The 284,614-nt window shown below is 44.3% G+C and overlaps 4 protein-coding genes and 1 long non-coding RNA gene across 59 annotated transcripts; all 5 read left to right on the plus strand.

Moving 5' to 3' along the window:
* Positions 1-236: 236 nt before the first annotated feature.
* On the plus strand, positions 237-35,108 carry LOC118377266 (collagen alpha-1(VIII) chain-like). 2 transcript variants are annotated; one of them, XM_052499789.1, is made up of 4 exons: positions 237-307; positions 20,966-21,109; positions 29,848-30,237; positions 31,689-35,108. In XM_052499789.1, the coding sequence occupies exons 3-4, from the start codon at positions 30,108-30,110 to the stop codon at positions 33,635-33,637; spliced, it is 2,079 nt and encodes a 692-aa protein (XP_052355749.1). In that variant the 5' UTR covers positions 237-307; positions 20,966-21,109; positions 29,848-30,107; the 3' UTR covers positions 33,638-35,108. The 2 variants fall into 2 exon arrangements, with proteins under 2 accessions (XP_052355749.1, XP_052355750.1); XM_052499790.1 differs by lacking the exon at positions 20,966-21,109 and having other exon boundaries at positions 249-307.
* Positions 35,109-38,561: 3,453 nt separating this feature from the next.
* Positions 38,562-41,483, plus strand: LOC118383634 (protein jagunal homolog 1-B). 2 transcript variants are annotated; one of them, XM_052499792.1, is made up of 3 exons: positions 38,562-38,727; positions 40,187-40,309; positions 40,487-41,483. In XM_052499792.1, the coding sequence occupies exons 2-3, from the start codon at positions 40,221-40,223 to the stop codon at positions 40,947-40,949; spliced, it is 552 nt and encodes a 183-aa protein (XP_052355752.1). In that variant the 5' UTR covers positions 38,562-38,727; positions 40,187-40,220; the 3' UTR covers positions 40,950-41,483. The 2 variants fall into 2 exon arrangements, with proteins under 2 accessions (XP_052355752.1, XP_052355753.1); XM_052499793.1 differs by having other exon boundaries at positions 38,571-38,727; positions 40,200-40,309.
* A 4,683-nt stretch (positions 41,484-46,166) lies between these two features.
* LOC127916754 (uncharacterized) lies at positions 46,167-47,989 on the plus strand. Of its 4 annotated transcripts, XR_008095842.1 has the most exons (4): positions 46,167-46,324; positions 46,372-46,512; positions 47,406-47,546; positions 47,594-47,989. It is a non-coding gene; the product is annotated as an uncharacterized LOC127916754 (long non-coding RNA). The 4 variants fall into 4 exon arrangements; XR_008095841.1 differs by lacking the exon at positions 47,406-47,546 and having other exon boundaries at positions 46,372-46,653; XR_008095844.1 differs by lacking the exons at positions 47,406-47,546; positions 47,594-47,989 and adding an exon at positions 47,124-47,298 and having other exon boundaries at positions 46,372-46,653.
* Positions 47,990-87,937: 39,948 nt separating this feature from the next.
* Positions 87,938-218,694, plus strand: adgrg7.1 (adhesion G protein-coupled receptor G7, tandem duplicate 1). 50 transcript variants are annotated; one of them, XR_008095825.1, is made up of 19 exons: positions 87,938-88,062; positions 89,193-90,236; positions 91,240-91,344; positions 91,468-91,577; positions 93,284-93,427; positions 93,547-93,632; positions 93,786-93,919; positions 94,293-94,406; positions 94,643-94,812; positions 95,121-95,273; positions 108,946-109,058; positions 109,496-109,827; positions 110,069-110,150; positions 110,643-110,801; positions 111,086-111,245; positions 111,504-113,067; positions 113,150-113,231; positions 113,426-113,507; positions 113,784-114,504. XR_008095825.1 is itself a non-coding variant. In XM_052499771.1 (16 exons), the coding sequence occupies exons 1-16, from the start codon at positions 88,026-88,028 to the stop codon at positions 218,236-218,238; spliced, it is 3,150 nt and encodes a 1,049-aa protein (XP_052355731.1). In that variant the 5' UTR covers positions 87,938-88,025; the 3' UTR covers positions 218,239-218,694. The 50 variants fall into 50 exon arrangements, 17 of the variants coding, with proteins under 17 accessions (XP_052355731.1, XP_052355732.1, XP_052355733.1 ...); XR_008095832.1 differs by having other exon boundaries at positions 113,426-113,466; XR_008095817.1 differs by adding an exon at positions 113,620-113,660 and having other exon boundaries at positions 111,504-113,507; positions 113,784-114,505.
* LOC118363213 (protein jagunal homolog 1-B-like) lies at positions 167,840-179,559 on the plus strand. The gene is made up of 3 exons (XM_052498887.1): positions 167,840-168,047; positions 178,633-178,812; positions 179,339-179,559. Exons 1-3 carry the CDS (start codon positions 167,840-167,842, stop codon positions 179,557-179,559), a joined length of 609 nt encoding a protein of 202 aa, XP_052354847.1.
* Positions 218,695-284,614: the final 65,920 nt, after the last annotated feature.

The raw sequence follows: 284,614 nt of genomic DNA on the forward strand, positions 1-284,614 counted from the left end.
CTCTCTCAGGGCTACCTCACCTCTCCCTCTGCCCACCTTCTCTTAGTACTCCTCCCCAGTAGCTCCACCCACCTGCACATAATAGCCTAGTCTCCAGTTAGTTAACTCCACCCACCTCAACATAAAAGCCTAGTCTCCTCCCAAGTAGCTCCACCCACCTGACCATAAAAGCCTAGTCTCCTCCCCAGTAGCTCCACCCACCTGCACATAAAAGCCTAGTCCATGCTGTTTACTTCTGTTCAGGGGTCTGTATCACACTTCTGTAACTCCAGTGATAGTTCCCCTCAACAGACACACACTGAGCAAGGTAAGGACATCCTATAGGTTTCCTGGAAGAAGGTGTGGTCTGTCAGGATTAATTTGGCTAATATTATGATGATGATTTGGAGGGGTTTTGTGAACTGGGTGTTTATCAGGAGTGTATTCTCATTCTCTAGACCTGGTACCACCTGACTCTTTGGTGCTTTCAATGTCTGCATTTTTCTCCTCCGGTGATTTTGTGTATTCTGGCAAGGGTGACGAGGGAACGGGGCGAGATTCTTTGCACGTGTCTGGGTTGTTCTGAAGGCTATGTGGTTAAAATGAGGAGAACGTTCAGCTCAAATTGTTCAGTGTTAAATTGGGACTTTTGTAACCTTTCTTCACTGAGTTCTAAAAGATCATGCTAATAACCCTTAATCTCGTGATGATGAGGCACTGGTTTTTCCAAAGAGAAAAGGACATCTGAAACAGACAGTCTGTTCAGTAGAATACCAGGGCTTGTCAGAGGTGTAACTTGAGAGAACTGACCCAGTGCTTTACTTCCAGTCTAGTTAGTTAATATCACATCATGTATTAGGATGGTGATGTCAGAGGTGTTAACTCTGAGAGAACTGACCCAGTAGCTTTACTTCCAGTCTAGTTAGTTAATACCACATCATGTATTAGGATGGTGATGTCATCTCCAGTCTAGTTAATATCACATCATGTATTAGGATGGTGATGTCATCTCCAGTCTAGTTAATATCACATCATGTATTAGGATGGTGATGTCATCTCCAGTCTAGTTAGTTAATACCACATCATGTATTAGGATGGTGATGTCATCTCCAGTCTAGTTAGTTATATCACATCATGTATTAGGATGGTGATGTCATCTCCAGTCTAGTTAGTTAATATCACATCATGTATTAGGATGGTGATGTCATCTCCAGTCTAGTTAGTTAATACCACATCATGTATTAGGATGGTGATGTCATCTCCAGTCTAGTTAGTTATATCACATCATGTATTAGGATGGTGATGTCATCTCCATCGAGTTAGTTAATACCACATCATGTATTAGGATGGTGATGTCATCTCCAGTCTAGTTAATACCACATCATGTATTAGGATGGTGATGTCATCTCCAGTCTAGTTAGTTATATCACATCATGTATTAGGATGGTGATGTCATCTCCAGTCTAGTTAATTAATACCACATCATGTATTAGGATGGTGATGTCATCTCCAGTCTAGTTAATACCACATCATGTATTAGGATGGTGATGTCATCTCCAGTCTAGTTAATATCACATCATGTATTAGGATGGTGATGTCATCTCCAGTCTAGTTAGTTAATATCACATCATGTATTAGGATGGTGATGTCATCTCCAGTCTAGTTAGTTAATACCACATCATGTATTAGGATGGTGATGTCATCTCCAGTCTAGTTAGTTAATATCACATCATGTATTAGGATGGTGATGTCATCTCCAGTCTAGTTAAATATCACATCATGTATTAGGATGGTGATGTCATCTCCAGTCTAGTTAGTTAATACCACATCATGTATTAGGATGGTGATGTCATCTCCAGTCTAGTTAGTTAATACCACATCATGTATTAGGATGGTGATGTCATCTCCAGTCTAGTTAGTTAATACCACATCATGTATTAGGATGGTGATGTCATCTCCAGTCTAGTTAGTTAATACCACATCATGTATTAGGATGGTGATGTCATCTCCAGTCTAGTTAGTTAATACCACATCATGTATTAGGATGGTGATGTCATCTCCAGTCTAGTTAGTTAATACCACATCATGTATTAGGATGGTGATGTCATCTCCAGTCTAGTTAGTTAATACCACATCATGTATTAGGATGGTGATGTCATCTCCAGTCTAGTTAGTTAATATCACATCATGTATTAGGATGGTGATGTCATCTCCAGTCTAGTTAGTTAATATCACATCATGTATTAGGATGGTGATGTCATCTCCAGTCTAGTTTGTTAATACCACATCATGTATTAGGATGGTGATGTCATCTCCAGTCTAGTTAGTTAATATCACATCATGTATTAGGATGGTGATGTCATCTCCAGTCTAGTTAGTTAATACCACATCATGTATTAGGATGGTGATGTCATCTCCAGTCTAGTTAGTTAATACCACATCATGTATTAGGATGGTGATGTCATCTCCAGTCTAGTTAGTTAATACCACATCATGTATTAGGATGGTGATGTCATCTCCAGTCTAGTTAGTTAATACCACATCATGTATTAGGATGGTGATGTCATCTCCAGTCATCTCCAGTCTAGTTAGTTAATACCACATCATGTATTAGGATGGTGATGTCATCTCCAGTCTAGTTAGTTAATACCACATCATGTATTAGGATGGTGATGTCATCTCCAGTCTAGTTAGTTAATATCACATCATGTATTAGGATGGTGATGTCATCTCCAGTCTAGTTAGTTAATACCACATCATGTATTAGGATGGTGATGTCATCTCCAGTCTAGTTTGTTAATACCACATCATGTATTAGGATGGTGATGTCATCTCCAGTCTAGTTTGTTAATACCACATCATGTATTAGGATGGTGATGTCATCTCCAGTCTAGTTAGTTAATACCACATCATGTATTAGGATGGTGATGTCATCTCCAGTCTAGTTAGTTAATATCACATCATGTATTAGGATGGTGATGTCATCTCCAGTCTAGTTAGTTAATACCACATCATGTATTAGGATGGTGATGTCATCTCCAGTCTAGTTAGTTAATATCACATCATGTATTAGGATGGTGATGTCATCTCCAGTCTAGTTAGTTAATACCACATCATGTATTAGGATGGTGATGTCATCTCCAGTCTAGTTAGTTAATACCACATCATGTATTAGGATGGTGATGTCATCTCCAGTCTAGTTAGTTAATACCACATCATGTATTAGGATGGTGATGTCATCTCCAGTCTAGTTAGTTAATACCACATCATGTATTAGGATGGTGATGTCATCTCCAGTCTAGTTAGTTAATACCACATCATGTATTAGGATGGTGATGTCATCTCCAGTCTAGTTAGTTAATACCACATCATGTATTAGGATGGTGATGTCATCTCCAGTCTAGTTAGTTAATACCACATCATGTATTAGGATGGTGATGTCATCTCCAGTCTAGTTAGTTAATACCACATCATGTATTAGGATGGTGATGTCATCTCCAGTCTAGTTAGTTATATCACATCATGTATTAGGATGGTGATGTCATCTCCAGTCTAGTTAGTTAATACCACATCATGTATTAGGATGGTGATGTCATCTCCAGTCTAGTTAATACCACATCATGTATTAGGATGGTGATGTCATCTCCAGTCTAGTTAGTTAATACCACATCATGTATTAGGATGGTGATGTCATCTCCAGTCTAGTTAGTTAATATCACATCATGTATTAGGATGGTGATGTCATCTCCAGTCTAGTTAGTTAATATCACATCATGTATTAGGATGGTGATGTCATCTCCAGTCTAGTTAGTTAATACCACATCATGTATTAGGATGGTGATGTCATCTCCAGTCTAGTTAATATCACATCATGTATTAGGATGGTGATGTCATCTCCAGTCTAGTTAGTTAATACACATCATGTATTAGGATGGTGATGTCATCTCCAGTCTAGTTAAATACCACATCATGTATTAGGATGGTGATGTCATCTCCAGTCTAGTTAGTTAATACCACATCATGTATTAGGATGGTGATGTCATCTCCAGTCTAGTTAGTTAATACACATCATGTATTAGGATGGTGATGTCATCTCCAGTCTAGTTAGTTAATACCACATCATGTATTAGGATGGTGATGTCATCTCCAGTCTAGTTAGTTAATACCACATCATGTATTAGGATGGTGATGTCATCTCCAGTCTAGTTAGTTAATACCACATCATGTATTAGGATGGTGATGTCATCTCCAGTCTAGTTAGTTAATACCACATCATGTATTAGGATGGTGATGTCATCTCCAGTCTAGTTAGTTAATACCACATCATGTATTAGGATGGTGATGTCATCTCCAGTCTAGTTAGTTAATACACATCATGTATTAGGATGGTGATGTCATCTCCAGTCTAGTTAGTTAATACCACATCATGTATTAGGATGGTGATGTCATCTCCAGTCTAGTCAAGTTAGTTAATACCACATCATGTATTAGGATGGTGATGTCATCTCCAGTCTAGTTAGTTAATACCACATCATGTATTAGGATGGTGATGTCATTTTTGTCTAGTTAGTTAATACCACATCATGTATTAGGATGGTGATGTCATCTCCAGTCTAGTTAGTTAATACCACATCATGTATTAGGATGGTGATGTCATCTCCAGTCTAGTTAGTTAATATCACATCATGTATTAGGATGGTGATGTCATCTCCAGTCTAGTTAGTTAATACCACATCATGTATTAGGATGGTGATGTCATTTTTGTCTAGTTAGTTAATACCACATCATGTATTAGGATGGTGATGTCATCTCCAGTCTAGTTAGTTAATACCACATCATGTATTAGGATGGTGATGTCATCTCCAGTCTAGTTAGTTAATACCACATCATGTATTAGGATGGTGATGTCATTTTTGTCTAGTTAGTTAATACCACATCATGTATTAGGATGGTGATGTCATCTCCAGTCTAGTTAGTTAATACCACATCATGTATTAGGATGGTGATGTCATCTCCAGTCTAGTTAGTTAATACCACATCATGTATTAGGATGGTGATGTCATCTCCAGTCTAGTTAGTTAATACCACATCATGTATTAGGATGGTGATGTCATCTCCAGTCTAGTTAGTTAATACCACATCATGTATTAGGATGGTGATGTCATCTCCAGTCTAGTTAGTTAATACCACATCATGTATTAGGATGGTGATGTCATTTTTGTCTAGTTAGTTAATACCACATCATGTATTAGGATGGTGATGTCATCTCCAGTCTAGTTAGTTAATACCACATCATGTGTTAGGATGGTGATGTCATCTCCTGAATATGATCATATGCTAAATCCTTCGCTTAGCATTCAAATATTATTCATATTATTCACATTCATATCATTCGAGGCAGAGAGAGAGAGGCTGTTGAACACAGATTAACCCATTGAAAACGTACCTACAGGAGTCAGGATATGTGCAGCCTGATGGCCTGTCCTTGTAGAGTCAGTAGGTCCTGTGTCCACTAGACATGACTATGTGGCTCTGGGCTTCTTAATGGGTTCCCAAAAGCCCCATGCAGCATCCTAGCTTTACCTTCACTTCCTGGCCCATAGATCTGAGCCTGGACCCTGAGGGAGACTCTATTCTGTCCCCCCTCTCTTCCTCTCTCTCTTTCCCCCCTCTTTTGCTCTCTCTCTTTCCCCTCTCTTCCTCCCTCTCTTCCTCTCCCTCTTTCCCCCCTCTTTTGCTCTCTCTCTTTCCCCTCTCTTCCTCTCTCTCTTTCCCCTCTTTTCCTCCCTCTCTTCCTCTCCCTCTTTCCCCCCTCTTTTGCTCTCTCTCGTTCCCCTCTCTCTTCCTCTCTCTCTTTCCCCTCTCTTCCTCCCTCTCTTCCTATACAAGGATTAGATACAGCAGCAGGTTGTTTCTGTCGTCTCTGAGGTTCATTGTGGGAGCATTCCTGGGTGTCTGCTGTGCAGCCTGAGAGAGAGGGCCAGAAAAAGGCCTGGGCAGCGGGTTGTCACTCTACCCTGCCCAGAGGGTCACTCTCCCCCTGAAGGTGTGGAACCACAGTACCCGGTGTGATCTGTCTTAGACCGCTCAGCCATTCCAGGGAGGGGTTGCTGAAATCGTTTGGAATTCAACTTTTAAGCCGCAACCTATTGTATGTGTTGTGTGAGCTAAGGCTGGTGACCTTGCCTTGTTCAGGGTGAGGAGGGGATTCGGGTGTAGTCAGTTGGCAGAGATTTGACTCGACAACGAAAAGTGGAGATTGAGTCTCTGACATGGTTATAACTGTGTTCTTTGCTAGTTTAAAATAAATCACACCTGGTGATGTCATTTATTTATTTATTTTCTGAAGTTTATTTGGACAGGGACAGCATGCAACAAAAACATGCGTTGCTCCAGATTTAGCAAAGAGCTCATTTACATACTTAGTCCCTGGGCAGGTGAACATATACTGTAACCACGACAACATTATATACAAAAGGACAACATATGTACATCAGACATTTAAAAACAACAGGAAGGACATATAGACACGTTTCAGAACAGAGGCTAGGACATTACACATACAATTCATTGCACATATTGCTGTTGGACTTTATACATTTGAATTGTAAAACACAACACATAAACACATATAAAATCAGAATATTGCACATCAACCCTCGCCTCAGACTGACAAGTGGCTGTGTATTATAAAGGGTCACTCTGATTATTAGGGGAGGAACATTTACATTTTCAACAAACAAATCACATAATGAAATTACATTTAAACCTGTATTGCTTAGGCAATTAGTGTCAATCTATTGGACAAAAACACACTGTGTGACTGCTCTAGCTCATAAATTAGTAGGTCTCTCTCTCTCTCTCTCTCTCTCTCTCTCTCTCTCTCTCTCTCTCTCTCTCTCTCTCTCTCTCTCTCTCTCTCTTCAATTCAATTCAATTCAATTCAATTCAATTTGCTTTATTGGCATGACGTAAAAATGTACATCTTGCCAAAGCTTACTTTAAATATTTACAATATTAAAATAATTGTAATGAATATTGTCAACAGGACAACAGTAACAACAATAACCAAGGGTCAAAATAACTATTGAACAATATAGAGGACATGGTTGTTTGGTCTGTCAGACACTGTCCCTCATCTTATAGCAGGCAGCAATGTAGTGCGCTGCCAACCCACAGCTCTCTGCGTCCTCCCCCAACAGGGTGGGAAGCTGAATAAGGGTTTCAAATTTGGGGAAATTACACTCTCTAATTGTTTTATATTTCTGACATTTTGTCAGGAAATGCAGCTCTGTCTCGGGTTCTGCTGTGTTGCTGTCGTTGCACAGACTTTCCTCTACAGGGAACCAGGTTTTTCTCTCTCTTTCTCTTTCTTTCTTTCTCTCTTTCTTTCTCTCTTTCTTTCCCGTCTGTCTGTCTGTCTGTCTGTCTGTCTGTCTGTCTGTCTGTCTGTCTGTCTGTCTGTCTGTCTGTCTGTCTGTCTGTCTGTCTGTCTGTCTGTCTGTCTGTCTGTCTGTCTGTCTGTCTGTCTCTCTCCTACTCTCTGTTAATGCCGTTGTATAAGAAGTGTTTATAAGGTTTAGGGGAATGTGCCCTGGGATCACACAGCTGCAGTGGCTGTGATTTGAGCACACTACCAAATACGGGACAGTAGCAGTCTATCCCTAGCAGATCAGCCCTACGGCCGGGAGCAGAGAAGCCCTGTTCCGTTCCACTGCAGCTGCTGTGTCTGGTTCTTTAGTAGCTCGTCAGGATGTAACACCCACTGAATAGATGTATTGATAGTGCATTTAATTACAGTGCCGTCAGAAAGTATTCACACAAAGTATTTCCACATTTTGTTGTGTTACAGCCTGAAGATTGAGATTTAGTTTCACTGACCTACACACAATACCCCATAATGTCAAATTGGAAGTATGTTATTATTATATATTTTTTTTTTAATGAAAGGTTGAAGTGCCTTGAGTCAATAAGGATTCAACCCCTTTGTTATGGCAAGCCTAAATATGTTCAGAAGGAAAAATGGGCTTAACAAGTCACAAAATAAATTGCATGGACTCACTCTGTGTGCAATAATATCTAAGGTCCCTCAGTCGAGCAGTGAATACACCCAGTCACTACAAAGATACACCATGAGGCCAATGGTGAATTAAAATAGTTAGAGTTTAATGGCTGTGAAGGGAGAAAACTGAGGATGGATCAACAACATTATAGTTACTCTACAATATCAACCTAAATGACAGAGTGAAAAGAAGGAACTTCCTGTACAAAAGAAAAAATATTTAAAAACATTCTTACTGTTTGCAATAAGGCACTAAAGTAAAACTGCAAAAAAATGTGGCAAAGAAATTAACTTTATGTCCTGAATACAAAGCATAATGTTTGGGGCAAATCCAACACCTCATGGTGGTGGCTGCATCATGTTATGGGTATGCTTTTCATCGGCAAGGACTAAATAGTTTTTTTAGGATACAAATACATGGAATAGAGCTAACAAAACCTGGTTCAGTGTGCTATTTAACAGACACTGGGAGACAAAGTCACCTTTCAGCAGGACAATAACCTAAAACAAGGCCAAATATACACTGGAGTTGCTTACCAAGATGTCATTGAATGTTCCAGAGTGGCCTAGTGACAGTTTTTACTTAAATATGCTTGAAAATCTATGGCGAGACTTGAAAATGGCTGTCTAGCAATGATCAACAAATAACTTGTTTGAGCTTGAAGAATAATGTGCAAATATTGTATAATCCAGGTGTGCAAAGCTCTTAGAGACTTACCCAGAAAGACTCACAGCTGTATTGGCTCTTAGAGACTTACCCAGAAAGACTCACAGCTGTTATCACTGCCAAAGGTGAATCTAACATGTATTGACTCAGGGGAGGGAATACTTGTGTAAATTAGATATTTCTGTATTTAATTTAAAATACATTTGCAACAATTTCTAAAAACATGATTTCACTTATTTCATTATGGGGTATTGTGTGTAAATGGGTGAGACCAAATATATTTAATTTTTTTTAAATGCAGGCTTGTAACACAACACAATGTTCAATAAGTCAAAGGGTATAAATCATTTCTGATAAAATTACTTTTTTAACAGTTATGTGGATATCTAAAATAAAATAGCTTCAAAGTTATGTAGATTCTGAATTGAAGTATTCATAGTGAATTTAATAATATTACTGACAAAATAACTTGATAGTTATGTGGATATCTAAAATAAAATAGCTTGAAAGTTATGCAGATATGTGGAGTCATATTCTTAATAAAATATCCTTGAAAGTTACGCGGATGATGTCTCAAGCGAATGGCATGGAATTCAGAATTCCTACGTCAGTTTGGTATGACATGTGATATAGAACATATTTGATTGCTGAACTGTATAATACGTTAAGTTGTCTCTGACATCCATCATGTTCCTTATTCTCATCACTATCCTGTCTGGCCCGTGGCCGTACTGTACATCTCTCTGCTGAGAGATCCTAAATTATCCTGGGTTTGGTTTAATGGTCTGGAGTGAAGCCATCAGCATGTGGGTAAAAACAACCCAACATGCTGTTATATATATATTTATGGTACAGGGGGGAAGGAGAAATATGTGTTATGGTAACACCTTATGTAACCAACGGTAATAACATTTTATTATTAACATGGCGTTACATGGTACCTGCTTTGTAACTGCAGGGTAAAGTGTTACCAGTGTTATTGTGAAGAGAGCATCGACGACAGAAGCCAAAGTCCCTTAGACTGGTCTCTTGGATGGGATATTTCTCACACTGCAGTAGTTGGGAAAGTACTCAATAGTCATACTTGAGTAAAAGTAAAGATACCTTAATAAAACATAACTCAAGTCAAAGTGAATGTCACCCAGTAAAATATTACTTGAGTAAAAGTCTTAAAGTATCTGATTTTAAATGTACTTAAGTACAGTGGTGGAAAAAGTATTGAATTGTCATACTAAAAAAGTAAATGCTATACATCAAATTCCTTATATTAAGCAAACCAGACTACACAGGTTGTTTTTTATATTTACGGACAGACGGGCACACTCCAACACTCAGACAAAATGAGTCTCCTGATCAGAGGCAGTATGGATTACATTGCATTATATTGATAGGTGTGTGAATTTGACCATATTGCTGTCCTGCCTGAGCATTCCAAATATAATGAGTACTTTTGTGTCTCAGAGAAAATGTATGGGAGTAAAAAGTACATATTTTCTTATGTAGTGAAGTAAAATTTGTCATAAATAGAAATAGAAAATTCAAGTACAGATACCTCCAAAAACGTATTTAGTACTTCAACATAGTACTTTACACCACTGATACTGTGACATCATTTATCATCAGTCATTTATATCAGTTATGTCCATGGATTTAAACATGTATAGAATAGAATACCTTTATTTTAAATTAGATTAGAGTTCAGTTCCTGGAGGGTTTACAACATTCAATACAGCTCAAGCTTAACAAGAATATCGTGCCTCTCCACAAAAGTGTGGCCTAAAATATGTGACAGCTCACAGTTCCCAGTGTTAACAACATAAATAGTCTTAGTCTGAGATCACCAAGTATTGTGAAGGTACCAAAGCCTTCCCAACATAAAGTCAGCCTCTCCTCAGCTTATTTGTGACCCTCTTGACCCCTCGTTGACCCTGACCTCCATTACGACATCCTATCCCACCCAGCTCTGTGAGCTGTGTACTGCTGAGGTCATTGTGATCACCATTGGTTTCCCACCTCTGGAGGCTGAGAGCTACGACCAAATAACTCAGGGTGACTCCTGTAGCCTTGCTCTGTAAAGAGAGCATCTATGTGTGAAGGAATGCTGGAAAAGGCCAGGCACACACACACATCGATCAGCTCATAAAATGGGCAGGACAACGGGAGTATTGGCAGAGGCGCTGACCTTTGCAGGGCAGGTATTTAGGCTGCTGGGAGTTGGGAGTGGAGTAGTGTTTGTGATGGGATAAATCACATCGGACAAGGCCAGATGAACAGCACATACAGGGAGAGGAGAGGGGAGAGGAGGGAGAAGAGAGGAGAGCAGAGGGGAGGGGAGGGTGAAGGAGGCAGGAATGGAGAGGAGAGCTGGGGAACAAAGTTAAAGTGAGAGAAAGACAAAGGATCAGGAGTGAGTTGGAGGGACGATTGATTCCTCTGCTGCTCCCCACACTACTGTTGTCAGAGTGGGACTGGAGACCTCACAGCCATCTCATCCTCATACAGTTGTCTGATGGGGCTAACAGGTCTAGCTCTCTTTCTTTCCCTCCCTATTTCTTTCTCTACTTCTCTTTCTTGGGCTGTCTCTCTCTTGCTGTCTCTGTGTCTCACTCTCCTTCTCTCTGTCTCTCTCGTTTTCTCTCATTCTTTCTCTCTCTCTCTCTTCCTATTTGCCTCCCTCCCTCCCGCTCTGTCTCTCTGTCTCTGCTGCCCAAGGGTCTTCACCTCTAGACCAGGTCAGCTGAGTGAAGTGTGGAGTGGTGTTCCTGAATACACAGAGAGAGCACCCACAGATGAGATGAAGACGAGAGAGGGAGAGAGAGAGGCTTAGGTCCCGATGGGTTTTACAGTCCCCAGATGTGTGTTTGGCTCCCGCCCGGCTCTGTCAGCTGATCGGACATTCCTGTGGAACCAGTGGTGTGTCTTTCCCTTTGAAACTCCAGAATGCTGCTGGGAAAAAGTCTAAGTGGGATACTTTTGGACGTCCCAACTCTGACGTCACCCCATTGAACTTGAAATATAAAACAGTTAAGTTAGTGTTAGGTAAGGGTTATGTTTAAGATTAGGGTAAATGATAAGGTTAGGATTTAGGGTTTAAGGTCGAGAAGTCACAAGGTTCCCAGATATCACTAACACATACTGCTGCTAATACTGAGCTGCTCTTCTTCTGTTTAACACACTACTCATTATTGGAGGCTGCTGAGGGGAGGACGGCTCATAATAATGGCCGGAACGGAGCAAATGGAATGGCATCAAACACCTGGAAACCATGGAAACCATGTGTTTAATGTATTTCATACCATTCCACTGATTCTGCTCCAGTCATTACCGTGTGTGTGTGTGTGTGTGTGTGTGTGTGTGTGTGTGTGTGTGTGTGTGTGTGTGTGTGTGTGTGTGTGTGTGTGTGTGGTAGAGTAAGGTTGGAGTGGTTGCCATGGTTACCTGTGGACATCGTTTGGGCGAAAGGGAATGGGATGACACCAAAGACAATGGGCTTCTTTAGGGCACCAGCCACAGCCTGTAGGAAGGGAACCTGAACTGAGGCTCTGACCTAAAATCAGCTTACTCTCATCATATCCTAACCTTACCTATTAGATGGGGAAATGCTAAACTTGACCTTGGATCAGTGAGTACTGATGTAGGATCTTAATTTGAGCCAGTTTCCCACAGCAGGAAAATAATGCTGCAGCAATAGGAAATGTGAATTATGTGGATTATAATTATTGAACATTTTTGTAGGGGTTGATACATTTTTCATTAGGACAAATCAAGTCTGACATTTTAAAGTGGAAATTACAACCTTTAGGAGCCTTTTTAAACCTTGAATACACTACAAGTGTCAGCAACAAAACAAAAAGTTTCAGCAAGAAAAGAGTGATCAAATTAAGACCCTACATCTGTAGGGTAAAACTCCTTTTATTCAGGGAAGGAAAGAGAGCACACAGATTGGTCCATGGGAAGGTGTCAGGCATTTCCCTCTGGTATTCTGTGTAGAGTTTCCAAGGGCAGCTTTATAAGATTTACAGTACTTTGACTCCAGTCACGCGTCCTACCTTTGTGTTCAGAGGACATGATCCGCATTCAACTTAAACTGTTCAGGCTTGATTTCTGGAACCGACGCAAGCAAAACGGCATCAAGTAAAGCCCAACGTGGTAAAAATGAAAATCCTTCCTTTTCTTCCCCCCTTTTCCCTCATCTCTGTTCCATAGAATATGTTTAACCCACTAACCTTTTGACTGTGAGTCTGTTCCATAGAATATGTTTAACCCACTAACCTTTTGACTGTGAGTCTGTTCCATAGAATATGTTTAACCCACTAACCTTTTGACTGTGAGTCTGTTCCATAGAATATGTTTAACCCACTAACCTTTTGACTGTGAGTCTGTTCCATAGAATATGTTTAACCCACTAACCTTTTGACTGTGAGTCTGTTCCATAGAATATGTTTAACCCACTAACCTTTTGACTGTGAGTCTGTTCCATAGAATATGTTTAACCCACTAACCTTTTGACTGTGAGTCTGTTCCATAGAATATGTTTAACCCACTAACCTTTTGACTGTGAGTCTGTTCCATAGAATATGTTTAACCCACTAACCTTTTGACTGTGAGTCTGTTCCATAGAATATGTTTAACCCACTAACCTTTTGACTGTGAGTCTGTTCCATAGAATATGTTTAACCCACTAACCTTTTGACTGTGAGTCTGTTCTATAGAATATGTTTAACCCACTAACCTTTTGACTGTGAGTCTGTTCCATAGAATATGTTAACCCACTAACCTTTTGACTGTGAGTCTGTTCTATAGAATATGTTTAACCCACTAACCTTTTGACTGTGAGTCTGTTCCATAGAATATGTTTAACCCACTAACCTTTTGACTGTGAGTCTGTTCCATAGAATATGTTTAACCCACTAACCTTTTGACTGTGAGTCTGTTCCATAGAATATGTTTAACCCACTAACCTTTTGACTGTGAGTCTGTTCCATAGAATATGTTTAACCCACTAACCTTTTGACTGTGAGTCTGTTCCATAGAATATGTTTAACCCACTAACCTTTTGACTGTGAGTCTGTTCTATAGAATATGTTTAACCCACTAACCTTTTGACTGTGAGTCTGTTCTATAGAATATGTTTAACCCACTAACCTTTTGACTGTGAGTCTGTTCCATAGAATATGTTTAACCCACTAACCTTTTGACTGACTGTGAGTTTAACTGTTCTGTTCCATAGAATATGTTTAACCCACTAACCTTTTGACTGTGAGTCTGTTCCATAGAATATGTTTAACCCACTAACCTTTGACTGTGAGTCTGTTCCATAGAATATGTTTAACCCACTAACCTTTTGACTGTGAGTCTGTTCCATAGAATATGTTTAACCCACTAACCTTTTGACTGTTAGTCTGTTCCATAGAATATGTTTAACCCACTAACCTTTTGACTGTTAGTCTGTTCCATAGAATATGTTTAACCCACTAACCTTTTGACTGTTAGTCTGCTCCATAGAATATGTTTAACCCACTAACCTTTTGACTGTGAGTCTGTTCCATAGAATATGTTTAACCCACTAACCTTTTGACTGTTAGTCTGTTCCATAGAATATGTTTAACCCACTAACCTTTTGACTGTTAGTCTGCTCCATAGAATATGTTTAACCCACTAACCTTTTGACTGTGAGTCTGTTCCATAGAATATGTTTAACCCACTAACCTTTTGACTGTGAGTCTGTTCCATAGAATATGTTTAACCCACTAACCTTTTGACTGTGAGTCTGTTCTATAGAATATGTTTAACCCACTAACCTTTTGACTGTGAGTCTGTTCCATAGAATATGTTTAACCCACTAACCTTTTGACTGTGAGTCTGTTCCATAGAATATGTTTAACCCACTAACCTTTTGACTGTTAGTCTGTTCTATAGAATATGTTTAACCCACTAACCTTTTGACTGTTAGTCTGTTCCATAGAATATGTTTAACCCACTAACCTTTTGACTGTGAGTCTGTTCTATAGAATATGTTTAACCCACTAACCTTTTGACTGTTAGTCTGTTCCATAGAATATGTTTAACCCACTAACCTTTTGACTGTGAGTCTGTTCCATAGAATATGTTTAACCCACTAACCTTTTGACTGTGAGTCTGTTCCATAGAATATGTTTAACCCACTAACCTTTTGACTGTGAGTCTGTTCCATAGAATATGTTTAACCCACTAACCTTTTGACTGTTAGTCTGTTCCATAGAATATGTTTAACCCACTAACCTTTTGACTGTGAGTCTGTTCCATAGAATATGTTTAACCCACTAACCTTTTGACTGTTAGTCTGTTCCATAGAATATGTTTAACCCACTAACCTTTTGACTGTTAGTCTGTTCCATAGAATATGTTTAACCCACTAACCTTTTGACTGTTCTAGTCTGACTGTTAGTCTGTTCCATAGAATATGTTTAACCCACTAACCTTTTGACTGTGAGTCTGTTCCATAGAATATGTTTAACCCACTAACCTTTTGACTGTTAGTCTGTTCCATAGAATATGTTTAACCCACTAACCTTTTGACTGTTAGTCTGTTCCATAGAATATGTTTAACCCACTAACCTTTTGACTGTTAGTCTGTTCCATAGAATATGTTTAACCCACTAACCTTTTGACTGTGAGTCTGTTCCATAGAATATGTTTAACCCACTAACCTTTTGACTGTGAGTCTGCTCCAGCTGAGCTTGTCTCCATTGCCAGTCTTCGAGTGATATGCGTCATATACAGCCTGTTGAATATGTTTCAAGTTTCAACGTTTATTTCGCCACGTGCACAGGATACAACCGGTGTAAAACAGTACTGTGAAATTCTTCCTTGAGAGCTCTTTCCCAACAATGCAGTGATAATGATAATACTATGGAGAATAATAGAAAATAGGATTAAAAAAACACACTAAAAGTACAATATGGCAGGATAAAAAAAACGTTTTCAGTTTTTGTGAACATTAGAAACATTAGAAATACATCTGATGGTATTCTGGGTAGAGAGAGAACTGGTCCTCTGAGCTGCATATTGTCTTACTGAGCGTCATAACAGAGAGTCTGATTTTACCACCTCAAAAGTCCAGAGTTCAGATCAGTGGAAAATATGATATTATCCCTTATTTATTTGCTTCCTGTGTCCGTGTTTGAAGTGAGGTTGCAGTTTGATCAGAATCAGAAACAAGCCGTGTTCGATTTGGATAGACGATGACAGGGCCAGTAATGTTCACGTATAAGTTCACTTGTCATCTTTTCTTGTTCACTGCATGTTTACATAGTGAAGGGGTATTAGGCCAAGGGGTGCCGTTGAAACAGCGATGCCAGACCTGACTACAGACTACTAAAGAAGCACATATCTCAACAGCATGGTTGGTATTCAACATGCTTTTCCTCATGATCCCCTTTTGATTATTGAGAATTAAAGTTACCATCTGGAAGCAGTCAGGGAAATACAGAGGAGAAATGGAAATGTGATTATTTTCAAACCCCCGAGTTGGGGGCGATAAAAGAGTTGTGGCGCAGGACCAAGTAGACACTGCTGTGGTTGGAAGTGGTGGCAAACAGACATCCTGTGGTAGAATGGCAATAGCTTCTTTAAAAAAAAATTGATTTGAGTCAGTTAAGAACAAATTCTTATTTACAATGACGGCCTACCCCGGCCAAACCCGGACGACGCTGGGCCAATTGTGCGCCGCCCTATGGGACTCCCAATCACATCTGGATGTGATACAGCCTGGATTTGAACCAGGGACTGTAGTGACACCTCTGGCACTGAGGACTGTGCCTTAGACCCATGCGCCACTCAGGAGCCACTTTGTTGCATTATCATTATTGTTTTGCACCACACTAAAAATCACAGGTTAGTGTCTAGGTCAGGGCTCTCCAACCCCGTTCCTGGAAAGCTACCGTCCTATAAGTAGAAAGGGGGGTTGCTCACCAGGAACAGGGTTTGAGAGTCCTGGTCTAAGTATTGACAGAGGGTTCGGAGAAATACATTTTGGCAGCCCGTTGAAGGAATATTTAGACATTTGACTGACTTTTGTTGTTCCAACAGCAAGCCCCAGAGAACAACGTGAGAATTTTATTGCGGTCATGTGAATCTGATAAGTAAATAAGGCAGGGAGTGGGGAAGCAGGTTGCTTTTGCAGCTGAGAGCTTGGACCCGGCTCAGTTGTTGGATTCTGACTCTGCTGTGTGCCGGACTCCGTCTCCCTAGCTCCTCGGCCAAATTGAGGAGCCAAAGAAGATGGCTCCCACAGGCCTCTTGCAATTGGTCCGTCTAGAATCCCTTGGAATGTCCAAGACTGTCACCCGATTGGTTGATGTGTGAGTGGGCTGCGTGGAGACTGGAAAACAGCAGCTGTGAACCCTTGTACCCCGGCTCTCTTTAACTCTGGGTGTGTGGCCCCCACTGTCCACAGGGGGAGTAGTTAAAGCACAGTATTGTTAAATGAACTAGGGGTGTTGGTAGGACAGGTTTTGGTAATTGACTAGGATGTGTTTTGGTCTGGTTGCTCTCAGCAGGGAGGCAGATTGACACGTCCTTGGAGACGTGCCATGATGCATCTGTTTTAAAGAGCCTATTGCTCTTCTCTGTTTTCACTGCTGTTGTTGTTATTGTTGTTGTCAGTAACCCCTTATTTCCGGGTCATATACTTTTTATTATTAATATTTACTCATTGCAAAGCGAGTAAATTAAAAAAATTATATTGCAGTGCAGTCCGGTGTTTATCCATTCGTGTTTGGCAGCACTCAGTCCTCTGTCCATGGTGCTGGATACATACATTGTCAACACAATAGTTCAATCTTTTTCTTCCTGAAAATCTTATCGGATCAGAAATATACCTCTTGGTTTAAAGTAAATGCTGGTGTCTTGGTATCCCCACTCAGCACTCATGTTTTTTGTATTATTTTAATCAAAGCTGTAAAGCATTCTTAATCCAGAGGTCTCAGAGTCATTTCCGACATGAAGCCTAAGGGATGTCTTCTGAGTCTGGGTATAATTGTCTCGCTGATCACTGTGGATGCCAAGAGTGTGCAAAGCTGTCATCAAGGCAAAGCGTGGCTACTTTGAAGAATCTCAAATATACAATATATTTTGATTTGTTTAACACTTTTTTGGTTACTACATGATTCCATATGTGTTATTTTATAGTTTTGATGTCTTCACTATTCAAAATAAAGAAAAACCCTGGGATGAGTAGGTGTGTCTAAACTTTGACTATTACTGTTTATATATAGAGTATATATATATATAATAAGTTGATAAAAAAAATTAGAATGACAAAGCTGTAAAACATTATTCTAAATATAAACCATCAGCTCAGTGAATACCATTGAGGGTTTCAGCATGAAATATCATTTATCTGTATTTTTTTACACACTTGTATTTATTTTTCTATGTCAATATGTCTTTGTTGTAAATGTGTTGTGCCAGACTGGTGGCAGTTATGAAATAATACAAAAGTTGGAGAGTTGCAGAGTTAGCTGAAAATAATGTTGATGAGCTTTTTTCATGCTTTTTTCATTATTTTGTTGATTTTCTCTTGAACCAGAAAGTCTATATACCAGAAACTTGTAGACAATATGGACACAGATATAAAATAAATTATACTATATATTAGGGCTACCAGTATTTTTATTTTGCAAAAATGAAAACACAAGGCAGATCATACTCTTTAAATACCTGCTGTATATAAAATATTGATTTTTTATTTGTTTATTTGGTTCTCTTCCTGGGGTCTACGAACACACAAAACATGACAAGTAACAGAACACTGATTGACAAGGACAGTCACAACTTTTAAACACAACAATTTACAAACACCACAACTAAAAAACAATGTGTGTGTCCCCTCATAGTCCAGCGTTTTAAAGGTACAGTCATGTTTCTGTTAGACTGAGTAATGGAAGATGGAAGGGAGTTCCATGTGACCATGGCTCTGTATAACACCGTGCGTTGCGGTGAATTCCTTTTGGACTTGGGGACTGTGAACAGATGCCTGGTGCCATGTCTTGTGGGGTATGTATGGGTGTCTGAGCTGAATGTTATTTGATTACGCAGACAATCTGGAATTTTCATTGCAGTAATATTTCTCATGGAAAGAAGCAGTTAATCCTGGCATGTTGTTGGTGTTAGTTCTGTATGCGTAGTTAAGGGCAAGGTGTGCTGCTCCGTTTTGAGCCAGATGCAGCCTTGCTAGGTCTTTCTTTGGTGTGCCTGACCATATTAACGGACAGTAATCAAGACCAGAGCCTTAATGACTAGTACAGTTGATTTCTGTGTCAAAAATGCAGAACGTCTTTTTATACCAGAGTGATAGCACCTCCACTACTGTCCAGAGTGATAGCACCTCCACTACTGTCCAGAGTGATAGCACCTCCACTACTGTCCAGAGTGATAGCACCTCCACTACTGTCCAGAGTGATAGCACCTCCACTACTGTCCAGAGTGATAGCACCTCCACTACTGTCCAGAGTGATAAAACCTCCACTACTGTCCAGAGTGATAAAACCTCCACTACTGTCCAGAGTGATAGCACCTCCACTACTGTCCAGAGTGATAGCACCTCCACTACTGTCCAGAGTGATAAAACCCTCCACTACTGTCCAGAGTGATAGCACCTCCACTACTGTCCAGAATGATAACACCTCCACTACTGTCCAGAGTGATAGCACCTCCACTACTGTCCAGAGTGATAGCACCTCCACTACTGTCCAGAGTGATAGCACCTCCACTACTGCCCAGAGTGATAACACCTCCACTACTGTCCAGAGTGATAGCACCTCCACTACTGTCCAGAGTGATAACACCTCCACTACTGTCCAGAGTGATAGCACCTCCACTACTGTCCAGAGCGATAAAACCTCCACTACTGTCCAGAGTGATAACACCTCCACTACTGTCCAGAGTGATAGCACCTCCACTACTGTCCAGAGTGATAGCACCTCCACTACTGTCCAGAGTGATAGCACCTCCACTACTGTCCAGAGTGATAGCACCTCCACTACTGTCCAGAGTGATAAAACCTCCACTACTGTCCAGAGTGATAGCACCTCCACTACTGTCCAGAGTGATAGCACCTCCACTACTGTCCAGAGTGATAGCACCTCCACTACTGTCCAGAGTGATAAAACCTCCACTACTGTCCAGAGTGATAGCACCTCCACTACTGTCCAGAGTGATAAAACCTCCACTACTGTCCAGAGTGATAGCACCTCCACTACTGTCCAGAGTGATAGCACCTCCACTACTGTCCAGAGTGATAACACCTCCACTACTGTCCAGAGTGATAGCACCTCCACTACTGTCCAGAGTGATAACACCTCCACTACTGTCCAGAGTGATAGCACCTCCACTACTGTCCAGAGTGATAAAACCTCCACTACTGTCCAGAGTGATAGCACCTCCACTACTGTCCAGAGTGATAGCACCTCCACTACTGTCCAGAGTAATAGCACCTCCACTACTGTCCAGAGTGATAAAACCTCCACTACTGTCCAGAGTGATAGCACCTCCACTACTGTCCAGAGTGATAGCACCTCCACTACTGTCCAGAGTGATAGCACCTCCACTACTGTCCAGAGTGATAACACCTCTACTGCTGTTCATACTGCGAACACCTCCACTACTATAGAGTGATAACACCTTTATTACTGTTCATAGTGATAACACCTCTACTACTGTACATAGTGATAACACCTCTACTACTGTCCAGAGTGATAACACCTCTACTACTGTCCAGAGTGATAACACCTCTAATACCGTAAATAGTGATAACACCTCTACAACTATCCAGAGTGATAACAACTCTACTGTCCAGAGTGCTAACATATCTACTACTGTTCATAGTGATAACACCTCTACTACTGTACATAGTGATAACACCTCTACTACTGTCCAGAGTGATAACACCTCTACTGCTGTTCATAGTGATAACACCTCCACTACTATAGAGTGATAACACCTTTATTACTGTTCATAGTGATAACACCTCTACTACTGTCCAGAGTGATAACACTTCTACTACTATAGAGTGATAACACCTTTACTACTGTTCAGAGTGATAACACCTCTACTACTGTCCAGAGTGATAACACCACTACTACTGTACAGTGCTGTATGATGGCCAAGTTGGGCAGGGCAGTGAGATGGAAATGGCAGCTCAGTGTTAAAACCCCAGCTATCTGTGAAAAGTCATGGTGCTCCTGGATCTCTCATTCATCATTGTTCTGTTGCAGGGCCCTAGACTGCACTGCACCGCAACGTATCGGACCTGTGGCAGAGTCACAAGCAGTCTCATGCCTTGGGAAGCCCCCAACTCCAACACCACCAAAAACAGAGGGAAAGTACAGAGACCTGCGGTCCAAAGGACAGAGCGAGAGGTTAGGTCGTCGTCACGACAGGCCCTTGGGTTTGAGGAGAGGAGACACTAAGGATAAGAGGAGCAGGATTTTTCTGTTTGTCAGGTCAAGAGATTAGCAGGTCAGGGAGGAAGGAAATGGACGTGCGTAATTGTTCAATAAAAAAAAGAGACAGACAGTCAGAGACAGAGACAGACAGTCTGTCACATTCGTCGTATGGAGGAGACCAAGGCGCAGCGTAAGATGAATACATACTTTTAATAAAGACGAAGAACACTTAACAAACTATAAAAAAATATATATTAAAAAAACGTGAAGCTATAATAATACTAGTGCAGACACAGGCAACTAGACATAGAAAATAACCCACGAAATACCCAAAGTAGATGGCTGCCTAAATATGGTTCCCAATTAGAGGCAATGATAAACAGCTGCCTCTAATTGAGAACCAATCTAGGCTACCATAGACATACATAAACGACCCCATAAACCTACAAAACCCCTAGACAGTAAAAAACACATACATCACCCATGTCACACCCTGACCTAACCAAAACAATAAAGAAAACAAAAAATACTAAGGTCAGGGCGTGACAGTACCGCCCCAAAGATGTGGACTCCCGGCCGCACACCTAAACCTATATGGGAGGGTGTGGGTGGGCATGACTCCGAGGTGGCGGTTCTGGCTCAGGACGTGGACCCCGCTCCACTTCACCCTTACTTAATGTCTCTGGAGCGGGAACCCTCACCGCCGACCACGGACTAGAGGACGCCACTGGACGGATGGTCGAGTCTGGAGTGAGTGGCGGATCCGGACTGGAGGGAGACTCTGGCGGATCCGGACTGGAGGGAGACTCTGGCGGATCCGGACTGGTAGGTTCCGGAATACGTCCCGTCGTGGTAGGTTCCGGTCTGCGACCAATCGTGGTAGGTTCCAGACTGCGATCCGTCGTGGTAGGTTCCGGACTGCGACCGTCGTAGGAGGTTCCGGTCTGCGACCCGTCGTGGTAGGTTCCGGACTACGTCCCGTCGTGGTAGGTTCCGGTCTGCGACCAATCGTGGTAGGTTCCAGACTGCGATCCGTCATAGGAGGTTACGGTCTGCGGCCCGTCATAGTAGGTTCCGGTCTGCTGCCCGTCGTAGGAGGTTCCGGACTGCGACCCGTCGTGGTAGGTTCCGGACTGTGACCCGTCGTGGTAGGTTCCGGACTGCGGCCCGTTGTGGTAGGTTCCGGACTGCGGCCCGTCGTAGGAGGTTCCGGTCTGTAGACAGTTGCCGGACGCTCTGGACTGGGTACTGTAGCCGGACGCTCTGGACTGGGTACTGTTGCCGGACGCTCTGGACTGGGTACTGTTGCCGGACGCTCTGGACTGGGTACTGTTGCCGGACGCTCTGGACTGGGTACTGTAGCCGGACGCTCTGGACTGGGTACTGTAGCCGGACGCTCTGGACTGGGTACTGTAGCCGGACGCTCTGGACTGGGTACTGTAGCCGGACGCTCTGGACTGGGTACTGTTGCCGGACGCTCTGGACTGGGTACTGTAGCCGGACGCTCTGGACTGGGTACTGTAGCCGGACGCTCTGGACTGGGTACTGTAGCCGGACCCTCTGGACTGGGTACTGTAGCCGGACGCTCTGGACTGGGTACTGTAGCCGGACGCTCTGGACTGGGTACTGTAGCCGGACGCTCTGGACTGGGTACTGTAGCCGGACGCTCTGGACTGGGTACTGTAGCCGCACGCCCTGGACTGGGTACTGTAGCCGCACGCCCTGGACTGGGTACTGTAGCCGGACCCTCTGGACTGGGTACTGTAGCCGGAAGCTCTGGACTGGGTACTGTAGCCGGAAGCTCTGGACTGGGTACTGTAGCCGGACGCTCTGGACTGGGTACTGTAGCCGGACGCTCTGGACTGGGTACTGTAGCCGGACGCTCTGGACTGGGTACTGTAGCCGGACGCTCTGGACTGGGTACTGTAGCCGCACGCCCTGGACTGGGTACTGTAGCCGGACGCTCTGGACTGGGTACTGTAGCCGGACGCTCTGGACTGGGTACTGTCACCGGACGCCCTGGACTGGGTACTGTAGCCAGACGCTCTGGACTGGGTACTGTCGCCGGACGCCCTGGACTGGGTACTGTCGCCGGACGCTCTGGACTGGCGAGGCGCACTGTAGGCCTGGTGCGTAGTGCCGGCACTGGTGGTACTGGGCCGAGAACACAACACCTCAGGGCGAGTGCGGGAAGCAGGAACAGGGAGTACTGGACCATGGAGGCGCACTGGTGACCTGGTGCGTGGTGCCGGCACTGGTGGTACTGGGCCGAGGACACGCACCTTAGGGTGAGTGCGGGAAGGAGGAACAGGGCGTACTGGACTGCCGAGGTGCACTATAGGCCTGGTGTCGGCACTGGTGGTACCGGGCTGGGGACACGCACCTCAGGGCGAGTGCGAGGAGCAGGAACAGGGAGTACTGGACCCTGGAGGCGCACTGGTGGCCTGGTGCGTGGTGCTGGCACTGATGGTACCGGGCTGGAGACACGCACCTCAGGGTGAGTGTGGGGAGGAGGAATAGGATGTACTGGGCTGTGGAGGCGTACTGGAGGTCTGGTGCGTGGTATTGGCACTGGTGGTACTGATAGACCGGACCGTGAAGACGCACTGGAGGTCTCGAGCTAATGGCCTGCACAACCCGTCCTGGCTGGATGGTGACTCTAGGCACAGGACGCACTGGGCTGTGTAGACATACGGGAGACACAGTGCGCAACGCCGGCGCAGGATATCCTGGCACGAGGAGATACACTGGCTGTTTGGAGAGCAGGGCTGGCCCCATCTGCCCTGGCTTGATCCTCACCCTAGCCCGGCAGATGCGGGGAGCTGGGATGTAGCGCACCGGTCTAAGCTGACTTAGCCAAACTCCTTGTGTGCCCACCCCAAAACATTTGTGGGGCTGCCTCTCAGGCTTCCGTGCTAGGCTTGTATCCATATACCGTCACCGTTCCTCCTGTGCTCTCTCCACCTGCTTCCATGCCAGCTGCCTCTAATTGAGAACCATTCTAGGCAACCATAGACATACATAAACACCTAGCTAGTAAACGACCCCATAAACCTACAAAACCCATAGACAGTACAAAAACACATACATCACCCATGTCACACCCTGACCTAACCAAAACAATAAAGCAAACAAAAAATACTAAGGTCAGGGCGTGACACAGTCAGACAGACCTATTCGATGTCTGAAGGGTGTTATGTAGAGTACAGATTGTTCTCTGTACTAGTGCCTTTTCTCCTCACACCTGTAGCATGAAGTGTCACAGTTTTGCTTCCGTTGCTTCTGTCTTTGCCTTCCCCCAACCTGGGCTTGAATGGACCCTCTGCACACATCGACAACAGTCACCCTCGAAGCATCGTTACCCATCACTCCACAAAAGCTGCGGTCCTTGCAGAGCAAGGGGAACAACTACTTCAAGGTCTCAGAGTGAGTGACATCACTGATTGAAATGCCCCACAGCGCGCCCGGCTAACTAGCCAGTCATTTCACACCGGTTACACAAGTGTAACTAATCTTTCCACAATAGAACAACTTGGGAGGTTATTTCAGCCGGCAGAATAAACATCTTCTCTCCATAAATCAATGCTTTGATCTCGGCGCTCAGCGCGGCTGAGAGAACAGTAAAGAAGACCGTGAGGGAAGCTTACATACTTTCACACCTTAAGTTTATTATTGCACCGATCACTTGGCAGCATTGTACAAATCTCCTGAGAGGTGGTCCATGTATAAAGGAGTAGTGTGGCCCAGCGGAGTGCGGTGTTGTGTCCACACACACACACACACACACGCAGAAACAGACACAAACACGCAGAAACACACACACATACAGTCACGTCCTAGGTTCCTGTCTCTAATCATCTCCCATTTAGCAGCATGTGCTGTCTGTGTGGAACAACTCACTCTGAGTGGAAACGTGACTCTCTCTCATCCTTACTCAGCGACGGGCCAGTGGAGAGAGGAAGGAGGGGATTGAGGGAAGGAGGAAAGATGGGAAAGGAAAATAAAGGAAAAGAGGAATGTACACACATCCAGGGTGTGGAGGGCGTTTGGGTTTGGCCTTCTATGGAAGCGTGTGTGTGTGTGTGTGTGTGTGCTAATTGGCCGCAAATTGTTTTTTTAAACAAATTCTCAATCGTCCAGAATCACAAATTTCCATAACACAAGGTACAAATGCTATTTTCTCATGATGTCTTCACTGCGTCTGTCAGGTGTTGTACTGATCTCTGCCCCCTAGTGGTGAAAGTAGGGTGTTAGTTAAAGGGTGAGGTATAGGTATCAGGGGTATCTTCTCCGCTACTGTAGATGTGTGGAGAGTGAAATGATTGGGCTTTGCGCCCTCTTGTGGTCAAAGAGATTACATCAAATCCAATTTGATTTGTGACATTCATCGTAAACAACAGGTGCACACAAGCAGTGAAATGCTTACTTATACGGGTCCTTTTCAAACAATGCAGAGTTAAAGATAAAGATAACAATTTCAATAAAACGTTGAAATAGTGACACGAGGAATAAATACACACAACCTAACATATTAGACACACACACACGCATGCACACACACGCACACACACACACACACACACACGGGCACACACACACGCATGCACACGCACAGTTAAACTTTCCATCATCATTTTGTAGAAAGAGCAGAAAGAGAGAGAAGGACATGTCAGAAAACTTGTGTTTATGAGATCGTGCTGCAACCCAGAACCAGAGTGTTTTAGTTTAGGTTATTCGGACAGAAAAGACAAGTGAAAGACACAGTGCAGATCAAAACAAGTTAAGAGGTGAGCAGGTGAGTGACCACAGAGGTTACATATACAACACCTAACTGGACCCTGAATCTCACATGATCACAAAAACACACCTTGTCATGTGATCACGTTGTTGAATTTGATGTGAAATCCTGTTTTTTTCTGTGAGTGTAATCCACACCGTTTTGTATTTTTGCTGTGCAGATCAGTGTTTCTCTTCACACAGCACAGTGTAATTACAGTGGATTGGAGGTCGTTCATGGAATGAAGGGAATGGGCGTAGCTCCACTCATGTTGTTGCTCTGAGAATGAACAGAGTGAATATTACAGGCCATTCTTCCTCACAGTCTCTGGTCTGCTCTACACTGACATGTGGCACAGCCTCTTGATGATTCCTCCATGGACTTATTGTAATTGTATTATTTTAATATTGGTGGTTGGAATAATAGAGGCATTATCCCCATGACTTCTCGTGTGTTATTCATCAACCTAATGACTGCTATTCTGGCGAGGAGAATCCATCCAGCGCTGCTTTCCAAAACCAATTCCAAACTCTAACAAAATGGTTGATGTTGCTATTAAAACACTAAAGCAAAATTAGCAGAGGGAAATAGAATAATTTAATAAATAGTCACCGGCCTACAACACACGTCCCCCCACAATGCAACAGGTGATGGATGTGGTGAGTTAGTGTACACTATAGGCCTACAAATGTTACCCATTAATACAGTCTGGCAGCCTTCGCAGTCTATAGAGTGATAATATCAACCCTATTCATGTGTCTACAGATCCACTACTTACACTACGCACAAAGAATTTTCAGCTGAAATTGGAATGTCTGCTGGCTGAGCCAATGTTAGCTGACACAACACTGACATTGCATTAACAGTAAGCGGGTGGACTGTGTAACACTGTCGGCAGCCCTCTAATTTGTGTGGCTCCAGCAGCCTACCCACATGAAAAACAACTATAGTGTATACCATGGTAGGAATACTGTTGTATTCACTGTAGTGTTTCTGTGGATTGAAGTATACTGCAGTATTTACTATAGTGTTTTAGCTGCATTATTTTTGACATAGAAATGGGGATTTTCGCTTTGAGGAAACCAACTGGAGAAATACTAAAAGAGCATGTAGGTAGAAAGGTAGGACTGGGGTCTGAACAGTTAGTTCACAGCTTCTGGTCTTTTCAATAGCCATACGAAACACAATACAATTATGGTCTATACTTGGCATGTAGGTTTCTCACTTATGGCTGGCACAAATTGGGATATGGGGGTGGGGAATGGGCAGGGTATATGCAAAGTAAATACTGTGGTATCTACTATAGTTTTTTAAGTGTTTTTGCTGACATTTATATATTATTTACTATAGTATTTTTTCGCGGCTAACACTAGTATTTACTACAGTATACTACAAAATTCTATACTAAGTACTACACATGATCGAAGAATACTACACTGTGTAGTATAGTACTCTATAGCATACTACAGTTTTATACAGAATTCTATAATAAGTAGTGTAGTATTCTATAGTAAACTGTAGTTTTTTTTACATGGGTAACGCCCTTCAGTCTAATGACATGGTAATGTGCTCATTTCCCAGACATCATGGTAAAAACGCGAAGGTCTGAATGTATATTATGGTGCTTTCATAGTTGGCAGTGTTAAGGAACAGTGTGGAGTGATTTGGTGTTTGTGTTTTTCTTATTTCGCACTGGCTCATGGGATACATCAATTCCATCAACAAGTTGTTCCTGGTAAGCTCCTACAGTGGTTGTGAATTAGAAATTATGCTTAATTCTACCAGTAAACATTCTAAAGATGTTTAATCAACAGGACCGGTGACATTATTGAAATTTGGAAAACCCTGAAAGTTAAAGTGTTCCGTAGCTTTGACTAGGTCCAATGTGCCGACCTCCTGTTTCTAAGCAGTCGGTCACAACCAAGACTTGATAAAGTCAGCATTGAACCTTTTTTAGGGCAATTCATTTTGGCTGAGCATTAAACCAAATGTTATCCTGTTCCCTTGCTTCCTGCTTGTTTTCTGAGACATAATACATCTGGCATGTGGGCTATAAATTGATTCACTGCTGTTCTCTGCTGTTCACAGCCTGGCCAGACTGATTCTTATGAAAGCATGGAGAATCACAACCTTGACTTGGACAGAGTGAGGTCATTTTATCCAGTGTTGAGCGCGTACAAATGGTTACTGCGTAGACAAACTGTGCATTAAATGGTTAGTGAAAGCAGAGATGTTTTTGCCAAGTCAAACCATAAATGACTTGATTCAGGTGGTATGGTAGTCTGTGGTCCATGCTGATGTCTACAAGAACCACACATGCCAATTGTCCATTTAGTCATTGCTTTTCCTTTGGTCTGAGGAGGTCCCTTAAATGCCATGTCAGTGTTGTACTGCATGTACTTACAACTTACAACTTACTTATACTGAGAACCCACTGTGCACAGACGTCAGTTCAACAGTCCAGTTTTGATTTCCATTTGGTTGAGTTGTCAATTAACGGGAGTTCAACGTGAAATCCACAAACAGTGTCACCATGCCATTGGATTTAGGTACGCATTTGGGTGAAAAAAAATACAAAGTTCCCTTGCACTGATGAGCAAATCCAACGTCATCACATGATTTATTTTGTTGAAATGATGTGAAACAGCGTTGATTCAACCAGTTCTTGCCCAGTGGGAAATAGATGTGCTGTGAAGACTTCGTCATGTTTAGACTCTGCCATGTTGCATCTAACTCCTCACCTTTCACATTGTTTTGTCTAGGTGTCTGGAATAAGACTAATCATAATGTATGAACAGCACAGGAGGTTGGTGGAGAACGGGCTCGTGGTAATGCCTGGAGCCGAATCAGTGGAATGGTACTGTATCAAATACAAACACATGGTTTCCATCTGTTTGATGCCGTTCCATTGGCTCCGTTCCAGACATTATTAGGAGTCGTCCTCCCCTCAGCAGCCTCCACTGATCAACAGTAATCTTACAGCTAGCTCAGTGTCCCTCCAAATGTACTCTAACACCTTGTTTGAACCAAATGTTCTCTTTAAAATCCAAACAAGCATACTGTAGTGTTAATACTCTTCTTTTGGTATTTCTTTCATTAGTCTGTTGTTGATATTATCTGAAAAATGTTTTGCATGTCAACAATGAAGTTAAAGATATATAACTTTAAAAATAGAGAAACACAGTCGTATGATGAATCACCTCTTCCCTCGTTACACTGGGGTAGACCCACTGGATCAGTAACAACTGTACTGTGTGAAGCTTCGAAGTAACGCGTTGGATTATTTTCAGTTTGAAATTCTGCACATTCGCTTCTCAATGATGCAAAACACATCTCTTCATTAGAGCAGGAACTGACATCCACAACAACGAGCTCACTCTCTTTTCCTACCCGCCCAGCAACTCAAAACCCCACCTCTGAATAAGAGTGTTGTGGTTTCAGAGCCAAAAATGTCTGCCCTTGAGGAGTGGCCTGGCTGTCCACGCTGGCAGTATCAAACTCAAATCCATGTGATTTAACTTGTCAGAACTATTTATTATCTGTTCCACAACAAGATGGCTTTTAAAATGTTTCAGAGTACAGTGTGATCAGAAAATTTGGGAGTCCCTCGCTGTGTAGAGTCATATGGTTATAGTGTGCATCCTGAGGCCTCGCTACAAAATGTTAAATAGCACACTTATCTTAGCTCTCAGGATTCGGAGAAACTTCGGCGAGGGGTTATTGTACTGCCATACATTTTCTCTAATATGTCTGTCAGAATACCTCTGTTTAACCCATTCTATGGTCTTGAAATCTCATCTATTTAACTCATTCTATGGTCTTGAAAATCTCATCTGTTTAACTCATTATATGGTCTTGAAAATCTCATCTGTTTAACCCATTCTATGGTCTTGAAACTCTCATTCTGCTGACCTGCCCTCTCTCTCTCTCTTAGGACATGGCCAAGCCCCTCCCCTCTACTCATCTATTGGTGGTGGCACTCCAGCTGTGTCTAGTACTACGCCACCATGCCCGTGGGGCGGCATATTACGGGCACAAGCAGCCGCAGCACCCACAGCAGCACCTTCCCCAGCAGCACCAGCCCATGCAACAGATACCTCACATGCCCCTAGGGAACGGGTATGGGAACGGGAACGGGAACGGAACGGGAACGGGAACGGGGACGGGCTGCCCAAGCAACAGTACGGGAAGGAAATGCCACAACATATGCCATACGGCAAAGAGATGCCATATGTGCTGCCACAGTATGGGCAAGAGCTTCCACAGATGCTTCCACAGATGCACGAACAACCCCAGATGCCACCCAATAAGGGCAAGGGAAAAGGTGAGATTTTAATAGATTGTCTACATCACAGAAATGTACACGCTTAGAAAAAAATGGTTATTTGGTTGTCCCCATAGGAGAACCCTTTTTGGTTCTACATGGAACCAAAGGGGTTCTACATGGAACCAAAAGGGTTCTACTTGGAACCAAAAGGGTTCTTCAAAGGTTTCTCCTGTGGGGACAGCTAGAGAACTGTTTTAGGTTCCAGATAGCACCTTTTTTTCACCTTTTTTTCTAAGAGTGTAGGCTAATAATTGAACCATATTTAGATTTGAAATTGGATAATGGCCATGGCCACCAATGTGGGTTTGAAGGGAAAGCCAACATGGACAATATGGTACAACCCGAGGTTCATGGTGCAGTGCTGACATGAAACCATTACCCAGTCTCTGACATAGTTCCATTCAAAATACCTCTCAACTGCTTTTCCAAGATTCTTCTCATCTGTCCTAACATCCACAGGAAATCAAATCCAGCTCATGGGTTATAAAAGCATCCTTGACAAATCACATGTGAAGCAGGCAAAATACACTGTTGTTTACTCACTGTGTATGTCTGTACTGTGTTCTCCACATAGCTCATCCTAATATAGCTACTACTATACAAACCATTTTCCTTCAAAATTATATACTGTTTATACACACCACGTATTTATTTTCTGGATTCTGACACATGCTCATTCTAATATATCTACCACTGGATTGTTAATTGGACTCATTCTGCTATTTCTTGATTTCTTGTTTAGATTTTTTACTATTTGTATTGTATTTGCGAGTCATTCTATTGCACTGTTGGAGATAGCATCCTAAACATTTCGCAGCACCTGCTATAACACCTGCACAATCTTTGTAGGTGACCAATACGCTTTGATTTGAAATACGGCATATTGCAGATACTGTACACACTGAGAAAAAAGGTGTGATCTAGAACCTAAAAGGGTTCTTTGGCTGTCCCTATAGGATAACCCTTTGAAGAACCTTTTTGGTTCCAGGTATGAACCTTTTTGGGTTCCATGTAGGACCTTTTCCACAGAGGGCTCTACATGGAACAAAAAAGGGTTCTCCTATGGGAACAGCCAAAGAACCCCTTTGGAAACCTTTTTTCTAAGAGTGTAAAACATTTCACATAAATGAGATTTTGACTGTTTCAACAATCAAGCAAGGAATCAGAGAAGGCGGAAAGAAAGTATGTTTGATAGATAACTAGGAAATGTAACATGCTTTTAACATCCACTATCAGCACCCTGTGTCCAAGGGGGACATTAAAGTCAGCTTTTAGCATTCATTTTCAAAGATAATAATTTGGCCCATCATCTACGGTTGAAGGTACATTGGGCTTACCCAAATGTCCATGCATATTAATTGGTCACGTTCCTATGTGCTCAATGAGATACTCAAGTCACTAACTCAAGTCAGTAATTCATGATAAATGCTAATTGATGTCATCCACAGGTCAGTCATATCCCAGTAATGGGAAAGGCCTTGGAGGGCAACCACCTGATGATAGGGGACTACAGGGTCCTGGTCCCGAGGGGCCACCAGGAGCCCAAGGGCCTCCAGGACCACAGGGCCCTCCAGGGATGCTAGGTCAAGGGATGCCCGGCCCCCATGGAAAACCAGGCCCTCCTGGTCCCCAAGGGTATCCTGGTATAGGAAAACCCGGAATGCCGGGAATGCCCGGTAAACCTGGTGGAGGCGGCCAACCTGGTCCGAAGGGCGACCTTGGTCCTGGTGGTGATGTAGGACCAATGGGGATGCCTGGGGGGCCAGGTCTTCCAGGGCCACCAGGCCTGCCAGGCATCGGGAAGCCAGGGGGTCAGGGACTGCCTGGGCAGCCTGGGCCTCGAGGGGAGCCTGGACACAAGGGCATACCTGGACTGCCTGGTCTTCCTGGGCCCAAGGGAGACAAAGGGATTGGCTTGCCAGGATTGCCAGGTTTGAAAGGACCTGGTGGACCTCCTGGGCCTCCTGGTCAAGGGGGTTTGCCAGGGGTTGGAAAACCAGGTTTGAATGGACTACCAGGATTGCCCGGGGGGGCAGGAAAACCAGGCCCACCTGGAGAAGGAGGACTTGCGGGTCCACCAGGTGAAGGGGGAGAACCAGGACCACCTGGGCTACCAGGTATTGGCAAGCCCGGGCATGATGGTTTGCCAGGACAACCAGGGTTCCCAGGCGGTAAAGGGGAATCAGGCCCACCAGGTTTGCCAGGGGGCTCAGGCCTACCTGGTTACGGAAAGCCAGGATATCCTGGACCAAAAGGAGACAAAGGACATGGAGGTTTTTCTGGAGCTCCAGGCCCAAAAGGTGACAAAGGTCATGGAGGTCTCCCAGGGCAGGAAGGCCTTCCTGGACCCAACGGGCCACCGGGCCTGCCCGGTACCATTGGGCCACCTGGGGGTCTTGGTTTCCCAGGTCCGAAGGGAGAAGGTGGCAATGGAGGGCCAAAGGGGCTGCCAGGTCCTAAAGGTGAGCCAGGGCCTCCAGGGCTTCCTGGACAGGGTGGATATCCTGGAGAGGGTGGTCAACCAGGACCGAGAGGTATACCAGGGCCACTGGGTCCGAAAGGGGATAACGGCCACAAAGGGTTACCTGGCCTCCCTGGAGCTCCTGGAATGCCCGGTTCAAGGGGAGAAGGTGGAATGCCCGGAGAAAAAGGTCACCAGGGACCCAAGGGAATACCTGGAAATTTTGGTCCAGGTGGGCCACTTGGTCCTCCCGGTCTTCCCGGGCCAAAAGGCGAGCTTGGTCCACCAGGGAAACCTGGCTACCCCGGCGAAGGTAAACCTGGTGTTCCAGGCGCTTTAGGGCCCCAAGGGAAACCTGGCAACGGTGGACCCCCTGGTCAGCCTGGACAACCAGGACAACCTGGTCCCCCTGGCCCACCCGGACCCCCCACCCAACCACCTGGTCTTGGTGAAATCCTCCCTGAGCTGGGTCCTGGTCTGGACGGTCTTAAACAAGGTGGTTACAAGAAACCAAAGAATGGAGGGGACAGGAACGGCCTGGAGATGCCAGCATTCACGGCTCAGCTCACCAATCCTTTCCCCCCCGTAGGCTCCCCTGTGGTCTTTGACAAGCTCCTGTACAATGGTCATCAGGACTACAATCCCCAAACCGGCGTCTTCAGCTGTACCATACCGGGAATCTATTACTTTGCTTACCACGTCCACTGCAAAGGAGCGAATGTGTGGGTGGCGCTGGTCAAGAACAATGAGCCTGTGATGTACACATATGATGAGTACAAAAAGGGCAGCCTGGACCAGGCGTCAGGGAGCGCTGTGCTCCCTTTACAGCAAGGAGACACTGTGCATGTACAGCTTCCATCTGACCAGGCAGCAGGACTTTATGCCGGTCAATATGTCCACTCTTCATTCTCCGGATATTTATTGTACCCAATGTAAAGATCAACAACAACAACAAAAAGGGCATCCACACCACAACTCACTACATAGCTGTTTTATTCGTGTTTTATTCATTTTAAACTGTTGAAAACCTCAATAATGACACATGATGACAACAGTGAAAACTACTACTCGGCTCAGAAGTATCCAATGAATGTGTGAGTGCTACAGCTATAGTATGTTTCTGCCGTTGTATTGCAGTATTAGATGGGTGAAAAAAAACATAAATCAATATCTGCAATACATTTAATTTACCCCAGAAATGAATTTGGCAAAAAATTATTTGAGATGTCTGTATGTAGATATTCAGATAATTATGCAAATTAAAATTTCTGTTGGTTAATAGGGGGTAAAAATGTTGCAAATGATTGAGAATACTGACTATCCCAGTTGTAGCAGTGTCATCCACCTCACGTGATTGACAGTGTTTATAGAAAAAACATGGTTGCTGACATGCTATGGCGCTACTGTGGATAGCAGCATATTACATTGGAAACAATGTGTTATTTTTTTATTAAAGAGAACTATTTTAGGATGTAGTTATTACATTTGCCCAACATGTTCTTCTCCTTATGTGAATACATAGCATTTGTTTGTATTTTATATTTCCATATCAGATTTTTGTTATGTGCACTCAGTATATCCGTTCTTTGCATTCCAACAGTCACAGCCATTATGACGCCACTGAAGGGCAAGCCGTCTACCGCAGCTTTCATAAGCAAGCATCAACGCATCCGCTTTATCTGTCATGCATACCTAATGTTAGTACACAATTATTCTTCAGAGGTCATTCTTCCATGTGTGGACTTTTCAGAAGACATTTTAATGTCTTTATTTCATGCCAGATTATACCTTTGGCATATAAGTAACACTGTTACATTCACAGTATGTATTACCATACATTGTTCCCCTTTAACAACATGATTTTCCCGATCCCATAGTTCCTCCACGACAGATTGATTTCTTTTTTATCATCCACTTATTCACGTTGTTCCAGATTATACAGAGGTGTCTACCATTTTTATTTATTGATATCATTTTTGGAAATGAGATGGTTTGAGATGGTGAAATGAGATTGTTTCATGGTTTGGAACCTAAAATAAAATAAAATTGATATGCAACATAGTGAAGACATTTGGTTGTAAGCTGCCCATTTCATCTGTTGTGCATTAATAAATAAATGAGTTATGGGAGTTTGAAGGGGTGTATAGTCAACATTTCCAATATCCACATTAAGTTCAAAAGTCAACCACGCTTCTCTAAGGGATGTGGCAGTATTCCTCTCTGTCATTTATTTGTTTAACTACTGATTTTGTCTGAAATTGTAAATGTGTATGTATACCTGTTGAGACTATCTTGAAGGAAAAAATAAATGTTACCTGACAATGGTGCTAAACATATAACCAAATGAAGAACTTAGTATAATGTTTTTGGACTATTGTTGTTTTTCTAAATAAAGATGAAGTGATTAAAACAATGTGTTCTCTTCTTCGATTGCTACTTGTTGCATTGGGCCTGCACACAAGCTGTGTTCACATTGGGCCTGCACACAAGCTGTGTTCACATTGGGCCTGCACACAAGCTGTGTTCACATTGGGCCTGCACACAAGCTGTGTTCACATTGGGCCTGCACACAAGCTGTGTTCACATTGGGCCTGCACACAAGCTGTGTTCACATTGGGCCTGCACACAAGCTGTGTTCACATTGGGCCTGCACACAAGCTGTGTTCACATTGGGCCTGCACACAAGCTGTGTTCACATTGGGCCTGCACACAAGCTGTGTTCACATTGGGCCTGCACACAAGCTGTGTTCACATTGGGCCTGCACACAAGCTGTGTTCACATTGGGCCTGCACACAAGCTGTGTTCACATTGGGCCTGCACACAAGCTGTGTTCACATTGGCCTGCACACAAGCTGTGTTCACATTGGGCCTGCACACAAGCTGTGTTCACATTGGGCCTGCACACAAGCTGTGTTCACATTGGGCCTGCACACAAGCTGTGTTCACATTGGGCCTGCACACAAGCTGTGTTCACATTGGGCCTGCACACAAGCTGTGTTCACATTGGGCCTGCACACAAGCTGTGTTCACATTGGGCCTGCACACAAGCTGTGTTCACATTGGGCCTGCACATAAGCTGTGTTCACATTGGGCCTGCACACAACCTGTGTTCACATTGGGCCTGCACACAAGCTGTGTTCACATTGGGCCTGTACACAAGCTGTGTTCACATTGGGCCTGTACACAAGCTGTGTTCACATTGGGCCTGCACACAAGCTGTGTTCACATTGGGCCTGCACACAAGCTGTGTTCACATTGGGCCTGCACACAAGCTGTGTTCACATTGGGCCTGCACACAAGCTGTGTTCACATTGGGCCTGCACACAAGCTGTGTTCACATTGGGCCTGCACACAAGCTGTGTTCACATTGGGCCTGCACACAAGCTGTGTTCACATTGGGCCTGCACACAAGCTGTGTTCACATTGGGCCTGCACACAAGCTGTGTTCACATTGGGCCTGCACACAAGCTGTGTTCACATTGGGCCTGCACACAAGCTGTGTTCACATTGGGCCTGCACACAAGCTGTGTTCACATTGGGCCTGCACACAAGCTGTGTTCACATTGGGCCTGCACACAAGCTGTGTTCACATTAGCATTTTTTTGTATATCCGATTTTAATCTGTTATTTTTCCTGCCATCTGAACTGCACATGGAATCAGATATTTCAAGCCACATTTCAAATCATCTTCGTAGGTGGTATGAAATCAGATACAAATCTGAGTCCTGGCCATGCGACTTGAGTCTGAACTGTCTAATCTAACTTATTTTTAAACTTATTTGGCATATCTTGTTGCTTGCTGGCCACTCTGACAGTTTGACAAGAACATGCGGTAGCCAACTTGCTTGTTAATTGTTTACAAGCAAATTAGTGAATGTGCTACCTAGCGAGCTAGTTGACTGCTATGGCTATCCAAAAAGGACTTGTTTTTTAAAGTTGAATCATCTTATCCTTTGAGTTCTTACACTATGATTTGTAAGTCGCTCTGGATAAGAGCGTCTGCTAAATGACTTAAATGTAATGTAATGTAAATGTAATTTTGAACATTTAAATCAACTAGTAAACGTCCATGGCAGGCATTGTTGTCACCTTAGCCTGTTACATAACTTTTGAGCATAGGAACCAGGAGCACCAGCACCAATCAGCCTACACCACAGCGCACACACCTGTCATTACTATGACAACTGCCATAGCCATGTCAGCAAATGACTGCTGTCTGAACACACACATATCCCATTTGGTCACTTGTAACTTGCTGTTTGTACAGCCAGTATTCCAAAATGGATTTCAAAAACAAAACTGATTTGAGCATTATTAAGGCATGCAGTGGTAACGAGGGTCCAACACATGCTAGTGTTGGTTCCTCACTGTTTTCAAGAAGATCATCATCATCATCTTTGTCAATACCTGTACAACACTGCATACACTCACAAAATTCAATATAATGCATTTGTTGCTGAATGTTTACATAAAGAATCATTTATATTTGACAGACCACTAGTTAAACATCTCTCATATAGCTACAAACAGATGAATATCATACAATACACGGCAGTGTTATAGGTGTCACATTTATGGGCAGGTTGCAGCAGTGTGTAGGAGGGATAATTCAAGATGTGTGAAGTGTGAAGGAGGACATGGGACAGAGCAATGTGTAGTTTCGATGGGAAAAATGTGTGTGTCAACTGTGCCCATGTTGCGGAGAATTGGAGTTGTCCGGTGCGAGAGAGGCAGGTTGAGGTGGCTAGGGTCAGAGTAGTGCAGAAGATGTCCTATTATGAGGCAGTGAAGAAGGTAGAGGGTGGATAAAGGGTAAGGGATTCTGAGAGGATCCCTGTGAATAGTAGATCTGTGCCAGAACAGAGGGATAGGCCAATGAGAGATATACTGTATGTTTCAGTAAGGTTGGCTCCTCCAATGGTTATCAACTGTACCACAGTGATGGAATGTAAGTGTAACGGATGTGAAACGGCTAGCTTAGTTAGCGGTGCGCGCTAAATAGCGTTTCAATCGGTTACGTCACTTGCTCTGAGACCTTGAAGTAGTAGTTCCCCTTGCGCGGCTTTTGTGGAGCGATGGGAAATGATGCTTCGAGGGTGACTGTTGTCGATGTGGGCAGAGGGTCCCTGGTTCGCGCCCGGGTATGGGCGAGGGTACGGACGAAAAGTTATTCTGTTACATTGATGCTTTTGACCCGGATTACTGGTTGCTGCGGAAAAAGGAGGAAGGTCAAAAGGGGGGTGAGTGTAACGGATGTGAAACGGCTAGCTTAGTTAGCGGTGCGCGCTAAATAGCGTTTCAATCGGTTACGTCACTTGTTCCGAGACCTCGAAGTAGTAGTTCCCCTTGCTCTGCAAGGGGTGCGGCTTTTGTGGAGCGATGGGTAACGATGCTTCGAGGGTGACTGTTGTCGATGTGTGCAGAGGGTCCCTGGTTCGCGCCCGGGTATGGACGTAAAGTTATTCTGTTACATAAGTCACAGAAAATATATGTTGTGGTGGCAGCTGCAGAAAAGTACTTGGGTGTACGAGATTTGATTTCAGAAGAGTTACAGGGTGTGTTGAGTGGTAGTGTCCCGTCCTCTCAAGTCGTTGGCCTGGGTTAGAATCAGATAAGGGTGAAATAAGGTGGTGGGTTTTAATGAGTGTACGGTTAGTTGGTAGGGTAATTAAAAATATATTTTATTTTTCCCGTTTCCCCTTCTCCTATTTTGTATCACAAAGTGTAATGGATTTATAATATTGTTCAATGGGTTTTTAAACGTTCAATTAACAAACTTGTTTCAAACCTCATGAAGAGGAAGATCATAGCCTGTCGCAATGAGCGTTTCCGTTTCCAACTGTAGTATAACTTTTTGGATTGTCCCCCACTGCCATCCGTTCAGTCATCTGTCCAATCACAGATTGAATAGTCAGCACTTCCGTATTGCACATGTCTACGGGGGAAAGGAGGAATGTCCACCGAGTTTAGTCGCAATAAGTTTGTTAATTGAACGTGTAACGACTATTGTTGTACTGAACATACAGTAAGTATTACATTAACATATGTCTAGCAAACTAAACTTTAGCTGCAGTTGTCTAGTTTGTTTTTGCAAGGTGTCTACGGCAATGAGACTTAAGCTAGCAGTACCACTAAGTTGGCAAGCTGGCTAGCAGTACCACTAAGTTGACTTGTACATCGTCCTGGATTGTAAATTAGGAAATGCATGACAAACGGTGATCATGCATGCTTAGTACAAACAGCTGGTCGATTTAGAAACTGCATACTAATAGCTGATGATGCTAGCTAGCTTGGTAACTTTAAAATTGTCTGGGTGACTTTTTACATTTTGACTTGTAACGTTACATTGTCATGCATTTCCCCACTGACAGTCCAGGACGAACTGTGAGTATGCTTGTTTAGTTTACAAGCAGGAGGTCGTTTTATAAACTACATACTAAAAGCTGATGGTGCTTGCTAGCTAACTAACTCGGTCTTAAAACTGTATTGGAATCAGACCTGTTGATGAATGTTTTAACACAGGGCCTCTGGGCTCTTTCTAAATAGTCCACAGGGGGATTTAAATATTTTACTGGCTAACTAGAAATCATCCTGGCCTGGCGTTATCTGAAAAGCCAGCAGAAGGGGACAGGAAAGCAGAGGGTAGCCAAGCTAGTGTTAATCCACATGCCCATCATCCTCATGTGTCCACTGTCAAGTTAACTGGGTAACCTTCAGGAAAACTAGGGAGGATCAGCTATGCTTTGTACAAATCATTTCTGTATTTATGCCTCAACTAATCTATTAGCCTAAGGCATAGACACGGCAGGCGGTACCTACTGCCAACGGGACCCTGAACAGCATCTACCCCTTAGCCATAAGACTGTTAAATAGTTAACCAAATAGCTACCTTTTGAGTCATCACATACACTTACTCTGCAGATACTGCTTATCACCTATCCTGTTGCCTAAAGACTTTAACCCTACCTATATGTAAATATCTACCTCAATTACATTGACTCGGTATTGGTACTCAGTTTATATAGCCAAGTTGTAATTGACTCAGTACTGGTACCCCGTGTATATAGTCATGATATAATTGACTCAGTACTGATACGCCGTGTATATAGCCATGTTATCATTGACTCAGTACTGGTACTCTGTGTATACAGCTAAGTAATCGTTACTCATTGTGTATTTTTATTATCTTTCTATTATTCTCTCTGCATTGTGGGAAGGGCTCGTAAGTAAGCATTTCACTGTTAGTCTACACCTGTTTACAGAGCATGTGACTAATGCAATTCTTAATTCATTGGTATTGCTCATTTCATACAAATTGTATTAGTTATATTATTTTAAAGGCTAGTTGTCTAAGGTAATTAGACTCCCATTAGGTTTCAATGTCTTCGATAGTGATAGCTTATGCTGTATACTTATCTGCAGTTGTGAAATAACTAATGAGCACTAATGAGCACCTTAGAAAGCTCCAATGCAATGAATGACAGGTTTTACTTTGAGTTTTTTGGACAGGCGGTAACCATGGCTTCCCGAGCTGGACCTCGAGCTACTGGCACAGATGGAAGTGACTTTCAGCACCGCGAGAGAGTGGCCTCACACTACCAGATGAGGTTCGCTCTCATTTGAATGTTAATGCATTTTAGTCATTTAGCAGACACTCTTATCCAGACCGGCTTACAGGAGCGATTAAGGTGTAGTGCCTACATAAAACAAGATGACAGGTTTTGTTCACAGTGACCCATTTGAAACATCACATATTCTTGTGCTTCTCTTGTCTTTCTCAATAGTGTCGCCCTCAAGTCCGAGATCCGTAAGCTGAACATCGTCCATGTTCTGATCTGGCTCCTCTTAGCTGCCCAGGTGACAGTGAGCCAGCTGAACCTAGTGTCCCACAGTGTGGTGGCTGCTCCCTACCAGTGGGAGTACCCCTACCTGCTCAGTATCATCCCCTCCCTCTTCAGCTTCATGGCCCTGCCCAAAAACAACATCAGCTACCTGGTGATCTCCATGATCAGTGCCGGCCTCTTCTGCATAGCACCGCTCATCTATGGGGGCATGGAGATGTTCCCGGTGGCCCAGCAGCTGTACCGCCACGGCAAGGCCTACCGCTTCATCTTCGGCTTCTCTGCCGTGTCCGTCATGTACCTGGTGATGGTGATCGCGGTGCAGGTGCACGGCTGGCAGATCTACTACAGCAAGAAGCTGCTGGACGCCTGGTTTACCTCCACACAAGACAAGAAGAAGAAATGAGGACAGAGGATTAAATTATTTAAACAACTGATAAGGAATGACTATTGCTGCCTGCCACTGTCTGACACCACTTCTAGGCCCATCTTCCATCTATATTTGAATTCTACATCCCCATCTCACCATCCCTAATTGATAGTTGTAGGCCTAATTGGAATACTCAGCAGACTGTCCTGTCGTCTTCCTTGTAACCCTCTAACCTCCATTATCTCATCTCCTGGATCTGGTGCCTGTGGACAGATTAAGACTGGAGTTGTCTGAGACTCCAGGGTTTAATGTTGACCTGTTCTGCTGCCTTTAGAAAGCGTCCTATTTATGTCTCAGTCCTGATCTATGGAGCTGTGAGGGATACAGTTGTGTCTTTGGCTATGGCGGATTAGGTGATATGGCATGCTGTTCTATAAAATAATTTCTCTGTAATTAATATTACCTGATTTAATCAGGTAAATAATTACCTAAAAAGTCAGGGAACCACGAAAGAATGTTTATAGAGCTGTTATCTTCCGAATAAACTCTTAAAGACTTGGTCATCTTTTACATCAATAGCAGTCCATATTTAATCGTCGCCTTATTCAGTCTCATCTGAAAGTTGTAAATTCTTGGTTATCTTCACGAACCTTGGCTAACAAGTTGAATCAGCAATACAAAATGTGGTTTATTTATTTACTAAATACCTAAATAATCACACAGAATTATATCTAGACAGAATGGATCATAAAGGATAACGTCCCTAGCGGACGGAACAGATATGACGGCTGGTTACATACAGAAAGGGGGTTGGGGAGCAAAACGATTGTGTCTATCGGGCTGTAGGCAGCTACTCTATCGTAAATACGGAATCTTATGCATTCTAAATAACCGCCCATTTGGAAAAGGAAAATGCAATAAATATTTACTCTGAGCTGCGCTTCGATCGGTTGGTCGTAGATGGGCGGCCGGGTTGTCCTTTGAAGAATGTCTGGTGGTAGAACGGCTTCTTGGTAGTACCGTCGTCGTGTGGTAGGACTGATAATCTGTCCGTCCTCTCCTTGCCCACGTCTACAGCTGCTGCGCTAACACAATGGCTAGGAGGTATCACTTCTTTAGTGAATAAGAGTTCAAAGTTCATGCCAAGTTGCCATACTTTAATCTCATGCTATATTCTGTCTGGTATAGTCGAAATTCATCCTTCCGGCATGTAGGTCGTCACCTTCACATTGAAATTCAATGCTAATTTCGTTAGGTTCTTTCTGAGGTTGGTTCTGTAGGTGGTCTTTGTCCTTTCACCGTGGGGACCTCAAGTCCGCACATCCTTGGAACAGAAAGTTACATTTTTGTAAAGGGGCTTATATAGGGTTGGGAGAGAGGGCTGTGTTTCATAGTTTACAACAGATGTCTGTTCACATGGGCGGGGCCACTGAGTTGAGCATAGTTCACTCATGAAAACCAATTCTCTCATTTAGAAGCTAAAATTACATTTAATCTTTTCACAAATAGTTTCATATTTAAACATTTAAATTGCACAACAATTCCATGTGAATCTGATAACTAGAATGTGTAGACTTTCAAAGATACAGTTTATGTTGTCCTATCAACAGTAATAATGTCTCAGACGCCAACTGATCTGACATCATTCATTAAGTACCAATGCATATTTTCAACTGGTTGGATTACTGAAATAGGGTTCAGTTTCCCACCTTTTGATGTTCCCAGACTATGTTAACAAAGGGATTCTCAATAGTTACATCGGTAGAGTAGAGAGAGGAAAAGGGGGAAAGGTATTTATGGGGGTCATAAACCTCCCCCAACATGCCAACGTCATGACACAGTAGCATCAATGAAGAAATTGTTTCAGACTATTTTTATCCAAGCTATTTCGATTTGTCGCTAAACTGTTGTTTACAGACTGTCAATAGACTACTATCAGGTCTCAGCAAAAGCTACTGTTATCAACTATCTATCAACTGTACCATTTATTGGCAGTGATAATGACATCTCTCAAAGTACAGTAGAAAACATTTCTACACGGATGCAGACATTGAAACTGGAACAGCATGGATCATCTTTATAGCATGCTTATAGCAACTGACACTATGTGTCCTTGTTTATGTGGTTTACTGAGTTAATTAACTTTTATAAAGTCTCACAAATTCTCACAAGGCATCCCGATCTCCTCCCCCTGTATTTCCATCTTTGCTTCATGGGAATGACAAGGACTCGGGCCTGGTCTTTGGGAAGCACTATATCCTTCGCGTCAGACTCATTAAAGAAAAAACATATTTGTCCAGGTTGAGGTGAATAATCGCAGCTCTGATATCCAGATGCTCTTTTCGGTCATAAGAGACCGTAGCAGCAACATTTTATGTTCAAAATAAGTTACAAACATAGCACAGTTGATGGCTGCCCTTTACGGGCTCCGAACCCCCTCCAGTGCCATTATCATTATCCAACCTACCAGGCAGTCTGAGGTCCTTAGCGCTCTGGAGCAGGTCTTCATCAAGGATTGCTCTGTACTTTGCTCCGTTCATCTTTCCCACGTTCCTGACTGGTCTCCCAGCCGCTAAAAAACATCCCCACAGCATGATGCTGCCACAACCATGCTTCACCATAGGGATGGTGTCAGGTTTCCTACAGACATGTGATGCTTGGCATTCATGCCAAAGAGTTCGATCTTGGTTTCATTTTGGCAAACACCAAGTATGCTGTCATGCGACCTTTACTGAGGAGTGACTTCCTTCTGGCCACTCTACAATAAAGGCCTGATTGGTGGAGTGCTGCAGAGATGGTTGTCCTTCTGGAAAGTTCTCCCATCTCCAGGGGAACACTGTCAGAGTGACCATCGTGGTTCTTGGTCACCTCCCTGACCAAGGCCCTTCTCCACTGATTGCTCAGTTTGGCCGGGTGGCCAGCTCGAGGAAGAGTCATGGTGGTTACAAACTTCTTCCATTTAAGAATGATGGAGGCCACTGTTCTTGGGCACCTTCAATCCTACAGAAATGTTTTTGTACCCTTCCCCAGATCTGTGCCACGACACAATCCGGTCTTGGAGCTCTACAGACAATTCCTTCGACCTCATGGCTTGTTTTTTTTCTCTGACATACACTGTCAACTGTGGGACCTTATATAGACAAGCTTGTGCCTTTCCAAAGCATGTCCAATCAATTCAATTTACCACAGGTGGACTCCAATCAAGTTGTAGAAACATCTCAAGGATGATCAATGGAAACTAATTTTGATTTCTTACAGCAAAGGGTGAATACTTTTTTGTAAATGAGGTATTTCTGTTTTGGTTTTCAATAAAACCTCTTTTCGCTTTGTCATTATTGGGTATTGTTTGTACATTGATGAGGAAACAATTTTATTTTTTCAATTTTAGAATAAGACTGTACGGTAACAAAATGTGTAAAACTGCCTGCAGTTGTGGTGTCTCTCACCATAGGAATTAGTTACAGAGTGGATGATCCACTGGGATACAGGCAGGAGGAATTGTGAGTTAATACTGTACTATACTACTCTATACTGTACTGTACTGCCCATAGGAAAACAATCTGTTGTTCACTCGGATATCCTCCAGATCTTTTGTGACTACCTAGAGCTTCTCAATTTTGAATCATTCTGTGACCATTTGTGTCTGGGTTATTGCTCCTAAAGTCCCATTGGGAAAAATATTGAGATGTTAGAGACTTCTATGATACATATATAGGACACATGAATTGAATTGAGATTATCGTTTTATCAGTATTTGAGAAGTATGATCAGCAGAGGTCTCATCATTGTAAACCGTTGAGCTCATCCTTGCCTCTGTTATTTTAAAGGAGCAATAATGATAAGGTCCTGAGACAAGTTTGAGACTTTTATTAGGCTAATGATCTTTGTCTGAGGGGATCATTTCAGAAATGTCTAAGTAGTATGAGCCATAAAGGAGATCTTTACATTGAATGTGCAACGTCTCATCCTCGTCTCATTTCTCTTAAAATTACTACAGAAGCTATACATTAGCTTGATTAATGAGATGAGACAATTGAGAATTTAATTTGTTAGCATTCATTTGCAGTATTAATGATTAGCTGTTCAAAACAAGAATGAAAACTGATACAGTTCAACAAATGTATTCAACAGTGCCTATTATATTAACAAAGCATCTCACTTTTCATTCCCAGCACTCCCTTTTGCACACTGCTGCTACTTGCTATGTATTATCTATGCATAGTCACTTCACCCCCTCCTACATGTACAAATGACCTCAACTAACTTGTACCCCTGCACACTGACTCGGTACCGGTGACCCCTGTATATAGCCTCGTTATTCTTATTGCGTTACTTTTTATTTTTAGTCTACTTGGTAAATATTTTCTTAACTCTTCTTGAACTACACTGTTGGTTAAGGGCTTGTCAATAAGCATTTCACGGTAAAGTCTACACTGTTGGTTAAGGGCTTGTCAGTAAGCATTTCACGGTAAAGTCTACACTGTTGGTTAAGGGCTTGTCAGTAAGCATTTCATGGTAAAGTCTACACTGTTGGTTGAGGGCTTGTCAGTAAGCATTTCACGGTAAAGTCTACACTGTTGGTTGAGGGCTTGTAAGTAAGCATTTCACGGTAAAGTCTACACTGTTGGTTGAGGGCTTGTAAGTAAGCATTTCACGGTAAAGTCTACACTGTTGGTTAAGGGCTTGTCAGTAAGCATTTCACGGTAAAGTCTACACTGTTGGTTGAGGGCTTGTAAGTAAGCATTTCAAGGTAAAGTCTACACTTGGTTAAGGGCTTGTCAGTAAGCATTTCACGGTAAAGTCTACACTGTTGGTTGAGGGCTTGTAAGTAAGCATTTCACGGTAAAGTCTACACTGTTGGTTAAGGGCTTGTCAGTAAGCATTTCACGGTAAAGTCTACACTGTTGGTTGAGGGCTTGTAAGTAAGCATTTCACGGTAAAGTCTACACTGTTGGTTAAGGGCTTGTCAGTAAGCAGTTCATGGTAAAGTCTACACTGTTGGTTAAGGGCTTGTAAGTAAGCATTTCACGGTAAAGTCTACACTGTTGGTTAAGGGCTTGTCAGTAAGCATTTCATGGTAAAGTCTACACTGTTGGTTAAGGGCTTGTAAGTAAGCATTTCATGGTAAAGTCTACACTGTTGGTTAAGGGCTTGTCAGTAAGCATTTCACGGTAAAGTCTACACTGTTGGTTGAGGGCTTGTAAGTAAGCATTTCACGGTAAAGTCTACACTGTTGGTTAAGGGCTTGTCAGTAAGCATTTCACGGTAAAGTCTACACTGTTGGTTGAGGGCTTGTAAGTAAGCATTTCACGGTAAAGTCTACACTGTTGGTTAAGGGCTTGTAAGTAAGCATTTCACGGTAAAGTCTACACTGTTGGTTGAGGGCTTGTAAGTAAGCATTTCACGGTAAAGTCTACACTGTTGGTTAAGGGCTTGTAAGTAAGCATTTCACAGTAAGGTCTACACTGTTGGTTAAGGGCTTGTAAGTAAGCATTTCACGGTAAAGTCTACACTGTTGGTTAAGGGCTTGTAAGTAAGCATTTCACGGTAAAGTCTACACTGTTGGTTGAGGGCTTGTAAGTAAGCATTTCACGGTAAAGTCTACACTGTTGGTTAAGGGCTTGTCAGTAAGCATTTCACGGTAAAGTCTACACTGTTGGTTGAGGGCTTGTAAGTAAGCATTTCACGGTAAAGTCTACACTGTTGGTTAAGGGCTTGTAAGTAAGCATTTCACGGTAAAGTCTACACTGTTGGTTGAGGGCTTGTAAGTAAGCATTTCACGGTAAAGTCTACACTGTTGGTTAAGGGCTTGTAAGTAAGCATTTCACAGTAAGGTCTACACTGTTGGTTAAGGGCTTGTAAGTAAGCATTTCACGGTAAAGTCTACACTGTTGGTTAAGGGCTTGTAAGTAAGCATTTCACAGTAAGGTCTACACTGTTGGTTAAGGGCTTGTAAGTAAGCATTTCACGGTAAAGTCTACACTGTTGGTTAAGGGCTTGTAAGTAAGCATTTCACAGTAAGGTCTACACTGTTGGTTAAGGGCTTGTAAGTAAGCATTTCACGGTAAAGTCTACACTGTTGGTTAAGGGCTTGTAAGTAAGCATTTCACAGTAAGGTCTACACTGTTGGTTAAGGGCTTGTAAGTAAGCATTTCACGGTAAAGTCTACACTGTTGGTTAAGGGCTTGTAAGTAAGCATTTCACAGTAAGGTCTACACTGTTGGTTAAGGGCTTGTAAGTAAGCATTTCACGGTAAAGTCTACACTGTTGGTTGAGGGCTTGTAAGTAAGCATTTCACGGTAAAGTCTACACTGTTGGTTAAGGGCTTGTAAGTAAGCATTTCATGGTAAAGTCTACACTGTTGGTTAAGGGCTTGTAAGTAAGCATTTCACAGTAAGGTCTACACTGTTGGTTAAGGGCTTGTAAGTAAGCATTTCACGGTAAAGTCTACACTGTTGGTTAAGGGCTTGTAAGTAAGCATTTCACAGTAAGGTCTACACTGTTGGTTAAGGGCTTGTAAGTAAGCATTTCACGGTAAAGTCTACACTGTTGGTTAAGGGCTTGTAAGTAAGCATTTCATGGTAAAGTCTACACTGTTGGTTAAGGGCTTGTAAGTCAGCATTTCACGGTAAAGTCTACACTGTTGGTTAAGGGCTTGTAAGTAAGCATTTCATGGTAAGGTCTACACTGTTGGTTAAGGGCTTGTAAGTCAGCATTTCACGGTAAAGTCTACACTGTTGGTTAAGGGCTTGTAAGTAAGCATTTCATGGTAAGGTCTACACTGTTGGTTAAGGGCTTGTAAGTAAGCATTTCATGGTAAGGTCTACACTGTTGGTTAAGGGCTTGTAAGTAAGCATTTCATGGTAAGGTCTACACTGTTGGTTAAGGGCTTGTAAGTAAGCATTTCATGGTAAGGTCTACACTGTTGGTTAAGGGCTTGTAAGTAAGCATTTCATGGTAAAGTCTACACTGTTGGTTAAGGGCTTGTAAGTCAGCATTTCACGGTAAAGTCTACACTGTTGGTTGAGGGCTTGTAAGTAAGCATTTCATGGTAAGGTCTACACTGTTGGTTAAGGGCTTGTACAGTAAGCAGTTCACGGTAAAGTCTACACTGTTGGTTAAGGGCTTGTAAGTAAGCATTTCATGGTAAAGTCTACACCGTTGGTTAAGGGCTTGTAAGTAAGCATTTCATGGTAAAGTCTACACTGTTGGTTAAGGGCTTGTAAGTAAGCATTTCATGGTAAAGTCTACACTGTTGGTTAAGGGCTTGTAAGTAAGCATTTCATGGTAAAGTCTACACCGTTGGTTAAGGGCTTGTAAGTAAGCATTTCATGGTAAAGTCTACACTGTTGGTTAAGGGCTTGTAAGTAAGCATTTCATGGTAAAGTCTACACTGTTGGTTAAGGGCTTGTAAGTAAGCATTTCACGGTAAAGTCTACACTGTTGGTTGAGGGCTTGTAAGTAAGCAGTTCACAGTAAAGTCTACACTGTTGGTTAAGGGCTTGTAAGTAAGCAGTTCACAGTAAAGTCTACACTGTTGGTTAAGGGCTTGTAAGTAAGCAGTTCACAGTAAAGTCTACACTGTTGGTTAAGGGCTTGTAAGTAAGCATTTCATGGTAAGGTCTACACTGTTGGTTAAGGGCTTGTAAGTAAGCAGTTCACAGTAAAGTCTACACTGTTGGTTAAGGGCTTGTAAGTAAGCATTTCATGGTAAGGTCTACACTGTTGGTTAAGGGCTTGTAAGTAAGCAGTTCACAGTAAAGTCTACACTGTTGGTTAAGGGCTTGTAAGTAAGCAGTTCACAGTAAAGTCTACACTGTTGGTTAAGGGCTTGTAAGTAAGCATTTCATGGTAAGGTCTAGACTGTTGGTTAAGGGCTTGTAAGTAAGCATTTCATGGTAAAGTCTACACTGTTGGTTAAGGGCTTGTAAGTAAGCAGTTCACGGTAAAGTCTACACTGTTGGTTAAGGGCTTGTAAGTAAGCATTTCATGGTAAAGTCTACACTGTTGGTTAAGGGCTTGTAAGTAAGCATTTCATGGTAAAGTCTACACTGTTGGTTAAGGGCTTGTAAGTAAGCATTTCATGGTAAAGTCTACACTGTTGGTTAAGGGCTTGGTAAGTAAGCATTTCATGGTAAAGTCTACACTTGTTGTATTTGGCGCATGTGACAAAGTTTGATTTGAGATTGGTTTCCATTAACTAAGAATGTAATTACAATGAATATACAGCATATGCTCTTGTACATATACTCTTGTAGTTATGCTCTTGTACATATGCTCTTGTACATATACTATTGTAGTTATGCTCTTGTATTAGTTAAACCACAACATAATATTGTAGAGATGAAAATAGGCAGTTGTCACCCACCAGATGTAGTCAACAAAAAGTCTAACCTACATGTGACACCAAGCACATAGCAGTATGTTCTTAAATTAACCTTATTGCAAATATGAACATTGTACACAAACCAAAATATTTTAGTCACTACTCTGTCCTGCTCTGGTCCTACACTTGTTGATGAATGCCTTCATCTATTCCGGTCCAACCATCCAAGGAAGCACATCGCAAGACAGGCTGGAATAAAGTATATAAAACATTTAATTAATATTTGGACAAATAACACCTGACATTTCTACTCAAGGACTCACAGTATGCAAAACAGAAACATCTTAAAAAAAACATTGGGGATTTTAGTTTGTTTTAGAGGTATTTAAGATACAGTTTTCAGAAACTTGATTTGACTTGATTGCAGAGATAAATTAGCATATAACATACGTAAATCCTTTTCATCAAGAATCAATCCTAATTTTCTGTAGGCAGTTAAGTAACAAAGTAACCCAGCTTTGAGAAAATACTTAGAATTCCGCTGACCTTCTTCCGGTCGAGGACTCGCTTCCTCTCTGGGATCTTACCATGGCGTCCAAAGGCAAATGAATTGACACATTCTTCCACTGAGAAAAAACGGTCAAAAAGGATATGAAACAGATGTAAGAAATGTTGCCTAGATGCCTGATGGATGGCAGCAAGGTGGAAGGATGAGAGGAACATGCCACTGTCAGGAAACAACTCTTGCTCGCCGGACGGCACCGATGGCTTTCTCTCCTGTAGCTCACAGTGTTGCTCTCCAACGATGTCAATGAGAGCGTGCAGCTCTCGGATCTGGACTGGGTCTGAGATGAGACAATAGCACATACAGTACATTCATTATTATTAGACCCAATCACTCTTCCAAATATAAAAAAAATAATTTAAAAAAGACAGAAATGGGGTTGGAGAAGTTGTTCAAAATTATTTACAATTCAACTTCACAAAATAAAGTTTGATAGGTGACATGATATTAATTACTTACCTATTCTCAAAATTACTTCCTCCATCCTTCCCTTGTCACACAGGATTTTTTCAACCTCATCCCTCATCACATAGCGGCTGGTGTAAAGTGACCCACTGGGGCTGGTGTGTGCTTTCCCACTGAGGCTGGTGCGTTCCATCCAGTGAGGGCTTGTGCATGCTGTCCCAATGGGGCTGGTGTGTGCTGTCCCACTGATGCTGGTGCGTTCCATCCAGTGAGGGCTTGTGCATGCTGTCCCACTGGGGCTGGTGCGTGCTGTCCCACTGAGGCTGGTGTGTTCCATCCAGTGAGGGCTTGTGCATGCTGTCCCACTGGGACTGGTGAATTCCATCCAGTGAGGGCTTGTGCATGCTGTCCCACTGGGACTGGTGAATTCCATCCGGTGAGGGCTTGTGCATGCTGTCCCACTGAGGCTGGTGCGTTCCATCCAGTGAGGGCTTGTGCATGCTGTCCCACTGGGGCTGGTGTGTGCTGTCCCACTGAGGCTGGTGCATTCCATCCAGTGGGGGCTGGTGCGTGCTGTCCCACAGGGGCTGGTGTGTGCTCTCCCACTGGGAATGGTGCATTCCATCCAGTGAGGGCTAGTGTGTGCTGTCCCACTGAGGCTGGTGCATTCCATCCAGTGGGGGCTGGTGCGTGCTGTCCAACAGGGGCTAGTGTTTGCTGTGCCACAGGCTGGTGCATTCCATCCAGTGGGGGCTGGTGCATGGTGTCCCACAGGGGCTGTTGTGTGTTGTCCCACTGAGGCAGGTGCATTCCATCCAGTGGGGGCTGGTGCGTGCTGTCCCACAGGGGCTAGGGGAAGCTGTCCCTGCACTGCTGGTGGATGCTGTCTCACCAGGGTGGGTGTGTGCTGTCTCATAGGGGTTGGGGAATGCTGTCCAACTGGGGTTGGTGCGTGCTGTTCAATTGGGGCTGGTTGATGCTGTCTCACCAGGGAGGGTGCATTGCCACCATAGAGATGGACAGGCTGTGTTTTGTCTGCAGAGAGTAGGTATTGATCTGACATCTTCACCGTGTTCAGACAGTGGGCTCCTCAATTATTAGTGTCACTTGACACTTGACACGTAAGCTTAAATGTTCAGATGTGGGTGACTGACGTACTGTTAGTTGAGGTGGGCAGCCCTTCTCTTGCTCGTTCATATCTAAGAATCTGTCATGGTTTTTCTTTGAAACCTTTTTTTCAATCTGGTCTGGCTGCCCAATGTATTCAACAGTGGCCTTGTAAAATGTGCCGTCTGACAACTTGGCTAGAATGGTTACTCCTGACCTAAGATCTTGCAGCTGTCTGATAGGAACTGCCTCTTCACCTAGAATATCAGATGTTTGTAAGGTTTTTGCAGTGCATCCATTCTTACACCTCACAAAAGCAAAATGTCCTGAAAGAGAAATTGAAAATAGGGAGAGAAAATGTTAAAGCCTTATGCCACTCAAAAGATCACTGGTTGAGACGTGAGACATTCTCCTGGTGCTTATCCTACAGCTAGCAGACATTCATATGATTTCAGATTAGTGCAGTACTTACCAGAATGCTCATTTGGGTCCAATTCTGGAGACATATCCTGCACTTTCTTTGTGGAAAACCTTTGTCTCTATGGAGGACAATTCTTCTTAGCTGCTAACCCGGTTGTAGCTATATTACTGTAGCGACATGCAGCTGGCTGCTCAGAAATACAACAGCACGTTATCATTTTCCATTTTGATATAGCCCTGAAAATGATATATTACATATGTTATTATTTCACCTTGGGGTACGAAAATGTAATCGTTCACAGTGTATTCAGTTGATTATGATTCTTATCTTCTTAGCAAATTCAAACGATCTGTGGCAAGGATCCGCGTGGATCCCTCATCGTCAGCAAAGCAATGACCTCAATCTTTATTCCAATCGTCTTTCACGTGGGTCTTTGACTGGCGTCCAATAACATTTCAAGTAAGGTCGTCCAATGAGTTATGTTCTTTGAAATAAACGCGAAACAGGGTTGATTAGGTAGTTGCCAGAGAGCAAATATACGTTATATGGTTTTGCCAGGGAGCTTGTACAAACTCACAGGGAAAAGTTGCATTTGTGTTTGCAAGAGCTAACTAAGTAAAATAGCGTTATCTTTTAGTATTAGTCATGTAAGTTTATCACATAATTTACTTCAGTCGAGACCCCCATGCATATTGAATTACAATATAACGTTTGCCTAGCTGGTAGCCTTAGCATTTCAGCATATGTGTGTACTGTATATAAGGGACAAAATTCCTAACAATTTTATTTGGTAATGCATATTAGTATTGCATCTTGAATAAGATGTATTAGCCTACGTATCTTGATGATAATTGTGTGAGTTGTGGCACTGGGCGAGCCATAATTAATTGTATCTCTATTAAATAATATTGGAGACTCAAAATGACAAGACCAGAGGCAGAGTTCATCTCAGCCTATGCCTCCCTCCAGTCCCTCGACTTCTTGGCACTGACGGAAACATGGATCACCACAGATAACACTGCCACTCCTACTGCTCTCTCTTCGTCCGCCCACGTGTTCTCGCACACCCTGAGAGCTTCTGGTCAGCACCGGGATCCTCATCTCTCCCAAGTGGTCATTCTCTCTTTCTCCCCTTACCCATCTGTCTATCGCCTCCTTTGAATTCCATGCTGTCACAGTTACCAGCCCTTTCAAGCTTAACATCCTTATCATTTATCGCCCTCCAGGTTCCCTCGGAGAGTTCATCAATGAGCTTGATGCCTTGATAAGCTCCTTTCCTGAGGACGGCTCACCTCTCCCAGTTCTGGGCGACTTTAACCTCCCCACGTCTACCTTTGACTCATTCCTCTCTGCCTCCTTCTTTCCACTCCTCTCCTCTTTTGACCTCACCCTCTCACCTTCCCCCCTACTCACAAGGCAGGCAATACGCTCGACCTCATCTTTACTAGATGCTGTTCTTCCACTAACCTCATTGCATCTCCCCTCCAAGTCTCCGACCACTACCTTGTATCCTTTTCCCTCTCGCTCTCATCCAACACTTCCCACACTGCCCCTACTCGGATGGTATCGCGCCGTCCCAACCTTCGCTCTCTCTCCCCCGCTACTCTCTCCTCTTCCATCCTATCATCTCTTCCCTCTGCTCAAACCTTCTCCAACCTATCTCCTGATTCTGCCTCCTCAACCCTCCTCTCCTCCCTTTCTGCATCCTTTGACTCTCTATGCCCCCTATCCTCCAGGCCAGCTCGGTCCTCCCCTCCCGCTCCGTGGCTCGATGACTCATTGCGAGCTCACAGAACAGGGCTCCGGGCAGCCGAGCGGAAATGGAGGAAAACTCGCCTCCCTGCGGACCTGGCATCCTTTCGCTCCCTCCTCTCTACATTTTCCTCTTCTGTCTCTGCTGCTAAAGCCACTTTCTACCACTCTAAATTCCAAGCTTCTGCCTCTAACCCTAGGAAGCTCTTTGCCACCTTCTCCTCCCTCCTGAATCCTCCTCCCCCTCCTCCCTCTCTGCAGATGACTTCGTCAACCATTTTGAAAAGAGGGTCGACGACATCCGATCCTCGTTTGCTAAGTCAAACGACACCGCTGGTTCTGCTCACACTGCCCTACCCTGTGCTCTGACCTCTTTCTCCCCTCTCTCTCCAGATGAAATCTCGCGTCTTGTGACGGCCGGCCGCCCAACAACCTGCCCGCTTGACCCTATCCCCTCCTCTCTTCTCCAGACCATTTCCGGAGACCTTCTCCCTTACCTCACCTCGCTCATCAACTCATCCCTGACCGCTGGCTACGTCCCTTCCGTCTTCAAGAGAGCGAGAGTTGCACCCCTTCTGAAAAAACCTACACTCGATCCCTCCGATGTCAACAACTACAGACCAGTATCCCTTCTTTCTTTTCTCTCCAAAACTCTTGAACGTGCCGTCCTTGGCCAGCTCTCCCGCTATCTCTCTCAGAATGACCTTCTTGATTCAAATCAGTCAGGTTTGAAGACTAGTCATTCAACTGAGACTGCTCTTCTCTGTATCACGGATGCGCTCCACACTGCTAAAGCTAACTCTCTCTCCTCTGCTCTCATCCTTCTAGACCTATCGGCTGCCTTCGATACTGTGAACCATCAGATCCTCCTCTCCACCCTCTCCGAGTTGGGCATCTCCGGCGCGGCCCACGCTTGGATTGCATCATACCTGACAGGTCGCTCCTACCAGGTGGCGTGGCGAAAATCTGTCTCCTCACCACGCGCTCTCACCACGGTGTCCCCCAGGGCTCTGTTCTAGGCCCTCTCCTATTCTCGCTATACACCAAGTCACTTGGCTCTGTCATAACCTCACATGGTCTCTCCTATCATTGCTATGCAGACGACACACAATTAATCTTCTCCTTTCCCCCTTCTGATGACCAGGTGGCGAATCGCATCTCTGCATGTCTGGCAGACATATCACTGTGGATGACGGATCACCACCTCAAGCTGAACCTCGGCAAGACGGAGCTGCTCTTCCTCCCGGCGAAGGACTGCCCGTTCCATGATCTCGCCATCATGGTTGACAACTCCATTGTGTCCTCCTCCCAGAGCGCTAAGAACCTTGGCGTGATCCTGGACAACACCCTGTCGTTCTCAACTAACATCAAGGCGGTGGCCCGTTCCTGTAGGTTCATGCTCTACGACATCCGCAGAGTACGACCCTGCCTCACACAGGAAGCGGCGCAGGTCCTAATCCAGGCACTTGTCATCTCCCGTCTGGATTACTGCAACTCGCTGTTGGCTGGGCTCCCTGCCTGTGCCATTAAACCACTACAACTCATCCAGAACGCCACAGCCCGTCTGGTGTTCAACCTTCCCAAGTTCTCTCACGTCACCCCGCTCCTCCGCTCTCTCCACTGGCTTCCAGTTGAAGCTCGCATCCGCTACAAGACCATGGTGCTTGCCTACGGAGCTGTGAGGGGAACGGCACCTCAGTACCTCCAGGCTCTGATCAGGCCCTACACCCAAACAAGGGCACTGCGTTCATCCACCTCTGGCCTGCTCGCCTCCCTACCACTGAGGAAGTACAGTTCCCGCTCAGCCCAGTCAAAACTGTTCGCTGCTCTGGCCCCCCAATGGTGGAACAAACTCCCTCACGACGCCAGGACAGCGGAGTCAATCACCACCTTCCGGAGACACCTGAAACCCCACCTCTTTAAGGAATACCCAGGATAGGATAAGTAATCCTTCTCACCCCCCCCTTTTAAGATTTAGATGCACTATTGTAAAGTGACTGTTCCACTGGATCTCATAAGGTGAATGTACCAATTTGTAAGTCGCTCTGGATAAGAGCGTCTGCTAAATGACTTAAATGTAATGTAAATGTAATCTAACTAACAATTCCAAAACTACTGTCTTATACACAGTGTAAGGGGATAAAGAATATGTACATAAGGATATATGAATGAGTGATGGTACAGAGCAGCATAGGCAAGATACAGTAGATGGTGTCGAGTACAGTATATACATATGAGATGGGTATGTAAACAAAGTGGCATAGTTAAAGTGGCTAGTGATACATGTATTACATAAGGATGCAGTCGATGATATAGAGTACAGTATATACGTATGCATATCAGATGAATAATGTAGGGTAAGTAACATTATATAAGGTAGCATTGTTTAAAGTGGCTAGTGATATATTTACATCATTTCCCATCAATTCCCATTATTAAAGTGGCTGGAGTTGAGTCAGTGTCAGTGTCAGTGTGTTGGCAGCAGCCACTCAATGTTAGTGGTGGCTGTTTAACAGTCTGATGGCCTTGAGATTGAAGCTGTTTTTCAATCTCTCGGTCCCAGCTTTGATGCACCTGTACTGACCTCGCCTTCTGGATGATAGCGGGGTGAACAGGCAGTGGCTCGGGTGGTTGTTGTCCTTGATGATCTTTATGGCCTTCCTGTAACATCGGGTGGTGTAGGTGTCCTGGAGGGCAGGTAGTTTGCCCCCGGTGATGCGTTGTGCAGACCTCACTACCCTCTGGAGAGCCTTACGATTGAGGGCGGAGCAGTTGCCGTACCAGGCGGTGATACAGCCCGCCAGGATGCTCTCCATTGTGCATCTGTAGAAGTTTGTGAGTGCTTTTGGTGACAAGCCGAATTTCTTCAGCCTCCTGAGGTTGAAGAGGCACTGCTGCGCCTTCTTCACGATGCTGTCTGTGTGAGTGGACCAATTCAGTTTGTCTGTGATGTGTATGCCGAGGAACTTAAAACTTGCTACCCTCTCCACTACTGTTCCATCGATGTGGATAGGGAGGTGTTCCCTCTGCTGTTTCCTGAAGTCCACAATCATCTCCGCACCAGCCCCATCAGTACAGAATACACCTGCACCATCAGGACAACGCACCAGCCCCATCAGTACAGAATACACCTGCCCCATCAGGACAACGCACCAGCCCCATCAGTACAGAACACACCTGCACCGTCAGGACAACTCACCAGCCTCATCAGTACAGAATACACCTGCCCCATCAGGACAACGCACCAGCCCCATCAGTACAGAACACACCTGCACCGTCAGGACAACGCACCAGCCCCATCAGTACAGAATACACCTGCCCCATCAGGACAACGCACCAGCCCCATCAGTACAGAACACACCTGCACCGTCAGGACAACGCACCAGCCCCATCAGTACAGAATACACCTGCACCATCAGGACAACGCACCAGCCCCATCAGTACAGAATACACCTGCCCCATCAGGGCAGAACACGCATGCCCCATCAGTACAGAATACACCTGCACCGTCAGGACAACGCACCAGCCCCATCAGTACAGAATACACCTGCCCCATCAGGACAACGCACCAGCCCCATCAGTACAGAACACACCTGCCCATCAGTGCAGAACACACCTGCCCATCAGTGCAGAACACACCTGCCCATCAGTGCAGAACACACATGCCCCATCAGGGCAGAACACACCTGCCCCATCAGGACAACGCACCAGCCCCATCAGTACAGAATACACCTGCCCCATCAGGACAACGCACCAGCCCCATCAGTACAGAATACACCTGCATCATCAGGACAATGCACCAGCCCCATCAGTACAGAATACTCCAGCCCGATCAGGACAACGCACCAGCCCCATCAGTACAGAATCCACCTGCCCCATCAGGACAACGCACCAGCCCCATCAGTACAGAATACACCTGCACCATCAGGACAGAACACACCTACTGCATCAGGACAGAACACACCTGCTGCATTAGGACAGAACACACCCGCTGCATAAGGACAGAACACACCTGCCCCATCAGGACAGAACACACCTGCTGCATTAGGACAGAACACACCTGCTGCATTAGGACAGAACACACCTGCTGCATTAGGACAGAACACACCTGCTGCATTAGGACAGAACACACCTGCTGCATTAGGACAGAACACACCTGCTGCATTAGGACAGAACACACCTGCTGCATTAGGACAGAACACACCTGCTGCATCAGGACAGAACACACCTGCTGCATCAGGACAGAACACACCTGCTGCATCAGGACAGAACACACCTGCTGCATCAGGACAGAACACACCTGCTGCATCAGGACAGAACACACCTGCTGCATTAAACAGAACACACCTGCTGCATTAAACAGAACACACCTGCTGCATTAGGACAGAACACACCTGCTGCATTAAACAAGAACACACCTACTGCATCAGGACAGAACACACCTGCTGCATTAAACAAGAACACACCTGCTGCATCAGGACAGAACACACCTGCTGCATTAAACAAGAACACACCTTCTGCATTAAACAAGAACACACCTTCTGCATTAGGACAGAACACACCTGCTGCATTAGGACAGAGCACACCTGCTGCATTAGGACAGAACACACCTGCTGCATTAGGACAGAACACACCTGCTGCATCAGGACAGAACACACCCGCTGCATCAGGACAGAACACACCTGCTGCTTCAGGACAGAACACACCTGCTGCATTAGGACAGAACACACCTGCTGCATTAGGACAGAACACACCTGCTGCATTAGGACAGAGCACACCTGCTGCATTAGGACAGAACACACACTCCCCATCAGGACAGAACACACCTGCTGCATTAGGACAGAACACACCTGCTGCTTCAGGACAGAACACACCTGCTGCATTAGGACAGAACACACCTGCTGCATCAGGACAGAACACACCTGCTGCATCAGGACAGAACACACCTGCTGCATCAGGACAGAACACACCTGCTGCATTAGGACAGAACACACCTGCTGCATTAGGACAGAACACACCTGCTGCATTAGGACAGAACACACCTGCTGCATTAGGACAGAACACACCTGCTGCATTAGGACAGAACACACCTGCTGCATTAGGACAGAACACACCTGCTGCATCAGGACAGAACACACCTGCTGCATCAGGACAGAACACACCTGCTGCATTAAACAAGAACACACCTGCTGCATTAGGACAGAACACACCTGCTGCATTAGGACAGAACACACCTGCTGCATTAAACAAGAACACACCTACTGCATCAGGACAGAACACACCTGCTGCATTAAACAAGAACACACCTGCTGCATCAGGACAGAACACACCTTCTGCATTAAACAAGAACACACCTGCTGCATTAGGACAGAACACACCTGCTGCATTAGGACAGAGCACACCTGCTGCATTAGGACAGAACACACCCGCTGCATCAGGACAGAACACCCGCTGCATCAGGACAGAACACACCTGCTGCTTCAGGACAGAACACACCTGCTGCATTAGGACAGAACACACCTGCTGCATTAGGACAGAACACACCTGCTGCATTAGGACAGAGCACACCTGCTGCATTAGGACAGAACACACACTCCCCATCAGGACAGAACACACCTGCTGCATTAGGACAGAACACACCTGCTGCTTCAGGACAGAACACACCTGCTGCATTAGGACAGAACACACCTGCTGCATCAGGACAGAACACACCTGCTGCATCAGGACAGAACACACCTGCTGCATTAGGACAGAACACACCTGCTGCATTAGGACAGAACACACCTGCTTCCTTAGGACAGAACACACCTGCTGCATTAGGACAGAACACACCTGCTGCATCAGGACAGAACCCACACTCCCCATCAGGACAGAACACACCTGCTGCATTAGGACAGAACACACCTGCTGCATTGGGACAGAACACACCTGCTGCATCGGGACAGAACACACCTGCTGCATTAAGCAAGAACACACCTGCTGCATCAGGACAGAACACACCTGCTGCATCAGGACAGAACACACCTGCTGCATCAGGACAGAACACACCTGCTGCATCAGGACAGAACACACCTGCTGCATCAGGACAGAACACACCTGCTGCATCAGGACAGAACACACCTGCTGCATTAGGACAGAACACAGCTGCTGCATTAGGACAGAACACACCCGCTGCATTAGGACAGAACACACCTGCTGCATCAGGACAGAACACACCTGCTGCATTAGGACAGAACACACCTGCTGCATTAGGACAGAACACACCTGCTGCATTAGGACAGAACACACCTGCTGCATCAGGACAGAACACACCTGCTGCATCAGGACAGAACACACCTGCTGCATTAAACAAGAACACACCTGCTGCATTAGGACAGAACACACCTGCTGCATTAGGACAGAACACACCTGCTGCATTAAACAAGAACACACCTGCTGCATCAGGACAGAACACACCTGCTGCATTAAACAAGAACACACCTGCTGCATCAGGACAGAACACACCTTCTGCATTAAACAAGAACACACCTGCTGCATTAGGACAGAACACACCTGCTGCATTAGGACAGAGCACACCTGCTGCATTAGGACAGAACACACCCGCTGCATCAGGACAGAACACCCGCTGCATCAGGACAGAACACACCTGCTGCTTCAGGACAGAACACACCTGCTGCATTAGGACAGAACACACCTGCTGCATTAGGACAGAACACACCTGCTGCATTAGGACAGAGCACACCTGCTGCATTAGGACAGAACACACACTCCCCATCAGGACAGAACACACCTGCTGCATTAGGACAGAACACACCTGCTGCTTCAGGACAGAACACACCTGCTGCATTAGGACAGAACACACCTGCTGCATCAGGACAGAACACACCTGCTGCATCAGGACAGAACACACCTGCTGCATTAGGACAGAACACACCTGCTGCATTAGGACAGAACACACCTGCTTCCTTAGGACAGAACACACCTGCTGCATTAGGACAGAACACACCTGCTGCATCAGGACAGAACCAACACTCCCCATCAGGACAGAACACACCTGCTGCATTAGGACAGAACACACCTGCTGCATTGGGACAGAACACACCTGCTGCATCGGGACAGAACACACCTGCTGCATTAAGCAAGAACACACCTGCTGCATCAGGACAGAACACACCTGCTGCATCAGGACAGAACACACCTGCTGCATCAGGACAGAACACACCTGCTGCATCAGGACAGAACACACCTGCTGCATCAGGACAGAACACACCTGCTGCATCAGGACAGAACACACCTGCTGCATTAGGACAGAACACACCTGCTGCATTAGGACAGAACACACCTGCTGCATTAGGACAGAACACACCTGCTGCATCAGGACAGAACACACCTGCTGCATCAGGACAGAACACACCTGCTGCATTAGGACAGAACACACCTGCTGCATTAGGACAGAACACACCTGCTGCATTAGGACAGAACACACCTGCTGCATTAGGACAGAACAAACACTCCCCATCAGGACAGAACACACCTGCTGCATCAGGACAGAACACACCTGCTGCATTAGGACAGAACACACCTGCTGCATCAGGACAGAACACACCTGCTGCATTAGGACAGAACACACCTGCTGCATTAGGACAGAACACAGCCGCTGCATTAGGACAGAACACACCCGCTGCATTAGGACAGAACACACCTGCTGCATCAGGACAGAACACACCTGCTGCATTAGGACAGAACACACCTGCTGCATTAGGACAGAACACACCTGCTGCATTAGGACAGAACACACCTGCTGCATTAGGACAGAACAAACACTCCCCATCAGGACAGAACACACCTGCTGCATCAGGACAGAACACACCTGCTGCATTAGGACAGAACACACCTGCTGCATCAGGACAGAACACACCTGCTGCATTAGAACAGAACACACCTGCTGCATTAGGACAGAACACACCCGCTGCATTAGGACAGAACACACCTACTGCATCAGGACAGAACACACCTACTGCATCAGGACAGAACACACCTACTGCATCAGGACAGAACACACCTACTGCATCAGGACAGAACACACACTCCCCATTAGGACAGAACACACCTGCTGCATCAGGACAGAACACACCCGCTGCATCAGGACAGAACACACCTGCTGCATCAGGACAGAACACACACTCCCCATCAGGACAGAACACACCTGCTGCATCAGTAGAGAACACACCTGCTGCATTAGGACAGAACACACCTGCTGCATCAGGACAGAACACACCTGCTGCATTAGGACAGAACACACCTGCTGCATTAGGACAGAACACACGTGCTGCATTAGGACAGAACACACCCGCTGCATCAGGACAGAACACACCTGCTGCATCAGGACAGAACACACCCGCTGCATCAGGACAGAACACACCTGCTGCATTAGGACAGAACACACCTGCTGCACCAGGACAGAACACACACTCCCCATCAGGACAGAACACACCTGCTGCATCAGGACAGAACACACCTGCTGCATTAGGACAGAACACACCTGCTGCATGAGGACAGAACACACCTGCTGCATCAGGACAGAACACACACTCCCCATCAGGACAGAACACACCTGCTGCATTAGGACAGAACACACCTTCTGCATTAGGACAGAACACACCTGCTGCATTAGGACAGAACACACCCGCTGCATCAGGTCAGAACACACACTCCCCATCAGGACAGAACACACCTGCTGCATTAGGACAGAACACACCTGCTGCATTAGGACAGAACACACCTGCTGCATTAAACAAGAACACACCTGCTGCATGAGGACAGAACACACCTGCTGCATTAGGACAGAACACACCTGCTGCATTAGGACAGAACACACCTGCTGCATCAGGACAGAACACACCTGCTGCATTAGGACAGAACACACCTGCTGCATTAGGACAGAACACACCTGCTGCATTAAACAAGAACACACCTGCTGCATGAGGACAGAACACACCTGCTGCATTAGGACAGAACACACCTGCTGCATTAGGACAGAACACACCTGCTGCATTAGGACAGAGCACACCTGCTGCATCAGGACAGAACACACCTACTGCATTAGGACAGAACACACCTGCTGCATCAGGACAGAACACACCTGCTGCATTAGGACAGAACACACCTGCTGCATTAGGACAGAACACACCTGCTGCATTAGGACAGAACACACCTGCTGCATCAGGACAGAACACACCTGCTGCATTAGGACAGAACACACCTGCTGCATTTGGACAGAACACACCTGCTGCATTAGGACAGAACACACCTGCTGCATTAGGACAGAACACACCCGCTGCATCAGGACAGAACAAACCCGCTGCATCAGGACAGAACACACACTCCCCATCAGGACAGAACACACCTGCTGCATCAGGACAGAACACACCTGCTGCATTAGGACAGAACACACCTGCTGCATTAGGACATAACACACCTGCTGCATTAGGACAGAACACACCCGCTGCATTAGGACAGAACACACCTACTGCACCAGGAAAGAACACACCTACTGCATCAGAACAGAACACACACTCCCCATTAGGACAGAACACACCTGCTGCATCAGGACAGAACACACCCGCTGCATCAGGACAGAACACACCTGCTGCATCAGGACAGAACACACACTCCCCATCAGGAGAGAACACACCTGCTGCATCAGGACAGAACACACCTGCTGCATCAGGACAGAACACACCTGCTGCATTAGGACAGAACACACCTGCTGCATTAGGACAGAACAAACACTCCCCATCAGGACAGAACACACCTGCTGCATCAGGACAGAACACACCTGCTGCATTAGGACAGATCCCACCTGCTGCATCGGGACAGAACACACCTGCTGCATTAGGACAGAACACACCTGCTGCATTAGGACAGAACACACCGGCTGCATTAGGACAGAACACACCTACTGCATCAGGACAGAACACACCTACTGCATCAGGACAGAACACACCTACTGCATCAGGACAGAACACACACTCCCCATTAGGACAGAACACACCTGCTGCATCAGGACAGAACACACCCGCTGCATCAGGACAGAACACACCTGCTGCATCAGGACAGAACACACACTCCCCATCAGGACAGAACACACCTGCTGCATCAGGAGAGAACACACCTGCTGCATTAGGACAGAACACACCTGCTGCATCAGGACAGAACACACCTGCTGCATTAGGACAGAACACACCTGCTGCATTAGGACAGAACACACCTGCTGCATTAGGACAGAACACACCCGCTGCATCAGGACAGAACACACCTGCTGCATTAGGACAGAACACACACTCCCCATCAGGACAGAACACACCTGCTGCATCAGGACAGAACACACCTGCTGCATTAGGACAGAACACACCTGCTGCACCAGGACAGAACACACACTCCCCATCAGGACAGAACACACCTGCTGCATCAGGACAGAACACACCTGCTGCATTAGGACAGAACACACCTGCTGCATGAGGACAGAACACACCTGCTGCATCAGGACAGAACACACACTCCCCATCAGGACAGAACACACCTGCTGCATTAGGACAGAACACACCTTCTGCATTAGGACAGAACACACCTGCTGCATTAGGACAGAACACACCCGCTGCATCAGGTCAGAACACACACTCCCCATCAGGACAGAACACACCTGCTGCATTAGGACAGAACACACCTGCTGCATCAGGACAGAACACACACTCCCCATCAGGACAGAACACACCTGCTGCATTAGGACAGAACACACCTGCTGCATTAGGACAGAACACACCTGCTGCATTAAACAAGAACACACCTGCTGCATGAGGACAGAACACACCTGCTGCATTAGGACAGAACACACCTGCTGCATTAGGACAGAACACACCTGCTGCATCAGGACAGAACACATCTGCTGCATTAGGACAGAACACACCTGCTGCATTAGGACAGAACACACCTGCTGCATTAAACAAGAACACACCTGCTGCATGAGGACAGAACACACCTGCTGCATTAGGACAGAACACACCTGCTGCATTAGGACAGAACACACCTGCTGCATTAGGACAGAGCACACCTGCTGCATCAGGACAGAACACACCTACTGCATCAGGACAGAACACACCTGCTGCATTAAACAAGAACACACCTGCTGCATCAGGACAGAACACACCTGCTGCATTAGGACAGAACACACCTGCTGCATTAGGACAGAACACACCTGCTGCATTAGGACAGAACACACCTGCTGCATTAGGACAGAGCACACCTGCTGCATTAGGACAGAACACACCTGCTGCATCAGGACAGAACACACCTGCTGCATTAGGACAGAACACACCTGCTGCATTAGGACAGAACACACCTGCTGCATTAGGACAGAACACACCTGCTGCATTAGGACAGAACACACCTGCTGCATCAGGACAGAACACACCTGCTGCATTAGGACAGAACACACCTGCTGCATTTGGACAGAACACACCTGCTGCATTAGGACAGAACACACCTGCTGCATTAGGACAGAACACACCTGCTGCATTAGGACAGAACACACCTACTGCACCAGGACAGAACACACACTCCCCATCAGGACAGAACAAACCCGCTGCATCAGGACAGAACACACACTCCCCATCAGGACAGAACACACCTGCTGCATCAGGACAGAACACACCTGCTGCATTAGGACAGAACACACCTGCTGCATTAGGACATAACACACCTGCTGCATTAGGACAGAACACACCCGCTGCATTAGGACAGAACACACCTACTGCACCAGGAAAGAACACACCTACTGCATCAGAACAGAACACACACTCCCCATTAGGACAGAACACACCTGCTGCATCAGGACAGAACACACCCGCTGCATCAGGACAGAACACACCTGCTGCATCAGGACAGAACACACACTCCCCATCAGGAGAGAACACACCTGCTGCATTAGGACAGAACACACCTGCTGCATCAGGACAGAACACACCTGCTGCATCAGGACAGAACACACCTGCTGCATTAGGACAGAACACACCTGCTGCATTAGGACAGAACACACCTGCTGCATTAGGACAGAACACACCTGCTGCATTAGGACAGAACACACCCGCTGCATCAGGACAGAACCCACCCGCTGCATTAGGACAGAACACACACTCCCCATCAGGACAGAACACACCTGCTGCATCAGGACAGAACACACCTGCTGCATTAGGACAGAACACACCTGCTGCACCAGGACAGAACACACACTCCCCATCAGGACAGAACACACCTGCTGCATCAGGACAGAACACACCTGCTGCATTAGGACAGAACACACCTGCTGCATGAGGACAGAACACACCTGCTGCATCAGGACAGAACACACACTCCCCATCAGGACAGAACACACCTGCTGCATTAGGACAGAACACACCTTCTGCATTAGGACAGAACACACCTGCTGCATTAGGACAGAACACACCCGCTGCATCAGGACAGAACACACACTCCCCATCAGGACAGAACACACCTGCTGCATTAGGACAGAACACACCTGCTGCATCAGGACAGAACACACACTCCCCATCAGGACAGAACACACCTGCTGCATTAGGACAGAACACACCTGCAGAATTAGGACAGAACACACCTGCTGCATTAAACAAGAACACACCTGCTGCATGAGGACAGAACACACCTGCTGCATTAGGACAGAACACACCTGCTGCATTAGGACAGAACACACCTGCTGCATTAGGACAGAACACACCTGCTGCATTAGGACAGAACACACCTGCTGCATTAGGACAGAACACACCTGCTGCATTAGGACAGAACACACCTGCTGCATTAGGACAGAACACACCTGCTGCATTAAACAAGAACACACCTACTGCATCAGGACAGAACACACCTGCTGCATTAAACAAGAACACACCTGCTGCATCAGGACAGAACACACCTGCTGCATTAGGACAGAACACACCTGCTGCATTAGGACAGAACACACCTGCTGCATTAGGACAAAACACACCTGCTGCATTAGGACAGAGCACACCTGCTGCATTAGGACAGAACACACCTGCTGCATCAGGACAGAACACACCTGCTGCATTAGGACAGAACACACCTGCTGCATTAGGACAGAACACACCTGCTGCATTAGGACAGAACACACCTGCTGCATCAGGACAGAACACACCTGCTGCATTAGGACAGAACACACCTGCTGCATTTGGACAGAACACACCTGCTGCATTAGGACAGAACACACCTGCTGCATTAGGACAGAACACACCTGCTGCATTAGGACAGAACACACCTGCTGCATTAGGACAGAACACACCTGCTGCATTAGGACAGAACACACCTGCTGCATTAGGACAGAACACACCTGCTGCATTAGGACAGAACACACCTGCTGCATTAAACAAGAACACACCTACTGCATCAGGACAGAACACACCTGCTGCATCAGGACAGAACACACCTGCTGCATCAGGACAGAACACACACTCCCCATCAGGACAGAACACACCTGCTGCATCAGGAGAGAACACACCTGCTGCATTAGGACAGAACACACCTGCTGCATCAGGACAGAACACACCTGCTGCATTAGGACAGAACACACCTGCTGCATTAGGACAGAACACACCTGCTGCATTAGGACAGAACACACCCGCTGCATCAGGACAGAACACACCTGCTGCATTAGGACAGAACACACACTCCCCATCAGGACAGAACACACCTGCTGCATCAGGACAGAACACACCTGCTGCATTAGGACAGAACACACCTGCTGCACCAGGACAGAACACACACTCCCCATCAGGACAGAACACACCTGCTGCATCAGGACAGAACACACCTGCTGCATTAGGACAGAACACACCTGCTGCATGAGGACAGAACACACCTGCTGCATCAGGACAGAACACACACTCCCCATCAGGACAGAACACACCTGCTGCATTAGGACAGAACACACCTTCTGCATTAGGACAGAACACACCTGCTGCATTAGGACAGAACACACCCGCTGCATCAGGTCAGAACACACACTCCCCATCAGGACAGAACACACCTGCTGCATTAGGACAGAACACACCTGCTGCATCAGGACAGAACACACACTCCCCATCAGGACAGAACACACCTGCTGCATTAGGACAGAACACACCTGCTGCATTAGGACAGAACACACCTGCTGCATTAAACAAGAACACACCTGCTGCATGAGGACAGAACACACCTGCTGCATTAGGACAGAACACACCTGCTGCATTAGGACAGAACACACCTGCTGCATCAGGACAGAACACATCTGCTGCATTAGGACAGAACACACCTGCTGCATTAGGACAGAACACACCTGCTGCATTAAACAAGAACACACCTGCTGCATGAGGACAGAACACACCTGCTGCATTAGGACAGAACACACCTGCTGCATTAGGACAGAACACACCTGCTGCATTAGGACAGAGCACACCTGCTGCATCAGGACAGAACACACCTACTGCATCAGGACAGAACACACCTGCTGCATTAAACAAGAACACACCTGCTGCATCAGGACAGAACACACCTGCTGCATTAGGACAGAACACACCTGCTGCATTAGGACAGAACACACCTGCTGCATTAGGACAGAACACACCTGCTGCATTAGGACAGAGCACACCTGCTGCATTAGGACAGAACACACCTGCTGCATCAGGACAGAACACACCTGCTGCATTAGGACAGAACACACCTGCTGCATTAGGACAGAACACACCTTCCTGCATTAGGACAGAACACACCTGCTGCATTAGGACAGAACACACCTGCTGCATCAGGACAGAACACACCTGCTGCATTAGGACAGAACACACCTGCTGCATTAGGACAGAACACACCTGCTGCATTAGGACAGAACACACCTGCTGCATTAGGACAGAACACACCTGCTGCATTAGGACAGAACACACCTACTGCACCAGGACAGAACACACACTCCCCATCAGGACAGAACAAACCCGCTGCATCAGGACAGAACACACACTCCCCATCAGGACAGAACACACCTGCTGCATCAGGACAGAACACACCTGCTGCATTAGGACAGAACACACCTGCTGCATTAGGACATAACACACCTGCTGCATTAGGACAGAACACACCCGCTGCATTAGGACAGAACACACCTACTGCACCAGGAAAGAACACACCTACTGCATCAGAACAGAACACACACTCCCCATTAGGACAGAACACACCTGCTGCATCAGGACAGAACACACCCGCTGCATCAGGACAGAACACACCTGCTGCATCAGGACAGAACACACACTCCCCATCAGGAGAGAACACACCTGCTGCATTAGGACAGAACACACCTGCTGCATCAGGACAGAACACACCTGCTGCATCAGGACAGAACACACCTGCTGCATTAGGACAGAACACACCTGCTGCATTAGGACAGAACACACCTGCTGCATTAGGACAGAACACACCTGCTGCATTAGGACAGAACACACCCGCTGCATCAGGACAGAACCCACCCGCTGCATTAGGACAGAACACACACTCCCCATCAGGACAGAACACACCTGCTGCATCAGGACAGAACACACCTGCTGCATTAGGACAGAACACACCTGCTGCACCAGGACAGAACACACACTCCCCATCAGGACAGAACACACCTGCTGCATCAGGACAGAACACACCTGCTGCATTAGGACAGAACACACCTGCTGCATGAGGACAGAACACACCTGCTGCATCAGGACAGAACACACACTCCCCATCAGGACAGAACACACCTGCTGCATTAGGACAGAACACACCTTCTGCATTAGGACAGAACACACCTGCTGCATTAGGACAGAACACACCCGCTGCATCAGGACAGAACACACACTCCCCATCAGGACAGAACACACCTGCTGCATTAGGACAGAACACACCTGCTGCATCAGGACAGAACACACACTCCCCATCAGGACAGAACACACCTGCTGCATTAGGACAGAACACACCTGCAGAATTAGGACAGAACACACCTGCTGCATTAAACAAGAACACACCTGCTGCATGAGGACAGAACACACCTGCTGCATTAGGACAGAACACACCTGCTGCATTAGGACAGAACACACCTGCTGCATTAGGACAGAACACACCTGCTGCATTAGGACAGAACACACCTGCTGCATTAGGACAGAACACACCTGCTGCATTAGGACAGAACACACCTGCTGCATTAGGACAGAACACACCTGCTGCATTAAACAAGAACACACCTACTGCATCAGGACAGAACACACCTGCTGCATTAAACAAGAACACACCTGCTGCATCAGGACAGAACACACCTGCTGCATTAGGACAGAACACACCTGCTGCATTAGGACAGAACACACCTGCTGCATTAGGACAAAACACACCTGCTGCATTAGGACAGAGCACACCTGCTGCATTAGGACAGAACACACCTGCTGCATCAGGACAGAACACACCTGCTGCATTAGGACAGAACACACCTGCTGCATTAGGACAGAACACACCTGCTGCATTAGGACAGAACACACCTGCTGCATCAGGACAGAACACACCTGCTGCATTAGGACAGAACACACCTGCTGCATTTGGACAGAACACACCTGCTGCATTAGGACAGAACACACCTGCTGCATTAGGACAGAACACACCTGCTGCATTAGGACAGAACACACCTGCTGCATTAGGACAGAACACACCTGCTGCATTAGGACAGAACACACCTGCTGCATTAGGACAGAACACACCTGCTGCATTAGGACAGAACACACCTGCTGCATTAAACAAGAACACACCTACTGCATCAGGACAGAACACACCTGCTGCATTAAACAAGAACACACCTGCTGCATCAGGACAGAACACACCTGCTGCATTAGGACAGAACACACCTGCTGCATTAGGACAGAGCACACCTGCTGCATTAGGACAGAACACACCTGCTGCATCAGGACAGAACACACCTGCTGCATTAGGACAGAACACACCTGCTGCATTAGGACAGAACACACCTGCTGCATTAGGACAGAACACACCTGCTGCATCAGGACAGAACACACCTGCTGCATTAGGACAGAACACACCTGCTGCATTTGGACAGAACACACCTGCTGCATTAGGACAGAACACACCCGCTGCATCAGGACAGAACAAACCCGCTGCATCAGGACAGAACACACCTGCTGCATTAGGACAGAACACACCTGCTGCATCAGGACAGAACACACCTGCTGCATTAGGACAGAACACACCTGCTGCATTTGGACAGAACACACCTGCTGCATTAGGACAGAACACACCTGCTGCATTAGGACAGAACACACCTGCTGCATTAGGACAGAACACACCTGCTGCATTAGGACAGAACACACCTGCTGCATTAGGACATAACACACCTGCTGCATTAGGACAGAACACACCTGCTGCATTAGGACAGAACACACCTGCTGCATTAAACAAGAACACACCTACTGCATCAGGACAGAACACACCTGCTGCATTAAACAAGAACACACCTGCTGCATCAGGACAGAACACACCTGCTGCATTAGGACAGAACACACCTGCTGCATTAGGACAGAGCACACCTGCTGCATTAGGACAGAACACACCTGCTGCATCAGGACAGAACACACCTGCTGCATTAGGACAGAACACACCTGCTGCATTAGGACAGAACACACCTGCTGCATTAGGACAGAACACACCTGCTGCATCAGGACAGAACACACCTGCTGCATTAGGACAGAACACACCTGCTGCATTTGGACAGAACACACCTGCTGCATTAGGACAGAACACACCCGCTGCATCAGGACAGAACAAACCCGCTGCATCAGGACAGAACACACACTCCCCATCAGGACAGAACACACCTGCTGCATCAGGACAGAACACACCTGCTGCATTAGGACAGAACACACCTGCTGCATTAGGACAGAACACACCTGCTGCATTAGGACAGAACACACCCGCTGCATTAGGACAGAACACACCTACTGCATCAGGACAGAACACACCTACTGCATCAGGACAGAACACACACTCCCCATTAGGACAGAACACACCTGCTGCATCAGGACAGAACACACCCGCTGCATCAGGACAGAACACACACTCCCCATTAGGACAGAACACACCTGCTGCATCAGGACAGAACACACCCGCTGCATCAGGACAGAACACACCTGCTGCATCAGGACAGAGCACACACTCCCCATCAGGAGAGAACACACCTGCTGCATCAGGACAGAACACACCTGCTGCATCAGGACAGAACACACCTGCTGCATCAGGACAGAACACACCTGCTGCATTAGGACAGAACACACCTGCTGCATTGGGACAGAACACACCTGCTGCATTAAGCAAGAACACACCTGCTGCATCAGGACAGAACACACCTGCTGCATCAGGACAGAACACACCTGCTGCATCAGGACAGAACACACCTGCTGCATCAGGACAGAACACACCTGCTGCATTAGGACAGAACACACCTGCTGCATCAGGACAGAACACACCTGCTGCATTAGGACAGAACACAGCCGCTGCATTAGGACAGAACACACCTGCTGCATCAGGACAGAACACACCTGCTGCATTAGGACAGAACACAGCCGCTGCATTAGGACAGAACACACCTGCTGCATTAGGACAGAACACACCTGCTGCATCAGGACAGAACACACCTGCTGCATTAGGACAGAACACACCTGCTGCATTAGGACAGAACACACCTGCTGCATTAGGACAGAACACACCTGCTGCATTAGGACAGAACAAACACTCCCCATCAGGACAGAACACACCTGCTGCATCAGGACAGAACACACCTGCTGCATTAGGACAGAACACACCTGCTGCATCAGGTCAGAACACACCTGCTGCATTAGGACAGAACACACCTGCTGCATTAGGACAGAACACACCCGCTGCATTAGGGCAGAACACACCTACTGCATCAGGACAGAACACACCTACTGCATCAGGACAGAACACACCTACTGCATCAGGACAGAACACACACTCCCCATTAGGACAGAACACACCTGCTGCATCAGGACAGAACACACCCGCTGCATCAGGACAGAACACACCTGCTGCATCAGGACAGAACACACACTCCCCATCAGGACAGAACAGACCTGCTGCATCAGGAGAGAACACACCTGCTGCATTAGGACAGAACACACCTGCTGCATCAGGACAGAACACACCTGCTGCATTAGGACAGAACACACCTGCTGCATTAGGACAGAAAACAACTGCTGCATTAGGACAGAACACACCCGCTGCATCAGGACAGAACACACCTGCTGCATTAGGACAGAACACACACTCCCCATCAGGACAGAACACACCTGCTGCATCAGGACAGAACACACCTGCTGCATTAGGACAGAACACACCTGCTGCACCAGGACAGAACACACACTCCCCATCAGGACAGAACACACCTGCTGCATCAGGACAGAACACACCTGCTGCATTAGGACAGAACACACCTGCTGCATGAGGACAGAACACACCTGCTGCATCAGGACAGAACACACACTCCCCATCAGGACAGAACACACCTGCTGCATTAGGACAGAACACACCTTCTGCATTAGGACAGAACACACCTGCTGCATTAGGACAGAACACACCCGCTGCATCAGGTCAGAACACACACTCCCCATCAGGACAGAACACACCTGCTGCATTAGGACAGAACACACCTGCTGCATCAGGACAGAACACACACTCCCCATCAGGACAGAACACACCTGCTGCATTAGGACAGAACACACCTGCTGCATTAGGACAGAAAACACCTGCTGCATTAAACAAGAACACACCTGCTGCATGAGGACAGAACACACCTGCTGCATGAGGACAGAACACACCTGCTGCATTAGGACAGAACACACCTGCTGCATTAGGACAGAACACACCTGCTGCATCAGGACAGAACACACCTGCTGCATTAGGACAGAACACACCTGCTGCATTAGGACAGAACACACCTGCTGCATTAAACAAGAACACACCTGCTGCATGAGGACAGAACACACCTGCTGCATTAGGACAGAACACACCTGCTGCATTAGGACAGAACACACCTGCTGCATTAGGACAGAGCACACCTGCTGCATCAGGACAGAACACACCTACTGCATCAGGACAGAACACACCTGCTGCATTAAACAAGAACACACCTGCTGCATCAGGACAGAACACACCTGCTGCATTAGGACAGAACACACCTGCTGCATTAGGACAGAACACACCTGCTGCATTAGGACAGAACACACCTGCTGCATTAGGACAGAGCACACCTGCTGCATTAGGACAGAACACACCTGCTGCATCAGGACAGAACACACCTGCTGCATTAGGACAGAACACACCTGCTGCATTAGGACAGAACACACCTGCTGCATTAGGACAGAACACACCTGCTGCATTAGGACAGAACACACCTGCTGCATCAGGACAGAACACACCTGCTGCATTAGGACAGAACACACCTGCTGCATTTGGACAGAACACACCTGCTGCATTAGGACAGAACACACCTGCTGCATTAGGACAGAACACACCTGCTGCATTAGGACAGAACACACCTACTGCACCAGGACAGAACACACACTCCCCATCAGGACAGAACAAACCCGCTGCATCAGGACAGAACACACACTCCCCATCAGGACAGAACACACCTGCTGCATCAGGACAGAACACACCTGCTGCATTAGGACAGAACACACCTGCTGCATTAGGACATAACACACCTGCTGCATTAGGACAGAACACACCCGCTGCATTAGGACAGAACACACCTACTGCACCAGGAAAGAACACACCTACTGCATCAGAACAGAACACACACTCCCCATTAGGACAGAACACACCTGCTGCATCAGGACAGAACACACCCGCTGCATCAGGACAGAACACACCTGCTGCATCAGGACAGAACACACACTCCCCATCAGGAGAGAACACACCTGCTGCATTAGGACAGAACACACCTGCTGCATCAGGACAGAACACACCTGCTGCATCAGGACAGAACACACCTGCTGCATTAGGACAGAACACACCTGCTGCATTAGGACAGAACACACCTGCTGCATTAGGACAGAACACACCTGCTGCATTAGGACAGAACACACCCGCTGCATCAGGACAGAACCCACCCGCTGCATTAGGACAGAACACACACTCCCCATCAGGACAGAACACACCTGCTGCATCAGGACAGAACACACCTGCTGCATTAGGACAGAACACACCTGCTGCACCAGGACAGAACACACACTCCCCATCAGGACAGAACACACCTGCTGCATCAGGACAGAACACACCTGCTGCATTAGGACAGAACACACCTGCTGCATGAGGACAGAACACACCTGCTGCATCAGGACAGAACACACACTCCCCATCAGGACAGAACACACCTGCTGCATTAGGACAGAACACACCTTCTGCATTAGGACAGAACACACCTGCTGCATTAGGACAGAACACACCCGCTGCATCAGGACAGAACACACACTCCCCATCAGGACAGAACACACCTGCTGCATTAGGACAGAACACACCTGCTGCATCAGGACAGAACACACACTCCCCATCAGGACAGAACACACCTGCTGCATTAGGACAGAACACACCTGCAGAATTAGGACAGAACACACCTGCTGCATTAAACAAGAACACACCTGCTGCATGAGGACAGAACACACCTGCTGCATTAGGACAGAACACACCTGCTGCATTAGGACAGAACACACCTGCTGCATTAGGACAGAACACACCTGCTGCATTAGGACAGAACACACCTGCTGCATTAGGACAGAACACACCTGCTGCATTAGGACAGAACACACCTGCTGCATTAGGACAGAACACACCTGCTGCATTAAACAAGAACACACCTACTGCATCAGGACAGAACACACCTGCTGCATTAAACAAGAACACACCTGCTGCATCAGGACAGAACACACCTGCTGCATTAGGACAGAACACACCTGCTGCATTAGGACAGAACACACCTGCTGCATTAGGACAGAGCACACCTGCTGCATTAGGACAGAACACACCTGCTGCATCAGGACAGAACACACCTGCTGCATTAGGACAGAACACACCTGCTGCATTAAACAAGAACACACCTGCTGCATCAGGACAGAACACACCTGCTGCATTAGGACAGAACACACCTGCTGCATTAGGACAGAACACACCTGCTGCATTAGGACAGAACACACCTGCTGCATTAGGACAGAGCACACCTGCTGCATTAGGACAGAACACACCTGCTGCATCAGGACAGAACACACCTGCTGCATTAGGACAGAACACACCTGCTGCATTAGGACAGAACACACCTGCTGCATTAGGACAGAACACACCTGCTGCATTAGGACAGAACACACCTGCTGCATCAGGACAGAACACACCTGCTGCATTAGGACAGAACACACCTGCTGCATTTGGACAGAACACACCTGCTGCATTAGGACAGAACACACCTGCTGCATTAGGACAGAACACACCTGCTGCATTAGGACAGAACACACCTACTGCACCAGGACAGAACACACACTCCCCATCAGGACAGAACAAACCCGCTGCATCAGGACAGAACACACACTCCCCATCAGGCATCAGAAGAACACACCTGCTGCATTAGGACAGAACACACCTGCTGCACCAGGACAGAACACACACTCCCCATCAGGACAGAACACACCTGCTGCATCAGGACAGAACACACCTGCTGCATTAGGACAGAACACACCTGCTGCATGAGGACAGAACACACCTGCTGCATCAGGACAGAACACACACTCCCCATCAGGACAGAACACACCTGCTGCATTAGGACAGAACACACCTGCTGCATGAGGACAGAACACACCTGCTGCATCAGGACAGAACACACACTCCCCATCAGGACAGAACACACCTGCTGCATTAGGACAGAACACACCTTCTGCATTAGGACAGAACACACCTGCTGCATTAGGACAGAACACACCCGCTGCATCAGGACAGAACACACACTCCCCATCAGGACAGAACACACCTGCTGCATTAGGACAGAACACACCTGCTGCATCAGGACAGAACACACACTCCCCATCAGGACAGAACACACCTGCTGCATTAGGACAGAACACACCTGCAGAATTAGGACAGAACACACCTGCTGCATTAAACAAGAACACACCTGCTGCATGAGGACAGAACACACCTGCTGCATTAGGACAGAACACACCTGCTGCATTAGGACAGAACACACCTGCTGCATTAGGACAGAACACACCTGCTGCATTAGGACAGAACACACCTGCTGCATTAGGACAGAACACACCTGCTGCATTAGGACAGAACACACCTGCTGCATTAGGACAGAACACACCTGCTGCATTAAACAAGAACACACCTACTGCATCAGGACAGAACACACCTGCTGCATTAAACAAGAACACACCTGCTGCATCAGGACAGAACACACCTGCTGCATTAGGACAGAACACACCTGCTGCATTAGGACAGAACACACCTGCTGCATTAGGACAAAACACACCTGCTGCATTAGGACAGAGCACACCTGCTGCATTAGGACAGAACACACCTGCTGCATCAGGACAGAACACACCTGCTGCATTAGGACAGAACACACCTGCTGCATTAGGACAGAACACACCTGCTGCATTAGGACAGAACACACCTGCTGCATCAGGACAGAACACACCTGCTGCATTAGGACAGAACACACCTGCTGCATTAGGACAGAACACACCTGCTGCATTAGGACAGAACACACCTGCTGCATTAGGACAGAACACACCTGCTGCATTAGGACAGAACACACCTGCTGCATTAGGACAGAACACACCTGCTGCATTAGGACAGAACACACCTGCTGCATTAGGACAGAACACACCTGCTGCATTAAACAAGAACACACCTACTGCATCAGGACAGAACACACCTGCTGCATTAAACAAGAACACACCTGCTGCATCAGGACAGAACACACCTGCTGCATTAGGACAGAACACACCTGCTGCATTAGGACAGAGCACACCTGCTGCATTAGGACAGAACACACCTGCTGCATCAGGACAGAACACACCTGCTGCATTAGGACAGAACACACCTGCTGCATTAGGACAGAACACACCTGCTGCATTAGGACAGAACACACCTGCTGCATCAGGACAGAACACACCTGCTGCATTAGGACAGAACACACCTGCTGCATTTGGACAGAACACACCTGCTGCATTAGGACAGAACACACCTGCTGCATTAGGACAGAACACACCCGCTGCATCAGGACAGAACAAACCCGCTGCATCAGGACAGAACACACACTCCCCATCAGGACAGAACACACCTGCTGCATCAGGACAGAACACACCTGCTGCATTAGGACAGAACACACCTGCTGCATTAGGACAGAACACACCTGCTGCATTAGGACAGAACACACCCGCTGCATTAGGACAGAACACACCTACTGCATCAGGACAGAACACACCTACTGCATCAGGACAGAACACACACTCCCCATTAGGACAGAACACACCTGCTGCATCAGGACAGAACACACCCGCTGCATCAGGACAGAACACACCTGCTGCATCAGGACAGAACACACACTCCCCATCAGGAGAGAACACACCTGCTGCATTAGGGCAGAACACACCTGCTGCATCAGGACAGAACACACCTGCTGCATCAGGACAGAACACACCTGCTGCATTAGGACAGAACACACCTGCTGCATTAGGACAGAACACACCTGCTGCATTAGGACAGAACACACCTGCTGCATTAGGACAGAACACACCTGCTGCATTAGGACAGAACACACACTCCCCATCAGGACAGAACACACCTGCTGCATCAGGACAGAACACACCTGCTGCATTAGGACAGAACACACCTGCTGCATTAGGACAGAACACACCTGCTGCACCAGGACAGAACACACCTGCTGCATTAGGACAGAACACACCTGCTGCATTAGGACAGAACACACCTGCTGCATTAGGACAAAACACACCTGCTGCATTAGGACAGAACACACCTGCTGCATCAGGACAGAACACACACTCCCCATCAGGACAGAACACACCTGCTGCATTAGGACAGAACACACCTTCTGCATTAGGACAGAACACACCTGCTGCATTAGGACAGAACACACCCGCTGCATCAGGACAGAACACACACTCCCCATCAGGACAGAACACACCTGCTGCATTAGGACAGAACACACCTGCTGCATCAGGACAGAACACACACTCCCCATCAGGACAGAACACACCTGCTGCATTAGGACAGAACACACCTGCAGAATTAGGACAGAACACACCTGCTGCATTAAACAAGAACACACCTGCTGCATGAGGACAGAACACACCTGCTGCATTAGGACAGAACACACCTGCTGCATTAGGACAGAACACACCTGCTGCATTAGGACAGAACACACCTGCTGCATTAGGACAGAACACACCTGCTGCATTAGGACAGAACACACCTGCTGCATTAGGACAGAACACACCTGCTGCATTAGGACAGAACACACCTGCTGCATTAAACAAGAACACACCTACTGCATCAGGACAGAACACACCTGCTGCATTAAACAAGAACACACCTGCTGCATCAGGACAGAACACACCTGCTGCATTAGGACAGAACACACCTGCTGCATTAGGACAGAACACACCTGCTGCATTAGGACAAAACACACCTGCTGCATTAGAACAGAGCACACCTGCTGCATTAGGACAGAACACACCTGCTGCATCAGGACAGAACACACCTGCTGCATTAGGACAGAACACACCTGCTGCATTAGGACAGAACACACCTGCTGCATTAGGACAGAACACACCTGCTGCATCAGGACAGAACACACCTGCTGCATTAGGACAGAACACACCTGCTGCATTTGGACAGAACACACCTGCTGCATTAGGACAGAACACACCTGCTGCATTAGGACAGAACACACCTGCTGCATTAGGACAGAACACACCTGCTGCATTAGGACAGAACACACCTGCTGCATTAGGACAGAACACACCTGCTGCATTAGGACAGAACACACCTGCTGCATTAAACAAGAACACACCTACTGCATCAGGACAGAACACACCTGCTGCATTAAACAAGAACACACCTGCTGCATCAGGACAGAACACACCTGCTGCATTAGGACAGAACACACCTGCTGCATTAGGACAGAGCACACCTGCTGCATTAGGACAGAACACACCTGCTGCATCAGGACAGAACACACCTGCTGCATTAGGACAGAACACACCTGCTGCATTAGGACAGAACACACCTGCTGCATTAGGACAGAACACACCTGCTGCATCAGGACAGAACACACCTGCTGCATTAGGACAGAACACACCTGCTGCATTTGGACAGAACACACCTGCTGCATTAGGACAGAACACACCTGCTGCATTAGGACAGAACACACCCGCTGCATCAGGACAGAACAAACCCGCTGCATCAGGACAGAACACACACTCCCCATCAGGACAGAACACACCTGCTGCATCAGGACAGAACACACCTGCTGCATTAGGACAGAACACACCTGCTGCATTAGGACAGAACACACCTGCTGCATTAGGACAGAACACACCCGCTGCATTAGGACAGAACACACCTACTGCATCAGGACAGAACACACCTACTGCATCAGGACAGAACACACACTCCCCATTAGGACAGAACACACCTGCTGCATCAGGACAGAACACACCCGCTGCATCAGGACAGAACACACCTGCTGCATCAGGACAGAACACACACTCCCCATCAGGAGAGAACACACCTGCTGCATTAGGGCAGAACACACCTGCTGCATCAGGACAGAACACACCTGCTGCATCAGGACAGAACACACCTGCTGCATTAGGACAGAACACACCTGCTGCATTAGGACAGAACACACCTGCTGCATTAGGACAGAACACACCTGCTGCATTAGGACAGAACACACCTGCTGCATTAGGACAGAACACACACTCCCCATCAGGACAGAACACACCTGCTGCATCAGGACAGAACACACCTGCTGCATTAGGACAGAACACACCTGCTGCATTAGGACAGAACACACCTGCTGCACCAGGACAGAACACACCTGCTGCATTAGGACAGAACACACCTGCTGCATTAGGACAGAACACACCTGCTGCATTAGGACAAAACACACCTGCTGCATTAGGACAGAACACACCTGCTGCATCAGGACAGAACACACACTCCCCATCAGGACAGAACACACCTGCTGCATTAGGACAGAACACACCTGCTGCATTAGGACAGAACACACCTGCTGCATTAGGACAGAACACACACTCCCCATCAGGAGAGAACACACCTGCTGCATTAGGACAGAACACACCTGCTGCATCAGGACAGAACACACACTGCCCATCAGGACAGAACACACCTGCTGCATTAGGACAGAATACACCTGCTGCATCAGGACAGAACACACACTCCCCATCAGGACAGAACACACCTGCTGCATCAGGACAGAACACACCTGCTGCATTAGGACAGAACACACCTGCTGCATTAGGACAGAACACACCTGCTGCATTAGGACAGAACACACCTGCTGCATCAGGACAGAACACGCCTGCTGCATTAGGACAGAACACACCTGCTGCATTAGGACAGAACAAACCTGCTGCATTAGGACAGAACACACCTGCTGCATCAGGACAGAACACACCTGCTGCATCAGGACAGAACACACCTGCTGCATCAGGACAGAACACACCTGCTGCATTAGGACAGAACACACCTGCTGCATTAGGACAGCACGAAGGATGAACAATATTTAAGTCAAAAATACATTCTTATTCCCCTTTTATAGCAGAACCCTCTTGTACTAGAAATACACTTGCATATACATCTCATTTGTTTTTATCAAGTCTATGTGTGTTTTCTTGCAGTTAATACTGATAAGCTTGAGAGAGCATGCAACGGAACAGACTGGCCAGTGTTGGGCTTGCTAGGAGCATCTGACCAATAACAGAATGCATGGTCAGTGCATGGGCAGAGTGTGGGGTGCATGGAGACAGTCTGATTGGCTGAAGCCACGAGCTGGAGCTGATGATATCTCTCAAATGAACTGTACTGTACTACCAATATCAATGTGGGGCAATTTCTGTATAAAATGTTATAACTAATACTGTAAAAGATTTTCCCTATCAATGTTTGTATTGCATGCTTTTAACGATGGGAAAGAGCCATTGTAAAAGTTGTAAAAAACTAAAAGAATGATCCATTGTGTTGGAAAGGTTTCTTGTTTACTTATGCCACCCACCATGTTTACTTTATACCACATTATTCAAATCACTGGCATCCTGTTTTGTCTGTCACATAGTCCCACTAACTCATTAACTTGACCTCTATTGATGGCTTGCTGCAAGTCTGGTGTTTCAAATCAAATCAAAGTTTATTTGTCATACGTGCTGAATACAACAGGTGTAGTAGAACTTATAGTGAAATGCTTACTTACAGGCTCTAACCAATAGTGCAAAAAAAGGTATTAGGTGAACAATAGGTAAGTAAAGAAATATAAACAACAGTAAAAAGACAGTGAAAAATAACAGTAGCGAGGCTCTAAAAGTAGTGAGGCTACATACAGGACCGGTTAGTCTGGCTGATTGAGGTAGTATGTAGTGTAGATATGGTTAAAGTGACTTTGCATATATGATGTACAGAGAGTAGGGGTTGGCGGAAGGTGGCGGGACACAATGCAGATAACCCGGTTAGCCAATGTGCAGAAGGAGCACTGGTTGGTCAGGCCAATTGAGGTAGTATGTACATGAATGTATAGTTAAAGTGACTATACATACATAATAAACAGAGAGTAGCAGCAGCGTAAAAGAGGGGTTGGGGGGAGGCACACAATGCAAATAGTCCGGGAAGCCATTTGTTTACCTGTTCAGGAGTCTTACGGCTTTGGGGTAAAACTGTTGAGAAGCCTTTTTGTCCTAGACTTGGCACTCCGGTACCGCTTGCCATGCGGTAGTAGAGAGAACAGTCTATTGCTGTGATCTTTGACAATTTTTAGGGCCTTCCCCTGGATGGCAGGACCTCTACATCCCCAGTGAAGTACTGTGCCATACGCACTACACTCTGTAGTGCCTTGTGGTTGGAGGCCGAGCAATTGCCGTACCAGGCAGTGATGCAACCAGTCAGAATGATGTTGCGGCTGAAGAACCTTTTGAGGATCTCAGGACCCATGCCAAATCTTTTTAGTTTCCTGAGGGGGAATAGGCTTTGTTGTGCCCTCTTCACGACTGTCTCGATGTGTTTGGACCATTCTCGTTTGTTGGTGATGTGGACACCAAGGAATTTGAAGCTCTCAACCTGCTCCAGCACAGCCCCGTCGATGAGAATGGGGGTGTGCTCAGCTCCTCCTTTTCCTGTAGTCCACAATCATCTCCTTCGACTTAGTTTATAGTGTAGTCTGTAGTTTTTAGCCTGGTGTTTATAGTGTAGTCTGTAGTTTTTATCCTGGTGTTTATAGTGTAGTCGGTAGTTTTTATCCTGGTGTTTATAGTGTAGTCTATAGTTTTTAGCCTGGTGTTTATAGTGTAGTCTGTCGTTTTTATCCTGGTGTTTATAGTTTAGTCTGTAGTTTTTATCCTGGTGTTTGTAGTGTAGTCTGTAGTTTTTAGCCTGGTGGTTATAGTGTAGTCTGTAGTTTTTAGCCTGGTGTTTATAGTGTAGTCTGTAGTTTTTATCCTGGTGTTTATAGTGTAGTCTGTAGTTTTATCCTGGTGTTTATAGTGTAGTCTGTAGTTTTTAGCCAGCTGGTTATAGTGTAGTCTGTAGTTTTTAGCGTAGTGTTTATAGTGTAGTCTGTAGTTTTTATCCTGGTGGTTATAGTGTAGTCTGTAGTTTTTAGCCTGGTGTTTATAGTGTAGTCTGTAGTTTTTAGCCTGGTGTTTATAGTGTAGTCTGTAGTTTTTAGCCTGGTGTTTATAGTGTAGTCTGTAGTTTTTAGCCTGGTGGTTATAGTGTAGTCTGTAGTTTTTAGCCTGGTGTTTATAGTGTAGTCTGTAGTTTTTAGCCTGGTGTTTATAGTGTAGTCTGTAGTTTTTATCCTGGTGTTTATAGTGTAGTCTGTAGTTTTTAGCCTGGTGTTTATAGTGTAGTCTGTAGTTTTTAGCCTGGTGTTTATAGTGTAGTCTGTCGTTTTTATCCTGGTGTTTATAGTGTAGTCTGTAGTTTTTATCCTGGTGTTTATAGTTTAGTCTGTAGTTTTTATCCTGGTGTTTATAGTGTAGTCTGTAGTTTTTAGCCTGGTGGTTATAGTGTAGTCTGTAGTTTTTAGCCTGGTGTTTATAGTGTAGTCTGTAGTTTTTATCCTGGTGTTTATAGTGTAGTCTGTAGTTTTATCCTGGTGTTTATAGTGTAGTCTGTAGTTTTTAGCCAGCTGGTTATAGTGTAGTCTGTAGTTTTTAGCGTAGTGTTTATAGTGTAGTTTGTAGTTTTTATCCTGGTGGTTATAGTGTAGTCTGTAGTTTTTAGCCTGGTGTTTATAGTGTAGTCTGTAGTTTTTAGCCTGGTGTTTATAGTGTAGTCTGTAGTTTTTAGCCTGGTGGTTATAGTGTAGTCTGTAGTTTTTAGCCTGGTGTTTATAGTGTAGTCTGTAGTTTTTATCCTGGTGTTTATAGTGTAGTCTGTAGTTTTTATCCTGGTGTTTATAGTGTAGTCTGTAGTTTTTAGCCTGGTGTTTATAGTGTAGTCTGTAGTTTTTATCCTGGTGTTTATAGTGTAGTCTGTAGTTTTTAGCCTGGTGTTTATAGTGTAGTCTGTAGTTTTTATCCTGGTGTTTATAGTGTAGTCTGTAGTTTTTAGCCTGGTGTTTATGTAACAGGGTTATATTGGTGATTCCCCTTGCCACTTTATTGTTAAGCCAATGGGTTTTTGGTTTGAGTTTGTCTTGCCTTCACCTACTCAACATGGCATCTTATTGGCTGGTTTGCGTAGCTTGCTTACGAGGGGGGATGTTCCAGTTAGAATCGTCCCAGTGAACAAGCACCAAACCAGCGGTAAGTTGTTGGTTGCAAAGCACCGTACGTCAAAAGTGATTTTATGCTCTCAAGTGATGATTTAAATGTACAATTTATATCAAATAGTTTGTAAATGTTATTCAAACATCACACATAAGATGCAGGGGTTTTTGGAGAATATTTGTTGTGCATTTTGTTGTAGAGAATTCACGCCAGTATTAGCTAGCAACTTACTGTGTCTGGTGGGGGGGTTCATATATTTTGTACAGTGCGTGAGTGCAGAGTTGGATGGTGAGACGGGCATTGCATGACGTGCAATCTTGTGTCGTTCTTATCAGAATAAAGCTACATGATTGGTGCTACATATTGGAGTTCCGTGTCGATGACTGATGTACACAACGCCAGAAGAGTACTGTTACATTTATAGTGTAGTCTGTAGTTTTTAGCCTGGTGGTTATAGTGTAGTTTGTAGTTTTTTTGCCTGGTCTATAGGCTAAATTAATTATGTGTCTATATACAGTATATCTGTTTATTTGACTGGTACTGTGTATATATATATATATATATATATTATATATTATATATATAAATATATATATAAATATATATATATATATATTTATATTTATATATATATTTATATTTATATATATATATATATATATATATATATATATATATATATATATATATATACACATTTTGTCCGTATATAATCTGTTTGTTTATTGTCTGTCTCTATATTCTGTTTACTGTGGCAGCACCATTTCACAGAGTCAAATTCCTGTACATGCAAATGCGTTGGTGAATAAAGGTGATTCTGGTTCTGAGTTCCTTGATGGAGGAAGAAGGAGTAGCGATTGTGGTACCATCCAGCTCCCAGAATACTCAGGGTGGCGAGGAGTACCTGTCAAGTGACCCAACAGCGATGACCCCCATTTAGATACTTCCTCGCAGTCAACATTTGCTCAAACTCCTCCTCTATCCATCGATTTTGGAATATTCCAGGATCCCTGACTGTTTAGCTTTTGTTTCGATTACTTTTATCAAGCTGGAAAGAGTGAAGTGACTATACATGCAGGTCCAGGCTAAATATATCCTACCCTGCATCTCTAAGGTCAATCACCACATTCTTATTGGCAGACTCAAGTTTCTCAAATGATTGCCTCGCCTGTTTCAGAAACTACTTCTCTGATAGAGCTCAGTGTGTCAAATCGGAGGGCCTGTTGTCCGGACCTCTGGCAGTCTCTATGGTGGTGCCACAGGGTTCAATTCTCGGGCCGACTCTCTTCTCTGTATACATCAATGATGTCGCTCTTGCTGCTGGTGATTCTCTAATCCACCTCTACACAGACGACACCATTTTGTATACTTCTGGCCCTTATTTGGACACTGTGTTAACTAACCTCCAGACGAGGTTCAATGCCATACAACTCTCCTTCCGTGGCCTCCAACTGCTCTTAAACGCAAATAAAACTAAATGCATGCTATTCAACCGATCATTGCCCGCAACTGCCCGCCCGTCCAGCATCACTACTCTGGACGGCTCTGACTTAGAATACGTGGATAACTACAAATACCTAGGTGTCTGGCTAGACTGTAAACTCTCCTTACAGACTCACATTATGCATCTCCAATCAAAAATGTAATCTAGAATCGGCTTCCTATTTCGCAACAAAGCTTCCTTCACTCATGCTGCCGAACATACCCTCGTAAAACTGACCATCCTACCGATCCTTGACTTCGGTGATGTCATCTATAAAATAGCCTCCAACACTCTACTCAACAAACTGGATGCAGTCTATCACAGTACCATCCGTTTTGTCACTAAAGCACCTTATACCACCCACCACTGCGACTTGTACGCTCTCGTTGGCTGGCCCTCGCTTCATACTCGTCGCCAAACCCACTGGCTCCATGTCATCTACAAGACCCTGCTAGGTAAAGTCCCCCCTTATCTCAGCTCGCTGGTCACCATAGCATCTCCCACCTGTAGCACACGCTCCAGCAGCTATATCTCTCGTCACTCCCAAAACCAATTCTTTCTTTGGCCGCCTCTCCTTCCAGTTCTCTGCTGCCAATGACTGGAACGAACTACAAAAATCTCTGAAACTGGAAACACTTATCTCCCTCACTAGCTTTAAGCACCAACTGTCAGAGCAGCTCACAGATGACTGCACCTGTACATAGCCCACCTATAATTTAGCCCAAACAACTACCTCTTTCCCAACTGTATTTAATTAATTAATTTATTTTGCTCCTTTGCACCCCATTGTTTTTATTTCTACTTTGCACATTCTTCCATTGCAAAACTACCATTCCAGTGTTTTACTTGCTATATTGTATTTACTTTGCCACCATGGCCTTTTTTGCCTTTACCTCCCTTCTCACCTCATTTGCTCACATTGTATATAGACTTGTTTCTACTGTATTATTGACTGTATGTTTGTTTTACTCCATGTGTAACTCTTTGTTGTTGCATGTGTTGAACTGCTTTGCTTTATCATGGCCAGGTCGCAATTGTAAATGAGAACTTGTTCTCAACTTGCCTACCTGGTTAAATAAAGGTGAAATAAATTAAAAATTAAAAACAATTCCATACTGTATTTATTTATTTTGCTCCTTTTTTTCACCACAGTATCTCTACTTGCACATCCATCTTTTGCACATCTACCATTCCAGTGTTTAATTGCCATATTGTAATTACTTCGCCACCATGGTCTATTTATTGCCTTAACTCCCTTATTTGACCTTATTTGCACTCACTGTATATAGACTTTGTTTTCTTTTTTTTCTACTGTATTATTGACTGTATGTTTTGTTCATTCCATGTGTAACTCTGTGTTGTTGTATGTGTTGAACTGCTATGCTTTATCTTGGCCAGGTTGCAGTTGCAAAGCTTACCTGGTTAAATAAAGGTGAAATAAAAAATGAAATTATAATTTCAACACAGTTTCGATGTGGTTTAGGTCATTTCAATGTAGTTTGATTCAAATAATCAAATCTTGAGTTGGTTATTTGAATTAACTGTGTAGTGCAAAAACACTAAACATGTACTGTACTGTACCTTCCCTGCAGCAACCAATAATGTTTTGCATAGAGAAGGGTAATGCTATTGGTTGAGTGGTGCATTTTATTCATCCTGTCACATAGCTGACTTATTTGTGTGTGTCTTTACTGATACTGTTGACAATGTGAGTTGTGTTGGAGCCAATGTACAGTACTTCCCCCTTAATATCAAAAGTAAATAATTAACTGGTATCTGCGCGTTACTGCAGTCTCTGTGACAGGAGGAGAGCAGCATAAGACCCACAGACGGTCTAATAATGTGCAGTCTGCTGACACTGGATGACTGGAAACAGCAGAGATGAAGGAGCTATGGATTATGGTTGTCTTTGCTACAGGTAAGACTTGCTATATATTTGATTCATTCAGGGTGGTTTAAGATGTTCAGACATACACTGACTGTACAAAACATTAAGAACACCTGCTCTTTCCATGACATAAACTGGCCAGGTGATTCCAGGTGAAAGCTATGATGCTTTATTAATGTCACTTGTTAAATTTACTTCAATCAATGTAGATGAAGGGGGGGGGGGACAGTTTAAAGAATGATTTTTAAGCCTTGAGATAATTGAGAAATGGATTGTGTATGTGTTCCATTCAGAGGGTGAATGGGCAAGACAAAAGATTTAAGTGCCTTTGAACAGGTATGGGAATAGGTGCCAGGCCCACCGTTTTTGTTCAAGAACTGCAACGCTGCTGGGTTTTTCATGCTCAACAGTTTCCTGTGTGTATCAAGAATGGTCCACCACCCAAAGGACATCCAGCCAACTTGACATAGCTGTGGGAAGCATTGGAATCAAAATGGGCCAGCATCCCTTTCGATACCTTGTAGAGTCCATGCCCTGACGAGTTGAGGCTGTTCTGAGGGCGAAAGTGTGTGGAGGTGCAACTCAATATCAGGAAGGTGTTCCTAATGTTTGGTATACTCAGTGTTTGATGCTGTTGTTAAGAGTCATCTGTGATTGAGAATTGTGTTGGAAAATTGCTTTCAATTCAGATGTGCAAACATGTATGATGCATTTAACTTATGAAATGATTATTACCCATATATAACCTTACTGTTTTTACAATTTGGTTTATTTAATTTTAAAATTCGATTTATAGTCAATGATTGATTTATGTTTTGTCTGTTTGCTGTGAGGGATACAATAGCATCAATGAAGACATTGTTTCAGACTTTATTTTTATCCAAACACTTTTTAGATTTATTGTTAATCTGCTGTTTACAGACTGTAAATAGACTACTGTCAGGTCTCAGATACAGTTGATAACAGAGTAGCCTTTGCTATCAAATGTCAACCGTGTTAAAGATTTCTTTCTCTCATAAAGTAGAGTAGAAAACCTTTCTACACTGATGCAGACACAATGAAACTGGAACAGCATGGATCATCTTTATAGCATGATTATAGCAACTGACACTATGTGTCCTTGTTTATGTGGTTTACTGAGTTAATTCTCTTTTATAAAGTCTCTTTACTACAGGGGGATCTCAGCACATCCTCTGCCATTCCAACCACCATTGACATAACTATCCCAACTACTGATGACCCTTTAACCCCTGACCCTCCAACTAGTGCCCCTCCAACTAATGACATGCCAACTACTGATAATCTAACTACCGACACTCCAACTACTGACACTCCAACTACCGACACTCCAACTACTGAATACCCTGCAACTACTACTGGTCATCCAACTACTAGTTACCTAACGACTACTGATCCTCCAGCTATTGGCTACATAAACACTACTGGTCTTGCGACTACTGGTTACCCTACCTCTATCCCTATCACCAGTATCAGTCTCCCCACCACCTCTACCAACACCACCACCATGTCTACCAACACCTCTACCAACACCTATCCTACCATCTCCAACACCACCACCCCTCCTACCATCTCTAACACGACGTCTAACACCAACACCACCTCTCCTACCATCTCTAACACCACGTCCAACACCAACACCACCCCCACCACCTCTACCAACACTACCACCACCTCTACCACCACCTCTAGCACCATCTCTAACACCACCACCACCTCTACCAACACTACCACCACCTCTACCAACACCTCTCCTATCATCTCAAACACCACCACCACTTCTCCTATCATCTCTAACACCATGTCTAACACCAACACCACCACCACCTCTCCTACCATCTCTAACACCACGTCTAACACCAACACCACCACCACCTCTACCAACACTACCGCCACCTCTCCTACCATCTCTAACACCACCACCACCTCTCCTATCATCTCTAACACCACATCTAACACCAACTCCACCACCACCTCTCCCACCATGTCTAACACCACCTCTAGCACCACGTCTAACACCACCACCTCCACCCCTACCACCACCACCACCTCTCCTACCACCTCTACCACCACCATCTCCACCTCTACCATCACAATCCTTCCTCTGGTCTGTATCAACGGTGGTGAGCTGCAGAGTGGAGTCTGTATCTGTCCTGATGAGTGGAACGGAGAGACCTGTTCAGAGGGTACATCCACACACTTACACTATACCTAACCCTGGCTCTACCATTCAGACTCCTCAACAATACTACACTACTATACCTAACCCTGGATCTACCATTCAGACTCCTCCGCAATACTACACTACTATACCTAACCCTGGATCTACCATTCAGACTCCTCCACAATACTACACTACTATACCTAACCCTGGATCAAACATTCAGACTCCTCAACAATACTACACTACTATACCTATCCCTGGATCTACCATTCAGACTCCTCCACAATACTACACTACTATACCTAACCCTGGATCAAACATTCAGACTCCTCAACAATACTACACTACTATACCTATCCCTGGATCTACCATTCAGACTCCTCCACAATACTACACTACTATACCTAACCCTGGATCAAACATTCAGACTCCTCAACAATACTACACTACTATACCTATCCCTGGATCTACCATTCAGACTCCTCCACAATACTACACTACTATACCTAACCCTGGATCTACCATTCAGACTCCTCCACAATACTACACTACTATACCTAACCCTGGATCTACCATTCAGACTCCTCCACAATACTACACTACTATACCTAACCCTGGATCTACCATTCAGACTCCTCCACAATACTACACTACTATACCTAACCCTGGATCTACGATTCAGATTCCTCCACAATACTACACTAATATACCTAACCCTGGATCTACCATTCAGACTCCTCCACAATACCACACTACTATACCTAACCCTGGATCTCACATTCACAGTACACACCACTACACTGCTATACCTAACCCTGGATCTCACATGCACAGTACACACCACTACACTACTATACCTAACCATGGATCTCACATTCAGACTACACACCACTCCGCTACTATACCTAACCCTGGATTTCACATTCACAGTCCACAACACTTTTCCTTGGATCTCACATTCAGAATATATATTTCATGTTCAGTCATACATTTGCTCCATGTTGAAATGTATTTTACTTCTATAGGGTATTTCTGCAATTCCACCATCATTGGTGATTTTTCCTTCCCAAGAACAACGGTTGACTGGTCTGCTTATTCAGAAGAGTTGTGTGATGAGAAGACAACCAGTGGTATGTTATTCACCACTTTTATTCACCTGAAATTACAAAAATGTATTTGTCTGTTACAGTCCTAATTAATGTTGTATTAGGTAACACAAAGCCTTGAGTATCTGTTCATCTTGGTTCCTCCAGCTGGTTTACCAAAAGCCTCAGCAAGATGTTTGAATGACACTGGCTCTCTGATGTTTGGTCCTCCTCATGAACTGCAGTGTGAATTTACCCTCAGTGACATTCTAGGAAATGTAAGTCAATAAGCATATTTTTTATGATCCTGATTTATGACCAGTCTTGATTTAGCATTCTTCTTTCTTCAGGTCAGTTACAGTCATCATTATGAGGACTGGATCTTACAGTTTGAAGATCACTAAACAACTGGCTTTTACCTTCAGATCATGTATTCTGTTCCTTTATTCTGCTTAACAGTTGATGAGAAACATTATTTATTTATTTATTGTGTTTTACGTAAAAATTGTATTTTTACATTTAGTAGACGCTCTTATCCAGAGTGACCTATAGTGGTGAGTGCATACATTTTCATACTTGTCCCCTGTGGGAATCGAACCCACAACCCTGGCATTGCAAGTGCCATTCTCTACCAACTGAGCCACATAAACTCAGCAAAAAAAGAAACATCCCTTTTTCAGGATCCTGTCTTCCAAAGATAATTTGTGAAAATCCAAATAACTTCACAGATCTTCATTGTAAAGGGTATAAACACTGTTTCCCATTCTTGTTCAATGAACCATAAACAATTCATGCACCTGTGGAACAAGACACTAACAACTTACAGACGGTAGGCAATTAAGGTCACAGTTATGAAAACTTAGGACACTAAAGAGGCCTTTCTACTGACTGAAAAACACCAAAAGAAAGATGCCCAGGGTCCCTGCTCATCTGCGTGAACGTGCCTTAGGCATGCTGCAAGGAAGCATGAGGACTGCAGACGTGGCCAGGGCAATAAATTGCAATGTCCGTACTGTGAGACACCTAAGACAGCGCTACAGGAGACAGGACGGACAGCTGGTCGTCCTCGCAATGGCAGACCACGTGTAACAACACCTGCACAGGATCGGTATATCCGAACATCACACCTGCGGGACAGGTACAGGATGGCAACAGCAACTGCCCGAGTTACACCAGGAACGCACAATCCCTCCATCAGTGCTCAGATTGTCCACAATAGGCTGAGAGAGGCTGGACTGAGGAATTGTAGGCCTGATGTAAGGCATCACCGGCAACAACGTCGCCTAGGGGCACAAACCCACCATCGCTGGACCAGACAGGACTGGCAAAAAGTGCTTTTCACTGACGAGTCGCGGTTTTGTCTCACCAGGGGTGATGGTTGGATTCGTGTTTATCGTCGAAGGAATGAGCGTTACTGCGATGCCTGTACTCTGGAGTGGGATCGATTTGGAGGTGGAGGGTCCGTCATGGTCTGGGGCGGTGTGTCACAGCATCATCAGACTGTGCTTGTTGTCATTGCAGGCAATCTCAATGCTGTGCTTTACAGGGAAGACATCCTCCTCCCTCATGTGGTATCCTTCCTGCAGTCTCATCCTGACATGACCCTCCAGCATTACAATGCCACCAGCTATACTGCTCATTCTGTGCATGATTTCCTGCAAGACAGGAATTTCAGATGGTCTGCCATGGCCAGCGAAAAGCCTGGATCTCAATCCCATTGAGCACGTCTGGGACCTGTTAGATTGGAGGGTGAGGGCTACGGCCATTCCCCTCAGAAATGTCCGGGAACTTACAGGTGCCTTGGTGGAAGAGTGGGGTAAAATCTCACAGCAAGAACAGGCAAATCTCGTGCAGTCTATGAGGAGGAGATGCACTGCAGTACTTAATGCAGCTGGTTCAGGATGTTGCTGCAACTTATACAATGTTCTGTTGAAAATCAATACTAAAATATAATAAATAAAAATCCTTGTCTCTCCCTGTTCAGATCTCCAGCAGTTCAGGTGATTTACTACAGTTGGCCTTCAGTACTCAGATCCTGACCTCCCAACCAGAGCGGCTGTCAGCTGACAACATCACCACAGCAGCTCAGATAGCTAACACACTGCTTCAGTCTGCAAATATCACAGAGGTATAACATGTTTTGAAATCAAGTTGTGAACTATGACATGTTCTGGAGAGAAACGTGAGGTTGTCACTGCAGTGATTTGAACACTTGAGGTTCATCCCCTGGTTTTCATCATGTTGCAGGACATCGCAGTGGCAGCTGTAACCACCATCAGTCAGCTGCTCAATGCCAGTGAGGAGAGTACACAGGAGAGAGACGCTGTCCAAAAGTACAGGAGTGTGTTTGTCAGTGTGTGTGTGTGAGCGTGCGTGTGTGGTGGTGTGTATTTCTGCATATATTTGAGTTTATGTGTGTACGTGTGCCTCAGTGTGTGTCTGTAGGGGTGCATGTACACTAATGTTTTTCTGTGTTTCTCTCCCAGCCTCACAGAGACCCTGGAGATGTTTTCCCTGGACCAGAGCAATAATGTGTCCTTGGTGGTTCAGCCCAACCTGGGAGTCCAGTCTGTCCAAGTACCAAGTGACTCAGTAGGGATCCAGTTTACTGCTCTGACTGGTGGGTGAGACTGCTAGTGAACCTACATACTGGCGTTTAAAATTATAGTTTATATCTGTGTTGACAGACTGTGTAAAACTTCTCAATTTTCAAATGTTTCTCCTCTGATGGTCAATAAGATTTTGTATGGATTTGATTTGTTGTACTGCAGAACTGTGGTGGCTGCTGAAGATGGCTCATATTAACAGCTGTAATGGAGCGAATGGAATGGCATAAAACACATGGATGTATTTGATACAATTCAACTTATTCTGCTTCAGCCGTTACAATGAGCCCGTACTCCCATGAATGTGCCACCCACCTCCTGTGGTACTGAAGTAACACTATATTGTTCTGATTTAAATTGCTAAATCAAATGAATCTCCTTCTCCAGGAAGATCTGGTAATTTTGTGGCCAACAGAATTCGTCTCAACACAAATACTTCTCAACTGATAGCTGATGAAGGAGGTGCGACCGATGTCCAGATTGTCATAGAATTCACACCAGGTGAGCCAATGTTGGTATGCAAACATAGTGTATAAACTCAAGCTTCAATTTCCTTGTTCCGCATTCACCAAGAGAGCTTAACTGCTCTTTGTGTTCTCCAAACATTTACATTTAGAGTCCCTATCGAGATAAGCCCTCAAGGCAAGGTCAAACTACTCATGTATATGAAGTTCTGATATGAACAACAATCACTCTTTCTCCCTCTCTCTCTCTCCCCTCTTTCTCAACCCACTCAGTTTTACATAGTAAAAACACAAACCACTCCATTGGTTTTGTGCTCTACCAAAACGACCGGTTCTTCAGGTCCAAGGCTTTCAGAGCTTCTCCAGGAACCAGCAGAAGGGTCATCTCTGCTAACCTGGGACAAGTGTCTGGGTTACATGTTGAGATGCTCTTCAAGCCCACAGTAAGATTTATCTTGGAATCAATAAACACATAGTGGTCCAAATTCTGTGGGAAATGCATTGGGAAGTTATTCATTATCTTAGTCACATGTTTGACACCCCTGATCGAAGTTCTCCATTGATGCTACAGGGAACATATGTTGTCTTGTACATAATACAATCTATCATAATTAGTATTTATTCTTTCCCACATTTACTTAAACCTGTTAGACTTCACAATAGACTGAGAATTTGAAAAAGATGAGTACTGTGAGTGCACGTCTTTTGCTGAAGGATTTACAGTGAGTTTGTGTCTGTTCTCTCTTCTCAGGCTGTTCCCAACACCTCCCTCTATGACTTTGCCTGCGTGTCATGGAACTACACGTTGAAAGACTGGAGCACCTTTGGCTGCTCCAAAGTCAACCACTTAGCAGACGGCCTGCGATGTTTCTGTAATCACACCACTAACTTTGCTGTGCTGATGGTGAATAGCGAGCTGCCTTCATCTCCCTTTTACTGACCACACTCTGACCTATCTGGGGTTCCTAGACTTTTTTGAAACATGACCCCATTTTGATACCTGAAGATTCTCGTGACCCAGCCATTTTGTAGTGTCTTAGCTCTTATTACTAATGGATATATTAAGAAAGTCTCCAATACAAGGAAGTGAACTGGAGCTTCACATTTGCTAAAGCTAGTTAGTGCAAGTACAGTGCTCTGTTCTTAAAGGAGACATCAGTAATTAACAGAAGATGACATTCCTTCTCTTATACAATCAGAGTCACTTCTACCAAACCACAATTGAAACATTTCCCAGAACTTGTTGTAGTTATTTTGCATCTTTTCATTTGAACTTGAACAGTTCATTTTTGTTTGTGTTTGTTTGTTTGTAAGTCCAGTCTGTCTGGTATCTTCGTTCTGGGTAGTGCCTTGGATTGTCTGGAGGCTCCTGCACATCAGCAGTGTGTGCTTGGTCCATAATAGTTTCTGCTATAGCAGCACCTTCATCCACACGTTCCCTTCTTTTAGCCTGGGGTCTCTGTACCGTCCCACCGTCCTCTACAGTTTCCTGTGTGTCTCTCCCAGGATCTCTCTGTGCCTGTTCTCTCTCGATTGTTGTGCTGTTTTCCGTGGAATGCATTTGGTTAATGTGACGCCGCCACATTATGTCTGGGCTCACTTGAACCTGGTAAGTTCTGGGTCCCGTTTGTGTGTGTACGATCCCTCTTGTCCATTTCCTCCCCCTTCTGTAATCTCGCACCATCACTTCCTGTACTGTTTGGAGATGGCGTTCCCGGCTGACATGAATCTTGAAAACTCATCACTTACAAAAGCTTGCACTTTGTCGCTTGCCAGCTGCAGAGCCGACCCGAAGCGAGTAAAAATTGTTCTGAGACACTATAGTCTGAGCTGAGGTGGAGGAGTCAGTGCCAAACACCTCTGTTCATTTGGAATTGACATCAACTATAACCAGAAACGTGCTTTCCAAAGGGGCCGGCGTCCACATGAATTCTCTGCAATGGTCTATTCCCATAAGTGGACTGGGGCAGGAGCAGGCATGTGAAAGGTTTCCAAACATCCGCTACAGTTCTTTGCCATATCTTCTATCTGTTGATCCAGCCTGAACCACCAGAAGTGGCTCTCGCGAGCAGCGTCATTTTGACAATTACAACATGCCTTTCATGTAGTTGCTGTAAAAGCTGTTTGTATTTCTGGGGTATGATGACTCTCAATCCCCACATCAAACATCGAAGGTTACATATGAAACCACGGTTATGTGAGCTATATGGTTCACTCCAATATATTGGTGTCACTCCGTGGCAGAGGGACACATCCGAGGTGAGGATTTACAGATTTTCTTCTGTGTACACCTGTCACGGCGGGGGTCTGCCCCTATGTATAAACCCCATGGCCGCGACACACAGGAGGAGCCTCTAGCACCGTAGAGAATTGTAGTGATCCATATAGCTCACATACGTAACTTTTGTTGTGTTTCACTATATTGGATCACTCCAATATATTGGTATAGAGGTGCTAGAGGGACCTGGTCAGCCAGTGGCGAAGTCCCAGAGCGGGACCAAGATACAGGGTCCGACAATGAGGAAGGGGTCCCAGCGACGCCCAGGGCTGCTGAACCAACCGCAGAGGGAGGTGCCACATTTATCCGATAGTACCTAGCAAGGGAGCAAGTGGAAGCCTAGCTGGCCGCAGCACAGTTATCAGCAAGGGGCTATGCCAGTCGGCTCTCAGTAGAGCCCAGGGCGCAGCCACACCTCTTGTTGAATGTGCCCCCACAGATCCCAGCACTGGCCTGCCAGTCAGGCAGTATGCTGTCTTAATCGTGTCCACGATCTAGTGAAAGAGCCTCTGCTTTGATAACCCAGCCCTCAGGACTCTCTCACCATAGCAGACAAAGAGCTGGTCTGTTGTTCTCACTGACCGTGTCTGCTCCACATAGGCAGCCAGTGCCCTCACAGGGCACAGCATGCCCGGAGGGAGGCCCAGACTCCCCCTCACTGCTGGGGGGTTGTAAGCAGTCAGGATAAAAGGGATGTTCACATGCCTGTCTGACAGAACCTTCGGGAGGAATGAAGGGTTGTGGCAGAGAGATATACTCCTCCCACCGGGGTCTATACATATGAACAGGTTTCTCACATACAGTGGGGCAAAAAAGTATTTAGACAGCCACCAAAGTTCTCCCACTTAAAAAGATGAGAGAGGCCTGTAATTTTCATCATAAGTACACTTCAACTATGACAGACAAAATTTGAAATAAAATCCAGAAAATCACATTGTAGGATTTTTTTATGGATTTATTTGCAAATTATGGTGGAAAATAAGTATTTGGTCACCTACAAACAAGCAAGATTTCTGGCTCTCACAGACCTGTAACTTCTTCTTTAAGAGGCTCCTCTGTCCTCCACTCGTTACCTGTATTAATGGCACCTGTTTGAACTTGTTATCAGTATTATGGCTGTCTTTTCTACAAATAAGACTTGCTCTATATTTGATTTATTCAGGGTGATTTAAGATGTTCATTAAGAGGTTAAGAGTCTTCTATGATTGAGAATTGTGTAGGAAAATTGCTTTCACTTCAGATGTGCAAACATGTATGATGCATTTAACTTATGAAATGATTATTACCCATATATAACCTTACTGTTTTTAGTTTGGTTTATGAATTTTTAAGTTTGGTTTATAGTCAATGATTGATTTATGTTTTGTCTGTTTGCTGCGAGGGATACAATAGCATCAATGAAGACATTGTTTCAGACTTTTATCCAAACACGTTCGATTTACTGTTAAGCCATTGTTTACATACTGTGAAGAGACTACTGTCAGGTCTCAGATACAGTTGATAACAGATAGCCTTTGCTATCAGCCGTTTATTGGGAGTGATAATGACTTCTTTCTCTCATAAAGTACAATAGAAAACCTTTCTACCCGGATGCAGACACAATGAAACTGGAACAGCATGGATCATCTTTATAGCATGCTTATAGCAACTGACACTATGTGTCCTTGTTTATGTGGTTTACTGAGTTAATTCTCTTTTATAAAGTCTCTTTACTACAGGGGAATCTCACCACATCCTCTGCCATTCCAACCACCATTGACATAACTACCCCAACTACTACTGCTCCTATAACCCCTGACCCTCCAACCACTACTGCCCCTATAACCCCTGACCCTCCAACCACTACTGCCCCTATAACCCCTGACCCTCCAACCACTACTGCCCCTATAACCCCTGACACTCCAACCACTACTGCCCCTATAACCCCTGACCCTCCAACCACTACTGCCCCTATAACCCCTGACCCTCCAACCACTACTGCCCCTATAACCCCTCACCCTCCAACCACTACTGCCCGTATAACCCCTGACCCTCCAACCACTACTGCCCCTATAACCCCTGACACTCCAACCACTACTGCCCCTATAACCCCTCACCCTCCAACCACTACTGCCCCTATAACCCCTGACCCTCCAACCACTACTGCCCCTATAACCCCTGACACTCCAACCACTACTGCCCCTATAACCCCTCACCCTCCAACCACTACTGCCCCTATAACCCCTGACACTCCAACCACTACTGCCCCTATAACCCCTGACCCTCCAACCACTACTGCCCCTATAACCCCTGACCCTCCAACCACTACTGCCCCTATAACCCCTGACCCTCCAACCACTACTGCCCCTATAACCCCTGACCCTCCAACCACTACTGCCCCTATAACCCCTGACACTCCAACCACTACTGCCCCTATAACCCCTGACCCTCCAACCACTGCTGCCCCTATAACCCTCACCCTCCAACCACTACTGCCCCTATAACCCTCACCCTCCAACCACTACTGCCCCTATAACCCCTGACCCTCCAACCACTACTGCCCCTATAACCCCTGACACTCCAACCACTACTGCCCCTATAACCCCTGACACTCCAACCACTACTGCCCCTATAACCCCTGACCCTCCAACCACTACTGCCCCTATAACCCCTGACCCTCCAACCACTACTGCCCCTATAACCCTCACCCTCCAACCACTACTGCCCCTATAACCCTCACCCTCCAACCACTACTGCCCCTATAACCCCTCACCCTCCAACCACTACTGCCCCTATAACCCCTGACCCTCCAACCACTACTGCCCCTATAACCCTGACCCTCCAACCACTACTGCCCCTATAACCCCTGACACTCCAACCACTACTGCCCCTATAACCCCTGACCCTCCAACCACTACTGCCCCTATAACCCCTCACCCTCCAACCACTACTGCCCCTATAACCCCTGACCCTCCAACCACTACTGCCCCTATAACCCCTCACCCTCCAACCACTACTGCCCCTATAACCCCTGACACTCCAACCACTACTGCCCCTATAACCCCTCACCCTCCAACCACTACTGCCCCTATAACCCCTGACACTCCAACCACTACTGCCCCTATAACCCCTGACCCTCCAACCACTACTGCCCCTATAACCCCTCACCCTCCAACCACTACTGCTCCTATAACCCCTCACCCTCCAACCACTACTGCCCCTATAACCCCTGACCCTCCAACCACTACTGCCCCTATAACCCCTGACACTCCAACCACTACTGCCCCTATAACCCCTGACACTCCAACCACTACTGCCCCTATAACCCCTGACCCTCCAACCACTACTGCCCCTATAACCCCAGACCCTCCAACCACTACTGCCCCTATAACCCCTCACCCTCCAACCACTACTGCCCCTATAACCCCTCACCCTCCAACCACTACTGCCCCTATAACCCCTGACCCTCCAACCACTACTGCCCCTATAACCCCTGACCCTCCAACCACTACTGCCCCTATAACCCCTGACACTCCAACCACTACTGCCCCTATAACCCCTGACCCTCCAACCACTACTGCCCCTATAACCCCTGACCCTCCAACCACTACTGCCCCTATAACCCCTGACACTCCAACCACTACTGCCCCTATAACCCCTGACCCTCCAACCACTACTGCCCCAATAACCCCTGAACCTCCAACTAGTGCTCCTCCAACTAATGACACTCCAACTACTGATACAATGGGACAAAAAAGTATTTAGTCAGCCACCAATTGTGCAAGTTCTCCCACTTAAAATGATGAGAGGCCTGTAATTTTCATCATAGGTACACTTCAACTGTGACAGACAAAATGAAAATCAATATCCAGAAAATCACATTGTAGGATTTTTAATGAATTTATTTGCAAATTATGGTGGAAAATAAGTATTTGGTCACCTACAAACAAGCAAGATTTCTGGCTCTCACAGACCTGTAACTTCTTCTTTAAGAGGCTCCTCTATCCTCCACGCGTTACCTGTATTAATGGCACCTGTTTGAACTCAGTATAAAAGACACCTGTCCACAACCTCAAACAGTCACACTACAAACTCCACTATGGCCAAGACTAAAGAGCTGTCTAAAGACACAACAGAAACAAAATTGTAGACCTGCACCAGGCTGGGAAGACTGAATCTGCAATAGGTAAGCAGCTTGGTTTGAGGAAATCAACTGTGGGAGCAATTATTAGGAAATGGAAGACATACAAGACCACTGATAATCTCCCTCGATCTGGGGCTCCACGCAAGATCTCACCCCGTGGGGTCAAAATGATCACAAGAATGCTGAGCAAAAATCCCAGAACCACACGGGGGGACCTAGTGAAAGACCTGCAGAGAGCTGGGACCAAAGTAACAAAGCCTACCATCAGTAACACACTACGCCGCCAGGGACTCAAATCCTGCAGTGCCAGACGTGTCCCCATGCTTAAGCCAGTACATGTCCAGGCCCGTCTGAAGTTTGCTAGAGAGCATTTGGATGACCCAGAAGAAGATTGGGAGAATGTCATATGAAACGAAAATAGAACTTTTTGGTAAAAACTCAACTCGTCGTGTTTGGAGGACAAAGAATGCTGAGTTGCATCCAAAGAACACCGTACCTACTGTGAAGCATGGGGGTGGAAACATCATGCTTTGGGGCTGTTTTTCTGCAAAGGAACCAGGACGACTGATCCGTGTAAAGGAAAGAATGAATGGGGCCATGTATCGTGAGATTTTGAATGAAAACCTCCTTCCATCAGCAAGGGCATTGAAGATGAAACGTGACTGGGTCTTTCAGCATGACAAGGATCCCAAACACACCGCCCGGGCAACGAAGGAGTGGCTTCGTAAGAAGCATTTCAAGGTCCTGGAGTGACCTAGCCAGTCTCCAGATCTCAACCCCATAGAAAACATCACTGCTCTAGAGGAGATCTGCATGGAGGAATGGGCCAAAATACCAGCAACAGTGTGTGAAAACCTTGTGAAGACTTACAGAAAACATTTGACCTCAGTCATTGCCAACAAAGGGTATATAACAAAGTATTGAGATAAACTTTTGTTTTTGACCAAATACTTATTTTCCACCATAATTTGCAAATAAATTCATTAAAAATCTTACAATGTGATTTTCTGGATTTCTTTTCTCATTTTGTCTGACATAGTTGAAGTGTACTATGATGAAAATTACAGGCTTCTCTCATCTTTTTAAGTAGGAGAACTTGCACAATTGGTGGCTGACTAAATAGTTTTTTGCCCCACTGTAGGTGTTCCTTTTGTCCAGGTGGGAAAGGGCAGTGTGGAGTGCGAATGAGATTGTGTCATCTGTGCATCTGTTGGGGCGGTATGCAAATTAGAGTGGGTCTAGGGTTTCCAGCATGATGGTGTTGATGTGAGCCATGACCAGCCTTTCAAAGCACTTCATGACCACCAACGTGAGTGCTACGATAGTAGAGGGACACATCCGAGGTAAGGATTTACAGATTTACCCCCGTGAACAACTGTGTCACGGCTGGGGTCCGCCCCTATATATAGATCCCATGGCTGCGACACACGTTCTCGTTCATTTTCTCGGGGGACGTCCGTATGGTTTGAGGTAAAAACTTTATGAAGTTCACTTGGTAAGTCACTGGTTTTCACACTGCTGTCCACTGACATGTCCTATTATTTTCCAGGAGCTGATTGAGAGGCTGGAGTACTGCTGAAAGGTTTGGGAGGAATCTTCTGTCGTAATTGATCTGTCCAGTGAAAGATCTCACTTCAGTCACATTTTGCGGCCGTGGTGCCTGTACCACTGCATTGATTTTTGTCCTGTGTTTTGGGCAATCCATTGCGGGCAATTTCATGTCGACAGAAGACAATCTTGTCTTTGAGGAAATCACACTTCTGTATGTTTGCCTGCAGTCCGTACTCTTTGTCTTCTCTGGACCTCTTCCAGGTTAGCCAGTTGCTCTTTGTCTGTGCGTCCTGTTACGATACACTGTGTTCATGGGATTCCTTGCAAACTCTGGCCAATAGTTTGTTGCCAAATGGTTGGGCCGATGCATTGCCAAAAACCAGGCGATTATACCTTTTGTGTGTGTTTATTGTCAGGTACTGTTTGAACCTCTCTTCAACCGGTAGCTGCAGATAAGCCTTCACAGTTAACACACCCATCTTTCTTCACAATAGGAACTATGGGTGTGGCCCATTCGCTTCTGTCCACTTTCGGCAGAATTCCTGTATCCTGCAAGCGTTCCATTTCCGCTTCCACCTTTGGTCTCAGGGAGTATGGAACAGATCTGGCTTTGCAGAATGTTGTGTTGCATCATCTCCCAGTACGAGTTTGGCTGTGAAGCCTTTTACTGTTGCCATCTGATCACTGAAAACGGTTGCATATTTCTTCAGCAAGTGTTCCAGTGTTTGGTCTGAGCCCTTCCTTTTAGGCTGGGATGTGTGGAGCATTTTCAAGTCACGCCAGTTCAGTTTTAGTTTAGACAACCGTTCCCTGCGAACAAATAAGGGGTCAGTACCAGGCTCCACATACACCTGTAACTGCTGTGTTTGCTTCCCATAATTCACTCTGTCTTGTAACCATTGGGCTCAATGACTCTCCTGAGTAGGTCTTCAGCAACACATTTATTTTCTTCAGCTTGATATCCTTGAAGTGTTCATTGTAGCCAGTTGTTGAAATTATAGACACTGCAGATCCTGTGTCCAGCTCCATTTTGAGTGATGTGCCTTCGATTTCTGGTGTCACCGATATTGCACTACTGCTGGGAGAAGTCACTGTGTTTAACTCCATTGTACCAATGAATTGTTCAACTGAATCACTGCCACTGTTCTCTGCTAGTGCATTCACAGGCCTTTTCACTTTCTCAGTTTTCCTCTTGTGACTGTACTTTGCTCTGCATGCTCTTTGAATGTCCCATTTATATTACATTTGTGACACATTTTGTCTTTGAAACGGCAGTCCTCTGCTCTGACCATCCCTGTTGCATTTTTAGGCCACACGGTGGTGCTGTCGACTGCATGAGAACTTGTGCAGGCAAGTTTATGAGAGGAGGTCAGTCTTTATGCAACTCAATTGCATCTTTGGTCGCGGTTTCCATAGCTACAGCAATTTCAACAGCCTTTGCAAAAGTGAGATCTGATTCTGTGAGCAAACGTTTCTGAATGTGTTCATGTTTCAGTCCATAAGCAAATCTTTCCCTTAATGTGTAATTTAGGTTCTCTCCAAACTGGCAATGCTCAGACAGTTTCATCAACTCTGCTACCCTCCCCTCATTCTGGTGTCAGTTCTGGAAATGAAAATGTTCCGCGATCAGGAGTGGTTTAGGTGATTTTGCAATATCTCCACAATCTCTGTGAATGTTTTCTTGGAGGGCTTCAGAGAGGCAGTCAGATCTCTTAGCAAACTGTACGTTTTGGGGCCAATCACCCTCAACAGCACTGATACAATGTTGTTTGCAATGAAGTACTGTTCCAGACGTTCAATGTAAGTCGCCTCCTTTTCTTGCGTGTCATCAAACTTGATGCTATATATTCTCTTTACCTCCGGCTCTGCGGGTCTTTGATCTGCAGCCTCATGATCGTCAGCACTCCCCTCGTCATCACTGGTTGTTGGCTGCTGCGCTACATGGTTGAAATGTTCCTCTCTTTCTACGAGCCCCGTCTGCATTCGTGATGCACAATGTAGGTAATCATCCTTGTCGCCATTGTAGTGTCTTAGCTCTTATTACTAATGGATATAATAAGAAAGACCGAATATAAGGAAGTGAACTGGAGCTTCACATTTACTACAGCTAGTTAGTACAAGTATCAATCACAGTTTTTTTTATAAAGCCCTTTTTACATCAGCCGATGTCACAAAGTGCTGTACAGAAACCCAGCCTAAAACCAAACAGAAGCAAATGCAGATGTAGAAGCACGGTGGCTAGGAAAAAATCCCTAGAAAGGCCAGAAACCTAGGAAGAAACCTAGAGAGGAACCAGGCTCTGAGGGGTGGCCAGTCCTCTTCTGGCTGTGCCGGGTGGAGATATTAACAGTACATGTTAATATCAGGCCAAGATGTTCAAACATTCATAGATGATCAGCATGGTCAAATAATAATAATCACAGTGCTTGAGGAGGGTGCAACAGGTCAGCACCTCAGGAGTAAATGTCAGTTGGCTTTTCATAGCCGATCATGCAGACTTAGTGACAGCAGGTGCGGTAGAGAGAGAGAGAGTCAAAAAGCAGGTCCGGTGACCAAGTCAGGGTTCCATAGCTGCAGGCAGAACAGTTTAAACTGGAGCAGCAGCACGACCAGGTGGACTATGGACAGCAAGGAGTCATCTGGCCAGGTAGTCCTGAGGCATGGTCCTAGGGCTCAAGGCCCCCAAGAGAAGAGAAAGAGAGAATTAGAGGGAGCATATTTCACACAGAACACCGGATAAGACAGGATAAATAATCCAGATATAACAGACTGACCCTAGCCCCCGACACATAAACTATTGCAGCATAAATACTGGCGGCTGAGACAGGAGGGGTTGGGAGACACTGTGGCCTCGTCCGACGATACCCCCGGACAGGGCCAAACAGGCAAGATATAACCCCATCCACTTTCCCAAAGCACAGCCCCCACACACCACTAGAGGGATATCTTCAACCACCAACTTACTACCCTGAGACAAGGCTGAGTATAGCCCACAAAGCGCCAACCCAGACATGAAGATCACGTCAGAGACTCAACCCACTCAAGTGATACACCCCTCCTAGCATGGAAGAGCACCAGCAAGCCAGTGACTCAGCCCCCGTTATAGGGTTAGAGGCAGAGAATCCCAGTGGAGAGAGGGGAACCGGCCAGGCAGAGACAGCAAGGGTGGTTTGTCGCTCCAGAGCCTTTCTGTTCACCTTCACACCCCTGGGCCAGACTACACTCAATCATAGGACCTACTGAAGAGATGAGTCTTCAATAAAGACTTTAAAGGTTGAGACAGAGTGCGCGTCTCTCACATGGATAGGCAGACCATTCCATAAAAATGGAGCTCTATAGGAGAAAGCCCTGCCTCCAGCTGTTTGCTTAGAAATTCTAGGGACAATAAGGAGGCCTGCGTCTTATGACTGTAGCGCACATGTTGGCATGTACGGCAGAACCAAATAGGAAAGATAGATAGGAGCAAGCCCATGTAAGGCTTAGTAGGTTAGCAGTAAAACCTTGAAATCAGGCCTAGTCTTAACAGGAAGCCAGTGTAGAAAGGCTAGCACTAGTAATATGATCACATTTTTTGGTTCTTGCCAAGATTCTAGCAGCCGTGTTTAGCACTAATTGAAGTTTATTTACAAGTACAACATCGAGCAACACTGCACATGACCAAGGGTGCTCTGTTCTTAAAGGGGACATCAGTAATTAGCAGAACATAACACTTTAATGTTTTGTAGTAATTAAGAGCCAATGTTTACTTTTTTATTTGGGGCTATGGCAGTCACTTGCAAAACATTTGAACAGTGTCTCTGCGTGTCTTCTTTGATTTGAATGCAGACTGGTACACTAACTCCAGCCGCGCACAGATATGAGCTGTCAAAGGGGTACCAAGAGTTTTAATACTCAGAGGGAGACGGTATTTATTCCCTTTGAGTCAGGAACCAAAATGTGTTTTCTGCAGCATTCGGTCATATGATGAGTGGATCAGCTTTTCTATGTCACTTCCCGGCATGTCAACTAAGTCAGGATCACACTCAAACGGATTTCTCTCCAATAAGACATTTTCTCTTCTGAATCTACGGTCACTCATCTGCAGAATGTTAGAATATTTGAGTATTTCTCTTGCATGCTTGTGTTCAGTTTCCCTAATATGACAGTTGCACAGGCAGTGCGACACATTTATTTTAATTTCACAAAAAGTCAGCAAAGTCTGTTTGTTTTTTTGCCCACTATTCAATCCTATGGAATCTGTTTTCATCAGTATAGTCACGCAGCACACTGAACATCCTTTGTGCTGTTTCATGCTCAAAAATCGTAAGACAGAACAATATGTCCTTGTGAATAGCATCCCCGACATGTAGCTAACAAAAGTAAATGAACGGGCATCTCGGCCCTCACAACTCACATCCATTTGGAAAGCTGGGGAGTTTTTTAGTGGTTCAGTCAGTTTCCTATTGATTGTGAGCTATAGCATCAATTCTTAGATTTACAGTGTTATCAGAGAAAGGTATTGATGTGAGTTTCTGTGCCTCCCCACACCTTGTTTTCACCATATCGATTGTTGCGGTAATATACCTGAAATAGTGTGTGGTTTCATATCGTAGTGGGCCTAGCCATTCACCATGGGAATAGAGTGACCACATGTCTCGGATTGTGAGGGACAGTCCTCCATTTTGGACCTTTGTCCCGCAACCAAACAATCACGTCCCACATTTTATCAACACATTCAAACACCACCACCAATTTAGAAGAAAAAAAACATCTTTGTCCCGTATTTCAGTCAGACATTCCAACCTGTCTCTTGCAGTCCCGTTGCCTGTATACCTGTGTATACCTGTATATCGTAAGGATGTGGTAGCTTACAGCCATGGTGATGTTAAAGACTTTTCTCCAATCAGTGTTGAGATCTGATATTCTGCTCAGCACAAGATGAGACCTAGCCTATCATCAACCAGTATTTCTCAAAACCTTCCGGACTAAATTCCAGCAAACTTGGAGAGGACATTTAGGCCTCATAAACTACTTCAAAAATCTTCTGATGAAGAGCTAGAAAAGTAAGTAAATAGCCATATTAGACTGAAAGAGATAGGCACAGCAGTGGAAAGTAGGGTGCTGAAGGTGCAGCACCCCCTGAAAAATGTGAAAATAATCATAAATATTTTCACAACAATAGTGCATTGGGCCTTTACTAGTCTTGTATTAGTGACTTACAGTCACGTCAAACATTGCAGCCAAAACAACAGAAAAGTAGCTGCATTTGCATTTGTTTAAGCTGTTTTCTAGTGACATTTATTTGGATGAAATTTAGCCTGACAGAGAAAATGTGCTCACTAGTCAGGACACTGTTGTTTAGAGGAGCTAGCCAACAACAACACAGCTAACACAATCACTTCAAACTGAAGCTGGAAAGATTTCAAATTAGCTGCCCTTTGTTTCGTTTGACCTTTTACCAATTGACATTTCTTGGTATATAACCATAAAAATGGTACCAGCTGATTCATGATTTCAACTGGCTGAGAAACGTCGCCTCCCTGTCAAATCTACAATGTAGAAAACAAAAAGAAATGTGAGATAATATCTAGATGCTTTTTATAGTAGAGATCAAGTTTATACATTGACTGACTGGGCTGATGAGATAGTGGATTGAGATGTCAGATGGGACAGAGTAAATAGGCATTTTAACGTCATAGATTTAGTCGGTGTTAACTTGTGGAATAGACACCAGCTGGAATGCAGTTTTAACCAATCAGCATTCAGGATCACACCCACACATTGTATAAAAAAGCTGAATCAATATCTTGGAAGATCACATAATTATTATTTATTATTCTACATAACATAATCAAATATAATAGCATAATATAATGTTACTATTACATTAAAAACACCACCTCATGAGATTCAGGTGGTTGGTTAGCTGTATATTCCCAAAATATGATCATGCCACTAGGCAGAATGTGCTTTGATTGAGAAAAAAAATCATGAAGCTACATAGTTTATTAACACCATCTGCTCTAACTTGTGCATGAAACAGTAACTCAATATGATCTAAATGCATATTCTCATGAATCTGATTGAGATTAAACGATTGGCTATCAGATGCAGTTTGGACATTTCACTGTCAAAACATGAATAATTTTTATTCATGATTGACAGATGATGCATTGGCCTATTTTGAAGTTAGGTACAGGGTAGGTTGCACTGTCCCATAAATCCTCCTGTTGTCTCACATTTTTTTTATTTTAAATGTGGTCACCTTAAGTGGGAATGATTCAAGTGCAGCGGTCAAGTGCGGCCTTTTCCCACGATCTAAGGGCGCTCTCTGGTTGATTTTTATGTTTTAGATTTGAATAATTTTCATTTAGATTTTTAAGGTTATCCACATCATAGTGATTTTGAGAAACAAAGACACTCATTATTTTATATATATATTTTTTTTTGCAGGATTTTGGATATTCTCCTGCAACCCCATTTTCAAATCAGGCGACCCCACATGGGGTCGTGACCCCTAGTGTTGGAACCGCTGACCTATGGTTTACCACAGCATATCCAGACAGATGAGGGCGAGGCCTTTATACAGTATGATTGAGACATAAATTTAGTGTTGAAATATTTTTTGTTTGTTTTTTTCTACAGTCATTCAGGAGGGATTTTAAATACGCTGAAGTGCTGAACTGGATCACCATATTGGGATGCTCCATGTCCATCATAGGGTTGAGTTTAACAATAACATTCCAGATGGTGACCAGGTAAGATCCTACAGGGTTCCAGAACCAATTCAAAATATACAGTAACATTCCAGATGGTGACCAGGTAAGATCCTACAGGGTTCCAGAACCAATTAAAAATATACATTAACATTCCAGATGGTGACCAGGTAAGATCCTACAGGGTTCCAGAACCAATTCAAAATATACAGTAACATTCCAGATGGTGACCAGGTAAGATCCTACAGGGTTCCAGAACCAATTAAAAATATACAATAACATTCCAGATGGAGACCAGGTAAGATCCTACAGGGTTCCAGAACCAATTCAGAATGATCAATAGTGTAAAGAAGCCCTTTGTCTGATCCAACAGGACTTGATAGGTGAAACCATTATAAAACTCACTATTATTGAACCAACACATCCATAGCTACACATCTAACTTCCCTAACATAGTGTTGTCTATCACCTGTCCCCAGGAAATCACGCAAAACCAACCCAACGGTCCTCTTAGTGAGCGTCTGCATGTGTCTCCTGATCTTCACCCTCCTCTTCATGTTGGGAGTGGACAACCCTCATAAACAGCTGGGCAAACCTAAAATACAGGAGGACAACATTCTCCCCCCATCTGACACACACACAGAGCAGGACAGAGGGCCCTGTACTGCAGTGGCAGTCCTGCTGCAGTACTTCCTGTTGGGGACGTTCACCTGGAACACGCTGTACGCCACACATGTCTTCCTAATGATCAGAAACAGCCTGGCCACCAGCCCATCACACTTCACAGCCTATACCGTGGCCATCGGATGGGGTAGGACAGCATGGAGAAACATCAAGTATTTAGTAGTTTCGGCTGACATTAGACCTGGGCTCCTTGAACTAAAACTAATGCTAGGTGATATTTTCAGGCTCTAATAAGCCTGAAATAGAAATTAAAAGCTACTCGTATAGTGATGTTATGTCTTTAGAGGATGTATGTGTGGTATATATATACTATGTATATGGCTGCATGTAAATCTACCAGGAAATAACAACATCATTCTGTCTTTTAGGACTGCCTGCAGTTGTGGTGTCTCTCACCTTAGGAATTAGTTACAGAGTGGATGATCCACTGGGATACAGGCAGGAGGAATTGTGAGTCAATACTACTACTGTACTACTTCCTGGCCTACTTCTCTGTACTGTGTTGTACTATACTATGCTGTACTATATTATACTGTGCTGTTGTGTACTGTGCTATACTGTTCTATACTATACCTTACTCTACTGTGCTATACTACCAGTATTACACCTGAGTACTGTGCTGTGCTGTACTGCAATTTACTTCCTCTTCAGTGGTTATTGTATAATAGGTTCAATTTAAATTAAAGTGGGGCAATTGCTTTATAACATTTTATAACTCATGCTGTAAAAGGTTATCCCATTCAATGTTCGTATGCATGTTTGTAATGCATGCTAATAATTGGCCAAGAGCAATATAAAAAGTTCAAACATAAGTTATTCAAATAATGTTCTATTTCATTCAAAGGTTTCTTGTTTACTTTATACCATGTTACTCAAATAACAGGCGTTCTGTTTTGTCTGTCACATTGTCCCACTCTCTAATTCATTCATTTGACCTGTCAGTTGCTGGCTTGCTGCCCTCGATCCAAAGGGGAACTTTGACTTCAAGCTGCCAATGTTTTGGGGGTTCCTGGTCCCTGTGGCGTTCATGCTTATCTTCAACACGGTGGTGTTGATATGTTTTGCAGTTACAACATGCAAGACCAACCCACATTTAACCAGGTAACATTAATGGGGCATTTTGGAGGCACGAAGTACAAAGTTGTAGTCATTAAGATGTCTTGATTTAAATGCTTGTTAATGCTTTATTGTCTTACTTACTTAGCTTGTAATAAATAATATGTATTATTATTTTATTATTATTAATTGTCGTTCGTAAGAAAATCATCAAATGTAGTGAGCACCACGGCTCTAACCCACTCAGTCAATGGAAGCATACTGTTCTTATACCACAGCATTACAGCAGTCTATTACAGCAGTCTAAGTATGTTGGTTATGTTTCCCAGTACAAGAGACACATCGATGAATAAGAAGTTCCTCAGTAGCTTTTCTCTGGCTGTGGTGCTCGGTCTCTCCTGGATCCTGGGCTATCTGTTGCTCATTACCCAGAACCAGACCATGTACACCATACTCAACATCTCCTTCTGTGTTCTCACCACCACTCAGGTAGTAAATGTATGCACTCACTACTGTAAGTCACTCTGGATAAGTGCGTCTGCTAAATGACTCAAATGTAAACTAGAAATACTAGTGTCTATTGTACCACATAATCCAGACATGAATGAAAATTAGACACCTAGTAAACATAAATAAATTGAGCTGGTCTTTATGGAAACGCTACCTTTTGTTTTGTCATTTTGTTTGTCCTTGTGTGTTCCTGAAAATCCTTGATAACGTCTTTGTGTTTGTGTTTTCGCTCCACAGGGTTTGCAGATTTTCATTCTGTTCACCGCAAGAACATCAATTGTCAAGAAAATGATGGCAGATGCTTTGAAATCTGTCTCTAGTGTTGAGATCCCACGTCACACCAAGAGGTTCAGTCTATGGCGAGACAACCACAGTGATAACGTAGAATCATACACACAGCTGGACCCTATTGTGTCAACACATTAACCCTTTAACTGTCACATCATTTTTTTTCTTCTGAAAAACATGTGTATTTAACCTTAATATAGGCCATAAATAATTAGTATTTGATTGCTAACATCTCAACCAGCCTGTTCAGTTGCCCAATTATGTTAAACTAGTTATGTATTGGATTTAAATATGCTTTTGAAATCATCTGAAAAATGGTACATTAATTAACGTCATGTCTGCTTCAGTTACTTATAATGGAAGACAGGCCAAGATAAATGATGACTGATATCAAATATGAATACAATATGATATATTTGTGTGTCAATATATGACTATTCAAATATATATACATTAATGTTTACTGTTTATATGTTCATAATACCTGTAAAATTACATGTCCTGAAAACATTTGTGAAACAAATTGAAGATAACAGGCAGACTTTAAATACTGATATGAATATGAAAATATATTTATATTTGCACAGACAAAAAAATCCCACAACAATCTTTTTCCATTGTCCATAATAGCTAGCTTTGTCTAAATAGCATTCCTTTAATGTGCAACTCAACCGCCTGGTAGAGCATATTTTTCAAGAGTTCCTCAAATTAATAAATAACATATTAGTAATTTTGTGATACCAAAAATTATGTTTTAGAGGTCAACAACATTGTACAGACATGTAATATCCCATTTTATACACAATTAGTACTGACAATGTGTGATTAATCAGGTTAAGTTTTTCTCAAGTTCACGTCCGGGTTTTTAACCATCTTTGAATGTTTGTGTAAAAATATATAGGAGTCCAATAATGAAAACCACATGGTCATTTTACTAAATGGCATGACAAAATATGGTGAACTAAAGTTATGTTTATTTGAATTTACATTTGGTTGTCAGCCACTCAGTTGAGCTGCCGCTTAAAGGGTTCATTTCCAACTTGTTACTCACAGATTGATTGGCTGCAAGTTCAACCTTTGTCAATGTCTCATAGACTTCCATTATTGCCTATAGTAATACACACACCATTTATATATATCAAAAGTGTTATTGCCCAATAATGTTTTGGCAATGCACATGTTTGCAAATTGACATTGTTGGGTCAGTAAACCAAGGCAGACTGGTTCGGGGATGCAGAACCAGGTCAAGCTGGAAGAAAGCAGATCCAAAGGAGTGCTGTGGTGCAGAGGGAGATATGAAAGACTACGAAAGCAGGGAGGAATGAAAGGCTGAGGAAGAAAGCAGGGAGGTATAAAACACTGAGAAAGAATGCAGGCATGTCAGAGGGAGGTATGAAACACTGAGGAAGAAAGCAGGCATGTCAGAGGGAGGTATGAAAGGCTGAGGAAGAAAGCAGGCATGTCAGAGGGAGGTATGAAAGGCTGAGGAAGAAAGCAGGCATGTCAGAGGGAGGTATGAAAAGTTGAGGAAGAAAGCAGGCATGTCAGAGGGAGGTATGAAACACTGAGGAAGAAAGTAGGCATGTCAGAGGGAGGTATGAAAGGCTGAGGAAGAAAGCAGGCATGTCAGAGGGAGGTATGAAAGGCTGAGGAAGAAAGCAGGCATGTCAGAGGGAGGTATGAAAGGCAGAGGAAGAAAGCGGGCATGTCAGAGGGAGGTATGAAAGGCTTAGGAAGAAAGCAGGGAGGTATGAAACACTGAGGAAGAAAGCAGACATGTCAGAGGGAGGTATGAAAGGCTGAGGAAGAAAGCAGGCATGTCAGAGGGAGGTATGAAACACCAAGGAAGAAAGCAGGCATGTCAGAGGGAGGTATGAAAGGCTGAGGAAGAAAGCAGGCATGTCAGAGGGAGGTATGAAAGGCTGAGGAAGAAAGCAGGCATGTCAGAGGGAGGTATGAAAGGCGGAGGAAGAAAGCAGGCATGTCAGAGGGAGGTATGAAAGGCTGAGGAAGAAAGCAGGGAGGTATGAAACACTGAGGAAGAAAGCAGACATGTCAGAGGGAGGTATGAAAGGCTGAGGAAGAAAGCAGGCATGTCAGAGGGAGGTATGAAACACCGAGGAAGAAAGCAGGCATATCAGAGGGAGGTATGAAAGGCTGAGGAAGAAAGCAGGCATGTCAGAGGGAGGTATGAAACACCGAGGTAGAAAGTAGGCATATCAGAGGGAGGTATGAAAGGCTGAGGAAGAAAGCAGGCATGTCAGAGGGAGGTATGAAAGGCTGAGGAAGAAAGCAGGCATGTCAGAGGGAGGTATGAAAGGCTGAGGAAGAAAACAGGCATGTCAGAGGGAGGTATGTTTATAGTGTAGTCTGTAGTTTTTAGCCTGGTCTTTAGAGTGTAGTATGTAGTTTTTAGCCTGGTGTTTATAGTGTAGTCTGTAGTTTTTAGCCTGGTGTTTATAGTGTAGTCTGTAGTTTTTAGCCTGGTGTTTATAGTGTAGTCTGTAGTTTTTAGCCTGGTGTTCACTGTGTACATAGTGTACATAGTGTATGTGGATGTTGTCTATATACAGTATATACAGTATGTATATTTGACTGGTACTGTATGTATATATATATTATATATATATATACACTAATGTTCAAAAGTTTGGGGTCGCTTTGAAATGCCCTTGTTAAAAAAAAAAATTGTCCATTATAATACATTGTAGACATTATTAATCTTGTAAATTACTACTGTAGCTGGAAACTGCAGATATTTAAAGGAATATCTACATAGGCGTAAAGAGGCCCGTTTTCAGCATCATTCACTCCTGAGTTCCAATGGCTAATTGGGTTAGCTAATCTAAGTTTATCATTTTAAAAGGCTAATTGATCATTAGAAAACCCTTTTGCAATTATGTTAGCACAGCTGAAAACTGTTGTTCTGATTAAAGAAGCAATAAAACTGTCCATCTTTAGACTGTTGAGTATATGGAGCATCAGCATTTGTTGGTTCGATTACAGGCTCAAAATGGCCAGAAACAAATAACTTTCTTCTGAAAGTCATCAGTCTAGTCTTGTTCTGAGAAATTAAGGCTATTCCATGGATTATGGCTGTCTTTGCTACAGATAAGACTTGCTCTATATTTGATTTAAGATGTTCATTAAGAGGTTAGGTTAAGAGTCTTCTATGATTGAGAATTGTGTAGGAAAATTGCTTTCACTTCAGATGTGCAAACATGTATGATGCATTTAACTTATGAAATGATTATTACCCATATATAACCTTACTGTTTTTAGTTTGGTTTATGAATTTTTAAGTTTGGTTTATAGTCAATGATTGATTTATGTTTTGTCTGTTTGCTGCGACATTTACATTTTACATTTAAGTCATTTAGCAGACGCTCTTATCCAGAGTGACTTACAAATTGGTGCGTTCGAGAGATACAATAGCATCAATGAAGACATTGTTTCAGACTTTTATCCAAACACGTACGATTTACTGTTAAGCCATTGTTTACATACTGTGAAGAGACTACTGTCAGGTCTCAGATACAGTTGATAACAGAGTAGCCTTTGCTATCAGCCGTTTATTGGCAGTGATAATGACTTATTTCTCTCATAAAGTACAATAGAAAACCTTTCTACCCGGATGCAGACACAATGAAACTGGAACAGCATGGATAATCTTTATAGCATGATTATAGCAACTGACACTATGTGTCCTTGTTTATGTGGTTTACTGAGTTAATTATCTTTTATAAAGTATCTTTATCACAGGGGAATCTCACCACATCCTATGCCATTCCAACCACCATTGACATAACTACCCCAACTACTACTTGTCACGGTTCATGAATCCACTGCCTCTTTTTCTCTCTCTCTCTCTCTCTCTCTCTCCCGTGTTTGTGTGGGCGTGGTTCCCAATCTCGGCCTGATTGTCTGCTCCAGCTGGAACCACTTATCTTCCCTTTATATGTTCTGTAACCAGTGTTTCTTGTTGTCAGATCGTTGTTACTTCCCTGAGGTTGTGTCGTGTGTCTGTGCTCTTCTCTCACCGCCCTTGTGTGGATTATCTGCTGTGCTCCTTCCTACCCATCCGGACACACTCCCCTGGATTTCTCAGCACGCTATCATTGGAAGATGCGCCCTAGTCCCTGGGTCGGATTCCGTCTGAGTACAGTCTGTCTGTCCTGTTGCTGTTGTAAACTGTAGTCATTAAACCATCGTTGCTTGCATCTTGCATCCGCCTCTGTATTGTCACAGAACGATCTGACCATACCATGGATGCAGCGAGTTCAACGAGTCTGACCGAATTCATTTCCCGCAGTATCACGAGAATGGATCAACAAGAGGAGAACATCTCCAGCACAGATCGGGCAGTACAAGCCCTTGCGACGCAGGTATCCCAGCTGATCCAACAATTACAACATCTGAGGGGTTCCGCTGCGCCACCTACACCGGCAGTTCAACCCGCCCCGCCAGAGCCGGATTCCCAGCTAGAGCCACGGCTACCGATACCAGAGGGTTATTCAGGTGATCCTGACTATTGCAGAGCCTTTCTTACGAGATGTTCCATGCATTTCTCGTTACAGCCACGGACCTTCAATCGTGAACAGTCTAAGGTAGCATTCATACTCACACTGCTATCAGGCAAAGCGGCTCTTTGGGGAACGGCGGTGTGGGCGAACCAGGACCCATGCTGCACCTCTTTCCAGACACTCTCCGAGGAGATGAGAAGGGTCTTCGATCGGGCCGTGGCGGGTAGGGAGGCGGCCAGACTACTCGCTGACCTTCGCCAAGGAGACCGTTCAGTATCAGAATACTCCATCCAATTCCGCACTCTGGCCGCAGAGTGTCAGTGGAACGAGGAGGCGCAGTGGGACATGTTCCTGCATGGGCTGGAGGACCGGATCCAGAAGGAGATTTATGTTCTGGACCTTCCCAGGAGTTTAAATGGACTAGTGGAACTAGCCTTGAGGGTCGACGCTCGTCTGAGTCGTATTGGCCGCCGAGCATGCCCTAACAGACCATATAACGACACGGAGGGCGGGCATGCCAGCGGCGGGAACACGGCCAGTTCAGCCTCCGCTCACGAACCCAGGCAGCTGGGGAGAGCTCGCCTCTCCCGGGAAGAGAGGGAGAGGCGGAGATCCCAAGGACTCTGTCTCTACTGTGGTAGAGCGGGCCACTTTATCCACTCCTGCCCGGTAAAAGATCAGGCCCGGTAGTAAACATGAGGCTACTATCGGGTGGTGTCACCACAGAGAAGACCTCATCATCTACTCTCCTCCCGGTAAGACTAAGATGGGCCACCCACACGCACGACACCCAAGCCTTACTGGACTCAGGAGCAGAGGGTAATTTCATGGACTTCAAGCTCGCTCACAAACTCCAGATCCCTATCACCTCACTCACGCACAAGATATCCGTCAACGCTCTCAATGGTCAAGAACTCCCCAACATTTCTCACACCACTGAACCTATCACACTCATCACTTCTGGCAATCACACTGAGACACTATCATTTCTACTCATGGACTCACCCCTTGCACCATTAGTTCTCGGCCACCCTTGGCTCACCTAACACAACCCCAGAGTTGACTGGGGTCTTAACTCTATATCCATGTGGAGTAACAAGTGTCTTGAGTCCTGTTTAGTGTCTGCCTGTTCGTCTGTGTCTGATTCTGTGTTTCTAGAGGAGGCAGTGGATTTGTCTAACGTGCCCGTTGAATACCTCGACCTGAAGGAGGTGTTCAGTAAGTCCCGTGCTGCTTCTCTTCCTCCGCATCGTCCCTATGACTGTGCTATAGAATTATTGCCAGGTGAGTCTCCGCCTAAAGGCAAGTTATATTCACTCTCTGTTCCTGAGAGGGAGGCTATGGAGAGATACATCTCTGATTCTCTGGCATCTGGATTCATTCGTCCTTCCTCTTCTCCAGCGGGGGCGGGGTTCTTCTTTGTGGGAAAGAAGGACGGATCTCTGCGTCCTTGCGTTGATTACCGTGGGTTGAATAATATCACAGTGAAGAATACCTATCCCTTACCGTTGATGTCCTCAGCCTTTGAAAGGTTACAGGGAGCATCCGTGTTCACTAAGTTGGATTTACGTAATGCATATCATTTGGTTCGCATAAGGGGGGGGGACGAATGGAAGACCGCGTTTAACACCCCCAGAGGGCACTTCGAATATTTGGTCATGCCTTTTGGGCTATCCAACTCCCCAGCGGTTTTTCAGGCACTCGTCAATGACGTGCTGAGAGATATGATTGATCAGTTCATATATGTTTACCTGGATGACATACTGATTTTTTCTTCTTCTCTCCAGGAACACGTTCAGCACGTCAGACGAGTGCTTCAGAGGTTGTTGGAGAATGGACTTTTTGTCAAGACGGAGAAATGCATTTTTCATGCACAATCCGTTCCATTCCTAGGTTACATCGTCTCGACTGAAGGTATTCGCATGGATCCTGACAAGGTTAAGGCTGTGGTGGATTGGCCAAGCCCAGATTCCCGTAAGGCCCTACAGAGGTTTCTGGGATTCGCCAACTTCTACCGGCGTTTCGTTCGCAACTTTAGTCAGATAGTCGCTCCTCTTACCGCCTTAACCTCCCCCAGAGTGCCGTTCAGGTGGTCCGATACAGCCGAGGCTGCATTCGCCAAACTCAAGAGCCGCTTTGTTTCGGCTCCCATCCTCATAGCTCCCGATCCCTCGCGTCAGTTCGTAGTAGAGGTGGACGCTTCAGAGGTGGGGGTAGGTGCGGTACTTTCCCAACGTTCCTCTTCTGACGACAAGATGCACCCTTGTGCGTTCCTTTCCCATCGGTTATCACCTGCGGAACGCAACTACGACATTGGCAACAGAGAGTTGTTGGCAGTGAAGTTAGCACTGGAGGAGTGGCGCCATTGGTTAGAGGGTTCGGGGGTACCTTTTATAGTTTGGACCGATCACAAAAATTTGGAATATATCAGAACCGCTAAGCGACTCAACTCCAGACAGGCGCGGTGGGCACTCTTTTTCGGACGTTTTGACTTCTCTCTCTCGTATCGCCCGGGTTCCAAGAATGTCAAACCCGATTCCCTTTCTCGCATTTTTGACCATTCCGAACGCCCATCCACTCCCGAGTACATCCTACCCGGGACCCTAGTGGTTTCCACACTCACATGGGAGGTTGAATCGAGGGTCAAAACGGCCTTAGAAGGGGTAACGCCTCCGCCCGGTTGCCCGCCTAATCGGTTGTTTGTGCCGGAGGGGTGTCGGTCCGATGTTATTCGGTGGGGCCATTGCTCCAACGTAGCGTGTCATCCAGGAGTCAGCCGCACTAGCTTTTTGGTTAAGCAACGCTTTTGGTGGCCACTGATGGCTCGTGACATTCACAGTTTTGTCTTGGCTTGCTCGGTTTGTGCCACTGGGAAGACTTCTAATCGACCCCCAGATGGGTTACTCCAACCGCTGTCGGTCCCTTCGAGACCCTGGTCCCACATCGCGCTAGATTTTGTTACCGGCCTCCCGCCTCCCAGGGCAAGACGGTGGTGTTGACCGTGGTGGACCGGTTCTCGAAGGCGGCTCATTTTATTCCCTTGCCTAAATTACCATCTGCCAAGGAGACAGCGGTAGCTGTCGTGGATCACGCTTTCGCTTACATGGCCTGCCGATGGACGTAGTTTCTGACAGGGGGCCCCAATTTGTGTCCAAGTTTTAGCAAGAGTTTTGTAGGTTACTGGGAGCGAGTGTCAGCCTGTCTTCAGGGTTTCATCCCCAGAGCAACGGTCAAACGGAGAGGGCCAACCAAGATTTGGAGAGAGTGTTGCGATGTTTGGTTTCTAAGAATCCCTCTTCCTGGAGTCAACAACTCTCTATGGTTGAGTACGCTCACAATTCGTTGCCAGTGGCAGCTACGGGTCTCTCTCCGTTTGAGTGTAGTTTAGGTTACCAGCCACCTATCTTTCCCAGTACGGAGTCCGAGGTCACTGTTCCTTCCGCTCACGCTTTCATCCAGAGGTGCCGTCACGCATGGAGCAGAGCCCGTGAGACTCTTCTCCGGGTGGGGCGCGCACCAAGGCTAAGGCCGATCGCCACCGGTCGAAGCCTCCGGTATACGTCGTTGGCCAAAGAGTGTGGCTTTCTACTAAGAACATTCCACTCCGATCCGTTTCGAACAAACTTGCCCCCAAATTTATCGGCCCGTTCAGAGTCACCAGGATCATTAGTCCGGTGGCGGTCCGGCTCAAGCTTCCTCCGGCGTATAGGAGAATTCATCCTACCTTTCATGTGTCTAAAATAAAACCTGTGTTTCAGGCACGCATTAACCCGCCGGTCCCGGTTCCCCCGCCGCCACGACTTGTTGATGGGGAACCCACCTTTTCTGTCAATTGTATTTTGGACTCTAGAAGGAGGGGACGCGGATTCCAGTACCTGGTGGACTGGGAGGGTTACGGCCCGGAGGAGAGAAGTTGGGTACCTGCTAGGGACATTCTGGATCACTCCCTTATCGATGATTTCAATCGACAGGTAAATTCGCCTGGGAACGCCAAGAGGCGTTCCTAGGGGGGGGGTATTGTCACGGTTCATGAATCCACTGCCTCTTTTTCTCTCTCTCTCTCTCTCTCTCTCTCTCTCCCGTGTTTGTGTGGGCGTGGTTCCCAATCTCGGCCTGATTGTCTGCTCCAGCTGGAACCACTTATCTTCCCTTTATATGTTCTGTAACCAGTGTTTCTTGTTGTCAGATCGTTGTTACTTCCCTGAGGTTGTGTCGTGTGTCTGTGCTCTTCTCTCACCGCCCTTGTGTGGATTATCTGCTGTGCTCCTTCCTACCCATCCGGACACACTCCCCTGGATTTCTCAGCACGCTATCATTGGAAGATGCGCCCTAGTCCCTGGGTCGGATTCCGTCTGAGTACAGTCTGTCTGTCCTGTTGCTGTTGTAAACTGTAGTCATTAAACCATCGTTGCTTGCATCTTGCATCCGCCTCTGTATTGTCACACTACTGCTCCTATAACCCCTGACCCTCCAACCACTACTGCCCCTATAACCCCTGACCCTCCAACCACTACTGCCCCTATAACCCCTGACCCTCCAACCACTACTGCCCCTATAACCCCTGACACTCCAACCACTACTGCCACTATAACCCCTGACACTCCAACCACTACTGCCCCTATAACCCCTGACACTCCAACCACTACTGCCCCTATAACCCCTGACACTCCAACCACTACTGCCCCTATAACCCCTGACACTCCAACCACTACTGCCCCTATAACCCCTGACACTCCAACCACTACTGCCCCTATAACCCCTGCCACTCCAACCACTACTGCCCCTATAACCCCTGCCACTCCAACCACTACTGCCCCTATAACCCCTGACACTCCAACCACTACTGCCCCTATAACCCCTGACACTCCAACCACTACTGCCCCTATAACCCCTGACACTCCAACCACTACTGCCCCTATAACCCCTGACACTCCAACCACTACTGCCCCTATAACCCCTGACACTCCAACCACTACTGCCCCTATAACCCTGACCCTCCAACCACTACTGCCCCTATAACCCCTCACCCTCCAACCACTACTGCCCCTATAACCCCTCACACTCCAACCACTACTGCCCCTATAACCCCTGACCCTCCAACCACTACTGCCCCTATAACTCCTGACCCTCCAACCACTACTGCCCCTATAACCCCTGACCCTCCAACCACTACTGCCCCTATAACCCCTGACCCTCCAACCACTACTGCCCCTATAACCCCTCACCCTCCAACCACTACTGCCCCTATAACCCCTGACCCTCCAACCACTACTGCCCCTATAACCCCTGACCCTCCAACCACTACTGCCCCTATAACCCTGACCCTCCAACCACTACTGCCCCTATAACCCCTGACCCTCCAACCACTACTGCCCCTATAACCCCTGACACTCCAACCACTACTGCCCCTATAACCTCTGACACTCCAACCACTACTGCCCCTATAACCCCTGACACTCCAACCACTACTGCCCCTATAACCCCTGACACTCCAACCACTACTGCCCCTATAACCCCTGACACTCCAACCACTACTGCCCCTATAACCCCTGACACTCCAACCACTACTGCCCCTATAACCCCTGACACTCCAACCACTACTGCCCCTATAACCCCTGACACTCCAACCACTACTGCCCCTATAACCCCTGACACTCCAACCACTACTGCCCCTATAACCCCTGACACTCCAACCACTACTGCCCCTATAACCCCTGACACTCCAACCACTACTGCCCCTATAACTCCTGACCCTCCAACCACTACTGCCCCTATAACCCCTCACCCTCCAACCACTACTGCCCCTATAACCCCTGACCCTCCAACCACTACTGCCCCTATAACCCCTGACCCTCCAACCACTACTGCCCCTATAACCCCTGACCCTCCAACCACTACTGCCCCTATAACCCCTGACCCTCCAACCACTACTGCCCCTATAACCCCTGACCCTCCAACCACTACTGCCCCTATAACCCCTGACCCTCCAACCACTACTGCCCCTATAACCCCTGACCCTCCAACCACTACTGCCTCTATAACCCCTGACCCTCCAACCACTACTGCCCCTATAACCCCTGACACTCCAACCACTACTGCCCCTATAACCCCTGACACTCCAACCACTACTGCCCCTATAACCCCTGACACTCCAACCACTACTGCCCCTATAACCCCTGACACTCCAACCACTACTGCCCCTATAACCCCTGACACTCCAACCACTACTGCCCCTATAACCCTGACACTCCAACCACTACTGCCCCTATAACCCCTGACACTCCAACCACTACTGCCCCTATAACCCCTGACACTCCAACCACTACTGCCCCTATAACCCTGACACTCCAACCACTACTGCCCCTATAACCCCTGACACTCCAACCACTACTGCCCCTATAACCCCTGACACTCCAACCACTACTGCCCCTATAACCCCTGACACTCCAACCACTACTGCCCCTATAACCCCTGACACTCCAACCACTACTGCCCCTATAACCCCTGACACTCCAACCACTACTGCCCCTATAACCCTGACACTCCAACCACTACTGCCCCTATAACCCCTGACACTCCAACCACTACTGCCCCTATAACCCCTGACACTCCAACCACTACTGCCCCTATAACCCCTGACACTCCAACCACTACTGCCCCTATAACCCCTGACACTCCAACCACTACTGCCCCTATAACCCCTGACACTCCAACCACTACTGCCCCTATAACCCCTGACACTCCAACCACTACTGCCCCTATAACCCCTGACACTCCAACCACTACTGCCCCTATAACCCCTGACCCTCCAACCACTACTGCCCCTATAACCCCTCACCCTCCAACCACTACTGCCCCTATAACCCCTCACACTCCAACCACTACTGCCCCTATAACCCCTGACCCTCCAACCACTACTGCCCCTATAACCCCTGACCCTCCAACCACTACTGCCCCTATAACCCCTGACCCTCCAACCACTACTGCCCCTATAACCCCTGACCCTCCAACCACTACTGCCCCTATAACCCCTGACCCTCCAACCACTACTGCCCCTATAACCCCTGACCCTCCAACCACTACTGCCCCTATAACCCCTGACCCTCCAACCACTACTGCCCCTATAACCCCTGACCCTCCAACCACTACTGCCCCTATAACCCCTGACACTCCAACCACTACTGCCCCTATAACCCTGACCCTCCAACCACTACTGCCCCTATAACCCTGACACTCCAACCACTACTGCCCCTATAACCCCTGACACTCCAACCACTACTGCCCCTATAACCCCTGACACTCCAACCACTACTGCCCCTATAACCCCTGACACTCCAACCACTACTGCCCCTATAACCCCTGACACTCCAACCACTACTGCCCCTATAACCCCTGACACTCCAACCACTACTGCCCCTATAACCCCTGACACTCCAACCACTACTGCCCCTATAACCCCTGACACTCCAACCACTACTGCCCCTATAACCCTGACACTCCAACCACTACTGCCCCTATAACCCCTGACACTCCAACCACTACTGCCCCTATAACCCCTGACACTCCAACCACTACTGCCCCTATAACCCTGACACTCCAACCACTACTGCCCCTATAACCCCTGACACTCCAACCACTACTGCCCCTATAACCCCTGACCCTCCAACCACTACTGCCCCTATAACCCCTCACCCTCCAACCACTACTGCCCCTATAACCCCTCACACTCCAACCACTACTGCCCCTATAACCCCTGACCCTCCAACCACTACTGCCCCTATAACCCCTGACCCTCCAACCACTACTGCCCCTATAACCCTGACCCTCCAACCACTACTGCCCCTATAACCCCTGACCCTCCAACCACTACTGCCCCTATAACCCCTGACCCTCCAACCACTACTGCCCCTATAACCCCTGACCCTCCAACCACTACTGCCCCTATAACCCCTGACCCTCCAACCACTACTGCCCCTATAACCCCTGACCCTCCAACCACTACTGCCCCTATAACCCCTGACCCTCCAACCACTACTGCCCCTATAACCCCTGACACTCCAACCACTACTGCCCCTATAACCCCTGACACTCCAACCACTACTGCCCCTATAACCCCTGACACTCCAACCACTACTGCCCCTATAACCCCTGACTCTCCAACCACTACTGCCCCTATAACCCCTGACACTCCAACCACTACTGCCCCTATAACCCCTGACACTCCAACCACTACTGCCCCTATAACCCCTGACCCTCCAACCACTACTGCCCCTATAACCCCTCACCCTCCAACCACTACTGCCCCTATAACCCCTCACACTCCAACCACTACTGCCCCTATAACCCCTGACCCTCCAACCACTACTGCCCTATAACCCCTGACCCTCCAACCACTACTGCCCCTATAACCCCTGACCCTCCAACCACTACTGCCCCTATAACCCCTGACACTCAAACCACTACTGCCCCTATAACCCTGACCCTCCAACCACTACTGCCCCTATAACCCCTGACACTCCAACCACTACTGCCCCTATAACCCCTGACACTCCAACCACTACTGCCCCTATAACCCCTGACCCTCCAACCACTACTGCCCCTATAACCCCTGACCCTCCAACCACTACTGCCCCTATAACCCCTGACCCTCCAACCACTACTGCCCCTATAACCTCTGACCCTCCAACCACTACTGCCCCTATAACCCCTGACACTCCAACCACTACTGCCCCTATAACCCCTGACACTCCAACCACTACTGCCCCTATAACCCCTGACCCTCCAACCACTACTGCCCCTATAACCCCTGACCCTCCAACCACTACTGCCCCTATAACCCTGACACTCCAACCACTACTGCCCCTATAACCCCTGACACTCCAACCACTACTGCCCCTATAACCCCTGACCCTCCAACCACTACTGCCCCTATAACCCCTGACCCTCCAACCACTACTGCCCCTATAACCCCTGACACTCCAACCACTACTGCCCCTATAACCCCTGACCCTCCAACCACTACTGCCCCTATAACCCCTCACCCTCCAACCACTACTGCCCCTATAACCCCTGACCCTCCAACCACTACTGCCCCTATAACCCCTCACCCTCCAACCACTACTGCCCCTATAACCCCTCACCCTCCAACCACTACTGCCCCTATAACCCCTGACCCTCCAACCACTACTGCCCCTATAACCCCTGACCCTCCAACTAGTGCTCCTCCAACTAATGACACTCCAACTACTGATATGCCAACTACTGACCTTCCAACTACTCCAACTACCGGCATTTCAACTACCGGCACTCCAACTACTGACACACCAACTACAACACACCAACTACCGGCACTCCAACTACTGACACACCAACTACAACACACCAACTACTGTCACTCCAACTACTGACACACAAACTACGACACACCAACTACCGGTACTTGAACTATTGACACTCCAACTGCTGACACGTCAATTACTTACCCTCCAACTACTGAATACCCTGCAGCTACTACTGGTCATCCAACTACTGGTTACCTAACAGAGAGAATACAGTAGAAGGCAACCGTCAAAGCAGTGATTTATGACGTATTTTATGGGTCACTTGGTAACACCCATATATGTACATCCTGTCCTTCCATTCTCACGCTATTGAGTGAGTGTTTATTTAACTTCTTATGGCTGCCATCCCGTTAATAGGATAATTCTCATCAACAACCGCTGAATTGCATAGCGCCACATTCAAATAATATTACTAAAAATATTTATATTAATGAAATCACAAGTGCAATATAGCAAAACAGCTTAGCCTTTTGTTAATCCACCTGTCGTGTCAGATTTTGAAAATATGCTATACAGTGAAATCAATCCAAGCATTTGTGTAAGTTTATCGATCGCTCAACAAAACATTATGTACACCGAGCATCAAGTAGATTGGTCACGAAAATCAGAAAAGCAATCAAATTAATCGTTTACCTTTGATGATCTTCGGATGTTTTCACTCACGAGACTCCCAGTTACACAATAAACTCTGTTACGCTTACAAAACGATGCTGGCACCCGGCCATACAATGACACAATGTTATCTTTCTCGCTCATTTTTCAAAATAAAATCCTGAAACTATGTCTAAAGACTGTTGACACCTTGAGGAAGCGATAGGAAAAGGAATCTAGTTGATATCCCTTTAAATGGAGCAAAGGCAGGCTATGGAACATGGAGTTTTCAAAATAGAAGTCACTTCCTGGTTTGATTTTCCTCAGGGAAATTTGCCTGCAATATCAACTCTGCCTGCAATATTAACCCCAGAACACTAAATAAGAAATTAAAATAAACCCTGAACACTAAAGAAGAAATTAAACATTTCTCCTAGACAAATTGTAGGTGTACTGTGTTCCTCGTGTCAAGAACACAATGACAAAACCATCTAAGACATTCTTTGGGATGCCCCTGATTGTTTTAATGGAGTGCTGGATATGAGTGACGGCCATATGGGTTACGTTTTCCAACAAGAAAACCACAGCACCCTATTTCAAACAAAAGCCGGGGATTTTTCTCCAGCGCTGCGGATGAGAGAATGGCTTAAGATACGGCTTGCGCTATGCCAGATCGAACCGGCCCTGAGTGGGACAACCCTGATGGGGACGCACTGGAAGAGGAAGTCTGCAGGCGAGATGATTTGAAAGCCATAAGAATCTCTTCAGTAGCGTATAGTCCCGACTCCAAAGTGACCATTTTTTGCCCTGAATTCAATAGTTCCAATGCAACCAAATCAGTTAGTTCGTATGTATTTTCAAAAGCCTGCACGGAGGTCAATTATTTTGTGCCTGTCTTTAGCTGTAGGTGGGGGGATTAACATACGTTCCTTAACATGATGAAACAACTGGAAAATATTTTCCAACATCGTGAACAATTACGCCGATGGGCGCTTCTACAATTACGCCGATGGACTCAGGGCCCAAAGACAAGACGGTTGATCTATCCAGGGAAAGAAAACATACGGAACCTGGATGGAGCAGGATATCGTGCGGGGAAGATACATTGTCTGAACCAGTCAGACCCTGAAGATGGGGATTTAAAGACGGATGGATGTGTTTGTTGACCATAGAGCCTCCCCCTTTTCTGTAACAAGGGAATAGTAAAATTGTTTAACTAATTATAACATGTTTAATTCCTTATGGGTACCTGGGACGGTAGCGTCCAACCTGGCCAACATCCGGTGAAATTGCAGAGCGCCAAATTCAAATTAAATTACTATAAATATTTAACTTTCATGAAATTACAAGTGTAATGCATCAAAATAAAGCTTAACTTGTTTTTAATCCAGCCGCCGTGTCAGATTTCAAAAAGGCTTTACAGCGAAAGCAAACCATTCGATTATCTGAGGACAGCGCTCAGCACACAAAACGTTACATACAGTTACCAGCCAAGTAGATTAGTCACGAAAGTCAGAAATAGCAATAAAATTAATCACTTACCTTTGATGATCTTCGTATGGTTGCACTCACAAGACTCCCAGTTACACAATAAATGTTTGTTTTGTCCGATAAAGTCCTTCTTTATATCCAAAAACCTCAATTTTGTTGGCGCATTTTGTTTTGTAATCCAATGGCTCAAAAGCAGACGAAAATTACAAATACTACCGGTAAAGTTCGTAGAAACATGTCAAACGATGTTTATAATCAATCCTCAGGTCGTTTTTAACCTAAATAATCGATAATATTTCAACCGGACAATAGCGTCGTCAGTATAAAAGAAAAAGTAAAGCAGCAAACAGCTCTGGGGACATCCCACTATCCACTCACTCAAAGTTGTTATTCTCCCTCATTCTCAGAATAAAAGCCTGAAACAATGGCTAAAGACTGTTCATAGTGGAAGCCATAGGGAACGGAATCTGGGTCCTATCCCTGTAAATGGTGGATAAGCTTTCAGTGGAAAACAGCCATTTCAAAATAATGGCACTTCCTGGATGGATTTTCCACAGGTTTTCGCCTGCCATTTCAGTTCTGTTATACTCACAGACATTATTTTAACAGTTTTAGAAACTTTGGAGTGTTTTCTTTACAAATATATTATATGCATAACCTAGCTTCTGGGCCTGAGTAGCAGGCAGTTTACTTTGGGCAAGCTTTTTATCCGGTGGTGAAAATAGTGCCCCCTACCCTAGTGAGGTTAAAAGGTCTGTACTAAAGATTTAGAATTAAATCAAGGGTTTTAAAATTGTATCTTACCTTTAACGAAAGGAATCTCAGTTTTTTCTCTCTCTCATTCTCTCAGAGAAAGGCTTCTGGGAAAGAGGTGTGTGTGTGTGTGTGTGTGTCTCCTTAAATGTGTTTCAAAACAACGTTTTTTTCAGGGGGTGTGTGTGTCTCTGAAATTGTTTTTAAAACATATACTTTAAAAAAATAGTGTTTTAAACACTAGGGGGTCAATTGCACATAGGGTTTCTCCAAAACAACAGGTGTTATTTCATGAGCTACGCCCCAGGGTTTACACACACCTAGAGAATCTTCAATATAATCAAAAGGCCTTATTTTTATATGAATATTTTCTTACAACAGACAGTTATAAATATACGCAGTTAAAGGGTATTAAATGTTAGTACTGTGGGGTAATAATATATATTTATCTGTTGTATAAACATTTTTTGTGTATAAAAACATTCTGGCTTGGTTAAATATTGCATCGTAAAATTGATGAACTAATTATAACATGTATAAAAGGTATGTACTAAAGATTTAGAATTAAATAAAGGGTTTTAATTGTATCTTACCTTTAATGAAAGGAATCTCAGCTTTTTCTCTCTCTCTTTCTCTGTGTGTGTCTCAGAGAAAGCCTTCTTGGGAAAGAGGTGTGTATGTGTGTGTGTGTCTCTGCAATTGTGTTTGAAACAATTCAACATTAGGGGGTCATTTGCACATAGGGTTCTCAAAACAAAAATTTTCCCGAGCATCTCATTTACCTTCAAGGAGGTTGAAATATCAGGCTCTCTCTGTCTATGTACCTCAAAAGGTGTGTGTGTGTCTCTGCATTTGTTTTAAACATTGTTTTTAACACTAGGAGTTCATTTGCACATAGGGTTCCCCCAAAACAACAGGTGTTATTTCCTGAGGATGGGTGGGGGATTAACAGTCAACAAAATGTTAGATATTACTGCACTGTTGGATCTCTCTCTCTCTCTCTCTCTCTCTCTCTCTCTCTCTCTCTCTCTCTCTCTCTCTCTCTCTCTCTCTCTCTCTCTCTCTCTCTCTCTCTCTCTCTCTCTCTCTCTCTCTCTCTCTCTCTGTCTCTCTGTCTCTCTCTCTGTCTCTCTGTCTCTGTCTCTCTCTCTCTCTCTCTCTTTTGAAATAGATCGTCAAGAGGGTAGTGGTTTACAGGGCTCTAAAAGCCAGAGAGGTTCAGCTACACACACGTATGGTTGCTTTACTTCTAGAATACCAACAGAACTCACATCATTAATTGACCAAATGAATGAGACAGGGCCAACCTCCCCACCAACACCCATTATCACAGGTCCCCCCGGAACTCATTTCCCTAATTAACCGAATGAGACAGGGTCAACCTCCCCATCAATCAAATCAAATCAAATGTATTTATATAGCCCTTCGTACATCAGCTGATATCTCAAAGTGCTGTACAGAGGCCAGAACCTAGGAAGAAACCTAGAGAGGAACCAGGCTATGAGGGGTGGCCAGTCCTCTTCTGGCTGTGCCGGGTGGAGATTATAACAGAACATGGCCAAGATGTACCAATGTTCATAAATGACCAGCAGGGTCAAATAATAAGAATCATAGTAGTTCAGCAGTAGTGCAGCAAGTCACCACGTCAGGAGGAAATGTCAGTTGGCTTTTTATAGCCGATCATTAAGAGTATCTCTACCACTCCTGCTGTTTCTAGATAGTTGAAAATAGCAGGTCTGGGACAGGTAGCACGTCCGGTGAACAGGTCAGGATTCCATAGCCGCAGGCAGAACAGTTGAAACTGGAGCAGCAGCACAGCCAGGTGGACTGGGGACAGCAAGGAGTCATCGTGCCAGGTAGTCCTGAGGCATGGTCCTGGGGCTCAGGTCCTCCGAGAGAAAGAAAGAATAAGAGAGAGCATACTTAAATTCACACAGGACACCGGATAAGGCAGGAGAAGTACTCCAGATATAACAGACTGACCCTAGCCCCCCGACACATAAACTACTGCAGAATAAATACTGGAGGCTGAGACAGGAGGGGTCAGGAGACACTGTGGCCCCATCCAACCCAGACATGAAGATCACATCAGTGACTCAACCCACTCAAGTGACGTAACCCTCCTAGGGATGGCATGAAAGAGCACCAGTAAGCCAGTGACTCAGCCCCTGTAATAGGGTTAGAGGCAGAGAATCCCAGTGGAAAGAGGGGAACCGGCCAGGCAGAGACAGCAAGGGCGGTTCATTGCTCCAGAGCCTTTCCGTTCACCTTCACACTCCTGGGCCAGACTACACTCAATCCTATGACCCACTGAAGAGATGAGTCTTCAGTAAAGACTTAAAGGTTGAGACCGAGTCTGCGTCTCTCACACGGGTAGGAAGACCATTCCATAAGCTCTATAGGAGAAAGCCCTCCCTCCAGCTGTTTGCTTAGACGTTCTAGGGACAATTAGGAGGCCTGCGTCTTGTGACCGCAGCGTACATGTAGGTATGTACGGCAGGACCAAATCAGAAAGATAGGTAGGAGCAAGCCGATGTAATGCTTTGTAGGTTAACAGTAAAACCTTGAAATCAGCCCTTGCCTTAACAGGAAGCCAGTGTAGGGAGGCTAGCACTGGAGTAATATGATCACATTTGTTGGTTCTAGTCAGGATTCTAGCATCATTTTTGGACAGAAAGTTTCTGATTTTTGCAATGTTACGTAGATGGAAAAAAGCTGTCCTTGAAACAGTCTTGATATGTTCGTCAAAAGAGAGATCATCAATAACTCAGACACCTGAACACCCATTATCACAGGTCCCCCCGGAACTCATATCCTTAATTAACCAAATGAATGAGGCAGGGCCAACCTCCCCATCAATAACTCACACACACACCTCCTTTAACTCCTATGTCCGAAGACTCTGAGCAACCCCACAATCTTTTTGAGGAATTGGAAAATTGTGTAATAAATCAGAGTGGTGATCGTATTGATAGATGTGTCCGTGTTGTGTACTACAATAAATTCAGCAATACAGATATTTGTCAGTTTTTTAATATCACATGTATGAATCAGAGCCTTGATTATGCAGTTTTTATGTGATGATCTTGGATACTCTTGGCAAACTTTTAGAAAGGGCTACAGGTTTTACAGGACCTCGGGATGTCTTACAACTTGAAATATGTGGAGATAGTCTGCAAATCACAGCATCTCTTGTTTTACCCAATTTATTGCCCTGCTGGAGCGCCTTGTTCAATCTAATTTAGCCATCATTGCTGATAGGACCCTAGAGCTTGTTGTACAAATAGTTCACCAACCCCTAGGCAGAGGGGTTCAGAGAAGGAAACTTGATAGTCTCATGCAGTCAGAAATCATAAACAATAACAAGGCATATCTCATAAACATTAACAATCCTGTTAATCAGTTATGCTTTGCAATAGGCCTATCACATTTACTCAACCCTGGATGTACTGATCCAGAAGCTTTACAAAAGGCTAGGGAGCTCCAAAATGCCGTCGATCTAGGTATACAGGAGGCTGTCGCTTTCTCTGACGTAGTCAAATTTGAAAATGTTCTGAACATCAAGATTGTGGTTTTGTACCATAGTAGAGGTAATTCAGCTCTCTTGAAATTCCAGAACAACCCACAACCTCATCCTCAGATTCTGTACTTCTATGTGCAAAACACCCATTATTATGCTATTACCAACATCAGAGATTTTTTAGGAGCACCATATGTGTGTCCATCATGTCATACAGGCTACACCCGAAAGGGGGGGCACTCTTGTCGTTATAACTGTTCAGTATGTCAGGATGAAAAATGTCCGATGCAACCCTTAAACCTAACACCCTGTGTGGATTGTCAACGCACATGTCATTCGGCCTACTGCTATGAAAAACACAAAATTGAAACTTGGCACCCCAAAGCATGTAAATCTGTAAGCAGTTGTGACATTAACAAGAAATGACCAAAATGCCATTGCAATTACAACCTTAAAATAGTCAACCCCAAAACTCACGTGTGTGGGATCATACATTGCCCAATCTGTAAAGGGCCTTTGAAAAGCAGAGACACTGAAGTGGTTCAAGAAGTGCCACACAAGTGCTATATTCTGCCCTTGGCTGAAGATGAACATTCAGAGAAATATGTGTTTTATGACTTTGAGACTAATCAGCAATCCGGGGTTCATTTGCCTATTTTTGTATCTACCATGACTTTCAAGGGTGAAAAGTGGTGGGCAGAGGGAACCAATTGTGCACTACTCGTTCTAAAACACTTCAGAGAACCCCAGTACAGAAACTTCACGTTTGTAGCTCACACTTCTAGAGCCTATGATTCCTATCTTCTGTTGAACCCCTTGATACAACAAGGCGTTGCACCCAGGGTCATAGCGCGGGTAGTAATATCTATTCATGACATGGTATGAGGCAGTACGTCACAATACCTTTGATTGCCATAAAGAGATGGAGTCATACTGTGACAATGATGTGGTTATCCTGCGTGAATGATGCCTCAGATTCAGAGAAGAGGTCATCAAAGATGCCGGCATTGTCCCCTGGAGTGGTACAACTATTGCATCGGCATTCATGAAAACCTACCTTTACCCCCAGCATCTATAGCCTTTCCATCGCATGACAACTGGTTGGAGTACTTGGCCCAGGATAAAAACATTTTTATTCAACATGCTTGGAATAGAGGGGGGATGGCTATTGGGCCGTTTCACCTAGATGGATACACAGAGATTGACGGTGTTGAGACAGTGTTTGAGTACAACGGTTGTTTCTTCCACGGTTGTAAATCTTGCTTTGTGCCCCAGGCCATGTGCTTTGTGCCCCAGGTCACAGAGCCTTCCTCTGCGCTGGTGCCCAGTTCGGGCATGGCGTTCAGCCCGGTTCCATGGTCGGTTACGCGATCTGAGTGGGTGCTATGTCCCGCACCGGAGCCGCCAAATGTGGAACTCTACTCACGCTGCACCTGTGTGTCTATTCTGTTTATTGTAGCAGCTCCATTTCACCCAGTCAAATTCCTGTAAGGTGATTCTGAGTTCCTTGAAGGAGGAAGAAGGAGGAACGATTACAGTGACATCCGGCTCTCAGAAGACACAGGGTGGCGAGTACCTTTCAGGTGAGCCGACAGTAATGAGCCCCATTGTATTTTAAATACTATACTTCCTCACAGTCAACGTTTGCTAAAATTAGTCCTCTATCCAACGCTTTTTGAATATTCCAGACTCCCTGACGGTCTCGTAATATTTTACTTTTATTAAGCTGGACAGAGTGAAGAGACTATAAATGTAGGTCAATTATAATTTCAACATAGTTTCGATTTGGTTTGATTCAAATAATCAAATCTTGATGAGTTAGTTATGTTAATTCACTGTGTAGTGCTAGGGCAAAAAAGCAAAACATGCACCCAGGAGGGCCCCAGGATTGAGTTTGGGGAACCCTGTTCTAGAGAATTACACCCTCAAGTGGCCTCTAATTCTAATCCAAACCTCCAAGACACTTCCATTACTTTGTTTTATTCTTCAACTCTAATCCGGAGATCTGATTACACCTGATCTAGTGGGAAACAGTTGTTATGTTTACCAAAACATGTACTGTAATTTGCCAGCTGCAACCAATAATGTTTTGCAAAGAGAAGGGTAATGCTATTGGTTGACTGGTCCTCACAGTATCCATCCATGTGTATCCATTTTATTCATCCAGTCATGTAGCTGATCTACTTTTGTGTGTCTTTACTGATCCTGTTGACAATGTGAGTTGTGTTGGAGCCAATGTACAGTACTTCCTCCTTCATTTCAATAGTAAATAATTAACTGGTATCTGCACGTTACTGCAGTCTCTGTGACAGGAGGAGAGCAGCATAAGACCCACAGACGGTCTAATAATGTGCAGTCTGCTGACACTGGATGACTGGAAACAGCAGAGATGAAGAAGCTATGGATTATGGTTGTCTTTGCTACAGGTAAGACTTGCTATATATTTGATTCATTCAGGGTGGTTTAAGATGTTCAGACATACACTGAGTGAACAAAACATTAAGAACACCTGCTCTTTCCATGACATAAACTGGCCAGGTGATTCCAGGTGAAAGCTATGATCCCTTGTATCAAGAATGGTCCATCACCCAAAGAACATCCAGCCAACTTGACACGACTGTGGGAAGCATTGGAGTCAACATGGGCCAGCATCCCTGTCAAATGCTTTCAACACCTTGTAGAGTCCATACCCTGACAAATTGAGGCTGTTCTGAGGACAGAAGGATGTGTGGCTGTTGGGGAGGTTGTTCCTAATGTTTGGTATACTCAGTGTATGATGATGTTGTTAAGTTTCTTGTATGATTGAGAATTGTGTAGGAAATTTGCTTTCACTTCAAATGTGCAAAAATGTATGATTCATTTAACTTATGAATTGATTAGTACCAATATGTGAATTTACTGTATTTGTAGTTTGGTTTAAGTATTTAAAAGTTTGGTTTATGATTGATCAATGTTTTGTCTGTTTGCTGTGAAGAATACATTAGTGTCTATCAAGACATGGTTTCAGACGTTCTTTTATGCAGACACTATTGACGGTGAATAGACTACTGTCAGGTCTCAGATACAGTTGATAACAGAGTAGCCTTTGCTATAAACCGTTTATTGGCAGTGATAATGACCTATTTATGTTATAAAGTACAGTAGAAAAGATTTCTACACTGTTGCAGATGAAACTGGAACAGCATGGATCATCTCCTATGATTATAGCAACTGACACTATGTATCCTTGTTTATGTGGTTTACTGAATTCATTCTCTTTTTTAAAGTCTCTTTTCAACAGGGGGATCTCAGCACATCCTCTGCCATTCCAACCCCCATTGAAATAACTATCCCAACTACTGATGACCCTATAACCCCTGACCCTTCAGCTACTGACACTCCAACTACTGAGTCTACATCTACCGATTCCCCTTTAACCCCTGACCCTACAACTACTGATTCCCCTATAACCCCTAACCCTACTACTACCGATTCCCCTATAACCTCTGACACTATATCTACCGATTACACTCTAACCCCTGAATATGGAACTACTGATTCCTCTATAACCCCTGAATCTGCAACTACTGATTCCACTATAACCCCTGACCCTACAACTACTGATTCCCTCATAACCCCTGACCCTACACCTACTGATTCCCCTATAACCCCTGACCCTACAACTACTGATTCCCCTATAACCCCTGACCCTAGAACTACTGATTCCCCTATAACCTCTGACCCTACATCTACCGATTACACTATAACCCCTGAACCTAGAACTACTGATTCCCTTATAACCCCTGACCCTACATCTACTGATTCCCTCACAACCCCTGACCCTACACCTACTGATTCCCCTATAACCCCTGACTCTACATCTACTGATTCCCCTATAACCCCTGACCCTACATCTACCGATTACACTATAACCCCTGACCCTAGAACTACTGATTCCCTTATAACCTCTGACCCTACATCTACCGATTACACTATAACCCCTGACCCTAGAACTACTGATTCCCTTATAACCTCTGACCCTACATTTACCGATTACACTATAACCCCTGACCCTAGAACTACTGATTCCCTTATAACCCCTGACCCTACATCTACTGATTCTCCTATAACCCCTGACCCTACAACTACTGTTTCCCCTATAACCCCTAACCCTACTACTACTGATTCCCCTATAACCTCTGACCCTATATCTACCGATTACACTCTAACCCCTGAATATGGAACTACTGATTCCTCTATAACCCCTGAATCTGCAACTACTGCTTCCACTATAACCCCTGACCCTACATCTACTGATTCCCCTATAACCTCTGACCCTACATCTACCGATTACACTATAACCCCTGACCCTAGAACTACTGATTCCCTTATAACCACTGACCCTAGAACTACTGATTCCCTTATAACCTCTGACCCTACATCTACCTATTACACTATAACCCCTGACCCTAGAACTACTGATTCCCTTATAACCCCTGACCCTACATCTACTGATTCTCCTATAACCCCTGACCCTACAACTACTGTTTCCCCTATAACCCCTAACCCTACTACTACCGATTCCCCTATAACCTCTGACCCTATATCTACCGATTACACTCTAACCCCTGAATATGGAACTACTGATTCCTCTATAACCCCTGAATCTGCAACTACTGCTTCCACTATAACCCCTGACCCTACATCTACTGATTCTCCTATAACCCCTGACCCTACTGATTCTCTCATAACCCCTGACCCTACACCTACTGACACTCCAACTGCCGAATACCTAACTACTACTGGTCTTCCAACTACTGGTTACCCTACCTCTATCCCTATCACCAGTACCAGTCTCCCAAACACCTCGAACACCACCACCACCTCTCCTACCACCTCTACTACCACCACCACCACCACCACCACCACCACCACCTCTACCACCACAACCCCTCCTCTGGTCTGTATCAACAGTGGTGAGCTGCAGAGTGGCGTCTGTATCTGTCCTGATGAGTGGACCGGAGAGACCTGTTCAGAGGGTACATCCACACACTTACACTATAACTAACCCTGGCTCTACCATTCAGACTCCTCCACAATACTACACTACTATACCTAACCCTGGGTCTACCATTCAGACTCCTCCACAATACTACACTACTATACCTAACCCTGGATCTACCATTCAGACTCCTCCACAATATTACACTACCATACCTAACCCTGGATCTACCATTCAGACTCCTCCACAATATTACACTACCATAACTAACCCTGGATCTACCATTCAGACTCCTCCACAATATTACACTACCATACCTAACCCTGGATCTACCATTCAGACTCCTCCACAATATTACACTACTATACCTAACCCTGGATCTACCATTCAGACTCCTCCACAATATTACACTACTATACCTAACCCTGGATCTCACATTCACAGTACACACCACTACAATACTATACCTAACCCTGGATCTCACATTCACAGTACACACCACTACACTACTATACCTAACCCTGGATCTCACATTCACAGTACACACCACTACACTACTATACCTAACCCTGGATCTCACATTCACAGTACACACCACTACTACACTACTATACCTAACCCTGGATCTCACATTCACAGTACACACCACTACATTACTATACCTATCCTTGGATCTACCATTCACAGTACACAACTATAGCTTACCCTGGATCTCATATTCACAGTACACACCACTACAATACTATACCTAACCCTGGATCTCACATTCACAGTACACACCACTACACTACTATACCTAACCCTGGATCTCACATTGAGTCTACATCACTTTTCCTTGGATCTCTCATTCAGAATGTATATTTCATGTTCAGTCATACATTTGGTCAATGTTGAAATGCATTTTACTTCTATAGGGAATTTCTGCAATTCCACCATCATTGGTCATTTCTCCTACCCAAGAACAACGGTTGGCTGGTCTGCTTATTCAGAAGAGTTGTGTGATGAGAAGACAACCAGTGGTATTACTTTTATTCACCTAAAATGAGAAAAATGTATGTGTCTGTTACAGTCCTAATTAATGTTGTATTAGGTAACACAAAGCCTTGAGTATCTGTTCATCTTGGTTCCTCCAGCTGGTTTACCAAAAGCCTCAGCAAGATGTTTGAATGACACTGGCTCTCTGATGTTTGGTCCTCCTCATGAACTGCAGTGTGAATTTACCCTCGGTGACATTCAAGGAAATGTAAGTCAATAAGCATATTTTTTATGATCCTGAAATTTGACAAGTCTCAATATTGCGTTACTTAGGTCATCATGATGAGGAGTGGATCTTACAGTTTGAAGATCAGTAACAACTGGCTTTTACCTTCAGATCATGTATTCTGTTCCTTTATTCTGCTTAACAGTTGATGCGGAACATTCTTTTTTGTTTCACATTACGGTATTTAGGGCATTTTGTAATTTAGCAGACTCTTATCCAGAGCGACATTTTCGTACTGGTCCCCCATGGGAATGAAACCCACAACCCTGGTGTTGCAAGTGCCTTGCTCTACCAACTGATCCACATATTTAATAGTGACAATTTTAATATTGAAATGTACTCACAGTTGGTAGAGCAACTTCACTTCCACAATGTTCTGTTGACCAACAATACTAAAATCTTTGTCTCTCCCTGTTCAGATCTCCAGCAGTTCAGGTGATTTATTACAGTTAGCCTTCAGTACTCAGATCCTGACCTCCCAACCAGAGCAGCTGTCAGCTGACAACATCACCACAGCAGCTCAGATAGCTAACATACTGCTTCAGTCTGCAAATATCACAGAGGTATAACATGTTTTGAAATCAAGTCGTGAACTTGTTCTGGAGAGAAACGTGAGGTTGTCACTGCAGTGATTTGAACACTTGAGGTTCATCCCCTGGTTTTGATCATGTTGCAGGACATCGCAGTGGCAGCTGTAACCACCATCAGTCAGCTGCTCAATGCCAGTGAGGAGAGTACACAGGAGAGAGACGCTGTCCAAAAGTACTGGAGTGTGTGTGCGTGTGCGTGTGCGTGTGCGTGTGCGGTGTGTGTTGTGTGCTGTGTGTGTGTGTGTGTGTGGTGGTGTGTGTTTCTGCATATATTTGAGTTTATGTGTGTACGTGTGCCTCAGTGTGTGTTTGTAGGGGTGCATGTACACTAATGTTTTTCTGTGTTTCTCTCCCAGCCTCACAGAGACCCTGGAGATGTTTTCCCTGGACCAGTACAATAATGTGTCATTGGTGGTTCAGCCCAACCTGGCAGTCCAGTCTGTCCAAGTACCAAGTGACACAGTAGGGATCCAGTTTACTGCTCTGATTGGTGGGTGAGACTGCTAGTGAACCTACATACTGGAATTTAAAGTGATAGTTTATGTCTGTGTAAAACTTTTTCAAATGTTTCTCCTCTGCTGTTGGTCAATAAGGTTTGGTATGGATTGTATCTGTTGTTCTACAGACAAGTACAGAATTAACACTATATTGTTCTGCATTCGATTGCTAAATCAGTTTAATCTCCGTCTCCAGGAAGATCTGGTAATTTTGTGGCCAACAGAATTCATCTCAACACCAATACCTCTGAACTGATAGCTGACAAAGGAGGTTCTACCGATGTCCAGATTGTCATAAAATTCCCATCAGGTGAGTCAATGTTGGTATGCAAACATAATGTATCCCTCCTTATACCACTTTCACCGAGAGAACTTAACTGCTCTTTGTGGTCGTCGAAAACAGGTAAGCAGTGCCACAAATATTGATTGTCCAATAAAGTTGAGTCACATGAGATATTAAGCCTATAAGGCAAGGTCAAGCTACTATGTATATGAAGTCCTGATATGATAAACAATCTCTCTCTCCCCCCTCTCTCTTTCTCCCTCTCTCTCCCTCACTACACTCAGTTTTACGTAGTAAAAACACAAACCACTCCATTGGTTTTGTGCTCTACCAAAACGACCGGTTCTTCAAGTCCAAGGCTTTCAGAGCTTCTTCAGGAACCAGCAGAAGGGTCATCTCTGCTAACCTGGGACAAGTGTCTGGGTTACATGTTGAGATGCTCTTCAAGCCCACAGTAAGATGTCTCTTAGAATCAATAAATGCATAGCGGTCCAAATTCTCTGGGAAACATAATGGGAAGTTAATCATTATCTTAGTCAGGTGTCAAACTCATTCCACGGAAGGTTGAGTTGCTGTGGGTTTTTGCTTCTCCCTTGTACTTGATTGATTAATTAAGGTCACTATTTAGTAAGGAACTCCCCTCATCTGATTGTCTTAATTGAAAGGAAAAGACTGAAACCAGCAGACACTAGGCCCTGCATGGAATGAGTTTGACACCCAGGATCGAAGTTTCCATTGACGCTTGTATTTTGGCCAGTGAACAGGGAAGCAAGTTTTTGATAGTGAACCAGGAAGCATATGTTGTCTTGTATATAATATGATCTATAATAATTATTGTTGTATTTCACAATTGACTTTATGATGATTATTTTTTAAATAAGGAATACTGTGAGTGCATGTCTTTTGCTGAAGGATTTACAGTGAGTTTGTGTCTGTTCTCTCTTCTCAGGCTGTTCCCAACACCTCCCTCCATGACTTTGCCTGCGTGTCATGGAACTACACGTTGAAAGACTGGAGCACCTTTGGCTGCTCCAAAGTCAACCACTCAGCAGACGGCCTGCGATGTTTCTGTAATCACACCACTAACTTCGCTGTGCTGATGGTGAGTAGCTAGCTGCCTTCATCTCCCTTTTACTGACCACACGCTGACCTATGGAGGGGTTCACAAAACTTTTTAATTACGATGGGGTATGGCAGTCAGTTACAAAACATTTTAACAGTATTTCTGATTGTCTTCTCAATTCACCATCACACACTTTTAATGTGGGACTATGATAGTCAATTGTAAATTTGTCTGACATAATGTCTATCTCACCAGCACTAATGAGATGGTGATATAGGAGACATACAGTGGGGCAAAAAAGTATTTGGTCAGCCACCAGTGAGGCCTGTAATTTTCATCATAGGTACACTTCAACCATGACAGACAAAATGAGGAAAAAAATTCAGAAAACCACATTATAGGATTTTTAATTTATTTATTTGCAAATTATGGTGGAAAATAAGTATTTGGTCAATAACAAAAGTTTCTCAATACTTTGTTATATTATATACCCTTTGTTGGCAATGATAGAGGTCAAACGTTTTCTGTAAGTCTTCACAAGGTTTTCACACACTGTTTCTGGTATTTTGGCCCATTCCTCCATGCAGATCTCCTCTAGAGCAGTGATGTTTTGGGGCTGTTGCTGGGCAACACGGACTTTCAACTCCCTCCAACGATTTTCTATGGGGTTGAGATCTGGAGACTGGCTTGGCCACTCCAGGACCTTGAAATGCTTCTTACGAAGCCACTCCTTCGTTGCCCGGGCGGTGTGTTTGGGATCATTGTCATGCTGAAAGACCTAGCCACATTTGATCTTCAATGCCCTTGCTGATGGAAGGAGGTTTACACTCAAAATCTCACGATACATGGCCCCATTCATTCTTTCCTTTACACGGATCAGTCGCCCTGGTCCCTTTGCAGAAAAACAGCCCCAAAGCATGATGTTTCCACCCCCATGATTCACAGTAGGTATGGTGTTCTTTGGATGCAACTCAGCATTCTTTATCCTCCAAACACGACGAGTTGAGTTACCAAAAAGTTATATTTTGGTTTCATATGACATTCTCCCAATCTTCTTCTGGATCATCCAAATGCTCTCTAGCAAACTTCAGATGGGCCTGGACATGTACTGGCTTAAGCACAGGGACACGTCTGGCACTGCAGGATTTGAGTCCCTGGCAGCGTAGTGTGTTACTGATGGTAGGCTTTGTTACTTTGGTCCCAGCTCTCTGCAGGTCATTCACTAGGTCCCCCCGTGTGGTTCCGGGATTTTTGCTCACCGTTCTTGTGATCATTTTGACCCCACGGGGTGAGATCTTGCATGGAGCCCCAGATCGAGGGAGATTATCAGTGGTCTTGTATGTCTTCCATTTCCTAATAATTGCTCCCACAGTTGATTTCTTCAAACCAAGCCTCTTACCTATTGCAGTCTTCCCAGCCTGGTGCAGGTCTACAATTTTGTTTCCGGTGTCCTTTGACAGCTCTTTGGTCTTGGCCATAGTGGAGTTTGGAGTGTGACTGTTTGAGGATGTGGACAGGTGTCTTTTATACTGATAACAAGTTCAGACAGGTGCCATTGATACGGGTAACGAGTGTAGGACAGAGGAGCCTCACAGAAGAAGTTACAGGTCTGTGAGAGCCAGAAATCTTGCTTGTTTGTAGGTGACCAAATACTTATTTTCCACCATAATTTGTAAATAAATTCATAAAAAATCCTACAATGTGATTTTCTGGATTTTTTTCTCATTTTGTCTGTCATAGTTGAAGTGTACCTATGATGAAAATTACAGGCCTCTGTCATCTTTTTAAGTGGGAGAACTTGCACAATTGGTGGCTGACTAAATACTTTTTTACCCCACTGTACTTGATGCATGTTGCTTTGGATCTTCTCAAAATCAGGGGGTGTGATTTACAATGCTCCCCTCATCTATAATAATAATAATAATAATAATAATAATAATAATAATAATGACATCTCTGCTGTCACTTCCAACCTGGATCGTTATTTGGTTTTAATGCAGACTAGTGCACTAAATGCAGCTTCACACCGATATGAGCTATCAAAGGGTACCATGAGTTGTAATGCTCGGAGGGAGACGGCAGGTTATTTATTCCCTTTGGGTCAGGAACCAAAATGCTTTATGCATTCAGTCATAAGGGCACAGAGCGAGACCCAGATGCAGACACGGGAGGCAAATGGTTCGAGTCTTTGATATTTATTAGTATCCAAGGGGCAGGCAAGAGATCATAAGGTCTGAGTCCAGGAGGTACAGAGTGGCAGGCAGGCTCGAGGTCAGGGCAGGCAGTATGGTCAGGCAGGCTTGAGGTCAGGGCAGGCAGTATGGTCAGGCAGGCTTGAGGTCAGGGCAGGCAGTATGGTCAGGCAGGCTTGAGGTCAGGGCAGGCAGTATGGTCAGGCAGGCGGCAGGCCAGGGTCAAAACCGGGAGGACTAGCAAAAAACAGAGAAGGAAAAAGTAGGAGCATGGCGTAACATGCTTGTTGACTTGACAAAACGAGACGAACTGGCACAGACAGACAGACAGAAAACACAGATATAAATACCCAGTGGATAATGGGGAAGATGGGTGACACCTGGAGTGGGTGGAGACAAGCACAAGGACAGGTGGAACAGATCAGGGTATGACAATAATGGCTCTTGAAGCTTTTGATTTCACTTACTGGCATGTCAACTGAGGCAGGTTAACAGTCAAACAAATTTCTCTCCAGTAATAAATATTTTCTCTGAATCCACTGATCCAGTCACTCAACTGTAGAATGTTTTGTATTTCCCCTGCATGCTTTCGTTCAGTTCGTTCCATTTCCCAAATATGTCATTTACATAGGCAACAAGACGTTGTTTCTTTCCATTACAAAGAAAGTGAACAAAGGCTGTTGTTTTTGTTGTTGCCCACCAGTCAATCCCATGGAATCTGTTTTTTGTCAATATAGTCACGCATCCTCTCTGCAGTTTCATGCTCGAGAATCGTGAGACAGAACAATATGTCACCGTGAATAACATCCCCGACATGTAGCGAACAAAAGGAAATTAATGGGCATCTTGGCCTTCACAACAAATGTCCATTTGGAAAGCTGGGGACTTTTTGAGTGGTTCAGTCAGTTTCCTATTGATTGCTAGCTATAGCATCAATTCTTAGATTCAGTGTTAGCTGACAAAGGTATTGATGTGAGTTTCTGTGCTTCCCCATTCGCCTGAGAATAGGGTGACCACATATCCCGGATTGTGCGGGAATTTTGGAACATTGTCCTGAAAACAATCACATCCCAGATTGTATCCACAAATTCAAACACCACCATCAGTCAGACATTCCAACCTGTCTCTTGCAGTCACGTTGAGAGAGAGAGACTTTTTATATAAAAGCTGTTTATTATATACTTTTTTTCAATTGACATTTCTTTGTATATATATCCATAAAAATTATGCCAGCTGAATCACGATTTCAACTGGCTAAGAAATACTGCCTTCCTGTCAAATCTCCAAGTGTTGAAAATGAAATGTTAGTCTAAAAGAAATGTGAGATAATGTCTAGATGCTTTTTATAGTGGAGATCAAGTTTATACATTGACTGGCTGGGCTGATGACAGTGGACAGCGCAGTCAGATGGGACAGAGTAAATAGGCATTTTAACATCATAGATTTAGCCAGTGGAACAGACGCACACTTGTGGAATAGACACCAGCTGGAATGTAGTTTGAGCCAAACAGCATTCAGGATTAGACCCACACATTGTATAAAAAAGCTGAAACAATTTCTTGGAAGATCACTTAATGATTAATTAGTATTCTGCATTACAGAATCAAATATAATAGCATAGTAAAATGTCACTGTTACACTAAAAACACCCCTTCATGAGATTTAGGATGGTTAGCTGAACAGTCCCAAAAGATGATAATGCAGTCAAACTTCAACAGTGCACATGCCACTAGGCAGAATGTGCTTTGATTGAAAAAAATTCAGGAAGGCTATATACACTGCTAAAAAAAATAAAGGGAACACTAAAATAACACATCCTAGATCTGAATTAATGAAATATTCTTATTAAATACTTTTTTCTTTACATAGTTGAATGTGCTGACAACAAAATCACACAAAAATTATCAATGGAAATCAAATGTATCAACCCATGGAGGTCTGGATTTGGAGTCACACTCAAAATTAAAGTGGAAAACCACACTACAGGCTGATCCAACTTTGATGTAATGTCCTTAAAACAAGTCAAAATGAGGCTCAGTCGTGTGTGTGGCCTCCACGTGCCTGTATGACCTCCCTACAACGCCTTGGCATGCTCCTGATGAGGTGGCGGATTGTCTCCTGAGGGATCTCCTCCCAGACCTGGACTAAAGCATACGCCAACTCCTGGACAGTCTGTGGTGCAACGTGGCGTTGGTGGATGGAGCGAGACATGATGTTACAGATGTGTTCAATTGGATTCAGGTCTGGGGAACGGGCGGGCCAGTCCATAGCATCAATGCCTTCCTCTTGCAGGAACTGCTGACACACTCCAGCCACATGAGGTCTAGCATGGTCTTGCATTAGGAGGAACCCAGGGCCAACCACACCAGCATATGGTCTCACAAGGGGTCTGAGGATCTCATCTCGGTACCTAATGGCAGTCAAGCTACCTCTAGCGAGCACATGGATGGCTGTGCGGCCCCCCAAAGAAATGCTACCCCACACCATGACTGACCCACCGCCAAACTGGTCATGCTGGAGGATGTTGCAGGCAGCAGAACGTTCTCCACGGCGTCTGCAGACTCTGTCACGTCTGTCACATGTGCTCAGTGTGAACCTGCTTTCATCTGTGAAGAGCACAGGGCGCCAGTGGCGAATTTGCCAATCTTTGTGTTCCCTGCCAAATGCCAAACGTCCTGCACGAAGTTGGGCTGTAAGCACAACCCCAACCTTTGGACGTCGGGCCCCCATACCACCCTCATGGAGTCTGTTTCTGACCGTTTGTGCAGACACATGCACATTTGTGGCCTGCTGGAGGTCATTTTGCAGGGCTCTGGCAGTGGTCCTCCTGCTCCTCCTTGCACAAAGGCGGAGGTAGCGGTCCTGCTGCTGGGTTGTTGCCCTCCTACGGCCTCCTCCACGTCTCCTGATGTACTGGCCTGTCTCCTGGTAGCGCCTCCATGCTCTGGACACTACGCTGACAGACACAGCAAACCTTCTTGACACAGCTCGCATTGATGTGCCATCCTGGATGAGCTGCACTACCTGAGCCACTTGTGTGGGTTGTAGACTCCGTCTCATGCTACTACTAGAGTGAAAGCACTGGCAGCATTCAAAAGTGACCAAAACATCAGCCAGGAAGCATAGGAACTGAGAAGTGGTCTGTGGTCACCACCTGCAGAACCACTCCTTTATTGGGGGTGTCTTGCTAATTGTCTATAATTTCCACCTGTTGTCTATTCCATTTGCACAACAGCATGTGAAATTTATTGTCAATCAGTGTTGCTTCTTAAGTGGACAGTTTGATTTCACAGAAGTGTGATTGACTTAGAGTTAAATTGTGTTGTTTAAGTGTTCCCTTTAGTTTTTTTGAGCAGTGTCGTTTAACACCATCTGCTCTAATTTGTGCATGAAACAGTAACTCAAGAATATCTAAATGCATATTCTCATGAATCTGATTGAGATTAAATGATTGGCAGACAGATGCATTTTGGACATTTCATTGGCAAAACAGGAAGAATTATCATTTGTGATTGACAGATGATGCATTGGCCTATTTTGAAGTTAGGTACAGGGTAGGTTGCACTGTCCCATAAATCCTCCTGTTGTCTCGCATTTGTGCATTTTAAATTTGGTCACCTTAACTGGGAATGATTTAAGTGCAGCGGACAAGTGCGGCCTTCTGCCACACAATCTAAGGCGCACTCTGGTTTAATTTTATGTTTAATATTTGGATAATTTAAATTAAGGTTAACCTCATTAAATTAAGGTTAACCACATTAAATTAAGGTTAACCACATTAAATTAAGGTTAACCACATTAAATTAAGGTTAACCACATTAAATTAAGGTTAACCACAGGAATTTTGAGATTACTTTTTTTGCAGGATTTTGGAAATTCTCATTTTCATATCAGGTGACCCCTCGTGTGAGAACCGCTGACCTATGGTTTACGGCAGCATATCCAGACACATGAGGGTGATGACTTTATACAGTATGACTGTGACAGAAACTTTGTGTTGAAATGTCTTTTTTCTTTCTTTCTACAGTCGTTCAGGAGGGATTATAAATACGCTGATGAGCTAAATTGGATCACCATATTGGGATGCTCCATGTCCATCATAGGGTTGAGTTTAACAATAACATTCCAGATGGTGACCAGGTAAGATCCTACAGGGTTCCAGAACCAATTAAAAAAGCCCTTTGTCTGATCCAACAGGACTTGATAGGTGAAACCATTATAAAACTCACTATTAATGAACCAACACATCCATAGCTACACATCTAACTTCCCTAACATAGTGTTGTCTATCACCTGTCCCCAGGAAATCGCGCAAAACCAACCCAACGGTCCTCTTAGTGAGCGTCTGCATGTGTCTCCTGATCTTCACCCTCCTCTTCATGTTGGGAGTGGACAACCCTCATAAACAGCTGGGCAAACCTAAAATACAGGAGGACAACATTCTCCCCCCGTCCGACACACACACAGAGCAGGACAGAGGGCCCTGTACTGCAGTGGCAGTCCTGCTGCAGTACTTCCTGTTGGGGACGTTCACCTGGAACACGCTGTACGCCACACATGTCTTCCTAATGATCAGAAACAGCCTGGCCACCAGCCCATCACACTTCACAGCCTATACCGTGGCCATCGGATGGGGTAGGACAGCATGGAGAAACATCAAGTATTTAGTAGTTTCGGCTGACATTAGACCTGGGCTCCTTGAACTAAAACTAATGCTAGGTGATATTTTCAGGCTCTAATAAGCCTGAAATAGAAATTAAAAGCTACTCGTATAGTGATGTTATGTCTTTAGAGGATGTATGTGTGGTATATATATACTATGTATATGGCTGCATGTAAATCTACCAGGAAATAACAACATCATTCTGTCTTTTAGGACTGCCTGCAGTTGTGGTGTCTCTCACCTTAGGAATTAGTTACAGAGTGGATGATCCACTGGGATACAGGCAGGAGGAATTGTAAGAAAATTCTTTACTATACTACTGCTGTATTGTACTATAATGTACTGTACTATACTATGCTATACTATACTTTACTGTACTATACTACTACACCTGAGTGCTGTGCTGTACTACAATTTACCTCCTCTTCTGTGGTTATTTTATAATAGGTTCAATTTAAATTAAAGTGGGGCAATGGCTTTATAAAGTTATTACATAACTCATGATGTTAAAGGTTATCCCTATCAATGTTTGTATGCTAATAATAATAATTGGCTAATAATTGGCCAAAGGCAATGTAAATATATTTATTATTTTAAAAAAAGTGATGATTCGTTTTGTTCAAAGGTGTCTTGTTTACTTATGCCACCCACCATGTCTACTTTATACCACGTTATTCAAATCACTGGTGTCCTGTTTTGTCTGTCACATTGTCCCACTCTCTAATTCATTCATTTGACCTGTCAGTTGCTGGCTTGCTGCCCTCGATCCAAAGGGGAACTTTGACTTCAAGCTGCCAATGTTTTGGGGGTTCCTGGTCCCTGTGGCGTTCATGCTTATCTTCAACACAGTGGTGTTGGTATGTTTTACAGTTACAACAGCCAAGACCAACCCACATTTAACCAGGTAATGTTAACGAGGGAATTTTGGGGACACAAAGTAGAACTTTGTAGTCATAATTGATTTAAATGCCTACTAACGAGCTTGTTAATTTTTTAAAATTGTATTTCAGTGAAAAGCTGTTATAAATAAAATGTATTATTATTTTGTCATTATTAATACAGTCATTAGTAATCAAATCATACAATTTAATGAGCACCGTGCACTAACCCACTCAGTCAATGGTAGCATACTGTTCTTATACCACAGCATTACAGCAGTCTATTACAGCAGTCTAAGTATGTTGGTTATGTTTCCCAGTACAAGACACACATCGATGAAGAAGAAGTTCCTCAGTAGCTTCTCTCTGGCTGTGGTGCTCGGTCTCTCCTGGATCCTGGGCTATCTGTTGCTCATTACACAGAACCAGACCATATACACCATACTCAACATCTCCTTCTGTGTTCTCACCACCACTCAGGTAGTAAATGTATGCACTCACTACTGTAAGTCACTCTGGATAAGAGCGTCTGCTGAATGAATCAAATGGAATCTATAAATACTAGTGTACTATTGTACCACAGAATCCAGACATTAATGAAAATTAGACACCTACTAAACACTACTCTTTATGGAAACGCTACCTTTTGTTTTGTCATTTTCTTTGTCCTTGTGTGTTCCTGAAAATCCTTGATAACGTCTTTGTGTTTTCGCTCCACAGGGTTTGCAGATTTTCATTCTGTTCACCGCAAGAACATCAATTGTCAAGAAAATGATGGCAGATGCTTTGAAATCTGTCTCTAGTGTTGAGATCCCACTTCACACCAAGAGGTTCAGTCTATGGCGAGGCAAGCGCAGTGAAAAGGTTGAATCATACACACAGCTGGACACTATTCTGTCAACACATTAACACCTTAACTGCCACAGAAAAAGTATTTTCCTGAATTTTTTTTATTTAACCTTAAACTAGCTAGGGATAGGCGGGACGCAAATGTCTCAACTGGCCAATTGCCAGGGAAAATGCAGAGCGCCAGATTCAAATAAAATACTATAAAATTCAAACTTTCATTAAATCACACATGTAAGATACTTAATTAAAGCTACACTCGTTGTGAATCCAGCCAACGTGTCAGATTTTAAAAATGCTTTTCGGCGAAAGCATAAAAAGCTATTATATGATAGCCTGCACCATCTGCACCAGCAGTAAACAAAGGGGTTAGCCTATTTCAACCCTGCAGGCGCTTCACAAAACGCTGAAATAAAATATAAAACATGCATTTCCTTTGACAAGCTTCTTTTGTTGGCACTCCAATATGTCCCATAAACATCACTATTGGTCATTTTGTTCGATTAATTCTGTCCATATTTATCCAAAATGTCCATTTATAAAGCGCGTTTGATCCAGAAAAAAACAGCTTACAAAAAACGCAACGTCACTTCAAAATATTTAAAAAGTTGCCTATAAACTTTGCCAAAATATTTCAAACTACTTTTGTAATAATACTTTAGGTATTTTTAAACGTTAATAATTGATCAAATTGTAGACGGGGCAATCTGTGTTCAATACAGGAATGAAAACAAACCAGCGCCACTTTTCACATCTTGCGCAACTCACAAAAGTGTACCCAGTTCCAAGTTGGCCTACTTCTTCATTGCTCAAAGGAATAACCTCAACCAAATTCCAAACACTGGTGACATCCAGTGGTGGTGGAAGCTGTAGGAACTGAAAACAGGTTCCTAAGAAATATCCCTTGGCAATAACAAGTCAGGGAACAGAGAGGCAAAACAAGCAAAATTCTGAACAGTTAGTCCTCGGGGTTTTGCCTGCTACATAAGTTCTGTTATACTCACAGACATGAATCAAACAGTTTTAGAAACTTCAGAGTGTTTTCTATCCAGATCTATGAATAATATGCATATCTTATATTCTTGGCATGAGTAGCAGGAAGTTGAAATTGTGCACGCTATTTATCCAAAAGTGAAGATTCTGCCCCCTAGCCCCATAGGCCATAAATAATCTGTATTTGATCGCAAACATCTGTACCAGACTGAGTAGCCCGATTAGGTTCAACTTAATTTGTATTGGATTTTACATATGCTTCTTAAATCATCTGTACATCATTGTGCATTAATTAATGTCATGTCTGCTTCAGTTACTTATAATGGAAGACAGGCCAAGATAAATGATGCCTGATTTCAAAATGATACATTTGTGTCAATATATGAGTATTCATATATATGTAATTTCATGTTTACTGTTTATATGCTCATAATACCTGTAAAATGACATGTCCTGAAAACATTTGTAAAACAAATTGAAGATAACAGGTTGATATCAATATGAAAATATTTTTGGATTTGCAACGACAAAAAAATCCCATAACAATATTTCTTCATTGTCCATAATAGCTAGCTTTGTCTAAATAGCATTCCTTTATTGGGCATCTCAACTGCCTGGTAGAGCATATTTTTCAAGAGTTCCTCAAATGAATAAATAACAACATATCAGTAATTTCATGATACCAAAATTATACTTGAGGTCAGCAACATTGTACTGTGATGTCATATCCTGTTTTAAACACAAAGTAGTACTGAAAAAGTGTGATCAATCAGGATAGGATTTGCTCACGTTCATGTCTTCGCTCACCTGCACATCTATGAATGTTTGTGTAAAAAATATAGGAGTCCAATAATGAAAACCACATGATAATTGTAATAAATGGCATGATAAAATATGGTAAATAAAATGCATATGTTTAATTTCAACTGCTCAGTTGAGCTGCCTCTTAAAGGGTTAATTTTCACCTAGTTATTCACAACAACAAAAAAGAAAGAAAATATGTGATTTTTTATTTCACCTTTATTTAACCAGGTAGGCCAAGTTCTCATTTACAACTGCGACCTGGCCAGTTAAAGCAAAGCAGTGCGACAAAAACAACAACACAGAGTTACACATGGGATAAACAAACATACAGTCAATAACACAATAGAAACATCTGTATACAGTGTGTGTGCAAATGAAGTAAGGAGCTACGGCAATAAATTGGCCAATAGTGGTGAAGTAATTACAATTTAGCAATTAAAACACTGGGGTGATATATGTGCAGATCACGATGGATGTGCAAGTAGAAATACTGGTGTGCAAAAGAACAGAAAAACAAAAAAACAAATATGGGGATGAGGTAAGTAGTTGGTTGGATGGGCTATTTACAGATGGGCTGTGTACAGCTGCAGCGATCGGTAATCTGCTCTGACAGCTGACGCTTAAAGTTCCAGCCATTGGCAGCAGAGAACTGGAAGGAAAGGCGGCCAACGGAGGTGTTGGCTTTGGGGGTGACCAGTGAAATATACTTGCTGGAGCGCCTGATACGGGTGAGTGTTGCTATGCTGGCCAGTGAGCTGAGATAGGGTGGAGTTTACCTAGCAAAGACTTATAGATGACCTGGAGCCAGTGGGTTTGGCGAAAAATATGTAGCGAGGACCAGCCAATGAGAGCATACAGGTCGCAGTGGTGGGTAGTATATGGGGATTTGGTGTCAAAACGTATGGCACTGTGATAGACTGCATCCAATTTGCTGAGTAAAGTGTTGGAGGCTATTTTGTAAATTACATCGCCCAAGTCAAGGTTCGGTAGGATAGTCAGTACTATGAGGGTAGGTTTGGCAGCATGAGTGAAGGAGGCTTTGTTGTGAAATAGGAAGCTAATTCTAGATTTAACTTTGGATTGGAGATGCTTAATAATGTGAGTCTGGAAGGAGAGTTTACAGTCTAGCCGGACCCCTAGGTATTTATAGTTGTCACATATTCTAAGTCAGAACCGTCCAGAGTAGTGATGCTAGTTATTTTAGGGAGAGAGGGTCCAGATTGCCTAGCCCAGCTGATTTGTTAGGATTTGGGTGAAGGAGAAGCGGGGGGCTAGTTGCTTCAGGGGGTGCATAGCTGTTGGCCGGGGTTGGGGTAGCCAGGTGGAAAGCAAGGCCAGCCGTTTAGGAATGCTGATTGAAATTCTTGATTATCGTGGATTTATCGGTGGTGACAGTGTTACCTAGCCTCAGGGCAGTGGGCAGCTGCGAGGAGGTACCCTATTTCTCCATGGACTTTAGTGTCCCAAAACGTTTTGGAATGAGTGCTGCAGGATGCAAATTTCTGTTTGAAAAAGCTAGCCTTTGCTTTCCTAACTGACTGTGTATATTGGTTCCTGACTTCCCTGAAAAGTTCCATATCGCGGGGACTATTCGAAGCTAGTGCAGTGTGCCACAGGATCTTTTGTGCTGGTCAAGGGCAGTCAAGTCTGGAGTGAACCAAAGCTATATCTATTCTTACTTCTAAATTTTTTGAATGGGGCATGCTTATTTAAGATGGTGAGGAAGGCACTTTTTAAGAACAACCAGGCATCCTTAACTGATGGGATGAGGTCAATATCCTTCCAGGATACCCGGGCCAGGTCGAAAGGCCTGCTTGCAGAAGTTTTTTAGGGAGCTTTTGACAGTGATGAGAGGTGGTCGTTTGACCGCGGACCCATAACAGACGCAGGCAATGAGGCAGTGATCGCTGAGATCCTGGTTGAAAACAGCAGAGGTGTATTTAGAGGGCAAGTTGGTCAGGATGATATCTATGAGGTGCCCATGTTTACGGATTTTAGGTTGTACCTGGTAGGTTCCTTGATCATTTGTGTGAGATTGAGGGCATCTAGCTTAGATTTTAGGAGGGGTGTTAAGCATATCCTAGTTTAGGTCACCTAATGGTACGAACTCTGATGATAGATGGGGGGCAATCAATTCTCATAGAAAATATATGCCATTTAGCTGACGCTTTTATCCAAAGCGACTTACAGTCATGTGTGCATACATTCTACGTATGGGTGGTCCCGGGAATCGAACCCACTACCCTGGCGTTACAAGCGCCATGCTCTACCAACTGAGCCACAGAAGGACCACACGTCATATGGTGCCTAGGGCACAGCTGGGAGCTGAGGGGGGTCTTTAACAAGCGGCAACAGTGAGAAACTATTTCTGGAGAGATGGATTTTTTAAATTAGTAGCTCGAACTGTTTGGGCATAGACCTGGATAGTAGGACAGAACTCTGCAGGCTATCTCTAAAGTAGATTGCAACTCTGCCTCCTTTAGCAATTCTGTCTTGACGGAAAAGTTTGTAATTGGGGATGGACATTTCTGAATTTTTGGTGGCCTTCCTAAGCCAGGATTCAGACACGGCTAGGACATCAGGGTTGGTGGAGTGTGCTTAAGCAGTGAATAAAGCAATTCAGGGAGGCTGCTTCTGATGTTAACATGCATGAACCCAAGGCTTTTCCGGTTACAGAAGTAATCAAATGAGAGCGCCTGGGAACACACAGAGCCTGGGTTAACCTCCACATCACCAGAGGAACAGAGGAGGAATAGGATAAGGGGACGGCTAAAGGCTATAAGAACTGGTCGTCTAGTGCGTTTGGAACAGAGAGTAAAAAGAGCAGACTTCTGGGCATGGTAGGATAGATTCAGGGTATAATGCACAGACAATGGCATGGTAGAGTGCGAGTACGGTGGAGGTAAACCTAGGCATTGAGTGATGATGAGAGAGGCTGCATCTCTGGAAGCGCCAGTTAAGCTAGGGGTGGTCAAGCTAGCTAACCGAGGCATGTAGATCAGGACTAGGGGCTCCGCAGTAAAACAAAACAATGAGAGCTACCCTAAACAACAGTATGCAAGGCATATTGACATTAGAGGGAGACATAAAGCAATCACAGGTGTTGATTGGGAGGGCTAAGACAACAATGGGTAAACAGCTAAGACAACAATAACGGGTAAATGGCAATGAATTATTCAACCATGCTGGTCATTTATGAACATTTGAACATCTTGGCCACGTTCTGTTATAATCTCCACCCGGCACAGCCAGAAGAGGACTGGCCACCCCACATATGCTCTCTCTAATTCTCTCTTTCTTTCTCTCTCTCGGAGGACCTGAGCCCTAGGACCGTGCCCCAGGACTACCTGACATGATGGCTCCTTGCTGTCCCCAGTCCACCTGACTGTGCTGCTGCTCCACTTTCAACTGTTCTGCCTTATTATTATTCGACCATGCTGGTCATTTATGAACATTTGAACATCTTGGTCATGTTCTGTTATAATCTCTACCCGGCACAGCCAGAAGAGGACTGGCCACCCCACATAGCCCGGTTCCTCTCTAGGTTTCTTCCTAGGTTTTGGCCTTTCTAGGGAGTTTTTCCTAGCCACCGTGCTTTTACACCTGCATTGTTTGCTGTTTGGGGTTTTAGGCTGGGTTTCTGTACAGCACTTTGAGATATCAGCTGATGTACGAAGGGCTATATAAATACATTTGATTTGATTTGATTTGATTTGAATGGGAAGAGAGGGTCAGTTAGCACACACAGGGCCTGAGTTCGAGGCTTGGGCCGACAGATAAACACAATGAAGTACCGTGTTCATGAACAGTCCAGTAAGCATCATCTGTGTAGCTGAGTGATCATAGGTTCCAATAAGCAGTAATGGACGAAAGAGGGAGCCGCTCGGCAGTCGTCACTATGCTAGGCAAGTGGGAGACATGGCGCTCAGAGTTAGCGGGCCGCGTCTAGTAGCTGGGTCCTCACCGACATCAACGACCCAGAGGCCGGTTGAGAGCACATCAGCCGAAATACGTCAGCAGACCAGTCGTGATGGATCGGCGGGGCTCTGTGTCGACAAGGGTCCAGGCCAATTGGCAAGAGAGGTATTGTAGTTGGTGTACTACTAAATGGGCCTAGCTCGAGGCTAACTGGTGCTTGCTTCCGGACAAGGGCATTAGCCACGATAGCCATTCGGTAGCAGCTACCTAGCTGCGATGATTTGGTGTAATGGTCCAGAGCTTGGGGCAGGAATCCGGTGAGCAGTCCGATATGCTTAGGACTGATATCGCGCTGTGCACACTGGCTGTCACGCCCTGAACTTAGTGAGCCGTTTTATTTCTCTATTTGGTTAGGTCAGGGTGTGATGTGGGGTGGGCATTCTGTGTTTTGTATTTCTGTGTGTTTTGCCGAGTGTGGTTCCCAATCAGAGGCAGCTGTCTATCGTTGTCTCTGATTGGGAATCATACTTAGGCAGACAGTTTCGCCACCTTAGTACTGGGTAGTTGTCTTTGTTAGTGGCCTGTATAGCCCTAGTAAGCTTCACGTTCGTTTTTGGTGTTTCTTGTTTTGTTGGCGACATTCTTAATAAAGAAAATGTACGCTCACCACGCTGCACCTTGGTCAGGTCATTTCCCTGACGACGTTCGTGACAGAACTACCCACCACAAACAGACCAAGCGGCATGTCCGGGAGGAGCAGTGTTTTCTGCAGGAATAGACATGGGGGAGGAGATCTTGGAAGGCAAGGGACCCTGGGCAAAGGCTGGAGAGTATCGGCGTCCAAGGGAGGAGATAGAGACGGCAACAATACGAGGAGTTGGCACAGCGTAGCAGGTACGAGAGGGAGCCGCAAAAATGTATTTTTTGGGGGCACACGACGAGATTGGCTGAGTCAGGTTGGAGACCTGAGCCAACTCCTCGTGCTTACCGTAGGGAGTGTGGTACTGGTCAGGCACCGTGTTATGCGGTGGAGCACACGTTGTCTCCAGTGCGTGTTCAGAGCCCGGTGCGCTACATTCCAGCTCCCCGCATTGGATGGGCTAGAGTGGGCATCCAGCCGGACGGATGGTGCCGGCTCAGCGCGTCTGGCCTCCAGTGCGTCTCTTCGGCCCAGGATATCCTGCTCGGCTCTGCACACTGTGTCTCCGGTATGTCTGTACAGGCCAGTGCGTCCTGTGCCAGCGCCCTGCATTCTATGTTTTGTATTTCTGTGTGTTTGGCCGAGTGTGGTTCACAATCAGAGGCAGCTGTCTATCGTTGTCTCTGATTGGGAATCATACTTAGGCAGCCAGTTTTGCCACCTTAGTTGTGGGTAGTTGTCTTTGTTAGTGGCCTGTATAGCCCTAGTAAGCTTCACGTAAATTTTGGGTGTTTCTTGTTTTGTTGATGATTTTCTTAATAAAGAAAATGTACGCTCACAACGCTGCACCTTGCTCAGGTCATTTCCCTGACGAAGTTTGTGACACTGGCAGATATTATCCGGGTTAAAGTGGCTGGTGTCTGTGCTAAAGGTAAAGACTGCTAGCAGTGGCTAACAATGACTAAATAGCTAGTAGCTAATTAGCTGGCCAGGTTCTGAAGGCTAGCTTCAGATTGAGGTTCCAGTTATAAGGTCTAAACAAAATAGCAGATCCGTACCATGTTGGGTGAGGTGGGTTGCAGGAAGGTATATTTAATTTGAAAATGGAAAAAGAGATTGAAATACCGAAAATATTTACACGGGACAAAGACGAGACAAAGACAAACACGTCTTGCTGCTACGCCATCTTGGATTGGAAATCATCTAATTGATTGGCTGCAAGTTCAACCTGTCAATATCTCATAGACCTCCATTATTGCCTATAGTTATACACACACCATTTATATCTATCAAAAGTGTTATTGTCCAAAAATGTTTTGACCATGCACATGTTTGTAAATACTTTATGTACCTATGTTCTTTATGAATGTTGACTGTTTTGAATAAATCTGATTATTCTCTTATTCTCTGTGACTAATACAATTTGATTTGATTTGCCTACTAGCCAAATAAAGTGCGGAGCATGCATGATGCGTACAAGTCATCATTCCAACATTTTGAACATTTAATTAATCCTTCATTCAGTTCAGTCAATCAGTATGTCATCAATTCTGTCATTTGTCTGAGTTGCAATAGGAACTAAATTGAAGAGAATAGAACAGTCATCCATTTGTTTATTGAAATAACATATTCTTCAAAGTTCTTTAGCCTATCACTTTAATAATTCAATGTTTAATTTAGGCCTATATTTCTGAAAAAAATAGGCCTTCAACTTGTAGGCATTGCAATTTAGTCTATCATTTTGGGTACTGGTGTTTTGCGGAATAATTTTAGAACTCTGTGTTTTATAACTGTTTTAGTAATAGGCCTCCCCTCACAGCCCTCTAGAAATAGTTTCTAAATAAAACATTTACAAAATAGTTGAAGAAGCACATGCAGTGGCTCATAAGGAAAACAGATCTGGCAATAAGAACAGGCTATAGATAGTCTTGACCATTTCGCTCAATATTTTTTTTGTCTCATTCATTGATATGGATATAGCCTCTGCATAATGGGGTTGTGTAACGCAAATGTCTATAACAAGCCTACATACAGAGTGGAACTTACAAATACAACAGTCAAAATTACTAATACAAGGCCTACAGTCCATGCTCCCAAATACTGGGGAAAAAATACATTTTTTAATTTAACTAGACAAGTGAGTTAAGAACAAATTCTTATTTTCAATGATGGCCTAGAACAATGCCTTGTTTAGGGGCAGAATGACAGATTCTTACCTTCTCAGCTCAGGGATTTGATCTTGCAACCTTTTGGTTGATCACCACAGTAGTCTCAAGCGGCTATACAAATAAATTATGTAGTTATATGGCCATTAAATAACACAACAGTATTGCATATTTAGTGAGCAGAATAGGCCTAGTCTAAAGAATATTTACTTTCTGTTTTGCAGGTCAGGTGGTTATTCTAGACAAGGCTCTTCTGTGTCTATATAGTATTATTCTCACACAAGTCATTTGCTGAAGGCCCAAGCCTATACTACGCCATCTACTGGTATAAAGTCGTTATTTAATTCCGTTCTAAAACAACCTCTGGACTTTTATTTTGGAAATTAAACTGGAAGCTGCAAAGCAACTGACATGCTGCGCGAGCGTTGCAAAATACATTTACACATACATGTTATTCAATCATTGCATCCAAACTGCTCACACACGTCAACGAGCGTCTGTATAACCAGGCGCTAAAATAGAACTTGGTTCTATTTGTGATGCTTGATTTGCTGCAAGTCCCGCCTCTCCCATTGGCTCATTGGTTTAGGAGCATATACCCATGTGCCATCTCCTCATTGGTTTTTAGGAGCATATGCCCACATGGGTGATTGAAAGATGAACTGAGGTCCACATTCCAGTCGGTAGTGGTAATGCTTGGTTGAGAGGAGAGATTACTAGAAACAAACTTCTGTGAATCTGTGAATTAATTGTCGGAGAAGAGGATTTTGTGCATTTTAGGTCAAATAACAACCCAATGTTTTTATCCCAGGGCAAATTAGCTAGCTAAATTGGCATACATGTTTAATGCTTTTCGACCTGACCCCAAACTAATATAGTTGGTTCAGAGTTTGTTTTGATATTTAAACCTGCCTGTCCTGATCACGTCTGGTGTGGGTGGACAAAATCAACATGCGAGCGGTCTGGTCAGCACGTTAGCGAGCTAACTTAGTTACTCTTTGATAACTCAATAGAAAAACAAATAACGACAATCAATAACTTATTATATCTTATAACTTACTATATCTAGGAACTGGATGTGAGTCCTTGACTAGGGCAACCTTGTGGACAGGAAACGTTCTCCTCCTTGCTAGCTACCAATAACCATAACGGTATTTGGTAGTTAAACAGTGGCTAGCTTGACACAGGCTTACTCCTTGCACAACAAAGTGTATTTTTGTCAGTGACATGTGCTAACTAGCTAGGCCATATCATATGCCATGAGCAGAGATTGACTGTGTAAGCTAGTTAGTTAGCGAGCTTTGTGTCATTAGCTAGCTAGTGCTATCTAGATTTACATTAGCTACCAAAATGTGAAGTAATTATTACTCCTCAGTTGAGTTTGACAACACAATCCTTACATGAGAATTAGGCGGACCAGCACCATGTCGCTCTTCTCACACAGACATATTGCTACTCCGGCGGGAGCATGAGACTTGAAAATGTGCAGAATACCTCTTTCTGGTTTCCCTGTTTTTTTTTACTGTGTTATGCTTGTTCACGTAGCACTCCTCACAGGCGTTACGTTTTTTGTTGGTATTTGGTATTTTATTAGGATCCCCATTAGCTGTTGCAAAAGCAACAGCTACTCTTCCTGGGGTTCAACACAAAACATGAAACATAATACAGAACATCATCATACAAGAACAGCTCAAGGACAGAACTACATACATTTTTAGAAAGGCACACGTAGCCTACATATCAATGCATGCGCACAAACTATCTAGGTCAAATAGGGGAGAGGTGTTGCTTTATCTGTTTTTTGAAACCAGGTTTCCTGTGTATTTGAGCAATATGAGATGGAAGGAAGTTCCATGCAATAAGGGCTCTATATAATACTGTATATTTTCTTGAATTTGTTCTGGATTTGGGGACTATGAAAAGACCCATGGTGGCATGTCTGGTGGGATAAGTGTGTGTGTCAGAGCTGTGTGTAAATTGACAATGCAAACAATTAGGGATTTTCAACACATTAATGTTTCTTATAAAAAAGAAGAAGCAATGCAGACAGTCTCTCCTCAAGTCATAGCCAAGAGAGACTGGCACGCATAGTATCTATATTTATATAGCCCTCTGATTACAACGAAGAGCAACACGAGCCGCTCTGTTCTGGGCCAGCTAAAGCTTAACTAGGTCTGTCCTTGCCGCGCTGGACCACACAACTGAACAATAATCAAGATTAGACAAAACTAGATCCTGCAGAACTTGCTTTTTGGAGTGTGGTGTCAAAAAAGCAGAGCATCTCTTTATTACAGACCTCTCCGCATATTTGTAACCATTGAATCTATATGTTTTGACCATGACAGTGTACAATCTAAGGTAACGCCAAGTAATTTAGTATCCTCAACTTGTTCAACAGCCACACAATTCATTACCAGATTCAGCTGAGGTCTAGCACTTAAGGAATAGTTTGTACCAAATACAATGCTCGTAGTTTTAGAGATGTTCAGGACCAGTTTATAACAGGCCGCCCATTCCAAAACAGACTGCAACTCTTTGTTAATGGTTTCAGTGACTTCATTAGCTGTGGTTGCTGATGAACCAGGAGTTTTGTCATTATTGGCCGTTAACAATACTTTTTCCACCTCTCCCACACTGACTTTACAAAATTCAAACTTGCACTGCTTTTATTTCATTATTTGTTTTTTATGCATGAATATAATTGCTCACTGTTTGTCGTGGGCATTTCCTGCCTATGTTTGCCCACGTTGCCAATTAAATAATCATTAAAATAATTGGCAACATCAAATTGTTTTGTGATGAATAAGCCATCTGATTCAATGAAAGATGGAGATGAATTTGTTTTTCTGCCCATAATTTAATTTAAAGTACTCCACATTTCTTTATATCATTGATTTTGGCTTCATAATAAAGTTTCTTCTTCTTTTTGTTGAGTTTAATTTCTCAATTTGCAGTAAGTAAGCCAGTCAGATGTACAGCCAGACTTATTAGCCACTCCTTTTGCCCCTTCTCTTTCAACCATACAGTTTTTTACTTCCTCATCAATCCATGGAGCCTTAACAGTTCTAACAGTCAGTTTCTTAACAAGTGGATGTTTATCAATAATTGGAAGAAGCAATTTCATAAATTCAGATGAAACTGGCAAAACTCTGAAAGGTACGATTATATGTCAGATTTGTTCAAGCCTAAAATGTTAGTCTGTAATCGTAATGTGGTGTTCATATGTTCACAGATGAAATGTCATGTTTACGTTTCACATATTTCTTATGAGCCGAACAATGTACATATGGATTGTCTTACTATCCTAACGATGCTATCTGGCTCCATACTGGCTCACCAAAAAAAAGTGTCACGGAAAGCAAGCTTGGATTTTGGCGTCACTCCTTTCAAATCCCATTGACAGCATACGTCATTGATAGATAAACTTGCATTTTTGCATCTCGTTGTGTTGTTGTCCCCCGGTGGCCCTTTCCTAAATTATCCATGGATGGAGATAGGGATTTGGACTTGTTGTTTTATTTATCCTCCGTAATGGTGATTCTGATCCAACCATTAATTCATACATTGTTGTGCCACTGGCCTGAGAGGATGGAAGTTCAATATGTAGCTACAGTAACGTTAGATGTAACGTTAGAAGGCTAATGTTGCCTCGAATTGAAGTTAGGCTAGCGAACAAGCATTTTAGCCAGGTAGCCTAGGACAACAAACAAATAAAAGCGTGGACTGCTGTATGACAGAGTGATAAGACCCGTGTCCTCAACATGAAAGAGAGGAGGATGGCATTGGCGTTTCTCTACAAGTAGGGTGGGTCAACATGTTTTTCTACTTGCACACAGAAATCAGAACCAGGACAGCCACATCATATTTAGCTTACATTGATTGGACTAAATTGTTTTGGTATCTTTTTGTTGTGACTGTATTAGACAAAGCAGAGGTGATTCAATGATCAAATGTTGAAGTTGAAATGGTGCTGGAATAGTGGAGGTAGCTCCTGTTTTCTTTGCGACTTGCGGTAACACTGGTTCTAATTCAATAGTTGTTTAGTGGTCATAAAATGTTGAAACATTAACTTGCTTGATAATGTCTTCGGTCATGTAACTTGTCTGTTACTGTACACGCAATATGCTTTGTGGACTTCATTGGACAGAGCTATCTGGTTTTGTGATAAAACAAAGGTGTGGTTGAATTTATTCTGCCACTTTGTCTTCTTATTGTCTCGGCCTTTAGACCTATATATCACTTTCGCAAAGCATATGAATTAGGTTATAGCACAATTATCACAACACAGGTTGTAATATGGCTTTTTTTTTGTTGGGGGGGGTTTGGCTTCACCAGTGATTTTACCCAGGCACCGCTGCTGACCTGTTGATTAGAAGCATGTGTCAAGTACAATTTAATTTGATTTTGAAGCAGCCTCTGTCTACCTTCAACTGCCACGTGGTGGCGCCAAACTCTTCCTCTAAATAAGGATTTCTTATGGCAGTGGAACGTCCATCCAAACTGTTCACCAGTCTTCCTCATTATTGTGCAGATAAATAGAGATGTTTATGAAAACACTTTGAGCATATTCACTGTCACTTATGTATGTCTAATTTCAATAATTCAAGGTTCATTTGTTTCATAAGGTTCATTTAGGGGTACATTCTAAGAGAACTGCTATACATTTTGCCCACTATTTTAGGGAAAAAAGTGACAGTTCAATAAAAAGTGTTTCTTTATTATTTTTTTAAACAATGAGTTCAGCCTTTGAGCCTTCATTAGGGCCAATAGGCTGTCCTGTCATCTACCTGGTAAACCCTCACCTCCATTATCTCATCTCCTGGCTCTGGAGCCTGTGGACAGATTAAGACTTGAGTTGTCTGAGACTCCAGGGTTTAATGTTGACCTGTTCTGCTGCCTTTAGAAACCCATCCTCTTCATATCTCATCCTGACCTATGGAGCTGGCTGCCATAATCTGTCCTGCTGCCTTTAGAAACCCATCCTCTTATATCTCATCCTGATCTATGGAGCTGGCTGCCATAATCTGTCCTGCTGCCTTTAGAAACCCATCCTCTTATATCTCATCCTGATCTATGGAACTGGCTGCCATAATCTGTCCCCCAAGGGATAGTATGCTAGTTACTGTACCTCCAGTCTTATACATACGTTCCAATTATCTCTCCTTCCTCCACAAGTTAGCACTTGTTCACTGATTTGAAAGGAAATGACTGGAATAATAAATATGGTAGAAATTCAAACTAGAACAGTGATGGACAACTTTGATGGGAGTGGGGAACACACAAAAAAAATCTGAACTCATCAGGAGGGTAGTGGCTCCCACACATGCAGTGAGCCAACCCTAGCCTTTTGGGGGCCTTATGTGGAATTTTCTACACCCACCCAGTTTGGGAAACTCACTAGTATAACCTCTAGTGTCCTCAAATTCTAATCCAGACCTCCAAGACTGTTCCATCATTGTTTTTTACACATGCTCTAGTTCAAAAAAGGTCTGTTTACTGAAACATGTGCTGTACCTTCCCAGCTGCAACTAAGGTTTTGCATAGAGAAGGGTTATGCTATTGGTTGACTGGTCCTCACAGTATCCATCCATGTGTATCTAATTTATTCATCCAATCATGTCTGATCTATTTTCAAAGAATTTGTGTCATTGCCTTTACTGATCCTGTTGATTGTGTTGGAGCCAATGTACAGTACGTTCCCCTTAATTTCAACACTAAATCATTAACTGGTACCTGTACGTCAATGCGGACTCTGTAATAGGTGGAGCGCAGCATAAGACCCACAGACGGTCTAATAATGTGCAGTCTGCTGACACTGGATGACTGGAAACAGCAGAGATGAAGGAGCTATGGATTATGGTTGTCTTTGCTACAGGTAAGACTTGATATATATTTGATTAATTCAGGGTGGTTTAAGATGTTCAGACATACACTGACTGCACAAAACATTAAGAACACCTGCTCTTTTCCCTTATTGATGTCTCTTGTTAACTCCACACCAATAAGTGTAGATGAAGGGGAGGAGATAGGTTAACGAAGGATTATTAAGCCTTGAGACAATTGAGACATGGATTGTGTTTGTGTGCTGTTTAGAGGGTGAATGGGCAAGACAAAAGATTCAAGTGCCTTTGAACGGGGTATGGTAGTAGGTGCCAAGCACAACGGTTTGGGTCAAGAACTGCAACGTTGCAGGGTTTTTCACACTCAACTGTTTCTATGTGTATCAGAAATGGTGCACCACTCAAAGGACATCCAGCCAACTTGACACAACTGTGGGAAGCATTGGAGTCAACATGGGCCAGCATCCTTGTGGAATTCTTTTGACATCTTGTAGTGTCCATGCCTTTATGAGATGAGGCTATTCTGAGGGCTAAGAGGGGGTGGGGGGTGTTCCTAATGTTTGGTATACTCAGTTTATGATGATGATGATGATAAGTTTCTTGTATGATGCAGAGCTGTATTGGAAAGTTGCTTTCCTTTCCGATATGCAAAGAAGTATGATACATTTAACTTATCAATTGATTATAACCAATATATAACCTTACTGTTTTTACAGTTTGGTTTATGAAATTAAGTTGAGTCTTTCTTAAATGATTGATTGATGTTAGTCTTTTTGCTGCGAAGGATATACAGTTGAAGTGGGAAGTTTACATACACCTTAGCCAAATATATTTAAACTCAGTTTAATCCTAGTAAAAATTCCCCGTTTTAGGTCAGTTAGGATCAACCACTCTATTTTAAGAATGTGAAATGTCAGAATAATAGTAGAGAGAATGATTTATTTCAGCTTTTATTTCTTTCATCACATTCTCAGTGGGTCAGAAGTTTACATACACTCAATTAGTATTTGGTAGCATTGCCTTTAAATTGTTTAATTTGGGTCCAACCTTTTGGGTAGCCTTCCACAAGCTTCCCACAATAAGTTGGGTGAATTTTGGCCCATTCCTCCTGACAGAGCTGGTGTAACTGAGTCAGGTTTGTAGGCCTCCTTGCTCGCACACGCTTTTTCAGTTCTGCCCACAAATGTTCTATGGGATCGAGGTCAGGACTTTGATGGCCACTCCAATACCTTGACTTTGTTGTTCTTAAGCCATTTTGCCACAAATTTGGAACTATAGTTGTGGTCATTGTCCATTTGGAAGACCCATTTGCCACTAACCTTTAACTCCCTGACTGATGTCTTGAGATGTTGCTTCAAAATATCCATATAATTTTCCTCCCTCATGATGCCATCTATTTTGTGAAGTGCACCAGTCCCTCCTGCAGCAAAGTACCCCCACAACATGATGCTGCTACTCCTGTGCTTCACAGTTGGGATGTTGTTCTTCGGCTTGCAAGCCTCCCCCTTTTTCCTCCAAATGTAACGATGGTCATTATGGCCAAACAGTTTTATTTTTGTTTCATCAGACCAGAGGACATTTCTCCAAAAAGTACAATCTTTGTCCCCATGTGCAGTTGCAAACCGTAGTCTGTCTTTTATGGCGGTTTTGAAGCAGTGGCTTCTTCTTTGCTGACCGGCCTTTCAGGTTATGTCAATATAGGACTCGTTTTACTGTGGATATAGATACTTTTGTACCCGTTTCCTCCAGCATCTTCATTAGGTCCTTTGTTGTTGTTCTGGGATTGATTTGCACTTTTCGCACCAAAGTACGTTCATTTCTCTTTTATTTTTTACCCCTTTTTCTCCCCAATTTTCATAGTGTCCAATTGTTGTAGTAGATACTACTATCTTGTCTCATCGCTACAACTCCTGTACGGGCTCGGGAGAAACGAAGGTTGAAAGTCATGCGTCCTCCGATACCCAACCTAGCCGCACTGCTTCTTAACACAGTGCTCATCTAACCCGGAAGCCAGCCGCACCAATGTGTCGGAGGAAACACCGTGCACCTGGCAACCTTGGATAGCACGCACTGCGCCCGGCCCACCACAGGAGTCGCTGGTGCGTGATGAGACAAGGACATCCCTATACCTAACCCTGGATCTACCATTCAGACTCCTCCACAATACTACACCTAACCCCGGATCTACCATTCAGACTCCTCCATAATACTGCACTACTATACCTAACAGAGGTCTACCAATTTATTGGAATGGCCAATTAATTAGGTCTGATTTGAATTTTTCATAACAATCGGTATTCAGCATTCTTGGACACAGATTATGGCCGATTGCATTCCACAAGGAGACTGCGTGGCAGGTTGACTACCTGTTACGCGAGTGCAGCAAGGAGCCAAGATAAGTTGCTAGCTAGCATTACACTTATCTTATAAAAATCAATCAATCTTAACATAAGCACTTGTTAAACTAGTAATATCATCAACCAGTGTAGTTATCTAGCTTGTCCTGTGTTGCATATAATCGATGTGGTGCCTGTTAATTTATCATCGAATCACAGCCTACATTGCCAAACGGGTGATGATTTAACAAGCGCATTCGTGAATAAAGCACTGCCATTGCATCAATGTGTACCTAACCATAAACATCAATGCCTTTCTTAAAATCAATACACAAGTATATATTTTTAAACCTGCATATTTAGTTAATATTACCTGCTAACATGAATTTCTTAACTATGGAAATTGTCACTTCTCTTGCGTTCTGTGTAAGCAGAGTCAAATTAAATCAAATCAAATTTATTTATATAGCCCTTCGTACATCAGCTGATATCTCAAAGTGCTGTACAGAAACCCAGCCTAAAACCCCAAACAGCAAGCAATGCAGGTGTAGAAGCACGGTGGCTAGAAAAAACTCCCTAGAAAGGCCAAAACCTAGGAAGAAACCTAGAGAGGAACCAGGCTATGTGGGGTGGGCCAGTCCTCTTCTGGCTGTGCCGGGTGGAGATTGTAACAGAACATGGCCAATATGTTCAAATGTTCATAAATGACCAGCATGGTCAAATAATAATAATAACAGGCAGAACAGTTGAAACTGGAGCAGCAGCACGGCCAGGTGGACTGGGGACAGCAAGGAGTCATCATGTCAGGTAGTCCTGAGGCATGGTCCTAGGGCTCAGGTCCTCCGAGAGAGAGAAAGAAAGGGAGAATTAGAGAGAGCATACTTAAATTCACACAGGACACTGGATAGGACAGGAGAAGTACTCCAGATATAACAAACCTAGCCCCCCGCCACCAACTACTGTAAACGTATGTTTACCCACACTCTGACACTGGAAACAACACAGTTCAGGGCCTGCTAATACTGACACACTTGAGAGAGCATGCAATGGACCTGACGGGCTAGCTAGGAGCATCTGACCAATCATAGGATGCATGGTCAGTGCATTGGCAGAGTGTAGGCTGCATGGGGACAGTGATTGGCTGAAGTCCCGAGTTGGAGGTGATCTCTCATGTGAACTGTATTGTACTATCAGTATAACTAATACTGTGAAAGCTTTTCCCTATAAAAGTTTGTTACATGCTTTTAACGAGCCATTTTAAAAGTTGTAAAAAACTAAAAGAATGATCCATTGTGTTGAAATGTTTCTTGTTTACTTATGCCACCCACCATGTTTACTTTAAACCACGTTATTCAAATCACTGCCTGTTTTGTCTGTCACATTGTCCCACTCTCTAACTCATTAATTTGACCTCTCAGTTGCTGGCTTGCTGCCCTCGATCCAAAGGAGAGAACTTTGACTTCAAGCTGCCAATGGGGTTTCTGGTCCCTGTGGCGTTCATGCTTATCTTCAACACCGTGGCGCTGATATATTTTGCAGTTACAACATGCAAGACCAACCCACATTTAACCAGGTAACATTAATGGGGCATTTTGGGGACACGAAGTAGAACGTTGTAGTCATAAAGATCAGTCTTGACTTTAAATGCCTACTGACAAGCTTGTTCATTTTTAACTGTCTTTCAATGAAAAACTGTATTTATAACAAGCTTATCTTCTTCTGCTTCTTATTATTAATAATTGTACGCAAATCATCAAATTGTAATGAGCACCATGCTTTAACCCACTCCTCACGCATTGGAAGCCAAATGTCATTACAGCAATCTAAGTATGTTGGTTATGTTTCCCAGTACAAGACACACATCGATGAAGAAGAAGTTCCTCAGTAGCTTTTCTCTCAAGTCAGTGTAGCTCAGGGGTGTCAAACAAATTTTCCCCGCCGGCCACATTTGGTCATTACCGAGGTCAGATGGGACGCACTTAAAATTAAGAGGCTTCTGCTCCATCTGCCTGTACAGCACAGGCAGCAAGCTGCAGCTGCCAATTAGTTATGAAAAGCTGAGGAAGAAAGCAGGAATATCAGAGGGAGGTATGAAAGGTTGAGAAAGAAAGCAACCATGAAAAACCAGGGCATCTGGACATTCTGGGGCAGCGTGAGAGCGAGGGCACTCACCTGGCAAGACATCTGGACATTCTGGGGCAGCGTGAGAGCGAGGGCACTCACCTGGCAAGACATCTGGACATTCTGGGGCAGCGTGAGAGCGAGGGCACTCACCTGGCAAGACATCTGGATTATCGAAGGGCAGCAGATTAAGTTTCTGCATTGTACACAGGGCAATGTTTTTTCCACAACAAACCTTCACACGTGGGGGTTGGCAGATATCCCAGACAGCTGCACACTATGTGGACGATCAGCCAATCTGGAGCATGTGCTCTCCTCCTGCCACGCAGGTCTGACTGATAGAAAATTCAAGTGGTAGCATAACCAAATACTGACTCAATTGGCCACGGGACTGGAGCATGCAAGGAGAAAGCTGAAACATCTCACCCAGGGCTCCTGTTTCATCCACTTCCTCAGGTCAGAAGAGTGAAGTGAACAGGGAGCAAAGGGATCTTTACCACAGCAGGGGACTGGGAGATGCAGGCAGACCTCAAGAAGCAGCTCAGATTCCCAGAGATAGCCAGCACAAGCCTCAGACCACATATCGTTCTCTGGTGTAGAGACACCAGCAGGTGGTCCTCATAGAGCTCACAGTGCCCTGGAAGGAGAGGATCGATGAGGCAGGCACATGAGGGGAAGTTCAAGAAATAACAGTCCCTCGTCCTTGAAAGTCAGCAGAATGGATGGAGAGCCTGGAATCTACCAGTTGAGGTCGGCTGCAGGAGCTTTGCAGGCAAATCGTTCTGGTGAGCCCTGGGTCTGTTCGGCATTGAAGGGGTGGCAAGGAAGTGGCTGCCGTCAGCAAGCAGGCAGAAGTGGCATGTAGTTACATCTGACAGAAGAGGAATGAGCAGTGGCAGAGCCAAGCAGACAGTAGGGAGTCAGGACTGAGTTGAGTGGTGGACCGAGGGGTAGTTCCAGGATGCTGGTTCTACCAACAAACCCCCCTGAGGTGTTGTGGGCTTATCACACTGGTGAAGGGGGGTGACCCCTAGAGAACCCGATGAAGTCCCACTTCGCTCTGGCCCAGTTAGGTGTGGAGCTTATCGTGTTTATAGTGTAGTGTGTAGTTTTTTACTTTGCTTGAAGAAGGAGTAGCGTTTGCATCCGGCTCACAGAAGAAACAGGGTGGCGAGTACCTTTCAGGTGAGCCAACAGCGATGATCCCCATTGTATTTTAGATATACTTCCTCGCAATCAACATCTGCTCTAAAGTGTCATCTAACCCAACGCTTACAGAATTTTCCATGCTCCATGACTGTCTACCTTTTTGTTTGACTTTTATCAAGCTGAACAGAGTGAAGAGAATGAATGTAGGTTCATTATCATTTCAACACAGTTTAGATTTGGGTTGAGTCATTCCAATGTCGTTTTTTTTCTCCAGAAGATCACAATAAATATTTGAATTCATTAGGGATCCCCATTAGCCTCTTCCTGAGATCCTAACACCGAACCCAAACCGCCTGCGCAGGGGCGCTATCATGCATAAATGTACTTTGCCCCCCCCCCACACCAAACATGATCACGACATGCAGGTTAAAATATCAAGACAAACTCTGAACAAATGACATTAATTTGGGGACAGGTCGAAAATCATTAAACATTGATGGAAATTTGGCTAGTTTGCTTGCACTTGCTAGCTAACGTTAATTTGTCTGATTTAGCTAGCTTGCTGTTGCTAGCTAATTTGTCCTGGGATATAAACATTGAGTTGTTATTTTACCTGAAATGCAAAAGGTCCTCTACTCCGACAATTAATCCACACATAAAACGGCCAAACGAATTGTTTCTAGTCATCTCTCCTCCTTCCAGGCTTTTTCATCGTTTAACTTATATGGTGATCGCATCTAAACTTTCATTGTATTTATTACCACGACTACCCACAAAACAGTTTGTCTTTCAGCCACCCATGTGGGTATAACCAATGAGGAGATGGCACGTGGGTACCTGCTTCTATAAACCAATGAGGAGATGGGAGAGGCAGGACTTTCAGCGCGATCTGCATCAGAAATAGGAATGAGTTCTATTTTAGCCCTTGGCGTCGCTGACGCGCGAGCAGTGTGGCTGCAATAATTGAATAAAATAGATTTCTACATTTATTTTGCGACGCTCGCGCATGCGACGTGTCCAGTCTGGTCAGCATGTAACACATTAAGACACTTACATTACATAAAACAAAATATAAAACAGTACATCATATAACATTATTACACCACTACATATCTACAATGCAAAATGTATAATACCACCGTACAACAATATTACAATGTACGTGTGCAGAGTGTGTGTGCTAGAGCTTGTGTGCGTGTCCGTTTTGTCTGTACCTGAGTTCTTTTCAATCTTATTCTATTGCTTAAATGAGTTACCTGATGTGGAATAGAGTTCCATGTAGTCATGGCTCTATGTAATACTGTGTGCATCCCATAGTCTGTTTTGGAATAGGTGATTGTGAAGAGACCTCTGGCATTGTGGGGTATAAATCTTGGCCGGACTGAATCGGTTTGCTGGGTGGATCCGGTCATGGTGTATCCAATCGCTTCTAGCCTAAACTAGAGCTAGGAAAAACAAGATTACAATAGATGTATTTCAATACGTTTTGTCCAAAGGATGACTGTGGTATTATATTATGGAGAGTTGATGTTGATGGTAATGTAGCTGTGACCTCAAGGGGTGTGATCTTGATGTCACCAGGAATGATGATGCTCACACTGTACTGTATATCTGCGTTGTGCTCCTCAAACAAAGTCTGATGTACAGTTTATACTAATTCTTATTTACATATGATTTGGTTTCTCTCCATCAACAGGCACTGATATAGATATATATATATATATTTTCACTATATATGACAGTATATATCCTTAGTAGAGTTGCAAAATTCCAGGAAATGTCAATAAATTACATGGTTTTCCAAAATCGTGTTTGGAGGAATCAGGAACGAATAAGCAGGAAATCCAGAATCCTTCAAACAGGATGTCTCAATGAACAGGGAATTTATTGAAAGTTCCCAGAATTTTGCATCCCTACTCCTTAGGTACCCAGTGGTGTAGCACATTCACACCATTAGTAAGTCTCAATGCATTGAAGTATGAGGGACAGGGCTCCGGGCAGCCGAGCGGAAATGGAGGAAAACTCGCCTCCCTGCGGACCTGGCATACTTTCACTCCCTCCTCTCTACATTTTCCTCCTCTGTCTCTGCTGCTAAAGCCACTTTCTACCACTCTAAATTCCAAGCATCTGCCTCTAACCCTAGGAAGCTCTTTGCCACCTTCTCCTCCCTCCTGAATCCTCCTCCCCCTCCCCCCTCTCTGCAGATGACTTCGTCAACCATTTTGAAAAGAAGGTCGACGACATCCGATCCTCGTTTGCTAAGTCAAACGACACCGCTGGTTCTGCTCACACTGCCCTACCCTGTGCTCTGACCTCTTTCTCCCCTCTCTCTCCAGATGAAATCTCGCGTCTTGTGACGGCCGGCCGCCCAACAACCTGCCCGCTTGACCCTATCCCCTCCTCTCTTCTCCAGACCATTTCCGGAGACCTTCTCCCTTACCTCACCTCGCTCATCAACTCATCCCTGACCGCTGGCTACGTCCCTTCCGTCTTCAAGAGAGCGAGAGTTGCACCCCTTCTGAAAAAACCTACACTCGATCCCTCCGATGTCAACAACTACAGACCAGTATCCCTTCTTTCTTTTCTCTCCAAAACTCTTGAGCATGCCGTCCTTGGCCAGCTCTACCGCTATCTCTCAGAATGACCTTCTTGATCCAAATCAGTCAGGTTTCAAGACAAGTCATTCAACTGAGACTGCTCTTCTCTGCATCACGGAGGCGCTCCGCACTGCTAAAGCTAACTCTCTCTCCTCTGCTCTCATCCTTCTAGACCTATCGGCTGCCTTCGATACTGTGAACCATCAGATCCTCCTCTCCACCCTCTCCGAGTTGGGCATCTCCGGCGCGGCCCACGCTTGGATTGCGTCCTACCTGACAGGTCGCTCCTACCAGGTGGCGTGGCGAGAATCTGTCTCCTCACCACGCGCTCTCACCACTGGTGTCCCCAGGGCTCTGTTCTAGGCCCTCTCCTATTCTCGCTATACACCAAGTCACTTGGCTCTGTCATAACCTCACATGGTCTCTCCTATCATTGCTATGCAGACGACACACAATTAATCTTCTCCTTTCCCCCTTCTGATGACCAGGTGGCGAATCGCATCTCTGCATGTCTGGCAGACATATCAGTGTGGATGACGGATCACCACCTCAAGCTGAACCTCGGCAAGACGGAGCTCCTCTTCCTCCCGGGGAAAGGACTGCCCGTTCCATGATCTCGCCATCACGGTTGACAACTCCATTGTGTCCTCCTCCCAGAGCGCTAAGAACCTTGGCGTGATCCTGGACAACACCCTGTCGTTCTCAACTAACATCAAGGCGGTGGCCCGTTCCTGTAGGTTCATGCTCTACAACATCCGCAGAGTACGACCCTGCCTCACACAGGAAGCGGCGCAGGTCCTAATCCAGGCACTTGTCATCTCCCGTCTGGATTACTGCAACTCGCTGTTGGCTGGGATCCCTGCCTGTGCCATTAAACCCCTACAACTCATCCAGAACGCCGCAGCCCGTCTGGTGTTCAACTTTCCCAAGTTCTCTCACTTCACCCCGCTCCTCCGCTCTCTCCACTGGCTTCCAGTTGAAGCTCGCATCCACTACAAGACCATGGTGCTTGCCTACGGAGCTGTGAGGGGAACGGCACCTCAGTACCTCCAGGCTCTGATCAGGCCCTACACCCAAACAAGGGCACTGCGTTCATCCACCTCTGGCCTGCTCGCCTCCCTACCACTGAGGAAGTACAGTTCCCGCTCAGCCCAGTCAAAACTGTTCGCTGCTCTGGCCCCCAATGGTGGAACAAACTCCCTCACGACGCCAGGACAGCGGAGTCAATCACCACCTTCCGGAGACACCTGAAACCCCACCTCTTTAAGGAATATCTAGGATAGGATAAGTAATCCTTCTCCCCCCTAAAAGATTTAGATGCACTATTGTAAAGTGGCTGTTCCACTGGATGTCATAAGGTGAATGCACCAATTTGTAAGTCGCTCTGGATAAGAGTGTCTGCTAAATGACTTAAATGTAATGTAATGTATGCATGTCACTGTGTATTTATTCAACCTCTCGTTATTTATATTATTGATCTTTAACTCTGCATTGTTGGAGAAGGACCCATAAGTAAGCATTTCACTGTTAGTCTACACCTGTTGTTTTACAAAGCATGTGACAAATACATTATGATTTGATTTTGAAGCAGAGTCCTCTGTGTCTACCTTCCACTGCCATGTGGTGGCGCCAAACTCTTCCTCTAAAATAAGGATTTCTTATGGCAGTGGAACGTCCATCCAAACTATTCACCAGTCTTCCTCATTAATGTGTAGATAAATAAAGATGTTTATGAAAACACTGAGCATATTCACTGTCACTTATGTATGTCTAATTTCAAGAATTCAAGGTTGACTTGTTTCATAAGGTTCATTTAGGGGAACATTCTAAGAAAACTGCTGTACAATTTGTCGACTATTTTACGGAAAAAGTGACAGTTCAATTTTTTTTATTTTTAACAATGAGTTCAGCCTTTGAGCCTTCAATAGGGCCATGCACCTTTGTTGGACTACTTCCGGCGCCGACAGAGATGGCCGCTTCGCGTTCCTAGGAAACTATGCAGTTTTTTGTTTTTTTTAATGTTATTTCTTACATTAGTACCCCAGGTCATCTTAGGTTTCATTACATACAGTCGAGAAGAACTGCTGAACATAAGAGCAGCGTCAACTCACCATCAGTACGACCAAGAATATGACTTTCGCGAAGCGGATCCTGTGTTCTGCCTTTCACCCAGGACAACGGAATGAATCCCAGCCGGCGACCCAAAAAAACGACTTCGTAAAAGGGGGAAACGGAGCGGGCTTCTGGTCAGACTCCGGAGACGGGCACATCGTGCACCACTCACTAGCATTCTTCTAGCATTCTCACTAGAACGCAAAAATATTCCTAAAAATATTTAACCTCCACACATTAACAAGTCCAATGGCTCAAATGAAAGATAAACACCTTGTTTATCTACCCAGCAAGTCAGATTTCTAAAATGTTTTACGGCGAAAACATAGCACATATTTATGTCAAACCACCACCGAAGACACAGCTAATTTGCATAGCCAAGTTGAAAAAAATATGCATTCAACAAACGCAGGATTAAAAGAAAAATAATGCACTAACCTTTTGAAATCTTCATCAGATGACAGTAATATAACATGTTACACAATACATGTTTTTTTCAATAATATGCTATATATATCCATAAATCTCTGTTTACAATGATGCATCGTTCAAAAAAATGCTACTCAAATGTCCTGAGAAATGACGATAGCTCCGGCAGATAACGTCAGCTAACAAGGAATACACATCATAAACTTTGACTAAATATGCATGTTCTACATATATATAGTTAGATACACTTCTTCTGAATGCAATCGCTGTGTTACATTTATTTTTTTAACGTTACAGGTTTCGTTCACTAGGCTATACTATGAGTCGGCGCTCAAAAAGTAGCATTATGGCTCCTCTATCTTGGAGTCCACAGAAACCCAAATTTACCACAAATATTCCCTTACCTTTGCTGTTCTTCCATCAGAAGACCTGGAAGGAATTATACTTACCAAAAACAGCGTTTAGTTTTGCAGTCTGTGTCTTTCGGTTCTCAAACACGACACATTTCGGTTGAAATGTAGCCAAAAGTCAAGTGGATGCGCACCAAAACGTCGAACTTACATATATGTCGACTAAACTTATCAAACTAAGTTCATAATCAAGCTTTAACATGTTATAAAGGTGTACAGCAATCGTGAGGACGAACAGAAACGCATGCATTGTATAATCGATCTTGGAAAAAAGACAGGACCGGAGCAGAGCTCGCATGAAAGTGACCTGTTTTTTCGCATGACCGAAAGGTTTCGGCCCGCCAAAACTCTTGTGAGCGCGTGATTCTCACAATGAGAAGCCCCATTGGAAGCAGACATCGCACTGAAGACAAAGAGACTGTTCCCAGACCTGTAAGTGCTTGGGAAGGGTGGGGGCGATGACGTCAAAGTTGGGCCAACTTTTCTGATGACAAGAGAGAGTTTGGGAGAATGACTGCCCTGAGAGTTCTGCTTTACATACAGACATAATTTAAACGGTTTTAGAAGCTTTAGAGTGTTTTCTATTAAATAATATTTTTTATTTGCATATATTAGCAACTTTTGACAAAAAAAAAATGTTTACTATGGGCACGCAATTACTCCAGCGGGGGCAGTAGACAGCCCTATCCCCAATGGCTTTCTTCTTGCCACTCTTCCATAAAGGCCAGTTTTGTGCAATATACAACTGATTGTTGTCCTATGGACAGAGTCTCCCACCTCAGCTGTAGATCTCTGCAGTTCATCCAGAGTGATCATGGGCCTCTTGGCTGCATCTCTGATCAGTCTTCTCCTTGTATGAGCTGAAAGTTTAGAGGGACGGCCAGGTCTTGGTAGATTTGCAGTGGTCTGATACTCCTTCCATTTCAATATTATCGCTTGCACAGTGCTCCTTGGGATGTTTAAAGCTTGGGAAATCTTTTTGTATCCAAATCCGGCTTTAAACTTCTTCACAACAGTATCTCGGACCTGCCTGGTGTGTTCCTTGTTCTTCATGATGCTCTCTGCGTTTTTAACGGACCTTTGAGACTATCACAGTGCAGGTGCATTTATACGGAGACTTGATTACACACAGGTGGATTGTATTTATCATCATTAGTCATTTAGGTCAACATTGGATCATTCAGAGATCCTCACTGAACTACTGGAGAGAGTTTGCTGCACTGAAAGTAAAGGGGGCTGAATAATTTTGCACGCCCAATTTTTCAGTTTGATTTGTTAAAAAAGTTTGAAATATCCAATAAATGTCGTTCCACTTCATGATTGTGTCCCACTTGTTGTTGATTCTTCACAAAGATATACAGTTTTATATCTTTATGTTTGAAGCCTGAAATGTGGCAAAAGGTCGCAAAGTTCAAGGGGGCCGAATACTTTCGCAAGGCACTGTAAGGCCCTGCCCCGCCCTCCTTTCGGAAAAGCTGACCACGACTCCATTTTGTTGATCCCTGCCTACAGACAGAAACTAAAACAAGAAGCTCCCGCGCTGAGGTCTGTTCAACGCTGGTCCGACCAATCTGATTCCACACTCCAAGCCTGCTTCCATCACGTGTACTGGGATATGTTTCGTATTGCGTCAGACAACAACATTGACGAATACGCTGATTCGGTGAGCGAGTTCATTAGAACGTGCGTTGAAGATGACCGGAAACATGACCGAATACAAACAGTGTAACTATTCCCTCTGCAAGGCAATCAAACAAGCTAAGCGTCAGTATAGAGACAAAGTAGAATCTCAATTCAACGGCTCAGACACAATAGGTATGTGGCAGGGTCTACAGTCAATCACGGATTACAAAAAGAAAACCCGCCCAGTCTGGGACCAGGATGTCTTGCTCCCAGGCAGACAAAATAACTTTTTTGCCCATTTTGAGGACAATACAGTGCCACTGACACGGCCCGCAACTAAAACATGCGGACTCTCCTTCACTGCAGCCGACATGAGGAAAACATTTAAACGTGTCAACCCTCGCAAGGCTGCAGGCCCAGACGGCATCCCCAGCCACGCCCTCAGAGCATGCGCAGACCAGCTGGCTGGTGTGTTTACGGACATATTCAATCAATCCCTATCCCAGTCTGTTGTTCCCACATGCTTCAAGAGGGCCACCATTGTTCCTGTTCCCAAGAAAGCTAAGGTAACTGAGCTAAATGACTACCGCCCCGTAGCACTCACTTCCGTCATCATGAAGTGCTTTGAGAGACTGGTTAAGAACCATATCACCTCCACCCTACCTGACACCCTAGACCCACTCCAATTTGCTTACCGCCCAAATAGGTCCACAGATGATGCAATCTCAACCACACTGCACACTGCCCTAACCCATCTGGACAAGAGGAATACCTATGTGAGAATTCTGTTCATCGACTACAGCTCGGCATTTAACACCATAGTGCCCTCCAAGCTCGTCATCAAGCTCGAGACCCTGGGTCTCGACCCCGCCCTGTGCAACTGGGTACTGGACTTCCTGACGGGCCGCCCCCAGGTGGTGAGGGTAGGCAACAACATTTCCACCCCGCTGATCCTCAACACTGGGGCCCCACAAGGGTGCGTTCTGAGCCCTCTCCTGTACTCCCTGTTCACCCACGACTGCGTGGCCACGCGCACGCCTCCAACTCAATCATCAAGTTTGCGGACGACACAACAGTGGTAGGCTTGATTACCAACAACGACGAGACGGCCTACAGGGAGGAGGTGAGGGCCCTCGCAGTGTGGTGTCAGGAAAATAACCTCACACTCAACGTAAACAAAACTAAGGAGATGATTGTGGACTTCAGGAAACAGCAGAGGGAACACCCCCCTATCCACATTGATGGAACAGTAGTAGAGAGGGTAGTAAGTTTTAAGTTCCTTGGCGTACACATTACAGACAAACTGAATTGGTCCACCCAAATAGACAGCATCGTGAAGAAGGCGCAGCAGCGCCTCTTCAACCTCAGGAGGCTGAAGAAATTCGGCTTGTCACCAAAAGCACTCACAAACTTCTACAGATGCACAATCGAGAGCATCCTGTCGGGCTGTATCACCGCCTGGTACGGCAACTGCTCCCCCCACAACCGTAAGCCTCTCCAGAGGGTAGTGAGGTCTGCACAATGCATCACCGGGGGCAAACTACCTGCCCTCCAGGACACCTACACCACCCAATGTCACAGGAAGGCCATAAAGATCATCAAGGACAACAACCACCCGAGCCACTGCCTGTTCACCCCGCTATCATCCAGAAGGCGAGGTCAGTACAGGTGCATCAAAGCTGGGACCGAGAGACTGAAAAACAGCTTCTATCTCAAGGCCATCAGACTGTTAAACAGCCACCACTAACATTGAGTGGCTGCTGCCAACACACTGACACTGACACTGACTCAACTCCAGCCACTTTAATAATGGGAATTGATGGGAAATGATGTAAAATATATCACTAGCCACTTTAAACAATGCTACCTAATATAATGTTTACATACCCTACATTATTCATCTCATATGTATATACTGTACTCTATCATCTACTGCATCTTTATGTAATACATGTATCACTAGCCACTTTAACTATGCCACTTTGTTTACATACTCATCTCATATGTATATACTGCACTCAATACCATCGACTGTATCTTGCCTATGCCGCTCTGTACCATCACTCACTCATATATCTTTATGTACATATTCTTATCTTCATACACTTGTGTCTATAAGGTAGTAGTTTTGGAATTGTTAGCTAGATTACTTGTTTGTTATTACTGCATTGTCGGAACTAGAAGCACAAGCATTTCGCTACACTCGCATTAACATTTGCTAACCATGTGTATATGACAAATAAAATTGGATTTGATTTGAAAAAACAACAGACAGTTACTTCTATTTTGTATGTTGGTTAGAGTCAGAGTAAGTCATGACATCTCAGTGAGCTGTTGTGTGTGAACCAACCCTCATGTTTGACATTATATGAGGGTTCTCAGGATGTACACTGACTGGAAACAGTGAGAGAAGGGCTGGCATTGCACATCAGCCCTTTTTAATGTGCACATGACCTGTCTCCTCTTAGCTGCCCAGGTGATGCTGAACCTAGTGTCCCACAGTGTGGTTGCTGCTCCCTACCAGTGGGAGTACCCCTACCTGCTCAGTATCATCCCCTCCCTCTTCAGCTTCATGGCCCTGCCCAAAAACAACATCAGCTACCTGGTGATCTCCATGATCAGTGCTGGCCTCTTCTGCATAGCTGTTAGTGGAATTTCTAAATTCCTATATGTTTTATAGAAAAAATCTATTTTGCACTCTCTCTAGTTCATTAATGAGGTGTAAGTTCATTAATTATGCATGAAGTAGATCGAGACCAGTCTTAAAAGCCAGGTAACAGCGTTTAATTCCAGAGAGTACTGACCCAAAATACAAAGAACATTACATTTTAAAGAGAGAACATAAAATGACGTCATCAGTTTCACACACTCTCTCCGATCCCCACAATAGCTTTAGGTCTGGAGACCTTCTTCTACTCCCCTCATAAAACTACATTCCAAACTGTCTAGAAGATATACTTTCCTCCACTAATGGAACACAAAACAAACATTCTTATCTGTCTGAAAAGATACATCATCCTTCTCCCTTAAACCCGCAAGGTACAGACAATTAATTCGTTTTTCTTACATTTTCAGTAACAGCTTAACCAAGAACCCATAGTATTAGAATAAATGGTTCTAATTAAAAATGTATACATAATTAATCATTTCAACTATAATTTCCTCCAACAATAGCGTCGCTCATCTACGGGGGCATGGAGATGTTCCCGGTGGCCCAGCAGCTGTACCGCCACGGCAAGGCCTACCGCTTCATCTTCGGCTTCTCTGCCGTGTCCGTCATGTACCTGGTGATGGTGATCGCGGTGCAGGTGCACGGCTGGCAGATCTACTACAGCAAGAAGCTGCTGGACGCCTGGTTTACCTCCACACAAGAAGAAGAAGAAATGAGGACATAGGAGGACTTCATAATTTAAACAACTGACAAAGAACAACTTTTGCTGCCTGCCACTGTCTGCCACTACTTCTATGACACTACTTCTAGGACTATCTTCCATCTATATTTTAATTTTACATCCCCCTCGCCATTCCTAATTGATAGTTGTAGGACTAATTGAAATCCTTTATACCACTCAGGAGGCTGTCCTGTCGTCTTCCTAGTAAACCCTCACCTCCATTATCTCATCTCCTGGCTCTGGAGCCTGTGGACAGATTAAGACATGAGTTGTCTGAGACTTCAGGGTTTAATGTTGACCTGTTCTGCTGCCTTTATAAACCCATCCTCTTCATATCTCATCCTGATCTATGGAGCTGGCTGCTATAATCTGTCCTGCTGCCTTTAGAATCCCATCCTCTTATATATCATCCTGATCTATGGAGTTGGCTGCCATAATCTGTCCCCCAACGGATAGTATGCTAGTTACTGTACCTCTAGTCTTAGCCATATATTCCAATTATCTCTCCTTCCTCCACAAGTTGGCAGTTGTTCACTTCCCTTCCCACTGATTTGAAAGGAAATTACTGGAATAATTAATATGGTAGAAACTCCCACTTGACCAGGGACAGGCAACTTTGATGGGGGTGGGGACCAGAAAACGTCTGAACTCATCATGAGGGGGCTGCAGTGCTTCGCAGGTCTACGTAACCACATCCATACCCACACACTCAGTCAGAGCCGGCCCTAGCCTTTAAAATAAAATATATATTTCACCATTATTTCACCAGGTAGGCAAGTTGAGAACAAGTTCTCATTTACAATTGTGACCTGGCCAAGATAAAGCAAAGAAGTTCAACACATACAACAACACAGAGTTAAACATGGGGTAAAACAAACATACAGTCAATAATACAGTAGAAAAATAAGTATATATACAATGTGAGCAAGTGAGGTGAGATAAAGGCAAAAAAAGGCCATGGTGGCGAAGTAAATACAATATAGCAAGTAAAACACTGGAATGGTTGATTTGCAGTGGAAGAATGTGTAAAGTAGAGAGAAATAATGGGGTGCAAATAGCAAAATAAATGAATACAGTAGGGGGAGAAGTAGTTGTTTGGGCTAAATTATAGATGTACAGGTGCAGTAATCTGTGAGCTGCTCTGACAGCTGGTGCTTTAAGCTAGTGAGGGAGATAAGTGTTTCCAGTTTCAGAGATTTTTGTCATTCGTTCCAGTCATTGGCAGCAGAGAGGCGGCCAAAGGAAGAATTGGTTCTGCTGGAGCTCGTGCTACAGGTGGGTGCTGCTATGGTGACCAGCGAGCTGAGATAAGGGGGACTTTACTAGCAGGGTCTTGTAGATGACCTGGAGCCAGTGGATTTGGTGACGAGTATGAAGCGAGGGCCAGCCAACGAGAGTGTGGGTAGTATATGGGGCTTTGGTGACAAAACGGATGGCACTGTGATAGACTGCATCCCATTTATTGAGAAGGGTATTGGAGGCTATTTTGTAAATGACATCGCCGAAGTCGAGGATTGGTATGATGATCAGTTTTACAAGGGTATGTTTGGCAGCATGAGTGAAGGATGCTTTGTTGCGAAATAGGAAGCCAATTCTAGATTTAACTTTGGATTGGAGATGTTTGATTTGAGTCTGGAAGGAGAGTTTACAGTCTAACCAGACACCTAGGTATTTATAGTTGTCCACATATTCTAAGTCAGAACCGTCCAGAGTAGTGATGTTGGACAGGCGGGCATGTGCAGGCAGCGATCGGTTGAAGAGCATGCATTTAGTTTTACTTGTATTTAAGGAGGCCACGGAAGGAGAGTTGTATGGCATTGAAGCTCGCCTGGAGGGTTCGCCTGGAGTGTCCAAAAAAGGGCCAGAAGTATACAGAATGGTGTCGTCTGCATAGAGGTGAATCAGAGACTCCCCAGCAGCAAGAGCGACATCATTGATGTATACAGAGAAGAGAGTCGGTCCAAGAATTGAACCCTGTGGCACCCCCATAGAGACTGCCAGAGGCCCGGACAAGAAACCCTCCGATTTGACACACTGAACTCTATCAGAGAAGTAGTTGGTGAACCAGACGAGGCAATCATTTGAGAAACCAAGGCTGTCGAGTCTGCCGATGAGGATATGGTGATTGACAGAGTCGAAAGACTTGGCCAGGTCAATGAATACGCCTGCACAGTATTGTTTCTTATTGATGGCGGTTAAGATATCGTTTAGAACCTTGAGCGTGGCTGAGGTGCACACCTGACCAGCTCTGAAACCAGATTGCATAGCGGAGAAGTTATGGTGGGATTCGAAATGGTCTGTAATCTGTTTGTTGACTTGGCTTTCGAAGACCTTAGAAAGGCAGGTTAGGATAGATATAGGTCTGTTGCAGTTTGGGTCAAGAGTGTGTCCCCCTTTGAAGATGGGGATGACCGCAGCTGCTTTCCAATCTTTGGGAATCTCAGACGACACAAAAGAGAGGCTAGTAATAGGGTTGGTAACAATTTTGGCAGATCATTTTAGAAAGAAAGGGTCCAGATTGTCTAGCCCGGCTGATTTGTAGGGGTCCAGATTTTGCAGCTCTTTCAGAACATCAGCTGACTGGATTTGGGAGAAGGAGAAATGGGGAAGGCTTGGGCGAGTTGCTGTGGGGGGTGCAGTGTTGTTGACCGGGGTAGGGATAGTCAGGTGGAAAGCATGGCCAGCCGTAGAAAAATGCATTTTGAAATTCTCAATTATAGTGGATTTATCAGTGGTGACAGTGTTTCCTATCTTCAGTGCAGTGGGCAGCTGGGAGGAGGTGTTCTTATTCTCCATGGACTTTACAGTGTCCCAGAACATTTTTGAGTTTGTGTTGCAGGAAGCAAATTTCTGCTTAAAAAAGCTAGCCTCGGCTTTTCTAACTGCCTGTGTATATTGGTTTCTAGCTTCCCTGAAAAGTTCTATATCACGGGGGCTGTTTGATGCTAATGCAGAACGCCATAGGATGTTTTTGTGTTGTTTAAGGGCAGTCAGGTCTGGAGAGAACCAAGGGCTATATCTGTTCCTGGTTCTACATTTCTTGAATGGGGCATGCTTATTTAAGATGTTGAGGAAGGCATTTAAAAAAAAAACAGGCATCCTCTAATGATGGGATGAGATCAATATCCTTCCAGGATACCCCGGCCAGGTCGATTAGAAAGGCCTGCTCGCTGAAGTGTTTCAAGGGAGCGTTTGACAGTGATGAGCGGAGGTCGTTTGACCACTGACCCATTACAGATGCAGGCAATGAGGCAGTGATCGCTGAGATCTTGGTTGAAAACAGCAGAGGTGTATTTAGAGGGCAAGTTGGTTAGGATGATATCTATGAGGGTGCCCGTGTTTACGTCTTTGGGGTGGTACCTGGTAGGTTCATTGATCATTTGTGTGAGATTGAGGGCATCAAGCTTAGATTGTAGGATGGCTGGGGTGTTAAGCGTGTTCCAGTTTAGGTTGCCTTGCAGCACGAGCTCTGAAGATGGATTGGGGGCATTAAGTTCATATATGGTGTCCAGAGCACAGCCTGGGGGCAGAGGCTGGTCTATAGCAGGCGGCAATGGTGAGAGACTTGTTTTTAGAGAGGTGGATTTTTAAAAGTACAAGTTCAAATTGTTTGGGTACAGACCTGGATAGTAGGACAGAACTCTGCAGGCTATCTTTGCAGTAGATTGCAACACTGCCCCCTTTGGCCGTTCTATCTTGTCTGAAAATATTGTAGTTCGGGATGAAGATTTCAGAATTTTTGGTGGTCTTCTCCAGAGGAACAGAGGAGGAGTAGGATAAGGGTACGGCTAAAAGCTATGAGAATTGGTCGTCTAGAACGTCTGGGACAGAGTAAAAGGAGGTTTCTGGGGGCGATAAAATAGCTTCAAGGTATAATGTACAGACATAGGTATGGTAGGATGTGAATACAGTGGAGGTAAACCTAGGTATTGAGTGATGATGAGAGAGATATTGTCTCTAGAAACATCATTGAAACCAGGTGATGTCATCGCATGTGTGGGTGGTGGAACTGAAAGGTTGGATAAGGTATAGTGAGCAGGGCTAGTGGCTCTACAGTGAAATAAGCCAATAAACACTAACCAGAACAGCAATGGACAAGGCATATTGACATTAAGGAGAGGCATGCTTAGTCGAGTGATCATAAGGGTCCAGTGAGTAGTGAGGTTGGTTGAGGTCACGGCGATTCAGACAGCTAGCCGTACCATGCGTAGCAAGCTGGCATAGGATGGAGGTCTGTTTTTAGCCACCTCGTGCGTTTCCGTCGGTAGATTAGTGGGGTTCCGTGTGGTAGAGGGGATCAATCCAATTGGCAAAATAGATATATTTATAGTGACATTTGTCCTATAGACCTATTCAGATAGCAGCCAATAAGACAGCTAACGATTAGTGGGCCGCAGATGGGCGTTCAGGTAACGGGGCCAGTTGGAAGGAGGGGCCAGTTGGATAACTCCCTCGAGCAGATAACGTCGGTAGTTCAGTCATGAAAGCCCGGTGGGGCTCCGCATCGTGATTGTAGCCCAGGAGTGGCTGATGGAACTCTTCAGCTGGCTAGCTCTGGAATAATTGATGTTTGTTCAGGGATCGACATAAGCCAATAGTCACACGGATAGCAGCTAGCTTGCTGCGAGATCCAGGTGTAAATGTCCAGAGCTTGCGGTTAAAATCCGGAGATATGGAGAGAAAAATAGGTCCGGTATGTTCTGGTCTGAGTCGCGTTGTACAAAACTGGCGATAGATTTTCGAGCTAAAGGATAGCTGATGACCACAAACCGTGGTTAACTGAATACTAACGTAACCCAGTAAACTGGCTAGCTTCTGGTTAGCTTCTATTGTGGATTTCAGATTTGAGGTAAATAATATTTTTTTAAATTGGTGAGGCGGGTTGCAGGAGAGTGTTTTGAAGTTGAGTTTTTGGAAAAGAAAATATATAAAAGATATGCGAAGAAAGATGTAAATATATATATATATATATACACGGGACACGACAAGACGATGACAAAGGACGTCTGACTGCTATGCTATCTTGGGTGTACTTTTGGGGGCCCTTAGTGGAATTTGGGGGCCCTGATGTTCTACACATTTTGTCATAGGGAGTAGAGAAAATGTGTGACTTTTAAAGCAAGTTTGCTGCAATTCTAAACATTTTTCAAAGGGCCGGAGAGAAATTAGCAGTTTTCCAGCTAATTTCCAAAATTTTTACATGTTACAATGGGAAACACGTACTACATGTTTGGAATGCTGTCTAGACTATCTAACCAATCTAAAACAATGTTAGCTGACATGCGCTAATTGAGTGACTGTCAGTGACTGACATTACATGAGAGAAACTGCTGATGCACAACCAAACATTGAAATTACACCTTGTGTATTCTACTATTCTAACTCTCAACAGAGAGTTGAGTTCCTCATTTCATTTTTTCATTTTTTTCATCTTTCATTTTTGGAAATGTATCTGTGGACTGCCTATCCCTGCGTTGGGCAATGCCTCTGCAAATCCAATGTTTTTAGATTTGTGGGTGAAGTAGTGAACGAGTGTACACTTCAGGAAGAAGGCGATATTATTGTGACATACCCATGATTAGGTCAGGGCATGATGTGGCCTTAATGAGAGGAGCCATCCAGAACTGTAAAGGAACAGGGAAATGGTTCAGAGAAGACAAGAGCAGTGGTCAGATTGAGGCCATATCGTTGTGTTTTTGTGCCAAAGCACATGTTTATGTTGACAGTACTCAACAGTTCAATTGTTTCTAAATTAGATGTATATTGCTAAATAACACCAAAATGGCTATTCTGCAGCAGCTTTTAATTTATTGTCTATTATTTCATTAATTACATGAATTAATCACAGAAGGCATCATTTGTCATCTCTGCAGTTGGGTTCATCTGTCTTATTACCATGGTTACTTAAGGGACAACTTCATTTTATTGGAACTGTTTGCTCTTAGTATATGATGAGTTTTGTGTTACATGTACTTCAGCATTGAACCCATGTTCTAGAGAAGTACACCTTCTAGTGGCCTCAAATTCTAATCCAGACCTCCAAGACAGTTATCACTTTTTTTTATTCTAACCCTCGAATCAGGAGATCTAATTACACCTGCTCTAGTGGAATTTATTTTCTTTCTGTTTACCAAAACATGTACTGTACCTTCCCAGGTGCAACCAAGAATGTTTTGCATAGAGAAGGGTTATGCTATTTGTTGACTGGTCCTCACAGTATCCATCCATGTCTATCTCATTTATTCATCCAGTCATAAATGATCTATTTTCAAATAATTTTCTTCTTTGTCTTTACTGATCCTGTTGACAACGTTGGTTGTGTTGGAGCCAATGTACAGTACTTTCCCCTTAAATTCAACACTAAATCATTAACTGGTACCTGTACGTCACTTCGGACTCTGTAATAGGTGGAGCGCAGCATAAGAACCACAGACGGTCTAATAATGTGCAGTCTGCTGACACTGGATGACTGGAAACAGCAGAGATGAAGAAGCTATGGATTATGGTTGTCTTTGCTACAGGTAAGACTTGATATATATTTGATTCATTCAGGGTGGTTTAAGATGTTCAGATGCATGATGCTGTTAAGTTTGTTGTATGATTGAGCTTTGTGTAGGAAAATTGCTGTCACTCTCCAGATGCTCAAAAATATATGATGCATTTAACTTATCAATTGATTATTATCAATATATGACCTTACCGTGTGTTTTTACACATTTTAACGTTTGGTTTATAGTCAATGATTGATTTATGTTTTGTCTGTTTGCTGTGAGGGATACAATAGCATCAATGAAGACATTGTTTCAGACTTTATTTTTATACAAACACTTTTTAGATTTATTGTTAATCTGCTGTTTACAGACTGTAAATAGACTACTGTCAGGTCTCAGATACAGTTGATAACAGAGAGCCTTTGCTATCAAATGTCAACCGTGTTAAAGATTTCTTTCTCTCATAAAGTAGAGTAGAAAACCTTTCTACACTGATGCAGACACAATGAAACTGGAACAGCATGGATCATCTCCTATGATTATAGCAACTGACACTATGTGCCCTTGTTTATGTGGTTTACTGAATTAATTATCTTTTTTAAAGTCTCTTTTCCACAGGGGGATCTCAGCACATCATCTGCCATTCCAACCACCATTGACATAACTACCCCAACTACTGATGACCCTTTAACCCCTGACCCTGCAACTACTGACACACCAACTGCTGACACTCCAACAACATACTTTCCAACAAACGACTTTCCAATTACAGACACTCCAATTACCAACTTTCCAACTACCGACACTCCAACTACCAACTTCCCAACTTCTGACTTTCTAACTACCGACATGCCAACTAGCGGTTCTCCAACTGCCCACTTTCCAACTGCCCACTTTCCAACTGCCCACTTTCCAACTACCGACTTTCCAACTACCGACTTTCCAACTACAGAATTTCCAACTCCCGACACTCCAATTACCAACACTCCAAATGCCGACAATCCAGCAACCGACACCCCAACTACCGACACCCCAACAACCGACAGTCCAGCAACAAATACTCAAGCAAGCAACAATCCAGCATCTGACAATCCAGCAACCGACACTCCAACTACCGACTTTCCAAATATAAACACTCCAGTAACCGACTTTCCAACTACCGGCACACCAACAGCCGACACTCCAATTACCGACACTCAAACTACCGACTTTCCGACTACCGACTTTCTAACTACTGATTTTCTAAATATAGACACTCCAGTAACCAACTTTCCAACTACCGGCACACCAACAGCTGACACTCCAACAAACAACTCTCCAACTACCAACTCTCCAACTACCAACTCTCCAACTACTGACTTTCCAAATATAGACACTCTAGTAACTGACTTTCCAACTACCGACACGCCAACTAACAACTTTCTATCTACCCACCTTCCAACTACCGATTTTCCAACTGCCGACACTCCAACAACCGACACTCCAACAACTGACATTCCAGTAACCGATATTCAAGCAAACAACAATCCAGCATCCTACACTCCAGTAATCGACTTTCCAACTACCGACTTTCCAACTATTGACTTTCCAACTACCGACTCTCCATCTACCAACTTTCTAACTACCGACACGTCAACTACCGACAGTCCAGCAACCGATACTCATGCAAACAACAATCCAGCAACCAATAATCCAGCAACCGACACTCCGACAACCAACTTTCCAACTACTCACACGCCAACTACCAACGTGCCAACTACCAACGTGCCAACTACCAACGTACCAACTACCGACATGCCAACTACCGTTTTTCCAACTACCGACTTTCCAACTATCAACTTTCCAAATATAGACACTCCAGTAACCGACACTCCAGTAACCGACTTTCCAACTACTGACTTTCCAACTACTGACTTTCCAACTACTGACTTTCCAACTACTGACTCACCATCTACCAACTTTATAACTACTGACACACCAACTACCGGCATGCCAACTACCGACTTTCCATCTACCCACCTTCCAACTACCGACACTCCAACTACCGACAGCCTAGCAACAGATACCCCAGCAACCGACACTCCAACAACCGACACTCCAACTACCCACCTTCCAACTACAGACAGTCCAGTAACTGACATTCCAGCAATTGATTCTCAAGCAAACAACAGTCCATCATCTGACACTCCAGCAACTGACTTTCCAACTATCGACTTTCCAAATATAGACACTCCAGTAACCGACTTTCCATCAAACGACTTTCCAACTATCGACTTTCCAACTACTGACTCTCTGTCTACTAACTTTATAACTACCAACATGCCAACTACTGATACGCCAACTACCGACCTTCCATCTACCCACCTTCCTCCAGCAACCGACACTCCAGCAACCGAAACTCCAACTACGGAATTTCCAACTGCCAACCCTTCAACTACCGACTTTCCAACTTTCGGCAATCCAACTATTACACATCCTTCCCTTCAAAGCACAACAGTGGGTGGAACCAGTACCACTCTCCCCACCACCTCTACCACCACCTCCACCACCATCTCCACCTCTACCATCACCTCTCCCACCACCTCCACCAACCACTCTCCCACCACAATCCCTCCTCTGGTCTGTATCAACGGTGGTGAGCTGCATAGTGGAGTCTGTATCTGTCCTGATGAGTGGACCGGAGACACCTGTTCAGAGGGTACATCCACACACTTACACTATACCTAACCCTGGCTCTACCATTCAGACTCCTCCACAATACTACACTACTATACCTAACCCTGGCTCTACCATTCAGACTCCTCCACAATACTACACTACTATACCTAACCCTGGATCTACCATTCAGACTCCTCCACAATACTACACTACTATACCTAACCCTGGATCTACCATTCAGACTCCTCCACAATATTACACTACTATACCTAACCCTGGATCTACCATTCAGACTCCTCCGCAATACTACACTACTATACCTAACCCTGGATCTACCATTCAGACTCCTCCGCAATACTACACTACTATACCTAACCCTGGATCTACCATTCAGACTCCTCCGCAATACTACACTACTATACCTAACCCTGGATCTACCATTCAGACTCCTCCGCAATACTACACTACTATACCTAACCCTGGATCTACCATTCAGACTCCTCCACAATACTACACTACTATACCTAACCCTGGATCTACCATTCAGACTCCTCCGCAATACTACACTACTATACCTAACCCTGGCTCTACCATTCAGACTCCTCCACAATACTACACTACTATACCTAACCCTGGATCTACCATTCAGACTCCTCCGCAATACTACACTACTATACCTAACCCTGGCTCTACCATTCAGACTCCTCCACAATACTACACTACTATACCTAACCCTGGATCTACCATTCAGACTCCTCAGCAATACTACACTACTATACCTAACCCTGGATCTACCATTCAGACTCCTCCGCAATACTACATTACTATACCTAACCCTGGATCTACCATTCAGACTCCTCCACAATACTACACTACTATACCTAACCCTAGATCTACCATTCAGACTCCTCCACAATACTACACTACTCTACCTAACCCTGGATCTACCATTCAGACTCCTCCACAATACTACACTACTATACCTAACCCTGGATCTACCATTCAGACTCCTCCACAATACTACACTACTATACCTAACCCTGGATCTACCATTCAGACTCCTTCACAATGCTACACTACCATACCTAACCCTGGATCTACCATTCAGACTCCACTCCATAATACTACACTACTATACCTAACCCTGGATCTACCATTCAGACTCCTCCACAATACCACACTACTATACCTAACCCTGGATCTACCATTCAGACTCCTCCACAATACCACACTACTATACCTAACCCTGGATCTACCATTCAGACTCCACTCCACAATACTACACTACTATACCTAACCCTGGATCTACCATTCACAGTACACACCACTACATTACTATACCTAACCCTAGATCTACCATTCACAGTACACACCACTACACTACTATACCTATCCTTGGATCTACCATTCAGACTCCTCCACAATACCACACTACTATACCTAACCCTGGATCTACCATTCACAGTACACACCACTACATTACTATACCTAAACCTGGATCTCACATTCAGAGTAAACATCAATACATTACTATACGTAACCCTGGTTCTCACGGCAGGTAGCCTAGTGGTTATAGCGTTGATCTAGTAACCGAATCCCCGAGCTGACAAGGTAAGAATCTGTACTTCTGCCCCTGAACAAGGCAGTTAACCCACTGTTCCTAAGCCGTCATCGAAAATAAGAATTTGTTCTTAACTGACTTGCCTAGTTTAATAAAGGTTAAATAAAAAATATAAAACATTCCTAACCCTGGAACTCACATTGAATCCACAACAATATTCCCTGGATCTCACATTCAGAATGTACATTTCATGTTTGCATTCCATGTTGAAACGCATTTTACTTAAAATACATTCTACTCCAATAGGGAATTTCTGCAATTCAGCCATCAAGGATGGATTCTCCTTCCCAAGAACAGTGGTTGGCTGGTCTGCTTATTCTGAAGAGTCATGTGATGAGAAGACAACCAGTGGTATGTTACTTTTATTCACCTAATATTACAGTCCTAATTAATGTTGTATTAGGTAACACAAAGCCTTGAGTATCTGTTCATCTTGGTTCCTCCAGCTGGTTTACCAAAAGCCTCAGCAAGATGTTTGAATGACACTGGCTCTCTGATGTTTGGTCCTCCTCATGAACTGCAGTGTGAATTTACCCTCGGTGACATTCTAGGAAATGTAAGTCAATAAGCATATTTTTTATTATCCTGATTTATGACCAGTCTTGATTTAGCATTCTTCTTTCTTCAGGTCAGTTACTGTCATCATTATGAGGACTGGATCTTACAGTTTGAAGATCAGTAAACAACTGGCTTTTACCTTCAGATCATGTATTCTGTTCCTTTATTCTGCTTAACAGTTGATGAGGAACATTCTTTTTTATGTTTTGTGTTTGATATCACATTTTATTTTTACAATTAGAAGATGTTTTTATCCAAAGCAACTTACGGTAATGAGTGCATACATTTTCATACTGGTCTCCTGTAGTCATTGAACCCACAACCCTGGTATTGCAAGGGCCATGCTCAACTAACTGAGCCACATAGTTAGTACTGGCAACTATAATATCCAAATGTACTCACAGTTTAGCATGTTGCTGCCACTTATACAATATTTTGTTGAAAAACAATTTAAAAAATATAATAAATAAAAATCCTTGTCTCTCCCTGTTCAGATCTCCAGCAATTCAGGTGATTTACTACAGTTGGCATTGAGTACTCAGATCCTGACCTCCCAACCAGAGCGGCTGTCAGCTGACATCACCACAGCAGCTCAGATAGCTAACACACTGCTTCAGTCTGCAAATATCACAGAGGTATAACATGTTTTGAAATCAAGTCGGGAACTATGACATGTTCTGGAGAGAAACGTGAGGTTGTTACTGAAGTTGAAATTTGATTTGAACACCTGAGGTTCATCCCCTGGTTTTGATCATGTTGCAGGACATCGCAGTGGCAGCTGTAACCACCATCAGTCAGCTGCTGAATTCAAGTGAGGAGAGTACACAGGAGAGAGACGCTGTCCAAAAGTACAGGAGTGTGTGTGTGTGTGTGTGTGTGTGTGTGTGTGTGTGTGTGTGTGTGTGTGTGTGTGTGTGTGTGTGTGTGTGTGTGTGTGTGTGTGTGTGTGTGTGTGTGTGTGTGTGTGTGTGTGTGTGTGTGTGTGTGTGTGTGTGTGTGAGCGTGTGTGTGTGGTGGTGTGTGTTTCTGCATATATTTGAGTTTATGTGTGTACGTGTGCCTCAGTGTGTGTTTGTAGGGGTGCATGTACACTAATGTTTTTCTGTGTTTCTCTCCCAGCCTCACAGAGACCCTGGAGAAGTTTTCCCTGGACCAGTACAATAATGTGTCATTGGTGGTTCAGCCCAACCTGGCAGTCCAGTCTGTCCAAGTACCAAGTGACTCAGTAGGGATCCAGTTTACTGCTCTGACTGGTGGGTGAGACTGCTAGTGAACCTACATACTGGCATTTAAAGTGAAAGTTTATATCTGTGTTGACAGACTGGGTAAATCGTCTTGTTTTTTAAATGTTTCCTCTGCTGGTCAGTAAGGTTTGGTATGGATTGTATCTCATATTTATCTCCTTCTCCAGGAAGATCTGGTAATTTTGTGGCCAACATAATTCATCTCAACACCAATACCTCTGAACTGATAGTTGACAAAGGAGGTTCTACCGATGTCCAGATTGTCATAAAATTCCCATCAGGTGAGTCAATGTTGGTATGCAAACATAATGTATAAACTCAAGCTTAATTTTCCTTGTACCGATATCACAGAGAGCTTAACTGCTCTTTCTGGTCTCAGAAATCATGTTAGCAGTGACAAAAATATTGATTGTCCAGTAAAGTTCAGTCATATGACATATGGATAAATAAACTATTGAGAAGTCATTTGGCTAGTCAATAAACTATTGAGAAGTCATATCCACAATAAGCCTACAAGGCAAGGTCATGCTACTCATGTATATGAAGTCCTGACATGAAGAACAATCTCTCTCTTTCTTTTGCTCTCTTTCTTTTGCTCTCTCTCTCTCTCTCTCTCTCTCTCTCTCTCTCTCTCTCTCTCTCTCTCTCATCAATTTGAAGGGTTTTATGGGCATTAGAAGCAGATGTTTACACACTCACAAAGATTTTAAAGGAATATATCTATTTCAAATGTCATTATGCCTATGTAATGTTTGAATGATGTCTCTCTCTCTCTCCACTCAGTTTTGCATAGTAAAACCACAAACCACTCCATTGGTTTTGTGCTCTACCAAAACGACCGTTTCTTCAGGTCCAAGGCTTTCAGAGCTTCTTCAGGAACCAGCAGAAGGGTCATCTCTGCTAACCTGGGACAAGTGTCTGGGTTACATGTTGAGATGCTCTTCAAGCCCACAGTAGGATTTATCTTGGAATCAGGAAACACATAGTGGTCCAAATTCTAAGTCAGGGGATAGGCAGCACAGTTCCTGGAGTGCCACAGGTATTTCTAGGCACTACATCTGACCAACTAAGCTAATTGATCAGTTCAGTGATTGCCTAAAGTCAACACACCTCGTCTTCCAGGTCGTTTAAATCAAAAACATGACGTGCCTGTGGCCCTCCAGGACCAGGGTTGCCTCCCCTTGATCTAAGTTATCCATTGTTGCTTATCCGCCATAAGGAACAAGGAAGTATATGTTGTATTCTATACAATATGATTTATGATAATTGTAATTTCTTCTTTCCCACATTTGCTTATTAGTGACCTGTTATATAATTGACTTTTTATGTATTTATTTTTATAAGGAATACTGTGAGTGCATGTCTTTTGCTGAAGGATTTACAGTGAGTTTGTGTCTGTTCTCTCTTCTCAGGCTGTTCCCAACACCTCCCTCTATGACTTTGCCTGCGTGTCATGGAACTACACGTTGAAAGACTGGAGCACCTTTGGCTGCTCCAAAGTCAACCACTCAGCAGACGGCCTGCGATGTTTCTGTAATCACACCACTAACTTCGCTGTGCTGATGGTGAGTAGCTAGCTGCCTTCATCTCCCTTTTACTGACCACACTCTGACATATCTTATACATCATTAGCAGGATCCAGACACATGAGGCAATGACTTTCTATATGACTGTGACAGAAACTTAGTGTTGAAATGTACTTTTTAATGTTCTTTCTACAGTCGTTCAAGAGGGATTTTAAATACGCTGAAGCGCTAAACTGGATCACCACATTGGGATGCTCCATGTCCATCATAGGGTTGAGTTTAACAATAACATTCCAGATCACAACCAGGTAAGATCCTACAGGGTTCCAGAACCAATTAAAAATATACAGTAACATTCCAGATGGTGACCAGGTAAGATCCTACAGGGTTCCAGAACCAATTAAAAATATACAATAACATTCCAGATGATGACCAGGTAAGATTCTACAGGGTTCCAGAACCAATTAAAAATATACAATAACATTCCAGATGGTGACCAGGTAAGATCCTACAGGGTTCCAGAACCAATTAAAAATATACAATAACATTCCAGATGGTGACCAGGTAAGATTCTACAGGGTTCCAGAACCAATTAAAAATATACAATAACATTCCAGATGGTGCCCAGGTAAGATTCTACAGGGTTCCAGAATCAATTAAAAATATACAATAACATTCCAGATGGTGACCAGGTAAGATCCTACAGGGATCCAGAACCAATTCAAAATATACAATAACATTCCAGATGGTGACCAGGTAAGATCCTACAGGGATCCAGAACCAATAAAACATATTGGGTGCTTCTCAATGGTGTAAAGAAGCCCATTGATCCAACAGGACTTGATAGGTGAAACCATTATAAAACTCACTATTAATGAACCAACACATCCATAGCTACACATATAACTTCCCTAACATAGTGTTGTCTATCACCTGTCCCTAGGAAATCACGCAAAACCAACCCAACGGTCCTCTTAGTGAGCGTCTGCATGTGTCTCCTGATCTTCACCCTCCTCTTCATGTTGGGAGTGGACAACCCTCATAAACAGCTGGGCAAACCTAAAATACAGGAGGACAACATTCTCCCCCCGTCTGACACACACACAGAGCAGGACAGAGGGCCCTGTACTGCAGTGGCAGTCCTGCTGCAGTACTTCCTGTTGGGGACGTTCACCTGGAACACGCTGTACGCCACACATGTCTTCCTAATGATCAGAAACAGCCTGGCCACCAGCCCATCACACTTCACAGCCTATACCGTGGCCATCGGATGGGGTAGGACAGCATGGAGAAACATCAAGTATTTAGTAGTTTCAGAAGCTTCGATGTTATGTCTTTAGAGGATGTATGTGTGGTATATATATATACTCTGTATATGGCTGCATGCAAATCTACCAGGAAATAACAACATCATTCTGTCTTTTAGGACTGCCTGCAGTTGTGGTGTCCCTCACCTTAGGAATTAGTTACAGAGTGGATGATCCACTGGGATACAGGCAGGAGGAATTGTGAGTCAATACTGTACTATACTCATTCTGTATTACTTCTCTGTACTGTATTGTACTATACTGTATTATACTATACTACTACTGTCTTACTTCTCTGTACTGTATTGTACTATACTATGCTATACTTTACTGTACTATACTACTACACCTGAGTGCTGTGCTGTACTGCAATTTACTTCCTCTTCTGTGGTTATCTTATAATAGGTTGAATTTAAATTAAAACGGTGCAATTGCTTTATAAAACTCATGCTGTAAAATGTTATCCTGATCAATGTTCATATGCATGTTTATAATGCATGCTAATAATTGGCCAAGAAAAATAAAAAGTTCAAACATTATTATTATTTTAATTATCAATTTTGTTCAAAGGTTTCTTGTTTAATTATGCCACCCACCATGTTAACTTTATACCACATTATTCAAATCGCTGGCATCCTGTTTTGTCTGTCCCACAGTCCCACTCTCTAACTCATTCATTTGACCTGTCAGTTGCTGGCTTGCTGCCCTCGATCCAAAGGGGAACTTTGACTTCAAGCTGCCAATGTTTTGGGGGTTTCTGGTCCCTGTGGCGTTCATGCTTATCTTCAACACAGTGGTGTTGCTTTGTTTTGCAGTTAAGACCAACCCACATTTAACTAGGTAATATTAATGGGGGCATTTGGGGGGCACAAAGTAGAAAGTTGTAGTCACAAAGATCAGTTTGGATTTAAATGCCTACTAACAAGCTTGTACATTTTTTTTGTCTTTCAATTTAAAGCTTGTGAAAAATTAAATGTATTATTTTATTATTATTAATTTAGTCACTAGTAATCAAATCATCAAATTTAATGAGCACCATGCTGTAACCCACTCACCCATTGGAAGCCAAATGTTCTTATACCACAGCATTACAGCAGTCTATTACAGCAGTCTAAGTATGTTGGTTATGTTTCCCAGTACAAGAGACACATCAATGAAGAAGAAGTTCCTCAGTAGCTTCTCTCTGGCTGTGGTGCTCGGTCTCTCCTGGATCCTGGGCTATCTGTTGCTCATTACCCAGAACCAGACCATGTACACCATACTCAACATCTCCTTCTGTGTTCTCACCACCACTCAGGTAGTAAATGTATGCACTCACTACTGTAAGTCACTCTGGATAAGAGCGTCTGCTGAATGAATCAAATGTCAACTAGAAATACTGTACTATTGTACCACAGAATCCAGACATGATTGAAAATTAGACACCTAGTAAACATAAATAAATTGAGCTGCTCTTTATGGAAATGCTACCTTTTGTTTGTCCTTGTGTGTTCCTGAAAATACTTGATAACGTCTTTGTGTTTTCACTCCACAGGGATTGCAGATTTTCATTCTGTTCACAGCAAGAACAGCAATTGTCAAGAAAAAGATGTCAAGTACTTTGAAATCTATCTCTAGTTTTGGGATCCCTCTTCACACTAGGAAGTTCAGTCTATGTCGAGGCGAGCACAGTGATAACGTAGAATCATACACACAACAGGACACTGATCTGTCATTTTCACCTTGTTCCACAGACATCTAACTGATGGGCTGCAAGTTCAACCTCTGTTGTAAAATATCTCATATACCTCCACTATTGTCCTATAATATACAGTATAATACACACAACATTTTGTATCGACGTATATTCACAGTGAATTCCCTTAGAAGTTGTGTTGTCCAATGAACTATCAAAATAAAGGAAGTCGCACACTGCATGCATAATCTCCCAACAATTTAATGGGTATTTACCAACGTTTCGGCATCACTGTGCCTCCCTCAATGATTTTTTTTCGACACAAATGCTGTATATCCTGAATATTTGTTCTTTCTAAAATGTTACTGTTTTAAATAAATCTGTGATTATTCTCTTTAAGCGGATGTTTGTTTCAGTAGACATAGCGAGAGAACATTATTTTACACAATATCTCAGAAAATAGATTTAGACTGCAAGCTGCAGCTGCCAGTTACATCTGTGGTAGAGGACTATAAGTCAACAAAAGCACATCAGCCTATGATGCTGCGGGACAGCAAGGATGAGCGGGTTCGCCAGGCAGAGATTGAGGTCAGTGGTCGCAAGTGGTCAACCAGCGGAGCGCTCAGGGAGGTGGAGGAACAGCTGCAACACGGTGACATTGTTGGGTCGGTAAACCAAGACAGGCTGAGTCTGGGATGCACAACCAGGTCAAGCTGGAAGAAGGCATATTCCAAAAAGTGCTGTGGTGCAGATGGAGGTATGAAAGGCTGAGGAAGAATAAAGGCATGTCAGAGTTGTAGCCGTGAAAAAACACAGCAGATGGACATGCTGGGGGAGCGTGAGAAAGAGGTCACTCACCCGGAACATGGAAGGGCAGCGGATTAAGTTTCTGCTTTGCTCTGTGTACAATGTTTTTCCAACAGCAACTACCATTCTCACGTGGGGGTTGGCAGACAGCCCAGACAGCTGTACACTATGTGGACGACCAGCCAATCTGAAGCACATGCTCTCCTCCTGCCACGCAGGTCTGACTGATGGAAAATTCAGGTGCGGCATGACCAAATACTGACTGTAGCAAGCAAGGAGAAAGCTGAAACATCTCACCCAGGGCTCCTGTTTCATCCACTTCATCAGGTCATGAGAGAGCACAGCAAAGTGAACAAGGAGCAAAAAGGATATTGATTCCAAAATAGTAAAAAAAAATCTATATATTATTTTTGAATGTGTTGGTGTGTCCAAACTTTTGAATGGTACTGTATATACAGACACACTGTCTCATTCAAGCGTTTCTTTATTTGGACTATTTTCTGTATTGTGGAATAATAGCGATGACAGCAAAACTATGAAATAACACATATGGAATCATGTAGTAACCAAAAAAGTGTTAAACAAAATATATTTTATATTTGAGATTCTTAAAAGTAGCCACCCTTTGCATTGATGATAGCTTTGCATACTCTTGGCATTCTCAAAACCAACTTCATAGTCACCTGGAATGCATTTAAATTAACAGGTGTGCCTTCTTAAAAGCACATTTGTTGAATTTCTTTCCTTCTTAATGGATTTGAGCCAATCAGTTGTGTTGTGACAAGGTAGGGGTGGTATACAGAATATAGCCCTACATAGTAAAAGACCAAGTCCCTATTATGGCAAGAACTGCTCAAATAAGCAAAGAGAAACGACAGCCCATCATTACTATAAGACATGAAGGTCAGTCAATCTGGAAAGTTTCTTGAAGTGCAGTCGCAAAAACCATCAAGCGCTATGTCGAAACCGGCTCTCATGAGGACCGCCACAGGAAAGGAAGACGCAGAGTTACCTCTGCTGCAGCGAAGAAGTTCATTAGAGTTACCAGCCTCAGAAATTGCAGCCCAAATAAATGCTTCATAGAGTTCAAGTAACAGACACGTCTCAACATCAACTGTTCTGGACACCAATAAGAAGAAGAGACTTGCTTGGGCCAAGAAACACGAGCAATGGACATTAGACCGCTTAATCTGTCCGTTGGTCTGATGAGTTCAAATTTGAGATTTTGCACTGTGTCAAAGCACTGTGTCTTTGTGAGATGCAGAGTAGGTGAATGGATGATCTCTGCATGTATGGTTCCCACCGTGAAGAATGGAGGAGGTGTGATGGTGTTTGGGTGCTTTGCTGGTGACACTAACAGTGGTTTATTTAGAATTCAAGGGACACCTAACCAGCATGGCTACCACAGCATTCTGTAGCGATACGCCATCCCATCTGGTTTGGGCTTAGTGGGACTATCATTTGTTTTTCAACAGGACAATGACGCAACACAACTCCAGGCTGTGTAAGGGCTATTTGACCAAGGAGTGTGATGGAGTGCTGCATCAGATGACCTGGCCTCCAGGTTACTTATTTATATCAAATCAGTTCTCTAGGTTGAATTATTATGTGATTAAACTAATCATGTAAACATTAATTAACTAGGAAGTCAGGGCACCACGGAAAATGTTGAGATTTACTGAATTAAAATTTTCCGAATATAACTCTTCAGATAATTTAATATCTGATCAATTACAGTCTTCTATTAATTAATTATTATTACCTCATCAGTTCTCATTACTGAACGTCACAATTCCTAGCCTAAATCATGAATCAGCGATATACGAGTTGGCTTCATTATTTATTAATTAACTAACTAAATAATCACACAGAATACATAACAAACAAACAGTAGATATTTGGGTTACTACATGATACAAAGAAAAAGTTCCTGGCGGACAAAGCCGATATGAAGGCTTTGGGAAATGGGTGGGGACTGAGAAAGAGCGGGAAAGACTAAATGGATTCACTACACACAGTTGATAATTATTTTAATTTAAATGCTAATCCTTTGCACATGAACTGTCACTTATTTGAGAAGAATTGCAATGTATATATTTAAATAAATATATTTGTATTTATTAGGGATCCTAACACATTAAGACACTTACATTACACATAAAACAAAATATAAAACAGTACATCATACAACATTATTACACCACTACATACATTGGAGAGAACAAGTATTTGATACACTGCCGATTTTGCATTTTTTAGACGGAATCTAAAACAAAAATCCAGAAAATCACATTGTATGATTTTTAAGTAATGAATTAGCATTTTATTGCATGACATAAGTATTTGATCACCCACCAACCAAGTAAGAATTCCGAACAACTGTTGGCGCAATTATTAGATAATGGAAGAAGTTCAAGATGACGATCAATCACCCTTTGTCTGGGGCTCCATGCAAGATCTCACCTTGTGGGGCATCAATGATCATGGGGAAGATGAGGGATCAGCCCAGAACTACACGGCAGGACCTGGTCAATGACCTGAAGAGAGCTGGGACCACAGTCTCAAAGAAAATCATTAGTAACACATTACGCCATCATGGAGTAAATCCTGCAGTGCACGCAAGGTCCCCCTGCTAAAGCCAGTGCATGTCCAGGCCCGTCTGAAGTTTGCCAATGACCAGCTGGATGATCCAGAGGAGGAATGGGAGAAGTTAATGTGGTCTGATGAGACAAAAATAGAGCTTTTTGGTCTAAACTCCAACTTGCCATGTTTGGAGGAAGAAGAAGGATGAGTACAACCCCAAGAACACCCTCCCAACCTTGAAGTGTGGAAACATCATTCTTTGGGGATGCTTTTCTGCAAAGGGGACAGGACAACTGCACCTATTGAGGGGAGGATGGATGGGGCCAAGTATCGCAAGATTTTGGCCAACAACCTCCTTCCCTCAGTAAGAGCATTGGAGATGGATCGTTGCTGGGTCTTCCAGCATGACCACGACCTGAAACGCACAGCTACAGCAACTAAGGAGTGGCTTCGTAAGAAGCATCACAAGGTCCTGGAGTGGCCTAGCCAGTCTCCAGACCTGAACCCAATAGAAAATCTTTGGAGGGAGCTGAAAGTCCATTTTGCCCAGCGACAGCCCCGAAACCTGAAGGATCTGGAGAAGGTCTGTATGGAGGAGTGGACCAAAATCCCTGGTTTGCAGTGTGTGCAAACCTGGTCAAGAACTACAGGAAACGTATGATCTCTGTAATTGCAAACAAAGGTTTCTGTACCAAATATTAAGTTCTGCTCTTCTGATGTATCAAATATTTATGTCATGCAATAAAATGCTAATTAATTACTTAATTACTTAAAAATCATACAATGTGATTTTCTGGATTTTTGTTTTAGATTCCGTCTCTCACAGTTGAAGTGTACCTATGATAAAAATTACAGACCTCTACATGCTTTGTAAGTAGGAAAACTTGCAAAATCGTCAGTGTATCAAATACTTGTTCTCCCCACTGTATATACAATGCAAAATGTATAATACCACCATACACCAATATTACAATGTACATGTGTATAGAGTGTGTGAGCTAGAGTTTGTGTGTGTGTGTGTGTGTGTGTGTGTGTGTGTGTGTGTGTGTGTGTGTGTGTGTGTGTGTGTGTGTGTGTGTGTGTGTGTGTGTGTGTGTGTGTGTGTGTGTGTGTGTGTGTGTGTGTGTCTGTACAGTCCCAGCTGTTACATAAGGTTTATTTACATCTGTTTTTCTTATTCTATTGCTTGAATCAGTTACCTGATGTGGAATAGAGTTCCATGTAGTCATGGCTCTATGTAATACTGTGCGCCTCCCATAGTCTGTTTTGGAATAGGTCATTGTGAAGAGACCTCTGGCATTGTGGGGTATAAATCTGAGCCGGATTGAATGGGCTCACGGGCCGGATCCGGTCATGGTGTATCCAATCGCTTCTAGCCTAAACTAGAGCTAGGAAAAACAAGATTACAATAGATGTATTTCAATACGTTTTGTCCAAAGGATGACTGTGATATTATATTATGGAGAGTTGATGTTGATGGTAATGTAGCTGTGACCTCAAGGGGTGTGATATTGATGTCACCAGGAATGATGATGCTCACACTGTACTGTATATCTGCGTTGTGCTCCTTAAACAAAGTCTGATGTACAGTTTATACAAATTCTTATTTACATATGATTTATTTACATGTGATTTATTTACATATGATTTAGTTATTCTCTACCTCAATATTGTCACTATATATGACAGATAGGATATCTCCTTAGTACGGTTGCAAAATTCCAGGAACTTTCAATAAATTACATTGTTTTCCCAGAATCCTGGTTGGGGGAATGAGCAGGAAATCCAGAATCCCTGGAAAAACAGGGAATTTATTGAAAGTCCCCAGAATTTTGCAACCCTACTCCTTAGGTACCCAGCAGTGTAATCACATTAACACCATTAGCCATTAACCTTTATTTGACCAGTTAAGTTGACTGAGACAACATTCTCATTTACAGCAACAACCTGGGGAATAGTTACAGGGGAGAGGAGATGAATGAGCCAATTGTAAGCTGGGGATGACTATGACAGTATGAGAGCCAGATTGGGTATTCAGGTTACCACCCCTCCTCTTATGATAAGTGCCATGGGATCTTTAGTGACCACAGAGAGTCAGGACCCCCATTTAACATCCCATCTGAAAGACAACACCCAACACAGGGCAATGTCCCCAATCATTACCCTGGGATATTTAGACCAGAGGGTGCCTCCTACTGGAGGCCCTCTAACAGCAGAGGGATGCAAGCATCTGGTCTTCCATCCAGGGACCAACCCTGCTTAGCTTCAGAGGCAAGCCAGCAGAGGGATGCAAGTCTCATTTAAATATTTATTTTACCTTTATTTAACTAGGCAAGTCAGTTCAGAACAAATTCTTATTTGGGTTAACTGCCTTGTTTAGATGCAGAACGACAGATTTGTACCTTTTCAGCTCAGGGATTTGAACTTGTAACCTTGCAGTTACTAGTCCAACGCTCTAACCACTAGGCTACGCTGCCACCCCCAAATATGCATGACACTGTGTATTTATTCCTTCTGTCACTATTTCTATGTTTGATATTTACCTCTGCATTGTTGGAAAAGGACCCATATGTACGCAGTTCACTGTTAGTCTACAACATTTGTTTACAAAGCATGTGACAAATAGATTATGATTTGATTTTGACGTGGAGTTTTCTGTGTCTACCTTCCACTGCCATGTGGTGGCGCCAAACTCTTCCTCTAAATGAGGATTTCTTATGGCAGTGGAACGTCCATCCAAACTGTTCACCAGTCTTCCTCATTATTGTGCAGATAAATAAAGATGTTTATGAAAACACTTTGAGCATATTCACTGTCACTTATGTATGTCTAATTTCAATCATTCAAGGTTCATTTGTTTCATGAGGTTCATTTAGGTGTACATTCTAAGAGAACTGCTATACATTTTGCCCACTATTTTAGGGAAAATAATAATAATATATGCCATTTAGCAGACGCATTTATCCAAAGCGACTTACAGTCAGTCATGTGTGCATACATTCTACGTATGGGTGGTCCTGGGGATCGAACCCACTACCCTGGCGTTACAAGCGCCATGCTCTACCAACTGAGCTACAGAAGTGACAGTTCAATAAAAAGTGTTTTTTTTAATAAAAAACAATGAGTTCAGCATTTGAGCCTTCATTAGTGCCATGCACCTGGTTGGAATGCACATAGAGACAGACTGTATACGTTTATTTTGCATGTTGGTTAGAGTTGAGTAAGTCATCACACTTCAGTGAGCTGTTGTGTGTGAACCATCCCTCATGTGTGACATTAGCGGAGGGTTCACAGGATGTACACTGACTGGAAACAGTGAGAGAAGGGCTGGCATTGCACATCAGCCCTTTTAATGTGCACATGATCTGTCTCCTCTTAGCTGCCCAGGTGACAGTGAGCCAGCTGAACCTGGTGTCCCACAGTGTGGTAACTGCTCCCTACCAGTGGGAGTACCCCTACCTGCTCAGTATCATCCCCTCCCTCTTCAGCTTCATGGCCCTGCCCAAAAACAACATCAGCTACCTGGTGATCTCCATGATCAGTGCCGGCCTCTTCTGCATAGCGCAGCTCATTTACGGGGGTATGTAGATGTTTCCGGTGGCCCAGCAGCTGTACCGCCACGGTGGCCCCCCTCTCACCATCCCTAGTTGATAGTTGTAGGACTAATTGGAATCCTTTATACCACTCAGGAGGCTGTCCTGTTGTTTTCCTGGTAAACCCTCACCTCCATTATCTCATCTCCTGGCTCTGGAGCCTGTGGACAGATTAAGACTTGAGTTGTCTGAGACTTCAGGGTTTAATGTTGACCTGTTCTGCTGCCTTTAGAAACACATCCTCTTCATATCTCATCCTGACCTATGGAGCTGGCTTCCATAATCTGTCCTGCTGCCTTTAGAGACCCATCCTCTTATATCTCATCCTGATCTATGGAGCTGGCTGCTATAATCTGTCCTGCTGCCTTTAGAGACCCATCCTCTTATATCTCATCCTGATCTATGGAGCTGGCTGCCATAATCTGTCCTGCTGCCTTTAGAGACCCATCCTCTTATATCTCATCCTGATCTATGGAGCTGGCTGCTATAATCTGTCCTGCTGCCTTTAGAGACCCATCCTCTTCATATCTCATCCTGACCTATGGAGCTGGCTGCCATAATCTGTTCTGCTGCCTTTAGAGACCCATCCTCTTATATCTCATCCTGATCTATGGAGCTGGCTGCTATAATCTGTCCTGCTGCCTTTAGAAACCCATCCTCTTATATCTCATCCTGATCTATGGAGTTGGCTGCCATAATCTGTCCTGCTGCCTTTAGAATCCCATCCTCTTATATCTCATCCTGATCTATGGAGCTGGCTGCCATAATCTGTTCTGCTGCCTTTAGAGACCCATCCTCTTATATCTCATCCTGATCTATGGAGCTGGCTGCTATAATCTGTCCTGCTGCCTTTAGAGACCCATCCTCTTATATCTCATCCTGATCTATGGAGTTGGCTGCCATAATCTGTCCTGCTGCCTTTAGAATCCCATCCTCTTATATCTCATCCTGATCTATGGAGCTGGCTGCCATAATCTGTCCTGCTGCCTTTAGAGACCCATCCTCTTATATCTCATCCTGACCTATGGAGCTGGCTGCTATAATCTGTCCTGCTGCCTTTAGAGACCCATCCTCTTATATCTCATCCTGATCTATGGAGCTGGCTGCCATAATCTGTCCTGCTGTCTTTAGAGACCCATCCTCTTATATCTCATCCTGATCTATGGAGCTGGCTGCCATAATCTGTCCTGCTGCCTTTAGAGACCCATCCTCTTATATCTCATCCTGATCTAGGAGCTGGCTGCTATAATCTGTCCTGCTGCCTTTAGAGACCCATCCTCTTATATCTCATCCTGATCTATGGAGCTGGCTGCTATAATCTGTCCTGCTGCCTTTAGAGACCCATCCTCTTATATCTCATCCTGATCTATGGAGCTGGCTGCTATAATCTGTCCTGCTGCCTTTAGAGACCCATCCTCTTATATCTCATCCTGACCTATGGAGCTGGCTGCCATAATCTGTCCTGCTGCCTTTAGAATCCCATCCTCTTATATCTCATCCTGATCTATGGAGCTGGCTGCCATAATCTGTCCTGCTGCCTTTAGAAACCCATCCTCTTATATCTCATCCTGATCTATGGAGCTGGCTGCTATAATCTGTCCCCCAACAGATAGTATGCTAGTTACTGTACCTCTAGTCTTAGACATACGTTCCAAATATCTCTCCTTCCTCCACAAGTAGGCACTTGTTCACTGATTTGAAAGGAAATGACTGTAATAATAAATATGGTAGAAACTCCCACTAGACTAGTGATGGACAACTCTGATGGGGGTGGGGACCACAAAAATCTTAACTCATCAGTAGGGTATTAGCATCCACACATGCAGTCAAAGCCGACGCTAGCCTTTTGGGGGCCTTAAGTGGAATATTCTATCCCCACCCACCATGCAAATCTAATAATTTTGCCATGGGGTGCAGAGAAAATGTTTACACTTTAACAACTAATTTCTTGCGATTCCACAGTACACATGTTGCCGTAGGGTGGAGAGAAATGTTTGCAGTTTTTATTATGATATCTGAGTGAGAGTTTCTTTCAAAATCAATTAGGGCTCCCCAGTCGGTAATTCAACCATTACTACAATTTCAGATAGATGGCTAGACTATCTTATCAATCTTAAAAATGTATGAATGCTTTTAGATATGTGGGTGAAGTAGTGAATGGTTTCAGGAGGAAGACGATATTATTGGGACATACCCATGATTAGGTCAGGGCATGATGTGGCCTTAATGAGAGGAGCCATCCAGAACTGTAAAGGAACAGGGAAAGGGTTCAGAGAAGACAAGAGCAGTGGTCAGATTGAGTCCATATGGTTGTGTGCTGGTGTCAATGCACATTTTAATCAAATAAAATCAAATCAAATGTATTTATAAAGACCTTCTTACATCAGCTGATATCTCAAAGTGCTGTACAGAAACGCAGCCTAAAACCCCAAACAGCAAGCGATGCAGGTGTAGAAGCACGGCACCTAGGAAAAACTCCCTAAAAAGTCCAGAACCTAGGAAGAAACCTACAGAGGGACCAGGCCATGAGAGGTGGCCAATCCTCTTCTGGCTGTGACAGCACTCAACAATTAATTTGTTTCCAAATGATAGTTTCGGAAACCATGTTCTAGAGAAGTCTACCCTCAAGTGTCCTCACATTCTAATCCAGACCTCCAACACTCCAACCCAGTTCCATTGTTTAAAACTATTCCCCTCTAATCAGGAGATCGAATTACACATGCGGTAGTGGAAAAACGTTTCTGTTTACCAAAACATGTACTGTACCTTCCCAGGTGCAACCAAGAATGTTTTGCATAGAGAAGGGTAATGCTATTGGTGAACTGGTCCTCACAGTATCCATCTATGTGTATCCATTTTATTCATCCAGTCATGTAGCAATGTGAGTTGTGTTGGAACCAATGTACAGTACTTCCCCCTTCATTTCAATAGTAAATAATTAACTGGTATCTGCACGTCACTGCAGTCTCTGTGACAGGAGGAGAGCAGCATAAGACCCACAGACGGTCTAATAATGTGCAGTCTGCTGACACTGGATGACTGGAAACAGCAGAGATGAAGAAGCTATGGATTATGGTTGTCTTTGCTACAGGTAAGACTTGCTATATATTTGATTCATTCAGGGTGGTTTAAGAACACATGCACTTTCCATGACATACAGTGCTTTCAGAAAAGATTCAGACCCCTTACTTTTTCCACATTTTGTTACGTTACAGCCTTATTCTAAAAAAATGTTCAATTGATTAAATCTCCACACAATACCCCATAATGACAAAGCAAAAACATTTTTGCTAATTTATGAAAAATGTCTAAATTAAATATTACATTTACATAAGTGTTCAGACCCTTTACTCAGTACTTTGTTAATTAAAGCATCAGCGATTACAGCATCGAGTCTTCTTGGATATGAGTGTGGTACACCTGTATTTGGGAAGTTTCTCGCATTCAGTTTGGATGAGGAACCTTGCTTCACAGCTATTGTCAGGTCTCTCCAGAGATGTTCGATCGGGTTCAAGTCCGGGCTCTGCCTGGGCCACTCAAGGACAATCAGAGACTTGTCCTGAAGCCACTCTTGCATTGTCCTGGCTGTGTGCTTAGGGTCATTGTCCTATTGGAAGGTGAACCTTCACCCCAATCTGAGGTCCTGAGTGCTCTGGATCATGTTTTCATCAAGGCCACTCTACCATAAAGGCCTGAGTGCTACAGAGATGGCTGTCCTCCTGGAAGGTTCTCCCATCTCCACAGAGGAACTCATCCAGTCAACTTGACATAGCTATGGGAAGCATTGGAGTCAACATGGGCCAGCATCCCTTTCCATGTCATCTCTTATGATGTTGTTGTTAAGAGTCTTCTGTGATTGAGAATTATGTTGGAAAATTGCTTTCAATTCAGATGTGCAAAAATGTATGAAACATTTAACTTAACAAATGATTATTGCCAATATATGACCTAACAGTTTTTACAGTTTGGTTTATGAATTTTGAAGTTTGATTTATAGTCAATGATTGATTGATATTTTGTCTGTTTGCTGCAAGGGATACAATAGCATCAATGAAGACATTGTTTCAGACTTTATTTTTATACAAACACTATTTAGATGTATTGTTAAGTTGTTGTTTACAGACTGTGAATAGACTACTGTCAGGTCTCAGATACAGTTGATAACAGAGTAGCCTTTGCTATCAGCTGTTTATAGGCAGTGATAATGACTTCTTTCTCTCATAAATTACAGTAGAAAACATTTCTACACGGATGCAGACACAATGAAACTGGAACAGCATGGATCATCTTTATAGCATGATTATAGCAACTGACACTATGTGTCCTTGTTTATGTGGTTTACTGAGTTAATTATCTTTTGTAAAGTCTCTTTTCCACAGGAGGATCTCATCATATCCTCTGCCATTCCAACCACCATTGACATAAAAAACGCAACAACTGGTGACCCTATAACCCTAAATACTACTGGTCTTCCAACTACCAGTCTCCCCACCACCTCCAACACCACAACCCCTCCTCTGGTCTGTATAAATGGTGGTGAGCTGCTGAGTGGAGACTGTATCTGTCCTGATGAGTGGACCGGAGAGACCTGTTCAAAGGGTACATCCACACACTTACACTATAACTAACCCTGGATCTACCATTCAGACTCCTCCACAATACTACACTACTATACCTAACCCTGGCTCTACCATTCAGACTCCTCCACAATACTACACTACTATACCTAACCCTGGCTCTACAATTCAGACTCCTCCACAATACTACACTACTATACCTAACCCTGGCTCTACCATTCAGACTCCTCCACAATACTACACTACTATACCTAACCCTGGCTCTACCATTCAGACTCCTCCACAATACTACACTACTATACCTAACCCTGGATCTACCATTCAGACTCCTCCACAATACTACACTACTATACCTAACCCTGGGTCTACCATTCAGACTCCTCCACAATACTACACTACTATACCTAACCCTGGATCTACCATTCAGACTCCACAATACTACACTACTATACCTAACCCTGGATCTACCATTCAGACTCCTCCACAATACTACACTACTATACCTAACCCTGGCTCTACCATTCAGACTCCTCCACAATACTACACTACTATACCTAACCCTGGATCTACCATTCAGACTCCACAATACTACACTACTATACCTAACCCTGGATCTACCATTCAGACTCCTCCACAATACTACACTACTATACCTAACCCTGGATCTACCATTCAGACTCCTCCACAATACTACACTATTATACCTAACCCTGGATCTACCATTCAGACTCCACTCCACAATACCACACTACTATACCTAACCCTGGATCTCACATTCACAGTACACACCACTACACTTTTATACCTAACCCTGGATCTCACATTCACAGTACACACCACTACACTGCTATACCTAACCCTGGATCTCACATTCACAGTACACACCACTACACTGCTATACCTAACCCTGGATCTCACATTCACAGTACACACCACTACACTGCTATACCTAACCCTGGATCTCACATTCACAGTACACACCACTCCGCTACAATACCTAACCCTGGATTTCACATTCACAGTCCACAACACTTTTCCTTGGATCTCACATTCAGAATATATATTTCATGTTCAGTCATACATTTGCTCCATGTTGAAATGTATTTTACTTCTATAGGGTATTTCTGCAATTCCACCATCATTGGTGATTTTTCCTTCCCAAGAACAACGGTTGGCTGGTCTGCTTATTCAGAAGAGTTGTGTGATGAGAAGACAACCAGTGGTATGTTATTCACCACTTTTATTCACCTGAAATGACAAAAATGTATTTGTCTGTTACAGTCCTAATTAATGTTGTATTAGGTAACACAAAATCTTTACTATCTTGGTTCCTCCAGCTGGTTTACCAAAAGCCTTAGCAGAATGTTCATATGACACTGGATCTCCGATGTTTGGTCCTCCTCATGAACTGCAGTGTGAATTAACCCTCGGTGACATTCTAGGAAATGTAAGGTATATTTTTTATTATCCTGATTTATGACCAGTCTTGATTTAGCATTCTTCTTTCTTCAGGTCAGTTACAGTCATCATTATGAGGACTGGATCTTACAGTTTGAAGATCAGTAAACAACTGGCTTTTACCTTTAGATCATGTATTCTGTTCCTTTATTCTGCTTAACAGTTTTAGGAAATTTTCTTTCTTGTGTTTCACATTGCATTTAGTAGATGTTCTCATCCAGACTGACGTATAGTAATGAGTGCATACATTTTCATACTGGTCCCCTGTGGGCATTGAACCCACTACACTGGTATTTCAAGGACCATGCTTTACCAACTGAGCCACATAGTTAGTACTGGCAATTGTAATATCCAAATGTACTAACAGTTCAGCATGTTGCTGTCACTTATACAATGTTCTGTTGACAAACAATACTAAAATAAAAATCCTTGTCTCTCCCTGTTCAGATCTCCAGCAATTCAGGTGATTTATTACAGTTGGCCTTCAGTACTCAGATCCTGACCTCCCAACCAGAGCGGCTGTCAGCTGACAACATCACCACAGCAGCTCAGATAGCTAACACACTGCTTCAGTCTGCAAATATCACAGAGGTATAACATGTTTTGAAATCAAGTCGTGAACCATGACATGTTCTGGAGAGAAACGTGAGGTTGTTACTGAAGTTGAAATTTGATTTGAACACCTGAGGTTCATCCCCTGGTTTTGATCATGTTGCAGGACATCGCAGTGGCAGCTGTAACCACCATCAGTCAGCTGCTGAATGCCAGTGAGGAGAGTACACAGGAGAGAGACGCTGTCCAAAAGTACAGGAGTGTGTTTGTCTGTGTGTGTGTGTGTGTGTGTGTGTGTGTGTGTGTGTGTGTGTGTGTGTGTGTGTGTGTGTGTGTGTGTGTGTGTGTGTGTGTGTGTGTGTGTGTGTGTGTGTGTGTGTGTGTGTGTGTGTGTGTGTGTGTGTGTGTGTGTGTGTGTGTGTGAGCGTGCATTTGTGGTGGTGTGCGTTTCTGTATATGTTAGTGTTTATGTGTGTACGTGTGCCTCTGCATGGTGCATGCAAACTAATGTTTTTCTGTGTTTCTCTCCCAGCCTCACAGAGACCCTGGAGATGTTTTCCCTGGACCAGCACAATAATGTGTCATTGGTGGTTCAGCCCAACCTGGTAGTCCAGTCTGTCCAAGTACCAAGTGACTCAGTAGGGATCCAGTTTACTGCTCTGACTGGTGGGTGGGACTGCTAGTGAACCTACATACTGGCATTTAAAGTGAAAGTTTATATCTGTGTTGACAGTCTAGTTCTATCTCCTCATTTTAAAATGCTTCTCCTCTGCTGTCAATAAGGTTTGGAATGGATTTGATTTGGTGTACTACTGACAAGAACAGATACAGTGGAGGCTGCTGAGGGGAGGACGACTCATAATAATGGTTGGAACAGAGTGAATGGAATGGCATAAAACACATGGAAACCGCGTGTTTGATGTATTTGATACCATTCCGCTGATTCCACTCCAGCCGTTACCATGAGCCCATTCTCCCCAATTAAGGTTCCACCAGCCTCCTGTGGTACAGAAGTAACACTATATTGTTCTGCTTTAAATTGTTAAATCATATAAGTCTCCTTCTCCAGGAAGATCTGGTAATTTTGTGGCCAACAGAATTCATCTCAACACCAATACCTCTAAACTGATAGCTGACAAAGGACGTTCTACCGATGTCCAGATTGTTATCAAATTCCCACCAGGTGAGTCAATGCTGGTATGCTAACAGTGTAGATCCTCAATATTTAATTTCCTTATATGCTTTCACCGAGAGCGCTTAACTGCTCTTTGTGGTGGCCAAAATCAGGTCAGCAATGCCAAATATTTAGATTGTCCAATAAATATGAGTCATATGACACATGGATAGGTAAACTATTGAGAAATAATTAGGCTTCCCTGATAGTTCTACAAGGCAAGGTCAAGCTACTCATGTATATGTTCTGTAATGAACAGCAATCTCTCTCTCCCCACTCTCTCTCTCCCTCTCCCCTCTCTCATTCAATTTCACTCCACTCAGTTTTGCATAGTAAAACCACAAACCACTCCATTGGTTTTGTGCTCTACCAAAACGACCGGTTCTTCAGGTCCAGGGCTTTCAGAGCTTCTTCAGGAACCAGCAGAAGGGTCATCTCTGCTAACCTGGGAGAAGTGTCTGGGTTACATGTTGAGATGCTCTTCAAGCCCACAGTAAGATTTCTCTTGGAATAAGTAAACACATCGTGGTCCAAATCTATCTGCGAAATATAATGGGAAGTTGTCCATTATCTTCAGTGCATTTGGAAAGTATTCAGACCCTTTCACTTTTCCCACATTTTGTTACGTTACACCCTTATTAAAAAATGTATTCAATTGCTATTTTACCTCATCAATCTACGTACACACAATACCCCATAATGACAAAGCAAAAACAGGTTCTTAGAAATGTTTGTAAATGTATTAAAAATAAAAAAACGTATATTACATTTACATAAGTATTCAGACCCTTTTCTCAGTACTTTGTTGAAGCAACTTTGGCAGCGATTACAGCCGTTCTTCTCTGCAAATCCTCTCAAGCTCTGCCAGGTTTAATGGGTAGCATCGCTGCACAGCTATTTTCAGTTCTCTCCAAAGATGTTAGATCGGGTTCAAGTCCGGGCTCTGGCTGGGCCACTCAAGGACATTCAAATACTCCTGCATTGTCTTGGCTGGGTGCTTAGGGTCATTGTCCTGCTGGAATTTGAAACTTTGTCCCAGTCTGAGGGCCTGAGTGCTCTGGAGCAGGTTTTCATCAAGGCTATCTTTGTACTTTGCTCCGTTCAACTTTCCCTCGATCCGGACTAGTCTCCCAGCCCCTACCACTGAAAAACATCCCCATAGCATGATGCTGCCACCACTATGCCTCACCATAGGGATGGTGCCAGGTTTCCTTCAGACGTAACGCTTGGCATTCAGGCCAAAGAGTTCAATCTTGGTTTCATCAGACCTGAGAATCTTGTTTCTCATGGTCCGAGTCCTTTAGGTGCCTTTTGTCAAACTCCAAGCGGGCTGTCATGTGCCTTTTACTGAGGTGTGGCTTCTGTCTGGCCACTCTACCATAAATGCCTGATTAATGGAGTGCTGCAGAGATGGTTGTCCTTCTGGAAGGTTCTCTCATCTTCACAGATGAACTCTGGCGCTCTGTCAGAGTGACCATCTGGTACTTGGTCACCTCCCTGACGAAGGCCCTTCTCCCCCGATTGCTCAGTTTGGCTGGGCGGCCAACTCTAGGAAGATTCTTGGTGGTTCCGAACGTCTTCCATTGAAGAATGGAAGTGTTCCTGGGGACCTTCAACGCTGCAGAACTTTTTTGGTACCCTTCCCCAGATCTGTGCCTCAACACAATCTTGTCTCGGAGCTCTACGGACAATTCCTTCCACCTCATGGCTTGGTTTTTGATCTGACATGCACTGTCAACTGTGAGACCGCGTATAGACAGGTGTGCCTTTACAAATCATGTTCAATCAATTGAATTTACCACACATGGTAAATCAAGTTGTAGAAACATCTCAAGGATTATCAATGGAAACAGGATGCACCTGAGATCACTTTCGAGTCTCATAGCAAAGGGTCTGAATAGTTATGTAAATAAGGTGTTTCAGCGTTAAATTTTTACACATTTACAAACATTTCTTAAAACCTGTTTTTGCTTTGTCATTAGGGGGTATTTTGTGTAGATTGCTGAGGATTTTTTTTAAAGTCAATTTTAGACTAAGACTAGGTTAGTGGCTGTGGATTTTTGTTCCTCCCTTGTACTTGATTGATAATTAAGATGACTAATGGCTTATCCGCCATTAAGAACAAGGAAGCAAATATTGCATTGTATATAATATGATATATCATAATTAAAACTTCTTTCCACATTTGCGTGATGACCTTTCATACTTCACAATTGACTTTATACATTTTTTTGAATGAGGAATACTATCAGTGCATGTCTTTTGCTGAAGGATTTACAGTGAGTTTGTGTCTGTTCTCTCTTCTCAGGCTGTTTCCAACGCCTCCCTCCATGACTTTGCCTGCGTGTCATGGAACTACACGTTGAAAGACTGGAGCACCTTTGGCTGCTCCAAAGTCAACCACTCAGCAGACGACCTGCGATGTTTCTGTAATCACACCACTAACTTCGCTGTGCTGATGGTGAGTAGCTAGCTGCGCTGACCTATGGAGGGGTTCACAAACCTTTTTGAAACATGACCCCATTTTGATATCTGAAAGTTCTTGTGACCCCAACCATGTGAATTTCTTTTTGTAATTAAGAGCAATTTTTACTTTTTTTTAGTTGGGTCTATGGTGCTATGGCAGTCAATTGCAAAACATTCTAACAGTATTTCTGATTGTTTTCCCAACTCACCATCACATACATTTAATGTGAGGCTATGACAGTCAATGTAAATTGGTCTGACATAAAGTCTCTTATCTCACCATCACTAATGAGATGGTGAGATAAGAGACATGATGCATGTCGTGTCGGATGTTCTCAAAATCAGGTGGTGTGGTTGCCAGTGTTCACCTCATCTCTGCTGTCACCTCTAACCTGGATCGATATTTGGTTTTAATGCAAACTAGAACACTATTTCCAGCCTCACACAAATATGAGCTGTCAAAGGGGTATCATGAGTTTCAATACTCAGAGCGAGACGGCAGGATATTTAATCCCTTTGAGTCAGGAACCAAAATGCTTTGTCTGCAGCATTCGGTCATATGACAGCACAATCTGTGTTCGATTTCACTTACCGGCATGTCAACTGAGGCAGGATCACAGTCAAACAGATTTCTCTCCAATAAGATATTTTTTTTTCTGAATGCACTGATTCGGTCACTTGACTGTAGAATGTTTTTGTATTTTACCTGCATTCTTGTGTTCAGTTTCCCAAATATGTAATTTGCATAGGCAAGGAGACACATTTTATTTTCATTACACAGAAAGTCAGCAAAGTCTGTTTTGTTTGTCCACCGTTCGATCTCATGGAATCTGTTTTTCGTCAATATAGCCATGCAGCCGATCCTCTGTGCAGTTTCATGCTTGAATCGTGAGACAGAACAATATATCCTTGTGAATAGCATCCCCGACATGTAGCTAACAAAAGTAAATGAACGGGCATCTCGGCCCTCACAACTCACATCCATTTGGAAAGCTGGGGAGTTTTTTAGTGGTTCAGTCAGTTTCCTATTGATTGTGAGCTATAGCATCAATTCTTAGATTTACAGTGTTATCAGAGAAAGGTATTGATGTGAGTTTCTGTGCCTCCCCACACCTTGTTTTCACCATATCGATTGTTGCGGTAATATACCTGAAATAGTGTGTGGTTTCATATCGTAGTGGGCCTAGCCATTCACCATGGGAATAGAGTGACCACATGTCCCGGATTGTGAGGGACAGTCCTCCATTTTGGACCTTTGTCCCGCAACCAAACAATCACGTCCCACATTTTATCAACACATTCAAACACCACCACCAATTTAGATGTTTTTTTATTTGTCCAGTATTTCAGTCAGACATTCCAACCTGTCTCTTGCAGTCACGTTGAGCTTACGAAAAAATAGACTTGCAAATCATAAGGATGTGGTAGCCTAAGCCATGGGGATGTTAATCCCTTCTCCATTCATTGATGAGATCTGATATTCTGCAGAGCGCAGGATGAGACATTGGCCTATCCTCAACAAATATTTCTGACTGTGACAAACTTAGTGTTGAAATATATTTTTTTATTTTCTTTCTGCAGTCGGTCAGGAGGGACTTTAAATACGCTGATGAGCTACACTCGATCACCATATTGGGATGCTCCATATCCATCATTGGGTTGAGTTTAACAATAACATTCCAGATCGCAACCAGGTAAGATCCTACAGGCTTCCAGAACCAATTCAAAATATACAATAACATTCCAGATGGTGACCAGGTAAGATCCTACAGGGATCCAGAACCAATTAAAAATATACAATAACATTCCAGATGGAGACCAGGTAAGATCCTACAGGGTTCCAGAACCAATTAAAAATATACAATAACATTCCAGATGGAGACCAGGTAAGATCCTACAGGGTTCCAGAACCAATTAAAAATATACAGTAACATTCCAGATGGTGACCAGGTAAGATCCTACAGGGTTCCAGAACCAATTAAAAATATACAATAACATTCCAGATGGAGACCAGGTAAGATCCTACAGGGTTCCAGAACCAATTCAGAATGATCAATAGTGTAAAGAAGCCCTTTGTCTGATCCAACAGGACTTGATAGGTGAAACCATTATAAAACTCACTATTATTGAACCAACACATCCATAGCTACACATCTAACTTCCCTAACATAGTGTTGTCTATCACCTGTCCCCAGGAAATCACGCAAAACCAACCCAACGGTCCTCTTAGTGAGCGTCTGCATGTGTCTCCTGATCTTCACCCTCCTCTTCATGTTGGGAGTGGACAACCCTCATAAACAGCTGGGCAAACCTAAAATACAGGAGGACAACATTCTCCCCCCGTCCGACACACACACAGAGCAGGACAGAGGGTCCTGTACTGCAGTGGCAGTCCTGCTGCAGTACTTCCTGTTGGGGACGTTCACCTGGAACACGCTGTACGCCACACATGTCTTCCTAATGATCAGAAACAGCCTGGCCACCAGCCCATCACACTTCACAGCCTATACCGTGGCCATCGGATGGGGTAGGACAGCATGGAGAAACATCAAGTATTTAGTAGTTTCGGCTGACATTAGACCTGGGCTCCTTGAACTAAAACTAATGCTAGGTGATATTTTCTGGCTCTAATAAGCCTGAAATAGAATTTAAAAGCTACTTGTATAGTGATGTAATGTCTTTAGAGGATGTATGTGTGGTATATATATACTATGTATATGGCTGCATGTAAATCTACCAGGAAATAACAACATCATTCTCTCCTTTAGGACTGCCTGCAGTTGTGGTGTCTCTCACCTTAGGAATTAGTTACAGAGTGGATGATCCACTGGGATACAGGCAGGAGGAATTGTGAGTCAATACTACTACTGTACTACTACTCTGTACTGTATTGTACTGTACTATACTGTACTTGAAAGAGAGCGACCCGGCTCAACGTATTTATTGGTTTGTAAACCACTGCATGGGCAGTGTGTGGGGTACATGGGGACAGTCTGATTGGCTGAAGCCACGAGCTAGAGGTGATGAATATCTCTCAAATTGTACTGTACTACCAATATCAATGTGGGGCAATTTCTGTATAAAATGTTATAACTAATACTGTAAAAGCTTTTCCCTATCAATGTTTGTATTGCATGCTTTTAAAGATGGTTAAGAACAATTACAAAAGTTGTAAAAAACAAGAAGAACGATCCATTGTGTTGGAAAGGTTTCTTGTTTACTTATGCCACCCACCATGTTTACTTTATACCACATTATTCAAATCGCTGGCATCCTGTTTTGTCTGTCACATTGTCCCACTCTCTAACTCATTCATTTGACCTGTCAGTTGCTGGCTTGCTGCCCTCGATCCAAAGGGGAACTTTGACTTCAAGCTGCCAATGTTTTGGGGGTTCCTGGTCCCTGTGGCATTCATGCTTATCTTCAACACAGTGGTGTTGGTATGTTTTACAGTTACAACAACCAAGACCAACCCACATTTAACCAGGTAACATTAATTGGGGCATTTTGGAGGCACAAAGTACAAACTTGTAGTCATTAAGATGTCTTGATTTAAATGCCTACTAACACGCGTGTTTATTTTTTATTGTATTTCAATGAAAAGCTGTTATAAATCAAATGTATTATTATTTTGTCATTATTAATTCAGTCATTAGTAATCAAATCATACAATTTAATGAGCACCGTGCACTAACCCACTCAGTCAATGGTAGCATACTGTTCTTATACCACAGCATTACAGCAGTCTATTACAGCAATCTAAGTATGTTGGTTATGTTTCCCAGTACAAGACACACATCGATGAAGAAGAAGTTCCTCAGTAGCTTCTCTCTGGCTGTGGTGCTCGGTCTCTCCTGGATCCTGGGCTATCTGTTGCTCATTCCACAGAACCAGACCATGTACACCATACTCAACATCTCCTTCTGTGTTCTCACCACCACTCAGGTAGTAAATGTATGCACTCACTACTGTAAGTCACTCTGGATAAGAGCGTCTGCTGAGTGAATCAAATGGAATCTATAAATACTAGTTTACTATTGTACCACAGAATCCAGACATGATTGAAAATTAGACACCTAGTAAACATAAATAAATTGAGCTGCTCTTTATGGAAATGCTACCTTTTGTTTGTCCTTGTGTGTTCCTGAAAATACTTGATAACGTCTTTGTGTTTTCACTCCACAGGGATTGCAGATTTTCATTCTGTTCACAGCAAGAACAGCAATTGTCAAGAAAAAGATGTCAAGTACTTTGAAATCTATCTCTAGTTTTGGGATCCCTCTTCACACTCGGAAGTACAGTCTATGGCGAGGCGAGCACAGTGATAACGTAGAATCATACACACAACAGGACACTGATCTGTCATTTTCACCTTGTTCCACAGACATCTAACTGATGGGCTGCAAGTTCAACCTCTGTTGTAAAATATCTCATATACCTCCACTATTGTCCTATAATATACAGTATAATACACACAACATTTTGTATCGACGTATATTCACGGTGAATTCCCTTAGAAGTTGTGTTGTCCAATGAACTATCAAAATAAAGGAAGTCGCACACTGCATGCATAATCTCCCAACAATTTAATGGGTATTTACCAACGTTTCGGCATCACTGTGCCTCCCTTCAACCTGTTGTAAAATGTTTTATGTACCACACTATTGTCATATAATATACAGTATAATACACACCATTTTCTATCAATGTATTGTTACTGTGAATTCCCTCAGAAGTTGTTGTCCAAGGATTTTTTTGGCTATGCACATTTTTGTTAATGTATGTTATGTTATATATATATTTTTTAAATGTAACTGTTTTGAATAAAACTGATTATTATCTTTGAAACTGTTCAGTATTTTTTTGTTAGAAAAAAATAGCTTTAAACAGTGCAGCTTAGGTGTCACGTAGCAAGGAGTGGTGGGTGCGAAGTCAGGCGCAGAGAGCAGAGGTTCAGGGAAATCCGTATTTATTCCAGTAAGGAAAGGTCACGCCAAAACAACAGCCAAAAAATAAAGACCGACCCAAAACAGGACACTAAACAGTCCAAACAATAACCAAACACAACCATCCACAAACAGAACCGAGAATAAGCCCACACAAAAGCAGGCGGGCATAGAAGGCTTAAATAGCCCTGAACCAAACCCCAAACGAGAAACAGGTGAAACCAATACAGACATAACCAACAGAACAGAAAGGGAATCGGTGGCAGCTAGTAGACCGGTGACTACGACTGCCGAGCGCCGCCTGAACAGGAAGAGTAGCCACCTTCGGTGGAAGTCGTGACATTAGGCGTGTTAAATTACATAATTTCCCCTGTGGGCCAAGTTCGGTCTTTACCGCACTTAAAATGTATTAACATTTTACTGCAGTGTGAAAAATCAGGGTCACATAGAGGGATTCTTGGTAACAATCTACTTTGAAACAAAAGTATACACCACACACACATGGTCATGTATTTTTTTTTAAGACACCTGTACAATACCAGATAAAGAATTTAAATGTATTCCATTTTGAGTTTGCATCCTAATTTTAGACTTTATATACTTCACAGAAGCCTGAAATATAACAAAACTGTTTGACATAGAAACACCTGATTTTTCATCCTTAAACAAAACAAAAAAACAAAACACCCATGAGGCCAAAGAGGGCACTTTTGGTCATTGACTGCGGGAAAGGGCCTGTACAGCACAAGCTGAAATCTGCAGCTGCCAATTACATATGTGGTAGTACAAGGCAACAAAAGAACGTCAGACTAGGATGCTACGGGACAGCAAGGATGAGAGGGTTCGCCAGGAAGAGATCGAGGAGGTATGAAAGGCTGAGGAAGAAAGCATGCATGTCAGAGGGGGTCTGAAAGGAGAACGAACTAAACAAAACATTCTGCAGCATTGACGGTCCCCATGAACACAGTGCTTCCATCATTCTTAAATGGAAGAAGTTGGGAACCATCAAGACTCTTCCTAGAGCTGGCCGCCCGGCAAAACTGAGCAATCGGGGGAGAAGGGCCTTGGTCAGGGAGGTGACCAAGAACCTGATGGTCACTCTGACAGAGCTCTAGAGTTCCTCTGTGGAGATGGAAAACCTTCCAGAAGGACAACCATCTCTGGCAGCACTCCACCAATCAGGCTTTTATGGTAGAGTGGCCAGACGGAAGCCACACCTCAGTAAAAGGCACATGACAGCCCACTTGGAGTTTGACAAAAGGCACCTAAAGGACTCGGACCATGAGAAACTAGATTCTCTGGTCTGATGAAATGAGAATTGAACTCTTTGGCCTGATGCCAAGCGTCAAGTCCGGAGGAAAACTGGCACCATGCCTACAGTGAAGCATGGTGGTGGCAGCATCATGCTGTGAGGATATTTTTCAGTGGCAGGGACTGGGAGACTAGTGAGGGTTGAGGGAAAAATGAATGGAGCAAAGTACAGAGAGATTCTTGACGAAAACCTGCTCCGGATCACTCAGGACCTCAGACTGGGGCAACGGTTCACCTTCCAATAGGACAATGACCCTAAGCACACATCCTAGACAATGCAGGAGTGGCTTCGGGACAAGTTTCTGAATGTCCTTGAGTGGCCCAGACAGAGCCCGGACTTGAACCCGATCAAACATCTCTGGAGAGACCTGAAAATAGCTGTGCAGCAACGCTCCCCATCCAACCTGACAGAGCTTAAGAGTATCTGCAGAGAAGAATGGGAGAAGCTCCCCAAATACAGGCTTGTAGCATCATACCCAATAAAGACTCGAGGCTGTAATCGCTGCCAAAGATGCTTCAACAAAGTACTGAGTAAAGGGTCTGAATACCTATCACATTTACATATTTCAGTTTTTTATTTTTAATACATTTACAAAAAATTCTAAAAAACCTGTTCTTGCTTTGTCATTATGGGTTATTGTGTGTAGATTGATAAGGGGGGAAACTATTTAATCAATTTTAGAAACAGGCTGTAACATAACAAAATGTGGAAAAAGTCAAGGGGTCTGAATACTTTTCGAATGCTCTGTATATATATAGTGCTTATTTTATGTTTGTTTACTGTATATTCTGTTTACTGTGGCAGCACCAATTCACAGAGTCAAATTCCTGTACATGCAAATGTATTTGGTGAATAAAGGTGATTCCTTGAAGGAGGAAGGAGTAGCGATTGCAGTGCCATCCGGCTCACAGAAGGCACAGAGTGGAGAGTACCTGTCAGGTGAGCCAACAGCGATGACACACATTGTATTTTAGATATTATACTTCCTTGCAGTCAACATTTGCTGGAAATAGTCCTCTGTCCAGTGCTTTTAGAATTGTCCATGCTCCCTGACTGCCTAGGTTTTGTTAAACTTGTATCAAGCTGGACAGAGTGAAGAGACTGATTGTAGGTCCATTATAATTTCAACACAGTTTAGATTTGGTTTGAGTCATTTCAATGTCGTTTAAGATAATAATAAAACTCAAATAAATTATTCTGGGCCAGATTGAATGGGTTCGTGGGCCAGATTGAATGGGCTCGTGGGCCAGATTGAATGGGCTCGTGGGCCAGATTGAATGGGCTCGTGGGCCAGATTGAATGGGCTCGTGGGCCAGATTGAATGGGCTCGTGGGCCAGATTGAATGGGCTCGTGGGCCAGATTGAATGGGCTCGTGGGCCGGATTGAATGGGCTCGTGGGCCGGATTGAATGGGCTCGTGGGCCGCATTCATCTGTGGTGTATCCAATCTATACTAGCCTAAACTAGACCTAGGAAAAACAAGATTACAATAAAGGATGACTGTGGTATCATATTATGGAGAGTTGATGTTGATGGAAATGTAGCTGTGACCTCAAGGGGTGATGTTGATGTTACCAGGAATTATGATGCTAAAACTGTACCTTATATCTGCGTTGTGCCTGTCAAACAAAGTCTGATGTGAAGTTTATACAAATTCTTATTTACATATGATTTGTTTTTTCTCAATGAATGATATTGTCACTATATATGACAGTTAGGATATCTCCTTACTGGTACCCCGGGATGTAGCACATTCACACCATTAGTAAGTCTCAAATCATTTAAGTATGCATGACACTATGCATTTATTCCTTCTATCACTATTTTGTGTTCATGGATGCCAAGGGAAGCCAGGCTTCCCCCAAAATATAATAAAATGTATCTCACAGGAGAAAGCATTCTAGCAAGCAAAACAGCGCCCTCTGTCTCTCTACGTGTCTATCTCATTCTGTCTGGTCCAAAGGAGTACGACATTGTTGCTGCCCGTAGCATTGAAGGCAAGTGGAGCCAGCGTGCATCTGGCCTCCCTTGACAAAAAAAGTATAAAACAAGTGTTGAGCTAAGCGAGCTCAACTGTGAGTGGTCCTGGCCCACCAAAAAAAAAAGTGTCAAGTGTAACGGATGTAAGTCGCTCTGGATAAGAGCGTCTGCTAAATGACTTAAATGTAAATGTAAATGGATGTAAAACGGCTAGCTTAGTTAGCGGTGCGCGCTAAATAGCGTTTCAATCGGTGACATCACTTGCTCTGAGACCTTGAAGTAGTGGTTCCCCTTGTTGGTTAGTAGTGGTTCCCCCTTGGAATTGGCTTTTTTCTAAGTAACCATTAGGGTGAGTCAACATGTTTTTCTACTTTTACTCACACAGAAATCAGAATCATTGGCAGCCACAACATATTTAGTTTACATTGATTGGATAAAATTGTTTTGGTATATTTTAGTTAACACTGTATTAGACTCCGCAGAGGTGATTAGATGATGTTCAAATGTTGAAGTTTTGCTGGAATAGTGGAGGCAGCTCCCGTTTAAAATTTTGAGCCCTTTTTTCTCCCCAATTTTGTGGTAATCCATTGGTAGTCACAGTCTTATCTCATCGCTGCAACTCCCGTACGGACTCAGGAGAGGCGAAAGCAGAGAGCCGTGCTTCCTCCGAAACACAACACAACCCAACCAATCCGCACTGCTTCTTGACACAATGCACACTTAACCCGGAAGCCAGCCGCACCAATGTGTAGGAGGAAACACCTTACACCTGACAACCGTGTCAGCGTGCACTGCGCCCAGCCAGCCACACAAGGACATCCCTGCCGGCCAAATTGTGGTTCGCCACAGCCGGCTGCAACAGAGGCTGGACTCAAACCCCAGAATCTCTAGTGGCACAGCTAGCACTGCATTCTTAGACCACTGTGCCGCTCAGGAGGCAGCTCCTGTTTTCTTGGCGACTTGTGGTAACTCTCTGTGGTCCGAAAATGTCGTAAACATTAACTTGCTTGACCATGCTGCAGGTCATGTAACGGTACACGCAATATGCTTTGTGGACTTCATTGGACAGAGCTATACGGTTTTGTGATAAAACAAATGTGGGGTTGAGTTTATTCTGCCACTTTGTCTTATTGTCTCGGCCTTTATGCTTATATATCACGGTCGCAAGGACAGTTAATTAACAGGTTATAGAGCAAACAAGCAATTATCACAACATATGTTGAAATATGGCTTTGTTTTGTTTGGGGGCTTGGCTTCACCAGTGATTTTACCCACGTACCAGTACTGATAAGTAAGCAGTTCACTGTTAGTCTACACCTGTTGTTTACGAAGCATGTGATAAATACATTATGATTTGATTTTGAAGCAGTCATCTGTGTCTACCTTCCACTGCCATGTGGTGGCGCCAAACTCTTCCTCTAAATGAGGATTTCTTATGGCAGTGGAACGTCCATCCAAACTGTTCACCAGTCTTCCTCATTATTGTGCTGATAAATAAAGATGTTTATGAAAACACTTTGAGCATATTCACTGTCACATATGTATGTCTAATTTCAATAATTCATGGTTCATTTGTTTCATAAGGCTAATTTAGGGGTACATTCTTAGAGAACTGCTATACATTTTGCCCACTATAATTAATAAAAACAGTTCAGACTTTGAGCCTTCATTAGGAACATGCACCTTGGCTGGACTGCAAATAGCGACAGACTGGATGCTTCTATTTTTCATGAGTCGGTTAGAAACTAGAAACCATTCTACGTTTTAAGTTAATTGTAATGATTTGGAAACAACATTGCATCAAAACACATTAATTTCACATGTGAGTTGTTCTATAGATTCATGTATACATGACAACACATTCAAGCCAGATAGATGCCTCCCCTCCATCTGATTTAAACAGAAACAACTGGGGAGGCATGCGGGAGAACACAACATCACAATCATAAAAAAGACATTCTCTGGGTGTTGGAAAACGCAAGGCCTTCAAAACACAACAGTCTGTTACCACAGCAACGGCTCAGCTGGAAGCTGACTGGATCCAGGGTCATCAACCAGGGGGTGAGAGATTGTGGACAGGGGATGTCGAGATTCTCCAGCCCCTATTCTGATCCAAGCTCTGAATCATCCCAAAGCTAGTTTGTTGAACTTTGTGGGAGCTCAGCTTCCAAATCAAAGTTGGATTTGCTAAGGCTGCTGGGAGAACCAGAGAGAGTGTGTTTTTGAGTGTGTGTGTGTGTGTGTGTGTGTGTGTGTGTGTGTGTGTGTGTGTGTGTGTGTGTGTGTGTGTGTGTGTGTGTGTGTGTGTGTGTGTGTGTGTGTGTGTGTGTGTGTGTGTGTGTGTGTGTGTGTGTATGTGGTGATTCATCTAGGAGAATTTTGACCTTGAAAGGAAAACAATGAATGTCTCCCACTGAGATAAATGTTGGCTGGCGTTTGGCCCTTCGGTCTTTGTTATGGATCCCTCGGCTGTTTCTCAAATACCCTTTCAGCAAGTTATGTGGGGAGTCAATGAGACTAACTATACTCTGACTATGAACACATGAGTAGAACTGTCAGGATATATTTCACGTGTTTGTGGAATCTGTGTGATTTGGATCGACCACATTGTTTGTATCTACCTCTGGATGAGAAGCCTGAATCCTGTCCCTTCCGCCTCCCCTCCTCTCCTGTGCTGTCAACGCTTGGCTCTGGTCTCCATTACGGCCCTTGAATGTATCAGCTTCAGCTAATATTAGAAGAAGAAAAACAACAAAGGAAAGGAAAATAAAATAAGCCTTTTTTTCATTCAGGGGGCTCGTCAGTCTGACCCAAAAGTTTAGCACATTTCGTGACGTGCCTAGGAACCTCGCCATGTGCCGGGGGCTGTGACCTCACGTGGGCCTGCCGATCTAAGGCATGTGTGGCGAAGGTTTTGGGATCCACACCCCCTACTGTTTCACGGGATACACCCGAGCACAAAAAAAGGCGGAGGGAAATTAGAGAGTGATCCCCCGGCCATGCCGGCATTCTGACAGCTCTTGCTCCTTCATGCTTCTTCTCCCTCCATAGTATCTGTTCAGTGTCATTCGGTGAGATGGGTGTTGTGAGCATGGAGGCAAGGAGTGGCCAAGGCTCTTCCTGATGGTTGCAGTCTGCTCTTCCTCTGAGAAACAGGATGTGTGGAGTGATCTACTGTAGTGTGTAACATTAGTGTAGATATCTTATATCTCAAACAACATTTTTACCTGACAGCAGAATCACTCCGTGCCAATGTGCACATCCTACATTATATTGGCAATGAGTAGTGAACAGGCTTTGACCTGTGTCAAGTAGCTTTCTATATCAGTTTGTTTTTCACATTCACACAGGCATCTACTAATAACACATCAACAGCAGTACCATGAACAACAACATTTTGTCTAAAGGTAGATAGATAGATTGGACTCCCTAAGGGCTGATTCGATGGACATGCCCTCCTGTGTTCTGAGGATGCCGTTGTCCAGGCTGTTCTCATAGACTAGACGTAACATAGTAAACAGAAATCCGGGACACTCAAATTAGATATATATGTTACGTTTGGTTTGTTTACATAAGACTGGATGGCAAAAACGAAAGGTTGCGTGAACGAATCTCATCACGGACAACTTTATTTTAGCTAATTAGTGACTTTGCAACTACTTATGACTTTTTAGCTACTTTGCAGCTACATAGCATGTTAGCTAACCCTTCCCCGAAACTTAACCCTTTAACCTAACTCCTAACCTTAACCCTAACGTATAACCCTTAATCCTAACCCCTAGCCTAGCTAACGTTAGCATTAGCCACCTTGCTAACGTTAGCATTAGCCACCTAGCCAACGTTAGCATTAGCCACCTAGCTAACGTTAGCATTAGCCACGTAGCTAACGTTAGCATTAGCCACCTAGCTAACGTTAACCACAACAAATTGCAATTTGTAACAGCATACAAATTGCAATTCGTAACATAGCATAAAAAATGTCATTTGTAACATATCATACATATTGTAATTTGTATCATATCTTACAAAATGGATGATGGACAACCACAAATGAATACATATCATACCAAACATAACATATCATACTTTCATAATTTGAGTGTCCAGGATTTTCATTTACTATGTTATATCTCCCCCTCAGTCCAGGTTGCAGGCCTTTGTCAATGTGTTCCTATTGGACATATCCCAAGACCAGTGACGAATGGTATCTGTGGAAGAAATATGACTCGCTTTAAGGGTAGAGAGAGAGAGATCATGTGATTAGTGATATCTACCATGACAACTTGTTTCTTACTGTAGTTCTGAGCTTGTAGCTTCTCTCTCTGTCTCTCTCCCCATCTCACTTTCTCTCAATTCAATTAAATTCAATTCAATTCAAGGGCTTTATTGGCATGGGAAACATGTGTTAACATTGCCAAAGCAAGTGAGGTAGATAATATATAAAGTGAATATATAAAGTGAAATAAACAATAAAGTGAACAGTAAACATTACACATACAGAAGTTTCAAAACAATAAAGACATTACAAATGTCATATTATTATGTATACAGTGTTTTAACAATGTACAAATGGTTAAAGGACACAATAATTTAAAATAGTGTGTGTTCTTCACTGGTTGCCCTTTTCTCGTGGCAACAGGTCACAAATCTTGCTGCTGTGATGGCACACTGTGGGATTTCACCCAGTAGATATGAGAGTTTTTCAAAATTGGATTTGTTTTCGAATTCTTTGTGGATCTGTGTAATCTGAGGGAAATATGTCTCTCTAATATGGTCATACATTGGGCAGGAGGTTAGGAAGTGCAGCTCAGTTTCCACCTCATTTTGTGGGTAGTGAGCACATAGCCTGTCTTCTCTTGAGAGCCATGTCTGCCTACAGCGGACCTTTCTCAATAGCAAGGCTATGCTCACTGAGTCTGTACATAGTCAAAGCTTTCCTTAATTTTGGGTCAGTCACAGTGGTCAGGTATTCTGCCTCTGTGTACTCTCTGTGTACAGCCAAATAGCATTCTAGTTTGCTCAGTTTTTTTGTTAATTCTTTTCAATGTGTCAAGTAATTATCTTTTTGTTTTCTCATGATTTGGTTGGGTCTAATTGTGCTGCTGTCCTGGGGCTCTGTAGGGTGTGTTTGTGTTTGTGAACAGAGCCCCAGGACCAGCTTGCTTAGGGGACTCTTCTCCAGGTTCATCTCTCTGTAGGTGATGGCTTTGTTATGGAAGGTTTGGGAATCGCTTCCTTTTAGGTGGTTATAGAATTTAACGGCTCTTTTCTGGATTTTGATAATTAGTGGGTATCCGCCTAATTCTGCTCTGCATGCATTATTTGGTGTTCTACGTTGTACACAGAGGATATTTTTGCAGAATTCTGCTTGAAGAGTCTCAATTTGGTGTTTGTCCCATTTTGTGAAGTCTTGGTTGGTGAGCGGACCCCAGACCTCACAACCATAAATGGCAATGGGCTCTATAACTGATTCAAGTATTTTTAGCCAAATCCTAATTGGTATGTTGAAATGTATGTTCCTTTTGATAGCATAGAATGCCCTTCTTGCCTTGTCTCTCAGATCGTTCACAGCTTTGTGGAAGTTACCTGTGGCGCTGATGTTTAGGCCAAGGTATGTATAGTTTTTTGTGTGTTCTAGGGCAACAGTGTCTAGATGGAATTTGTATTTGTGGTCCTGGTGACTGGACCTTTTTTGGAACACCATTATTTTGGTCTTAATGAGATTTACTGTCAGGGCCCAGGTCTGACAGAATCTGTGCAGAAGATCTTGGTGCTGCTGTAGGCCCTCCTTGGTTAGTGACAGAAGCACCAGATCATCAGCAAACAGCAGACATTTGACTTTGGATTCTAGTAGGGTGAGGCCAGGTGCTGCAGACATTTATAGTGCCCGCACCAATTCGTTGATATACAGTGCCTTGCGAAAGTATTCGGCCCCCTTGAACTTTGCGACCTTTTGCCACATTTCAGGCTTCAAACATAATATAAGATATAAGATATAAAACTGTATTTTTTTGTGAAGAATCAACAACAAGTGGGATACAATCATGAAGTGGAACGACATTTATTGTATATTTCAAACTTTTTTAACAAATCAAAAACTGAAAAATTGGGCGTGTAAAATTATTCAGCCCCCTTAAGTTAGTACTTTGTAGTGCCACCTTTTGCTGCGATTACAGCTGTAAGTTGCTTGGGGTATGTCTCTATCAGTTTTGTACATCGAGAGACTGAATTTCTTTCCAATTCCTCCTTGCAAAACAGCTCGAGCTCAGTGAGGTTGGATGGAGAGCATTTGTGAACAGCAGTTTTCAGTTCTTTCCACAGATTCTCAATTGGATTCAGGTCTGGACTTTGACTTGGCCATTCTAACACCTGGATATGTTTATTTTTGAACCATTCCATTGTAGATTTTGCTTTATGTTTTGGATCATTGTCTTGTTGGAAGACAAATCTCCGTCCCAGTCTCAGGTCTTTTGCAGACTCCATCAGGTTTTCTTCCAGAATGGTCCTGTATTTGGCTCCATCCATCTTCCCATCAATTTTAACCATATTCCCTGTCCCTGCTGAAGAAAAGCAGGCCCAAACCATGATGCTGCCACCACCATGTTTGACAGTGGGGATGGTGTGTTCAGGGTGATGAGCTGTGTTGCTTTTACGCCAAACATAACGTTTTGCATTGTTGCCAAAAAGTTCAATTTTGGTTTCATCTGACCAGAGCACCTTCTTCCACATGTTTGGTGTGTCTCCCAGGTGGCTTGTGGCAAACTTTAAACAACACTTTTTATGGATATCTTTAAGAAATGGCTTTCTTCTTGCCACTCTTCCATAAAGGCCAGATTTGTGCAATATACGACTGATTGTTGTCCTATGGACAGAGTCTCCCACCTCAGCTGTAGATCATCCAGAGTGATCATGGGCCTCTTGGCTGCATCTCTGATCAGTCTTCTCCTTTTATGAGCTGAAATTTTAGAGAGAGGTCCAGGTCTTGGTAGATTTGCAGTGGTCTGATACTCCTTCCATTTCAATATTATCGCTTGCACAGTGCTCCTTGGGATGTTTAAAGCTTGGGAAATCTTTTTGTATCCAAATCCGGCTTTAAACTTCTTCACAACAGTATCTCGGACCTGCCTGGTGTGTTCCTTGTTCTTCATGATGCTCTCTGCGCTTTTAACGGACCTCTGAGACTATCACAGTGCAGGTGCATTTATACGGAGACTTGATTACACACAGGTGGATTGCATTGGTCATTTAGGTCAACATTGGATCATTCAGAGATCCTCACTGAACTTCTGGAGAGAGTTTGCTGCACTGAAAGTAAAGGGGCTGAATAATTCTGCACGCCCAATTTTTCAGTTTTTGATTTGTTAAAAAAGTTTGAAATATCCAATAAATGTCGTTCCACTTCATGATTGTGTCCCACTTGTTTTTGATTCTTCACAAAAAAAGACAGTTTTATATCTTTATGTTTGAAGCCTGAAATGTGGCAAAAGGTCGCAAAGTTCAAGGGGGCCGAATACTTTTGCAAGGCACTGTATATGTTGAAGAGGGTGGGGCTTAAGCTGCATCCCTGTCTCACCCCACGACCCTGTGTGAAGAAATGTGTGTCTTTTTTGCCAATTTTAACCGCACACTTGTTGTTTGTGTGTCATGTATTGTCATGTTATGTCTTGTTCCTGTTCTTTCTCTTCTCTTCGTTTCCCCCTGCTGGTCGTATTAGGTTACCTTCTCTCCCTCTATCTCTCTCTCTCTCTATGGTCCCTTTCCTTCTCCCAGCTGTCCCTCATTCTCCTCTAACGACCTCGTTTACTCTCTCACACCTGTTCCCTCTTTTCCCTCTGATTAGGTCTCTATTTCTCTCTCTGTTTTCTGCTTCTGTCTTTGTCGGATTCTCGTTTGCTTCGCCCTTGTTCTGTCCTGTCGTAATCTGCCTCTTCATTAGATGCTGCGTTTGATCAGGTGCCTCTGTCCTCTACGGCCTGCGCCTACCCGGAGGGACCTGCAGTCTGTTGCCGCTAGCCCTGCTATTCTCCTCTGCTACTAGAAGGGGACTAGTCAACCTATACATCTGAAGAGGATTTATGTTTTCCTGTGTTTGAACATTAAAAGACTCTGTTTCTGTTAAACCGCTTTTGGGTCCTCACTCACCTGCATAACAGAAGAATCCGACCAAGAATGGACCCAGCGACTTCGGATCCTCTCCACTCAGCCGTCGAGATCCAGGGAGCGATGCTAGGCAGACACGAGCAGGAATTGTCTGTTGCTCGACATGCCGTTGAGACCCTGGCTGCCCAAGTCTCCGACCTCTCGAAACATATTCACCATCTCCGCCTCGATCCACCGGCTACTTCCAGGGCTTCCGAGTCTCCGGAGCCCAGAATTAATAACCCGCCGTGTTACTCTGGGGAGCCCACTGAATGCCGCTCGTTTCTCACCCAGTGTGATATTGTGTTTTCTCTCCAGCCCAACACGTACTCCAGGGGCACAGCTCGTATCGCCTATGTCATATCTCTCCTTACTGGACGGGCTCGTGAGTGGGGCACGGCAATCTGGGAGGCGAGGGCTGAGTGTACTAACCAGTATCAGAACTTTAAGGAGGAGATGATACGGGTTTTTGATCGTTCTGTTTTTGGGGAAGAAGCTTCCAGGGCCCTGTCTTCCCTATGTCAAGGTAATCGATCCATCACTGATTACTCTATTGAGTTTCGCACTCTTGCTGCCTCCAGTGACTGGAACGAGCCGGCTTTGCTCGCTCGTTTTCTGGAGGGTCTCCGCGCGGAGGTAAAGGATGAGATTCTCTCCCGGGAGGTTCCTTCCAACGTGGATTCCTTGATTGAACTCGCTATTCGCATAGAACGACGGGTTGATCTTCGTCACCGAGCTCGTGGAAGGGAGCTCGCGTTATCCGTTGCCCCTCTCTCCGCATCACTACCATCTTCCCCCACTGGCTCAGGTGCTGAGCCTATGCAGCTGGGGGGTATTCGCATCTCGACTAAGGAGAGGGAACGGAGAATCACCAACCGCCTCTGTCTCTATTGCGGTTCCGCTGGTCATTTTGTCATTTCATGTCCAGTAAAAGGCCAGTGCTCATCAGTAAGCGGAGGGCTACTGGTGAGCGCAACTACTCAGGTCTCTCCTTCAAGATCCTGTACTACCTTGTCAGTCCATCTACGCTGGACCAGTTCGGCAGCTTCCTGCAGTGCCTTGATAGACTCTGGGGCGGAGGGCTGTTTTATGGACGAAGCCTGGGCTCGGGAACATGACATTCCTCTCAGACAGTTTGGGGAGCCCACGGCCTTGTTCGCCTTGGATGGTAGTCCTCTTCCCAGGATTCAGCGTGAAACGCTACCTTTAACCCTCACTGTCTCTGGTAATCATAGCGAAACCATTTCTTTTTAAATTTTTCGTTCACCTTTTACACCTGTTGTTTTGGGCCATCCCTGGCTAGTGTGTCATAATCCTTCTATTAATTGGTCTAGTAATTCTATCCTCTCCTGGAACGTCTCTTGTCATGTGAAGTGTTTAATGTCTGCTACCCCTCCTGTTTCCTCTGTCCCTTCTTCACAGGAGCAGCCTGGTGATTTGACAGGGGTGCCGGAGGAATATCACGATCTGCGCACGGTGTTCAGTCGGTCCAGGGCCACCTCCCTTCCTCCGCACTGCTCGTATGATTGTAGTATTGATCTCCTTCCGGGTACCACTCCCCCCCGGGGTAGACTATACTCTCTGTCGGCTCCCGAACGTAAGGCTCTCGAAGATTATTTGTCTGTAGCTCTCGACGCCGGTACCGTAGTCCCTTCCTCCTCTCCCGCCGGAGCGGGGTTTTTCTTTGTTAAGAAAAAGGACGGGACCCTGCGCCCCTGCGTGGATTATCGAGGCTGAATGACATAACGGTTAAGAATCGTTATCCGCTTCCCCTTATGTCTTCAGCCTTCGAGATCCTGCAGGGAGCCAGGTTTTCACTAAGTTGGACCTTCGTAACGCTTACCATCTCGTGCGCATCAGGGAGGGGGACGAGTGGAAAACGGCGTTTAACACTCCGTTAGGGCACTTTGAATACCGGGTTCTGCCGTTCGGCCTCGCTAACGCTCCAGCTGTCTTTCAGGCATTAGTGAATGATGTACTGAGAGACATGCTGAACATCTTTGTTTTCGTTTACCTTGACGATATCCTGATTTTTTTCACCGTCACTCCAGATTCATGTTCAGCACGTTCGACGTGTCCTCCAGCACCTTTTAGAGAATTGTCTTTATGTGAAGGCTGAGAAGTGCGCTTTTCATGTCTCCTCCGTCACATTTCTCGGTTCTGTTATTTCCGCTGAAGGCATTAACATGGATCCCGCTAAGGTCCAAGCTGTCAGCGATTGGCCCGTCCCTAAGTCACGTGTTGAGCTGCAGCGCTTTCTCGGCTTCGCGAATTTCTATCGTCGTTTCATCTGTAATTTCGGTCAGGTGGCAGCTCCTCTCACAGCCCTTACTTCTGTCAAGTCGTGCTTTAAGTGGTCCGTTTCCGCCCAGGGAGCTTTTGATCTCCTCAAAGAGCGTTTTACATCCGCACCTATCCTTGTTACACCTGACGTCACTAGACAGTTCATTGTCGAGGTTGACGCGTCAGAGGTGGGCGTGGGAGCCATTCTTTCCCAGCGCTCCCATTCTGACAACAAGGTCCACTCTTGCGCGTATTTTTCTTCAATTACATTGAGCTGATTTCTGACATGCTGTTCCTTCTTTTTCCGTAGTGTATTTCTGTATTGTTTTAGTGATTCACCATAGTGAAGGCGTAGACTCAGGTTTTCCGGGTCTCTATGTCTTTGGTTGGACAGGTTTCTCAATTTCTTTCTTAGATTTTTGCATTCATCATCAAACCATTTGTCATTGTTGTTAATTTTCTTCGGTTTTCTATTTGAGATTTTTAGATTTGATAGGGAAGCTGAGAGGTCAAATATACTGTTGAGATGTTCTACTTCCAAGTTTACACCTTCACTATTACAGTGGAACGTTTTACCCAGGAAATTGCCTAAAAGGGATTGAATTTGTTGTTGCCTAATTGTTTTTTGGTAGGTTTCCAAACTGCATTCCTTCCATCTATAGCATTTCTTAATGTTACTCAGTTCCTTTGGCTTTGATGCCTCATGATTGAGTATTGCTCTGTGACTGTGATTTTGCTGTGGTCTGATAGGGGTGTCAGTGGGCTGACTGTGAACGCTCTGAGAGACTCTGGGTTGAGGTCAGTGATAAAGTAGTCTACAGTACTACTGCCAAGAGATGAGCTATAGGTGTACCTACCATAGGAGTCCCCTCGAAGCCTACCGTTGACTATGTACATACCCAGCGTGCGACAGAGCTGCAGGAGTTGTGACCCGTTTTTGTTGGTTATGTTGTCATAGTTGTGCCTAGGGGGGCATATGTGGGAGGGAATGCTGTCACCTCCAGGCAGGTGTTTGTCCCCCTGTGTGCTGAGGGTGTCAGGTTCTTGTCCGGTTCTGGCATTTAGGTCGCCACAGACTACATGTCTCTCTCCTCCTATCTCACTGAGCTCCAGACCCACTGCCCATCAGCAACGTCTATCTCTTTCTCTAATGGAAAAGGTGACTCCTCTGAACAGAGAGAACAGAGCCACAGGGGTTCTGCTCTTGCCCTTCTCAATATAGAGAATCATCTCCATTACAAAATGGTCTGTGATGATTTAAAACCAGCCCAGGGTGGAAACATTAGAGAATAATGCTTCTGATGATGAGGATCCCGGCCTCTGCCTGTTTTCATATGTCAGCTTTTATTTAAAGCCATTGTGGGGTTTAATTGTGAGCCATTGAGGAGGATTGATGGGCGCTACACTGCATCAGTAATCCTTTCCCAGTTCATACCTGAAGATGCCAAGGACTGGGAAAGGAGCAGTAGAAATTACATCACACATGGTTTCATGAAATGAACTTAAAATAAAAGAAGAAATAAAATGCTAAGTGCTAAGCTAAGCCATTATTAATTGCAGTTGTTGTGGTTTGGAAATCTTGTTTGTACCAAGAGATACATTGATATTTCATCAAGCACCTGTGCACACTTTTATGGTTAAAGTGTACAGCTATTTCCAACCATTTATTAACATACAACATCACCAGTTTGCAATAAAAGGGAAGGGAGAGGACACATGAATAGTCTGGTCTGGTGTGTTCTTTGCGAACATTGAAGAACTTGAGCGTATAGAAGCATGTCCTGTTTTCAGTCTGAACTGGGATTTACCATCAAACTGGTCATAGTCATTGTAATACGTCTGAGTGTATTCTATAAGATTTCTCCCCTATGAAGACCCTGCTGTGTTGGAAGTGGTGCGGGGCTCACCACAGACACAGACTAATAGGACCATGATGTGCCCCTGATCCTTACTGCTATATTGAAGCTGTCTCCTGTCATGTTACCCGGCCACGCTATGCTGCTGAGGGGAGAGAGAGAGACCCGGAAACAGCAGTCAGACCTGTGGAATCTCACAGAGGAACTGAAGCTCATAAACATGCCCCCTCCACCTCCCCTCCTCTCCCATCACTGGCTCTTTGTAAAGAATTGGAACACTCAGTGAGGGTCTGCATATCACTCTGCCCTCCTGTGTAGCTCAGTTGGTAGCCATGGTGCTTTCAGCGCCAGGGTGGTAGGTTCGATTCCCATAGGGGACCAGTACACAGAAAAGTATGAAAATGTATCCACTCGCTACTGTATGTTGCTCTGGAGAAGAGCATATGCTGAATGACTAAAATTATATTAGACTCTGCTGCAGACTCAAGTACCTTTCTGGAAGGTGTTCTCTTCTCATCCACACCCTCTGTGATGCCAGGTCACCACTCTGGCGGCAGTCAACATCAACTACCTGTGAAAAGGCTAATTGAAAAGATGCCTCCCTTTTATTGTCCTGCAGGACTCATGCTGAGCTGAGCTGAACTGGGTTTAAGAAAAAGCCCTTGTGAAGTGATTGATATTGTGCGGATGATGACTCAACTCGTAAATTAGCTCTCTCCCCTTGAATCTGGTCTCCTCTCTTCTCTGTGTCTTTTAAAGAGAGGAATTCCTGGGTATTTGGCGAACAAGCAGCTAGCGTTAAATCACAAAGATGGATGACTGCCTGGCCAGTCTGATTTTTCCTTGCCTGCAGGCATGTGTCAAGAAAAGCAGCAATGCAAAAGACTTCCCTTTGATTCGGGAGGTTGGCAAGCAGTGTGTTGCCATAGCAATAGTAGATTGTGGGAGTATCTAAGGCTATTGTCACATGGCAGTATAATCTATACCACAGGAGGTTGGTGGCACCTTAATTGGGAGAACGGGCTTGTGGTAATGGTGGGAGCGGAATAGGTGGAATGGTATCAAATACATCAAACACATGGTTTCCATGGTTTCCATGGTTTCCATGTGTTTGATGTCATTCCATTTGCTCTGTTCCGGTCATTATTATGAGCCGTTCTCCCCTCAGCAGCCTCCTGTGATCTATACATTCTGTATCAGCTGGCTGGGAACTACGGCATTAAACTATACACAGTATCTTTGTGTTTCGTCGACACACTTCATTTCAGTTAGTTAACCACTTCTGGTCTCTACAACTGGTTTGTGCTTTAATGACTTTCCTTTTCAGCTACAGCCATCTCTCCATGCTGACCTCAGAGCCATATAAACACTCAACTGGTGGATATGGTCTGAACTATACAGTATGTGCGTGATCTAACAACATAACCACTCCTACAGCAGAGCATGGGCTATAGTGAGGATATCTTAAGTTAGCTAGTGAATGTGGTGAAGCTGGAACTGCTTGAGTGGACAGGTGAGTTCTCCAGTCTGATAAAACTGAAATAGAAGTGTTTCTCTTTCCAGAGTCTAAGGTAATTCTCCTTAAATACAGCTGAATGTCAGGGTATGTGTTGAGTCTCTAGAATGTTTCACTGTGAGAAGTGGAATGAAAAGGCAGTGATCATGTGTGAACTGACTATCCATACCTTTGATTCTCAGAATTCTATATTTCTATGACGTCATCACAAACACACACATTGATAAGGCCTTTAGGGGTGCGAGTCATCACAAACATACACTGTTGACAACTTTTTAGGTTCCAATGCAGTTTTTAAAATGTATTTTTTTACCCCTTTTTCTCTCCCCAATTTCGTGGTATCCAATTGGTAGTTACAGTCTTGTCTCATCGCTGCAACTCCCGTACGGACTCGGGAGAGGCGAAGGTCGAGAGCCATGCGTCCTCCGAAACACAACCCAACCAAGCCGCACTGCTTCTTGACACAATACCCATCCAACCTGGAAGCCTATGCAGTTGCACAGTAACCAGGTTTACTGGTGATGCCATCAAAGTCACAAGCATTGTTGTTGCACTTACAGATTTGAATGCATTTCTTCAACAAAACCTGCAGACGCTTCAGGACTGGCATTGAGAACTGTTGCTTTAGATCATGTACACTGAAAGCACAAAGTCTGTGGTTGGCCACCACCCAAAACAGGTGGAATTACTCTTTATGGCATTTTTGCTAGGTATTAATCCCCTGTGTGTCTAATGCCTTAAACTCATGATCAAGAGCATAATGTTTTTAATAGCCATGAGCCATATGTAAGGTCTCTGCCACACTTCACTGGTGGTTCCAATAACCATGTTTATGGTGCCTGGAACTGAGACTTGTTTTATAGCCATTATACTGCTGATGTGGTCTTAGAGTATCTCTATAATAGTTGTGATGTAGACGCCAAGCACTCATAGATTTATTTTAATGTTATTTTTTATTTCACCTTTATTTAACCAGGTAGGCCAGTTGAGAACAAGTTCTCATTTACAACTTCAACCTGGCCAAGATAAAGCAAAGCAGTGCGACACAAACAACAACACAGAGTTACACATGGAATAAACAAGCATACAGTCACACAATAGAAAGGTCTATATACAGTGTGTGCAGATGAGGTAAGATAAGGGAGGTACGGCAATAAATAGGCTGTAGTGGCGAAATGATGACAATATAGCAATTAAACACTGGAGTGATAGATGTGCAGAAGATGAATGTGCAAGTAGAGATACTGGGGTGCAAAGGTATGCAACCATATTACATAGAACCGTATGCAACCATATAGATATGCAACCATATTACATAGACATTCTTCCGGGGTAACTGCAAAATTATATTACACTAGTTATGAGGTACTGTACCACTGCAATTACTGCTGCTAATTCTGTTTTCAGACCATGTGAAGACTTTCAGATGCCTTGTAAACGTCAGATGTCAGATGCGGTGGTCTTCTTTGACAGTGGGAATCAAGTTGTTCATTTACTACTCTATCAACCTAAGACCCACCATATGTTTTCTTCAGTTTTTCCTCTTGGAGATGCGGTCAGCACCAGCCTGTGCTTCCCCCGCTGGGTTGAACAGGAGGTTACTCCGTCCGCAGAGGTTCGTTTATACACCCGTTTAGCGTGGGAGTCGAGAGGTCGAGGGACTTTTCTTGGAGCAAACATGTTTTGGTTGTGACGGACCACTGGAGCAGCAGTTCTTGGAACAGTCAGGAGAGGATTAGCAGTGCTCTGTCTGTAGAAATAATCTAAACATCAAATATCATTTTCATAATTGCTCACAGCTGCGATGGTTGAAATAGTTGAGGGGTTACTGCATCGTGACATGATGACGGCAGACAGACGTCTCTCTCTGATGCGTTCAGAGAATCATTGTAATTATACCACAGGTTGGATTATGTCCGGTTTCTGTATTCTACTGCTCTGCTCTTTGGTTTTCTGTCTGAACTAGTTTAGGTCTTGTGTTCAGACGAGACACACATGAGGGACCAGAGTGTCTCAATGATCAAATTCGAACAAGGCTGTTATTTTTATGATATCCGGCTCGGAAGGAACATTCTAGCTGAGAGGAGATAAGGGTTTTCCACACTTTCATTTTTCGAACAGTTAGACTGAAAGGTGTTGCTCTCAGTTATACTCTCTATCACTGCCATCGAAGTTGAAAAAACATAATAAAGATGGTTTTAAGAGTTTGTGACGATCCTTGCACTTAGTGTGCAGTAATCAAGTGGACTTTTTTTCAAACGCTCCACTTAGGTGACTTCCTGTGTCTGCTAAGTCATTTACTATTGCTGCTCACTCTGGGTGAATTAAACCTTTGTTTGAGTGGGTTTGTTTCCTGAAATGCGCCATTCCCATGATTGTCCATCACATTGAGTTTAAGCCCTCTTCAGCACACATGACTGTGGAAACAGATTCCTTCTCCTCGAAGAAATAGGAAACATTCTGACAAGTGATGGTGTTTCATTTCCTGGCGTCCCCCGGGGGCCTCAACCCCAGCCAAGTTATGCTCTCACAAGGAATTGCTTCAACTCACAATTATATATATATATGTTAAATATATATCATATATGTCATGTTAAAATACATTTTTAAACTGCAGTATGTGTTGGAGTCTCAGAGCAGAGTAGTGATTGAGTCTCTAAAGTTTTACAGCTTGAGCTTTGTCGATCTTTAGTTCCTTTGAGGCATATTCACAGGATATACTCAACCTTTAAGATATACTGTATAAGTAGAGTTCCTGGAATGTACTGTATTTATTCCTCTCTTGGTCTACAGACCTAGGTCTACAGACCTGGGACTACAGACCTGGGACTACAGACCTGGGACTACAGACCTGGGACTACAGACCTAGGTCTACAGACCTGGGACTACAGACCTGGGACTACAGACCTAGGTCTACAGACCTGGGACTACAGACCTGGGTCTACAGACCTGGGACTACAGAACTTGGACTACAGACCTAGGTCTACAGACCTGTGACTACAGAACTTGGACTACAGACCTAGGTCTACAGACCTGGGACTACAGAACTTGGACTACAGACCTAAGTCTACAGACCTGGGACTACAGAACTTGGACTACAGACCTAGGTCTACAGACCTGGGACTACAGAACTTGGACTACAGACCTAGGTCTACAGACCTGGGACTACAGAACTTGGACTACAGACCTAGGTCTACAGACCTGGGACTACAGAACTTGGACTACAGACCTAGGTCTACAGACCTGGGACTACATAACTTGAACTACAGACCTAGGTCTACAGAACTTGGACTACAGACCCTACCATGTCTCAGAGGTTTAATATACACTCTTAGGGGGAAAAGTATTATTCGGCTGTCCCCATAGAGAACCCTTTGAAGAACCCTTTTTGGTTCCAGGTAGAACACTTTTGGGTTCCATCTAGAACCTTCTGTGTAAAGAGTTCTACCTGGAACCAAAAAGGGTTCTTCTATGAGGTCAGCCAATGAACCCTTTTGGAACAAGAGTAGTCTTAATGATTTCAGTACTTTGGAATCACTGTTTCTACCTCCCCAAGGCTCTTGCTAATAACTCTTGTTTCTGTGTGGCTCACTTAAGATCTGGTTTGGCAGCGGACCGGTCCATTGTTGTGACTCGAGGGTTGGAGAAAACTTGTTTACAGGTGGTTTGGACTGATTCAACCACTCTCTCCCCCCGGTGCTCCAGGTCTTTCTCTGTGAGGTTCTGCACCATCTTCCAGTCTGTTCAGGAGATTTACGAGCGTGTTCCATTTCTACCTCTCCGTTTCTAGACATTTGAATAGGGCCTATATTATCTTATTTTTATGCCAGGGTTCCCAATGGCTCTTGGGTTACACTTGTACCCTTTACCAGGAATCTGGCTTCCTGTTACCTGGCAACTGGCTTCCCCCGACCTGGCAACTGGCTTCCCCCGACCTGGCAACTGGCCTCGCTACCTCTCCATCAATGAGTGTCTGAAAGAAGGAGACCTATTTTACGAGGCCGGTGGAGGGATCTGGAAGTATGCGTTTGTTTTTAGGAATAGTCCCCCGGGCAAGCAGTCCACCGCACGCTTCCAGGATCCCAGTGTGTCGACAGATCGTTTATCAGGATGTTCGCTGAAGAGGGTGGTATTTCACTCCTCAATTGCAACAGGAGCATCATCCTCCCTTCGTCTGCTGGGTTTTAAAGTGCGGTCTGGTCATCAAACTTCTCCCGATGACTTTGAGTAGGCCTCACGGGAGGCTGCAGGGAATTTCATCGAGGCCGACTGTGGGGAGGAGAGTAGGAGAAAAGAAGAGGAGAAGAAAAGAGAGCAAAGGAGAGGTCAGGACAGGAGAAGAAACTGAGAGGAGAGGAGACAGAGGAGACTGAGAAGAGAGGGGAGAGGAGACAGAGGAGACTGAGAAGAGAGGGGAGAGGAGACAGAGGAGACTGAGAAGAGAGGGGAGAGGAGACAGAGGAGACTGAGAAGAGAGGGGAGAGGAGACAGAGGAGACTGAGAAGAGAGGGGAGAGGAGACAGAGGAGACTGAGAAGAGAGGGGAGAGGAGACAGAGGAGACTGAGAAGAGAGGGGAGAGGAGACAGAGGAGACTGAGAAGAGAGGGGAGAGGAGACAGAGGAGACTGAGAAGAGAGGGGAGAGGAGACAGAGGAGACTGATAAGAGAGGGGAGAGGAAGGGAAAGGAAAGGAGGCAGAGGAGAAAGGAGAGGAGAGAACTGAGAGGAGAGGAGAGAAGACTGCAAGGAGAGGAGAGAACTGAGAGGAGAGGAGAGAAGACTGCAGGGAGAGGAGAGGAAAGGTGACTAAGAGGAGAGGAGAAGAGACTGAGAAGAGAGAGCAGCGGAGGGAGGCTGAGACAGCAGTAAGTTCATGCCAGTCTCTCTCTCTCTGAGCTCACAACATTAGATCATCGCCCATCTCAACCACGAACCCAAACACAGCCACAGTAGTCTCTGTCAGACACAGAGCCATTTTAGGATGTTCCAGTGGTGATTCTGTGGTACCGTCTTTCATCTTGTTGATCCTCAGCTGCTCTGCTACTGGAGTTTGATACACTCAAAGACACATTGATGTGGTGAGGCCCATCAATGTTATGCTACAGTTATCCCAAAGACACATGGATGTGGTGAGGCCAATCAATGTTATGCTACAGTTATCCCAAAGATGGGTTGCTGTGGTAAGCCAGACATCATTGTGGTAGAGGCAGTTAGCCCTTACTGACGGTGAAATGGGTGAACTCACCTTACAGGGGAAGAGAATACACCAAATGTCCCTTTTCCCACAAATGAAGATACTATTGACTTGTCCACTTGGTTTGTTTACAGTCTGAGGCAGAATTATCAACCCTATCAATGACATACAGTGGGGCAAAAAAGTATTTAGTCAGCCACCAAGTGTGCAAGTTCTCCCACTTAAAAAGATGAGAGAGGCCTGGACATGTCTGGCAGTGCAGGATTTGAGTCCCTGGCGGTGTAGTGTGTTACTGATGGTAGGTTCTTGTGATCATTTTGTGATCAGGCCTCTCTCATCTTTTTAAGTGGGAGAACTTGCACAATTGGTGGCTGACTAAATACTTTTTTGCCCCACTGTAGAGGAATATTTCTGTCATTTCTTTCTGTCATTTCTATTTTGGGTTATCTCGGGTACTTCTGCACAATGATTTGCCATGCAGTGTTGTCGTAATGTATTTAAGTCTTATTGGCGACAGAGTGCAAATCAGGTTTGATATACAGCAGGCCTGGGCAAAGGATGGCCCGGGGGCCGTATGCAGCCCACGACCTGATCCAATACGGCCAGCAGAATCATGCTCAGATCACATAAAGATTTTGTGATAGTAAAGTTTTGAAAATCGTATTTGTTCCACAAATGAAAAGCCCAATGAGTACTCGCCTTTGTATAATGATTTTACTCCCACTGCTTGTTTGGACCTTCATTTTGAAGGTACATATAAACAACAACTGAACGAGGACAGACAGTGACTGACACACACGTCACAGTTACAAATAGTAGCAAGCTAGAAATCGTGCAAAAAAATGAGTTCTTCAACGATTTCAAAGAAAAGGGAAGTAGACAATGAATGTAGGGTGTTTCAGCGAGAGTGGACATTGAAATATGTCTTTATTGAGGTATCAGGGAAAGCTGTGTGTTTGGTGTGCAAAGAGAGCATCGTTGTCTTGAAAGACTACAACTTGTCCCGACACTAGATGAAGCATACAGAGAAATATAGGAATATGTCTTCTGGGCAGAGGGCAAGTGCATCGAAAGAGTTGCTTTCTTAGTTGCAAAAGCAGCAAGGACTTCACAAAACTGCATTCAGCAAACAATGAGATTGCAAGAGCTAGCTATTTACTGTCCCACAAAATTGCTAAATTCCTATGTACTCACCCCATTCGCTGAGGGTGAATTCATTAAAGAATGTTTAATTGACTCTGCAGCAATACTTTGCCCCGACAAGAAAGAGCTGTTTGAAAATGTTTCCCTGTCAAGACGAACAGTGACACGTCATGTTGAGGACATCGCAGACAATATGGAACAGCAGTTGAAAGAAAAGGTACAGGATTTCACCTATTTCTCCTTGGCCCTGGATGAGAGCAGTGATGCATGTGAGCAGTGATGCATGTGAAGAGCACAACCACAGGGAAAGATTTATTGGAGGAGGTTAATAAGTGTGTGGCAAAGCTGGGACTGAGTTTTGAAAGTTATCCAGTGTGACTGCTGACGGGTGCCCCCCTTTTGAAAAGGAGACTAGATCAAGTAGCTGAGCTGAACCCAGATCAGAAAATTATTTTCCTGCATTGCATTATTCACCAGGAGGTGCTCTGTATATGTGTTCTGAAAATGAGCCATGTTGTGGATACAGTCACTAAAGTGGTAAACTTCATAAGAGCAATATCTTTCAACCAGTTTGTCTCACTGTTGGAAGAGACAGAGTCGGGTCATGCAGATCTCCCCTACCACACAAACGTGAGATGGCTGAGTTTGGGGAAGATGCTTAAAAAGGTGTGGGACATGGAGTTGGAGATTTTTTGCAAATTAATGGACAATTTGTGGGTTTCCCTCAACTGCAAGATAAAGAATGGTTGGCTGTTTGTGCCTTCAACGTGGACATCATGGCCCTCATGAATGAACTGAATTCCAAACTACAAGGGAAGACAAGGGAAGGGCCTTGTTGCACATCAGATGTACAGCCTTGTCAAAGCCTTCAAGAGAAAATGACTCCTCCTGACCTGCCAAGTAGAAGCCAACAATCTGACCCACCTTCCAACACTACCAGTCTGTTCCCTATCAGATGACAACAATCTCGCCCACCTTCCAACACTACCAGTCTGTTCCCTATCAGATGACAACAATCTCGCCCACCTTCCGACACTACTAGTCTGTCCCCTATCAGATGACAACAATCTCACCCACCTTCCGACACTACTAGTCTGTCCCCTATCAGATGACAACAATCTCACCCACCTTCCTACACTACTAGTCTGTCCCCTATCAGATGACAACAATCCCACCCACCTTCCGACACTACTAGTCTGTTCCCTATCAGATGACAACAATCTCACCCACCTTCCGACACTACTAGTCTGTCCCCTATCAGATGACAACAATCTCACCCACCTTCCGACACTACTAGTCTGTCCCCTATCAGATGACAACAATCTCACCCACCTTCCTACACTACTAGTCTGTCCCCTATCAGATGACAACAATCTCACCCACCTTCCGACACTACTAGTCTGTCCCCTATCAGATGACAACAATCTCACCCACCTTCCTACACTACTAGTCTGTCCCCTATCAGATGACAACAATCTCACCCACCTTCCGACACTACTAGTCTGTCCCCTATCAGATGACAACAATCTCACCCACCTTCCTACACTACTAGTCTGTCCCCTATCAGATGACAACAATCTCACCCACCTTCCTACACTACTAGTCTGTCCCCTATCAGATGACAACAATCTCACCCACCTTCCTACACTACTAGTCTGTTCCCTATCAGATGACAACAATCTCACCCACCTTCCTACACTACTAGTCTGTCCCCTATCAGATGACAACAATCTCACCCACCTTCCTACACTACTAGTCTGTCCCCTATCAGATGACAACAATCTCACCCACCTTCCTACACTACTAGTCTGTCCCCTATCAGATGACAACAATCTCACCCACCTTCCTACACTACTAGTCTGTCCCCTATCAGATGACAACAATCTCACCCACCTTCCTACACTACTAGTCTGTCCCCTATCAGATGACAACAATCTCACCCACCTTCCTACACTACTAGTCTGTCCCCTATCAGATGACAACAATCTCACCCACCTTCCTACACTACTAGTCTGTCCCCTATCAGATGACAACAATCTCACCCACCTTCCTACACTACTAGTCTGTCCCCTATCAGATGACAACAATCTCACCCACCTTCCTACACTACTAGTCTGTCCCCTATCAGATGACAACAATCTCACCCACCTTCCTACACTACTAGTCTGTCCCCTATCAGATGACAACAATATCACCCACCTTCCTACACTACTAGTCTGTCCCCTATCAGATGACAACAATATCACCCACCTTCCTACACTACTAGTCTGTCCCCTATCAGATGACAACAATCTCACCCACCTTCCTACACTACTAGTCTGTCCCCTATCAGATGACAACAACCTCACCCACCTTCCTACACTACTAGTCTGTTCCCTATCAGATGACAACAATCTCACCCACCTTCCTACACTACTAGTCTGTCCCCTATCAGATGACAACAATCTCACCCACCTTCCTACACTACTAGTCTGTTCCCTATCAGATGACAACAATATCACCCACCTTCCTACACTACTAGTCTGTCCCCTATCAGATGACAACAATCTCACCCACCTTCCTACACTACTAGTCTGTCCCCTATCAGATGACAACAATCTCACCCACCTTCCTACACTACCAGTCTGTCCCCTATCAGATGACAACAATATCACCCACCTTCCTACACTACTAGTCTGTCCCCTATCAGATGACAACAATCTCACCCACCTTCCTACACTACTAGTCTGTTCCCTATCAGATGACAACAACCTCACCCACCTTCCTACACTACTAGTCTGTCCCCTATCAGATGACAACAACCTCACCCACCTTCCTACACTACTAGTCTGTTCCCTATCAGATGACAACAATATCACCCACCTTCCTACACTACTAGTCTGTCCCCTATCAGATGACAACAACCTCACCCACCTTCCTACACTACTAGTCTGTCCCCTATCAGATGACAACAATCTCACCCACCTTCCTACACTACTAGTCTGTCCCCTATCAGATGACAACAACCTCACCCACCTTCCTACACTACTAGTCTGTCCCCTATCAGATGACAACAACCTCACCCACCTTCCTACACTACTAGTCTGTCCCCTATCAGATGACAACAACCTCACCCACCTTCCTACACTACTAGTCTGTCCCCTATCAGATGACAACAATCTCACCCACCTTCCTACACTACTAGTCTGTCCCCTATCAGATGACAACAACCTCACCCACCTTCCTACACTACTAGTCTGTCCCCTATCAGATGACAACAACCTCACCCACCTTCCTACACTACTAGTCTGTCCCCTATCAGATGACAACAATCTCACCCACCTTCCTACACTACTAGTCTGTCCCCTATCAGATGACAACAATCTCACCCACCTTCCTACACTACTAGTCTGTCCCCTATCAGATGACAACAACCTCACCCACCTTCCTACACTACTAGTCTGTCCCCTATCAGATGACAAGAACCTCACCCACCTTCCTACACTACTAGTCTGTCCCCTATCAGATGACAACAACCTCACCCACCTTCCTACACTACTAGTCTGTTCCCTATCAGATGACAACAATCTCACCCACCTTCCTACACTACTAGTCTGTCCCCTATCAGATGACAACAATCTCACCCACCTTCCTACACTACTAGTCTGTCCCCTATCAGATGACAACAATCTCACCCACCTTCCTACACTACTAGTCTGTCCCCTATCAGATGACAACAATCTCACCCACCTTCCTACACTACTAGTCTGTCCCCTATCAGATGACAACAATCTCACCCACCTTCCTACACTACTAGTCTGTTCCCTATCAGATGACAACAATCTCACCCACCTTCCTACACTACTAGTCTGTCCCCTATCAGATGACAACAATATCACCCACCTTCCTACACTACTAGTCTGTCCCCTATCAGATGACAACAATCTCACCCACCTTCCTACACTACTAGTCTGTCCCCTATCAGATGACAACAATATCACCCACCTTCCTACACTACTAGTCTGTCCCCTATCAGATGACAACAATATCACCCACCTTCCTACACTACTAGTCTGTTCCCTATCAGATGACAACAATATCACCCACCTTCCTACACTACTAGTCTGTCCCCTATCAGATGACAACAATCTCACCCACCTTCCTACACTACTAGTCTGTCCCCTATCAGATGACAACAATATCACCCACCTTCCTACACTACTAGTCTGTCCCCTATCAGATGACAACAATCTCACCCACCTTCCTACACTACTAGTCTGTTCCCTATCAGATGACAACAATATCACCCACCTTCCTACACTACTAGTCTGTCCCCTATCAGATGACAACAATATCACCCACCTTCCTACACTACTAGTCTGTCCCCTATCAGATGACAACAATCTCACCCACCTTCCTACACTACTAGTCTGTCCCCTATCAGATGACAACAATATCACCCACCTTCCTACACTACTAGTCTGTCCCCTATCAGATGACAACAATATCACCCACCTTCCTACACTACTAGTCTGTTCCCTATCAGATGACAACAATATCACCCACCTTCCTACACTACTAGTCTGTCCCCTATCAGATGACAACAATCTCACCCACCTTCCTACACTACTAGTCTGTCCCCTATCAGATGACAACAACCTCACCCACCTTCCTACACTACTAGTCTGTCCCCTATCAGATGACAACAACCTCACCCACCTTCCTACACTACTAGTCTGTCCCCTATCAGATGACAACAATCTCACCCACCTTCCTACACTACTAGTCTGTCCCCTATCAGATGACAACAATCTCACCCACCTTCCTACACTACTAGTCTGTCCCCTATCAGATGACAACAACCTCACCCACCTTCCTACACTACTAGTCTGTCCCCCCTATCAGATGACAAGAACCTCACCCACCTTCCTACACTACTAGTCTGTCCCCTATCAGATGACAACAACCTCACCCACCTTCCTACACTACTAGTCTGTTCCCTATCAGATGACAACAATCTCACCCACCTTCCTACACTACTAGTCTGTCCCCTATCAGATGACAACAATCTCACCCACCTTCCTACACTACTAGTCTGTCCCCTATCAGATGACAACAATCTCACCCACCTTCCTACACTACTAGTCTGTCCCCTATCAGATGACAACAATATCACCCACCTTCCTACACTACTAGTCTGTCCCCTATCAGATGACAACAATCTCACCCACCTTCCTACACTACTAGTCTGTTCCCTATCAGATGACAACAATATCACCCACCTTCCTACACTACTAGTCTGTCCCCTATCAGATGACAACAATATCACCCACCTTCCTACACTACTAGTCTGTCCCCTATCAGATGACAACAATCTCACCCACCTTCCTACACTACTAGTCTGTCCCCTATCAGATGACAACAATATCACCCACCTTCCTACACTACTAGTCTGTCCCCTATCAGATGACAACAATATCACCCACCTTCCTACACTACTAGTCTGTTCCCTATCAGATGACAACAATATCACCCACCTTCCTACACTACTAGTCTGTCCCCTATCAGATGACAACAATATCACCCACCTTCCTACACTACTAGTCTGTCCCCTATCAGATGACAACAATCTCACCCACCTTCCTACACTACTAGTCTGTCCCCTATCAGATGACAACAATATCACCCACCTTCCTACACTACTAGTCTGTCCCCTATCAGATGACAACAACCTCACCCACCTTCCTACACTACTAGTCTGTCCCCTATCAGATGACAACAATATCACCCACCTTCCTACACTACTAGTCTGTCCCCTATCAGATGACAACAATATCACCCACCTTCCTACACTACTAGTCTGTCCCCTATCAGATGACAACAATATCACCCACCTTCCTACACTACTAGTCTGTTCCCTATCAGATGACAACAATCTCACCCACCTTCCTACACTACTAGTCTGTCCCCTATCAGATGACAACAATCTCACCCACCTTCCTACACTACTAGTCTGTCCCCTATCAGATGACAACAACCTCACCCACCTTCCTACACTACTAGTCTGTCCCCTATCAGATGACAACAATCTCACCCACCTTCCTACACTACTAGTCTGTCCCCTATCAGATGACAACAACCTCACCCACCTTCCTACACTACTAGTCTGTCCCCTATCAGATGACAACAACCTCACCCACCTTCCTACACTACTAGTCTGTCCCCTATCAGATGACAACAACCTCACCCACCTTCCTACACTACTAGTCTGTCCCCTATCAGATGACAACAATCTCACCCACCTTCCTACACTACTAGTCTGTCCCCTATCAGATGACAACAATATCACCCACCTTCCGACACTACTAGTCTGTCCCCTATCAGATGACAACAATCTCACCCACCTTCCTACACTACTAGTCTGTCCCCTATCAGATGACAACAATATCACCCACCTTCCTACACTACTAGTCTGTCCACTATCAGATGACAACAATCTCACCCACCTTCCTACACTACTAGTCTGTTCCCTATCAGATGACAACAATCTCACCCACCTTCCTACACTACTAGTCTGTCCCCTATCAGATGACAACAATATCACCCACCTTCCTACACTACTAGTCTGTTCCCTATCAGATGACAACAATCTCACCCACCTTCCTACACTACTAGTCTGTCCCCTATCAGATGACAACAATCTCACCCACCTTCCTACACTACACGCTGCTGCGTGCTTTGAACAGTGAGTTTTCTCATCGTTTTGAGGATTTCAAAGTGTTGGAAAATGACATGCTGTTAGTTTATTATCCTTTCACCTTCAATGTGGATAACTCTCCCACTGACCTGCAACTTTAGTTTATCGATCTTCAGTCTGAGGCAGTGATCGGAGAACTTTTCAAAACAATGTCACTGACAAGGTTCTATGCATCTCGATTAACAAAACATTTCAAAGATTAGGAGTTCTGCTCAGAAGATGTTTGTACTGTTTGGGTCAGCCTATGTATATGTGAACAGACATTTTAAGTGATGAAATATAACAAGTCAAGGCACAGATAATCTCTTACTGACTCTCACGTCTCAGCAATCCTGCGCATAGCGACGTCAGAAACTATACCTGACTTCACTGCTCTAGTCAATGCCCCTCAGAGACTTCACTCCTCACACTGATTTGAGTCATTTAAATGTAATGTTGAGCTCTCTCTCTTTTCTTGTGTTTTTGTGCATACCCGTTAACAAGAGTTCTGTCCGTGGTGCTGAATGCACAGTGTACTTTTCCCTCCCTGTAGTTCATTGCATGTTAAATAATGAAAATACCCACCAAAAGGAGAACATGGACGTGGTTTATTTCTGTGCATGTTAAAACAGTAAAATAAGTAGCATATCTGGATGTGATTTACAATAGCTATATCTGTCAACACAGTCATACACATGATGTATAATCCTGTAATATGATTCTGTCCTGCAATGGCAAAAATATATTTTAATGTGGCCCTCCATGGAAAATAATTGCTATAGTATTTTCTTAAGGATGAGAGAGCAGCACTGTAGCAGAGACTATGCCAATGACACCCAGTTGGAGGTGTAATCCTGATGACTTTTCAGGGAGAGCTATCCTCATACAAGTACTTAGCTGAGTTCCACTAAGCCAGCCAGCACTGGAAGTGCTGGCTGGCTTAGTGGAACTCAGCCCTCTGAAGTCATCTTTCCACTGTCCGCACTGGGCTGCATCTCCAAGGTGTTGTGCTGCTAGCATTATTACTTTCCAGTCTGTTTGTCACCGTGTGGTCCGAAATACTCCATGTGTGTCCATCCCCCATCGTTGCTGCTGTCTGGCCTGGCGCGGTACTATCCACCAATTAGAATGCTAGCTCATCCCTTCCAGGATCAATCACCAGGCTCCCTGGCGAGACGGTGTTTGGCACCAGGACTGAGTCTCTCTCTCCTAACCCTAACCCCGGAGGAGGGACTGTCCTAGCCAAGGAACTACTGGGACGGCGGTAATTTGTCTTGGTTTGTTGTCATCTTCAGACAGTTATGAGACAATGGTTATATTATGGTTAGGGCTAGGGCTACCACACTTTATTTACAGTTTCGTCTAGCATTTAAATAAATTACGTCGTACCAGTGTGTACTTTCATATAAATGTTTTCACTTATGATTGGAACCCTTCCTACTAGGCACAAACGTCAGTTCAACGTCTAGTTCTGAGCCCTCTCCTTTACTCCCTGTTCATCAAGCCTCCAACTCAATCATCAAGTTTGCGGACGACACAACAGTGGTAGGCTTGATTACCAACAACGACGAGACGGCCTACAGAGAGGAGGTGAGGGCCCTCGGAGTGTGGTGTCAGGAAAATAACCTCACACTCAACGTCAACAAAACTAAGGAGATGATTGTGGACTTCAGGAAACAGCAGAGGGAACACCCCCCTATCCACATCGATGGAACAGTAGTGGAGAGGGTAGCAAGTTTTAAGTTCCTCGGCATATACATCACAGACAAACTGAATTGGTCCACTCACACAGACAGCGTCGTGAAGAAGGCGCAGCAGCGCCTCTTCAACCTCAGGAGGCTGAAGAAATTCGGCTTGTCACCAAAAGCACTCACAAACTTCTACAGATGCACAATCGAGAGCATCCTGGCGGGCTGTATCACCGCCTGGTACGGCAACTGTTCCGCCCTCAACCGTAAGGCTCTCCAGAGGATAGTGAGGTCTGCACAACGCATCACCGGGGGAAAACTACCTGCCCTCCAGGACACCTACACCACCCGATGTTACAGGAAGGCCATAAAGATCATCAAGGACATCAACCACCCGAGCCACTGCCTGTTCACCCCGCTATCATCCAGAAGGCGAGGTCAGTACAGGTGCATCAAAGCTGGGACCGAGAGACTGAAAAACAGCTTCTATCCCAAGGCCATCAGACTGTTAAACAGCCACCACTAACATTGAGTGGCTGCTGCCAACACACTGACATTGACACTGACCCAACTCCAGCCACTTTAATAATGGGAATTGATGGGAAATGATGTAAATATATCACTAGCCATTTTAAACAATGCTACCTTATATAATGTTACGTACCCTACATTATTAATCTCATATGCATACGTATATACTGTATTCTATATCATCGACTGCATCCTTATGTAATACATGTATCACTAGCCACTTTAACTATGCCACTTTGTTTACTTTGTCTACATACTCATCTCATATGTATATACTGTTCTCGATACCATCTACTGTATGCTGCCCTGTACCATCACTCATTCATATATCCTTATGTACATATTCTTTATTATTTATTCTTTAAATATTTAAAATATTTCAACAAAAATGTCCATTCATTATAATCCACAATCATTTTATCATCAATTTCTCTCAGGCTATCATCAGTCATTGGTGTAAATGCTGTGCTTGTTGAGTGTCCTTCCCTATAAGCACGCTGAAATTCTGTTGTCAATTTGTTTACTGTGAAATAGCATTGTATCTGCTCAAACACATTTTTTTCCAGAAGTTTACTAAGGGTTGGTAACAGGCTGATTGGTCGGCTATTTGAGCCAGTAAAGGGGGCTTTGCTATTCTTGGGTAGCGGAATGACTTTAGCTTCCCTCTATGCACACACTCTCTAGTCGGCTTAAATTGAAGATGTGAAATAGGTGTGGCAATATCGTCTGCTATTATCCTCAGACATTTTCCATCAAGATTGCCAGACCCGGGTGGCTTGTCATTGTTGATAGACAACAATCATTATTTCACCTCTTCTACACTGATTTTACGGAATTCAAAAGTCTTGTCTTTCATAATTTGGTCCAATATACTTGGATTTGTAGTGTCAGCGTTTGTTGCTGGCATGTCATCCCTAAGTTTGCTTATCTTGCCAATGAAAAAGTCATTAAAGTAGTTAGCAATATCAATGGGCTTTGTGATGAATGAGCCATCTGATTCAATGAATGAAGGAGCCGAGTTGGATTTTTTCCCCAAAATGTAATTTAAGTTTCCCCAAAGCTTTTTACTATCATTCTTTATCTGTTATCTTTGTTTCATAGTGTAGTTTATTTTTTATTTAGTTTAGTCACATGATTTCTTAATTTAATTCAATTCCTCACCAATCCAAGGGGGGGATTTAAGAGTTTTTATAGTCATTTTCTTAATGGTTGCATGCTTATTATTATGATTATTATTATTGTATTTCACCTTGATTTAGCCAGTGCAAGTAGAGATACAGGGGTGCAAAGGAGCAAGATAAATAAATAAATACAGTATGGGGATGAGGTAGTTGGATGGGCTATTTACAGATAGGCTATGTACAGGTGCAGTGATCTGTGAGCTGCTCAGACAGCTGGTGCTTAAAGCTAGTGAGGGAAATATGAGTCTCCAGCTTCAGTGATTTTTGCAATTCATTCCAGTCATTGACAGCAGAGAACTGGAAGGACAGGTGGCCAAAGGAGGAATTGGCTTTGGGGGTGACTAGAGAGATATACCTGCTGGAGCGCGTGCTACGGGTGGGTGCTGCTATGGTGACCAGTGAGCTGAGATAAGGCGGGGCCTTACCTATTAGAGACTTGTAGATGACCTGAAGCCAGTGGGTTTGGCGACAAGTATGAAGCGATGTCCAGCCAACGAGAGCGTACTGGTCACAGTGGTGGGCAGTATATGGGGCTTTGGTCACAAAATGGATGGCACTGTGATAGACTGCATCCAATTTGTTGAGTGTTGGGGGCTATTTTGTAAATGACATCGCCATAGTCGAGGATCTGCAGGATGGTCAGTTTTACGAGGGTATGTTTAGCAGCATGAGTGAAGGATTCTTTGTTAGGAATCCAGGTACCTCTGGATCCGATCTTGATTGGGAAGTCACCAAGGACCAAGGTGCCGGAACCTCTGGTTCTAGGTAGGCAAAGCTGTTTCTGGTCTGTGTGAGTTCCGGGCTCAACATCTCCATGGAGACCCCCGTTTCCAGAGGACACCTTCTTCAACTTCCACGGTGGCCCCATGGCTGGTTGGTTGGGTCGAGAACAGCTCTGTTCTCCAGGGAAGGGGGAGACCCCTTCGGGGATAAAACCCTGCCTAGCACCGGCCAGTCGGCTGTGGAGAGCCGACACAGCGGCGAAACCTCCACCAGACCAGAAAATAAAAGTAGGTGGGCGTGGTTTCCCCAGTAGCATATGTAGGTTGCAACATTGAAAGTAAGCGTGGTCCACATTGTCCCGAAGCAAAGTAAACACAGCTCCTGCAACGCTGGAAACGTTCAATAGCGGCCTCCACTTGAGGCCGCCGAGCCAGCTAGGCAAGCTGGGCTTTCGCCTTCTCTCCCCCTATACGGAATCTGGCCTGATCCGGGGACAGAAAGCAGCGCTCACAACAATTTAGCCCAACAGAGCCGCAGGATTCAAAATAAAATAAAAGTATATAAAAACACTGTCATATAAAAACGCTGCTTTTAAACCGTCCATCAAATATTATTTTTTCAACACTGCTTTTAAACTGTCTTTAGTTCAGCTTTCGGCATTCGACAGCGTTCAACAACAACAAACATCTCTGGAGAGACCTAGTGGGCGACGTCCTGCGGCAAGGTGGGCCACCAGTACTTCTCAGAGAAGGATTGGATGGTGCGGGTGATACCTGGATGTCCAGTGGCGAAAGGTCAACAACCACTCTCTCACCCCCGTGGGGACGTAGATGCATTCTAGAGGGCAGGTGGCAGGAGCAGGTTCCCTCTGCAGAGCATGACGGATGTCCACATCTACGTCCCAACGATACAGGAGGTCCGATTGGTGGGCACATACAGGACTCTCAACCGGCATGGAAGAGGAAAGCAGGTCCTCCAACATCCTGGTCCCCAGGTGGTTATTTTCATCCTCGACCATGAGATGGTGGGGTTGTGACGTTGGGTCCACAGAAGGCCAAGGATTACCTTGTGCCATGATGTTGGCCTGGGGGGTAGGTTTATGACAGTCATTAATACCTCTTCCCCCCTTTTTCCTCTCTCTACCCTACTGAGGTTACATTTGCAAAACCCTTGGTTAACATAGAGATTCTGGGAACATCAGAAGGTGGGGGGAAATGAACTATATTCTGGTATTCCGACCAATGGAACATATGCGGTGGTACTTAATGAATATGATGTCAGATCGGTTGTCATCTGAGACATTCTCATCAATGATAAGATGACATAAACTCTACAGTGGAAAGTCTACACATCAGAGCTATCGGATTCACATGGAATTGTTGTTCAATGTAAATGTTTGAATATTAAATTATTCCTGATGGGATGAAATGTGATTTTAGCTTCTAACATGTGAGATTTGGGTTTTCATAAGACAAGGGCTCTGCTCAATCAGTGTCCCGCCACTGTGAAGGGACATGGGCTATAAAACTTTTCAAACATGCCCTCCTCTCCCTTCCTATATAAGCCCTTGACGACAATAGAACCTCCTGTTCCAATGATGTGAGGACGATGGTCCAATGTCAGAATGGTTCAGATAATAACTACAGAACGAAGCCAACGTCAGCGTGAGCTTGGTTGCGAATGGTATGAACTTTGAACTCTTATTCACTACAGAAGTGATACCTCCTAGCCGTTGAGTTAGCAACAGCAGATGCAACGAGGGTTAGGAAGGAACAGACAGAGTATCCCTGAGTATTCTGTAGCTCAGTTGGTAGAGCATGGTGCTTGTAACGCCAGGGTAGTGGGTTCGATCCCCGGGACCACCCATACGTAGAATGTATGCACACATGACTGTAAGTCGCTTTGGATAAAAGCGTCTGCTAAATGGTATATATTATTATTATTATTATTATTATTATCCCGTCTATCACCCAACAACGTTACTACAATGTATTCAACTGACAACCAGAGACATTCTTCAAAGGACTCGGTTTGGCAACACGGCCTTCCATCTAATACCAACCTACCGAAGCGCAGCTCAGAGTAAATATTTATTGCATTTTCCTTTTCCAAATGGGCGGTAATTTAGAATGCATCAGATACTGCATTTACGATAGCACAGCTTTTCCCTGTGTCCCTCAGTCTTCCCGCACTTTCACTCAAACCCAGCCCTTTTCCTTTGTGTAACAAGCTGTCATATCTGTACCGCCCACTAGGGATGTTTTCCTTTATGATGTCATTTGTAATCAAGTTATGATTTAATTATGTGTAGTTCTGTGTGATTAGTTAGATATTTAGTAAATAAATAATTAAACCCAATTGTGTATTGCTGATTCAAATTGTTAGCCAGGGTTCGTGCAGATAACCAAGAATTTACAACTCAGATGAGACTGAATTAAGATGAGGATTAATATTGACTGCTACTGATGTAAAATATTACTAGGTCTTTCGTGGTGCCTGACTCTCTAGGTAATTACATTTACATGATTAGCTCAATCAGGTGATATTAATTACGGAGAAAGTATTTGATAGAATAGCGTGTCATATCACTTAATCCGGCATAGCCAAAGACACGACACTTGTGTACGGGTGCGGTGGTGATGAATAAGGGAAGGCTTTCCTGGTGCGTGGGTCCCACGGTGAGGATGAGTGGTGCGGTGATGTGCATAATTGTGCCGGATCCCAATGGTCGTGTATCTAGGGCTTGGACAGGAAAAGGAGAAGAGGAGAGCGGGTATGAGTTTAAGTTCAAGGAGGAGGCGAGGGCCTGGTTGATGAAGTTCCCAGCACCACTGGAGTCCAATAGAGCTGTATAGATAGCACTTGAGGGACAGCCAGCCAGTGAATTAGGAACCAGAAAGGGTTTGCCGGGATAACGATAATAATGGATTATTCACGTCAACTCTGGGAGACGGAAGGGCAATGGGGCCGCCCATCTGCTCTAGCGGGTTCCCCTACTGGCCGCAATAGGGACAAAGCCCCAGCTGTCTCTGGCAACGCCGCTCTGCCACGGAGAGATGTGTGGCCCCTAACTCCTTGAGTTCAGCCTCTGCCTCAGGACAGGCAAAGGATGGAGGTGAGTGGCGAGGTGGACATCTGGGCACCCAAAGAAAGTTATCCAGATGGATGGCCATCGAGGTGAGTGTCCAAGGATATGTTGTCATCCCAAGTCTGTCTGGACCTCCTCGCGCAGACCACTAGGGAATAGAGATGCGGAGCGCCGGCTCATTCCATCTGCTGGAAGCTGCCACAGGCGAAAGGAGAGGCTCTTGGCATCCTGCCGGTCTGGGCACCTTGCCAGAGCTGGAAAAGTCGCTCACCTCCCTCTCTGCCCTCTAGAGGATAGTCGAAGACTGCCCTGAACAAGGCCATGAACGTCTTACGAATCCAGCTCCTCCTCTCCTCCCTCCCAAATGGTCGCACCCCACACCAACACCCATCCGGTCAGCAAGGAAATGACCGTGGCAACCTTGGACCTCTTGGTGATGGGAGCTCCCATCTGATAGACAAACTAGAGGGAGCACTGAAGTAGTAAGCCACAACATTTTGATGGAGTACCATCATATTTCTCCGGAAGGGACAGTTGGGCAGCTCTGACCTGGGGGGACGGCTGGGTAGGATGGGGGACTGGCTCACTTGTACGACCCGTGGTAGGAGGCCCTCTGATAGTGGTATGGAGAACCTCGCTGGTGGTGTCAAGGCAGTGGAGACCACAGAGGACCTCCTCCATTGCCATACCAAGTTTCGCCAGCTGGTCATGTTGTTGATGGAGTAGATGCCCTTGTTCATTAACCATCTGGTAGAGAGTTGAATCTTCTGCTGCTTCCATATTGCGAGGTGTTATTCGAGGTGTTATATGCAGGGAGTCAGAAAGCAGGTGCAGAAGGTGAGTTTTAACACTGAACAGATACAAAAGAACAAACCTGGGACGCGTACTGCACGTGAGAGAAAAACCAATAACACTTAAGTATGGATGACAAGGGATGGCTAAATAAAGGGGGAGTAATCAGGGAAATTATGAGTCCAGGTGTGCCTAATGATGAGGCGCGGGTGTGCGTAATGAAGGTTGCCAGGTGTTTGTAAAGATGGGTTGCCAGGACCGGTGGTTAGTATCCCAGCAACGTCAAGCACTGGAGAGGGGGAGCGGGAGTAGACGTGACAGATGTCTTCAAATCCTTAGGTAGATTTTCTGTTCGATTTCTAAGAAAAAAAGTTCAAATCCAGACGGTGAGGCCCCTCTGCTGAAGGGTTTGACGTAGATTTACTCCACAGTAAGAGAACAGTACCATGGCACGAAGCGAGACCCAAATGCAGACACAGGAGGCAGATGGTTGGAGTCTTAAAATATTTATTAATCCAAAGGGGTAAGCAAGAGAATGGTCGTGGACAGGCAAAAGGTCAAAACCAGATCAGAGTCCAGGAGGTACAGAGTGGCAGACAGGCTCATGGTCAGGCAGGCGGGTACAAAGTCCAGAAACAGGCAAGGGTCAAAACTGGGAGGACTAGAAAAAGGAGAATAGCAAAAGGAGTACGGAAAAAACACACTGGCTGACCTGACTTAAACATACAAGACGAACTGGCACAGAGAGACAGGAAACACAGGGATAAATACACTGGGGAAAATGAGCCACACCTGGAGGAGGTGGAGACAATCACAGGGACAGGTGAAACAGATCAGGGCGTGACAAACAGATGTATTGTGTTGCAACATGCAAACCACAAAAAAGGAAACATCACAAAAATCATTAACCAATCATCTTAAATGGACATCTATCAACAACGTGTGTGTCACGCCCTGGTCGTAGTATTTTGTGTTTTTCTTCATGTATTTGGTCAGGCCAGGGTGTGACATGGGTTTTTGTATGTGGTGTGTAGATAGTGGGATTGTAGCTTAGTGGGGTGTTCTAGTTTAGTCTATGGCTGTCTGAAGTGGTTCTCAATCAGAGGCAGGTGTTTATCGTTGTCTCTGATTGGGAACCATATTTAGGCAGCCATATTCTTTGGTTGTATTGTGGGTGATTGTCCTGAGTGTCTTGATGTCCTTGTGCTGTGTTAGTTGACACAAGTATAGGCTGTTTTCGGTTTTCGTTTCGTTTATTGTTTTGTAGTGTTTGTGTTTATTCGTGTTTACGTTGTGTGATTAAACATGGATCGCAATATACACGCTGCAGTTTGGTCCGACTCTCCTTCACCACATGAAAACCGTGACAGTGTGTCAGATTGAAGACACCATTGTCTGTCTCTGACTTTTATCCATTTACTGAAAGTCACAGATTGGTTAAATCTACTGTCTCCTCTTCACCGAAGACTTGAAGAAGAGAAGGAAGAGGAGGGTTTGGCAGCTGGAGTAAAGTAGGAATGAGGAGAGGAAAATGTAGTGAGGCCATGGGCTGGCTTTGTCTAGTCTAATACTCCCTTATGAGGACTGTTTTAGATTAGAAAAAGGGACTTTCTCAAGTGCCCTGTATCATGTATAAAAAGCACATTTAAACATGACAAATTGCTCATCAGAAGCAGACGATTCAGCTTGCTGCAAACACATCTTCCACTTATGAGGGAATTATGTAAAAGCTTCATTGCAGTATAAGCTGGAGCTAGGCAACATCATCATTGCTGAACGGACATTGAAAAGCCTGTTAAAGTCAACGTTTTTATTTTGGTATTGCAATAGTTGGTAACTATGCACCTAAATGATAATTAAATCATAAGAAATGGTGCATGAATGGCAATGAACAAGAACGACAGGAGCAGTCAGAGCTACTGATGAGCCCAAAGGGGACAATGTACTGAAATGAGCTCTCAATATTTACTCCTTGTAAATTACTCAGCAGACTAAGTGCCCGGATGTAGTTACTGTTAAAATGGCTACTAATCACCTACCTGATGGTTTTATGTCACCTCAGGCACTGTAGGAGGAAGTGATCTGTTTAATTGTGCTTGGCACAAAGAGGTATAACAGTACTGTACAGCAAGTATTATGTAACATTGCGTACCTGCACTGTAATAACACTGTTGCTATGTCGATACCATGTGAATATGTATGTTTTTTGGACACCCAGAAGTTTGAGCAGGTTGTCCATGTTGATTGACCACAGGCCCTATTCGCCCTCTATCAGTCACTCCATTTTGACAAAGTAGGTGTTAGCAGTCTGCTAACCTTCAGGCTTTTGCTTCACTCTACAGGCCTTTGGTTCACTGTCTGAGACTTAAACCCAGTCAGTCACCTGGAGAGTGTACTGCTAAGTGGCAAAGGTTCACAGATGAAACCTTCTCCATGGACACCTTCCAGTGCTTTCTTCTATCTACGCTCTCCAACCCACTGCACTTCACCTTTCATCTACAGAGCCGTGTGGGAAACTAGTGTTTTTAAAATAGACCCCAGTCCCCCACAGGTGGAAAAACACCCCAACTCACCTCCACGCAGGCGGCACTTCCCGGTTCAGAGCCCCTAGTGTGATGACGGGTCTGTAAACGTGGAACTTACAGTATGACGCACTTCTCTGCCTTCTTTTAGCTGTTATGTTTTCATAACCTTAAAGTGCAGGTTATGTAAGAGCAGTTATGAACAGCCAGGTAAACAGAGAGGAGGTGGTGAAATGGAGACGCTATCCACGGGGTGAAGGAAACTGACCCAGATCCATGACTGTGAGAATGACTGATTTTAGAGAGAGAGAGAGATCCAAGTATTTCCTAATGGAGAGTTTCAGAAGACATCGATCCCCCTGGTGTTTGGCCCTGCAGCTCTAGGCTGCGGTGAGATTTATTGATCGTGAGCTCTAAACTGATCTTTGGCTAAGATTGGTCTGGCGAGGTCTGCCAAGTGATATTGGTACTCCTACACCTTTCCACTAGGAGGTGGATAAAGCAGGTTGCGTTACAAAAGACGACCATAATTCCATGAGCATCCTAACTTAGAACTTTTGTTTAAATCATGTATTGCGCAACTTAGGAGCACTGAACATAAATCCGGCCATAGTGACAGGTAGCTTTTGTGGAAGCCAACACAACCCTACATGCACATTAACTTAACACGTTAGAGTCTGTCCGCCTGTCTTCAGCTGCTAATCATGGGATGATTTAAAAAGCTCATGCTGACACCAGTGATATTTCACTCTTGATTTCGCCATTTATTTTTGCTCCAGTCTTGACATGATGTCGGCGCTTACAGCTGTCTTTTATTAGGTGGACGAGGTCATTTGTCCCCAGCCAGAGGTTTCCTGAGTGACAATGACACAACGTCGCCACCGCCAGCCAAATGTGTCATGTCAGCTGGAAGCGGGACGTGTCTGTCACACGTGGAGCGTACAGTAGGCCTGACCTTAAGGTCAGCTGCAGCCACAGAGTAGCTGTAACTGGCAAGCTGTATAGGAGTCATCAGATCTTAAACCATAACCACAAGTGCTGTGAAATGTGATGTTGTTTACAGTCTGTTTCTACAGTATGGTTTCTGTGCCAGAGCAGACGATGCGTGACTAATTGTACTCTGCATTTAAAACTTTGTGGGCTTGTTGTATGGACTGTAAACGGACACAGTTTGACTGGGAGACTGGGAGACATTGTTGCTATTTGTCTGGTAAAGTATGACTTGAGTCTGATATTAGTAAGTCCTTGGTGCCAGCTATTGATATGGTTTAGAATTGACTGACATTTGATGTTGTGTTTTTATAATGCTAGATGAACGGGGATCTCGTTATGTCACCATTGTGTCCCCCTGCTTCGCTTTGATGATGACATAAAAAAAACTGCAAAAAGCTTTTGAGCTTTGCCATGGGTGAACGTCACTGGTTACCATTATTATATTGGCCCCTATGTGGAACATTTGAGCAATTACAAGTTCTTGTACTGTACTGAGTACATTCTCATTTAAGCCAAGATGTGATGGAAATATGTCATACAGTATAATTCCTAGCTTCCCCATTTCAGAGACAATTCTTCCATTCAGATGAAGACGGACATATGAAAACATTCTGTTCTCATTCGACTGGTCATAAAGTGATAAGTTTAGGGCCTGCAATAAGAGTGAACGGACATCAGCAAACACACGTTTTCCCAGAGTTGGATAAATCATTCACAGTTGTCATCAGCACAGCTAAGTGCAAAAACGTTATGCCAGATTATTACAGGCAGGAGTATAACTAACTACCGTAACTACTGTCCCGATGTTGAAGGATTGTAGACAAGACAGTTCATAAGTAATCATTAGTTGCTGATAGCCTTCTTGCATCTCTTTGTTATGTAACCTCTTTCTCCTTAGATAGTTGTTTCCCTCCAAAATGAGAAACATGCATTGATTGCAGCGTTGTGCAGTGTGTCATGGCTCTGGATGTCATAAAGCCATAGAAGTCGCCATTAAACATCAACTGACACTAGCCGGCCAACAATTCTGGTCTCAGGGAGGACAGGCTAATATGCTCCTCAAAACCTTGCCCCCTGCTTATAAAAGGTCAAATATACAATAAGCAATATGTTCTTCCAGGGCTTTTTTAAGTAATCTCTTTCTACCCCATCCGTTGGCCTTTTTAAGTAATTCACGTTTCTAAAATGCTTTGTATTTTGTTGAACTCACGGTCTGTCTTAGAACCATAACCTGCCATCTTTGACATCATCCTCCTTCCATGTTAATAATGACTCTTATTCAAGCAGATATGATCAACACAGCACATTTACAACCTCACATATCCTGCATCTCCCTGTATGTAGAAATTAAGTTTAATTCCAAAACGCTATACAGTATATACATTTGAAACAATATGGGTAAATTCACTTTATTTGTTTAAATAAATGATGTAAGAGATTGGTGTGTTTTTTTCCCAATCTAATCATGGCATAGGGTTGGTAAATGACAGACGTATTTGTTTGAATACTATCACTAGGTAGTTTCATTTCAGAGGGACGAACAATCAAATTTAGTTGCAAAACTAGATATATCTGCCTCACTCAGAGAAGAAACTAGCACTGCAGGGTGTGAAAAATAATCATGTTTTAAATTTTTTTAAACGGTACCATTGATACATTTGTGACAATATAACAAAAAAAAACATGTTAAAAAATGCATCGACATGGTAATATGGGCTCTGATCAAAAGCAGGGAACTATATAACCGCCCTACAGCCATCGGGCATCAGCCATCTGCCATTGAAGGAATGTTTCCTTTAAAATAAATGAAAGCTGCTATACTGCCTGGGTTGCGCACGCACTGCGTCACCTCCAATGGCAGTGTCTAAGCTTAAGAATTGCCAAGGTTCAATGATGGCTGACGCACCTGTTCATTTTATCTTGTGACTTTAAATAATGAGGAAAAAAGTAAATTTTGGTTGCATATGGCCTGGACTAGACACCACTGGTTATTTAACTAAGTTGTATGTGTCACACCTGCTCCCGCTCACGCTCAAATAATATAAATAATAATATATGCCATTTAGCAGACGCTTTTATCCAAAGCGACTTACAGTCATGTGTGCATACATTCTACGTATGGGTGGTCCCGGGAATCGAACCCACTACCCTGGCGTTACAAGCGCCATGCTCTACCAACTGAGCTACAGAAGGCGCCAGGCTCCCAAACATTACGCACTCATGCCACCATCATTACACACACCTGCCTTCCCCCGTCACGCGCATCAGCAATTATTGGACTCACCTGGACTCAATCACCTCTGTCATTACCTCCCCTATATCTGTTTGGTTCCCCGCTCTGTTCCCTGCTACAGCATTAATTATTGTTTCTCATTTTGTACCCGTGTTCATTTAATCAGGAAACAGACAAAGACCAAAACAAGAACAGATTTGTTCTTGTCTTGGTCATTGTCTGTTTCCTGATTAAATGTTGACTCCCCGTACCGGCTTCGGTCCTTACAGTATGAAGTCAAGAAGCTTCTAGCTAGCAGAAACTCTAGCAAGCTACATTGACTATGTTCATAATGTAAACAAAAGAAACGTGTGTAATTAGAGGATCATTTAGCACAAGCATATTCCTTCGCCATTGACACTACGCTGATAGTGGAGCTGAAGGGTTAGGAATAGCCATTGACACCTAGCTGATAGTGGAGCTGAAGGGTTAGGAATAGCCATTGACACCAAGCTGATAGTGGAGCTGAAGGGTAAGGAATAGCCATTGAAACCAAGCTGATAGTGGAGCTGAAGGGTAAGGAATAGCCATTGACACCAAGCTGATAGAAGAACTGGGGGTAAGGAAAAGACATTGACACTACGCTGATAGCGGAGCTGAAGGATAAGAAATAACCATTGAAACTAGGCTGAAAGAGGAGCTGGGGTAAGGAATAGTCATTGACACTAATCTGATAGTGGACCTGAAGGATAAGGAATAGCCATTGACACTACGCTGATAGTGGAGCTGAAGGGTAAGGAATAGCCATTGACACTACTCTGATAGTGAAGCTGAAGGATAAGGAATAGCCATTGACACTACGCTGATAGTGGAGCTGAAGGGTTAGGAATAGTCATTGACACTACTCTGATAGTGAAGCTGAAGGATAAGGAATAGCCATTGACACCAAGCTGATAGTGGAGCTGAAGGGTAAGTAATAGCCATTGACACTAAGCTAATAGTGGAGCTGAAGGGTTAGGAATAGCCATTGACTCCAAGCTGATAGTGGAGCTGAAGGGTAAGGAATTGCCGTTGACACCAAGCTGATAGTGGAACTGAAGGGTAAGTAATAGCCATTGACACTAAGCTAATAGTGGAGCTGAAGGGTAAGGAATAGCCATTGACACTACTCTGATAGTGAAGCTGAAGGATAAGGAATAGCCATTGACACCAAGCTGATAGTGGAGCTGAAGGGTTAGGAATAGCCATTGACTCCAAGCTGATAGTGGAGCTGAAGGGTAAGGAATTGCCGTTGACACCAAGCTGATAGTGGAACTGAAGGGTAAGTAATAGCCATTGACACTAAGCTAATAGTGGAGCTGAAGGGTAAGGAATAGCCATTGACACTACTCTGATAGTGAAGCTGAAGGATAAGGAATAGCCATTGACACCAAGCTGATAGTGGAGCTGAAGGGTTAGGAATAGCCATTGACTCCAAGCTGATAGTGGAGCTGAAGGGTAGGGAATTGCCGTTGACACCAAGCTGATAGTGGAACTGAAGGGTAAGTAATAGCCATTGACTCTAAGCTAATAGTGGAGATGAAGGGTTAGGAATAGCCATTGACATTACGCTGATTGTGGAGCTGAAGGGTAAGGAATAGCCATTGACACTACGCTGGTAGTGGAGCTGAAGGTTAGGAATAGCCATTGACACCAAGCTGATAGTGGAGCTGAAGGGTAAGGAATAGCCATTGACACCAAGCTGATAGTGGAGCTGACAGATAAGGAATAGTCATTGACACTACTCTGATAGTGGACCTGAAGGCTATTCCTTAGCCATTGACACTACTCTGATAGTGGAGCTGAATGGTTAGGAATAGCCATTGACACCAAGCTGATAATGGAGCTGAAGGGTAAGGAATAGCCATTGACACTACGCTGGTAGTGGAGCTGAAGGTTAGGAATAGCCATTGACACCAAGCTGATAGTGGAGCTGAAGGGTAAGGAATAGCCATTGACACCAAGCTGATAGTGGAGCTGACAGATAAGGAATAGTCATTGACACTACTCTGATAGTGGACCTGAAGGATAAGGAATAGCCATTGACACCAAGCTGATAGTGGAGCTGACAGATAAGGAATAGTCATTGACACTATGCTGATCGTGGAGCTGAAGGGTAAGGAATAGCCATTGACTCCAAGCTGATAGTGGAGCTGAAGGGTAAGGAATTGCCGTTGACACCAAGCTGATAGTGGAACTGAAGGGTAAGTAATAGCCATTGACACTAAGCTGATCATGGAGCTGAAGGGTAAGGAATAGCCATTGACACCAAGCTGATAGTGGAGCTGAAGGGTTAGGAATAGCCATTGACTCCAAGCTGATAGTGGAGCTGAAGGGTAGGGAATTGCCGTTGACACCAAGCTGATAGTGGAACTGAAGGGTAAGTAATAGCCATTGACTCTAAGCTAATAGTGGAGATGAAGGGTTAGGAATAGCCATTGACATTACGCTGATTGTGGAGCTGAAGGGTAAGGAATAGCCATTGACACTACGCTGGTAGTGGAGCTGAAGGTTAGGAATAGCCATTGACACCAAGCTGATAGTGGAGCTGAAGGGTAAGGAATAGCCATTGACACCAAGCTGATAGTGGAGCTGACAGATAAGGAATAGTCATTGACACTACTCTGATAGTGGACCTGAAGGCTATTCCTTAGCCATTGACACTACTCTGATAGTGGAGCTGAATGGTTAGGAATAGCCATTGACACCAAGCTGATAATGGAGCTGAAGGGTAAGGAATAGCCATTGACACTACGCTGGTAGTGGAGCTGAAGGTTAGGAATAGCCATTGACACCAAGCTGATAGTGGAGCTGAAGGGTAAGGAATAGCCATTGACACCAAGCTGATAGTGGAGCTGACAGATAAGGAATAGTCATTGACACTACTCTGATAGTGGACCTGAAGGATAAGGAATAGCCATTGACACCAAGCTGATAGTGGAGCTGACAGATAAGGAATAGTCATTGACACTATGCTGATCGTGGAGCTGAAGGGTAAGGAATAGCCATTGACTCCAAGCTGATAGTGGAGCTGAAGGGTAAGGAATTGCCGTTGACACCAAGCTGATAGTGGAACTGAAGGGTAAGTAATAGCCATTGACACTAAGCTGATCATGGAGCTGAAGGGTAAGGAATAGCCATTGACACTAAGCTAATAGTGGAGCTGAAGGGTAAGGAATAGCCATTGACACTACTCTGATAGTGAAGCTGAAGGATAAGGAATAGCCATTGACACCAAGCTGATAGTGGAGATGAAGGGTTAGGAATAGCCATTGACATTACGCTGATAGTGGAGCTGAAGGGTAAGGAATAGCCATTGACACCAAGCTGATTGTGGAGCTGAAGGCTATTCCTTAGCCATTGACACTACTCTGATAGTGGAGCTGAATGGTTAGGAATAGCCATTGACACCAAGCTGATAATGGATCTGAAGGGTAAGGAATAGCCATTGACACTACGCTTGTAGTGGAGCTGAAGGTTAAGAATAGCCATTGACACCAAGCTGAGAGTGGAGCTGAAGGGTAAGTAATAGCCATTGACACCAAGCTGATCATGGAGCTGAAGTGTAAGGAATAGCCATTGACACTATGCTGATACTGCAACTGAATAGCAAGGAATAGTCATTGACACTACGCTGATCGTGGAGCTGAAGGGTTAGGAATAGCCGTTGACACAAGCTGATAGTGGAGCTGAAGGGTAAGGAATAGCCGTTGACACAAGCTGATAGTGGAGCTGAAGGGTAAGGAATAGCCGTTGACACAAGCTGATAGTGGAGCTGAAGGGTAAGGAATAGCCGTTGACACAAGCTGATAGTGGAGCTGAAGGGTAAGGAATAGCAATTGACACCAAGCTGATAGTGGAGCTTAAGGGTAAGGAATAGTCATTGACACTACGCTGATAGTGGAGCTGAAGGGTTAGGAATAGCAATTAACTCCAAGCTGATAGTGGAGCTGAAGGGTAAGGAATTGCCGTTGACACCAAGCTGATAGTGGAACTGAAGGGTACGTAATAGCCATTGACACTAAGCTAATAGTGGAGCTGAAGGGTAAGGAATAGCCATTGACTCCAAGCTGATAGTGGAGCTGAAGGGTAAGGAATTGCCGTTGACACCAAGCTGATAGTGGAACTGAAGGGTAAGTAATAGCCATTGACACTAAGCTAATAGTGGAGCTGAAGGGTAAGGAATAGCCATTGACACTACTCTGATAGTGAAGCTGAAGGATAAGGAATAGCCATTGACACCAAGCTGATAGTGGAGATGAAGGGTTAGGAATAGCCATTGACATTACGCTGATAGTGGAGCTGAAGGGTAAGGAATAGCCATTGACACCAAGCTGATTGTGGAGCTGAAGGCTATTCCTTAGCCATTGACACTACTCTGATAGTGGAGCTGAATGGTTAGGAATAGCCATTGACACCAAGCTGATAATGGAGCTGAAGGGTAAGGAATAGCCATTGACACTACGCTGGTAGTGGAGGTGAAGGTTAGGAATAGCCATTGACACCAAGCTGATAGTGGAGCTGAAGGGTAAGGAATAGCCATTGACACCAAGCTGATCATGGAGCTGAAGGGTAAGGAATAGCCATTGACACTATGCTGATACTGCAACTGAATAGCAAGGAATAGTCATTGACACTACGCTGATCGTGGAGCTGAAGGGCAAGGAATAGCAATTGACACCAAGCTGATAGTGGAGCTTAAGGGTAAGGAATAGTCATTGACACTACGTTGATAGTGGAGCTGAAGGGTTAGGAATAGCCGTTGACACAAGCTGATAGTGGAGCTGAAGGGTAAGGAATAGCCGTTGACACAAGCTGATAGTGGAGCTGAAGGGTAAGGAATAGCAATTGACACCAAGCTGATAGTGGAGCTGAAGGGTTAGGAATAGCAATTAACTCCAAGCTGATAGTGGAGCTGAAGGGTTAGGAATAGCCATTGACACTATGCTGATAGTGGAGCTGAAGGGTAAGTAATAGCCATTGACACTAAGCTAATAGTGGAGCTGAAGGGTAAGGAATAGCCATTGACACTACTCTGATAGTGAAGCTGAAGGGTAAGGAATAGCCATTGACACCAAGCTGATAGTGGAGATGAAGGGTTAGGAATAGCCATTGACACTACGCTGATAGTGAAGCTGAAGGGTAAGGAATAGCCATTGACACCAAGCTGATAGTGGAGATGAAGGGTTAGGAATAGCCATTGACATTACGCTGATAGTGGAGCTGAAGGGTAAGGAATAGCCATTGACACCAAGCTGATAGTGGAGCTGAAGGGTTAGGAATAGCCATTGACACCAGGCTGATTGTGGAGCTGAAGGCTATTCCTTAGCCATTGACACTACTCTGATAGTGGAGCTGAATGGTTAGGAATAGCCATTGACACCAAGCTGAAGGGTAAGGAATAGCCATTGACACTACGCTGGTAGTGGAGCTGAAGGTTAGGAATAGCCATTGACACCAAGCTGATAGTGGAGCTGAAGGGTAAGGAATAGCCATTGACACTACGCTGATAGTGGAGCTGAAGGTTAGGAATAGCCATTGACACCAAGCTGATAGTGGAGCTGAAGGGTAAGCCATGACACTACGCTGGTAGTGGAGCTGAAGGTTAGGAATAGCCATTGACACCAAGCTGATAGTGGAGCTGAAGGGTAAGGAATAGCCATTGACACCAAGCTGATCATGGAGCTGAAGGGTAAGGAATAAGGTTACTTTAAATACCCATTTTAATACACATCGAAAAAATATGAGATCAGTAATATTTTTCACACAAATGAAGATATAACCATTAATAACCATTCATTTTTGACGAAACTAACACAAATGTGAAAAATTGGTAGATATAGAGTTTTTTAAAATAAACTCTTTTTAAATAGACCTCAATAAATACCAGTTCTCAGAAATGGGTAATAAAGACAAGCAGGGATTGTTCGTGGAACGTGAGACGCTCTGGAGTGAAACAGGCTGCTGAGGGGAGAACTGCTCATAATAATGTCTGGAACGGAGCTCATGGAATGGTGTCAAACACCTGGAAACCATGCGTTGGATTTGTTGATACCATTCCACTGAATCCGCTCCAGTCATTACCATGAGCCCGACCTCCACAATTAAGGTGCTACCAACCTCCTGTGGAACCTACACCAGACAAAATATTCTACAAACCATTCCCACTCGCTGTGTGGATGTCCAATCGTAATTTCAAACTGAAATCTAGCGTCTCTGACTCTGCCAAACATTTCAGATTATAATCATTCTTCTGGGAATTCATCCCACTCGTTCCTGACAGCCAGCCTCTCCACTGGCACGGTGCAGAGCCTCCTCTCCTCTCTCATTTCTGTAGAAACAATCAGATATTTGGACAATTTTGTCCGCCTCGATCTTTTCGTCTGTTTGAACAATCAAGTCCTGGACATGACAGTGAGTTGGCGGTCCACCCCAGGCAGCGCAGGCACAGAGCGTCTCTGGGGCTGGAAGATCTGGGTCCAGCGTTGATTAACTGATGTCTTTTGGAAGCTCCATTAGTTTAGTTATTTCTTTTGTTTGAAACTCCAAGGAAAATCTCCATGAGAGCACAGATGGTGCGCAGGCAGAGTAGCAACACGTTCTCCCCTCCCCAAATCGAACACAGGGATGGTATGCTATTCAGATCTCCATAAGGTGACTGATAGACCATGCACTACTAGAGCATGTAATGTAAATAAATACATTCTGGGATGTGCTGCTTCCCTTGTCTTTTTCTTCTAGTGTCATATTAAACAGCACGGCTGATTTATCAGCTATTAGTCAACGGCTGCTGGCGGATCAGTTGGAGTCCATCCGCTAGAGTCTACAGGTTAAATGGTTTGGATCAGGGCTCTCCAACCATGTTCCTGGAGGGCTACTGTACTGTAGGTTCTCACTCCAACCCTACCTAGCTCACCTCATTCTAATAATTAGCTGGTTGATCAGCTGCATCAAGTTAGTTACAACTGGGTTTGAAGTGATTACCAACTGGAGGGTAGCTCTCTAAGAACAGGGTTGGTGAACACTGGTTTAGATGTTTCTCACAGTAAAGAAAATCTACTAAGGGAATACATCATATGAACATGATTGGACCCAACTCTTGTACACTCTTTGAAAAAAAAGTGCTATCTTGAACCTAAAAGCTTCTTTGGCTGTTCCCATAGGAGATCCGTTTAAATAACCATTTTCTGTTCCAGGTTGAACACTTTTGGGTTCCATGTAGAACCCTTTCCACAGAGGGTTCTACATGGAACCCAACAGGGTTATACCTGAAACCAGAAAGGGTTCTACCTAAAGCCAAAAAGGGTTATCCTATGCGGACAGCCGAAGAACCCTTTTGGAACAAATGTACAGGTTCAAACTTTAAGCCGCTCAGTGACTTTTCAGAGTTGTTGAGAGGTTTGATTCTTCTAACAATCTAACCTACTGTAGGATGGAGGACAGGTGGAGAAGGATGTTAATATACTGTATATATATATATTTTTAAAGCCAGCTTTGTAAGATGAACTCTGAAAAATAAATTAAAGTTGAAGAGAGGTTCTGATCAAAACCGGATGAAGAAATGTATTTTTGGAGGAAGAGAAGAGAATGAATGAAAGAAATGAGTCCACTCATGACAGCAGAGGCAAATTTGCGAATTTATGTTTTCAAAAGAAATGAGTTATCTTCAATGGAGATGTTTGGCAAACAGGTGTTTTGAATCCTATGGGGTTTACAGTAATAAATGAGGTCAAGCTCATTCACTGACAAGGCCATGCAGATTACTACCCAAGGAATGTATTCTGGAATGTCTCCGTCTGACCTCAGTACTGTCAAAGCCTCTTGTCACAACTCAATCAACAGCTGGGGAATTTACAGTCGTCTAATGAGGGTAGATTGTTTCTGGGTCGTAGGATTGATTGATCATTTGTGCAGCCTTTCGGCAACATTAGTCCATCCGCCAACCATTACAGGTTAAATGGTTTAAATGTTTCTCATAGTAAAGCATCATTACTATGGGAATACATTATATGCATATTATTGGCCTCATCTCTTGCACAGGTACAGATGGTCTATCTTAATTTGACTCTGCTTCTCAGGAAATGGAAACAGGAATTGCAAATTATTATGTGGATTATAACTAATGGATATTTTTGTAAGTGTTGATATATTTTTCATTAGGGCAAATAAAGTCAGAAATGTTCAAGTGGAAAGTACAAACTTTAGAAGCTTTTATAAACCTTTAATAGACTACAATGTGCATTTCCTGCAACAACAGAGTGATCAAACTAAGATAGTAGATCTGTAATTCAACCTTTAAGCCACGCGGTGACTTTTCAGAGTTGTTGAGAGGTTTGATTGTTCTAAGGGCCTAAAGTAGGATGGAGGACAGGTGGGGAAGCAATTTGATTCAATACATTTCAATCTTATTTGAAAGCCAGCTGTGGAAGACCAACTCTGGAAATGTTCTGATCAAAACTGGATGAAGAAAGAGTTGCTGGAGTCGATCAGGAAATTCCTCTCAGGAACAAATTAGTTGATTGTGTCAGACTGTATTTCATAGTTTTTACATGTTTTTTTGGAGGAAGAGAAGAAATTAAAGAAATGGCAGCTTTTGTCTCTGTTTTGTCTCTGGGCCTCTTTGAAAAGAAGTCCCTCATGACAGCAGTGGCACATTTGAGAATGTATGTTTTTTCGAAAGAGATGAGGTACCAGTGTCTTCAATGGAGACGTCTGGAGAACAGGTGCTTTGAATGCTGTGGGTTTACACTCATAACTGAGGCCATACAGACAATTACCCAAGGAATGTATTCTGGAGTGTCCCCGTCTGTCCTCGGTACTGTCACAACCTCTAGTCACAACTCAATCAACAGCTGGAGAATGTACAGTCACCTAATAAGGGTAGATAGATAATAGGAGTGATTGAAGGAAAAGCTCCCTTGTCATTACTCCTCTAGCGTCCTTCTGTTGAAAAGACATGAACTTCTTATTGCAATGAGCCTTGACAAGAGTGACTGGGGAGACTGGACTCCTGTCTTGAGTTATGTAACAGAGTTGAGGGATAACAGGCCACAGAGTAGTAGAGTCAGCCAAGTGGATTTAAACACACACACACACACACACACACACACACACACACACACACACACACACACACACACACACACACACACACACACACACACACACACACACACACACACACACACACACACACACACACACACACACACACACACACACACACACACAGGATCCCTTACAGGTACTCAGAGTTCAAGGCTACGAGTCCTTTGACATGTGTCACGTTGAGGTGCGCCAACCGCACTTACAGGTTTTTGTTCTCAACCGCCCGGTCGTTGGCATGGTCATGGTGCCTTCAGAGTCTCTCAAAGAGGTTAGGTATGTCATTGGATGAAACAGCCCAATGGTTGTTGTGTTTTGACACTTGAGTCTAATGCATTTGGTTTTAGTTGCAATGGATACTCCTCGGCAGAACCGTATTTATATTATGTCGTTTTTACTTTCCATCTGCTTCTGATGCCCAATCCCCAACTAGCCCTAACCTTTGGTCATTGTATCAGAACACCCAACCAACCCTAACTTCATTATACAGATCCCCAATCAACCATAACCTCCTCATATCAGATGCCCAACCAACCCTAAATTAATTGTATCAGAACGCCCAACCAACCCTAAATTAATTGTATCAGAACGCCCAACCAACCCTAAACTCATTTTTTCAGAACACCCAACCAACCCTAAACTCATTGTATCAGAACACCCAACCAACCCTAACCTTATTGTATCAGAACACCCAACCAACCCTAACCTTATTGTATCAGAACACCCAACCAACCCTAACCTTATTGTATCAGAACACCCAACCAACCCTAACCTTATTGTATCAGAACACCCAACCAACCCTAACCTCATGATATAAGAGATGTTGAGACAGCAGAGTGTCACCACTTTATCACTACTACCTGCTACTAACTAACCAAGGCCTTACGGGTAGGTTCAAGAGGATTTAGGGCTAAGGCTACGTCCCAAATGGCAACGTAATCCCTATAGTGCCATATATCGTGCAGTAGCAAAAGTAGTGCACTATGTAGGGAATAGGGTGCCATTTGGGACTAATACTAATCTGTATTTGTTATTTTATTTATGGCCACAAATAACCTTCTCAGCCCTAAATCCTCATCTCAACACCAACCGAATGTTAGTCTGAACTTCTGCCACTGTAACACTATCGCCAAACACCCATAATCCACTTTGTCTCTCTATTTAGACCCATAATATGAGTCAACTTAACTCCCCGTGAGAAAATGAGAACAGAGCCTCGCTCAGTCAGGAAAACCATTGCATGCATCCACAGTCGCTCAAAGCATGGAAAGACCATTTATTTTAGATGGTAAATAAAATGTTTCTACTGCTTTTGTTCATTGTTTTACTGTGGTTTTATTTTTAGGTTTATGCCCTACTTTGACATGCCAGTGATTTGATGTGCGCATTAGGAGCTTAAAATGGCAAAACTCAGCCAAAACATTTGAGTCCTGGTTGCCCAATAGTTTCCATGTTGCGTGGAATTTGCTCACACTCTCTGTGATGTAGTAATGCTCTGCCAACCTCTGGCATAACACACTCTCTGTGATGTAGTAATGCTCTGCCAACCTCTGGCATAACACACTCTCTGTGATGTAGTAATGCTCTGCCAACCTCTGGCATAACACACTCTCTGTGATGTAGTAATGCTCTGCCAACCTCTGGCATAACACACTCTCTGTGATGTAGTAATGCTCTGCCAACCTCTGGCATAACACACTCTCTGTGATGTAGTAATGCTCTGCCAACCTCTGGCATAACACACTCTCTGTGATGCAATGCTCTGCCAACCTCTGGCATAACACACTCTCTGTGATGTAGTAATGCTCTGCCAACCTCTGGCATAACACACTCTCTGTGATGTAGTAATGCTCTGCCAACCTCTGGCATAACACACTCTCTGTGATGTAGTAATGCTCTGCCCACCTCTGGCATAACACACTCTCTGTGATGTAGTAATGCTCTGCCAACCTCTGGCATAACACACTCTCTGTGATGTAGTAATGCTCTGCCCACCTCTGGCATAACACACTCTCTGTGATGTAGTAATGCTCTGCCCACCTCTGGCATAACACACTCTCTGTGATGTAGTAATGCTCTGCCCACCTCTGGCATAACACACTCTCTGTGATGTAGTAATGCTCTGCCCACCTCTGGCATAACACACTCTCTGTGATGTAGTAATGCTCTGCCCACCACTCTGTGATGTAGTAATGCTCTGCCAACCTCTGGCATAACACACTCTCTGTGATGTAGTAATGCTCTGCCCACCTCTGGCATAACACACTCTCTGTGATGTAGTAATGCTCTGCCCACCTCTGGCATAACACACTCTCTGTGATGTAGTAATGCTCTGCCCACCTCTGGCATAACACACTCTCTGTGATGTAGTAATGCTCTGCCCACCTCTGGCATAACACACTCTCTGTGATGTAGTAATGCTCTGCCCACCTCTGGCATAACACACTCTCTGTGATGTAGTAATGCTCTGCCCACCTCTGGCATAAAACACTCTCTGTGATATAGTAATGCTCTGCCCACCTCTGGCATAACACACTCTCTGTGATGTAGTAATGCTCTGCCCACCTCTGGCATAACACACTCTCTGTGATGTAGTAATGCTCTGCCCACCTCTGATGTAGTAATGCTCTGCCCACCTCTGGCATAACACACTCTCTGTGATGTAGTAATGCTCTGCCAACCTCTGGCATAACACACTCTCTGTGATGTTGTAATGCTCTGCCCACCTCTGGCATAACACACTCTCTGTGATGTAGTAATGCTCTGCCCACCTCTGGAATAATACACTCTCTGTGATGTAGTAATGCTCTGCCCACCTCTGGCATAACACACTCTCCATGATGTAGTAATGCTCTGCCCACCTCTGGCATAACACACTCTCTGTGATGTAGTAATGCTCTGGCATAACACACTCTCTGTGATGTAGTAATGCTCTGCCCACCTCTGGCATAACACACTCTCTGTGATGTAGTAATGCTCTGCCAACCTCTGGCATAACACACTCTCTGTGATGTAGTAATGCTCTGCCAACCTCTGGCATAACACACTCTCTGTGATGTAGTAATGCTCTGCCAACATCTGGCATAACACACTCTCTGTGATGTAGTAATGCTCTGCCCACCTCTGGCATAACACACTCTCTGTGATGTAGTAATGCTCTGCCCACCTCTGGCATAACACACTCTCCATGATGTCGTAATGCTCTGCCCACCTCTGGCATAACACACTCTCTGTGATATAGTAATGCTCTGCCCACCTCTGGCATAACACACTCTCTGTGATGTAGTAATGCTCTGCCAACCTCTGGCATAACACACTCTCCATGATGTAGTAATGCTCTGCCAACCTCTGGCATAACACACTCTCTGTGATGTAGTAATGCTCTGCCCACCTCTGGCATAACACACTCTCTGTGATATAGTAATGCTCTGCCAACCTCTGGCATAACACACTCTCTGTGATGTAGTAATGCTCTGCCAACCTCTGGCATAACACACTCTCTGTGATGTAGTAATGCACTGCCAACCTCTGGCATAACACACTCTCTGTGATGGAGTAATGCTCTGCCCACCTCTGGCATAACGCACTCTCTGTGATATAGTAATGCTCTGCCAACCTCTGGCATAACACACTCTCTGTGATGTAGTAATGCTCTGCCAACCTCTGGCATAACACACTCTCTGTGATGTAGTAATGCTCTGTCCACCTCTGGCATAACACACTCTCTGTGATATAGTAATGCTCTGCCCACCTCTGGCATAACACACTCTCTGTGATGTAGTAATGCTCTACCAACCTCTGGCATAACACACTCTCCATGATGTAGTAATGCTCTGCCAACCTCTGGCATAACACACTCTCTGTGATGTAGTAATGCTCTGCCCACCTCTGGCATAACACACTCTCTGTGATGTAGTAATGCTCTGCCAACCTCTGGCATAACACACTCTCTGTGATGTAGTAATGCTCTGCCCACCTCTGGCATAACACACTCTCCATGATGTAGTAATGCTCTGCCAACCTCTGGCATAACACACTCTCCATGATGTAGTAATGCTCTGCCAACCTCTGGCATAACACACTCTCTGTGATATAGTAATGCTCTGCCCACCTCTGGCATAATACACTCTCTGTGATGTAGTAATGCTCTGGCCACCTCTGGCATAACACACTCTCTATGATGTAGTAATGCTCTGCCCACCTCTGGCATAACAAACTCTCTGTGATATAGTAATGCTCTGCCCACCTCTGGCATAACACACTCTCCATGATGTAGTAATGCTCTGCCAACCTCTGGCATAACACACTCTCTGTGATGTAGTAATGCTCTGCCCACCTCTGGCATAACAAACTCTCTGTGATATAGTAATGCTCTGCCCACCTCTGGCATAACACACTCTCTGTGATGTCGTAATGCTCTGCCCACCTCTGGCATGACACACTCTCTCATTTATCATCATGGAGACTATGGCCTCTCTGTGCGAGTCTGTCTCAGCAACACCCTCTTCTCTCGCTTTCTCTAGAATTGCCCCTTGTTGCTCTATCTGGCTCTGTCTCTCTGTCTTTCTTTCTCTCTTGCTCGCTCTCTCTCTCTCTGTATCTCTCTCTCTGTCTCTCTTTATTTCTCTCTCTTTCTCTGTTTCTCTCACTTTCTGTTTCTCTGTCTGTCTCTCACTCTCTCTCTCTGTCTGTTTTTCTCTCTCTCTCTCTCTCTCTGTCTGTTTTCTCTCTCTCAGTTCAATTCAATGGGCTTTATTGGCATGGGAAACATATGTTTACATTTCCAAATCAAGTGAAATGGATAAACAAAAGTGAATTAAACAATAAAAGTGAACAGTAAATATTACACTCACACAAGTTCCAAAAGAATAGAGACATTTCAAATGTCATTATATCTATTTACAGTGTTGTAACGATGTGCAAATAGTTAAAGTACAAAATGGAAAATAAATAAACATGAATATGGGTTGTATTTACAATGATGTTTGCTCTCTCTCCATCGATTCCCTGTCGTTTTAGCCCTCCCCTCTGTTTTCCTCACACTTTCTAATACTCTTTAATTAATGGTGGTCATTAAAGAGGTTCAGGACTATTAACTTGTGGTCATTAGTCAGTACAGTTGGAATGTCCCACATTTTTTCAACATCAATTCGCCATTAAGACGCCTGAGCTTTTGTTCTCTGAACTTCACAGGCTGTCTTGTTTGCAGGAAAACCGTTGTGTGTGTGTGTGTGTGTGTGTGTGTGTGTGTGTGTGTGTGTGTGTGTGTGTGTGTGTGTGTGTGCGTGCGTGCGTGCGTGCGTGCGTGCGTGCGTGCGTGCGTGCGCGCGCGCGTGCGTGTGTGTGTGTGTGTGTGTGTATGTACGCGTGTGTGAGAGCATCCCAGCTGAGGGGAATGGAGTGTGTAGTAGGAAAACACTGCGTCGGATTAGGACTCTCAACCCTCCGCTTTTCTTTCTCCCTGTCATGTTTCTCTCAAGGGCTTCCTTGATAGATGAGTTGTGGTCAAGGAAATTCCTAATCCTATCTGGGCAGGGATTCCCTGTATAAGGAAAAATATATTTTTGAGGGATGAATGGAGAGATGGAAGGATGGAAGGAGAGCGGAGGATGAAGGGTGCTTGGCTCAGGGAAGGTGGATGACAGTGAAGAGGGCAGGGAGATTAATGTGGTATTGCTCTGTGATGACTACCTCATACAAGCATGGGATCCCTGCATAGAGATTAGTGTTGTGATTGTTTTCACAGCCCTCGTCTGTCCACTGCAGGACTGTGCTCATAACAGAAAAACAGAAAATGGACCACACAAGCTTTAACCCGTATTTGTAATGCTAGTAAAACAGTTTTATGTCTTTTCATTTTAGGAGTGCTTTTGTTTTAACACTACCCATGTTGGTAGTGATTATAGGGGGACACTGGGGATATGCTTTTATACATCTGGTACAAAGCGTCTCACCTTTGCATTGAGGAAGTTGACAACAGAAAGCAAACACATTCAACATGTGTTTTCGGTTGACTGAATACTGAGTGCCTGGACAGCTCTCTTTTTCATCATTTCAGTGTATTCTGCTATGTATGTCCTTGAAAGGGAAAGGTCATTCTTCACAACTCCTCTGTAAATGTCATCCATGCTGTTTAATTGCTAGACAAGAGCATTGTCACAAAATGTTTACTTACTATCAGAACCTCCTTCACACAATGTACTTTGTGGCTGAGTGACTGGGGTGAGGAGTACGACAGTCAGTACTGAGTTTAACCCTGCACTATCCCTGTTTTATTTCCCAATAGTCACAGTGATTGCTACTGAGACAAATCACAGAGAAGAGAAGCCCCTAAAGTCAGCTTCAATCAAATGGTATTTTTGCCAGCAGTCCTCTACAGCAGGGATTCGTCAACTTTTTCAGTTCGAGACCCAAATGAAGAAGAAATAGTATGTGATTATAGATGTATTATCATAACTTGTGACCCACCTCTCACATGCCCAGGGCCTGCTTCGAATCCCGACCCATAGTTTAAGAAACCCTGCTCTAGAGATGTGATGGGGATACAGCTGGATGTGGATGTGATGAGGGACCCCAGTAGACACATGCCTTCTCAGAGAGAGAGAGAGAGAGAAACTTACAGCTGGCTGCAGAACACACTACTGTTGCATCTGAAATGACACCCTACTCCCTATATAGTACACTACCTATGGGCCCTGGTCGAACCACCTATGGACCCTAGCCAAAAGTAGTGCGCTAGGCCTATATAGTGAATAGGGTGCCATTTTGGATGCGCCCTAGAGAAAGAAACTGAACGTTTCCAGCTGGCTGCAGAACAGACCCTCCCAGAGGCCTGCTGTCTAAACTCCCCAGGGACATGTACTCACTGTCAGTAACCAGGAAGTGGACTTTTATAACATCCCCTGAAAACTAGAGGATTGGTTACAGTACCAGCATGTGCTGTTCACAGAGTGCTGAACACTTCCTGGTTACTGACAGTCAGATCCCATTCAAGTCCAAGTCATTGATTAGCTCATTTATTTTCTCACAGACACATTTCTTCTTTCATTTAACCTTTATTTAACTAGGCAAGTCAGTTAAGAACACATTCTTATTTACAATGACAGCCTAGGAACAGTGGGTTAACTGCCTTGTTCAGGGGCAGAACGACAGATTTTTACCTTGTTAGCTCAGGATTCAATCTAGCAACCTGTCGGTTACTGGCCCAACACTCTAACCACTAGGCTACCAATAATCACATGAAAATACTTTCCCAAGGCTGTTGAGTGACTTTTCATGTGGTCCCCGATCCTTTCCTCTGTTAGGTTTGACAGAGATCTGAGCACAAAAATGACAGTCATTCCATTGTGTCTAGTCAGACCACAGATGGATTAGCTTTGCATGTTTTTATGCTTTGTGTTGTGTATGTGTGTTTATAATGCTGATTCATTCTGAGACTGCAGACACATTCTTCTCCTGTGCTCATGTTTCATCATAGTGAAAGCTTGCTGCCTATGGCTCATCAATACTGACTGTATACATTACATACTAGGGCTTGTGAGTTGGCATATCGCATAGACATTGTGACGACCCTCCCACTCTGTCTGCCGAATTCTTCCTCTTTGCTCTTGTTTTCCTTAATAGGATGTCAGTGGGTGGAGCCGGGAGGGTCGTCAGCGAAATGGGACACACCTGGGCTCAGTTGTGTCCCAGGATAAATGCACCTCTTCCCCATTCATTGAGGAGACTCTCTCCATGCAGATACTGATTGATTTTGGTTGTGGCATTTTTGTGGCTCTTTTTTGTTTGTTTGCGTTGGCACCTTTCAACACCCCTCATTATCACATTTATGCATGCAACCACTTACTTACACTACTGATTACTGATCACAATTGCTAATTGTATTTAGTTTACTTTAGTTAATAAATATATTTAGTTTTTCCTTATCTCCATGTACCTTTTTGTTTTCGGGTTTTACACCTGCATTGACGGTTTTTATGACACATGGAACTCAATTCAATACAATTCAAATATAAATGGGACGGAACTCAATTCAATACGATTTTCTTGGTTCGAGACATTTGTTTGATAGCAGCGTCAGACAGTGGTTGACTGACCGTTGAATGGAGATCTGTGGACTGGTGTCTGGTGCACATTTCCATGATTTGAGAACTGATTTCAGTACAACACATACAGACATCTGTTAACGGGCTCTGTTGTTTTCCTATGACACTCAGTTGTTTTGACATGCTCCTATATTTCTGTCTCTGTATACACTTTGGGCTTCACAATGTTGTGTGAAAGAGGCTTTATCAATATATTAGTTAGGATTCAACCCCAAATAACTTGCCCCTATACCTTCCGTCTTAACCTTAAGTCTAACTCCTAAACTAAACAGAATCCCTACAGTTTTTTTAACACATGCATTGTCTAATGCCTGAAATTATGAGGAATCGCCACCCAATGATGTAATGTCCCTGCATAATGATTCCACCATTGGCATTTTGGCCTCACAGAGCTTATTTATCAACTGTTGAGGCTGAATTCTGCTTGTGATCATTAATTAGTACAGTATATTTGATTAACAGCCAAGCCCTGCAGTTCTACCCCTGTTAACATGAGAAATCAGCGAGCTATAAAGGCCATACTGTGAAACTGTTCCTATATACAGTGAATGCCCTGCTGTTGAAACAGCTGCGTGCGATTTGTGGTTCCCTTGTGTACAGCGGCGTGGGTGGGCGGTGTAGTTGTGTAGTGAGACATGGCCACTTACACTATACTCTCTGCTGACATTGTTGCATGTAGTCTGTCTAGCCAGCATGCTTGGACAGAAGCCTCTATGTACTGTTACAATGCATTCGAAAAGTATTCATACCCCTTGACCTTTTACACATTGTTAAGTTACAGCCTTATTCTAAAATGTATTACATTTTTAAAAATCATCATCAATCTACAAACAATACCCCATAATGACAAAGTGAAAACTGTTTTTTTTTTTTTTGAAATACCATATTTACATAGGTATTCAGACCCTGCTATGAGACTCGAAATTGAGCTCAGGTGCATCTGGTTTCCATTGATCATTCTTGTGATGTTTCTTCAACTTGATTGGAGTCCACCTGTGGTAAATTCAATTGATTGGACATGATTTGGAAAGGCACACACCTGTCTATATAAGGTCCAACAGCTGACAGTGCATGTCACAGCTAAAACCAAGCCATGAGGTCAAAGGAATTGTCAGAGAGCTCCGAGACAGGATTGTGTCCAGGTATAGATCTGGGGAAGAGTACCAAAAAATGTCTGCAGCATTGAAGTTCCCCAAGAACACAGTGGCCTCCAATCATTCTTAAATGAAAGAAGTTTGGAACCACCAAGAACTGGCCACCCCGCCAAACTGAGCAATCGGGGGAGAAGGGCCTTAGTCGGGGAGGTGACCAAGAACCCGATGGTCACTCTGGCAGAGCTCCAGAGTTCCTCTGTAAAGATGAGAGAACCTTCCAGAAGGACAACCATCTCTGCAGCACTCCACCAATCAGGCCTTTATGGTAGAGTGGCCAGATGGAAGCCACTCCTCAATAAAAGGCACATGACGGCCTGCTTGGACACCTAAAGGACTCAGACCATGAGAAACAAGATTATCTGGTCTGATGGAACCAAGATTGAATTCTTTGGCCTGAATGCCAAGCGTCACATCTGGCAGAAACCTGGCACCAATGTGAAGCATGGTGGTGGCAGCATCACGCTGTGGGGTTGTTTTTCAGTGGTAGGGACTGGGAGACTAGTCAGAATTGAGGGGAAATAAACAGAGCAAAGTACAGAGAGATTCTTGATGAAAACCTGCCTCAGAGCACTCAGGACCTCAGACTGGAGCAAAGGTTCACCTTCCAACAGGACAACGACACTAAGCACACAGCCAAGACAACCCAGGAGTGATTTCAGGGCAAGTCTCTGAATGTCCTTGAGTGGCCAAGCCTGCGCTCAGACTTGAACCCGATCTAACCTGAAAATAGCTGTGCAGCAATGCTCCTCATTCAACCTGACAGAGCATAAGAGGATCTGCAGAGAAGATTCAGATAAACTCCCAAAATACAGGTGTGCCAAGCTTGTAACGTCATACCCAAGAAGACTTGAGGCTGTTATCGCTGCCAAAGGTGCTTCAACAAAGTACTGAGTAAAGGGGCTGAATACTTATGTAAATGTGATATTTCATTTTTTTTTATTTTTTTTTTCTCAGCAAAATTATGGGGTATTGTATCTGTAGATTAATGACGAAAAAAACACAATTTAATACATTTTAGAATAAGGCTGTAACATAACAAAATGTGGATCAAAGTCAAGGGGTCTGAATACTTTTCAAATGTACTGTGAGCTATTTGTAGTGTATTTGTGGTTTTAAAAGGCTTTTGAAGTTTGCAATATCCACTTTGAAATTTCAGATTTGATTTTCACTTACAAAAAATGATCAACAACTACAAAAATTCCCATGAATTATAATCCACATAACAAATCACATGTCCTGTTGCTGCAGGATTATTTTCCTGCTGTAGCAAACTGTCTCAAATGAAGATCCTATATCTGTATAACATTCCCATTCTGTAACTCATACCGCTAAGTTGTTCCCCATGGATCAGCTTGGCACCATTGCCTGGCAGTGTCCCTGATGGCACTGGTTAGCTGAAGCTTATCTTTATCATTCTGCAAATCTTGTTCAGCTGGTAATGTCTCATTGCCTGCACAGACTGGTCCATCCTTCTTAATGCAGAGCAGAGTTATTATTACTAAAGCAGCAAGGGTGAAGTGGTTAGTTGAGCAGTATTTAGCCTGTTGGTTTTGTATAAATTGGTTAGTGTTGTAGTATTTAGCCTGTTGGTTTTGTATAAATTTGTTCGTTTTGTAGTATTTAGCCTGTTGGTTTTGTATAAATTGGTTAGTTTTGTAGTATTTAGCCTGTTGGTTTTGTATAAATTGGTTAGTTTTGTAGTATTTAGCCTGTTGGTTTTGTATAAATTGCTTAGTTTTGTAGTATTTTGCCTGTTGGTTTTGTATGTAGTGGTTCGTTTAGCAGTATTTAGCCTGTTGGTTTTGTATAAATTGGTTAGTTTTGTAGTATTTAGCCTGTTGGTTTTGTATGAAGTGGTATGAAGTGGTTAGTTTAGCAGTATTTCGCCTGTTGGTTTTGTATCAACCTTCCCAAGTTCTCTCACGTCACCCCGCTCCTCCGCTCTCTCCACTGGCTTCCAGTTGAAGCTCGCATCCGCTACAAGACCATGGTGCTTGCCTACGGAGCTGTGAGGGGAACGGCACCTCAGTACCTCCAGGCTCTGATCAGGCCCTACACCCAAACAAGGGCACTGCGTTCATCCACCTCTGGCCTGCTCGCCTCCCCTACCACTGAGGAAGTACAGTTCCCGCTCAGCCCAGTCAAAACTGTTCGCTGCTCTGGCTCCCCAATGGTGGAACAAACTCCCTCACGACGCCAGGACAGCGGAGTCAATCACCACCTTCCGGAGACACCTGAAACCCCACCTCTTCAAGGAATACCTAGGATAGGGTAAGTAATCCTTCACCCCCCTAAAAAGATTTAGATGCACTATTGTAAAGTGGCTGTTCCACTGGATGTCATAAGGTGTATGCACCAATTTGTAAGTCGCTCTGGATAAGAGCGTCTGCTAAATGACTTAAATGTAATGTAAATGTATGAAGTGGTTAGTTTAGCAGTATTTAGCCTGTTGGTTTTGTATGTAGTGGTTGGTTTAGCAGTATTTAGCCTGTTGGTTTTGTATAAATTGGTTAGTTTTGTAGTATTTAGCCAGTTGGTTTTGTATGAAGTGGGTAGTTTAGCAGTATTTAACCTGTCAGTTTTGTATGAAGTGGGTAGTTTAGCAGTATTTAACCTGTCGGTTTTGTATGAAGTGGTTAGTTTAGCAATATTTAGCCTGTTGGTTTTGTATGAAGTGGTTAGTTTAGCAGTATTTAGCCTGTTGGTTTTGTATGAAGTGGTTAGTTTAGCAGTATTTAGCCTGTTGGTTTTGTATGAAGTGGTTATTTAATTTAGCCTGTTGGTTTTGTATGAAGTGGTTAGTTTAGCAGTATTTAGCCTGTTGGCTTTGTATGAAGTGGTTAGTTTAGCAGTAGCATGAAGTGGTTAGTTTAGCAGTATTTAGCCTGTTGGTTTTGTATGAAGTGGTTAGTTTTGTTATTTAGCCTGTTTTTTGTATGAAGTGGTTAGTTTAGCCCTGTTGGTTTTGTATGAAGTGGTTAGTTTAGCAGTATTTAGCCTGTTGGTTTTGTATGAAGTGGGTAGTTTAGCAGTATTTAACCTGTCAGTTTTGTATGAAGTGGTTAGTTTAGCAGTATTTAACCTGTCGGTTTTGTATGTAGTGGTTAGTTTAGCAGTATTTAGCCTGTTGGTTTTGTATGAAGTGGTTAGTTTAGCAGTATTTAGCCTGTTGGTTTTGTATGTAGTGGTTAGTTTAGCAGTATTTAGCCTGTTGGTTTTGTATGTAGTGGTTAGTTTAGCAGTATTTAGCCTGTTGGTTTTGTATATAGTGGTTAGTTTAGCAGTATTTAACCTGTTGGTTTTGTATGTAGTGGTTAGTTTAGCAGTATTTAGCCTGTTGGTTTTGTATGTAGTGGTTAGTTTAGCAGTATTTACCCTGTTGGTTTTGTATGTAGTGGTTAGTTTAGCAGTATTTAGCCTGTTGGTTTTGTATGAAGTGGTTAGTTTAGCAGTATTTAGCCTGTTGGTTTTGTATGTAGTGGTTAGTTTAGCAGTATTTAGCCTTTTGGTTTTGTATGAAGTGGTTAGTTTAGCAGTATTTAGCCTGTTGG

Source organism: Oncorhynchus keta, chromosome 37, assembly GCF_023373465.1.
Source record: "Oncorhynchus keta strain PuntledgeMale-10-30-2019 chromosome 37, Oket_V2, whole genome shotgun sequence".
Classification (NCBI taxonomy): Eukaryota; Metazoa; Chordata; class Actinopteri; order Salmoniformes; family Salmonidae; genus Oncorhynchus; species Oncorhynchus keta.

Bases quoted from the DNA above. Each gene is read 5' to 3' on its own strand.
- LOC118363213 (XM_052498887.1), top strand. From the start codon at position 167,840: ATGAAAAACCAGGGCATCTGGACATTCTGGGGCAGCGTGAGAGCGAGG. The intron at 168,048-178,632 runs GTACACAGGGCA...GTCTCCTCTTAG, and splicing joins GCAGATTAAGTTTCTGCATT to CTGCCCAGGTGATGCTGAAC. The intron at 178,813-179,338 runs GTGGAATTTCTA...CTCCAACAATAG, and splicing joins CCTCTTCTGCATAGCTGTTA to CGTCGCTCATCTACGGGGGC.
- adgrg7.1 (XM_052499762.1), top strand. From the start codon at position 186,041: ATGAAGAAGCTATGGATTATGGTTGTCTTTGCTACAG. The intron at 188,746-190,572 runs GTACATCCACAC...CTACTCCAATAG, and splicing joins CGGAGACACCTGTTCAGAGG to GGAATTTCTGCAATTCAGCC. The intron at 190,678-190,772 runs GTATGTTACTTT...TGGTTCCTCCAG, and splicing joins TGATGAGAAGACAACCAGTG to CTGGTTTACCAAAAGCCTCA.
- LOC118377266 (XM_052499789.1), top strand. From the start codon at position 30,108: ATGCCACAACATATGCCATACGGCAAAGAGATGCCATATGTGCTGCCA. The intron at 30,238-31,688 runs GTGAGATTTTAA...TGTCATCCACAG, and splicing joins CAATAAGGGCAAGGGAAAAG to GTCAGTCATATCCCAGTAAT.
- LOC118383634 (XM_052499792.1), top strand. From the start codon at position 40,221: ATGGCTTCCCGAGCTGGACCTCGAGCTACTGGCACAGATGGAAGTGAC. The intron at 40,310-40,486 runs GTTCGCTCTCAT...CTTTCTCAATAG, and splicing joins GCCTCACACTACCAGATGAG to TGTCGCCCTCAAGTCCGAGA.